The sequence below is a fragment of the Cricetulus griseus genome (genome assembly GCF_003668045.3).
Source record: "Cricetulus griseus strain 17A/GY chromosome 1 unlocalized genomic scaffold, alternate assembly CriGri-PICRH-1.0 chr1_0, whole genome shotgun sequence".
NCBI classification, from domain to species: domain Eukaryota; kingdom Metazoa; phylum Chordata; class Mammalia; order Rodentia; family Cricetidae; genus Cricetulus; species Cricetulus griseus.
This window is the reverse complement of record NW_023276806.1, coordinates 12,135,305-12,423,662: the sequence shown is the minus strand read 5'-3', so window position 1 is coordinate 12,423,662 and position 288,358 is coordinate 12,135,305. Positions and strand designations below refer to the sequence as shown.

Sequence of the window (288,358 nt, the reverse complement as noted above, 5' to 3'; positions counted from 1 at the left end):
AGCCCTTCAAAGAGAATGAAGGTGGTGGATGCACTTCAGGAAGCTTACTCATTAGGTTTGAAAGCGGCATGAGCCGTGGTTAGCTAGATGGACCTCAAATGATCACTACAGTGTTTTCTCCTGGGGCCCGGTGCACATAGGAAAGAACATCCCTGAGCTGTGCCACCAGCCCTATTGCAGGAACCTTTACAGGTGAAGACAGGGTCCAGTTACGTAGTGTGAGGACATGGCCCAATGTTGTTGGTTTTGAAGACAGAGAAATGGTCTTTTAAGTCAAGGGAAGTAGGAGAGAAAAGGCCAGGACACAGAATCCTCTGAGGCCTGAGAAAGAAAGGCAGCTTTGCTTCCATCCCAGCTTAGCCCAATGGACTTCACTGTGGATGTTAGACATGCATCGTTACAAGGTAGTAATAGACCTATTTGCTCAAGTCACTCAACTTATGAAGACTTGTTAGAGCAGCAACAGGAAGCCAATGCCATAGGTCACCACCCATTGAGCCCTTTCCCCAAAGAAAACAGGCGAGGATGATCCAGTGAGAGTTACTGCCAACATCACGGCTGACGGAATGAACTCCCTGGGCTTTTCATGTTCAATTTGAACAACTCTAAGACATTAGCTTAATGCGCAGAGAAAAATCTGGGAGTTAGTAGTGATTTGAGTGAGCCACTTTTTCTCCAACTCTCAGTGTCCCCAGTAGCTATTCCGTATTCCAACAAGAACAGAAACAGGAGAGAGGGTACCCAGAGCTTCAGGAGCACAATGAACCTCTCTCTCTCCAACTTCTAAAAACATCGGTTCGACTGTGTCCAAGTGCCGAGCATGCGGGAGGCACACACAGGCCTCTCAGGATGTGAGCGCACACAGCTCTGTGGGCCTCTAATTTCTAGTCCACCCTAACAGCACCGAGGGCCGTGCGGGCCGTTGGCTTCCACTTCTTGCCGTTCTGGTGCCTTCAAGCCCAAGATCTAGATCTGGAAGAGCTGACTTCTCTAGAGACGCCTCTCTGTGGCTCACAGTGCTGGCTTCTGCCCATGCTGTCTTCATCTCATCTTCCTTTGGCATGTTACTGTCCTAATTTCTCAGAAAACCACCAGTCCTCCTGGACTGGGCATCATCCATTCGACTGAGTTTTTACATTAATCACCCCTAAAACCTTTCTTCCAGTCATAATTATGTTCTGAGGAACTGGGAATCAGGATTCATATATTTAATGGATGAAAACACACATACCATACTTTTTCTTTTGGGAGATGAGGTCTCTCTTTCACAGCCCAGCCTATGAATCTCCTGCTCCAGCCTCTTGAATGCTGGGATTTCGTGTGTGTATTGCCATATTTGCATAACATGTCAATTTTTTATGGCAATATTTAAACTGAGCCCCTCTAAGCACAAAGACTATTGAGCACATATTCAGAAAAGCTAAAGTGAAAACAAATGTTTATCTTTATACCCAACAATTGTGTATGAAAAATTTTGTTAATTGGATCTCAAATAATAGTCGTTATAGGATAACGACAGGCTCAGAATTTTATAAGGAAATGAGAAAACAGGGACTTATATTAAGCCCCGATAATGACTAAAAAGAAAAATCAGCACTAGAAACAGTAAGAATGTTAGAAAATGTGTTAATATTTGCAAATGCTTGCAATGATCATCGAACAAAATTGCAAGGTATTAAAAAAATTACCTAAAGCTGATGATTTGTCAAGGCCAGCTGCCGCTGTAGCCACGTACAAGGAACAGTCTAACCATAAGGGTAGAGCTAAGCTCTGAAGGACAAAGGCCCTGAAGGACAAAGCCCATGCTCCTATCTCACTGCACATGAGAACGAGGCTCTTGCAGCACCAAACTCACACATGGATTTTCACAGTCAGCAGGAATCTGGAGCAAAATGAGGAAGTAGGAACACTTCACAGCAAGCCTGGGTTACACCCAGCAGCTTGTAGTCAAGGTCCAATTTGAATAGAATAGTTGATCTCTATCCTTTTATTGCTCAGCTCTCAGCTTTAAATATCACTCCAACTCCCTGAAAGTTAGACATCCACAAGCAGCAGCAGAAGAGAAGCCCAGGATGAAGGGCACTGGATGAAATTCAAGACGCGACAGCTTTTCTTCTTTAAAGATACTTTAATTTTGCGGTTATTGATGAATTAAAAAACACATTTTCAGCATTTCCTAGCTATAGTAGTGCATAGGAAATTCCACTCTAAACAAAGAATTAATGAAAAAACAACACACCTTACATCTTACACCGAAAGCTTACAGTTTACAAGGTGCTTTTACATACATTATTTCATTGGATTCTTACAACAAGCAGAAGGAAAGAAAAAACAGTGAGTGGGAAAGCAAAATCATCTAGTTTTAGGCTTACAATGAGCATTTTTTTTCAGACTGAGGGGCAATCAGTATAGGAACATACCAAGAACAAGACAGCAATACCCATAAGCCACAATATCTTTTTGGTAGGCTGACAGTTTGATATCAAGTGTATATTAGCATCAGTGGGGGAGTATGGAACGGGACAGACAAGGGTCTTATGATAGTCAAAGGATTTTCAGGATAGTGTAAGAGGTAAGAGGAAGGATGCACAGAAATGTATCACTGTACAGAAACTTACTTCAGAGTATGTTGTCCCTTAAGGGTATCAGATAAAGAGGGGACCTTGACCTAACATGGGGAATTGGAAAGGACCCAGAAAGTGCCTGTCCAGCTCTTCTGCTGTCTGCAACTGACAACACTCCAGTAAGTTTCACTGTCATCCAGGCTCCTTCCTGCACCACGCTGTTTCTTTATTTTCTGGGCAAAAACATAATTTCTTCTGTTTTGTGTAATATAATTTGAGTTAAACACTGGTTTTTGCCACTGACTTATTATTTTAAGTTTTAAAGAAAATCCTTTTGGCTACCCTGTGGCTAAAAATGGGAACTCTCAGTATGCTAAGAATATTCTGATTTAGTGCACTTGATTAGTCAGAAATAGACCCCTTTGACACATCTGACAGTTCGCTCATGTACTTCAAACAGACAGTGAAATGGAATGGCTGAGAAGCCGCAGAAACCAATGTTATGTCTAGGGGCCATACCTGGGCGGACTCTAGCTGGGTACTAATGATTTCATAGAAAAAAATATTTTTAGGATTCATAGAAATCTGTTCAATTTTGAAAACTAAAGTATAATAATCAAATTGTCATCCCCATGATTTATTGAAATAATTTTACAATAATATACAACAATTCTACCAGAGAATTTGTAGCATACATAAAACACAATGATTAGCATGTTCTTGGGTTTAAATGAAATACAAAAAACTAAAGTATTTTGTACAAATGATGCATTTAAGTTATTAACACGACGACGATATATCTTTGTTACATAAAACTTGCTACAGCAGAGTATTTCAATTTTTCTTGCACATTTTAAATACAGGTGGACCAACTGAAATCATCATTTGTCTTTGTGGGACACTACCATGCAGAAACACTTGACAACCAAAAGACATGCAGATAGGTGGAGAGAAGGTCTCTTGTAGGACTTCTCAGTGTCTTCAAGGGTTTAGTGAGGGGTGGGTGCATATGAACAGGGGTGGCGTCAATGACCTACCTGCACCAGTAAGGAAGCAGATCAAGGTTTTATATATATATATATATATACACACATATATATATACACATTAGGGCTTGTTTGATTTAAAACAACCTTATATGCTTGTAGATTGCTCACAAAATGGAACATTTTAAACCATTTGGGTGAGTTGATCATTTAAGGTAGGTCACTGAAACAGAGAGAAAATGAGACAGGAAAATAAAAGCAATGGAAAAAATAGTTAAAAAAAGTTAAGCCATTTATTCACAAAGAACACTGAACTAAATGTGCAAGAGTGCTTGAAATTTCCTCATGATGGCAACATTGTGAAGTCAATTGGCAAAAAGTATAAAAAAATTAAGGAAACACAAATATTAAAACTGTATCTGCATGATCATATACTCTGTCTACAAAGAAAAAAAGAGGTTAGAAATTCCGATGTATCTAAAGATAATATCACACCTCAAAATTAAACTACAAATGTGGCAGTTTCTTAAGCTTTGCCTCCCCCCCCCCTCTGCCAAAGCAGGGGATAAAATCTGAAGTTGCCACGGTGCCCTCATCTTAATACGTCACAACAGTAAGCAACAGCAACTTCTTGTCCTTACGTGTTATGAACCAAAGCAAACAGACCACTTCCCTGAAAGGACAGTAGCTCTACGCTGTAAGCAGGGATCAAGGCTTCCCTCGACTTAGCATCTATCCAAATCTGTGTTCCTTTAGTTCGCATGTTTCCCTTAAGACACTGCCGATGAGGACTGTCTGAGACATTTCACAATGCATAGCTTTAGCAGTCATGCTCTCCTAAATACTGGCTAAAACCCTCATGGAAGAGTGAAGGCTTAGAAACCTCGGAATGCCCTTCTAACCCACAGAGATGTTGGTACCAGGGAGACGGCCGGGCAAGGAGCCACGCCCCTCACTTCTCCTGACAAATGAAGCATCTGTCTGGTCACTTAATTTCTCACAGAGAGAAGAATATTAAAAGGCAAAGGGAAATGAAGCCTCTGGTCCAGGAGTCCATACTGCTAGGCTAGCCACTCTGAATTTATTGCCACATCAGTGACTCCTGAAAAGTTATTATCTTCACTTATGCATATTCCCTTGGTGATAAGACATTCCATCTTCAAAAATTATAAGAGTTTTGGCAAAACTGAGTCCGAGCTACTCAAAATAAAAATAATCATTAGAGAGTTTATCTTCAAGCCACTGGTCAGCAAAAATATCGCTCAAAACTACAAGAAGCAACACGTAGCTTTCCTTTTAAATATCACACAGCCATAACACTGCCACCTGAAACACGGAGAAAATAAAGTGGAGTACTGGTCAGAGAAGATAATGAAAAGAATGTAGGAGGGTGGAGAAAAACAACTCAACAGTAGGAAAGTGGTGCACACTGTGTCATGGCACGGACAATGCGTGCGGAGCGGTGCCCTGGTACACAGGTGGTTGCAGAGTGCACACTGATGATGCGATACGGACCTCACTCAGTTGCTGGAATGAAGGAACTTGGTAACTGCTTCAATGAGCAGGGCTCGGCTCCACCTTCCACCTCCACAGCGTGCAAAGACTAGTGTGAGCTCGAGGCCATCTTTTCCCTCCCTAAAATTCACAAAATTCTTTTCCACATTTTTCTGTTATAGAGACACGGATTTCTTCTTCTTCATAGTCATCGAAGTTGCTGGTATCCCCAGAGCCTCTGAACTTTGGTATGAATGGAGCCTCAACCTACAATTGACATCAGGAGGGAAACAGAAAGAGAACAACTCCTCAGAGACCTGCAAACACTGAGAACAATGCATCCCCAGCATGTACTCACTCTGCATCTTTAAGTAAGTTCTTGATACTCAATGCACTAGAAGTTAACTAGAATCTCACATTTTTATTTGAGAATTGTAACAAAATACTGACGAGGTTTCCAGATTAATCAACAACCAGTTTCAAAATTCTGGCTTTAAGTTTAGAAAACTACTTAGCATTTTATTCTATTTTTATCAATTTATTTCCAAAGTCTTTATTTTTTTCAAAATTCCTTTCTCCTGAGGTTAGCTAATAAATTTTATACGTTTAAACTTTTCTAATTCCCAAGTGTACTTAAAGCCTCTGAACATCAAAATTCTAAGTAGAAATTATCTCACAGAATCATAGAAGTGTCAAATTCCAAGCATTTCATCTCAACTCTGAAAATAAAATGTCTTTCCATATAATCTTATGGTGTGCTTAATATGTGTGAAGACAAATTTTAAAGGCTGAAATGATTGCTGCAGTTTACATATCAGATATTGGATTTATAATAATCAGACACAGTTATCTCATCTCCCCACCTCCACTTTAACAGACTCTGCAAGACAGGCTTTCCCATTCCTATTTTAAATATTACAAAAGGGAGTTAACCGAATTCATCATATTGTTAATGACTGAAGCAGGCATCAAACTCTGCAGGGAATCTTTCTTCTTTGTACAGCAGTTGTCTCATTAACTATTTTCCACTACACCTCATAATGTATAGCTGTTTATTTATAAATTATTTCCATGCATGACTATATCAATACATCATAGGTTATAGATAAAATACAAACATGAAAATAAAAAGATACTTGAAAAGAACAAGGCAAGAAATAAGTTTAAGTGGAAATTTTAATATTATCTTCTGCTTCCCAGTTGGCTGCCTGGCATGCTGTATTGGGACCACATTTTATCCTATACAGAATGAGCCAAGCAGACAATTGCTTCAATTCTAGCCAAATGGTGCTTCAGAATCAGACCACCTCTAGAGATGACTGTGTGGTCTACGTTGTCGAGGCCACTTCTTTATTATATATGTTATATATTTATTTTCATGCTAGGTGCATTTGGCTACTTCATTGCTCATAAACACTAGTCAGGGAACAAAAGGCTGTGAGCTTTTGAAATTTACTGTCTTATTTTTGCACTGCTAAATGTGCAGCTGAAAGGGTACTGAAACCAATGCCTACATTAAGGTATTGATTATACTTTGTGACTGTCACCACTCCTTACCCCTGCTTCTCTGATAACAGAAACTCAGCTGCTCATCAAAGTGCTTCACAGGGTGACATGGCCCGTTACCATGCACCATTTCTGGGTTGTTAGCAGTTTACTATTTGGGATGAGTCAAGCCCTTTCTGAAACACATGACGTCTAGATGGGCAGTAGCAATTCAGTTCTACCACAATTTTAGAAAGATTATTAATTCCTGTGTAACATGGATAAACATGTGTTTACTGAGTATCAGCACAAAATTTTTTATTTATAAAATATTAGTAAGAAAGATTCAAACTACATCAGAACTCTTTTTGGGTTTTGTTTTTCAAAGCACAGTTTCTCTATGTAGCCTTGGCTGTGGACCAGGCTGGTCTTAATCAGAGATCTGCCTGCCTCTGCCTCCCAAGTGCTGGGATTAAAGACATGCACCACCACGCCCGGCTTTACACTTCAGAACTCTTTAAAATACTAACAAATCACAAACACATCACAGAAATACATACAACAATGACTAACAATAAATATAACAGAGATGATAGGCACAGTAATGATAAGCAGTAGGAATAATTTTACAAGAAAATGTCAATCTAAAACTGGCTGGAGAAGAGTAAAGAAGGGTTTCTGGTAAAATTTACAAGGGATAAATACAGATAATTCTGTGTAAGAAAAGTTGCAAGTATATGAGGAACTTAAACATTGCTGAGTGCCAGAAAATGGCTGAATAAATGGAGAAGCATGTTCCGTTCAGAAACAGTCAAGTGTATAATAGTTTAGGACTAGTAAGGGCCTCGTCAGGGTTCCTCAACAATGCTTCCCTAACTACAGGCTAATTACTGTATAACAATAAACAAGAAATTAGAGCTCCGAGGGCTGCAAGGAGATGGGTGTCAAACAGACTCTTTCACAATGGCTCTGTGATGAGGTAGTAAGTCACCCCAGTGGAATGTGTACAAAGCAGCACTTGTGACAGAAGACTGAAGCTGGGCACTGTGGCCATGTAGAGACAGCAGTGACAAGGAACACGGAAAAGAGCAGGAAATCACCCAGTGTCAACAGAAGTCATGTCTGGGGGAGGAGGACTCCATGTTTGTCTCCTCACCAAATTGCAGGAGTAGAAAAGCAGCCTTGATTACCCATCTAGTCTTTCTCAACACACTGAGCTTCCTGCTGTGTTCTCTACCTTAACTGCACTTTGAAGAGTGACAAAGCTCATGTTTACACAGTTGAGACGATGTGCTCAAGATCACACTGTACTGGGCAGCTGACCTGACTCACGCCCACATCTACCTAGGTCCAGAGTTCAGCTTGCGCTCTCTCTCTCTCTCTGTCTCTGTCTCTCTCTCTCTCCCTCACTTTTCCTCCTCTCCTCTCCCTCTCTCCTTCCTATTGAATCAGCCTTTCCTTCTCATGAAGACTCAAAATTACAAGTTAAACAGGTGGTGTGCAATATCCGAATGTTTCATGAAACAATGTGCTATTCAACACTCTGTACCTTCTTTTTAATAATAATGTTAGAAGAAACTTCAAAAGCCTGCATTGTGACTCATACCTATAATCCCAGCCCCTGGGAAGCCATGGCCAGAGCCTCCCCTGAAGCCCCTGTTTGAGGACAGAACTGTATAGTTCCAAATCCTTGAGTTACAGGGTGAGACTCTATCTCAAACAAAACACACAAACAACACACAAAAACCAGAAAGAGGAGGCAGATTTTAAAGTGGTTATGTGCTGAGATTTGAACCTGGTGAACCTGGGATCAAACTCAGATGCTATTTGGGAGCAATGATAGTAAAGCTGCTATCCTAATCAGTAAGATGAAAAAATAAACAAAACAACAGCAACAAACCCCCAAACCCCAAAAAACACAAATCCTCTTTTTCACAGGAAACCTTGAAACGGATGAGAACTCGTTTTCTCAACCATAAAGAACTGTGTAGATGAGGCACAGAGCACGCTTTAGGAGTCTAGGCTAAAGACGCCCAGGGCTGTGCTTCCTGAGCTTGGCTCTGAGCTTTGGTGCCCTGTGGGGCACAGCGACTGTGCTGCTCTCATCCTGTTTCAGCCTTACTATGCTTTCTATTAGCTGAATCTTACAATTATTCCATAGCTTTGTTTTTATAATCTTTTAAAATGTTAATGGATTAGGAAAACTGCTTTGAATATGATATAGAGCGTTAAATTCTCTCTCCTCAGGAAATGTGCTCTGTGGCTGTCCCTCATGAGCCTCGGCAAACTTCAGAAACATCTGAAGCTGTGGGTTTGCTGGGGCTGGGGAGGGGAGAGCTAAATATATACACTTCATGCAAACTATTTTTAACTCAGCACTCAAGAGTGAAAGGAGAGATACAGTTAACAGAGCAAACTCTTTTCTTAAATTTCCCAATCTATTAGAACAGAGAAGTGATTGCTAGTAAGTAATATAGTGCCGCCATTATGGCTGACTACCTGGGAAATAAAGCTAGTCTCTTTTAACTACGCCGTTGGCCAGCTAGAGTTGTCCTCTATTTATTTCATCGTGTGCTACACTAGTGCTAGGGATCCGCTAACTGACACAACTAGTGTTCACGTTGCCTGAACTTCTACCACTAGAATCTTTTTTGTAAGCAAGCGAGCAGACAGAAACATCGGGGCTCTCAGGAGCAAAGTGCTCTCTCTAGTCCTTTGATAACTGTGAGCACACCAGACTGATTTGTTTCCGACCCCTCTAACTCTGAGGTCCGAATTGGAGGACCAAAGGCCACTCCACTCATCTCACCATGTGCTCAGCACCTTGAACAGTGCCTAGGGGCAGCACAGGGTCCCGGTTACTACTTGGAGGAATGCTAAGTAAATCAGTAATTCCTAAAAGACAAAATATAGCAATGGCAGGTAATTTGTTCTGACTTTCCCCAAAGCATGAATTTAATCTCTCCTAATGAAGCTTTCAAATGGACAAAGGACAGTTGTATCTGTAGAACAATGGTATTCAATTGGCTGTAGCAATTTGGCTACATTCGGGCTGTATGGCTCAGTGGCTCTTGCCAGAGACAGGATACAAAACAAGAAAGATAAAGTTCCTACTGTCATGAAATATTTTAAAATGAGTGTGAACGTATAAAATGGCAAGGAAGGACGTGCTTCAGGGAAGACAGCACAATGAGACAATGATTTAACTTTTAAGGTGAACAAAGTGGGGATGACCCTTGGGAGCTGAGGGCTCAACATGTGAGCAGGCTGGATCTGCCCGAGGAGCTGGGAAGGGTGGTGAGTCCACTAAATGCCCACAGCACGGGCAGGCCAGGATGAAACTGACCACATTTCCGGGACTTAGGCTGACTCCGTGTCTGCCTGGCTATGTCCTGATTCTGGACTGGGCTCAGTTATGCACTGGCTTTTTAAATGTGACTTTTATCAGCTTTGAAATGCAAACCTATAGAATATTGTCTAAAACCCAACTTCCATACTATTGTCAAGAGTCAGCACGGACCGGGAAAACTCAGGAAGGAAACCATACACTTGGAGAAAGATCCTGCAGAGGGTTAGTTAGTTTGAAAGGTAAGACCATTTCAACTGCTGAAGTTGAGAGCATCTCAGCTCCAGGGTTTCAACCACCACTGTTTCAAAGTCTTTCAGTTAAGAACAGAGGCACACCTTTCTCTGGTAAATAGCAATCCAGTCAGTCGTGGCAAACCACTTGTGGGTCTTTATGTCACTCACGCCATTCTTCAGGTTTCCGAATCGCTTGGTCAGATCCACCTGCAGCAGGTTCCGTAGGAGGTCCTTGAGGTCAGAGCTGAAGTGGGAGGGGAACCGGACCTGCACAGAACAGCAGGTGGTGAAGAACATTCCAAACAGCGGTGTCTCTGTTGTGATTTCATCTGGGCTTTACCCAGGTGACAGACCATCACACCAACAAAGACCTCCAAACACTCTGCATGACATGCCACAGTCTTAAAGAATGAAATCCATTTAGGGAAAGAACCAAAGTTCTCTGAGAGCCTTGTTTCTATGGTGAACTCCTTTTAAGTATATAGAGCAGTCTCTAGAAACTAAACGCTTTCAGAAGGTTCACACATCTTCAGGAGAGAACCCCTGCACCTCAAAAATGTCCCAGAGATATCAACTTAAACTTGTAATCCCACTGGAACAAGTACCACATGAAAACTCTCAGGGAGTGGATTGGAGAGGAGGCCTACCAAGGAAGACCCTGAAATGGCTGTAACACTCACACTGCCTTTGCCAGCATATGAATCCATTACATTTGCCTGAGAAAACCTTGTAAGCAGAATTCTGCTATTGAGAAATAACACAGAAATGCCAGGAATGACTCAGAAGATACAATATTAAGATGCAGACTGGGGGGGGCTTAGGTATGCTGCAAGCCCACTTCCCAGGCATGGGTGAGACAACTGAGATGTATGATGTATGGTAATCAAATGGCTTGCTTAAGACTGCACATCGGAGAGGCAGAGCTGAAGTTCCAAACAGACATCTGGATTCCAGCACACACCCTTTTCACTGTTCTACACTACTCCCATGACTAATAGACTAAAAATGGTATCTAGAAAGGTTAAAACTTTTGGATAAGTTTCATCTTTCTTACTAGAAACAACTACTGCAAAATAAGGAGTGACTACTCTCTACGTTAGTAAAATGGGCTTATGAAAAAACCCGAACTTCTCAAAGGAAAACACAAAGGGAAAGGGTGGCAGTCATGACAACAAATAACAAATGCTGGCCAGGACAGCAAGCAAAGGGCACCTCACTTGCCCTTGGTGAGAATGTAAATTAGTCAGCCACCATAGACCCAATCAGGAGGCTCCATAACAACAAAACCAAAACTACGGCACAGTCCAGCTTTATCACTCTGGGGTATATGACCGAAAGAGGCCAAGTCAAGGTATCACTGAGATCTTTGCACATCCATTCGTATTTGTTGAGCACTCATCGTAATCACCTAGGTGTCCACCAACAGATGAATGGGTGAGGAAAACGTGATCCATAAGTGCCACTCAAAAATGTTTTCCCTCAATAAGCCCTGCATTTTCACACAGGCACATCAACTACATATATGTAAGTATATATGAGACGAGAGAATTGAGCCTGAGGCTAAGGAGACTTTGGGAAAGACAAAGGGATGAGGATGTGCATATGGGCAGAGCAGGACATCTGTTTTCCGAAGCCCATCACTTTGTACAAAGAATATTTGCCATGAAAAGTGAATGGCATTGCTGCCCCATGGCTACAGTGGGTCAGGTTCTCCTGCAGTGAATCTAAACTCTGTTTAGATTCAAAGAATGACTTATTTCAAGTGGCTCTGACTTGGCTTGGAGTGGAATTTGCATGAAGTACAGAAGTAATGTACCAGTGATGCCGTCCATGACGCTCACAATTGTAGACAATAATACTCTGCACATAAACCATTTCCTGAATTCAGATAATGTGCAACAGAATGCAAGCACCCAAACAAAGCAGTTCTTCATTCTGCAACTCAAACGGAGCGGTAGTCCCGATTATTCAACATGGGCAAATGTGTGTGTAAGTTTATGTTTTACAACAGTAACTCTCAAATGGGCAGTAGTGTTGGTCTGAGAAACTGGACCATATCCAATTGGGGACTTTTCCCATTATAGACGTACCCCATTGCCAAATCACATCCTCTTCTCTAAAGATGTTAACAGGTAGCCCACATCTTCCATGGTCCATGCTAATCATAGCACAATAATCTAGATTCAACAATAGTTTCTACGAAGGGAAGAATTACTAAATTTTCTTTCAAAACTATATCAAAAAGAGAATTACTTTTGTCATTATTATCAATTAAAAACACTTCAGAAAGTAAAAATCACAAGTGTGGAACATTGGAGCACATTTATGAGCTTTGTGGCTGTGTGCAACGGGGTAGACAATGTTGAAGTGGCTGTAGAGAGGGAGGCAAAAAAGATGCTGAAATGAGGATGTCTAAACCTCCCAGTCCATCGAGGCTCAGAGGTCACTGGAAACTGGTGTGCTTGGCCTGGGAAAGGTGTCTGCAATGTGACACATGCCTCCTTGAGGGCTTGCTTCTATTTTTCCTTAATTGAACTGATTGTGATTCTTTCTCAATATTGAGACCACACTGATTAAGGGTTCCCTAATCGTGCACTGCTCAGGTGGGATAACTACAGATTTGTAGAACAAGCTCACCATAGATGATGGGCATTAGAATCGTCTGCAATGTGAAAATACACAGAAGACCTATTTAGTGCCCTTTCGTTGGGGCACCAAAGATGGAAACCACAGCATCCGGGCAGAGATCACAACTGACAGGTTGTATCCAACAAGTAAACCTGGCCTGACCGTCTACACTGACCTTAATACATGTATGAATTTGAATCCACTCTTACTGTAAATCTACTATGTGCATCCTCAGCCATCCATCTCAAGGGTCTACAGGAGTGACAGGATGTAGGGGGAGGGGTGCTCTAAGAACCGCTCTAGAGACTCAGGTGGGATGAGAGTGCTGGACATGGAGACAGTGAAATGCATATTCAGAGACAGAGCCAACATGTTTTCCCTGTGTGTTGGATGTGGTACCAGGAGTTAAAAATGCTATCAAGCTGTTCCCCTTTTATATTCTCAATCCCTGACCCAAAAGACTGGACTCAAACTCCTGGGAGCTCACCATCACTCTGCCTCAATCTCTTGAGGCTGGAGGGTGACAAACAACTGCCACCACACCTGATCAAATCTCCTCAGCAGAAATAACTTCCAACTTCCAATCTCAACTCGAATGAATACATATGCTGTGACGCATGGAAAACCCTTTTACCATTTTCAATCTCAATCTATCCAACTAGAATACGAGGGAAGATACTGTATTTGGCAGTATGAAAATTTATATAACATTTATGAAAATGTTTTGGCTTTTATTTTATTATAGTAATGTATTTCCCATCCTTTCAGTCTTTCTATTAGAATACCACTTTAATGTTCCGAGGCTGAAAGAATTTTAATCAAGGAAGGAGCTTAAGATAGAGTCTATAATCCGTTCCCAAAATATCCAAGTATAACTATGTTGAAATTTTGATAGAATGGATGACTCTAGCCTTGTTTTTAGAGGAACTGTGCATACAGCTGATATCCTAAATTACTTTATCATACTATATTATATAATATGTGAAACTCAGTCTGAGATGAGCAGAGTGATAAACCACCCTGTTTTCAGCACCAGTTACAGGCTCATGCATTTCAATTTTGGAATAACTATTATTTTCTACAAATTTAAATGTACACATTTATTTCTCAAAAGTGAAGTCACATCCAAAAAGTAAACCAATGCACGTTGTTATGGCATCCATGATTTAAATTAAATTAACTGATTTTACAGCTACCTCCCCCCTCGTTTAGCAATAAAATAAGACTGAATTAAATTTGTCTTCACTGAGTTTTATTACAGAAGTTATAAAATTGATTTCTGGTTGATGGAGGGAAAGTCTTGTTAATATTCTTCAGTTACTATCATGGAGGAAATATTATATAGCTAGTAACAATTTTTATTCACTGGAATAAACTTACTAGGTTTCAATGAGTTTGCACACTGAGTCAAGTGGTACTCTATTAACTTCTGGTCACAGCATATTGGGACACATTTTAAGAAACCATTTCTCCAAATGAACTATTGCAATCTCAGTGAAAGATTTTTCTAGCAAAAAAAAAGCTGTATATTAATTACATTTTCTGAAGATATAACATTTCATTCACTAGGCCTTGTACAGACGTGTCAACATTCACACCAGTCCTCAGGGGAACACTCATCAGCCTGCATTCAGTAAGTGAAAAGAGAGCTAGGCATTAAAATATATTTATAAGTACTGTCCCTAAGGGGAGCATAACAAATCTAGAAGCATGCAGAGGTCTACATTCACTCTGTTCCCAGTAGTGGTAGAATCATCTGCTCTCCAAGCCAAGCAAGACTTATCTGGAAGCAGGTGTCCATAGGATTATTAAATCACCAGGACAAAATGTTAAAAATGCCCTTGGGTTTTATGAAATTAGCACAACTGCTTTTGTATTTCATAAGCATGACAGTTAGGGCCTGGAGACACAGCTCAGCTAGTCAAGTGCTGTCTAGAATACCTAAGACCCTGGGTCTCATATAGCTCCACAGCGTAAAACTGGTCTTCCTGGCACAAGCATTCAGGAGGTGGAGACAGGAGGATCTGAAGTTCAAAGTCTTGTTTAGCTACACAGTGAGCTTGAGGCCAGCCTTCAACACACGAGGCCCAGTAAAAAGAAGGTAACATTTGAATACTTCTAGGTAAATTTAACTACAGACAAAACTAAGAAGAAAATGACATTTACATTTCCTAAAACAGCAATAACAAAGATACCTTAGGAAAAAACACGCAGCTGTGTATTTGTGCATGTGTTTACTGTTTAGGATGCAGGCTGTATGTAGAAAAGAAGGCATAGTAGGCCTGAGATTGCTGGCCTTACAGATGGCTGCTTCCAAGTTCTGTGTCTGTCAGAGATCTGGGACCTTGAGTGGTGTCAACTCCTTACACTGTATGAAATTTCCCCCAAACAAGTGTGGCTCACCATGCACAGATCTATAGATAATGTGGTTTATCTGAATGTGTGCTTTCATTCTGAGAGGCCAGGACTTTGCTTTGTGGTAAGTAGATAGTGTGTGGATGATGAGCTGCCAATAAAAACACTGGGTACTGACTCTCTCATGGCTGTCACAGACATGTATCATTCCCTATGTGTGTGTTTCAGTGAGTTGACGTTGGGGTAGTTAAATTCATCCCCTGCGGCTCTCCAGACAGGAGATCTCTGGACTTGCTTGGACTACTTTTACCCTGTGCTCATCTGGCTTTGTAGCCTTTGGCTGTAAGAAATCAAAGCCCAATTACCAGTGTATCCTGGGCCTTCCGAGTCTTCCCAGAGTCAGCAAACCAAGACACAGACTTTGGAACCTGACCCAGGAGGGAATGACCTTTGGGCTACCAATCAATTACCCTTCTTGTGGATGCCGATTTCTCTTCAGCAAATCAGCGGTCAGTGTCTAGTGAGGTTCATGCCCTATATTCCCTGCAGTGCCCTCTTGCTGCTCGTTGAGAGTGGAATCATATCTACATTATACATAGTCAAGTTAAGACTCTTTCAAATTATTCAAGTCAAAGACTAAAATCATGTTTTCTGTAATAGCTCTGTCTTCACACAGCATCTTTGAACACAACATTGATTTATTATATTCCCATGGGTAACACAGTCAGATAGAATTGCTGTGGAAAGCATACCTGATTCTTGTTACAGACATGAAATGCAAAGACTGTGTAGAGAAACCCAGTGCATGCATCCCTAGGGTGGGGCACAGTGACTGCAGAACTGCAAATCCTTTCTGTCACTGTGCATTTCCAAACCTAAACCTAATAGTCATGAACAATCTGACATTTAAATGCCACCTCCTCTGTGTTTTCAAAAGCAAAATATGTGCAAAAGAGTCTGAGAGCTGACTGATCATTTCTATGTGCATTTAAAAACACCAGTTTGGGTTAAAATACTGTAGTAGAGAAATTATTTAACAGTCTAATGTTCAAATGTATGTACTTAAGTGAATTAATCAAGTAATAACTTTTTTTAACTTTGACATTGCACCTACTTTACATCATAGTTTCAGAACAGAATCAACATGAAATATCATTGTATTATGAAATGTGTGTTGAAAAGATCAGACAAAGCTATTCTTTTTTGTTGGTGTTAAGATGGTTCCATGGAGCCCAGTTTGGTCCTGAACTCATGAACATCTTGCCTCTACCTGCCAAGGGCTAAGAGTATAGGGATGCACCATCTCTCCAGAAGGAAAAAAAAATCCTTAAATAAAAAACAATTGAAAACTACAAATATAGACTCCCAAAATATAATATTAAAATTGGATTTTAATGACATAAACTATTAAAACATTAAAAACTAGTTATCTTCCAATTTGGCTTTATCTACTAATGGAGGCAGTAAGGACAGAGACCCCTGTGTCTGGACCTGAATGCCAATGGGGAAACTGGTGAATGTGACTTGTATTTCACATAACACAGATTCCAGCGATGATGCAGAGGCAATATTTTTTATCTTCCAATTTGGCTTTATCTACTAATGGAGGCAGTAAGGACAGAGACCCCTGTCTCTGGACCTGAATGCCAATGGGGAAACTGGTGAATGTGACTTGTATTTCACATAACACAGATTCCAGCGATGATGCAGAGGCAATATTCCATGTCATGGGTTTTGCTGTCAATGGTAAGGGGTAGAAATCTATCCAACATGGAGAGAATCTGACACCGTTAGCTAAACACACTTGTTGTATTTCCAAATAAATGATGAAAATCATTCCCATCAATGATGTGACATAGTTTATGCTTTTTTAAAAGTGTGATTACATTTTAAATGGTTAAAGTTTTAGAAAATATTCACTTATGGGATAAAAAATATTAAAACTTAATATGAAGTGAAAAACATTCACAAACAGCTGAAAAAATGTTGCCCAAGGGAGAATGACTGTCAAGCTGAGGTTAATTCATACCAAGAGAGATGCACTCATTTTAACTAAAGCAGTTGTCCTAAGTAAACATAAATTTAGCTTACACAGCATCTTTGTTATAATTTGATTTCTTTTATGAAGCAGTATAAAAGTAGTATGGTAAAGGTTCAGGAGCTTTCTAGTTACTTCTAGTTGAATTATTTGAAACATTCGTATAATTTCCATATTTCTGCTCAGCCTACATTTCTACTTTGCATTAATAAAACATTCTCCTCTCACAGCTTTAACATATTCAATTTCCTGTTAGGCCTCATATGACCTTTGACTCTTATTCTCTTTGAAATTTAAGTATTCACTTCTCACATTCTTTCTTTTTAAAGATTTATTATTTTGATGAATATGTGTGTGTGTCTGTATGAGTTTATGTGTTCCATGTGTCAGAAAAAGCCTGTGGAGGCCACAAGAGGGCAGCAGATCCCCCCAGAACTTGAGTTCCCAGAGGCTGTGAGCTGCCATGTGGATGCTGGGAACCAAACCCTAGACCTCAGCAAGAGCAGCAAGCCGGCTCTCCAGCCCACATTCTTAGAAACAAAATCACCTCCTCTACTAATTTTTTTTTTTTTTTGCAATGTTTTACTTTGTGCACATCCAAAGTTGTTTTTATCAAATTCTGCTGGGGAAAACAATGGCAAAGCTAAGAAACCTGAAGTATAGACCTACAAATGCAATTCGGACAGCAGAGACTCCCATTCTCCTGCACCGCCTTCATCGCTGTCCATCCTTGGACGGTCACGCTCAGCTTATTTACAAGCAGGAGGTGTTTACTTATCACCTGCGACAAATTTAAATTCATGTCTATGGCTAGTCCCCAAATATCAATACCTCCCCAGAATATGTAACAAAATACAAGGAAGAAAATCTCAAGACTCTCCTACGTTGCACACACCTTGTGAGGTTTGGAGGAACCCTGCCATATAGAGCAGGAATCTCAATGGCTGGATAGACAGTTACTAATAAGTGTCTTCCCGAGCAGCCTCACGGTGGAGCATCTACAATTTAAATTTGGATCCTAGCACAAAGGCTAAATTATTACGTTATTGGATATTCGGGGTATTCTGTGAATATTTAACACTGTAAAATTTAAATTCATGGATGCTGAGCTCAGCTTAACAAGAATTCAGAGTATGAATCTGCCTGAGGTAGAAATAAATGGAGACTTCACTTCTAGCTCTTTCTAGTCTGTAGGTGATTAGACTAATCTCTACCTAAGCAGGTCATAAAGTACAACAACCAAAAAAGTAAGTGCTTCCCTCTCAGGACAATGTAATTCAAGTCCATTCCACGGTGGCATTCTTCACAAACACAAAAGGACAAGTAAAGTGTGTGGAATATAAGCCATGTGAGAACGAAGGACAGGGCCCTTCCCTACAGGCTGCTACCACAAGGCACAGCAAGCGTCCTCCTGTGAGTGTTTAAAGATTAACTGCACGATTTATTTATGTGGGGAGGGGCGCATGCGTGCCCCTCAGAGGACAATTTGCAGGAGCTGGCTCTCTCCTTTCACTTGTGAGTCTCCAGGCTTAGAGAAGACAGCTTTACTGCTGAGCTCTCTCCAGCCCCAAAGCTCCAAAAGCTGCATTTTCCTTCTCTACTGACAATTTCAGAAAAGATTGCAAGCATGAGCTAAGGTAAGATGACCGACTTTCAGAAATTCACTTTTGGAAGAAAAATTAGAGACTAAAACTGCAAAAGTAGAGTTTCTGGAGTAAGTTACCACAGTGTCACATGTACAGTCCGCTCACGGTCAAGGATAATGGTTGTTTCCTACTTGCTAAAAATCAGCCCCAATTATAATCACATTAAACATAAGCAATTCTCTTAAATCAGTTCTGTAAATTTTTCTCAGAAAAGGCTCATCCACTTCATTTTTACTTCTAATTTTGATGTAATTCAAATAAGAAGTCTGTTTTTAGAACAGTTACATAAAAACAGTCCCTAAAATTACTCTCCAAGTACAAATGCACATGAGATCACAATTCTGATTTACAGGAATATTCGAATAATCACAATCTTTAATAAACAAAACCAAAACTCTGAAAATGGAAGCTGCCTTAGTAACCTGTCGATGTGTTTACACAACAGCTCTTTATCTAAAGAGTGCCGGCACAGAATACTTCTATCCCCTAGCTGGGGGACAGTCTGACAACATGCTATGGCTCTATCTGCCAACTTTAAACCACACCAGATAACGAGGAAGAAAGGAATTACCAGGCGCATCACTCACCTTTCCAGAAACGATCTTCTCATAAATCTGAATAGGCTGGTCTGCAAAGAATGGGGGGTAGCCAGCGGCCATCTCATAGATGAGCACTCCCAGTGCCCACCAGTCCACTGCCTTATTGTAGCCCTGAAAAGAAGCAGCAGCAGTGACAATCACCACATAAGTCACTCAGGGGGAAACGAAGACAATTTCAAACCGATCTGCAAACTGTGTACGAACACAATTGCAGCAGTTAGCAGCTGTGAAAAATGGAATATGAGAAATTAGCAAAACCTATCGGGACAGGTTTAATTACATGAAGCAATCTATTTCCAGGTATTGGAGTTTGATATTGGGAAGGACTGTTAAATCTTGTTCCTAAAATCAAGGAGAATAACACTGAGAGTGAAATCTCTTCTGTTTCAATGGGTGACTCTCGCTATTCAACAGCATACAGGGAATTAGACCAAATTACCCGGGGAGGCCCATCCTAAGCCATGACCTACGAATTAGTTTTGCAATAGCAGAGTTAGAAAGGTTAAATGAAACTAAAACAAAATTGGATCATCGGAAATGAAGCTGACTTCAGAACAGCCTATATTCTCCGACCTGAGAAAGTGAAAATACTGGAGACAATCGTGTCTATTTCAGTATCTTTTGAAAACGAAAGTTGAAGTGTCCTCTAGCCAGTATTAACATTCGAGTACAATGTGAAGTTTGCTCTTTGTGTTCTGGGTCTCATCCCCGAAGGCTCGGGGAGGAGAACACATGCATAGGGTTTTGTGAACATCGTATCAAAAGAAAGGCATGTTTAAGATGTACATGGTGAGCCAAATACAATCCAAAGGTTCTGATCGAGTTCATCTGCCAGTTTTATATCAAGATTACTAAAACCCACATGCAGAACACTTTGTAAGAGGATGCCTACTGATAATGTTTATCCTGATGCGTTTATATAAAGTTTGCTGCCAGTCATCGTCTGCATCAAGCAAAGATTATGTGGGAGAGAAACAACAAGCCCACATTCCGCCTTTGGTCAGGGTGTCAGCTGTCTAATCATCAGGTACAACACAACACAACACAACACAACACAACACAACACAACACAACACGGAGAGCTCCTTCTTTCCCCCTTACATATTTCAAAGGAGATGAGCTGTTAATGGAACGATACCTCACTAATCAGAATGGGATCGAGTGCTCACTCTAACTCTTGCTTTACATCCTGTGAAGCATTTACAGTAAACACATCCATCAGCTGCAAGACAACTCTCAGGAGAATTTAAAACTCATTAATAAAAACACTATACAGAGATAACAGGCAAAGGACATATACTCTCAATTTGATTTACATACAAAGAAATACTAAGTGGCAATTACATATTTGAAAATATAACTCATAATCAAATATAACAATGAGATATCATTCATTGTCTTTTTTGTTTGTTTGTTTGTTTTTCGAGACAGGGTTTCTCTGTGTAGCTTTGGAGCCTATCCTGGCACTTGCTCTGGAGACCAGGCTGGCCTTGAACTCACAGAGATCCACTGCCTCTGCCTCTTGAGTGCTGGGATTAAAGGCCTGCGCCACCAATGCCCGGCCCTTTCATTGTCTTTTAAATTAGCAAATAGTCTTAAGTCTGGAAAGGATGTGGAAAAATGGATACTACCACACACTCCTGGCTAAGTGTATAAAATGCTGCAATCTTGTTAGAAAGCAACTTGGTAATTTATATCTAGAGCCTTAAACATGTTCATACCCTCTGACTCAGCAATTCCACTACTGAAAATACAGGAAAAACTTTACTGTATATAAAAAGTCAGAAAACTCTACAACCAACCAAACAACAGGTAAATGTAATAGCCAACAATAGAAGAGTGAGTAAAATAGTATGGCACATTTGCACACATGCATTAGCGTCACACATGTGCACACTCATGTGCATGAATGCTAGTGTAAAAGCCATACACACACTATACAGTCACCATGACTGAACTAGGACACACACTTAGGAAGACAGACACACACAATGTCTTTTCTTAAAGACTGTCTTTGGGGTGCTAGGACTCCAGGAGTTTGAGTTTCTTCTTTTTTCTACAGTGCAATGAGTATTTCATATGCTCTAGTGTGTACACTTGTACAAGTTTTCACATTTATTTTGTGGTCACATCATTTATAAGTACATGAAAGGGAGAGATGGTATTTAATTTTTAAAGATTGGTTAGTGAGACTGTGAGAGACTAAGAAGCTAGCTTGTGAAGGAGAGCAAGGGGGCTCTGTGTAACTAGTCATTTCACGTGGTCTCCTCATGCTTTAGGCCTGAGCCACTTCTCCTCACCTGCTCCTCTGAGCTCAGGCTTTTCATTTTCCCTTCCCGATTTCTCAATCCAGAGAAGAAAGGGAAAAATAGAAACATTCTTTTAAGTGTGACTACATTTGTTACATTAACTGTAAAGTACTAGCACCGCAGTCTATCTACCATTTGGAAAGTAGTCTAGGCTTCGGCAAGGCTGAAAGGGTCTAATTGCTACATTATTACTATTAAAACAAGATTAAAAATAACTTTCAAATGTTCCCTTCTCTTAGGTGGTGAGTTGAAACAGAGCTGACACCTGACCCATCTTGTCTGCAGAGAAAGCCTCCGGCACTGGCCTGCCAGGGAAGAGTCCTGACTGGGGCTTCGAAACGGGAGCCTGAAGGTCAGGTTGTTCCTCTGTGTCTGTGCGACCCAGAGCAATAACTAATACAGCTTAGGTTTCTATGACAACTCCACTCAGAAACACTGAGTGCACTGGAGCTTTAACTCCCTAACTTAAAAGGCCTCCAGCTTCCACCAAGGATGCTCTGTCAGATGCCGCTGAGCTCTGCCTTTGTGGACAGCAGCCAGTACCTTGCTGAGGATGATCTCAGGGGCCAGGTACTCTGGGGTGCCACACAGTGTCCAGGTCCTGCCCTTCACTCTCTTGGCAAACCCGAAGTCTGTGACCTAGGAAAGGAAACAGAAACACATAGAGTGATCACTTCACAGAGAACAGATGACCTATACTTAAACTCAAAGTTAAAATTTCAGGATTAAAATGAAACGCATGGGGGAAAAAAGTCAATGTGATTGTCAATAATTCATGCAGGTAACAATTTAGTGACTGAAGATCAGAACAGCAAAGCCAGAAACCCCATCTCAAAACGGCAAACAAATGCAGGGTGCCAGGTGCCAGAGGTCAGTACTTAAAAAGTGAAAACGGAGGGCAATATGAAGTAAGCGCTGAGGAAAATCCCCTCAAGTCCAACGTGCCTCTGCTATGGAGTGTATCCCAGAAAGCCACAGCCCTGTGCTAGTAACTGACCTGGAGGGGACGCAGCCACCAGCTGCAGTCTGCAGTTAGGTCTCACCCACCACACATCTAAGTGGTGAAGAGCCTGGACTCGGGACTAGACAATCTGGGTTATAATTCTAATTCTTCCAGTACTGGCTGTGTCCTGGCTGTGACCGAGTCTGACCAGCTTTAAAATGGTGACAATAAGACTATTGACAATTCACAGGGTTACTAATATTGAAAGAGGCAATACAGGTTGAGTATCCCTTATCCAGAATACTTGGGACCAAAAGCGTTTACATTTTTTCCATTTTTTTTTTTTTATCCCAAATGTACAGTGAGATAGTGGTGAGAGTCCAGACACAAAACTCCATGTTTCTTAGGCTCCTTATAGTCACAGACAGGAGGAACTCCAAAGGCACATGTCTTTGACTGTACCATGAAGTCCCCGGAGGAACTTTTTACTTCAGTGTCATATCAACATACCAAAGGATTCGCATGGGAATCTTTTTTATGTGGACTTTCTGACTGAGGGCTGCTCAGCCTGCACATACAGGGCTTCCTGGCATTCATGACTACTCCCACGTTTGGCTATTACTGCTGCTTTTGCAGGAGTCCAACTCTAGGAGAAATATACAGGCTCCTCCTTGATGTGATGTTTACTGCTCTGCAGGGGCAGAACTATAAATTCACTTTCAGCCTTTTAGATAGACAATTTTTTCCCTTGGACAACAAAAAAATATCAATCACTGACAGCTGAGGCGAAATGTGTGCCGCTGTCTCTCAGTGTTTCCCCAATACATAATACTGCCATGGAATGTTCCAATCCTACCTGGATGTAACCCTGGTGGTCAATTAAGAGGTTCTCAGGCTTGAGATCTCTGTAGATGAGGTCCAGGGAGTGGAGGTACTCAAACGTGAGCACAATCTGAGCCGCGTAGAATCGAGCATGTGGCTCACTGCAGAAGAGAGAGTGGTTTTCTGTAAAACGGGTAACGACCGTGCACTGGTGCACTGTACACGAAATGCAAGTGGAGTCGGGGAGTTTGAGGTGAGATATTTTTCACTCAAATGCTGGTGAAGAACTCATAATTTTACAAATATCTATTGCCTTCAAATAACACTGCTGTACATTTATGGGACACAGGTCCTTTATATAGTTGTAACTATAAGACTGTACTCAGGATCTGATTTCATACGGAGGAGAACGTAATTCTAAAATGGCCATGTTACTGCAAATCATCGCTGCCCACACCGGGAGGCAGTGACGCCACTGTAATTACAGCTGGCCTGAGAAGGATGGAAAAGAAAACGTGCCCATTCCATAGTCTATAAGAGCCACTAGTACAGTTACCAGTTCATAGGCTTAAAGAGTTTCATTGCACAGAGTCTCATTTGTAGTCTTCTCAAGGCAAAAATGGTCTCACCTACTCTGAAGTAGCTCACAAATGGCTGAGCTCACCAGAGAAAAGGCATGATGGGAAGTATGGATAAGAGAAGAGTGCACACAACTCATCTAGAAATTCACAGGCATTCTTGTCACGTGAATTTCCAAATCTTGTACTAGGTATGTTTACAGTTTACACACACACACACACACACACACACACACACACACACACACACACACACACACACACACTGTATGTATAAACCATGTGAGTTTCTTATACATAGACCATATATCTACAAACTGTTCTAATGCTGACATATTAGTGTAATTTTCATGCTATAATCTTACTATTAATTGAAAATGGTATATCAAATTTCTAGTTAATTTTCTAGTACATTCATTGAATGTTTGCCAATTTGCTTGACTTTAATGACTTTCAGATTTGTCTTTAATGAACAACCTCAACCATTACTATGATTTTCCTCAGGGGAATCTAACACACACTGTTCTTTACACCCATTGACACACCCCAGGTCCTTGCCTCACTCACTTGGGTGCTCCGTGAGTACTGGCTGACACACTTTCAGCGGGGTATTTTATAACACCCCTCCAGTTTCCACCAGGTCCAAACCCTGCAGTAAAGAATGAGGAAGGCTCTGGGGTAGATATTGGGAGACTCCTTCCTGGTTTGGGGGTATGTAACCTCAGAAGCTGAGAATTTCATCTGGAAGACCCTATGTATTTTTTCTCCTGGTGAGTATGTGTGAGATCTGCTTAGCATCCTATTTATTTGTTTACACAAGCTGTTGTTGGTAGAAGAAACATGGAGAGTATGTAGATCTGTAATCTACAACTTAAAACAGCTTTAAGTGCAGATATGAGTGTAAGTTAGGACTCGGTGGCTGACCAGACTGATGAAGCCACACTGAGCAATCACTTAGATCCTCTGGCATTCTCTAGGTGAGTTCAATGCATAGAGCTCACACAGCAAATGTCAGAATTCAGGAAAGACAGAATCCCACTGAAATATTTCAGGCAACTTGCCTTCTGCACAGCACTTTGTGGGGCACTGAAGAAACAGATGTGGGAAGCTGCAAAGCAGAGATGTAAATGGTGTAAATGGTGGCAGAGAGGGAGGCACCGTGTTTGGGTGTGGCGCCTCAGTGTGCGCATGGGGAACTACGGGGAACATGAGGAGGACTCTGGGCCTACTTACACATGGCACAGGAAAGATGTGAACAGGAAGAAAGAGATTATCAAAACCAAATAGAAACCACTTTTCATTACATAGTCTCCATATATAGTAGGTTCCCCTTACAATAAAGGTCAACAAATGAAATCTTTGCCTAGGCCTCAGGCAACTCAAATAAGGAATGACTGGTTGCCTATCTGCTATTCTCTTGTGATAACCCCACTCCACAGAGTCATCAGTCCCAGGGGAACTCACACTTCGGTTTAACTGAAACTCACCTTAGGTTTTAACTGAACTCTGAATACTGAGTGAAACTGGTTATGGTCTTAATTTTAGATTCATTTCATGAATAATTACTAATTTACTGTAGTAGCTATAAGCCTTGTACACAGATGAAACTACCAGAAAAGCTAAGAAGTGTCAGTGATAACCTAGTACGTCACAAAGCCCTTAAACTGTGTACACAGTTAGGACACTGAAATGAACAAAGGCTTTAACTAAATTGTAAAAGACTTTATGATATAATCCCATCACAATATAACTATTATTTCTTTATTTAGGTTTTTCTGAGACAGGGTTTCTCTATATAACAGCTCTGGCTGTCCTGGAACTCACTCTGTAGACCAGTCTGGCCTTGAACTCACAGAGATCCTCCTGCCTCCGCCTCTGCCTCCCGAGTGCTGTGTCACTATTATTTTTTACATGTCTTTCCTCATATTCACTTACAGCATATATTGTTATATGTCCTAAATACTACTATTTGCTCAATACATGTTGGTATTTTAAAATTTATTTTTTGTATTTTTTTTTAATTCTTCAAGTCATCTCATAATACCAATGGTAGAACATTTAAATTGGTTTCACTGTCTTCTGATTTGGATTTTAAAGCTCATATACGGCATGGCCTCCTATCAATGTTTCTACCTAACACTTTCCCTGGATAAAATAGGGGTTAATAAACTGCAGTGTATTCTGGTTTAAAGTAAACACAAGCATGTGAAGATTCAAGGAAAGAAGCCAGGAGCAACAGTTACCTGAACCTTCCAATTCTTCTCAGATGAGAAAACATTTCACCCCCAGGAACATATTCCATAACCATGTATAAATTAGAATTATCCTATGAACAAATAACAAATAAGTACCAATTATAAAATCTGTGTAAAAAACATTTTAAGATGATACCATGTTAAGTTAGACAGAAAAAAGTCAAACCCATTGACAGATCAAAAAGTGCTCTGGCCTTTGCACGCTCATCTCCACTCTTTTAGTATTCTAGCCACAAAGAAGCCCAAGACTTTTGCTGTCCCTGCTTTTGCAGGGGACATTTAACTTCCAAATAATGAAATACTGCAGCAATGACTTATTAGCACAGCATATGCAAAGGAATAACAAAGTTAAAAAACAATTTGGAAAAGCTAATAAGAATATTTACATCTTACGTTTTCAAGATGGATAGCTTTAATATTTTAAGTACATAAGGCTTTATTAGATTTAAAGAACAAAGGACTAAGCAAAAGCAAATGCTGCCCATGATTCAGCAGTGGGGAGATGCCATGTTATCATTCTGAAGAGCCGAGGAGGCTCGGATCGAAAGGGCCAACCCTCCCAGCTTTATCTGAGTCATAGGCACTGCACAGAGGCGGCTCTCCCTGGTGGCAAAATAACAACAGCAAAAACCAAAACCACAAAGTCCAGAATACAAATTACTACATGAAGAAAACGTCCAGGTCCCAACAGGAAGGGTTAAACGATGTAGAAACTATGTTCCGCATCTCCATTTCCATGGAGTGTAAGACCGACTAGGAAGCTGTCTGTGTCTGCATCACTCTAGTATTTGGCTTTGTGTTGCCGTGCGTGAAAATCACACAGCTCATCACTCAACAGTTGCTCCAGGAGAAGGAGAACTCCCCCATGCCCCAATGCCCCCAGAGCTGACGAGCACAGTCAGCACATTGTCATTCTCTAGTTTTATCACTTCACTGGAATTCTATTACCGTTTCATATGTCAAAAGGCATATCTACACAGAAGTGCAACTAACCTTAAAAGAATACTCCAGTCGGACAAGAAACGGAAACTCCACCGCCTGTAGTATTCTTTTCTCATTCAAAGTATGTTCTATTTGCTTCAGCTTAACCACCTGCAAGTGAAAATAGATACACTTTACTGTATTTATACAAATTTAAAAGACATTATCATTTTAAAGAGAAAGTCTTCCATATAATAATCCCAATGGATAAGCAAAATTATGAGGCTTCAATACAGAAAACAGTCAACCAGAGTTAAGGGTCAACCGTTCACAGCCTAACAGAGAATTCCAGCCTTGGTCTTCAGAAAGTCAGTATGTTTCAGCTGTGGTGATGCAGGTCGTTTATCCCAACACTAAGACTACTTAAGTTCAAGGCTAGCCTAGGCTACACAGTATGATACTGGCTCCCCCACCCCAAAGTCAGCTATAAATCAAGTTAAGAAAAAAAATGTTAAATGGGAACAAAGAGTAGACTGTGTGAAAATATTTGCTGCTTATGACATGATCAAATCACTTATCACCTCAATAAACAGCAGGAAATTAAAGACGAAGGAAAAATCAAAAACTGAAAAAGTAAAACAGTGGGCAAAAGTGAGTAAGCTGTTCAAATTGTACTTGAAGAAATACAGTTAAAATCTAAAAATTCAATTTACATAGGCATAGAGCAGAATACGGAAGAAATACAATCCTTGTATCGAACATTACTTGGGATTCATGAAACACTCCAGATTGGCCTCACACAACAGCAACAGCTCAGAAGCAGTCTTCTGTTACTTTAACTATTTAAAGAGGTGAGAGCTGAGCTGAGTTTAAAAGACGATAGATAATACAGGTTCAGAAGAGATGGAAGGAAAAGCTGGGTAGAGGTTAGCCCCCAAAACCACTCACAAAGGAGGAAACACATGAGGCAAGCAATATCAGTGTTTCATTTAGCTATGGTTAAGGATAGCACCTCAGAAAATTTGGTGAAGAATGTGTCAGAGAAAGCTTTATAAATATCCCTTGGGATACAGTTCATATTTGAGTTTGTATTTACACTTAATACGTATGTTAGCTTAAACACACGGTGTGAAAACACTGGCAGATCAGCAGCTGCATCTTGCAAATAAAACAGAAGAGACGTTATTAATAAAGGAGACAGCTGAACAGCATCCCTCCCCAGAAAATCCCGTCATCCTTTTGTGCATCAGCTTTCAAGCCAGAGAAGCAGATAAAGACCATGTACAGACAGATGAGGTAAGAGACTCCGGTGGATTTTGGGAAACAATTATGACATGTTAGGAAATAGGAGGTATAAGCTGAACCCTGTCTTCATTTAATAAATGTCAAAAACTTTCAGATGAGTCAGAGAAATGCGAGGGGCTAGTAAGAAAGCATTTGGCCAGAGAGGAAGACAAACAGAAGTAAAAAGTCTGGGGTTTGGGGAATCACGGTGTTACTGAAGTCAACTGGGTTTCCCAGAAGGGACTGGAGGAAAGGATCCTGGGGATGAGGTGCATTTTGAAGGGAAAAATAATGAGACTAAGGCACAGAAATCAGATAAACCTCAGTCAACATATGGGCTTAACTCAGCAGCCGTCAGACACTGGAGAAACCGAGCGGTGGTTAGCTTAAAAGGGAGAGCAATGCCACATACAGTTGTGAAGACTCACTGATACAACAAGCACCTATGTATTTCATGTGTATATGTGCCCATGTGTATGTATGTGTTTGCCTGTGCCCAAATGTATAATATCCTAGCAACATTTGACACATTGTAGTAATGCCATCTTTTTAATCTCGGTATGGATTTTCCCCCCTTGTACACTAAGATTGGAGAAGCTAAGCTTACCTAGTTGAATTATTTGTATGAACTTACTGACAGAAAGAGTTATTATGGCCTGTTATTTTATTACTCACCTCAAACAAATTAAATAAACAAATAACAATATAGCATTTTTCATACTAATTTATGCCAAGATTCAGTAGTCTGTAGTAACAGAATCACATCAAATTCTAGTTATTCTTCTGCAAAATATCCATTATCATGACTTATCTATGAGGTAGCCACTTTGGTATTTACTCAATGTTTCTAGAAGCTAAAAATATCTTTCCAAATATTTTAACATGGTAAGTACCACTATCTTCTCAATATTTTTGAAGTGAAGCATTTCACAAATTCTTTAAGAAAGGTGACATAATCTTAGAGGCTATTTTGAGGACATTTAATAAACACTGTAATAGCAGGTTTGCAAATACAACATGAAACCAAAGCCTCTCGTCTTTTTGTTACCAGCACGAGCAGGCAAATTGATAACCCTTTTTGAGATCCATTAACCTCATCAACAGAACAGAGACAGGAATTAAATTACCTGCAGAAGCTGCATGCTCAGACTGGACAGCAGCGGAACAGAAAGCCCGAGAAAGCATGGAGGTAGGTGGATAAGAACACATGTGGAGGAAATGTGAAATAACTGTGTGTGTGTGTGTGTGCGCGTGTGTGTGCGTGCGCGTGCGTGTGTGCGTGCATGCGTGTGTGTGTGTGTGTGTGCGTGTGTGTGTGTGTGTGGCGCGCGTGTGTGTGTGGTGTCGGTGTGTGCGTGCGTGTGTGCGTGCATGCATGTGTGTGTGCGAGCGTGTGGTGTGTGTGTGTGCAAGCGTGTATGTGTGTGTGTGTGTGCGTGTGTGTGTGTGTGTGTGCGCGTGCGTGTGTGCGTGCATGCGTGTGTGTGCGCGCGTGCGTGTGTGCGTGCATGCATGTGTGTGTGTGCGAGCGTGTGTGCGTGTGTGTGTGTGTGTGCGTGCGTGTGTGTGTGTGTGTGTTGTGCACGAGCATGTGTGTGCGTGTGTGCGTGCATGTGTGTGTGTGTGTGTGTGTGCACGAGCATGTGTGTGTGTGTGTGTGCAAGCGTGTGTGTGTGTGTGTGCGCGTGTGTGTGTGTGTGTGTGTGTGTGCACGAGCATGTGTGTGTGTGTGTGTGTGTGTGTGCGTGTGTGTGCTATGAGACAGAGAGCAGGAGCACCAGAGCCTACAGCTTAGAGACAAGCAATCTTTAAGAACATGGGGAAACAAGATAAAATGGGAAAGGAACAAAAGGAAGACCCACAGAAGCAGGGCGGGGTCAGGAGAATGCTATTTCCACAGGCTGGGGTGGGCCATGTTAGGAGGAAAGGCTATCACAACAGAGCCCACTGGAGCTGGCGTTTTGATCATCGGTGTGGTGGTCCTTGACAGAGACGCGGTGAGGACAGTGAGAGGCAGGGGATGCGGAGGACAGTGAGACGGTGGGGTTGGAATCAACAGGAAGTGAGTTAGTGAGACCATTGCTTCAAGAAGGATGGTAAGAAAATCTGATGAGGGCAGTTGCCAAAGATGTTCAAATAAATGCATATATCTGTGTCTTCAATTTTAGAGGCACTTAAGCCATTATCTGCTTTTCATGTGAAAGATGAATCTGGTTTCCAATAAAATGAAGTTGGAACAGTCTGATGTGATGGTGCCCAACAAGTGTGGTTATTCAACATTTACAACGTGGCTAATTAAAATGTAAAATCACTACAAATTTGAAGACTTAGTATGAATCTCAGTTAAGCACTACACACTGAGCTATTAAATACAGCAGATTTTAAAATTAGTTTCAATTACTTTTTTTTCTTAAAATGTGGCTATTAGGTAAGGCTGAGTCACAAGTCCTGCTTCTTTATATTAGCATATTGGCAAGGACCAAGTTACCTTCCACATCTGTCCCACGGCAGTATATCCCCATAGAACAGTTACTCCATCACGTCTGTCCCCGGGCTACCTCTGCACTATGATGCCACCAGTTCCTACCTGGATCCCAACAGAGCAAGAAGCCAGTCTCTGTCAGGTAACACCTGAGTAATATAGCAATATTTACCCATGTCTGTCCCTAAATTGCTAGTGATGGCTAGGAAAACAACAACAAAAAATGCTCACTATTTAAGGTATTAAATACTTCAGATGTCCTGGTTTATCATACTGATATAGAAACAATTAAAAGTTGTTTTATAGGGTGCTGGAGAAATGGCTCAGCAGTTAAGAGCACTGGCTGTTCTTCCAGAGGACCAGGGTTCAATTCCTAGCATTCATATGGCAACTCACAACTGTCTGTAACTTCTGTTTCAATGTATCTGACACACACACACACACATATAGGCAAAACACCAATGTACATTAAATACAAATAAATAATTTAAAAAGTTGTTTTATGTAGAATACAGGTTTTATAGTTTTTCCATAACTTAATTGGTAAACCCAGTCATGTCAAGCACGCAAGTTTCTGCTATGAATTAAAATGGGACAGTAACTAATGTCACTAAGTTTGTGTTCATCAGTCTGTGGATGCAGTGTAAGAGGTGCTTGTTCTGCACAGATGTGTAGTGAGATCTCATTAGGTACCTGTGGCGCTGACCATGCCTGTTTGGGCGTGGCCACAGGTGTGTACATGAACGTGTGGGATTTTGGTCTGAGGAGGGACAGGCTTGCTCTCTTGGTTCCAGTCGGGTTCGGAGGGCAGCTTAGGTTGGATGCTCAGAGCACTGACCCAGGGTTATCCGTTTCTCACGTAGGTGATTTCTCCCCAATATAATTAACCTACATCATCCCAAATCCCATGTATGGTAATTTGTACTACCACACAGACGGAATTGTGTATTTTGTTAGTGCGCATAGACATGTGTTATCACAGATACAGAAATGACATGTTCCCAGATACGAAAACCTACATTAACCACACATCACACAGTTACAATAAATAATAAACATGCCAACAGCAACCTCAAGGGTTATCGGAAGGTGTCAATGGCAGCTTATACCACTAACTGTTTTAAGGAAGAGCAAGTAGGGCACCAGGACACCCACCTTCTGCTTGTCTAAGATCTTCATGGCATAGTACTGCTCAGTGGCTTTATGCTTCACCAGCATGACTCTCCCGAAAGAACCCGTTCCAAGGGTTTTTTTCCTTTCAAAATCTTCAAGCCCAGCATTACTCTATACAAGAATTTAGAAAATAATAATGCAATGAACTTTTAAATTAGAAATTGCCACAGAACTACAATTGTTACCACTCAGAGTTACACAGCCATAGTGGATAATCTGATTTCAGCTTATTCATGTGGAAATGATACACATACACTCTTCAGATTTCACATTATCCATTCTCTAGTCTCCTTTGAGTAACAAAAGTCCAATAATAGAGAATAACTTTATAAAATGGAGCACAAAACTACTGAAGGAAATAAAAGCCTTATCTAAAACATTCACGGTCATATTTCAACTCCACTGTGAATCCGTAACGCAGCTAATGAATTATGTGCACATTTTCAGAATTACAAACCAAAGTCAAATGACGTATATGGTCACAGAACACCTGTAAATGGTTGTGCAAAATGAAAACTGAGAGATCAGTTTTCATGCCTCTGAGGAAGTGGTGTTCTTTGTATCTTTGTATGTAGTCACAGAACTAGATGGCAGCCAAACAACCAGTCATCAGCCACAGAAGTAAGAAGAGCCACACAACTGTACAGCATCTGTAAAACTAGATAATAGCCTTAGCACTTGGGAACAGACAGAACTAGGCAATGTCCTCAGAACTGTGTAGTGCCAAGCTTTCTCCTTGGCGTCGTAATAACCTAGCATTACCTAAAACAGGAAGGAGACGAGTCTTCATCCCACAAAGAACTGAAGCTGAAGTCTCAGAAGAATAATCAGATTCTTTCCCTCCTTGAATAGCTGTTTTGTTATAAGCAAACATCTTTGTTTGGTTTTGACTACTGCACAGAAGCAAAGAATTAGAGGCATCAATCCATTTAATTTGTTGCTGCCACAACAACAAGAAAATTACTAGGAACAAATTATGTGGCAGCAACAAGTATGATTGCTGACCTATCTGTTTAATAGGCTTCGTTATGAAGATACTCATGCAAACCTCAGAAAAACATTTTCAAGGCTCAATCTGCAGTTTGTAGCTTGAGCAAAACCAGTATGATATGGCTCTTCTATACATGCTAGGCCAGATAGCTGCAGGAGAGTGCCATAGTAATTCAATCTCCACAGTAAAGCAAATGTTGCTTCATGACAGAAAGAAAGCAAAATTACATTTCACTTATAAATTGTATGACATTGGTCATTTCACATTTGTGGGAACTTTATCAAAGTAGAAAAGTCTTCACAATTCTGATTGAATTAACTGTGGTTTTACATCTAATTTTTTTATTTTACTGACACAGGTGGGTTGCAAAGGTTAATACAGTCACCTTCAAGCAGTAGGAACAGTGTGCAACAGGACATCACTTTATGTTTCATCATTGCTTTTTTCATACAATAAAAGAATGTCTTCCCTTGCCCCCTTTCTAGTATGTCACATGACAACTTGTGTAGCTGAAAATTAGTACTTCAGAAAACACTGAGTTTCTATCATACATAGCAATTTGGACTTAGTATCAACATTTTTTTTCTTTTGATGGTAGTTTATTGAATTCTCCAGATATTTACCATCTCTTCACAGTTATTTTCCATATGCGTTTTGACTCACTCTGAATGTATACATCTTTCTAAGCACAGTGTAAGCCAAGAGTATCAACATTTAACAACAGTCATGGCACACAGTGGTGGGAAAGAACTTGCCTATGATATGTGAGACCCTACATTCAATTCCCAAGACTGTGCCAAGAAACAAAGTACCAAGAAACACCCATCTGCCCTTTAGGGATACTATGAGAAGAGGGTTGCTTCTTCAATGGAGGTATCTGTAAGACTGTCAATTAATAAATGACACCACAGCATTAGGGTAGAATTCCCACCATAGACACTATAATATGTTTACTAATAACACTTAAAAAGTAAACTTTCTGGAGTAGCAATAAGTTAAGCAAGAACTTCGATTTACTTAACATAGGCATCTCCAGTCACAGAAAACAAACAGCTTCCTTACCGGGGGAGGGTTCTCCCATTTCCTCAGAAAGTCTTCTTTGGCTTTGGCTAGAAATTCTTTCACTGGAAAAAAAGAAAACAGATGGTGTCTGGTAAGAATTCGTAAGTCCTGTTAAAGGAGATATGACATGTGGCATTATGGACGTAAGTACCCTTATGGTGGCAACTGATGCAAGGACAAGTGTACCCTCCGTGTGACATCAACTTCTAAGAGCCTCCAATATTGCTCTACATAGGGACCACTTTAGTAACTTCAAACCTAATTACAACCATGTCCCAGAATACATATCTGAAAGTCGTGTAGAAGACATCAGTCAAAGACAGAATCGTTGACTGTTGTTAATAAGCTGGAATTGGTATTTCGGGGTCTGTAACACAGCTAAGGGCATTTGCATGTCTTGGTCTATGGAGTTTTGAGAACAGCTGGCTGTGGTAAAGGGCAGTCCCAGACAGACGATTTGTGTGTTAGACCTTGTGGAGAGCAAAGGAGAAACCACAGACTGACAGCTATAGGACCCACAAACCAACAGAACCCAATGGAACAAAACACCACTAACAATACAAACTACTTTAAAAACTAGCTTTGAACTTGTAGGGAAAATTAAACTGAATGTCTGATTATAATTTACATTAAAATAAAGCCAAACAAAAGCCAGTGTTAACATAATGGCTAATAACAGCTGTATTTGTATGGAGCTGTGGTTTATATTGTTAGATTTGTTAATGAAAGATGAGTCATTTTAGGGCATGCCCTGTTTACACACTCCTCCCACAAATTCACTACCAAGGGCTTCTGTTTTTAAATCAAATTTCAATGTTTTAGAAACAAATAATGGTAAACATGTTTTAGAATTTTGATATATTTGTATGTTTTGTGTGAAAAGTGAAAATAATACAGTTAGATTATGCAAGATCCCTTTACTATTTCTCTTTTGTTCAGCAGACTCCTGGCATTTCCCTGTCTGGCTCTATGGAGGAGCAACGGATAGAGAGTAGACCTGGAAGCCACGGAACCCGTCAGATGCTGGTGAAGACTTCCGAAACAATGAATGGCCTGCTAAAGCCACAATTATGCTGGACATGGTTGATCAGGTCTAAAATCCCAGCATGGCGAAGGCTGGGGTAGGTGCACTGTGGTGTGTTCAGACCAGCCTGGGCTACATAGTGAGTCCCAGGCAAATCTAGTCTACAAGGAGAGGACTCTGTCTCAAGCAAATAAACAACAACACTACCATAACAAAAACTAAAATAAAATGAAACAGAGGTCTGGAATGAGCAGTGGGAACCCAAATTATTCTTTCTCACTTTTTCTATCGTATGCCTTTGGCCCATCACAAACCAAAATGGCGTTTGCCATTCTAACGGTTTATCACTATTTCAATATGACGATGATACGCACCAATGGCAGACACTTGTTTTAAAAGTACACTGGTGTATACATTTCTGGGATGTCAGGGAATGTCATTTTACTACTTTCTAAGAACTGTATTATACAGTTAAACATCTACTTAAGAAAAAATAGAGACAATTAACTTTCAAAGTTAGGATCCTCGTGTGCTACAATAAATGAATGGTTGCACCTAATTCAGTCTAGGACTGGAGAAGTCAAGAGGTTTTGGGTCATGGTTTTGGATAATTATAGTCTGATCTTTGGAGAGTGAGGATATTGGTTGCAGCTGAAGAGGGTTGGTTTGTTTTGTCCGAGGTCCAGATCTCTAACCCAGGAGCACATAACTGCAGATGGTAGAGACCTGGTGGAGACCAATGAGCTTCATCCTAGGCTCAAGAAAGCTGGTTTTATAAGATTTCATTATTTTATTTTTTTGGCATGGAATAGCGATGTCTGCACATGGCCATGACTTGGACATGATGGTTGTAAGTTAAATTAAAAAAGAAAATATGCTGGAACATGCAACTGTGGCTTTTGAGAAACCACACTTGATGATTCTGAAAATACATCCTTAATTTCTTCTGAAAAATATTTTAGTTCTCATTTATATATAGAACTTGTCCACGTTATTGTGTATGAGTTCAGACAGACTGGAGAGAGAGACCCTCGAGTGTCCTCTGCAGCTCCTGTCAGGTCAACAGTGAGCAGATCTGGAGGAAAAGAGCAGTGATTGGGCAGCAGGATAAGTGGGAGTGTATGACAACTCCTTTCTTGGTGATGAGCTCTGAGAAAGGTTTCTGACGTGCCTCAGAATTCTTCATTAATCTGATCTGGAAATATTGTCCACACTCATCAGTACTCTGAGGTCACTGACAAGTCATACTGGAGGAAGCAGACAACTCAGAAACGTTTTGTGGGAAAACCATTACCAATATGTACAACATGCACTGAAAAAAATACAAGTTTCAGTAACATGAACATATAAAGGCATTTCCCTTTAGAATTAAGGATGCATTAGTTATAACATCATTAAATAATACCATGAAGAAGACTGTTCCTGAAACACGCTTTTGTCATATACAATATGTACAAACATGGAATCTCTAGGATGTATGTGCACTATTTAGATGCAAAGACAAATAATTATCTCAATAAAATAGTTGCCATATATGTATGTGTATGTATGTATATATATGTATATATATATATATATCAAACTAAAATATTTTATATATTTAAACAACAGACAACATAGAACCACATGTATTTGCCATGGATTTGATTATTTTCAGATATGGGTGGATTTAACTTCTAATTGCTTATTTATAGGCGTTGTGATTTAAGAAGATTGGCACAGGGAGAAAGATGGCATGTGATATGGTTCAAGCAGAGGGTGTTGCTGTTGTTGTTTAAACAGAGAAAGGGATCATAAAAAGGGGAAAGGCAGGGAGGAGATCAGCCTCCAGAGACAGGAGCAGCAGGAAAGAGGAATGAGGGGGAGAGAAGAGAGGAGAGGAGAGAAAAACAGAGAGAGGGAGAGGAGGAAAGAGAGAAGGATGGGAGGTGGTCAGGGCCCCTTTTAAAGAGAACATAGTGAATGTGCACAGGAGGTGCTCTTAGTGGCTGCAGCTGAGGGTGTACCCTGTCAGAACCCCAAAGACAGGCCAGTACAGTAGGTATTTTCAAACTTGCTACCCACTGACATATTAATAAATAACAAAACGAGAGGTGGGGAAGACAGGCAGACTCACACGCTGTACCCCATTCAATTCAATGTGTTACAGAGCAAGCACAGGGCCATTTTCAATGTTCAGTTTTCTTCTGTTCTAATACATAATCCATATAGACATTTAACCCTTTGAGCCAGTGCGGTGGCTGATACAGTTTTGGGAACCTGATATATAACAGCAATAGCACCCTAGCTGTGTGATCACAGGAGCCTTCAGCAAAGCCTCAAAGAGCGTCTAACAACTACTCTTAGGCATAACATGTCTTCTTGTTTTTCTTTTCTTTTCTTTTTTTTTTTTTTTGGTTTTTCAAGATAGGGTTTCTCTGTGTAGCTTTGGAACCTATCCTGGCACTCGCTCTGGAGACCTTGAACTCACAGGCTGGCCTTGAATTCAGAGATCCACCTGAGTCTGCCTCCTTAGTGCTGGGATTAAAGGTGTGCGCCACCAACACCCGGCGCAGGCATAACACTTCAAGGAAGGGTTTTTTCCAAGTGCATTCTGTTCTGTCTTGTTTATTAATGGAACAAGCCATGTACAAAAGAGGGCACACCAAAATCTCCATTTATTCATTTACAATTTTACTCGTTATCCAAATGAAATGATTTTCTCTTCAGTTTTTGACATTTATAGAGTCTATCATGTTGCAGTCTAGAAGAGTACACCAAAGGAATCTAGATGCTCACCCAGGGTTTGTTCTCATTACTCACCTATCCAAGGGATGAAGAGAGGTGCAACCAAAGACAGGTCTCATACACATAGAAAAATATACTCATTTCTTATCACTCTTTCTCCCCCATACTGGTATATTACTTGAAAGCAAATCACAACTTGAAAGTCAGATTAAAGTTCATTTTAAACAGGAAATTTAACTAAAACTTCAAGTGTGGCATAATTTTACCCATGCAATTCATGTGGCTCTAGATGAGCAAGAATGTTTCAAGGGTGACACTGAACAAATCCACAAGGCGCTGTTAGATGGACTTGATAGATGCTAATCTATCATGACACACTGTTGAGTCACACTGTGCCAAGGCCTAACTGTTAGATGCTATCTTGAGCATCTCATGACAGAGTGTGCAGATTTATTACTGAAAATGCAACAGCACTGCTACTGATGTAGCAGAGCCAAGGAGATGCATCTCATCCCCCATCACACCATGAGAGGACCGCTTTCTCAGTCAAGTACTTTAGAAAACAGAACCAGCAGACTACAAACTTCCTGGTCAAATGCACAGCTACAGCACTAATCATTTCACTCAAAATTATGATGTTGTATCCTTTCAAAAGCCACCCACCAACCTGGAAAATCCTAAGTGACACACATTCACGTGTCTTCTGTCCTCTACTACAACCGTCTGTTTCATGGTGTTATATTTATTATCTGTAAAATATCACACAAAGACTTTAATACCTGTAAGATGATCTTAGAAAAATCCAAGTAAATTAAACAAATCATCTCCATTACAAAAATATTTTATTAAGTCAAAATAATAAAATCAAACTATGAGAATAATAAAAATTTACAAACAGCTGAATAGAAAGTTTTAAAGTAAAGACTTGTTTTATTAAAAAAAAAAAAGAGTTGCCTACCAGATATGTCTGAAGAAGAGGAAGCTTGTGTACAAAAAACAAAATAAATGATGATTAAAATACACTCACAAAGTCACATGTTAGAATAGTCACTTAAATACATTTTCTAGAATAATATTTGTAGAAGTAAAATGCTACCATACAAACTCATTTATTTAACTGCATATATTCAAATAATATTCATTTTAAAATATCAAGAAATAAAACTTACAACTACTGTTTGATACCAAAGTTTGTTTCATGATAATTTTCCTTAAAATTACGAGTGTTAGCTGGGCATGGTGGAACACAACTTTGATCCCAGCATTTGGGAGGCAGAGACAGGCAGATCTTTGTGAATTCAAGGCCAGCCTGGTCTACAGAGCAAGTTCTAGGACAGCCAGAACTGTTACACAGAGAAATCCTGTCTTGAAAATAAAAAATAAAAGTGCAGTTAGAGTTGGCTAGAGGTTCCTGGACAGTTGGGTGAAGCCCATGGAGACTGATGCACCATCCGCATTGAATCCCCAAGGATAAAGGGGAGGGAGGGTGCAAGAGCAGACGTGCCAGGCTGAGGTGATCTTGCACAAAGGACATGGATTCATTTGTCCAAACTCAGTCTTTGGGAGAAAGTGAGGAAAATGAAGCCAGGAGCATTCTTTCTGCAGTGAGGAGCAAGGGAAAGATGCCCACTGGCCCCATTTCTCTATACCACTGCACTGTTAGCTAAAATAACCGAGAGACAAGGACAAGGTTAAGACCAGAATTGTCACTATCAATAGGCAATGTACAGGTGTCCACACAGAAAATTCAAGAAACTCTGCCACCGTGATCTTAGAAATGCACAATCTGGCAAGACTGTTAAACACACCATCATTCTGTAAGCATCTACCCAGTGAGGAACTGAATTCAGGATTTCTTCTTTATTCTCTGGAAGTCTTTGTATTGGACTGAACATTCAAAGTTTTAATCTAGGTTTGTCTTGTTTTGAGAGTACCTCACTCTATCCCACGGCTAGACTGCTACTTGCTGTGCCTCAAATGGGCTTGAACACAGGCCAATCCTCCCATCTCAGGCCCCTGTAATCCCACTGCTGGGATTACAGACATACACTCCCATGCTCAGCTTGAATAAATGGGAAGAGTTTCATCTGTGCTTTAAAAATGCTTCCCATCAGCAGGGGCTGTCCCTAACGCTTCGGCTGACTCTTGGGAATCTATTCTTCAAACTGAATTGCCTTGTCCAGCATAAATACAAGGGGAGGTGCTTAGTCATACCACAACTTGATATAGCATGCTTTGTTCATACCATGGGAGGCCTGCCTTTTTCTGCACAGAAACAGAGGAGGAGTGGATTGGGGCGGGGGAGCGGGTGGGGGAGAGGAGGGAAGGGAAACTTCAGTTGGGACATAAATAATCACTACTTTCTGCTCCACTGCCTCTCACTCACGCCTGACCCTTTATCCATGCGGGACTTCCACAAACTCACTGGTTGGTGTAGCTCTTTACCTCAACACTGCACCATTTATGGTAAAGAAGCCCACATTCTACTTTAGCTACATGCAAAAAATGGCAACATATAGTTGAATTTTAATTTATATAAATTACTTCTTGGCCCATGAGTTATTGGAATTTTGTAAATCTATAAACACATTTGTGTTTGTGAATGAGTCTTTATTGACTGAACTCAAGTACTCCATATCCAAGACTGTAAGTAAATAAATAAATAAATAAAATCATGTCTTAATTATAGAATCACTTTTATAAGCATTCTTGATATTTGCCTATTCTGTGATTACTAGATAGATCAATTTTGTTCTGTGCATTTTGAGACTCAGGCATTTGTAGTTTTCATTTCTCTTTGTCATGGATGTTAAATGGTGATCCATATAATGATGCTAATCTCTGAGATATTACTATGTGATCCTCTTGGGAAGGCCCAGACCCTCACAAGTGTGGGTGTTTTGTTCTAGGGTGGTGAATAAAAGCTTGAAGGATGCATTATCTGCAGGAAACATGAAGGGCTTGTCCTAGCAGAGACTCTGCACTGGTCTCTGTTGGCATCAGTGTGTCACCAGCAGCTCCTTAGACCACAAAATTAATATACATCAATACTGAAGCCTGCTTGAGGGGAAGCAGCTGTGATGACTTCCCAGAAGAGGCATCCCACAGGAATGAGCACACACCTATCTCACCCCCGATCCAGGCACTCAAGCCCAGAGATGTGAGCAGAGTTGGGTTTCCTAACCCACACTGCACTAGAAAGATCTTTCCAGGGTCCTGATCCTATAACCCCAGGCTGCAGGATGGGAGGACTTGGCTTCTCTTTGTGAGGACATTTAACAGAAAAAGCCCTCAGCTGGCCTAGTGGGGCACACCTTTAATTCTTGCACCCAGGAGGAGATCTCTGTGAGCTTGAGGCCAGTGTGGACCACATAGTGAGTTTCAGGACAGCCAGACCTACCTAATGAGACTCTGTCTCACCACCCCTGCCCCCAGCCCCTCACCCCCAAAAAAGGAAGAAAGAAAAAGAGGATGAAAGCCTTTGGACAACAGTCTGGAAATCTATAGCTCACGTCCATTTCCCACCTGTTTTCCACACCCTGGGAATCTCTTCTAATTCTTGTGAATTTAGAATTTACTTAAGGGAAGCTTGATACAGAGTCTTCAGCATTCTAAGGCACTGGGTCTCCATTTTGTTTCTCTCTCTTAGAAGGAGCTCTAAGTTATGTGGCCTCCAATTCTACGGTTTGTTTTGTTTGTTTTTCCTCATTGGAAAGGTTTCACATGAGATTTTAAGAGGTAAAGAGACCTAGATATTTGAGGATTGATTTGTTTCTCTTAAAATTCAAAACTGCCACCAGAAAGTACATGGTATCTACATCTTTGTTACTTCTGTCAAAGCACAATGACTCCTGACTGGCAGACTCAGGCTTCTCGTGACGACATCTTCTCATGAGCTAGGTGTGTATCGTGGTGGTGGTGCAAGCTGGAGGTCACTGGCACCAAAACAAAAAAACTTGTTTTCTTCATTAAAACAGCAACAACAAAACCGCTGTTTCTATTGTTACTATTGTCCTGTGTGGAAAGTGCTCAATGAATTTGTAGAATGACCTGCTTTTAGATACCATGGCATCCACTTTGTAGATTTTCCTTTTATTTTCTGCAACAGGTTCTCAGTTTTGCTGCACCAGTTGCCGTTCTATGTATCTGGAGAGCCAAGAAAAGCCTCAAACTCCTGAGTCTAGGTTGCACCTAGCTCCCCATCTCACCATTTCACTTATTTATATGTGTTTGTGGGGTGTACGTGTGTGGTGCATGCCTGTGCCTGTGTGAGTGTGAGTCCCCACCCCCACGGCATCTATCACTCTGAGACAGTCACTCTGAACCACAAGGAAGCTGTTTTGGCTATAATGGCTGGCCACCTGTCTCCGCCCTCAGTGCTGGGGTCACGGGCACATGAAGCCATGCCGAGCTTGTATGTGGGCCCTGGGATCCAAGCTCAGACCCTCAAGCTTGCACAAAGTCTCTTTCCCATGAAGCCACCTCCCCGACCTGCACACTTAAAATATTTATCTTACTCATTTCCTTCATATCCTGGAAGGGCTTATCAGGCTAGGGTATTTACTTTCCCACCACGACCAGTTGTGGGCTCCCATGATCTGAAGCAGCCTGCTTGCTACCTCGAAAGCACTAGGTCCCTTCTCGTATCACAATGTGCTTCACTATTCTTCCTAAAGATTCACTGTATTTATGAATGTGTATGCAAGCGTCCATGTGTATGTGTGAATTTACGTACACATAAGTGTGCTTCAGCAGCTGGAGTCACAGGTGAAATCCTAAGCTCCCTGATGTGGGTGCTGGGACTTGAACTCAGGTACTTACAATTGGACAGCAAAGGGTCACAACTGCAGAGTCATCTCTCCAGCCCCTCTGGGTTTATTTGATTTCCTCTATCCTGTTTCGTATTTACTTGAAATGTTGATTAGTCCAGATGCTCTCTATAGGTTTTTCTTTTTTTCTTTTTTTTCAGTAAGTATTTCTAAATGCAAGTTCATTCTTTTCTCTTGAAGACTCTGGTTTTATCCTTTAAACATGTATAGCCTTTTTTTTTTTAATATGCTCTGCCTTGTTGTTTTGCTTCTTTATCCATAACAAATGGGAAGTTTTTAAAATCCTCACACATGACCTAAAATAAGGTAGCTGATTTTCCTTTTGACCTCTCACCTCCTATTGTAGGTGTTATTAGAATACTTAAATACTTAGATATTTTTGTCTGCATGCACATACATTATTACAAAAACAGCAACTTTCAGTGGTTGTAGGAGCTGGAGAGAGAGCTCAGGAGTTAAGAGCACTAGCTGCTCTTGCAGAGGACCCAGGTTCAGTTCTCAGCACCCACTTGGAGCTCACAACCATCTGAAACTGCAGTTCCGGGGGATGCAATGCTTTCTTCTGTCTCCGGTCACTATATGCGTGGAGTGCACAAACATAAGGCAAAACAGTCAAACAACAATATACAGGAAATGTGTAAATATGCAGGACTACACGGGACTTGCTGGTACTGATGCTAGGCACATTGAGGGAGAGGCCTGTCATACCAGGAAACAAAGGCCAGCTTTTCAATTTGCAATGACCTAATGAATTCTTGGCTGTCCAGAGAGAGCTGCTTGAATGCAAAAGCAAAGGGTAGCCTTTCCCACAAGCCTCACCCTGGGAAGTAAGTAAGGGTGAATGGTTGTTTCTTTCTTGAAGGCAAGCAATCCAGAGTAAAACAGACTGTTGAGGGCCATCCATCCTCTGCTCTAGTTCATTCCCAGGAAATGCCCTTCTTCAACTGGAGGGTTGCTGCACAGCTTTCTCAATATTTTGCTTATGTTTTCAATCAAACATAAGAAAAGGGAATTAACCAGCTGCTTATTCTTGTTCAGGTCTGCAGCATTTCTGGGAGCCATAGAAGATCACATTTTCTTCTTCAGATTCATCCTTAATTATGCTGGACCAAGAAGCAGGCTCACCTAGACCCTTTCTAAACTGACACATAAAATTTCTGCATATTTACAGTGTCCCATGTGACGTTTCTATGGATACGCTGCTAATGTGCAAGTCAGCATGAGCACACCTGTCTCCTCCATGTCTTATTTTCTCAGTGAATTAGCAGAATGCATAATCATCACCTCTTGTCACCCTACGTAAACAGAACGGCCCTTGCTTCCCTTTCTAGCTGTGACCAAGCACCTGTTGACTATCGTTTCTGCACGCCACCCTCTCCAGTTCTTCACATAGGACTTTGATGCAGTGATGCAGGTTCCGTGGAAAGACATGTGAGCCAGGAGTACATGGTGACTGGATGCGTATGATGACTAAGCTCCATCCTGCACAGGCAGCACAGAGACCTAGGCCACATGCTGTGTTGACAGAACATCAGACACAGAGAAAATGAAAGCCATTTGATCTTAGAAAGGAAAACCGAGAAGGGTGCTGGGATTGCAGGTCCTTCACCAGTCCCAGCCCTAGTCCTTGCTAAAGCTTAGTTCCACCTTGCCTTGGAACTCAACAGCTCAGCAATCTGACGACGCCTATGTCTGTGTGGGCTTCTGCCTGCCTGAGTAGGCTGCTATGTTTTCTAGTCAAAGGGCCTTAAGGAACGCAACAGAATTTTGGGAGAACTCCTGCACAAGACTTGCTTAATAAGAGAAAAATCTTCACCAAATGAAAACCACTTAGAAGGGGCAGTAAAGACTCTTTTTAAATATACAAGCAGTTTTTAAATAAGAGTAGAAGAGTACAATTTATTTTGTCTTCGTGTTTGAAGATGGTCATGTGAACACTGTGACTGCTGTACTTTCTGAAACAGCTCACACAGCCGATATTGTTCACTGGGGATATTACTTGGTCATTCACTCAGCCTTCTAACTTGGCTTCCTTGCTTCACTTGGGATACTGGAATAACAACTAGAAGCGTACATATGGCCAAAGGAAGGCTTTCACCTAGGAATTCCAGATGTATTATCAGGAATTCACAGATCAATATACATTTTTCTTTTAATAAAATACTGTTACATCATACATGTGCTTGGAAGGTACAGAAACGTCACCTTCAGAGTTTGTATGGAGGTCCTAAAAGCTATGGCAATTCTCACGATTTCTACATGGAATATAAATATGGAAGATTGTTACTCATACATGATGCCCAGGCCAGGAAGGAAGGCTGTGGATAGCTCCTGGCCTGCTAAGCAATTTAGTCTTTACTTCAGTGGCAATTACAGAATTTCAAGTTTCACACTGGGTTAAGAAAAGGACTTATTTCAATTTTAAAATCACTGTGGAAAGTCATCTAAAGAGACAGGAAACTGGGAGCTTAGGAGTCAGAAAATGGTGCTGAGCAGAGTCAAAATGACAGCTCCAAAGGCATTCCTGGTGACTCCGGGTCTGGAGAACACGACTGATGTACAATCAATACAACTAAATGATCAAATGCAACACAACAAGTTATAAATAACCCCAAGATTCTGGCCTTCATTGTCCATATGGACCGTGGGTCATTAACAGAAGTGTAGACCCAAGATGAAGTGTGGACCCAAGGTGAGCAGACAGATGTCAAGGGAGAGAAAGAAAACTGACTCTTGAAATGGATGCTTCAGGTAGTGACTGAGGCGTGGGCATGGATGAGATCACTCGGGGGAAAAACAGCACTGAGAGGGCCTGGGACAGACTCCCAGAGATGAGTATCTAATTATGAGGATGGAGACAGGGATGGCCTTACAGCTATTTCCACAAACATAGTGTGTGTGTGTGTGTGTGTGTGTGTGTGTGTGTGTGTGTGTGTGCATGAGTGTGTATGTGTGTGTGTGTGCGTGTGCATGCGTGTGTATGTGTGTGTGTGTGTGTGTGTGTGTGTGTGTGACACCACACCACACTGGCATTTCAGTCTCAGATAAAAAGGCCTAATATTTCATTATTTTTACTAATGAAGCCACATTCTCTTGTAATTTTCCATATTTTGAAATGGCTAGAGCATTCAGTCACAGAATATGTGAAATTATTTGAGATTGAACATTCTTGAAAAAACCAACATCTATTTGTTATTGCTGCACTTAGTGAATCAGAAAAAGCAACTATGACCAAGTACATCATCTTTAACACATATCTTTCTTGAAAGGAAACTAAAATAAGCAAGAAACAGTAAAACCTTCGGTTAAACACTTCAGACTGTAAGAGCCCCACAGCACTACAGTGGTTGCTCAAGATTCTAAGGGTTATCACAAGTTCTCAAAGGAAATATCACTTTACTCAACTACATAAAAAGAAAGACAACCAGGTCTATGCAGTTTCATATCTGCAAAAATCCTAAGAAATGTCAACATATGGATTTCACAGTGTCAACCCAAATTTCAAGGGCTAGATCAGAAATATCTACCCTGGAAACAAGAACATAACTGTCCAGTCAGTTCTTCACACTATTTTGCATGGACAACAGCCCCTTGTGGAGGGAGTGCCACTCTATACCATTACAGGGTTACTGCCGCAGGAGCAGGAGGAGGTCCTGGTAATAATGAAGTCATCACTACTTATGGAAGGAAGGTTCTTTGGCTCTGAATTTCTTCACCATACCATAAAATCTCAAATATTTCTGACCCAATGTCTCAGGTGTGAGCCCTGTTATCACAGGGGGGCCACACAGTGCCCCCTGTAAGTGGCACCTGGACCAACCCGTTCCGCCTCAGCAGAGATGAAGCAAAACCTCACTCTGACAGCAGCATGTCTATTTTTAGCTGCAGGTTTGCTTGAAGTGAACAGCTCCTGCTCTGTGATAAGCTGCAGTACATACTACAGCAGATTTTCTCAAAAAAATAAATTAAAGCACTTTTGGACATGCTTAGACAAATGAATAATCATAGCAAAAGATTAATTTCCACAAATGTAGTTAGTCTCATTTTCCCAACATAATTTAAATAAAGCCTCCAAAGCCAAACACATATATTATTTCATCCTTAAATCACTATTTGACACCAATTATAATTAAACGCAACCGAAAAGAAAAATCAATAAAATTTTGGCAGCATTTTATTTTTAGGATTAGTGTTTTAAAAATAGATCCTAAAAGAAGCCAACAAAAATACTATTTGGATGACAAAACTAATTAAAGTCAAGTTAAATATGATTATCTTGAGCACCATATACGAAAATAAAAACCTCTTTGTAGTATATGGGTCTTCTAGTCATTAATTTACAAACACAGTCAACAACAACACTGTTAGTAAGTATAAGAAATCAAACCATAAAGAAAGCCACAAACGGAATGCTGGTGCTTCCAGCACTGTTATTGTTTATAGTTCCTAATGGCTTTAAGGCCATTTCACAATAATGCCTCCTTTAGAAGCAGCCACACAAATTTCATGTACTACAGCTCTGGCCTTTATAGCCACCTCTACATAAATACCCTTTCCTTCTGCAGTTAAATATTTTTAAAAAACATATACAGCCGAAGAGTCTCTGAGACCATACTCACCATTCATGATGACAGCCAGCCTCTCCAGAGCATACTGCTCAGAACAACAGCCCAACAGCAGAGGGAGTTATGCTAATCTCTGGAGGCAGAGCGATGGTGTAAACACATAGGCTGGAGCAGGCAGCAGAAAAGCAAGAGCTCGCTTTTGTTTTAAAAAGCAAAGCCCCCAGAAGCAAAGCCTAAATGCCCAGTAGGAGGTACCCCTAGATAACAGAATAATGCCAAAGATGTTTTATGTAACCAGGTTTATTTTTTTCTAAGCTAGCTATCCTAGATGCCTTCATATACCTCCAGAATAACTCAAAATGGCAGGGAGAAGATGTGAACCAGGGTGTATATGATATTCTCAACTGTAACAGCACAAGATGTCACACGGCAACATTAGACCGGCATCATCCCTTTCCTTCTAACCAAGAAGCAGCTTTCCTAACGCTTTAACGAACCAAAACCAAATGCCCTTTTATTTGAGGGCGACATGATCTACAGATGAAGACATTCTATACATTTAAGCAACGTACTACCCTTTTTATATATCTTTCCAAGGTATTTTTAAAATGCCCTTTTCTTCAAATACTCACACAATCCCATGTTGAATCCAGTGAGGAACACACAGCCGAATGATCGCACCTAAATGCCTTTCATTACAGGAGCTCCTACTGCTAAGCTGCAGACCTGCCGGAGACTGAAATGCTGCGTGCTGCTGCTAGAGACTATTGGCGATGAATCTTATTGCCCAGATCGCTGACAGCTTTCATTTTTCATGAGCCAAAAGCTATACTGCAGCACAAATGTTAACCATTTAAACATTCTGTATCATGGGAGAGACATGGTGTAATGCTATACATAGCCTGTTCTTATAAAGGAAAATCAGGGAATAACACTTGTAAATTTCAATTAAATTCAGCATTAAGTGTCTGATACTAACCAGGTATTATCTAAAAAACAAAAATGAAGACAAACAAACTAAAAAAAAACCAACAAATTTACTGGTAACCCTTATTTCAGTGTGACAGTCCTCCCATTAAACAGGACTGGGAGGAAAGAGTGTAGGCACAGTGGGTAGGCTGGAGAGCCTGAGGAGTGGGTTATTCTAATCTCACAGAACTAAGACATGTAGCACTAATGATAAAAACGGCCTAGAGAGCCATGTCTGTGAGGCAGATTGTTAGCAGGTGAGTCTGCCCCTTTAAAGCTGCCAGGAGAGGCAGGACTTGTGGTGATGGGCATTTAGTCAGGAACCTTCCCCAAGAAACAAGCAGCAAGCTAGACAGAATTGCTGGACAGGAGGCCCACTGCTCTGGTACAGATGGACCACAGACAGGTTGAGAGGAATCATGGGGCACCACGGGGCTCCGGGTCAGAACACTAACATCTGTGTTCTTCTTGTCCACTCAGATCCCTACAGTTTGGTCCAGAAGGCGTAGGGGCTTCACTATCAGAGGAAAGCCTGAAGCTCCACAATGGAATGCTACCAGTAAAAAAGCAAACTAAATGACTTGGCAGGAATGGATTAAGCAGACTGATGGTCTAGCAAAAGGTTTAGGGGGGAAATGGCAGCAAGACAGAGAGGAGCTAAACTCTCTAATGTCCCCAGATACAAAGGACACTATAGCCTCCATTCCAGATCCCAAATTTGATGCTGCTAGGGATCAATGGTGTGCTTCCCGTCTGCACACAGTCCCATCAGCACGGCCTCTGATAGTGTATGTCAACTGAGTTCTGGGGCACAAACCATGAAGGACACTAAACCTACAAACTGGACTAAAGATGTTTCAATAAAAACACCAATTCCTGGAGGAAAACCATTAAGCCAAATACAGAGCTACTACAAATACCTCATTTTAAGAACTCGACTTTGCCCAAACCCATGATTCATAATGAGAAGAATAAGCAGTCAACAGAAAGTGTCCCATAAAGGGGACTTATGTACAATTTGAAAATATTTGCACACATTTAGTAAAGTGTTGGATGAAATGAAGGGAAACCCTGCAAAGACTTGATGAGAATGATACAACAAATGGGGATCTCAGTACAGAAAGAGAAATATGAAAAGAGAAAATAGAGCTCTGACAAGTCAATATAAAAATGTAAGCTCACTATAATACTAACAGCACATTTCAGAAGGGGTGAAGAGCTCCTGCAAATGTGAGCTGAAGATAGACTGTAACTATGAACAATACCAAGAAAAGTGAACAGTCTTAGAAATGTATTTAATACTGAGGGCCCAACACATCTAATAGGAACCAGGAGGAAGAGTGGAAAATGCTTAAAGAAATAATTACTAAAAATGCCTTAATTTGAAAACTAATAACCCCATAGTCCATGAACCAAGTGAAGCAAACAGATAAGCTGATGCTAACTAGAACAAACAGAAAGACCCAATCTAGACACTTTACATTCAAGTGAAAAATAAAGATGAAGTAAAAAATTTTAAAAGCAAAAGGAGAAAAATCAGTGCTTGTGGAAAGGGAAAAGCAATACAGTAAATGTTAACTTTTCTTTCGAAATCAGAGTGTAAAATTATCTCAGGAGATCTTGTCCCTTTCCCCTTCGCCAGGGGTCCATGTATGACTCTCTTAAGGTCCTCCTGTTTCCTAGTTTCTCTGGCAGTGTGGATTGTAGGCTGGTAATCCTTTGATATATGTCTAAAATCCATATATGAGTGAGTACATACCATTTTTGTCTTTTTGTGACTGGGTTACCTCACTCAGGATGGTTTCTTCTAGTGCCATCCATTTGCCTGCCAATTTCAAGATTCCATTGTTTTTTTGTTTTTTTGTTTGTTTTCCGGCTGAGTAGTACTCCATTGTGTAAATGTACCACATTTTCTCTATCCATTCTTCAGTTGAGGGGCATCTAGGTTGCTTCCAGGTTCTGGATATTACAAAATAATGCTGCTATGAACATCGCTGAACAGATGTCCTTGTCGTATGAATGTGCTTCTTTTGGGTATATGCCTAAGAGTGGAATTGCTGGATCTTGAGGTAGACTGATTCCCATTTTTCTGAGCAACCGCCATACTGATTTCCAAAGAGGCTGTACGAATTGACACTCCCACCAGCAATGGAGAAGTGTTCCTCTTTCTCCACATCCTTTCCAGCATAAACTGTCATTGGTGTTTTTGATTTTGGCCATTCTGACAGGAGTAAGATAGTATCTCAGAGTTGTTTTGATTTGCATTTCCCTGATGGCTAAGGATGTTGAACACTTTCTTATGTGCCTTTCAGCCATTTTAGATTCTTCTATTGAGAATTCTCTATTTAGTTCTGTACCCCACTTTTTGATTGGATTATTTGGTGTTTTGGTGACTAGACCCCCTGAAAGAGAATGCCAGTTTGGAGGTCTGGTTAATCTATAGGGCCTCTAGTATTGGATCAATATTTATTCCTAGTGTATGAATGGACTTTGGGAGCCCACTCCACAGAGAGGGATGGATGCTCTCTCAGGCTAGACACATGGGGGAGGGTCTAGGCCCTGCTCCAAATGATATGACAGACTTTGAAGATCCCCATGGACGGCCTCACCCTCTCTGGGGAACACAAAGGGGATGGGATAGGGGGTTGGTGGCAGGCAGGGGAGGAGGGGAGGGAGAAGGAACTGGGATTGACATGTAAAACAAACTTGTTTCTAATTTAAATTAAAAATTACTTTTAAAAAAGTGTAAAAAACAAAAACAAAACAAAAAAGTGAACCACAACAAATTTACTGGTAATCATTATTTCAGTGTGACATTCCTCCCATTAAACAGGACTCAGAGTGTAGGCACAGTGGGTAGGAGACAATGAAATGATACATAGAAAATGCCAGAAGAAATAAGAAACAAAATTGTAAGAACTGTATATCCAGGAAAACTATTGTCTACAAAGTAAAATAGACCATTACAATAGAGGACATGTACTATAAGTAGAAATGCACAATGGGGTCTTCAGATGAGGATCAAAGAGTACGGGAAACAGCAAATCAATAAGGAAATATGTATGTATACACATATAATGAATATACATAGTCTTACATACACAAGTGTGTGTGTGTAAGTATCAAATCTTAAACCTGCTAGGTATGAGTTTACAAAATGTACAAATGCAATATAACATCATATTTAGAAAATAAATTTATTACATGAGTGCAAAGTTCTATTTTGCTATAAATTATGTCAATTATTCCTGAAGTAGATTGTTATCAGATAAAATCATTAAAAACCAGTAAGTCTATTAAGAATTTTTTTTTTCTTTTTGGTTTTTCGAGACAGGGTTTCTCTGTGGCTTTGGAGCCTATCCTGGAACTAGCTCTTGTAGACCAACCTTGTCTCGAACTCACAGAGATCCACCTGCCTCTGCCTCCCAAGTGCTGGGATTAAAGGAGTGCGCCACCACCGCCCGGCTTAAGAAAAAATATTTTAACAGTTCAAAAAATTAACAGAGCCTTTCAAATGGTGTGATCTGTGTTTGCTCAATAAAAATGAAGGCATTATAAAGGGGAAATAGGATTAACAATAAGAACAAAATCAATGAAACAGAAAACAATAAAGCAAGGTATAAACTCACCAAGTCATCAATTACATTAATGTAATGGAAGAACACAAGTGAAAAGCAGTAATTACCAACCTGAGTAAAAAGCAACGTCCAAGTAAATGCTATCTAGAAGAGACACTTTAAATCTGAAAACAGAAGCAAGAAAAAGGGGAAGGGGAAAGGCACCTCACCCCAACAATAGCCAGGAGACCCTGGAGTGTCGACACTGATACTAGGCAAAACACTTCACTGATGAACAGTAAGGAAACACAAGGTCATTCACTGTCAAACCAACACAGCTGGGGAAGTAACTAGGCACACATCAGTATAGGACAGAAGAGCCCCGACAAGATGAACAGACACTGACACAACCGAAAGGAGAACTGGATAATTTAAAAACTGTCCAATTGTGTACTGTTCACAGCAGGGAGACTGTGTACAGAATGTGTCTGCAAGCCATTCTGTTGAGCAAACATCAGAGAGCACGCATACACCTAGACAGTAGACCTCCCCACCCCACCCCCCACCCCGACACACCCAAACTACTGGTGCAGCCTACTGCTCTGCCAGAGTTGCTCCACCAGATGTCTGGCAAGCAGTGTCCCTCTAAAACCGGCTCATTGTGGGTTCCCTAATGTGTCAGATGTCTTCATGTCTATACTCATAGACTGCTCACTTTTAATTTTGTAATGAATAATGATTCTTCATCATGTAAACACCCAGAGCCAGTAGAAAATCTAATACCATTGTAAGATCCCTTTCTACACTGCAAATGTGATTATTAGGAACGCTGTGGTCCTGGGAGGGAAATACAGTGAGACACTTGACCGCTTTCGTGAAGCACATCCTTCCATAGTGTCTGTCTCTCTGCTCTTGTTCTTCAACATCAGTCACAACAGCATGGAACACATCCAACAAACAAGCAGCCACGCTCACTGACTTGCCACCTCTGCAGTCTTCGGTGGCTTCTTTTATTCCCAGGTGGGTTGATGAGGTCTCTTACTGGCAACAGGGGAAGGTGTTCCCTATGTTTAAGGCACATAATGAGCACAGCCATGTGAGGTTCAATCAGATACAGGAGAAAAGGACGCGGTGCAGAAATGCAGTGTGAGTGTGAGTGTGAGTGTGAGTGAGCTGCAGGAGGCCGCTGCTCACATAACCTGGTGTCCTGCTGCAGGAGAGAATATTTTAATACATTAAACAGAACGACATGCTCTAAAATAATCAGAAGCAGCTAAGCCCCCAAAACACAAAACCAGCACAAATCTGTTTATTCTCAGTACCAAGAATTATGTAGGTCTATAATTCATGAGCTGCACCTTTACACAATTGTCAGAGCAGGTGAACTGTTGATGGCACTATGTCTATAAACACATGAACAACGCATTAAACTGTGGAATCAGGACCGCGCAAGCATACCTACGCAATGCGAACGTTTCCGCTCCATTACGATCTAATGGTGCTTCTACTAGACCACAGAGGTGGCTCACCCTTCACCAAACTCAGCAATGCAAAGCATAACTACAGTTGGCAATTTCAAAAGCCTTTTCTTAATAAATCACAGAAACACTTTGTCAGGAAGTGAGCAAGGAGAAACTAAAATTGCACAAGGCCTTAAAAAAATCGATAAAACACAGCACCCGAAGTGAACAGAACAGGATTCTTTTACAACATAGATGGAAATGCTCTGAATTCATTTGTATGGCAATATAGTAAGTGAATCAACTCAAAAGGCTTACTCAAATCTTTTCAAATACACTCTCTGATCAAGTACACCTGAGGGATCACTAGATAACAGAATGTGTAAGGTATCCAGCACCAAGCCTGAGGACTTGAGTTCTATCCCCAAGCTCCATGAGGTAGACAGAGAGAACCAACTCCCTGTAAGTGGCTGGTGCTCCAACGTCCATTCCTGTACTGTGAGTGTGCGCGTGCGTGCACACACACACACACACACACACACACACACACACACACACACACACACACCATAAAAAGATACCATTAATAATTTTTAAAAGCATAATTAAAGAATCAACAACAGATAGATTTTAGAATTCCTTAAATCCTGGGACACTGAATCACAAAGAAATCCTAAGGGAAATAAGGAAATACTCTGCACAGCAAGAAAACCACCGACAACCATTTCTGGGATGCTCCCGGGAATCCAGGCGGGCCACATGCGTCTATTCCTACCTCATAGAACTGTGCTGCCAGCTGTGAACCAACTGTGAAAATACGAGACCATAGGTGACTAACAAGTTTCAAAGTGATAATTGCTTCCATTTTGTAGATTGTTTAAGGGGGAAACTAACAAAAATGGGAGAAACAATCAATAAAATTGAAAATACAAAAGTGATTAAAAATGCAAGTTGAACCAATAATATGGAACTATAGTAATACTAGATGGAGGGACATTTAAATGACAAAAATAATAATTCCTGAATTAAAGAATAAAAAGCAGTATCATCACAAAGGCTAGAGAAACAAGATTATAAAAAAAATATTATTGGCGACTTTATGCTGTGGTGGTGATGGGGAATGTACTACTATGTATGTTTATCTTATTGATTGTTAAATAAAATACTGTTTGGCAAATGAAACAGCAAGTTAGACGGAACTAGGAGTCAAAGAGGATTCTGGGAAATGTAGTAGAGAAGTCCTGATCCAGGCAGGAAGTGACATAGCAAGGAGACTTATATTTAAGCGAAGGAGAAACAGGAAGGGTCCCTTTTTCCAGTTTGCCTCCTCCAGCGGCAGGATGTGAGCCACCGCCCTCCAATACGGTGTCTGATAAGTCTTATAAAATATATAGATTTATGATAAATAAGACTGAGCTAATAGATGAGGAATCCTAGTCATTGGCCAAGCAGCTTTGAACCTAATACAAGTTTCTGTGTATTCATTTGGGCCTAACTTGGGCAGGCGGCTGGTGTAAAGCTCACACGTGGTGGTGGGGCTCAGCGGCTTTTGGCGGAAAGATTTATCAGAACATGGTGGTTTAAAAGAAAATGTCCCCCAATGTGAGTGGAATTATTAGGAGGTGTGGCTTTGTCAGAGTAGGCACAGCCTTGTCGGCGGAAGTGTGTCACTTGGAGGTCTCATACATGCTCAAGGCACGCCCAGTGTCTCAGACTGCATATCAAGATGTAAAACTCTCAGCTTCTCCAGCGCCATGTCTGTCTGCATGCCACCATGTCCCACCATGATGATAATGGACTGAACCTCTGAACCTGTGAGCTGCCCCATTAAATGTCTTCATTGTAAGAGTCGTCATAGTCATGGTGTTTCTTCACAGCAACAGAAACCCTAAGACACTTGCCAAGCAATAAGATGAATTAGATAAATTAGTCAAAAGTACAAATTACCAGAACTAAGGAGAATGAAATGAATAAATCATTTAAAGATTTTATTTATTTATTATGTATACAACATTCTGCTTCCATGTATATCTGCACACCAGAAGAGGGCACCAGATCTCATAACAGATGGTTGTGAGCCACCATGTGGTTGCTGGAAATTGAACTCAGGACCTCTGGAAGAGCAACCACTGCTCTTAAACTCTGAGCCATCTCTCCAGCCTCAAATAAATTGTTTAAAAGTTACAAATTACCAAAAACTAATCCAGAAAGGAGAAATCATGAATAGACACAAAAATATTAAAATAGTTAAGTTTTTCTACCATAACTGAAAGTTTAAATCCAAATGGGTTCATAAACGAGTACTATGAAGTTAACAAATATAATACCAATTTTAACAAGCACAGGATATTCAGAATTATACAGAATTCAGAGCAAAGAACATTCATGGCTCACTTTATGAGGGCTGAAAGCAAAGCTGGACACAGACCAGTATATCCACTGATGCCAAGATCTCTACCCACACATTTGCCTGCAAGTCTGTTGAAGGAGTGATGCTCAACTCCATGGCTATGCAGGCTCATCTCAGGAAACAAGCGAGTTCCACGCTGAAAATGAATGAATGAAATCCACTAACAAAGGACAAACCACATGACCACCAGCAGACACAGCAGCAGCATTCCATAACTCCAACAGACATAAAATCCTCTCTACAACTAAGACTGGAAGGGACTTTCTCTGACTGATGGAGAGAGAAGAGCCCAGTGGGTCATAGCCATCTGACAGGGAAAGACGGGCAGTTTTCCCATGAGTCTAGGCACAAAGCCCTCATCTGCATAAACTGTGTATAGCCAAGGGAATGATGGGAGGCACTAAAGACACTCCATATATAAGAAGCTTTATGTGAAGACAACATGATCCGATCTGAAGAGAATTTTAAACTTACAAACAACTAAAAATAATTAAAAAATAAAAAACAGGAAAGAATTCAAAAGTGATATTAATGAAGTCTCGCTCATTAGTAGTATTAGTGGAAATAAAGTGCATAGCTACGAACTCACAGAGACATGTGTGCCACAGAAGGTAAAGACCACTGACAGAAATGGGGAGGCATGTTACTGTTAGCATGACAATTCCTTACAAAATAACCTACAGATTCCACACAGTATTCACAGACACTTTAGCAGACCTTTCTTTAGCTGAATCAGAAATTTATATGGAAGACAAAGTCCCTAAATAGCTAATATAATTTTGGAACAAGAACAAAATTAGAGGAATTATACTTTGAGGATGAATGAGTTTTGACAAAGGAATTAAGGTAGTTCAATGGAATAAGGATAGTTTATTAAAAAAGTAATAAACACACACACACGCATGCACGAACACACACACGTATAAACACACACTATCCACACTTCACAGCAAATATAAAACTGAAGAGACAGATTTGTAGAAGAGATGGCTATGACTCTAGTTCAATTCCCAGCACCCACACCATGGCTCACAACCAACCATCTGTAACTTCAGTCCCAAGAAATCTGCTGCCCTCTTCTGGTCTCCATGGGCACTGCATGCACATGGAGCACAGACACATTCTGACAAAATGCCCATACACATAAAATAAAATAAACAATGATTTTAAAAATATGAATGACTTTTGTAAAACAAAGACTTCAAAGGGCCTGGCACAAAAGGTACAATACACAAAGGAAAGTAAAAGATAAAACTGACTTCATTAAAGTGACAAGCTTTCCCTCTTCAAAGTCATCATTTTAAGAAATGATGAAACCATGCCAAAAGCTGAGAGAAAATATTTGTTAATCACAAGTCTTCAGAAGAATTTGGATTTGGAATATATAATGGATTGTTAAGACTTATAAAAAATTTAACTTTGAAAGTGAACAAAATATTTAAATATACAAGTATCCAAACCAGATACACAAATGGCTTCTGAGATAAAAATAAACCAATACCACCAGTTACTATGGACACCAAAACTGAAACCATCGTGAGAAATACCAGTTCAAATCTCAACTGGCTATACTCCAAGAGACTGGCGTTACCATGTTCTGTTGAACACAGGAGGCGACTGAACTCTTCTCACATTACATTACATTCTTACAGCACAGCTGCTTAGGGAAAGGACGCTGGCCATTTCACAGGAACATAAAAATGCGTGACACAGCCATTTTCTTTGCAGGCTCCTACTATATATCTACCCAAAAAAAAATTAACTGTCTGCATAGACTTGTTTTTAAATAATTTTGTTCTAGTCACACAACACAAAAGCTCTGAAACAAACAGGAAACAACTATTGATATATTCTGCAACATAGATGAAAGATGACAGAAAAAGTACACTATTTGCCATATAATTCCAGTGACACAAAACATCTAGGAAAAGACATGAAGAGAAAGAGGAAGTAGCCGAGTATTTATGAGTTTAGGGAAGAGTGGGAGATTAGCTCCCACAAGATACAAAGAGATGTTATGGAAATGTAATTGTTGATTACTTGAATTCTTATTAAAATCACAGAAAACACACAGGTTACAGTGCAAAGTGCCTGGCCTCTGAAACACAGTACCTGCTACGATTGGGAGGGTATTTTGGTATTTTTAATGAATACCATGCATCTTTCAAAGACACTGCAAAAACCATAATAGGACAGGTTAGAAAGAATCCATTAGCCTGAGTCTAAAGATATAAAATCTTAAGATAACAAATAAAGCATTTACTGAGAACAGGGTAGCAATGCCAGAATGACTCACACTCTCTATGTACAGACAGACATACCATAAGGATTCCCAGACACACAACCTCAACTCCGTAAAGTGAGTAGAGGGTAATGAAGAGAACATAAGGAAAAGAATTGTAAATTCTAAAAAGAATGAAAGATGGAGGAACAGGGTGCCCTGGCAGTCTTGTTAAGAGCTGTTACCCAAAAGAAACATTAACTAGGAACAAATCTCACCAGAAGACACTCCAACAGGAAATTCCCATTAGAGTACTGTGAACAAACACTGAGGAGAGAAGGAGAGGAGGGGGCACGGGAGAGAATTCACTCTATTCTCTATCTGGCTATTATTCATTAGTTTCAAAAGTCTTAGCCCGAATTAAAGACCAAACATAAAATGAAAAGTATGCTACTTATATGCACTTCCTTGTAAAGAATAAGCAAATTAACTTATCACGAATTGCATGTTTCAAATTCTTTGGGCTCTTTTATCTGAGGTATCATCATATTATTATTTTCCATTAAAAATGATGTTAACGGCTGGAAATACCACTTGTCTACCCACCATGCTCAATTCCCTGAGTTATATGCCCGGCATCATACACAGACTTGGGAGGGGGTGAGATATGGACTCACACTGGCTTTCTATTATTACAGCCCAACATTCTGCATTAGTGTGCCTTAAGTATTACTTTGTTTCTGGCTGCTCTTCTTACTCTTATTTCTGAGGGTAAGGTAATCTTCCCCAAACCATCCTGAGTGAGGTAATCCAGACCCAGAAAGACAGCTACAGTGTGCACTCACTCCTAAGTAGATACCAGACATAAAGTAAAAGATGCCCAGCCTACAATCCACAACCCCAGAGAAGCTAGAACCCCCTTCCAGAGACAGATGGACGCAGATGCAGAAATCCACAACTAACCAGTGGGCCACGCTCCTGGAGGACAGTTGAAGTGAGGGAGGAGCCATGATATGAACAACGGAGCCAAGACCATGATGGGGACACCCGCAGAGTCCGCTGACCCGAGCCAGTGAGAGAGCACTGACTCAGGTCTGACAACTGGGGAACCTGCGTAAGACCAAACTAGACTCCCCTACTATGGGTGACACTGGTGAGGCTGGGACAATATATGACTTAGTGGAGCGCATTCTACGTGGAGAGACGCCTTGCTCAGCCTGGACACGGGGGAGGAGGGGTCGGTGCCCGCTGCTGCCTCAACCAGATGATGGGGCAGCCTTAGTAGACTTCCTAAGGGAGACGCTATCCTCTACCAGGAGCAGATGGGAGGTAGGGAGTAAGGGAGGAGGAGGGGGGGAGGGAGGGGGAACTGAGATTGGAATGTAAAAAAATAAATAAAATGAAAATGATTCATTTTATATTATGTGTATGAATGTTTTTCATGTGTAAATGTGTATTGCCACAAATGTGCCTGGTGCCTAAGAAGGCCGGAAGAGGTCCCTGAGAAGGCCGGAAGAGGTCCCCAAGAAGGCCGGAAGAGGTCCCTAAGAAGGCCGGAAGAGGTTTCTAAGAAATCTCCTGGAACTGGAGTTACAGGCAGTTGTGAGCCGTCACGTGGGTGCTGGGTACTGAAGCCAGGTCCTCTGCAAGAACAGCAAATGTTCTTAACCCTGAACAAAATCTATGACCCCTATAATCATAGTTTATAAACTATGATATAATAAATAAATTTTAAAAGATTTTCAAATGAGTAGAAATTGATTATAATCAATCAGCTCATAAAATAGTTGCTGAATGAAAAAGTGATAAAAAGTAATTTATAAGTTACAATTATACAAATTAAAGGGACTAACAAATGGGGTTTAAAGAGCTTCAACGGGGTAAAAGTGATAAATTAGTCTATTGCAGTCACTTGAGCTGTCTAGTTCTGAGGAAATTCATCTCCTAAATCATGTGCTCCTTCACTGCAGTATTTAAATATAGCCTTCACTAAAATGAATCTGTGTCTGTCACAGAAACTGATAAGCGTTTCTTGGGAAGGAAGGACAGGTAACAAGGTGAATGGTAACTACACATTTGCTGTTTAAAATGCTGCCTGCAGCTTAGACATTGTTAGGTGTGAAAGTCAATGGCTTACAACATGCAAACCCTCAATTGCTTTCAGTTTTTTTGTTGTTTTGTTTTATGTTTTTGTTTTTTTTTGTTTTTTTGTTTTTTTTGTTTTTTCGAGACAGGGTTTCTCTGTGTAGCTTTGGAGCCTATCCTGGCACCCGCTCTGGAGACCAGGCTGGCCTTGAACTCACAGAAATCTGCCTGCCTCTGCCTCCTGAGTGCTGGGATTAAAAGGCGTGCACCACCAATGCCTGGCTGCTTTCAGTTTTATATAACTGCAATTATAATAAAAATGATTTAAAGGGGGAAACACAATAAATTTTCAGGAAGACAAGTCAACGAATGGCAATAACCCCATTTATTCTGAGTCAGGACAAAAAGCAGAATTCCTCTGTGTTGTTTGAACAAGATGTACTTAAGTGTGCATGGAAATAATTATTCCGTATTTTAAGTTACCAATCTCGAATTACTGCTAATTTGGCTGTTACAACTGAAACCCACACAAATGATTCTGTAGTCTATGCTCCACATTTATTCCTACAAATAGGGCCGCTGGAGAAGAGAGACAGTCTTATTAAAGCTTATCACATTTCTGATCTGACATCTCATGAAAGGGGCACGACTATCCTCAGGCTGAGGCAGGAGGGTCACAGCACAGCTGCAGCCAGCCTGGGCTACAGACTGAGTCAACCTGCGCCACATAAAAAACAAACAAAAAAACACCTGTCTCAAAAACCAAAACCATGTTTTCCTAAATTAGCCTTCAACCCTTACTCAATAGTCCCTGAGCCTAACTTTTAAAGTGTGGGTTCCACACTTAGTTGCTTCTTTCAATAGCATGTTGGGGTAAGGCTCTCCTGGTGGATCAGGAGACCCAACGTTCTCTTTTCTGCCCAAACAAGCCCTGCAAGTGGACCCCCAGAAGTAGCTTCCAGCAGTGCTTTCTGTCAAAGCTCTTCCTTGGCCAGGCAAGATGGCTCAAAGGGGGAAGATATTTATTTGTCCCCGAAACCTGGTGACCTGAGTCTCGGGACCCATATGACAGAAGGAAAGAACCAATCCCTGCAAGTTGTCCTCTGACTTCTGCACTTACTCATTTCCACACACGCCCCCAAGAAATGTTTTTAAAAAGCCCTTTGTTAGCACATACATAATGAGTAAAGTGTCTTCATCACACAAAATAAATAAATGCAGAGTACAGAAATGGCAGGATTGCAGTTGGTATTTTCTGCATTTTCTCATCTCCATCAACAGACAAGAGTGCATGCTTACTGTGTTCCTCCTTACATATAAAACATCAAACGCAGTGCCAATTACAATATTTTGGGGATATGAAAAGGAGAAGACTGTGGAGGAACATGTACTGAACTTCCGTTGCTCCTTAACCATTTCTTACCCAAGCTCATTATTCACAGAGCCACAACATTTGGTCATAATTCTATTTTTATGCCATGATCCTATTGTCTTCTTTGGTTTTTTCTTTTTAATAGAGGGAAAAAACAGCATTTTTTGGTCTATTTTTCTAAAAGAAATCGTGTGTCTGTCACTTCATTTAAAAATGTTACAGAAAGTATACAGTATACACTTACAGCCCTTTCAGTCAAGTTCAAACATAACTTCCAATGATTAACTTCCATTACATTCACTTCAAAAGCAGAAAATCAATTCTGTCTTTGTCCCTTGTTTGAAATTAAAAATACCTCTAAAGAATATCAAATATCTACAGAACAGTTTATAAGGCTGCAATGCAGAGCAGGCAGCGGGCCATGAAGGTTTTGTCACAAAGCAGGGGTAGCCTGGTGCTGTTACTCCAGCTCAACAGTTCATGAACTTAGACACAGAGGAGACTCTTCACCTGTCAACTTGCTGTGTAGTGAAGAATAAACCCCAGCAGTGAGATCTTTTAGAAGCTGAGGCAGGAGATCTTGTGTAAAACACACCCACAAACCGCATACCCATAGACACACACCCACAGAGACAGACATACAGACACATACAGACACATACACACACACACACACACACACACACACACACACTCTACACACAGAAAGACAGATAAGACAGACACACACACCCAGACACACAGAGAGAAAGACAGACAGGCACACACACCCAGACACACAGACAGAAAGACACACACACACACACACACACACACACACACACACACACACACAGAATATGTTGAATCATGTTGAATGAAGATAATTTTTCTACAAAAGCACGCTCTTTTTCAGTAGCTTCCGTAGTTTAAAAACAAGTCTGATATAGTAAAACATACCCTAAGCATTTATTTTTAAAATTAGTTTTCTTCCTTAGCTGCTTTGCAATGCAAGGATACAAAGAGACAGACTCTACTTCTATTTGATGACAGCAGAAAAGAGCAACTGCCACTCTCAACCACAGGTGGAATCCTTGGGAAGAATCCTAGCTAAGGTGGGGAATGGAGTTAGCAGTGGTGTTCATATGTGAAACTCAGCCTGTAAACTTCATGCCAGCAATGCTGCTAAATTATTTCAGCAAAGCAGTGAGTCTGAACACTTTAACAGACCCCAAAGAAATGTCATACAATCTACAACTTGTTTAACCCAGTCATATTTATGCATGATATAAATGCAAATATGAAAGATTTTAATGTCTATCATGTAACAAATGCAAATGTTTACACAGATTAATAATCTACCTTTATTTTAAAGGCTTTTCTGTAACAACTGAAATAACTTTCCCATTCACTAAAAGGTGACAAACCCGATAAAATGTAACTGTAAACACGGTTCTTGTCACATTCAAAATATAAACTTAGTTCCAGATAAAAGAAATTAGAAATGATCAGATCATTGTTTACATTTGTTTTATACCTTAGAATAAAAAGTAAAAAACACAGTGACATATATTAGAAATTATATAAGAATATCAGGGACAATTTTATCACTGATATTCGACCTAGGTAGTCATATAAAATTTCTTAAAAATTAAACTAGAACAATTCAGCTCAACTTGCTAAGTTTTATGGAATTACTCACCATCTTGAAAAATGTCCTCTGCCAATCATAAAACAATTGACAAAACTGGGTTCTTTGTGTTTAATCCTGAAACTCAAGTACTTTAGCTACCGATTACAATGTATCTGTTAAAAAAACAAAAACAAAACACACAAACAAAAAACCACTTACTTGATCTGTCCCATAAGGCAGTGTGCTCAGAGTCCCGAAGGCTGTCATTTTCCAGAGCTGCCCTCTGGTCGTGTGCAGTGCCTTTGGAGTGCCTGTGAAACAGCCGGCTGGCAAAACCTTCCAGTTTCTGGAGGGCAGTGGATGTGCCGGTGTGCGGGCTACAGGACAGGTCTTTGTAAGCTGCCATTCACGGGCAGTTACACTTTAAAGTAAGTGCAAATGTTTCCAGAAGGAGCTCAACTTCCTATCATGAAGCTAAGAGCTATGCATGTTAAAACTTCCTGTCTGCAGGGTTTGCAAACCACTACTGCTGCTGCTTCCTGTTAATATAAAACAGCACATTACGAGCCTTCCTTTGCAAAACTCCTCATCTCAGCTAAAGATGCCCACTTTAAAACGTGCAGTATCAGCTAAAAGGCACTAGGTCTTTACTGTTCTGACAGTGACATGCACGGGAATGAACACAGTAAATGTAAAGGTTCACATACAGAGCAAGGTAAAAAGTCTCCTTCAAACTATGGGAAACTAGTTAAACATGTATTACAACCCTATGTAAGCAGAGGCCAAATAGTAACATGCTAGAATTAGCTTACAGGAAGTCAGCTGACACACAGACTTCATGAATCTTTATAAGCAGTTAACTTTTCATGAAAATTGGTGTAAACAGATGTGACAAGACTGTTCCAAAAAATAACTGATACATATGTCACAACTAAGAAAAGACCCTGAACTAATTTCAAAGAGCTCAAAGTTGCTAACTCACTTAAGTTTAAATACATATGGAATTACAGAAATTTAGCATACCCATTTTACTTATCAAACTTATTTATGGATATGTGCCTGTCTATAAATAGTACATTTCAAAGCACTCTAACATTTGGAAAAAAACAAGAAAAATCCGATTTAAATTATGGAAGATAATCACATGGCCACTGTGAGCTGTAATTTTATAGGCTGTTACCCACATCAAGAGATTTTTACTCAGAGAGAAAGAATTCCTTCCACTTGGGTGAGCTCTTGATAGAGAAGACCGCTGCTTCCCTGATCTTCTGGTTTAATGATCTCTTAGATATGTTACCTTCAACAAATAAAATTTACCACCTCCAATGCGCAGGACAGCATTTAACAAGGATTTTGAGTGTTTGCCTTTTGATTGTATGTGTGACAGGAATGTGTGGCTTTTTCCTTTGGAAGTTCAAATACAGGAAAGAGGGATAATAAAGAGAAGACTTTAGAAAAATCTTTCTGGAAAATAACTTAGACTATACTTCCCACTAACTGTTTTAATACAATAAGTAGGAACCAAAATGGTAAGTAAAGTAAGCATGAACAATGATGTAACCAAGCTAGGTTCACAGCCCTGCAGGCTCACAAGTAGGTCTGCCAGGGAAACACTGAGTGAGAACTCTGCCATGGAAAAACGTGTAATACAACTGGGGTAGACAAGGTACACAACAGGACCTATACAACTAACCTTAAAATGTGCAGCTTTCTCTAAAATCAACCATGGCTAATCAGTGATTTATTAACACCTTCGGGAAATCTCTCACACAAAACATAAAGACTGGGAGCCTGCAGGGTTTACGTGTCCAGAGCAGAGTGACAGGTGGCAAAAAAATGAATAAGACTGCTCTCCCAACAGAATCTATTCATTATCTCGCTCACCACCAATGTCACCTTGTCAGCAGGGCACTTCTACACAAGTGTTAGGAAAGCAAACTGTTCTCCTGTCCCCACTGTCCTTACTGTGTCATATTAATACTGGCTGTTTGTCAAGCTGAGTCCCTGTTGTCTTAACCTGAATTCGTTAAGTGCAACACATATTATTACAACATCGATAATCAAGTAAGTCAAGTATTCACTGTTAGCACTTTAAAGGTTGAAGAAAGAGCCCCAGATACTAGAAAACATTGGAATTTATAATAGGACTATATTTGTAAATAAACTAGCAAGCCCTAAGTAATTTATGTTAGATAATAATGAAGTGATATTATTGGACTTTTCATAGTTTTCTACAATCAAAGTTTGTCTTCATTCTTTGGTGCTTATTAAGTGCAAACACAAATTTCCAAAATCACTTCTCTTGCCTCAGCTTTCAATCCCCACCACCAATTATTCATCTCTGCTTCACTGGCTTCCCCACATACTACACCCATGGTCTTTCCTTATCAAACACAACTAAGCAGAACATTGCAGCTGGGCCATATTCATTTTTAACAGACATCTAGCCAGACTTATGTTTGATGTTGCTTAAATACAGTCGTCCCACACTTCAAACAAGAAATGAGATTCATTTTACTAAAACACACAAGATATAAAATTATTATAGCAAAAAAGTAAAGTTCACAAACTGAGTATCTTGAAAATGCTTGTGTGAAAGCTTTTCTTTTGCTTTTTTATTTAAATAAAGCTGTTTTTGTTTGAAAGACCATGCATAATGTAGAATATTTCATTTTTGAACTATTTCTTTGTGGTAATGTGACCAGGAAGCTGTTGCTATGGAGTGGTTTAGAGGATTTGCTTTTGATTTCAAAAGAACTCTACTGGCATCTACTGCCTGAACGAAACAACTGCAGCTCCAACTAAAATTACAAGAAACAGCAGCAGTTTTCAGAGGTGAACTTGCTCTGATTGCTGTGGGATGCAATACATACACACACACACACACACACACACACGCAGACACAGAGATACACACACACACAGACACACACACAGACACACAGACACAGACAGACACACACACACACACACACATGCAGACACAGAGATACACATACACACAGACACAGACACACACACACACACACACACACACACGTATGTACACATGTGTCTTATATGTAATGTCAAATACTAGTAATATATTTGCTAAGCACTTTACCACATACAAGAAGATCTGCACTGTGCAATTAAGGTTCAGAAAATCTTTACCAATGAGTAACTGCATCATGTGGTCTCTACCACCCTGTCATGCCCCACACAGGGGATTGAACCTGGGGTCTTACACATTCTAAACAAGCACTGTACCAACTGAGATGTATTCTCAGATATGCCAGGGTCTTGCTTTGTTGCTCAAGCTGCACTGGAACTTAAGATTCCCTTGTCTCAGACTCCCTGAGTGCTGGGACTGCAGGACGAGGGCACCTGCTCAACTGATGATACCCATTTCAAGATGGAAACTAACTTACAAACCTTAGCAACTCAAGCAGAAACACCTTTCAGGTCAATTACAGTTGCTCCTGGTGGAAAGTGAGGGTGGGCACATGACTGGCTGCTGGATCTACTATCGGGGATTTGAGACTCTGCCATGGGCACGGTGACCTTCAGAAGGTCACCTTGTAGCCTTACCATTTTGTTGTCCATATCTATGTTTACAACCACACTGGGGCCAAGCAAATTCTATACAGAAGTTTGAAGGTTAAGTAAGACATGGAATCATATTTAACATGTAATGATGCTGCCTTCACACTGAGGACAAATAGCATGACCTTGTTAACTCAAATAAGAGTTCAGAGTATTTCCTTTCCTACAGTGTTATGTAAGTGGTTTCACATACAGCATGTAAACTTCATTTAGCATAGCATTACTATGCTGTGCTACACTTATCCATGTAGTCTGAATATTTCACCTTTAATGAGTAAGTATTCCACTGTAGTATGGATTTACCACAGTTTACACATCCACTAAATAACTGCATTTGCAACTGCTAAAAACCAGGTGGCTCTACCTGTGCATATTTACCTCTGGGCCTGCTCTCTTACTTTCTCTATCTGTGCCAGTCACTTCATCTATACCATACTGACTGGAGGCTGCAGAATTGCTAGTGAACCTAAAATCTTAGCTAAATCTTCCAACACCCACTCCATCATTCCCCCCCTCCTTCCTCCCTCCACCCCTCCTCTCTCTCTCTCTCTCTCTCTCTGTGTGTGTGTGTGTGTGTGTGTGTGTGTGTGTGTGTGTGTGTACTGATGGAGGTTAAAACCAGGGCTAAATCAATTTAGTCATCTTTATAAAAGTAATTATGCAGCCGGGAGAGAGGAGATTCTATTTACTATTTAGGGTATAAGATAGACTTACGAAGAATCAGGCCACAGAAGGTACAAATTGGAAGGGATCGTTATCAAACTCTTAGTAGTCTTCAGAAGCTACTATGGGAAATTTCTCAATTACAGACGATTATTGGGGTAGAAGGTCATGACTTAAAACATTTAAAAATGGCCCTTAAAGGTGATAAGGACCTAAACAGTCCATGAATATTATCCACTGAGGCAGAAAAAAGAATTACAATGGGTACTAAATAGAATATTGGATGCACATGTAGATAGAATAAACCTTGATCTAGACTGCATTCTGGTTATCTTGCCATCCAGAGAATACCCTTCTGGAATTCGGATACAGAGGAAAGACACCATATTGGAGTGGATATTTCTGCCACATAAACAGAATAAAAAGCTGAAGACATATGTAGTAAAGGTTTCTGATTTGATTTTAAAGGGCAAATTAAGACGTCGTCAACTGACTGGAAAAGATCCAGCAGAAATTATAGTACCTTTAACTAATGAGGAAATTTCCTCCTTATGGAAGGACAATGAATATTGGCAAATAGCTCTTACTGACTTTTTGGGAACAATTAGCAACAACTACCCCAAAACTGACAGAATTAAATTCATAAAAAAGACAGTCTGGATTCTTCCACGCATTGTAAGACAAACTCCCATTTCTGGAGTTCTTACCTTCTACACTGATGCCAACAAATCAGGTAAGGCTGGTTATAAAGCAGGTGAGGTAAGTAAAGTAGTTCAAAGGCCATATACATCTATACAGATGGCAGAATTATATTCAATTCTCATGGTACTTAAGGATTTTACAGAACCTCTTAATATAGTTACTGATTCCCAATATGCAGAGAGAGTCGTCTTACACATTGAGACTGCAGAATTCATTCCTGATAATACAGAATTAACCTCGTTGTTTCTACAGTTACAGGAAACAATCAGAAACAGAAGTAATCCTATATACATTACACATATCAGATCCCATACGGGTCTGCCAGGCCCACTAGCACAAGGCAATGATGAAATTGATTGTTTATTAATTGGAAGTGTGCTAGAAGCCTCAGAATTTCATAAGAAACATCATATAAATAGCAAAGGTTTAAAAAAGGACTTCCCCATCACTTGGCAACAAGCCAAGGAGATAGTGAGAAACTGCCCTGCTTGTTCTTTTTATAACCAAACTCCACTGCCAGCAGGTTGTAATCCTAAGGGCATTCAGAGGAATGAGATCTGGCAGATGGATGTCTTTCACTTTACAGAATTTGGAAATTTGAAATATGTGCATCATACTATAGACACATTCTCAGGGTTCCAATGGGCTACTGTTCTTAACTCTGAAAAAGCTGATTCTGTTATTACACACCTGCTAGAGTGATGGCAGTTATGGGTATACCTGCACAAATAAAAACTGACAATGCTCCAGCATATGTCTCCACAAAAATGGAACAGTTTTTCAAATATTATAACATAAAGCATGTCACTGGTATACCACACAACCCTACAGGACAAGCAGTGATTGAGAGATCTAATAGAACACTTAAGGTGATGCTCCATAGACAGGCTGGGAAGACAAAACCCCCAAACACAGGTTGCATAATGCTTTATCGACACTAAACTTTCTTAATGCCAATGCTAAACTTTCACAAACAGCTGCAGAAGGACACTGGACTACGGAAAAAACTGCTGAACTGAATCAACCAGTATACTTCAAAGATGTACTAACCTCTGTATGGAAACCAGGGCATGTGTTACGTTGGGGTAGGGGTTTTGCACTTGTTTCCACAGGAGAAGAAAAACTGTGGATACCATCAAAGTTGATTAAGATTCAAGTTGAAAAAGACAAACCTCTTGACAAGGACAAGTGACAGGTATTTACTGAGGTATATCTCATAAACTAAATAGAAACCTCCCAAAGGAAAGGGAAGTGTTTTGCTTCTATCTTCACAGGAAAACTCATCTCAGAAGTCCAAGAACACTACATGGGTAGATGCTTAAGAAGAGAAGGTAGCTATAACCATCAAACAAAAGGAACATGCCATACGGCAAACTTTACAGCTGTCTCTCAAATAATTCCATTTCTCTTTATTTTTCTAGTCCCTATTCAAGTAAATCAATGCTGGATTTAGAATTGGATTTGGCTTTCCTCCTCTAAAATCCAAGCATGTTGTTTAACTAAACTTTAGAGTTTCTGTATTATATCAAGAAGCCAATTGATGTAATACAGAAGGAGAGAAGAATTTGGGGACTGTCTTTGTCTTTCTTAGCTCTTTCCTTTAAGGTGTACACCATCTTGTAATCATTATTTTTCCATGATTGCCTTTTCCAGCATGCATACATATACAAGCAAACATTTATCTGCTAACACTTATGTTTGAGTACCACACAGCCAATGAAGACCCGTCAGACAGCAATCCCTGGACGCTCTGGAAGGAAACTGGGCCATACCTCCTAGACTGCACTGGATCCAACTTACTCCATTTCAACTGACACTCCCGCCAGAGCTTCGAATACTGACTTTAATCAAGTTGAGGATTTCAACCTAGATCTTCATTCAAGCAAATCCCATCTAACATGGACTGGATATAATCCATTAAAGACTTTCACCATACTAACATTTTCTTCCCACAGGACCCCACGAGGCTACCATCTTCCCATTTCAGCAGGAAGTAACTTGGAGGATGCTATGCCCCCGTCCCCCATTATTGTCTATTAGGGCAGTGTAAGCCTAGTTAGGGATAACTTCCGATTGTTTAGCGTTGGGATTGGAAGGAGGTGTTCAGGCTTGGATACCTCTTTCAGATGACTTTAGGGTTTAGCTGATGTAGACATAGTTAGGATGTGACATAACAGATTTGGATACTTTACAATGTTATGTTTTAATCCTCTTTTAGACTAAAAGGGGAATTATAGGGGACAGTAAGCCACGCCTGCTAGAAGCTGGCTACAGGTGTGCCTGACCACGCCTGCTAGGGCGTGGTCAAGGTGAGGTCAGGATGACGAGTAATAGGTTTTTAAGGGGCTGCAAGGCACATGGGGCCCCTTCTCTCTGGCCTGGCTGCCTTGCTGCCCCTGATATGCTCTGGCTTGAGTTTGGCTGGTGTTTATCTGAATAAAGATATCTTAACCTTACAGACTACAGATCGTCACGTAATAGGGATGCTCATTTTTTTTTCCTTCAAAGTTCTGGGAAACTTGCCTGTGTAACTCTATGGGCAAGGAAGGTTTTTGTTGTCATTCAGAAACTACAAATACTAACACAATTTCTTCAATGTCTCTGTGTGTGTGTACACACGTGAGTTAAGGAATGTCTAGTACTACTGAAGCCCCCTTGTACATCTGAGAAGGCATTTCTACTGGACTGATGTGGAGCAGTGCCTGAGAGGAAGATCTTTGTTAGCTATGGCCAATGCCTTCCCACAAGCTGACAGCCAGAGGACAAAGGAGTTGCAGGGAGTACAAGCCAGTGAAGTCCCTTTAGAGCGTACCTACTGTACTCACCTCAGATGCCTGCTTCTGCAGCCATTTAGTGTGGGCATAATAGCACTGACTCTAGGCAGCTTCCAGCTTCCCGCACTGCAGTGGGATGGCTGAGACCTATGTGTAGCATGAGTAACATAAACCCAGAGTCAGACGATGGGCTTCAAGTTGAAGATTACAGAAGCAAAGCAGCCAGTCAGCAGCTCTCACCTCTACCAGGGCTGAAATGAAGATCCTGTCTTCCCTGTGACTGGAAACTGAGACTCACATGAGACCCTTTGCTTCTTCCGTATAGACCTCTCTAGTGCTGGGGTTAAAGGCATCAGCTCTGTTCACTTTTAGACTGATTCACTCTTGTGTATCCCAGGGTGGTCTTGAACTCACAGAGATCCATTTGCCTCTATCTCCTAAGTCCTGGGACTAAAAGTTATGTGCCACCACTGCCCAGCTCCTATAGCTAACTAGTGTGGCTGACTTTGCATTCTGATCCCCAGGCCAGCTTTATTAAATCATAAACAATGGATCACCACACCTACAGCTTTCTGGACAGTGACCCTGGCTCTGTTTCTTTAATTGAGTCTCTATCATGTAAGCCAACCAAACACATACCCTTTAGAGCACACACACACTATATTGGATCTGTCCTGCTCGGGAGCCCTAATCAAACAGTGCTGTTTGCTATCTGCTATAGCCCGGCTTTGTTTAATTATTTAGTCTTTGTTGATTAATTTAAAAATTAATCAGCATGTCTGGTATTAGATTTCATTATGTCATTTGCAAGCACAGTGTGTCCCCGCTTCTCTCCCCTTCTTCTGCACCCCCACAGTCGTGTATGTTTTCTTCCCCTTTCACCTCATGTTTTCACGTCACATTTTCTTCTTCCTCGCTTTCTCAACATCTCCCTGGTCTCCTCTCTGGTTTCATAGCCTATGCTCACACTCACCCCTGCTTAAAAACATACGTGGAGACAGCGTAAAGCAGGATCCTTATGAGAAAGAATGGACAATATTTTTTTGTCTGAGACCAACATATCACTTGATAAAATAGTTGGCAGATGCATATATTTTCCCACATAGTTCATTATTTTATAGCTGAAGTAAATTCCAGCATGTAGACATCTCCCAGGGATCATTTTGGCTATTCTCTGGTTTTGCTTCACACAAATTTAAAACTTACTTTTCCTAGTTTTCTGAAGAATGCCATTGCATAGAATCAATTAGAACCTCCCTCAAAAACACAAGAGGTTTGTTACCTAGGTAATACTAGATTCTGTCAAATTATGATTAAATATACAGTGTTTATGTGGTATATTCTCCCCTGGTTCTCCTAATTTTAAACAATCTTCTTCAAAATATTTAATGGAGAAAACAGCATATTGCTGGATTTTGCATGGGCCAGTTACATTCAATGCAATTATTGGCATAACTAGATTTGGATCTACAATTTCTCTTCTGTTTTACTCCTTAAATGTTAATGAATAGAGTTGACATGCTGGAAATTACATGTCTTTGGGGTTAATGCAGTAGTTTCAACTATCCTGATACACAAATAAAACAGTGAGATCGAATCCACAAAAAGATTCTGAGTGTATCCACCACCCCCATAACTTTCCTCAGGCTTCTTCTCATGCCATTTAGAATCCCCAGCAAGCAGAGCTTTTAACAATACAGACAAACTGCATCCCACAGACCTTTACATAAACACAATTCCATTCATTAAACTTAGATTTTACCTTATAACAGACTGAAATCTGCAGTTTTAATAACATTTTGCTTTTATGCAGTGGACCTCTAGAAGTAATCAATCAAACACACTAAGGATAACCAGTTCATTAAACGTTCACTGGTTTTAGATAACGTCTTTTTCTGTTTTGGGATTCCACCCAGAATGCCACTTTATGTTTCTATTGGTGTGACAATCTGTGGATTTTCCTTTTTTTTTTTTTTTTCCTTCACAAATTTAGGAAGCACTGATCACCTATACTGTAAAATGTCCCTCACCAGAACGCTGTTTTCCTGATTGTTCTGGAGTGATAGCTAAGATGCTCAGCTATTTATATCATGTTATATCAAGGATATGTTTCTGTGTAGCTTGTCACTGCCAAAGCTCTGGCCATCAGATGTAGCTGGTAGTCAACAGTCAGAATCCTTCTCACCCCTGCTTTCCATACTGCACTCTCTGCAAGGAAGTCACTGTCCACAACACACTCTACCTCCCTGAGAGCCAAGTGCAATTCTTCATCAAGGGCCATTAGAGACTTTGCCCTATGAATGTGCGGTCATTAACTTGTGTATTCACATTTGGGCCTCTAATCCAACACCATATTGTTTACTCTCACTCTGGCCACTGGACGTTCTTAGCTTCCCTGTGTCGCTGTGATACACCTCATCTTGTGCATGTGTGCTCACGCATGCGCGTGTGTCTGCTCACTTTCTCACGCACACAGCTGCCCCATGTTCATCCCTGTCAGAGCCCCAGGTTCAGCACTTTCTCCAAGGCCCATGTTTCCCTCTGATTGGACTACAATATTTGAAATCAAGATCGGGGAATCACGTATGCTCATTATTACTGAGGTTTGCTCTTTAGGTTCCAAATATTTAGAGGCTTTCTAGTATTGATTTCAGTTAAAATCCACTGTAATGTGAAGAAATAGTTTGTGTAACCTTTGTTTTTAGTCTGCTAAACTGTGGTTTCTGGGCTAGAACGTGGTCTTTTGGTGACCATTCCACATAGTTTGGGGTGGGCTGACATTCTGTTGTTACTGAATAGAACAGTCCACACATGTCAACTGAATAGAGCAGACTGTCATTTACTATTCAGGTGATCAATACACTGAGTGACGTCAACCTCCTGATGGATTTTTAAGGAGCAATGAGCATGGACTTGTGATTCTCCTTGCTTAGACTGCTTTCCAGAGAGGTGGCTGACAGTAAGCATGGAACACCTGCTTTGTCCTTGATGATTCTCCGCCTCGTGCTCTGAGGTCAGCTTCTGAAGCTAATGCAGCCATTCTCGCTGCCTTTATGTTAGTGACTGCAAGGCAGGCATCCTGTCCTCTCTGTACCCATCTGCCTGTATTTAGTGTGGGTTTCTTAGATAAAACACACAGTGGGATTTTGTTTTGCTTTTGTATTTGAGCTGTCTTAATCTACCCTGATAATGCCTTCCTGTAATTGGTGAGCTGACACCCTTCTTTAAGGCGACCCTTGACGAAGATTCGTATCTGCTGTCTGTAAAGATTTCTACTTGATTGCATTTACCTTTGCTCTCCCCCTCTGGATCCTCTTCTCGTTTTAACTTAAATTTCACTTATTACCCTCTCATCACAATTGCTCTGATTCCTAGAAACATTTTGTACTGGCTGACTTGGAATTCTCAATTTACATCTTTAACTAATCTAAGTTCAGTTTCAAAAAACATCATATTGCTCCCTTTTAGTAAAGTACTGTGTTCTGTCACTAAACATGTTTAAATGGTCAGATATGAAGAGGTCACAGAATCCATAGTGATTACTGAGATAAGCAATGTAAAGGAATAAGTGTGTGTATACAATATATATGCATAAAATTTTTGTGTAGAATATATATATATATATATATATATATATATATATATATGGAATATATTCTAGAAAAAAGGAACACATACAGATTCATGGTTTCAGGGGGGTTCAATTACAGACATTTGGATCCCTGCTTTTACACTTGGGGCCAGGGAGAACAACATCCAGGTTGGGGACTTGGTGGAGCAAAGTCATCTTACGCTAGCCAGGAAGGAAAGATGTGAGGGGGTTACCAGGGCACGGGAAATATCACCTTTAAAGGCAATGCTCTAATTACCTAGTTCCTAAGGCGCCAACTCCTAATGTTTCCATCACTTCCCAATAGCCTATTAAACTATGAACTCATCAATCCATTGATCAGGTCGCAGCCTTCATGATCCATTCACTTCCCCATATGGTGACACCAAGAACACACCTTTAACACATGAATTTAAAAAGGAATACATTTCAGACCTTAACCAGATGTATGAACAGCACAAACATGGATGCAAGCTCAGCCATCTTCCCTTGCAGACACTGGTCCCCAGGCATACGTTACAACGTTTTTACAACGAATCACAAGCTCTTAAAAGTCTCTCCCTGTTTGCATTATTTTTCTATTGTTGGCAATAACGAATGTCCTCTACCCCACTGCACCGAATCCTGTGTTATCCCAATTCTCTCATTTACACACTTGTACACTGCTTCTAGACACAGACGTTTCAGGAAAATGTTTCAGTGTACACCTCAACTGAGGTGGGATCAGGAGATCACACAAGGCTTCACTCACTGCATCCATCCTTCAGACGATTCCTTTTTTTCTGGAGCAGTTTCTGTGCTGGGAGCACATTGCCTAGAGAGTACACTGAATGGTGTGGGTGTGTGGGTTTTAAAACCATGAAATTCACCACTGTGCCTGTCTCTTTCCAGGGTTTGTTTTCCCTGCCCAAACTGCTTGCTGCCATTTACCCTTCCAAGTGTTTCCATAGCAACTATATGTATTCTGGTAAGAGAAAAACAGGATGATGTGAGCTTACTTCATCTTATTAGTCACCAGAAGCCAATCTCATTTTTCTTATTTCAGCAAATTGGTAACTGTTTGAGAAATTAAAAGTTCTCAACTTTCAATATGACTTCAGTACATAATTAACACATACACTTTTCTTTTGTCACAGAACTGTGTACAGAAAGTTATACACACGGCTTGGAGAGTTGGCAGGTGGTTAAATGCACTTGCAAAGGACCCAGGTTTGGCTCCTAGAATCCAAGGGCAGCTCACAATGTCCGTAACTCTAATGCCCTCTTCTGGCCTCTGTGAACAAGCACCAGGCACACATGTGATATACATGCATACATGCAGGTAAACATTCACACACATAAAATAAAATCTATCTTTTAAAAAGTTACACAAATATATTCCTTTCAAAATGTAATTTTTATATAAAATGTATAGCAACCACTCAGAACAAAGGTGGTATGTTACTAGTGAGGAATTACTATTTAACACTCAAGAAACTTTTCAACTAAACAAATTTTCATGATCACTCTCCGTATTTTTCAGTTTTGGGTCTCCTTAATGCCTAACATAACAGACAACAATAAATCTTGAAGCACAGTAGTCTAAAACAGTATATAATCTTGTTTAATATTCTCTCATTCCCAGGAAAAACTCAAGTGACTTCCAATGGCCTCCTGTTTCTGCATATGTCCCCTCCTAACCCATGTTTGTAAATTCAATTTCTTGCTCTGATTCAAAGAGCAAGATTTAAAGAGCACATCCTGGAAGGTAGGATGCTCCTCTCCTCTCACTAGTTCCATCAACCCCCTGGAACAACCTGTCAGTATGTTACAATGTTTGGTAAAAGCTTTTGCAGATTAATTTACGGCCACTGATCAGAGATCCTAAAACAGACGGATTATTCAGGCACCCTGAGCTAGTCATATTGGCTTTGAACTGGAAAATGTTCTTCAGTTGGAAGCCAAAGAGCAATTACATGGCAAGAAGCCATTGGATTCCAAGCCTGACAGCAATCAAGTGAGAGGACCTGGGAGGATGAGATTGTAGCATCAGAACAATAAAGTATGGAAGTTTGCTGGACACAGGATTGTCCTCATCAAACATTTGAAAGCCTTTCGTCTTGGTGAGAAACTTCTAGTTCACTTACTACTCAACAGCCACGACCATGGCCAGACAGCCAGTCTACATCCCTGTGCAGGGCTTCTCTAAATACCATAAACAGAGGGGAAAGGAACTTTCTCTCCCCAAACCCATGTGCATTACCTGAAAGAAGGCAGCAGAGGAGAGCTCCTGACAATGTGCGCACGGGAGAGCCTAGATTCAGGCATCAGAGTGGCAGTGCAGGTTTGTGTGAGTGAGCACATCTGTGCGTGTACATGTGACGGCTGAGAACTAACCTCCAGTGTCATTCTTAGGAAGGTCTTTCAGTGGCCTGGAAGTGTCCAAGAAGGCGAGGCTGACTGGCCAGTCAGTCAATCTCAGGGATCCAACCGTCTCTCTGGGGCTAGGATTATAAGCGCATGCCACCATACCTTGGTTTTTGTTTTGGTTTCCTGTATTGATTCTGGAGGTTTAAATGATGTCCTCAACATTGATACAGTGAATGACCTGCTCAGCTCCTAAAGGGCATTTATTAGTCCTCAGTATAGCATATATAGTTTCAACTACGTTAAGATACTAGGCATTCCACTATTTTCAACTTATTTTAAATAAACAGCATTTTCAAATGATTTTTCTCCTTTTGCTTTGTTTTGTTTGTACTGGAGACTTAAGACTGAATTGCTAGGTAGTCTAATCAAAGCTAAGCTCCAGATTTTCTTTTCACCAGTGTTTTAGTAACTTGGAAATACTCTGGAACTGTGAAAACACACCTAGGTACCACAAAACCAGGGATAAAAAGCACTAAGGTTTTCTGATTTTATTCTCATTTTATTGTAAAGTTCCAACAAGAAATGATCCAGCATTAGTTTCTCTCTGAGAAGGCTGCAATGACTTCATTAACTTTCATTTCTAGATTACAAGTTATTTTCTTATTGAGACTCTAATAAATAGCTAACAAACTTGACACAATTTTAATTCAGGTGGCACCTGAAGGAACTTTGGGATGTGGAAACTTTAAAAGTAGTTATGAGCATATACTATAAACAGCCCCATGTGTCACATTTCACCACCAAGAAATAAGTGCATCTGAGGCTTTGAGATTCACAGTGAGAACAAGGTTGTAACTTACACTGACCCATCTGAAGTATCTCAGCCCCCCACATTAAAAAATCTGTTACCATGACAGGAATAATTAGATGACACTTAGCTCACAGCAGTATAAGAAATGGAGTCAACCAGAAGGTGGCAGAATGGGGCTATGTAGAACTGAAATTCAAATCTACAAAATTCCTTGTCGTTTCTGCAGGTTTGGACAACAGATGAAAACCACAGTTTTAGACCCTCACCCAGATTGCGTGCTAGGAATACACAAGAACATTATTTCACGTACACAAATCAGGTTATAAAACTCCCACACAGACCATCCTATCACGAGACGAGTGTCCATTTCCTGCTCCCAGAAACGTATTTATACAATGCTAAGAAAAACAAGGCCTTCCACACCCTTTCCACCATCCCAATATTGCAGTGAATCCACTGGATTCCTTGGAGAACTACTACAAGAGTCACGCCACTTTACAGACTTGATTTGATAAGGTTGACAGCGGTTATGAGCAACAGCAAAGTGAAATCCTTTATAGCATTCGTAATGCTATTAAGTAAAGTTGCTTCACATTGTGTGTTTTTTCTGAAATACCACTTGACTGTTTACAACAGGTGTGTTTGTCTTTACATTGTTGATCACTACAACCTGGCCCAGAACACATAAACACTACAAGTTTTTGCTCGTTACAGTATAACATCAAGGGGAAAACTCAGACTGAAAACCACTGAACAGATAAGTAAAACACTAGCATGTATTAAAGTAGTTCCCACCATTTCTTTATCTGAAAATAAAACACAGGTGATAACAGCTCTCAGGTAGGGATGGAACCACCTAGAGACAAACTGGGGGAATTTAAAACTAGATCTACCAACAGCAGCCAATTTACATAAGAAGGCCAGACTGAAGAGTCCAGCAGGAATCAGCCAGTGGGGGGTTGCGACAGTTTGACTGTAACTAGACCCCATAAGTTCATAGGGCGTGGCACTATTAGGTGTGGCCCTGTTGGAAGAAGTGTGTCACTATGGGAGTAGGCTTTGAGGTCTCATATATGCTCAAGCCACGCCTAGTGTTTCAGACCACTTCCTGGTCCCTGTAGGATCAAGATGTAGAACACTCAGCTCCTTCGCCAGCACCATGTGTGCCTGCTGCTGCCATGTCCCACCATGACAGTAATGGACTAAACCTCTGAACTGTACGAGAACCACCCAGCATCAAACGTTTTCCTATACAAGAGTAGCCATGGTCATGAGTGTCCTTTCACAGCAAAGACAGGGGTGGTTGTGAGGCCTGCAGCAGTATTTAGTGGAGCAGGTGCTTCAGCAGGTCTCATATGAGGGCTCCAAAGGGCAGAGGTGACCTCCAGAGCCACAGGAACCTGGGCCTGTTTTAGGGGATTCTCAAATCTATCCCTCCTAAGCACTACATGGAGGACAAAGCAGCCTCTACCCAGTGGTGGAGTCAAAGAGCTGGGGGGGAGTGGCCCGCCAGCAGTCACGTAGAGTGCAGAAAGTCAAGGAGGCAGCCACAGAAGAGGCTGCCTCTAGGAAGAAGCCACAACACTGGTGCAGAGCAGACTGAACGAGAAACTTCAGGTCTCCTCTAACTCTAGCACTGTGTTCAAAAGGAGTTTCTGATAACGCACTGCTCATTCTTTCAGATGCAATGGGAATACCTAAAGCATTCTGCAGGGAACTGATAGACGAGGCCATTTCAGCTCTAAGGGAGAAGAAGCTATGGAACTGCTGAGGAAAAGTCAAAATCACTTAGGCCTAATTTGAATGTGTATGAATCAGTTTACATGTCAAACACCCAAAAGTTTACATTAAAAACACAATGCAATGTCAGGTTATTAAAAATGAGCCACAGATCAATACTCTTACATAGAAAAGCTAATCATAAGACATCTGCAGATCATATCAAAGTATTAAGTAGGGCAAAATTCCAAACAGAATACATACTTGGCTAAATAGTCTACTTAAGAAAAATAATACGAACCTGTTAGAAAAACATCTTTGTATTTTTTGATAACAGACACAGATGATTAACAATGACAAAGACACACAAAACTCAGTGGTCAGCAGGAGATCAACAAATATAAGGGATCAATAAACACTGTAATTCAAAATTAAAACTAGTTATTACCAAGAAAGTCTGACATGCTCTGAAATGTTAAAGCTCAAATAAAAAAGAAACTCACCAAGGACTGGGAAATGGTACTTTTTCTTCAACTGCAAAAATGTATCTGGGAACTACAGGGTGGAGACAGAAAAGGACTGGGAATAGTGCTTTTTCTTCAACTGCAAAGATCTATCTGGGAACTACAGGGTGGAGACAGAAAAGCAGACCTCACAATTCTATCAGTAAAGTTAAGACTGGGATTTCTTAGACTCATCATTACTTCATGTACTGCTAAGGGAAAAATTCTATTGACAACATATGACATACTTTATTAATTCCAATTTTATAGTCATTTACTGAGAACTCTTTAAAATTTTATACAACTTTTTATATTGGTCTTGAACACTTAGACAATGAAACATTAAACAAAAATACTAAAGAATTTCCCAATCCCCTTTCATTTGTAATCGAACTTCTGAGTCATTCTGGGACTCAGTCATTACTGGGTTTTCCATCATTATTATCTATGATATAAAAATATTACAGAATTCAATGCTGAAGTATTCCTTGCAGGGCTTTATTATCATTTCCTCTAATTATTTTTTCCTACCTGTAGATACTGATTCAGTATCTGCATCTACAACAAGGATGAGTCTGTCATAGCTGCCTGGTTGATCATAACTATAAAACCGTAAGGTTTAGAAAGCAGTCTAGTACCAAACCCCTATGCTAAAAAAATTATCCATGTTAGAGTCACTGGAATATAGCACCCAATTTACTTGTCCACTGGGGAAAAAAAATGTCTGTTTTCTGCCCTGTAATTCTGGGCTCTGCCATTTTATAAAGACAAGACCTTGGAAGAGAGGGTTTCTACCAAGGAGACATCATAAATTCCTTGACACACAGTTGGGAGTGCCCCCTGGGTGTTCTGGATGCCACTTCACTGAAATAGTAGGCCAGAGGAGTTCCTGTCCTGTGTGACTCAGCAGTGAAGCACCGTCCCCTGCCGTAAGATGCAGGAGCTGCAGGGAAACCGTAGACCCATGCAATCTTGAGAGTGTCATCTGGTAATTTCCATACTGATGACAACACAGATAGAAGAATTCAAGCAATCCACTATGATGACCCTTGATTTATCAAGGTACAAATTGTAAGGGTGTAAAAGTAACACTCACTTGGTAGAAACTGGTATTTTAAATTTTGAATTTTCATCATTTCCTAGGCTGGCAATATGTATTAAGCTGTATTTTTGAGATGCCCTGCATTGGAAGTGAGGTACAGCTCCCAACTGATGTGATACGCTTACACATCATGGCGCTCAACACATTCTTACTGAAAATATTTTCAGCTTAAGATGGTTTATCAGGAAACACTAAAACTGGCAATGACTTAAGAGTAACTGCTGTCTGAACTATTACCATGACAAAGCACCCATTCACTCTTATGGAGGGAACATGGGATCAATGATAAAGATATAATTATAATAGCAATTCCCAAACAAGATGATTACATTAGCTACCCATAAATAGTACCTTCTCAGTTTTATGTGCACGTATATATTTGCTTGTTTACATAAACACCAAGTTCTTCTTCTGCTTCCCTCAATAATTTTATGTAAGTTATGATTATGGAGATTTTAACTTTCTAATTCAGAACTGCAAGAAATCAAGGTATCATGGGAAAATAACATGAGCAAGCACCTAGAGACTAAGAGAGGGACTGATGGTATTTGGGGTGTCCTTTTGTTTCAAAGCTGTGTTTTCGTTTACATGAACAACTATAGCATGCCTGAGGTGGAGCACACAGTGAATGCCCTTGCAGGGGACCAACAGTAGGAAGATGTGCATAGGTAAATGTAACAGTAAGTTTTTCCGCCAAGCAGCCCGAGTCCTGCTGCCACGTGGGCGCTTTCTAAGTAACACACAGAGACTTATATTAGGTACAAATGCTGCTTGGCCAAAGACTAGGATTTCTCATCTGCTAGCTCAGTCTTAGTTATCATAAATCTTTATATTTTATAAAACTTATCTTATCGGACGCCAGCGGAAGTGTCCTGTCTTCCCGGGCTCACATGGTGACTCTGCCCTTTCTCCCACCTTTCCCAGAATCCTCCTTGACTCCTAGTCCCCCCTATCTTGTTTTCCTGTCGGCCAACAGTACTTTATTTATCAACCAATAAGACATCATACACACAGAAGGATCCTCCCACCAGGTAAGAAACAGACCATGCTGGAAGCCACAGAGGGGCTCACCTCACACCTTTCCCTTCTCCTGTGATGACAGAAGAGGGGAAGCTATAAGGGACATTCCCTGGACACTCTAGTGCTGACGTTTGAGATGCAAATTAAGCCACCTGCTACGAGCACTTGTATACTATGTCTAGCACGTCCATTAGCAGGCAGCAGTGTGAGTTACTTTAGCTCCACCTTCTGAGTAACAGAAAAGGTCACATTAGTATTTGAAAACAAAGGCAGCAGAGGCAGAGACAAAGACAGACATGAGTATAATGACAGCATTTGAGATCCCGGATATTGTGATGTCTGAAGTCAATCTTCCAACTTTTACTCTCAAACTGCTGAAAATTATTTTTTCTGGTTTTTTTTTTCTTGAGACAATCTCTTATTATGTAACTTAAACTGGCCTTGGACTTGTGGTCCACCTGCCTCTTGTCTCCCCAGCACTGTTTCAGTCCTTTCAGTTAGGCTTTTGCATCTTGAAATGAAAAACAACAACAACAAAAACCAACGAAAAACCCTAATTCTAAAACCAAGAATAATTTAGATTATTCTACATATATATATATATATATATATATATTAACTACTGTTTATAAGCTTATTTTTTAAAGTTATAAGAAAAAAATCTACCTCCCTTTGTTCAATAAAAGAAATGTGTACTGTGGATGGTTTGAAATCACTCATGAGCAAAATTAACCAACAGATCATGCTGTGAATAAGAAACAAAAGAGGGCAGCAAAGGTGTCAAAAATGGCCACAAAATAGTCCAAATATTAGACAAGGCCCCTGACGCTATACCCTGCTGACAAAACTCCCCAGGCACTGCCAGTGTCTTCTGCCGGATTGGGACTTTGACAGACAGCAGCTGCTCTGAAAACAGACCTTAGAGACCAATTTATGTTATGACAAGGTTTTATCATCAGTATCAAACAATTAATGGTGAGGAATAACCATAATAATGGTGGGATTCTAATTATATGTAGAATTAAAATAGATTATATTTTATATTATATATTATATGTACATAAAAATACAGCTAGGATTAATGAAGTAGGTGTCCAGTAGTATGATACGGCTCTTAATACTCACTGCAATTTATAAAGCAACAATCTCGTATTACAGTGCATTACGTCATGAACAAATATCGTGTTTAGAGAAACCGAGAAAAGCAAACCTTAAAAGCAATAAGTGGGCACCAAGTGTTGATCAGGAAGAACTGAAACAAGGTGAGAAAAGGAGTTGTGTGACAAAAACCACAGTAAACAAGTGACAAGCACAAATGCAAACACAGCTGCAAACACCTCAGGCTATAAAGAAACTCTATCAGAAAATAAAAATTGTTAGAGTGGGTTAGCAAAACTCAATTATTCTAGCAAAGTCCTTACATATAAGCACTGAGAAGCTTAAAGACTATTAAGAAAAGTATGTCATACATATGCTAGTAAGATTAATAGATGAACAAAACTAATGCCTAACAAACTAAAGAAGGAAGTATTATAAAGACACCAAATAACTATAAAAGAAAAATATCCTAAAGTCATTTAAAATGAAATTTGACAGACTGGAACAAAACACACAAATACAGTGAGATACTTTAAATATTTAGCTATAACTAACAGATTAAAAGATAATTAATAAAAATAAATAATACTGACCCACATAATGACCAACTTTGTCTAAAACTGTGAAGTTTGAGGATTAGGAGAACACTGTTAGCAGCAAGTACAGCAAATATATTCTTCAAAATCAACAGGACTTTTTACCAACAGGATATTTACTAGAAATAATTATACCCTATATAGTGGCTCATATATCAAGTCCAAAAATTTAAGAAAGTCTTTCAAAATATATTCTTGTTTCAATGAAATTAAACTAAAAAATAACTCAAACACTTGAGAACAAAATATTAGAGGACATTAGTCAAAGAAAATGTCATAAAAATCTAAATATATAGGGAAACTTTAACAAACTAAACTCACTTCTACACAAAGGTTACAAAATGACATTTCCCAACTACGCTGAGCTTTTCCTAGGCATGCAATATTGGTTTAGCATTCAAAACTCATAGCTGTAAAAGTAACTTTTAATAGATTACGAATTGTTCTAATTTGTTTTCTGAGGCTGTGATAGACACTATGACCAAAAGTGACTCAGAAGCAATGAGCTTACAGGTTTACACTTGCAGGTCACAGTCCATTGTTGAGGGACATAAGGAGAGGAACTCAGGCGTTGCACTAGAGGCAAGAATCACGGAAGAATACTACTTGCAGGTGTGCTCCCTGGCTGTGCATAGCCAGTTCTCTTAAAGTGCAGATCCACCTGCTTAGGGATGCTGCCACTTTCAGTGGGCTGGACCCTCACGTGTCAATCAAACACCTATCAAGACAATCTCTTACAAATAAACCACAGGCCAATCGGATATGGGCAATCCCCCAATGACTCTGGGCTGTGTCAAACTGACAGCTGAAGCTAACTAGGACACCCATTCTCGATTATGTATGTATGTAGGGATGGATTCTTACACATATAGTAATGATGTTGTATACTCACGTATATATAAGTCCATATATGATATATACATACGGACATGATATATACACAATACACAATTTGTGTGTCAGACAAAGAGTCGACCTTCTTTAATCAGATAAAGGTGTCATTAGAGGGACACTTTTGAAAGGACACTGAGATCCAGAGCCTTCCTATAGCCTTTTGCTTTCTGGCTGCCAAATGGTGAAGTTTTGCCCTGCCACATCTGACACCATGAGTCAGAACAAATCTTCCCCCCTTGTAAGTTCTCAGGAATTCTGTCCCAGCAACAGTAACAATAAAAATAATTCAATGCTTCACACACATGCACACACCTCATAATTAATGAAATCACCAAGATTCCTAGAGAGGTCAGTATAAAAGATCTCAGAACTACAAGCTGAAGATGAAACATATTCTCCCCTTTGAACACTGTGACTTCCCATCTGCTATCTGATTTTCTCTGTGGCATACATGTGAGGCAAGATTATTATTAAAAGAGGAAGACAGTGGAAAAGCCAGACAGAAGAATGAAACAGAACTCATGAAGAACGGGAGAGTTGTTCAGAGAAATGTAAGAAAACTGCCATTATGCTGACATCCCATTTGAAGGTGACAATGAATTTTAGCACCCTTCCACATGGCTTTCTCCAAGTGTTCAACTCTTGACTGACAGCATAAAGAAGGATAGCTGAGTCTCTCAGAGTTGGGATTTATCAAACAGATATGATAAAAAGAATTGCAAAGGGTTTGGGTCCCCTATCATCTTGACTAGTTAAGAAGGAAAAGGAAGTGAGAGGCCTAGTGGATGAGTAGATACGAGCCTTTGAGTGGCAATCAGAAAAGACACTGTTCAGAGAATGATAGCTACACCGGTAATCATGGAGCGGTTCGTGGATGTGACAGGTTCTTGATGAGATGAGGCATCCAAATTATGACAGAGAAGGAGGTTACAGATAACAAAGCCAGGTTTCTGAGCCCCAGTGAGGATGGACAGTTCTCCACACAGAATCTGAAACCACTCAAAGTGAACTCAGGCCTTACGAACTGAAAGAGATTGTGAGATGTCCTGCTTTGGGTGAGAAGCAAGCACAGCACAGATGAAAATAAGAGCAGTAAGAGGTAGCAGTAGTACAGATGAGCAACAGATGCCTCAAAAGAAGGATTTTTCAAAAGGAAAATGTGTTCCCAATCCAGTGTCTACGACCTCCCTAAGACCGATGTTCTTCTCCCAATTAAAGTGTTGTAATTTGGGGGCTGGAAAGATAGCTCAGTGGTTGAGAGCTTGTATGACTTAGGTTCCCAGCATCCGTCTCAGGTGGCTCAAGACTCCCTGCAACTCCAGCTCCAGAGGGATCTGTCACTTCTGGGCTTCACAGGCTCTCGGGCACATGCGTGCACATGCACGTACACACACACTTTAAAAGAAGTGATATTGCTTTGATACATTATACTGTTCTTTACAAAGAAAGGCAACTGTATCAGGTAAAGTAGCTACTATCCCCAAATGGTAAATACAGTAAAGTACCCCACAATGTGGGGGAGAGGGGTCATGCAGGGGTTATAATAAACATTTCCAAAACAGAGTTTAATTTAAAATGTTTTGTGTACATGGGTGTTTTGCATGCATGAATGTCTGAACACCATGTGCTTGCCTGGTGCCTGTGGAAGCTAGATGAGGTAACAGACCCTCTGGAAATGGAGTTACACATGTCTGTGAGACACCATTCGGGTGCTACGAATTGAACCCACGTCCTTTGCAAGAGCGCAAGTGCTCTTAACCACTGTGCAACTTCTAAACCATCTAAACTCACTAAACCATGATTTTAGTTTCCACCATAGCATGAACCAACAACCCTGGCATACCCTGGAGTCAAAACACTAAACAAGTTCTTTGCTTCCTATACAGACAAAACTGTCACAAGCCATATTTCTGGGCCTGCAGCCATACCAGGCCATTCCTGCCATGAGGGACTCCATCCCTCTGGACCCTTGAGCACAGCTGCTAGATTCAGCACTACCAGAGGAGTTTAACAAAATATGATGTAGTCAATGTCTAGCTACTACTTAATAATGACAATCTCCCCCACAAGGGCACAGGTGCCCACTATAACATGGGTTAGTTAATAACCATGGTCTAGCTACTACTTAATAATGACAATCTCCCCCACAAGGGCACAGGTGCCCACTATAACATGGGTCAGTTAATAACCATGGTCTAGCTACTACTTAATCATGACGATCTTCCTGAAAAGGACACAATGCCCATGTACCTCGGAGGGTCAGTTAATATCCGTGAAGACAGGGAAGTGCAGAGCAGGCTTTGGTGAGAGCACAACGATGGGTACAATCTCAGGAGTTTTATGTCATGAAACAAAACTTCAACTTTGCTCACTTATAGAAAGAAGCGAGTGACCTTCTTCCAGCCAGAGGCTGTAGATGGAGGCTTGACGACGTCTCAGGAAGGATTTGTGACAGTGCTTCAGGAGCCACGTGAAAGATGTATATCTATGGCTCCTGTATGATTTATGCTAAAACGAAGGCAGGCTGCAGACGATTGTGGCAGCGTAGAAGCTTCTAGAATAGTAATTGGAGGTCAGAGTGGAAGTTCATCATAATCACACTTCCTACATCCTAGGAGCTGGATTCTGGTTCATGACCATGAAGATGGCAATTTCAGTCATAAAGGGGTATGGGATTCAGTAAGCGATTTCAGTGAGATCCAAACCACCAAGGTTTTTTTAAACTCATAGGGTGCGGAGAGCTGACTATGTAGGCATCTCCAATATGTAAAAAGAGGATTCAGCATGGCATGATCTTACAGTGAATAAGTGACTTATAACAATGACCGGCAGGTCCAGCTCTCCTAGGACTCAGTTGCCTTCCCCTCGACCCCCCTTGTTGCCGATGCTCTGTCTGTGCCCACCCCTTCTCCACAGCAGCCTTCTGCAGGCTGTGTCCACCAAGGGAAAGGAGCCCTACGGTACATCGATTATCCAGAGCTGCTCTTCTGATGCCTTTGCTGATGCACGTAAGGGGGACGGCCTGCTTCCCGCTGGCACCCAGGATTATGTCCATGTAAGAATTCCAGGAAGACCAAGGAATTGCTGATTGTTGCAATAAAAAGAAACCAGTGAAGGCATTTAAGAAGAAATCTGCCTGCAATGGTACTGCAATTGAGCATCTCCATACATGTAAACCAACCTCGGGGAACCAGCATACGAACGTATGGCAGCTCCTGATAGACGGGGCAGGCTAAGGATGCCCAGCTGGAGGCACATGAGTTTTAAGTGCCTGCGGCACTGTGAAGCTTAAGTGAGGATTTTCTTGTAATGAGTAGCTTTTCCCTTCTGTCACTTGTCACACGTTTAAAACCCTCACAGCTTGTGTAATGTAACCATTTGGGGTCTACTTTTAACATGGACTAGTCTAACTCTATCACGAAATAAACTGAAAAGAGCCATTCCAAAAAAAAAAATGTTTACATCTAGTGTGGGATAGATACTGTTGAAAGTACAGTGAAGTCTTGATTTTGTGTGTGTTCTCTGCCTTGTAATTTTGTTATGTGATAAATATGTGTAAATATTAAAAAATCTGTTACATTTAGTTTGTTGTTGTTGTTGTTTGAGATGGGGTTTCTCTGTGTAGCTCTAGAGGCTGTCCTGGCCTCTAGAGACCAGGTTCTGTAGACCAGGCTGGTCTCGAACTCACAGAAATCCACCTGCCTTTGCCCCCAGAGTGCTGAAATTAAAGGTGTATGCCACCACTACCCGGATACATTTAATGTTAAATCAATCTACTAGGTCATTTTATTGTTTAGAAAATTTCCTAGCCAAGAAGTCTTGTTATTGTTTTGTACACATCTCTGTTTGGCACCTTTTAGCATTTTTGGTACTTAAGTGGCTTTTACTGATCCATCAGCTGCTAAAGAGGCTATGTGTCACAAACTGTAGTTTGCATCGTAGACCACACTCTTCTTCCGCCCACTCACTCATTCAGCATTTATAGCAGCAGCTTTCATCCTGTGGGTCGTGACCCCCTTGGGGGTGGCATATCAGATATCCTGCATAAAGGATATTTACATTATGATTCACAGAGCTATGAGGTAGAAATGAAATAAATTTTCTGGTGGGGGTCACCACAACATGAGAAACTATATTAAAGGATCACAGCACTAGGAAGGTTGAGAGCTACTGGTTTATAATATCCCGTAACTGTAGTTTTCAGGTATTTCGATTATGGCTTTTGGGGTCTATATCAGGATGCAAAGGAAGTTTCCTGGAAAATCCATGGTAGCAGTTTCTCTGGGGTCTTGTTTTTTAAATCCAAAGGCTCGAAACACATCCCCTGCACATGAACATTTGCTTGTTTTCATTCAATCGCTGTCTCTTCCCATCTAGTTCCATGGTAGCCAAAATGCTGGCAGTTTTAGAAGAGTTTTATGTTTCTACTTGATATCAAAATATGGTGTAGGTAACCCAGATGTTGAGGGACAGGTATGGGCGCTTTAATGCTCTCTGGCAGGGTTGCTCTATAAGCAGATGGATCAACCAGCTATGTACTCACAAAGCTGAAATGAACCAAGGTGAAAAGGAGACTCCCGGACAGTGTCTTTTACTGTAACCTGGTCATTTGGAGGATGCTAGTGTTTCTACTAAACCGTTGTAGCTGTAGTACTCGTTCTAAATTACTCTTCCTCCATCAACGTGCCTACCAAGGACTCATGTAACTGTGTTACAGCAATCTTCCCAGGTACATTGTTAGGTATGCGTGTGGTCTCAGAATGCACAGGGAGCACAGTATGGCCTGTAACGAACAGTGCTTCCATTACACTGCTACACTTGTATAACAGGCCTCGGGGGAAGGTCAGCTTTGCTTTGTTTTGCTTTTAAGTAGTATCTTTTGACAGGCGTTGGTGGCGCACGCCTTTAATCCCAGCACTCGGGAAGGCAGAGGCAGGAGGATCTCTGTGAGTTCGAGGCCAGCCTGGTCTCCAAAGCGAGTGCCAGGATAGGCTCCAAAGCTACACAGAGAAACCCTGTCTCGAAAAAAAAAAAAAAAAAAAAAAAAAGGTAGCATCTTCTACCTGTCCTCAAATACAAATCAAAACAGAATGGAGTCTTGCTTCAGCTTTGTTCTTACGCAGCAATCCAGTCAAGTAGTTTGTTTGGAAGGGAAAGCTGTGTGAGCATTTTTATTTAAAATAGATTTGTATTAAAAAGCACACATAATGATGGACAGTATTTCTGCCCCACAGATCACATTGTCCAGCAAAGAAAACAAAGTGGCTGGAGTGCCACTAACACAGTTGGAACATTTTAAAGCAGAACTCAAGAGACAACTGCAGAGGACTCAGGAATTCTGCACCCTTCCCTATAGAAATTTCCATACTCCATTTCTGCCCTGGTACCAATGCCGGGCCCATGTGTCCCACACCTTACCATAGACAGTTGTGAGCAACTGCCTTCAGATTTGAGGACAAGAGTCAAGCCTCACTTTTATTTGCATCTATACTTTGCACAGTGCCTGGTAGGAAGCAGACAGTTAAGTATTGACTAGGAATGGTTAGAGGACTGATGAATGACAAATACATGCATGTTTTTTGTGGAAGTCTAAATTCAGGGTGATTTATCTCGGAACTGGAGCTGAGGATGAACATAAGTGATTCCTGCTCTCCCTGGAAGCTGAACTGGTACTCAAGGAACTTTCTCCACTGAAGTATATTTTCTTATATTTATTACCAAGTACCAACAAAAGGAATTTCAGGTAACTTAACCAAAATTTGTTCATCAACTTTATAAATTGTTACTTAGAATGTTGATGGTTTTGAGAAAACATAAAGCTAAAATTTTGTTCCTCCAAATATACTCATGATTACCAAATTACCAAAATTATAAAAAGAAGAGACAATGTTTTTTATTATATGTAAAGACAGCTCTGTCAAAAACATGGGCTGCCAATATACCCAACAACAACTAGACAGGTGCAAGGTAAAATCTTAGTTCTTTAGTGGCAGCAGCTGCATTTCAAGTTCTCAGTAGCTACATCGGGACAGATACCTCTTAACTTAGCCATGTAAGTGGAGAGCATGTCTGTCACCACAGGAGCTGGGTTATATGGAACTATTTGCAAGTACAGGAAGATGCAAAATTCTAAACACATTAGCAATAGCAATATAAGTTCAAGTGACACTTTGGCTTGCTACCTAACAGGAAGATAAGATACATATTTAGAAATGAGTAACAAACATTCAGCAATGAAGGATCTAAGGTTATAAAGTTACATATAGTTATTTTAGCATTTTTACCACATTGAAAATGAAATACCTGCAAGATACTTTAGCCTTTTATTTCTCAGATCATGACATGAATCCAGAGAATGGAACAGGAAAGACAATCACTCTTATTTCAGACAGTTAGAATACCCAAATAAAGCTACTATTGAATTACAAGGACTGAAAACATATGAGACTCTTGGCCTCTGGTTTCTAAAGTTTATGGTTCTGTGTATTAACTAATGTTTAAGTAAGTACACTCAAATTTTGAAAGGCATTTATTTCAAAAATAATTTTTAAAGCACACAGGAGATGTATATAATGGTAAAAGTTGTTCTTTGAAATACCCCAATTCTCTGAGGAACTCAAATTAATTTCTCTCTAGAAACGGTGGCAATCGAATGGAGTCCTTTATATTTGTGAGAACAGGGGAAGATTTTAATGAGCCCAACACAAGCCCTGGATAGTCAAAACTAACAACAGATAAACAAACAAAAAAGCCAACAAAACAGAACTCCAAAACCCTCTCATTTATCTTTATGTCGACTTCATTCTTTGGGAGTATTTTTAGAACTAAGCTCTCGAATTACCTGTCTGTGGGAGGCTTATTCCTCATCAAACCAAAAATCTTACCTTCATATCTTTAATTAGCTCTTCAAACCAAACACTTCCCTACTGATAATTTTCTGAGTTCTAATTTTACTTTCAGAATGTTAGCATTTACATTTTACCTTTCAGCGGGCACTAAATAGTAAAATTTTAATATTTTGTCCACAGGGTCTAAAAGTAAACCCCAAACACTTGCTAAATATTCTGAAAGATGGATTAATTATTTAATGATGTAGGGTGCAGTCAGAACATGAGAGCTGTTCTTTACTGCTGTTACTAACATGACCTCAACCCCAGCTTCCTCAGAGGTCTGGCACTTGAGATGGGAAGGATGCATACACTGAGCTCTTAATGTATAGTTATAAAATCGTATTCTGTGTATCAAGAGAAATTTAAACAATTACGTTCAAATTTTAAGCCACAAAATTTCAAGAGTAATTCATTGAAAATACACAGAACAGTTAGGTGTGTAACGACAAGACATTAAAACATAGTGCAATGTCTTTGCTATAGAAGGACCTCGACACACACCAGCTAACTCTGCTGCAAATGAAGCCACAAAAGCTGACCCACAAATGCCTCATATGACTTACCCATGAGATGACATTTGCTATCTTCCTCTGACACTTCACCACATTTTTTCAAAGTATTATAATGATCTTCCGTTTCTATAAATAAACTTACACAAGATTCTGTCATAGCTACCAATTTAAATTAACACTGTCGAGGAGAAAACTGGTTTGGAAGCTGAGCAGCAGTAATGTATAGACTGCATGAGAGTGTGATGGGGAGGTCCTCCTGCATATATGTTTTCTTATTGGTTGATAAATCAAGCACTGGCTTGGCGTAAAGATTTATCGTTACAAGAGTGGATTACCATTAAAAGCACAAGAACTGTACAAGCACTTGCTAAGAAAATCACTGGGCTGATTTAAGTGTCAGGCACATTTTCATAACACAACTAACATACACGTTGTACAAGAGAAATGGGAATAGCAATGTCCAGTGGGTATAAAATTTATCCTTTGTGACTCTGGACAATAGTCACAGCATTTGCATAATTAATAAACAAGCATGGAAGTCCTACTTCTACACTGGCTTTTCAAAGTCTCCTAACAGCCTGTACACTGTTCATGTAACTTTCTGGAACAAACCTTACTGATGAAACATAAACCATAATATCTGACTTTGTTGTTTACATTACACAAAACGAATAGCTAGACCCTCTTCAGACAATTCAATTCTGCTTTATTCATACAGACCAAACGCCGCTTGCTTCAAGCTAATTCTAAGGCTAGCTTCATCCTTCAGTTATAAACACAGACACAATGGGAGATATTATTTACATAAACATGAACTAACCGTCGGGCTTACTTCAAGAGCTGAGACGTCATTTACCTACGGCAATGGAACAAACAGCAAGTACCTTTTAATTATTCTGAACTGTAAAATCTAGTATGACCCCTACAACTCCACGCAATTTTTTCCTTCACAACCTGTTACGCTACACGTGTATATGTATGTGCTTATATATCACATCACATTGCGGAACTGAAATTCAATTTCCACGACGCTTTTCTCTTGAGATTTTGTGTCAAGTCCTGAATGCCTGCACTTCCAGCTCTCAGAAGAAACCGCCCAGCCGTGTCTGGGAGCACCACACTTCAACTCCGGGAGACCTGAAGTTTTACAGGCACCCTGCCACGTCCCAGGGTGTCTAGAGTAAAAGCAAGCCTGCCTCACTTTTTCCTTTCTCGAATGGAGAAAGTGTTTTATGTTTGCCACCTCCACTCTTGGGAAGAAAGATCCTTCAGCACCGGAGGTTAATGTCACCGCTGGAGACCCACACTGGCGCTGGCTCGCTTGCTCGCTCGCTGGCTCGCTGGCCTCGTGACGAGACTGGGATGCATTGCTTCGGGAGATGCAGGAGTAAGAGCCAACTCAACCCCAAAAGCACACTTACCTGTAGCTCCCTAAAAGAGGGTCGGGGTGTCGGGGGCGCTGGGAGGAGGGGGAGGAGCCGAGGGTGCGATCACAAAAGGGACTTCTTTTCAAGGACCATATTTGGGGAAGCCTTGCAGACCGTGGCCGTCCTCCTCGCTCTGGTCAGAAAGGGGACCGCAGGGACCGCTCGCCCTGCTCGCCCCGCTCGCCCGCCCGCTCGCCCTCTCTCGGAGGAGCCCCGGCGCTCGGCCCGCACCCCCAGGCCGCAGTGGGGGAGGGGACGGAGGCGGAGGCGGCCGCCGCCAGGCCTGACCGGCGCGCGGCCTCGGGGGCTCGGGCCCGGGGCGTGCAGCGCGGCCCCACCTCCCGGGGGCTCCCCGCCCGCCCGCCCGCCCCGCCCGGTCTTCCCGCTCCACTCACCGCTCTCCACCTCGCTGCCTTTCTTGGCGATCGCAGTGTTCCCATGGCCCGGAGGCGGCGAGCAGGGGTGCCGGAGGCAGGGCAGGCCGGGGACGGAGGGGGCCGGGGCTGGGGCCGCCCCGCAGTCCGCCGCAGCTCCCGCTCGCGCTGCGCTCGCGCCGGTCGGGTGCGCGGGGCGGAGAGATGCGGCGAGCTCCGGGCAGCGAGCGACGGGGACCGCGGCGGCGGCGGCGGCGGCGCGCAGACACTCCCCCTTCCCGAGCCCGCCTCCCGCGCGCCCCCGGCTCCGCGCGCGCCCTGGCCGCCAGCCGCTCGCCCCGAGCGCGACCTCGGGCCCGGAGCGGCTCCGCGAGCGGGCGGGCGGGAGGGCGCGCCGGAAGTGACGTCTGCGCAAGCCCCCCCCCCGGCGGGTGGCAGCCCCTCTGAGCCGGGCTGGAGCGGCGACCCCGCGGTTCTCCGCCGCGGTTGCTCAGGCGGCACTCGGAGGCCAGTCCCCGAGGTAGCGGAGGGACGTGGAAACCGTTAGCTTGGGAGAACCGCGAGGGCTTCCTCGGCGTGGCATCCGGTGCCCTAGAGCCCGGCGGGGGGCACAGTGCCGGGGCTCGGCCTGCTCCTGCTTCCGGGCGGCCCGGGTTCCGCACGCGCGGGCCGCTCTCACCCGAGGGCGAGCCGTCGGGGCGGTGGGGGAAGCTGCACGCGCCCCTCTGCGCCCTGCGGACCCGGCGTCAGCCGCCAGTGCCCGCTCTCCGCTCCCAGCCGTCACTGGAGCTTCTGCCCTTTGCTCTCCCCGCACACCGGGTCCCTCACCTCCTTCCCGAGTTCGCACTCCGTGGTCCCGCCGGTCTCCCATGGGGAACTGTTACTAATTGCACGCTAGTCCTCTTGTGTGCATCGTTGCAGTTACCAACTTCGTGTGCACATTTCAAAATGAACACACTCCCAATGGTTGGCTCGCTTTTGTGCATCCTAGAGTGCTTGAGTTTTCTGTTAGCCTATTAGGTAGGTAACTACATGTTCCTCTAGTAGTTTCCGTTCTGTATTCATTTGAGCTTTTCTATGTAAGCACACATTCCAAATTTAGAACAGAAAGATTAACTTCCGAAAGGGCAGAGACCGTGTAAATTTATTTTTTGTCTTCGGAGCACCAAGCGCAGTTGGCGTTTACTGTCTGGATGGCTGTTGACTTGAAAGTAAGCTGAGGAGGTTTTTCAGTATGTTGTTTAAGTTTTGTTGCTGAAAAAAAAAAAAAAGGCAGCGGTGACTGTGGAAGATTATAAACAGCTTCATACTACTTCTTACTGTCAGTTATGTTAAATTACCAAACATGTACACCAGGTATATCGCATTCCAAGAGTTATACAAATAGTAACTAGTTCGTGCTTATTAGATCCCTATCAAAGCGTGGCATTACCATCATGGTTTTACTTAAGATCCACCTGAGACGTTGCAGAAGGTAAAGACATACCATCTCAGAAACGCCGGATTGGTATATTGATTATTTCAGTTTGAAATGAACTGAAGAGTTACGCCCTCAGAACAGACCATTCATCCCTTTCTTTATAGCAAGCCGTACTGTTTGGGAACATACCCTCTACATACCAGGGACAGGAAGTAACGTTGATTGCCAGTACTACCAATCAGGGCCACAATGAACTGGAATAAACAAACTCTGACATAACTCTCAAACATAGCCTACATATGTATCCTTTAAGAACATCCCTGGAACGCATTGCACTATCGTCCACATATGAGTCCTTCCCGGATTTTGTATTTGTCTGAACTATGAAAGCACTGTACTGGTCACTTCTTTAGGCTTCACCCTCTGTGAACAGTCACATGTACTTGTCAATCAGCTCTGGTACGTTCCTAGAGTCAACCTAGGTCCCACCAATGAAGCCACACGGCTCCAAGGTAGGATGGGCAAGAGTGTCCTGTCCCTCTGGTAGGCTCCACGGTTGACTTCTTGGAAGTCGGACATTGGATATCGTGGTGAATTACATTCCCCCATATGCAATCCCACTGAGTTGATAAGGTAGGTGGATAATTAGTTTACTTGAGTATATTTACCACTGTTTCCCAAGTTTCCATTAAATACAAATAAAATAACAACAATAAGGAAGCAAGTGGACCAGACATGGTGGTCCACATCTTTGTTTAGTCCCAGACAGATTTTGAGTTCAGCTGGGTCTACATAGTAAGTTTCAGGACAGCCAAAGTTACACAGACCCTGTCTCAGAGAGAAAGGGATGAGAGGAGAACAAGTAGCAAGTAGACTACATGATGTCGGGTTTGGTGTCAGCACGCAGACACCTCATACCCTTTCCAGTTACACTGAACTTGGTGGGTGTGATACTTTTCAAATGCACTAGCAAACCACATACACATCAAATTGTATGCACATTGTTCTGACAGGGACCTTCCTAGACCCCAAGAATACTCATGCTGCCTCCATAATGTTGGCTTTTAAAATATGTACATGTCTGAAGACCAGCTTAAGTGATGAAAGTGTCTCTTTCCTTAACATTATTCTCAATCGTGACTCTGATAAGACAAAAGCCATTCCGTTTAGTAAATCATTCATTTGGAAAGGAGATCCTCACATCTCTTTTAAGGTAGGGTCATAAAATATGGCTCATCAGGTAAAGCTTTTATTTGGCAAGTTTGAGGAGCAGATTTTTATGTCTAGAGCCTGCTAGAAAGTCAGGTGGGGGCTGGAGAGATGGCTCAGATGTTAAAAAGCACTGGCTGTTCTTCCAGAAGATCTGGGTTCGATTCCCAGCATCCACATGGCAGCTCATAACTAGCTCTAGTTTCATGTAATCTCACACTGTCACACAGATATACATGCAGGCAAACATGAGTCCACATGAAAAATAAATAATTTAAAATGTGTTAAAAAAAAAAAGTCGGGTGGAGATGCTAACTACCAGTGCTGGAAATAGAGATGGAATCCCAAGAGTAAGCTCACTAGCCAGACTGGGGCAGCCAGAGGGTAGAAATTATGAACTCCAGGCTCAGCAAGGCACCCTGCCTCATTATATAAAGTGTAAACGATGGAGGAAGATCTCTGACATTGATCTTGAGCCTGCACACACACACATGTGCCCACACCTCCACACACTTGTCTGTCCCCATACATGTGAACATGCATACACACATACATAAGAGGATATTATGTATACCCTAGCTGGCAATAAATAAACAAAAAAGATTGAGCTTTGATAAAACAGCCACCTCCCTTTTCCTATCCATTTTTTTGATAGGAAAGCAAGTTATTTGTTCATGATACAGAAAATGATTGGCAATTTTGATTTTTTTGTCATTTTTCTTTACATTTTCATTATGGTTTGTTTGTACTGCTCGTTTAGTAATTACGATTTACTATATGGATGGCTGCCCTATTATTAGAGATCCATGATTGAAAATAATGGTAAAGAAAGTATCAAATTATACAGTTACTTTTATTATTGCAGCTAGTGGTATATACATATTTTGTATGTGTATATACATATTTTTTATTGGGGCAGTAGGAGGAGTCTGCAATTATGCTTTACAAGTACAGTATGGTGACTAGTTAATATTAATGATCACTTACAATTGCATACATATTGCTTTTGATTATTAGAAAAGCATTCTCTGTGGGAATCCGTTATTCATCATATACTATCTAAAAGACTATGTCATAGTCAGGTTTTTATGAATTACAAATGGCAAAGATCTTTAGCTGTCCAGCCATCCTTGGATAATTGAAGAATGGAAAACTTCCTGTCTTTGTCTGCCAATCACTTTGCTATACCATGGGCAAGCATGGGTTAAACCTGTGCTTTGCTCCTCTGTGGGCAGTCACAGTAGGAAATGAGATGTGCAGAGAAAGACCCTTTCCTTTAACCTGTAAGCATGCAGTGCTGTGTAGTAGGAAAACCAGTGGGAACTACTTTGGAAATTCTTTTCCTTGTTTTTTTTAATTCCTTGTAAAAATCATTTTTGTCATTTTTATCTGATCATCACAGCACAACCTACCAGAGCAAAGCAGCTTATATATAAAATACATATACAATACAATGCATATTACTTGCATTATTTTCAAATAAATAGATGCTGAAAATGATTAAGTAACTCTGCCAAGGCCACCCAAGTCATAAATGCTGAAACAGTAACTCAGCATTGTACAAAGCAACCATGACCTCAATCTTAATTTAGCTAAGACTTTATTGTCTCTATCTTACAGATGAGAAACAAGGCTTAGGAGCAGTGAGGCTCATCAAAAATCTATAGATATTATGAAAACTTAATTCACATAATGCAATATTTCATTATTGAGTAGCTATGTCCTAAATCAAAGGATATCAAATTGGATATCAGGTAAGAGGCATAACGATGTTTCCCAAATGAATAAGTCATCTTATAAGTTAGAAAAATGAAGATTGCTCAGATAATTCCAGTAAGCTATAAAGTTTTCTTGTTAGGCAGAATTATACTACCATTGTTCAAGATTAATTTATTATCCAAGGTGTATTATTTATCTTTTACAAGAAAGGAGGTTAAAATAGCTGGCTATGATTAAATAACTTTCTCAAAGAAAAAAGAAAATAATAGAAGTCCAAATGGCCTGTTATTTTTTGCAGAGGGATTTGAACACAAACTCAGAATCTTGGGGGGGGGGGGAAGCCAAAAGGAGATGCAGAACCAACAGTATATTTGTATTTTCCCGTGTGTAACATGCTCGGAAAAAGTTTCTGTTTATCTGGATGTATCTGAAAAAAATGCACAAAAGATTGTTTCACTGTGTGTTTTTTGGCTTGTATTACCAGAACAAAGATAACACCGAAATTTGCAAACCTTTTGTTGCTCTGTGAAATCACCAAACTTAACATAAGACCTTTCATGAATTCTCAGTTGTTCTATTTGGAGCCTTTCTTTTACGAAAGTTAAAGGTGAAAGTCTGGCCCATTCTTTGAATTTATAATCATATTCATGTTACTTAATGGTGATAATCCAGAGAGTCTGGTATGGGGAGTTGTCTTGGTTAGGGTTTCTATGGCTGTGAAGAGACACCATGACCACAGCAAGTCTTACAAAGGAAAGCATTTAACTGGGGCTGGCTTACAGTTCATAAGTTTAGTCCATTATCATCAAGGTGAGAAGTATGGCCACACACAGGCAGACGTGGTGCTGGAGGAGCTGAAAGTTCTCAACATCTTGCAAAAAGAACTGTCTCGCTGAGCATGGCTTGAGCATATGTGAGTGCTCAAAGCCCTCTTCTCCACAGTGATACACTTCATCCAACAAGACCACACCCACGCCAACAAGGCCACACCTCCTAATTGTGCCACTCCTAAGGGTCAAGCATTCAAACAGAATGTTAAATGCCTGCTAGTCAGTTGATTTTTAGTCCACAAAATCACAAGCATCACTCTTAAGACCATAATTCACAATTAAATGTTATCCATATCTATTAATATTTTATGTAGAATCAGAATAATCTGCCTTCCAAGACAATACCATCTGGAGGCTGACATGGTGCTAAGCACCTTCAATCTCAGTACTGAGGAGACAAAGACAGGAGGATCTCTATGACTGGAAGCCAACCTGGTCTCCACAGCAAGTTGTAGGGCAGTTCAAAGGCTGAGAGTGAGAGTAAAGGCTGAGAGTGAGAGTGCTGGGAAGCGAACTCAGGTCTGCAGTAGCACAGTTCTTAACCACTCAGTCATCTCTCCCGTCCCCAGTTACATTTTACTAATTTCTTACTGTCACCTTACCATCAGATTATAGCCTGCATATTATTTTCTGCTTTGATTTTTTCAGTGTATTTTGTGACAAATTTTGATTAAATTTTGCTCATGCTGCAAGTCTCCATGAAAATAATGTATACTGCAGTATTTCATGTTCCTATGTGTACAGTTAGGTGTGCTAACCATGTCATTCAAGTGTTCTGCCTGTCCTCTGCTTGGGCTATTTCATCCACTGAACATCAGAAGAAGTATGCTACAACTTCCCACTCGGATGATAGACGTATTTTCTTCATAAGCTTGCCAGCTTTTGTAGCCTGTGTCTCAAGGCAATGCCGTTTGAAGTGTCAAGTGGTAGCGTTCTCCTGTTTATTCATACATCAAACATTTCCCGAGTTTGTATTCTCTGTCAGTTCTCATGCTTGTCTCTGAGGATAATAACACCAAAGAGTCGGGCTAGGGGAGAAGACTGAGAAACAGATGCTTTGAAGGCAACCGACTGGTCCATGCAGTGTGTAAGAATGTACTGACTTTCTGGTGTGAGTATGCGCTGACTTTCTGGTGTGAGTATGCACTGACTTGCATGGGATCACTGAGAGGGAAATAATATTTTACTCTACTTTGGGAATAGCATCCCCAAATGAAGAAACACCCATTCTCCCTGAACACTGGAGTGGAAACGGCAGTTGGTCAGATAATCTGATCACAGTAGTTAGAATGTGTCCTTCAAATTTTATGTAATAGAAGGCTAATTCCTACTTTCCTTTGTTGATAATGCTTGGTGTTGGGAGCTTTGGGGAAATAGTTGAGGTTACGTGAGATCAGGAAAATGGAGCTTCCATATGAGACTAGTGACTTTGTAAAGGAGGGAGGGAGAAAGAAGGAGGGAGAGAGAGAAAGAGAGAGAGAGAGAGAGAGAGAGAGAGAGAGAGAGAGAGAGAGGGAGAGAGGGAGAGAGGAAGAGAGAGGGAGAGAGAGAGACTGGTCCTGTCCCCAGACCTTGCTTGTAAAGCATTTTCCCATATCACACCAGCCAGAGATCCCAACCAGACTGACATCTTGATCTCAGGCTTCCCAGATTCTAAAGTGGTCACAATGCTCTTCCTTTTCAAATATCATTCTCCTGTAAGGGCACAGAATGTTGAGAGACAGATGGGACCAAACAAGTGAAACACAAGAAGCCCTCACAACAAAGGGAATGGAGCGCACGACTGTTCCGAACAGCAGAATGCGAAGACTCCTGGAAAGGAAGTCTGCTTGGGACAATGAGGCAGATGGTGGAGTTGAAAATAGATTTAAAAGAACTTGGAACCCATCCTAGTGCATTTTCTTTCAAGAGAACAGTCCCTTCAAGTCACTACATACAGTATGACATGAGAAAAGCCCCCTGCCTTCCAAGCAGTTGTTTCTCAGTGAAAGGGAGTGAGGGGAAGAAACTTTACAGGGAATGTCTAATTCAGATCATCAAAACCAAGTCTAGTACCAAGATAAAATAATGAATAAAATAATGAATGACACTCTTCTACCTCTTGAACACACTGTTTTGATTCAATTATTTACTTATCTATTCATTTTCAAATATTGCTTTCCAAGAGTCCATCACAGCAAAGACTGATAGATACATGGATGTTCCACACATAATAAAAACTCAGAGACAGATATTGGGTTCAAGATAAAGATCAGAGAAGAGAGAATCAAAGCAGCCAGGCAATAGATAGTTCTCACCTCTACTCAAACCAAAGGAGCAATCCACCGAACCTCAGATTGCATCTCCAGACTTCACTGCTCTCCACCAAGCCTCAGAATCCTTGACTACTCTCTGAGACTGCACTGAGCTCCTTATATACTCTGTAATCCTGAGGTGTGAGCTGTTTCTCTTTTAGAGTGGCCTTGAACTCACAGAGATCCATCTGCCTGTCTTCTGAGTCCTGTTGCTGACCAGTGTGACAGGTTTTGCATTCTGATCTCCAGTGACTTTATTGAATCATGGGTAATATATCACCATCATGAGTAATATATCACCACAGTGATCCAATTTTGTTGAAGAAGATGAACGCTAAGGGGCTCTGAGGAAGCCTTCCATGTCTTTATAAGCTCCTGCACCCTTCCTTTGTTTTGTTTTGTTTGTTTGTTTGTTTTTTGAGACAGGGTTTCTCTGTGTAGCTTTGGAGCCTATCCTGGCACTCGTTCTGGAGACCAGGTTGGCCTTGAACTCACAGAGATCTACCTGCCTCTGCCTCTCGAGTGCTGGGATTAAAGGCCTGCGCCACCAACGCCCGGCTTCCTGTACTCTTCCTTACCCTCGCTTCCTTTGTATGACTGAGTACAAAAGCAGAAGCCATCCCCCTCCACCCCGTCTCGTGGGAGACCTAGAAGGCAGAGAAGAAGCCTGGTTCTGAGGCCAGTGCTGAATCTCTGAACTGCGCAGACTCCCTTACCACCTACTGATTAGGCTTCATGTTTCTTGCAGCTGATGAAAATAATCCAGCATAAACGGTAGTAAATATTTCACTTTTCTCCATGCTTCCAGTTCTACCTTGATTCCGGGCCTGGGGTCCCTTTCTTACATAATGTCCTCTTCCTTTGCTTTTCTCATCACTCATCAGTTGGTTTTTAGTATTAAAAGTTCTCTAACTTGTTTTAAGTTGCATCATTTTATCAGCAGCACATGCTCCTTGCGGACAGTACAGATTTTCCAGCTCTTTACGCTTTTCTTTTTTATGCCAATAAGTAGATGCTAGTGTGGCTAATTTTATGTCAATATGGCATAGGCTAAAGTCATCAGACAGGAAGGATCCTCGGCTGAGAAAGCACATCTGTAGGAATAGGTTGTAGGCAAGCCTGTAGGGCGTTTTCTTAGGTAGTGCTGGATGTCTCTCATTGAGGTGAGCTCTTCTGGGAAGTGTTTCCTCCCAGTCAGAACATGGAAGCTGTATTCAGAGGTGGCCAAGGTTGTAACCTGCACCAGCAGCCAAACTTGGGCATGTGTGTGAGTCTCCTTGGTGGTACAGGTTTTGAAGGCAGGAAGGGGTCATAGAGAGCGGCTGAGGCTTGGCCTCGTGAGAGGCCAGGAGAGGCCACTACTGAATGTGCAGCCTCAGTAGCAGTTGAAACCTCCGGAATAAAGGGGTCATGGAGAAAAGTTGAGGCTTTGCATCATGAAAAGAGCTCAAGAGAGGCTGCTGGCAAAAATGCAGCCCAGTTGCAGAAAACCCGCTATTTATTTTGTAGATGCCAGTATCATGGGAGGACCACCAGGAACAGAAGCTGTGGAGTGGAGGCAGCTGGAGCCTAGAAGAAAAACTGTGTGTGTGTATGTAGAGGCTGGAGCTGGAGAAGTGACCTTGGAGGAGCCCACAGCTGGGAGACAGAATTATTTTAAAATATTTTGGATGTTAGAAGAGACTGTGTTTTCACAGAGACTTAATATGGAATGCAATTAATGTGGATCTCAGTGGAGTCAGAACTAGTTTGAAAAACAGATTGTTTATTAGAAAGTACTCACGCGACGGAGCTAGTCCTGTACCACCATAAATATGCAAGCCTCATATTTAAAGCCTTGCAAGTGTTCATGGTCAGCGTCACCTGTGCCAGCCCTCAAATGTGTTATTCTTTTGTTTAAAAAGAAGAAAAGAGAAATGCTGAGACATGAGACATAAGACTATAAGGTTATTATAAGGCCCGGCAGAATGGGGAGACTAAGAAGAGGAACAGGGGTAAATGGCTGACTGCCATGGCCGGTCGCCACGGAGAGAGCACATAGGTGAGAGAGAGTAGAAAGGAAGCTGAGAGGAAACAGAGCGGGGAAACAGAGAGAGGGAACAGAGAGGGAACAGAGAGCGTAAATGGGCAGGGGCCTATCTTTTAAAGGGGTCCTCTGTATCTGCGTGCAGACTTAGTTCCCATGGAACCTTGGGCTGACCAGGGTACTGCCTGTTCCACCAGGTTAACAGGGGCAGGCCAGCATAATGCCTGAACCTTTCAAAATGGGCATGGCCAGCATTTCCCCCCTACAGAGGCTGAACATTTAAAGTCTTTGAATTGGTAAAAAACTATGAGACTTTTAATCTTGTAATATGTTTTATTTTTTAATTTATTTATTAGTTCTAGTTAGGGAACAAGCTTGTTTCACATGTAAGTCCCTTCTCCCTCTCCCTCCCCTCACTCCCATCCCTCCTCCCCCACCCCCAGCCTACCCCCACTCCATCCACCCACCACTCCCCAGGCAGGGTAGGGCCCTCAACAGGGGCTCTGCAGAGTCCACCAAATCTTCCTGTGCTGGTTCTGGGCCCTTCCCCATGTGTCCAGGGCCAGAGTGTAACCCTTCATATGGGATGGGCTCTCAAAGTCCCTTCTTGCACAGGGAAAAATACTAATCCACCACCAGAGGCTCCCTGGAGTACAGAGGCCTCCTTATTGACATCCATGTTCAGGGATCTGGATCAGTCTTGTACTGGCCTCCCAGACAGCATCTGGGGTCGATGTGCTCTCCCTTGTTCAGGCCAACTGTTCCTGTGGGTTTCTCCAACCTGGTACAGACCCCTTCGCTCTTCATTCCTCCCTCTCTTCAACTAAATTCCCAATTTCAGCTCAGTGTATATCTGTGGATGTCTGTCTCTGCTTCCATCAGCCACTGGGTGAGAGCTCTAGGATGGCATAAAGAGAAGTCATCAATCTCATTTTAGGGGAAGGGCTTTTGGGTTATCCTCTCCACCATTGCCTGGATTGTCAGATCATGTCATCCTTGTAGGTCTCTAGAGATCTCCCTAGTTCCAGATCTCTTCTAGGACCTATAATGGCTCCCTCTGATATGGTATCTCTCATCCTGCTCTCTCTCCTCTATTCTTCCCCCAACTCAATATTTCTGCCCCTCCATTTCCTCTCCTCTACTCCTCTTCTCTTGCTCTTATTGTAGCAGCTCCCTCCCCCCTACCCTCATGCTCCCAATTAGTTCAGGAGTTCATGCCACTTCCCATTCCTGGGGACCATTTATCCCTTAGAGTCCTTCATGTTTCCTAGTTTCTTTGGTGAAGAGGATTATAGGCTGGTAATCCTTTGCTCTATGTCTAAAATTCATATATGAGTGAGTACATACCATGTTTGTCTTTTTGTGACTGGGTTACCTCACTCAGGATGGTTTCTTCTAGTTCCATCCATTTGCCTGCGAATTTCAAGATTCCATTGTTTTTTTCTGCTGAGTAGTACTCCATTGTATACATGTACCACATTTTCTCAATCCATTCTTCAGTTGAGGGGCATCTAGGTTGCCTTCAGGTTCTGGCTGTTACAAACAATGCTGCTATGAACGTGGTTGAACATATGTCCTTGTATGAATATGCACTTTTGGGTATATACCCAAGAGAGGAATGGCTGGATCTTGAGGTAGACTGATTCCCATTTTTCTGAGCAACCGCCATACTGATTTCCAGAGTGGTCTTACAAGTTCGCACTCCCACCAGCAATGGAGGAGTGTTCCTTTTTCTCCATATCCTCTCCAGCATAGATTGTCATTGGTATTTTTGATTTTAGCCATTCTGACAGGCGTGAGGTGGTATCTCAGAGTTGTTTTGAGTTGCATTTCTCTGATGGCCAAGGATTTTGAGCACTTTCTTAAGTGTCTTTCAGCCATTTCAGATTCCTCTGTTGAGAATTCTCTATTTAGTTCTGCACCCCACTTTTTAATTTCATTGTTTGGTGTTTTGGTGGCTAGCTTCTTGAGCTCCTTATATATTTTGGAAATCAGTCCTCTGTCAGATGTGGGATCAGTGAAGATCTTTTCCCATTCTGTGGGTGGTCATTTTGTCCTACTGACTGTTTCCTTTGCCTTGCAGAAGCTTCTCAGTTTCAGGAGGTCCCATGTATTAATTGCAGACCTCAATGTCTGTACTACTGGCATAACGTTCAGGAAGCTGTCTCCTGTGATATTTATTGATCTCGGACGTTGGGGATGAACAAAAAAGAGAAAGGTTATGAGGTTATGACTTAAAAACTGTTGTATGTCAAGTTGACAAGGGGTCAGTTTCCTTAAGATGGTGCTGTAGGCAAGCCTACAGAGCATTTTTTTAGTCAGTCAATGATATGGGAGGGCCACGCCCATTGTGGGTTTTGCCTTCCCTGGGCTGGTGTCCTGGATTCTATAAGAAAGCAGGCTGAGCAAGCCATGTTGAGCAAGCAGTCAGCACCTTCCTTCCATGGGTTCTGGATCAGCTCCTGCCTCCAGACGCCCTGTTTGAGTGCCTGTCCTGACTTCATTCAATGGACTACAACATGGAAGTACATGCTGAAATACAAACCCTTTCTTCCCCAACTTGCTTTTGGTCATGGTGTTTCATCACAGCAACATACTAGGAGAAGTACCTTGAATCTAAAGTACATGCCTATTCTTTTCCTCCAAATGTCTTCCCTTTAAAAAAGAAATATGTGGTGTGTGTGTGTGTGTGTGTGTGTGTGTGTGTGTGTTATGCACACATGTATGTATGTGTGCACCTGTAGGGTATGGAAGAAGGCCAAAGGAAGATGCACTAGCTCATTCCCTCGAGACAGGATCTCTCATTGAACCTGGAGCTCAGCTGGCAACTAGTAAGCACCATGGGCTCTCCTCTCTTTGTCCCTCCCCCAGAGCACCAGAGTTACAGGACTATGTGTGGCCATGCCCAGCTTTTCATGTGTGTGACAAGGATGAAAATTCGAGTCCTCATGCTCACACAGCAACTTCAGTTACCTGTAGGAAGCCGGTTCCTGCATTATAATGGTGCCTAAAGACACCAAGATGTGAATTACTTCACTGGCGCTGGGTAATCTCCATTCCTTTGATCTCTGCCTATCCCGTGGCTCATTTTTGCCTGAGGAGCTGAAGCCATTCATAGGGTAACACGTCCCAGGCGGCTGGCCAGCCTTTATATAGGGATGGTTTTCTTGGTTCAATGTCTCTGCTCAGTCTCCACTCTGGTAAGATGCATTAAAGCTTGCCTGCAGAAGGATCCGAGTGTCCCATGTATGATTTCTTGCTGGCGAGAAATACACAGAGTGCGCGGGACATATGGTGCCGAAACCCGGGAACATATGAACATCTCCAGCACCGCGGAGACCCCTTGGCTACAAGGCGGATTCAGAACTGCAGGATGGTAAATTCGGAGAGGTATGATTTTTCTGGACTTTGGCTTGGGAATGTTGCTATTGTGGGAGGTTAATATAGAGGCTTCTATGCTTTTACTAGGAGCTATTTTGACTTTTCTCACTGTTGTAGCAATCTTAAAGAAGTCCAGAATTACATATCAGAAACCGAATGTGGTGAGAGATGGGGCGCGCCTAACAATAAAATATAAGAAAAAAGGACCTCCCGGGATGTCTAGTGACATGGGAGTGTGTGTAAGAAGAGAAACTGCAACGTATAAGAAAAAAGGACCTCCCGGGGTGTCTAGTGACAAGGGAGTGTATATAAGAAGAGAAACTACAACAAAAAGCTCAAGAGATAAAGTTTTAGAGGAAACAGCTCAGCTAGATGAAAAAGAAACAAAAATGGAGGGAGAGAAAATAGGAGATAACCGGTCACACCCCGGTAAATTTAGGAGAGATGAGGACTCGAAACCTAGCCTCTGCCCTGCAACGAAACTGAAAGCCTTGGAGCTGAGCAGCTCAGACTCTGAGATTTTAGACTCTAACAAGGAAGCAGAGCTAGAGAAAGAAGAAGCAGCTCGATACCACCCCGATAGATATCGGCTGCCAAAAATGCCAGCGGGTGTACTTCTATCAGCACATCCACTATTTGGTACCGACTCCTTCTTACCATCAGAGGAGCGGAGAAAATTGCAGATGGCTTTCCCAGTCTTTGATAGGGGAAAAAGCCATGCCTGCTATTCAACACTTCTTAAAGGCCTGGAATGCCTGGGGCTTTAAAGCCTCATAAACATTAACGCTGGGGGCCATACCGAGGCCAAGCGTCTCACCTCAAAAACTAAAAGGCCAAAAGGAAATGGTAAAATGGAAAGATATCTTAACTGATTTTTGGAAAGGCCCGGATCCTATTCTCATAAGATCCAGGGGAACGATATTGTTGTTTTCTCACAGGATGAAGAAAATCCCCTGTGGATCCCAGAAAGATTCAACCTGAAGAGCCTCTGCAGACCTTCAAAAGTCGGAACTCCACCCTCCCCCCGGGAATTGAGAGCCGCTATTGTTATCCAGATTAACTCCTGCCCTTGGCGGAGAGATGGCCACTGCTTAAGGGGTGGGGGTAATTGTTTGATGCAGCCGCTTACGGATTGCTGTTATTTTTGGCTGGTCTGTGAGAAAAGGGGTGGGGGTAATTGTTTGATGCAGCCGCTTGCGGATTGCTGTTACTTCTTTGGCTGGTCTGTAAGCTCCAGGGCTCAAACCAAGAGATTCGCCCAAGCGTTTATATTTTGGCTAACTATGCTTAAGCGATAGGCCGCCGGCCAGACAGCTCTTGCACACCCGGAGCCTAGGCTCACTGCACAGGGTAGAGTGTCTGGTCTGAGCAGCCCAAAGAGGGATGCTGAGCATAGGCATCGCACAGAGTTGCCTATTATGCAGGCTTCTCTGGGAGGTACGTTGACCTGCATAAGGGTTACCTGCCCTGAGAATTCCCTTTCCCAGAAAAACGGCAGAGGACAGGTCAAGAGCGCTTCGGGTCAAGCTAACAGCCTGAGGGCGACTCTTGTACACAGTCTTAATGTTTGATTTTGGGAAGGTTCAGCCTCTACCTCTATCCCTCAACATTTGGGTGACCTATTTGCTTATAAAAATATATAAAGCCTTTTCATTAATTAATAAAAAAAGGGGGATATGTAGGAAGCCGGTTCCTGCATTATAATGGTGCCTAAAGACACCAAGATGTGAATTACTTCACTGGCGCTGGGTAATCTCCATTCCTTTGATCTCTGCCTATCCCGTGGCTCATTTTTGCCTGAGGAGCTGAAGCCATTCATAGGGTAACACGTCCCAGGCGGCTGGCCAGCCTTTATATAGGGATGGTTTTCTTGGTTCAGAGTCTCTGCTCAGTCTCCACTCTGGTAAGATGCATTAAAGCTTGCCTGCAGAAGGATCCGAGTGTCCCATGTATGATTTCTTGCTGGCGAGAAATACAGAGCACGCGCGGGACAGTTACCCACTGAGCCATCATCCCAGTCTCTTCTTCTCAATGTCTCCGATACAGTTGGAGAACAATACAGCCACCTGCATAAAGCAACACTGAGGTTATTTTCCTGGAAGTCATTTCCATTAAATAACACTTACTCTCCAAATGAAGAAGCAAGTGAGGGAATTGTCAGTTGGTAAAAAACCAGCCCCAAATGGGTGAATGTAAATTCAGACTTACAGATGTGAATACCAGTGATACGGGATCTTCTGCATATCTGATTCACGATTGTTGTCAAGAAGGTTGATGCTGTATCTGAGGCTTTTTAATGGTACTGGGATGTTGTATGCAAGTGTTTATTTGAAGGATTTGGAGAATAGTTTGACAAACAAAGAATAAGTCTCTCAGACCACATATAAAACTTTGGCTAGCAAAAATAATGAGTTACTATAACTTAAAAGGCAGAAGATACCAAATTAGAAAAAATATACACCCCAGATTTTTAGTTTCAAATGGGATGATAATAGCTTACTCACCATCCAGATAAAATGTGAATATAATAAGCTATGACTCTTTGGACTTCATTGATGTTGCAAACATGAATTCCCGACACTCTGAGGTGTATACATTTTGCTACAAGAGGACATCAACCTAAATTTCCATTTATGCCCATCAGACCCAGCTAACACCATGCAGGATAATCTGTGAAATGTCAAAATATGAAATGTGCAAGGACCTGAATTTTGGAGATAGCAAAAGAATTAACACACTCTTGGAGGCTGTGATTTGAATGATGGTAGCTTAAATAACATGTTCTCTTTATAAAGTTATTTAATTTATGTATTCTGTTGTAACAAATTTGATTAATACAGTTTATCTTGTCATTCTAAAAGTATAAAAAATTTTGTGTATTAATCTTTTGAGAATAAAAGCCAGACCAAAAGAGCCTGGGAAAACTTGTACAATAATTTTTGTGTTTTGCATAGTAATATATGAATAAATTAAAATTAATCATTTTTCTCCTGTCTAAAGTATGTGTGTAGTGTATGTGGGATACTTGGATTGTAAATAGAAGAAAATGTAACATCTTCAAAAGGCCATATTTAGAAAGAGCACCATATGTAGATTTCTCATTATAGAATTGTTAATAGAATGAAAGAATTTTATGAAAAACAAAAATTAGATCTAGCTCCCATAATTTTGGTTTTTGTATGGTTTGCTTTCTGTTTTCCACATATGGAAGAGTAGATAGATGACCAGTTGTAGAGTATCACATAGGCCATGATTTAAAGGACTGCTTATCAAATTTGTCCACTTGCAATCTCATTTTGTCCTAGAAAATTTTACATGATCCCAGGCATTTTATATTTGTATGTATGTATATGTACATATGTATATATGTATATATATATATGATAGTAAATTACTAAAAATTTTATTTCAAAATAATTATTGGCATAAATATAATTTTGTTATTTATTAAAGGTTGAAGCAAATGTGCACACTAATGATAGATGGTGATTTTGCATTAAGAATTAAATGCTGACTTAGTAGTTGATCCTGGAGAGAATAAAACATCTTTGATACTTTTCAGAGTTGATAGATATTTTACTCTTGGAATCACTACTGCTGAGAATAAAGTTTCACATAAACACATTACTGTATAACTAGTAGTATGGCAGAAGTATGTTTAGGGCAATATCAGAAATATTTGGACATTTTGTTCTAAATCCCAGGTCAAAATTCATGTAACATTTTTCTTTATGAAACTCAAGCCAGCAACTTAAACAGCAATTTTTAATATAAAACAATCTAACACATTATAATCCTAAGATATACTAATTTGTTATTTACTTTCTGAGGAATAGTGGCAGGAAAATATTCTTGTTTTCTAAAAAACAGCCATTATATTTCTGCAGCAGTAGAAAAGTTTGTATACACAGTAAACCCCACTGTCTTAGGGTTTCACCATGACCATGGCAACTCTTATAAAAAACATTTAATTGGGGTGGCTCACTTACAGTTCAAAGGCTCAGTCCATTCTCCTCATGATGGGGAGGACGGCGGTGTGCAGGCAAACACAGCTTAGCGTGATGCATCTTACAGACAACAAACAGAAAGTCAACTGAAAGTCACACTGGGGGGAACGAGCAAAAGAGACCTCAAACCCCGCCCCCACAGTGACGCAATCCTCCAGTAAGGCGTCACCTCTAACACTACCACTCCATCTGGGCACCATTTTCTTTCAAACCACCGTACCCACTGTAATCCACAAGATAGACGGGTATCGAATCAATGCTATTTCAGGCAAGGTCCATTGGCATCTCATGGTTCTGAGGTGTGTGCAGTGCAAAGTAAGACTGTTATGTGCTTAGAGCCAAGGCTGTGGTGAAGCGTGTCACGTAACACAGATAAGCACTAGCAGGAAAATCTCAGATTTCATTACCTTTTTAATTTTAAATTGATTTTGTTGCTATAATTTCATAAACTTTTTACTGTTGCAATTTTCACCTCATATCCATTCAGTTATGTGATGCTACATGAAGCCACAAGCACAGTTCAAGAAGATGGATTAAATAAAAACTTAATAACATCTAGAATACTAAGTATGTTAGCAAGCAAAACACTCAAAGTACACAAGTTTGAAGCTAGAAAGAAAGCTCAGTGGATACGAACACTTGCTGCTCTTGCAGAGGACCTGGGTTTGGTTACTCACAAGGTAGCTCACAACCATCTGTAACTCAGGTCCTAGGAATCTGGTACCCTCTTCTGGCATCTGTAAGAGGCACATGGTACACATGCATGCATGCAGCCAAAACACTCAAACACATACAAATAAAATCAAAATGAATATTCAAATAGAGCACAGATCCAAGAGTCATATCCAGCTCTGTAGTTCCCGAAAGCAGTAGAAAATGGTAAACAGAAAGTGAAGAGAAATGTGTGGATGGGTCAGATAGACTGAGCTGAAGAGTGACAGGCAGGCATAGAGTCATGCTTCTGCGACTCACTCTTTATACTTCCAGTGCATCAACTCGATAGCTCCCCAGTCCTAAAGCCCTAGAATAGTGTAAGTAAGTGTGTTAGCTACTTCTCTTGTTGCCAGAACGAAATACCCAACAGAGCAAGTTACAGGAGGAAGAAAGGAGGGTTTATCTGTTTCAAAATTTAAAGGCACAATCCATCAAGGCAGCGAAGTCATGATGGTAGGAGCTTGAGGCAACTGATCAGTTTGCATCCAGCGGCAGGAGACAGAGAGTGATGTACTCTCAGTGTGCTTTCTCCCTTTTTTTTTTTTTTTTTTTTTGGTACAGGATCCTAACCTGTAGAACAGGGCTGTGTAGTGGTTTGAATGAGAATGGCCATCACAGGTTCATATATTTGAATGCTTGGTCACTACTGGGTGAAACAGTTTGGGAAAGGATTAGCAGTGTGTGGAGGAGATGTGTGACTGAGTAGGGTGGGCTTCAAAGTCTCAAAAGTCCATGCCAGGTCCAGTTTTCTTTCTGCCTCCAACTTACAGATCAGGGTGTAAGCTCTAAGCTAGTGTTCTAGTGCCATGCCTACCTATCTGCTGCCATGTTACCTGCCAAGATGGTCTGAAACTGTAAGCATGCCCCCAGATTAAATGCTTTCTTTTATAAGTTACCTCAGTCATAGAACAGTATCTAAGGCTGCCCACAGCTAATTTGGGCCTTCTGACTCATTAACCTTACCTAGGTGATCCCTTTCAGAAATGCCCAGAGTTCTGTCTTCTAAGTGATTGTAGATCCTGTCAATTTGACAATAACTAACACAATTAGTATATACTTTGTGGAAACACTACAAAGATAGAATGGTATCGATCATGCAAAGTACAAAGCATTGCATATGCTGCAAAATAACATTGCCAGCTATGTTCCTACAGCTTCCTTTAAACAGGGTTCAATTAGAAGATAAGAGTTCCTGAGACATAGAGTAAGGGCTTTAATACAAGCATTATACCTCTCCTAACTGGAAGCTGGCCTAGAATTTTATTCCAAACTAAATAGCCTTGCATTTGATATCTGAGCTGTCAGCTGTAGGGTGCTGGCTGACAACTGGGGGAAAAAAACAGGAAAAAAATAAAAGATTCTGTGATGAATTGGAATCTCCGAGAACAATTAGAATGCTCTGTCAAAGAAGGTGGTGTCCTCACAATCAGCTTTACACTCATCTAGCCCAGGACACTCTCAAGTGATTGGATGAGCCGGTAATGTTATGATCCCTGTGATGTGCCTAACCAGCAAAATTCCAGAAAATCAAGGACATAGGCACTATAGAGGACAAACAGTGAGCAGGACAGAATATACGCTGTACTATTAGTATCTCAGGAGAAGCACATAAAGAATTTAATAATTAAAATGTCAATGTCTGTCTATAAAAAGTCCCTAAAAGAGGAAACAGGGAAACTGCAGAAAGACCGACTAGGAAAACAATTGAAAAAGAGACCAGGATTCAGCCTACTGGATTAGCAATCAGCAAATGATTTCCAGTCGATGGAACTTCTAACATCTTTGTGCACCTCTAACATTATACCTTTGTAGGCTAGGCAACAGCCACATTATGGGGACAGCTCAGTCACACAGTAGTACGATCACTTATGGTTAAACATCGGTTTCTACCAAGGACATCAGAAGAGGTTTACCTTAATTTTTTATCGCACTGATACCCCTAAAAGTTTCTCCAGGTGGAATGTTTGTTGACATTTTCCATGCTCTAGCATGGTAGTGTGTCATTGAGGAGGACTGGGCTGTTGCTTCTCCTTGCTCCCAAAGTTCAATCAGCACAATGCTGTCAGCATGATAACACAGACTCTTGTGGAAGTCAGAGGCTATCAGGATTCCTGCAAAGTATGTTATCCATGGGGCTAGAGAGTTAATGTCTCAGAAGGCCAATTCCATGATGGTGTCTGCTGCCCTCACCATCTGAAAGCAAAGTGCTTGTAGAGAGTGTTATTAACAGGAATGGAGTAAAAGGAATTTTCTAGATCAAGAGTTGCTTACCAGGAACCATGAAGATGTGTCAATTTGGTCAAGCTATGCAACTGTATCTGGTAGTGAAGACTCAGCTTATAGTTCAGCTGGTGATAATTAACCATCATTCTCCAAACTCCATGTGTCTTCTGCAGTATCCAGCAGATAGAGGAATGGCCACTGTGGCAGCTCTCCCCTGCCTCCTGTAAGTTCCTGCTACTGGAATTAATCTTTCTCATCTTTTCCAGAGATGTGGAACTGCTTGATACTCAATAGGGTATTCCCATATAAATGTCCAAGGATCTCTTATATTTAATTATAAAGTGTTTGGCAGATTGCTCAGGTTTCTTACTGGCTAGCTCTCTCTTAATTATTAACCCATTTCTATTCATCTATGTATCTCCATGTGGTCTTGGTTTACCAGAGAATGCCTGGGCATTCTATCTTCCCAGTAGCTACACCGCATCTTCTCTGGTGACTCACTCTCTGTGTTTCTCCTCTCAAAATTCTCCTAGTCAGGTAGGAAGATAGGTGGGTCTAGGAGACAAGGAGAATTCTGGGAAAGGTAGGCAGAGTGAGCCCACCACACAGAGTCGCAATGCTGCCAAAGGAATAACAAGATGCCAGGGCATTACTGGATAAGCCTCATGGCAATGCGTAGATTGATAGAAATGGGTTAATAATTAAGACAGAGCTAGCCAATAAGCAGCCCTAGTCATTGGCCAACAGTATCAGAATTAATATAACGTCTGGTGTGATCTGTGTGTTTACTCAGAGCTCAAGGTTGGCGGGACCCTGACGAGCCAGAAAACTCATGCTTACACACCACACATCCTGTATATATGGAAAACATGCTTGCTATGTGGTGTAATTCAGTGATGGTCACAATGCTAAAGAAATAGGTCAATGCAAAGCACAGAGAAAAAAGAAAGTGTCTGTGTTTCTTTTGATCACTTAAGTATGAACACTCCGGCCATACCTCTAGTGCTTTGTACGCTATCTTTCAACGTTTGGTAGACCTGTCTTTGAACCCTTCTACATCAGCTTTATCATCTGTGAAAGGTGAGATGCCAACAGCGCCCACCTCATAAGATTACAGGAGGAACGCATAGCATGGGAACGGTACTATCCCTGCTAGCATTATGACTATTAGTGGATGGTGGTGTGCACCTGTGGGTCTAGTTTAGCACTGATTGACATCAGCTTCCCAGCTGCATTGGTTACATAACCCAGATTTGCAACAGAAAATTTGCCAATTTAAGCTAATGAGCAACTTGTAAATTATTCAAACAAGGTCCTCACTAAATGTTCCTAGGCTCCTGTTCCTTTGTTATGTAACCCTCACCTGCCCACCAGGATGGAATTATAAAAATCAGAAGTAGAAAATGAACAAGGAAGGGCAGGAAACATGTGCACGCTTAGGGAACTGCCACTTGTGTCCCAGATCACAGATGGGAAAGTTGAATCTCTGATCACCCAGATGTCCATCTAGTAGCTTTTGAATTCGAGTGACAGACTTGACCTGCACAACCCTATCCTAAATCATAATGCCTAATTCCAGACAGTGATAGAAATCCGAGCTTGCTAGTCAGGCCAAAGTGCAAACAGTGACAAAAACAAGTGTGGGGCCTGGGAAGACAACTCAGTCAGTAAAGTGCTTGATTTGAAAGCACAGAACTTGAGTTCATTCCTTAGGGCCCACATTAAAAACCAAGAAAGCTGGGCATGCTGGTTCAGTTATATAAACACAGAGGCAGGCAGGGCCCGAGGGCTTATAAGATAGCCATCCTTATCTACTTGGAGAGTGCCAGGCCAGTGAGAAACCTTGTCTCAAAGAAAGGGCAGATAGCATCTTCAGGACCATTAGTCAAGGTTGTCTTCTGGCCTCCACATGCATTTGCATACATGCGAATACACACACACACACACAGAAATGAAGGACAGGGGAAAGCTTCTTTGGCCAAGCTACAGCTAGATGCAGGAATGGGGGTTGTTGGTTTTATTTAGCATATCAAAATACTTGAGCCTGACTATTTTCAAGGATAAGAAAACCATAGGTTTTGTTTTGGTTGTTGTTCAGCCCACACTTCTGGGGATCCAGGACATGCTTTTGGAATCATAGATAGATCAGTGTAGCAGGAACATGTGTGAGGCAGAACAACTCCATGGCCAGACAGGAAACCAGAGAGTGACTCACAGGTCAAGATGATTCTTACAATAACTCGTCTTATGAGAAGTTAGGATTTCATAGGAATTAATTTCTCCTCCATTAATATAATGGCTTTCAATTGTGTCCTATCCCTCAGCAGAGATTCCACCATCTCCCACCACTGCTACAAGGAGGACCAAAATTCCAGTGCTTGATTGAGCCCTAAGGGGACAATTCAATTCCTTCCTGCTCACAGCTCTTCTTAGTCTCCTGGCTGCTTCCATGCGCCTGTAGGTGGTGTATTCCAGTCTGCAAGCCATTGAGGTCTCGGTAGCTGTTCTCCCTCCCTTCTTGGTGCTAAGCTTTGTCCTTGACAGCCTACTCTTACTTGATCTGCACCAGCCTCAGTGACTTAAAATGTGTCTTTAAGCCTGTTACATATCGAAATACAACATATCACACATGACGCTAACACAGCACGGTATGAACGCATGTAGGTATGATCCACTCCATGTTATAATATCATATCTGGTGTGACAAAGTGGTTAAGACCACCCCAATGTCATGTCCAGGATCTAAAATGATTAGAAGCTGCTGACAATCATGGTAATTTCTATACATTAGTTTCTTCGTCAGGTGCGGAAGTAGGTATATGGACTCTAAAGCTTCTAAAATTTTGGCTATTTTGTTAACTTTCTGTTTGTTTCTGGCATTTGGCTTCTTGAGACGGGTCTCACTATGTTTTAGGAAGATGCACAGTTAGACACAGTGGAGTGAATTTAATACATGGTGTTACATCTGTGGGGCGTGGGTGTGGTGGGTGTTGGGTGGATAATCAGAAAAGAATTCCCCGTGTCATCTAAGATGTGACTGACATTGATTCTAGTCTATTGTAACTTCATCCTTTTATTCATTCAAAAATGTTCATTGACTTGGTGTTTGTTATATGAGAAATGCCATTATTCGTAGAACTATAGGCAAATAGATACAATATAAAGATTACTTATAAATTGTTCTATGTTTCATCTCTTGGTTTTATTCAGGGATATTTGAGTATATGTAGAATGCTAATCTACTTAGGTTTGGCAGTGAACATCAAAAGAAGTGTATAAAAAAGTTCTAGAGAATCCTGTTGAATTCACTAGAATTGCAAATATATCATGTGCATTACTAAATGATACTTTAAGAAAATGACATTCCGTTGCCTTTGGAAGAGAATGACTTTGTTGAGCATGAAACAGTTTCTTGGTATAAATAAATGAGTTCCAGTGATCGCTGCATGCATCCTGAGAATATTGTGGCATCTTTAGTTTTGGCAGTGACTTAAGGCCAAAGGGTAAGGTCAAAGGCCATGCAGAATTACATCTCATAGGATTATTTATTGTGAGTCAGTTTTTCATTCCTTGGGCTTCTAAGAAAACTACCATTTTTGGAATGTGAGAGTGAACCCAAAGGTTAGCAAGTTTAGCGCACTGTTTACTTGGTGATGGGATAGTTTTCTTAAGAAACTGGCCTTTTAGTAAAATGCTTTTTTTCTGGGATATTTGAGTTGTGGAATATGATGAAGACACCAGTTTCACTTCTGCAGTGAGGCAGGAGACTCAAGGAATCAGTGTGTGTGTGTGTGTGTGTGTGTGTGTGTGTGTGTGTGTGTGTGTGTTTAGAAACCAGAAAGGTCACACCACAGAAAAACTATGAATACTGCTGTTTCTAGATTTGTATCCTGGGGAAAATTTTAATATTTAGAAATTATTAATTTCCCCCCTTTTGTTTACAGCCATGGACTAATGCTGCTGCCCTCAACCCTGGTCCAACCAGCTTCTCTTTTTTTGCCATGAGTGGTAGTTATTACAGAGACTCAGAATTCATCAAAGTTTCAAGAGTAAATGACTGTTGAGTGTTCAACCCTGTACAGGGACATCTATCCCATTCTCTGAGGCTCAGGGAGCCTCATGGAAGAGTGGGTGGAAAAATACATGTGAGGAAGGCTGGAGAAGCAACTTCACTTGGCATGTCATGGCCATTGCTCTCATGTTCACAGCAGCTGGCTGGCGTGGCCTCCAGGAGACCTACACGCTGTAGGACCTTTGGCTCTTTACCATGAACATGCAGGTGCACTCTTTCTCAAGGAACTGTTGGCAGTTAATGGATACAGAGAGTCTGTCATTTTCTTCAGTGGTCTGGCCATTGATAGGTCACAGAAGCCCTTGTAAACAGCTCCTTCCACACGTTCTTGCGAGCAACCCTAAACAAACTCAGTAGAACCCAATAAAAAGTAGAACCCATGAAAACAGGAAGGAAATATGTTCGGAAGAGGAAATGATTCAATAGCAGGAGGGGAGGCTTGAGTTAGGGCAGAGAGGGTGAAATGACCAAAACTCATTACATACACATATGAAGTTGTCAAATAATATTTGACAGCATCAGTTTCCCCACATACTAGGTGGTTACACATGAAAATACTTTACTTGTGTAATATGCTTGCTGAGCATTCAGCATTCAGTTCTGTAAAAGTTATTATTAGCTTGTAAAAGTGCTACAATAATCTGTCAGACTTGTAGCCTCTTTAAGGGATTTTTGGTTGAATTTCTTTAAATAAAATACAGAGGTGAATTCAATACACTGTGTTGTTGTCATTAACAGATTGCCTCACTATAATTATCAACTGGATATTTTAGTCTTATTCCTAATTAGACTTGCAAATTACAACCAGAAGAGGAAGGTGCCAGTCACCAGGAATGACATCCAGAAAGCCATAAGCTGTGTTCCTCACAGTGTGGGGAATGAGAGTCTGACTGAATAACAATGGCCATGTTCCCTCGTAAATCATATCTCCCTCATTTGGAGCCTATTCCTAATATCACACTTTGCACAAGAAGCTAACACATTTGTAGCCTGCAAACTCTATCATGAAACTGTAGAGCCCTAATTAGCAGAATCGATATTTGAAACTCTCTCTGCGTCTCTCAGTCTCTGTCTTCTTCGCCTCTCTCTCTCTCTCTCTCTCTCTCTCTCTCTCTCTCTCTCTCTCTCTCTCTCTCTGTGTGTGTGTGTGTGTGTGTGTGTGTGTGTGTGTTCATGTGTGTGGAGGTCAGGGTTCATCTTCTGGCGTTATTCCTCAGGTGCCGTCTACCTTGGCTTTTGAGACAGGGTCTTTCATGGAACCTGTTACATTGGCGAGCCTCACTAGCAAGCAAGTTTCAAAGGTTCACCTTTTTCTACCTCCACAGCTCTGGGCTCATGAGTGCATTCCACTTTGCCTGGTGTTTTAATATGGGTTCTTGAGATAGAACTAAGTCTTCATGCTCGTAAGGCAAAGCACGTTAGCAGCTGAACCATCTCTCTGGTTTCAGTTTTATTTTTCAGTTGGCTTTTCTGTGACTTATGAAAAAGAGATGACTTTATGCATCCTGAACTAGATAAACCAGTTAATCCTTAGGTCCGTCATTCAGTGCCTTATGGAGTTCTAGAGAACGGCCACGTGTGATGCAGTTAAAATTGTGTTTCCTCACACTTCAAAGGCTCGGGTGTAAAAATGGAGCCACAGAGGCTGTGAGTGGTCACGTTTGCTTCTGAGGCTCCTTGGGTTCCACTCAGCCTGTGCTTGACTTGTTTCAGGGAGGGGCCTGGGGCTGGGAATGTGTTGCTGAGCTCAGATGCTTGGTAAATACACGGCATCCTTCTCTGCTTGAGAGTCCAGGAAAGCAAAGTCTCCTGCCAGCCCGACACTTGGTGATGCCAGTTCTGCTGATGATAAAATGTCCAGCTGAACCTGGAAAATAAAGAAGAGATAATGCCCAAGTTAAACAGCATGATTTGCTCATCTTTGAAGTGGACGTCCCAAATACTGCCATTTTGTTTCTTACTCAGTTTCCTGTATATTAACCCTCTTAGTAATTACTTGAGCCCCACATTCCTAAGATTTGTCCCCAAGGTCTGGGCCAGTAGCTAATGCCAACAAAAGATACCAAGCTGGCCTGCGGGGGGGGGGGGTGCCTCAGTAGTAGATTACCTGGCCCTGAGCTTTAACCCAAGCATAGAAAATAGAAACATAAAATAATGATATACTCAAATAACTTTTCTTCTGGAGGAATGGCATATTTATTGAATCAAGCTGTGTTTGACTTTTTCCGTCTTCCGATGGGTTAGTTTTAATCAGGAGACCCCTCAGTCTCTCATTCAGATATGTCCTTGGCAGGCATTGGTCTTCTAGGTAAGTCTTAACTAACTAGTTGTCAAAACCTGTATAGCCTGGACTTTGCCAGACACCCTAGCTTAATTGTCCTTTATGGAACCTTTTTATAACATGAAACTATGTGTTGGAACATGCAGTGACAGTTACCACAGACAGCTTGGGCTCTTGCAGGCACCAAAATGGATAGATGATTCAGAGTTGATGTCTACTTTCCCAACACCAACACTTTAGCAGCAGGTAAAAAATTTAAAACCATAACTGAATTCCCAGGAAAACGTGAGGTGAAATTCATTTTCTGGCAGAGGAAGAGATTCAAATACAAGTTAATTTGAGTACAGAAAACCAAACACAGCCCCTGTTCCTTGCATCGTTGGCTCTTTGTATTTACCTTGTGAGAATCTTGTGACTGTTGGCCTGTGTAGGTGGCTGGGGGAAAATGAGTTTCCAGCTCTGTTGGATAGAAGAGGGAAACTAGCACAACACCAAAGGCTCAGGCAGAGAACGTCACTTGAGAATTAGCTAGAACTGGAAGCAACAGGCACTGGGCCTATTGGGTAGTTGGAGATCTCAGGGTTCTTCACAGGAGACAATGTTGGCTCTGATCTTGTTGTCCTCACAAGGCCAAGACAGAGCTGTGCAGGAAGCCAGTCTTCCTGTTTCCAAGGATGTGGGAGTACATGGAACTCTGTGGGCAAGGGAGTTCCCTTCAGGACCTACGATGGGATCTGCAGACCACTGCTTGGGCCAGAGGCCTCTATTTTAAAGAAAGCTTCATCTTTTACTGTCTGTACAACTCCCATAGTTCTGGACAAAGACCAGTGTGCTGGCTAGTTTTTTGTTTGTTTTGTTTTGTTTTTTTCTCAACTTGATACAACTTAGAACCATCTGAAAGGACAAAACTTTAATTGAGAAAACGCTTCCATATGATCTATCTGTTGAGTTGTTTGTTGTTGTTTTATAAATGATTGATATGGGAGGGCACAGCCCACTGTGGGTAATACCACCCCTAGGCAGATGGTCCTAGACTGTATAACAAAGCAGACTGAGTAAGTCAAGAGGAGCAAGCCAGTAACTTGATTTCCTCCACGGTCTTTGCTTCAGTTCCTGCCTCCAGGTTTCTTCCGCCTTGACTTCCTGCTTTGGCTTCCACTGATGACACTAGTGACCTGAGAGTAATTGAAACGAACCCATTCCTCCTCAGGTTGCTTTATCAGGTGTTCTATCACAGTGACAGAAACCCTAAAACACTCTATGAGCTGATACAAGAAAATGACCCATCTACCAGCTCAGAGAACAGCCATTAGAACCAACCATTAGCACCACTACAGAGCTGCTGAGTGGGACAGAGAATATAAATAATTAAGAATAACATCGATGCACCTTTCTGGAAATGGAAACATGGCTTCTCACGTCTAAATTCAGGAAAATAATTAAAGAAGAAAGTCTACACTGACATGAGGACATGTGATTCAAGATACATGTGTAATAAATTTGTCAACGCACAAGGCAAAACAGCTAGCCAAGAAGACAGAAGTCTACTGTCTGGCCTGGAACACTCTCCATAGAGCAGAAAGCTCTCTGGGGACTCTGTTTGGGGTCATCTTCCATTAATGAAAGGCCCTCATAATAACCAGGGTAACTCTCAACACCATAACACCAGAATATTGGTCATTGATATTGACATGAATTTAGCGGGGGATATAAGCATTCATGTCATAGAACAGATTCATAGAAAACATTTTACCTCTTCAACAGGGCATGGAAATATATGGACAAATGCATTTGATACTTCACTAAAGTATTTATAAAATTATGCACCTTTTCAAAAAGAAACCCTTAAGAAATTACAACTTTTATAAATTACAGTCTCATCCTATTTCAATTGAAAATTAAGAAACACTCAATGAAGTAAAAGAAGAAAATTTAAAAAGACATAGTGATCCAGAGATGTTAAGAAATGGAATATTTTAAACAATGGAGTTCAACAAAATGATAGAGCAGAGAACATTTTTTTTTTCTTACGAAAAATTTAAAATATCTTAACAGACACACAAGAAGCAAAAAGCTAAATTAGATCAATTACTATAGAAGAGACTGTTGGAAAAGCCCAGTCAGATGAATTCAGTGCTTAATTTCCAACTTATTAAAATAGATAATTCCAATATTACTTAAATCATTATAGGTACTATAAATAGGAGTGATCCTCGAGTAATTTTACAAAGTTGGAGCAATAACACCACAGCCTAAGAAAGCAACAGCAACGGCTGAATAAGCAGGTCTGTTTTATTCCTAGTGTGGATGCCAAGCATGTGACAAAACATGTCAGAGACTAAAACAGAAGTGCCCCACACTAAAGCCCAAAGAGGGCTTTAACAAAGAAAGGAAACGCAGTTCAGCTCCAAGATGCCTGGTTAAATATTGATTACCAGCCATTATCAGTGGGCCAAAGGGATTTCGACAGAGGATGGACGATCAGTGTGAAACGAAAGGGATGCAGTCAGGGAAGGCCCACTAGTAATGTTCTACCTAAAAAAACTAACCTTTACTCAAAACCAGCAATCACAACACTGGCATTTCCAGCCGCAAGTGAGACAAAGGGGTGCAGAACATAGATAAAGTTGCTCACTCTGACTACATGCCTCCTTTGTTTCTTTCTTTCTTTCTTTCTTTCTTTCTTTCTTTCTTTCTTTCTCTCTCTCTCTCTCTCTCTCTCTCTCTCTCTCTCTCTCTCTCTTTCTTTCTTTCTTTTTGTTTTGAGACAGGGTTTCTCTGTGTAGCTTTGGAGCCTATCCTGGCACTCGATCTGGAGACCAGGCTGGCCTCGGACTCACAGAGATCTGCCTGCCTCTGCCTCCTGAGTGCTTAATTAATGTGTGCGCCACCGATGCCCGGCATACCTCCTTTGAAAGTTCTCTTGAGGTTTCTACAGTCAGGCAAGACAATTTGTTGCATTGGCTAAAAACAAGATCAGCTGCAGAGAATAGTGGCCCCTGCCAAGGCAGGGATTAGCACTTTGTGAGATGGGAAGAATATTGATTCAGAAAATAGATGCTGTATGTAGCATTATTAGGTGAATTTGGTAAGAAAGTTATAGGACATAGTGTATGAAATCTATAAAAATCCATCATTTTATGAGAAGGGACATTATTATAAACGTGTCAATTCCCCCCAAACTGTACACAAATATAATGCAGTTATAAACATCATTTCCCTTTTACATAAAGCACTGAATAATAGGGTTGGTGAGAGGGCTCAATGAATTGCTACAAAGCCTGCTGACCTGAGTTTGATACCTAGGGCATGCTGCAAGGAGAGGACCACTCTTTTAAGTTGTTCTCTGAACTCCATATGGGTGCTGTGACATGCACACATTGTTAGACCCCCGGAAAACTCAGGTATCCGGGGTCCCAGGCCACATTCTCGGTCACCCCAATCACCAGGCGGATTCGAGAGCTTGCTGCAAACTGCATGAGGCTTTATCGTAATTTAACGAGCTAACCACATGTTAGCTCGGGTCTTTCACCCATCCGCCATGGTGGGTGGCTAGAAAAGACAGCTCCAACCCGCTGCGTACAGATCTTGTAGGGCAGCGTAAGGGGAGTGTCTAGGGGTACGCACAGGCTCACGATTGGTGTGCCTCCAGCTTGGAGGGCTTGCCCTGTGTTGATTGGTCAACTGGTTGTTATGGCCCATAGGCCCTCCCAGGGTGGTTGCTATGCTTTGTGCGTCATTGCTGTGCGCTTGTCCGTAAAGCACACCCAGGGTCGTAAAGCATAGCGCCACCAGCTAACTTCTGATTGGTTCCTTGTCACGAGGCAGGCATCTGACTTTCTAGTGTCTAGGACAAGGTCATAGAAGCACGTGTTCGGCCGTTATGGCTGCCAAAAGGGAAGCTGGTCCCTTCAACGTAAGTAAGTGCAATGAAAACATTGAAAAGAACACTGAGAGCCATTCTGAGCATAAGAGGTACATTTGGATACAATGACTAGGGGATTTTATATAGACTAGGTTTAAAATAATTGTTTCTTGTTCATTGCTCAGTAAATGGTGGAGGTTAGAGAATTAAAAGTTCAGAAGACTATAGAGAGGCACTGAGGGAGAGGAGAGAGAGAGAGAGCAGGGGAGGGAAGAGGAGAGATATAGGGGAGAGAGAGAAGGGGGAGAGAGACAGGGAGGGAGAGAGGTAGGGGAGGGAGAGGAGGGAGGGGGAGCCAGATGGGGGAGGGGGGAGGGGGAACGGAGAGGGGGAGAGACTGACTCTCCATTGTTCTTGTTCTGCTCTCCATTGTTCTTGGTCAAGGGCTTTGTGTACTAGAATCGCCTGTGGAGCATTATAAAACAGATTTCAGATTTTGACCTGAGTTCTTGAAACAAATTGCAGCAACTTTTTAGGAATCACTAGCTAGATGTAGGCTTCAGCAGTCACTCATTTTTGGATTCTGAGAAGAGAAACACAGTGTTTCCCTTGAGAGAACTGTCATCTAAACCTCACATGTGAGAAGTGACTCATGTTCTTTGAGAAATTAACAGTGATGTAAAACTAAGTATAGCTTTGGCATATTGGTGCAAACATGGATCCCCAGCTCTTGGTAGGCTGTTGGTGTTCACAAGACTGGGTCAAGAAACCAAAAGTAAACCCGGGAAGTATAAAACAGATTTCCTGCTCCAGGCAGAATTGTTTCCATGTGGCAGTGTTCCTCAATGGTGTATTGGAGGGCAACGCCATGCAGTGACTCAGGTTTGAAACCAACTTTGCTCCTCCTTAGTTTTGTGGTTTCTTCACCTATCTGGTGGAAGAGGTGGTAATATTTATCCCAGGTACACCAATCATTTAGTAAGTGCTAGCTAAAGGCAAATTAAGAGAAGTTACACAGTTAACATCCTCAGCAAGCGTGTTTGGGATCACATGAATGTCATTCCCTGCCTGAGCTGACATAAATACAAAAACTCTGACCAACCTTCAAGACTGTGCAGTTCACTAAAATTTTATTCTGCCAAAGGCATAAAGTGCTCTCTTTCATCTTTCTTGTTATCATTTCAAGGCGATATTTTTTAATACTCCCAGTTCATGCTTGTTTGTGAATATGAATGAATTTGCCTTCATAACCAGCATACAAGTAAAGTTTGAAAGGCATTGTGGGTAATAACTCTCCTCTGAAGCCAGGCTTCAGTAGCCACAGAAAAGCTTTTCTCTCCCCATCTGTGTGCTGTCCTTTGTCACAAGGCCCAGAGAACAGATCTGGATCTGTTCATAGATCCAGAACCTCACAGAGTCATTTTGGGAAATGATTTCTTCCTTTATGGCCCTACTATGTTCTGCATGGGCTTGAAAATGTTCAAGACACTGAAAGACAGCAGAGGGCTCAGGCTCTGTGACTTTCTGCCTATTCACTTTGACAAGTTTCCAAGGTCATCATCCTACAAACTTTCCTTTCTTTTTTGAGAAACATATGTGCTAAGAACATCAACTTACAAATAGGTGGCCACAGATGACTCCAGGCCATCAAGTCCCTAATCACAGGCTACATCCTTTTGTCTACATTTCTCTATTTCTACCATTAGTGATCCCTTTAATTCTTGTATATCCGCATTGATGCCACCTTTAAAAGGGAGACACTTGTGCATGGAGGGAGCTGTGCGTATGAGGCTGAGGCTATGCGCCCTGCGTGGAAGCTGTTGGCTTCTCTAGAGACCTGATGATCTGGGTTCCCAGCAACATGGCTCTGGGGACACCTGTTGTGCTGGTGAACATTAACATCAGTTTACCCTGTCACGACAGCACACCACAGGGAAGCCAGTGACTTCTGTAATGCTATCTTGAGCTTCCAAGTTGGTAGTGACCTTGCTTTTATTTTTATTTTTATTTTTATTTAAACTATGGTAAGGCATATTAGAGACTGCTATAGTAGTTTTATTTAGAAACTCTTATTTACACTTGAGATTGGAAGAGCGGTGACCTAAAGTTTAAGTGTGGGGTCAGATATAGGCATACCGTAAATGGCAGTGTAAGTCTGGCCAACTAGCAGGTCTTGAGAATGGTGTCTTCACAGAATGCTGGGTTGAGCTTCTGATACTGATGCCCTAGCTACTTCTGGGAAGAGCCCATCTTTCCTTTCTGGTCCCCTTTTCTACCTCAGGGTGATATCCATCTTAGATACCCAAAAATCCCTTCCCCACCATGAAACCCAGTTTTCACAAAGGTCAAAGTGGCATTGGTGCCCCTGTAATAACTAGGATAATAAGGCTTATCTTTCCCCAGAGTCCAGATGTAAATGTCTGCTCTGCCACTCATGATGGAAACTAAACATTAGGCCAGCCCAGTGGACTTGAGTCCAGCCTGCCCCATTTAATGTCCAGGAGCCCTTCCACTGATCTCAATAGGTGGTGTAGGGCAGGAAGTGAAGGCTAGAATTGAAAACACCTTCATTGTAATGTTCATTGTAAATGCTCAATTGATGTTGGCTTATTCAAGAGCACAGCACTTTAATCCAGGACTAACAACTTTAAGTTGTGAAATTTCATTTTATTTGGGGTACATTGAGCACCCCACCATAGTCACACTTTACAGGTAAGTGCCAATTTCCTTTTAGATGGAGACCTATACAGTTGTTTGGTCTTAACAGTTGTCTTCAGGCAACATGTGTGAGTCTGGCTGGGACATGGGCAGGAACCATGAAGGTCAAGGAAATTTCAGGGTTATGAACTTCTCCGTCCCGTGATGTTTATTTCATGTGAGGTCACGATTATTTCCCAGTTACTAAGGCAGTAACCTTTAAAATCATGAACAAGAAACTGCAACAACTGTTCTTGAGTTTCTTCTGGAATCTTACATTGGTCTGTGCAAAGGCTGTATACTTCAATCTACATTTCTCACCTTGCTTGTTAGTGTGCTACTCTCCCTAATCTCTGCAGACAAACAACCACCTGCAGGGAGGGCGCTCACTCGATCTTACTAACTTTCAAGTTGACTTTTGGTACCCTCTTAATCTTAACTATGCATGGATGCTCAGATAAAAGACCAGAGGAGCATTTTTCCGAGATCTAAGGTACCCGTCTGTTTGTGATAAGCTGACACGTGGACGGGGACCTGATGGACCAGACTGCAAGGTGAAGAAAGAGGTGGCCCAGATAGGTGTCAGGGCAGAGTCCTTTGCATCCCCTTAGGAGGTGATGCCACCGTGCAGCTTGCGTTGCTAGGTCCTCTGTTAGCAGCGTTCTGAAAGCTCCCTGAGCGGGACCAAGGATAAGGCGGGGTGAGGGGTGCCCCGAAAAGCCCAGCTTATCCTTTGGCATACCTGGAGGAGAAGCCGCTGGTCTGGATGGTACCAAGCTTTCCGGAAATTCAGTGGGCAGGGGTCCCTCCTTCCTCCCCGGCCCCTCCCGCCCATCGCCGGCCCTCGCGGGGTCCTGGTGCTAGTGCCGCCTTGCATGACGCGCACCCCTGGGCGCAGCGGGCGAATGGTCTGGCCCGTTGGTAGCCGCCACCCCTTGCGCACGACAGCTGCTCCAGCTGCTTCTGGTCGGGTCGAGCTTCTGAGCTCTGAACCGTGGCTGCCCCGGGCGGTGGGCGAGCTGAGGGGATCCCAGGGCCACCCGCACGTGGCCGACGGGAAGCCACCAGCCGCGGGCGGGGAGTGTGGGCCACCAAGGGACCAGCCACTGGAGCCACCTGACCAAGTGCTGTAGCTGTGAGTACCTGCCCTTGCCCCCGCCCCTCCACACTCAGGTGGGGCGCCCGTTCTTTCCAGTCCCTGTCCTGGAGACATGCCCGGGTGGACGCTGTGAGGAGGGCGGCTGCTGCCAGTCTCATGATTCAGCACCATTGGCGCCCAGAGATTCGGGCAGAAGGGGGAGGGGACTGGACCGGGTCATTGTGGGCTCCCACCTTAGTTTCTAGACCCGCTCTGGCAGGGTGAAGGGGCCAATGCTCCTAGTCCCCACTGGCTTGATTTGTCACGGTGTTCTGTCTCCACACCCAGTGTCAACCTTCTTGAGCAAAGCATGTTGTGCTTTCTTGAAAGTGTGTCAGTGAGATGTCTTTTCCAAACATCTCCTTTTCATTCCACCGTACAACCTCTGTATCCGATACCAAAACATCCCCCCCAAACTGTCAAATTTTCCTGTAGAATTTGTCTTGCATTCAGCACGGGTTTGACTAATTCACATAAAAAGAAAAACATGTAAAGAAGTTATGAATATCTTCATATTTTAGGTGTGTGTGTGTGTGTGTGTGTGTGTGTGTGTGTGTGTGTGTTTGAGTTAAACCATCACACCAACTCAGAGCCAATTGTGGAAAGTGAGGAATACAGATCTTAAATTACGATCTCAAGGTCACAGAATGGGAATTTGAATCCAGGTCTCAGTCATTCCAAAATCCACGGCCATCTACCCTACCAATCAGCATTGGGTTCAAGCATGCACTGTGAGGTGTGAGGTATAATAGTGATTTTCTTAGGAGTCATAGCAAACACTAGCAACAGCAACCTGTAACTTTTTGCACATTGCCCTACACACAATGGAGTGATCGTCTGAGAAAACATCTATTTCCTAGAATAGAGTGTAAAGGTGTATTTGGACAACAGTTCATGGAGGAGCTCTGTCCTAACCAGGGATGCCCAACACGGTTTTTGGTGGTGATAGATGCTGGATGCTCAAGTCTTAGAGAATCAATTAGCATCACAGTAAGAAATCTGAAAAGCATCATTTAATCTTTGGGTAGCATTCAAAGGAAGAAGAGTTGTCTAGTGTAGGTGACGTAAGACTGAGTCACCCACGGCAGGGTGACAGGTAAACCCAGACTCAACTTCGTGGCTTGGCATGGCAGGCGATATTTTATTGGTTAAGGAGCTAAAATACAGAGAAGGTCCAAGATCATCCAGGAAATGGTAGAATACAAATAAGCACTTACTCTTGAGTACTGCTTCACTTATTTAAAAAAAATGTATGTGCTGTAGTAAGATGGAGATGTGAACAGTAGGAAATGGATTTTTTAATTGATGCCCTGACCTTCAGAATCAACAGTCATACTGACCTTGTATGCTCCTTCTGCAAAACTAATGGACACTAGGTCTTCTTTTGTCCTCTGGTGGGTCATTTGACTTGCTTTCATTGGTGATTTGCAACTCTTTTTTATGTCTCGGGTGTCAGGTTGCTAATGTACATGGTGTTTATTTCTAAATCCTGGCAGAATGTTTGATGGCGTATGAGCGCATAGCCATTTAGCTTCACCGCTTCTAAAGCACTTGACCATTTGCTTTGGAGAGTTCTTTTTGTAGTTGTTAATGGGGGTATTGATAGATTAAAGCCCCCTGCCTAAGTGAGGACACAACACAAGAGACACAGATTTATATATATTGTTCAGATGAATCTTCAGGAGAAGCAAGGTCCTGTGTGTGGTCTTAAGTTTACTTGTAGAAGGTTATTTTATTTGTTATTTATATTCTAAATCTTGGTGAGGCAGATTGCAATCCAATCTGTTTGATCCCAAGAGGAAACTCAGAATCGATATGAATGAATAAGCAGAAACAGACCATTACTGCTCTAAAAGCAGAAAATGGAAAGTGCATGTCCCAGTACTGATGTCACGGGCAGCATTTTAAAACATCATGTGTCATTTAGATAGTATCATTGAGGGCATGGATATATAATAGCAGCCTGGCTATAGAACTCTACTTCCTTCTGCCTCTGTATTAGACCAATAACTACTGGAAAACATCTAAATTTCTGATTTCAAGGAACTCCAAGTCTAGCTGAGAGGTATTTACTTACCAGAAATAACCAGAATGACATAGGATGGGCTCAATACCAGAAGGCGATGTAACTTTTGGGGATATAGCAATACTTGAAGAGAATGGGGAGCCATTGGAAACTGGGTGGTCAGAAGATTAGGAATGTCTTCATCCATAGAAGTGATTTCAGTGACTCTCTGAGACTTGGGCTGATTTCCATAGGCAGAGAAATGGGGTCAGCTGATGTTCTGGGCTCTGGGCTATGAAGAACTTTGAGTACCAGGCATGAGATCTGTTTCTGATGTGGCAAGCATGGAGAACTAGTAGAGATATGTTTAATCAGAGCAAGTTTCTTTTGTGCATTTTCACCATTTCCTTTGCCTCAATACCCTGGAAGAAAAATGGAATCTTTTTTGACATTAAAAGAATTATTATCAACTCAATGCAGAAAAAGCATTCTATGAAAATAAGTTATTTCCCCTCTAAAGAGATTTACCCTTTAAATTTGTAACCATTGTACAATATGTACAAATTGGAAAGTATAAAAATATAAAAAGCATACATACTGTCACCAAGTAAAACAGCCAATGATGGTGTTATTCATGTATGGTTTTAATCATACTATATTTATTATTACTGATTTCTTTTTATTTTTAGTTATCTAACAGTAGTTTTCACCAAATTATAAGTGCGTACGAAACATTTAAATGCCTGTATAACTTTCCATGAGGTAGACATTCTAGAATTTCCTAATCATTCCTCATTGTGAGTATATTATTGATAATAATCATGACACTGTGATGAACATCTTTATACATAAACTTTTTTATTTTGAAGATTAACTTTGTAGGCTAGCATCTCTGGGGAAAGGGTATAAACTCTTCATATTAGACTATTTCAACAAGTTTTGAAATTCTACTAAATTTTATGTGTTTAATTTAGGATTTTACATGTGGGGCATGGGATATTTGTATATTGTTAAAAACGCATAGTCATGTCTGTGGCTCCACAGATCACACTGTTTCAGGCAACTCCACTTTTCATGAGAACAATTAACTAGGTCTGGAGAACTGAAATAAAGGTGGGTATTGAGGACTAGAGAAGAAAGGAGATGGAAGTCAGGGAACAGGCTTGGTGAGAGTGTCTGGTCAGAGAGGAAGCACATGTGTTAGAGAACCTTCTGTTCCCAGAGCTCCGTTCATGGCCCCAGCCCTCGTCTCCACAACTTTCCCTGTGGAAACTATACCCCAAACGAGTGTCCTTCAAACTTCAGCTTCTGTTCTTCCGTGTCGGACCCCTAGGTCTTTAGCTTTGATACTCTACCAATGCTAGGCACAGATTGGAGCTCTCTCAGATTATAATTTAGAGAATCTCTGACCCCTGCACATCTCAGTTCTTAGCGGAAGCCCCCAGGGTGTATGCTGGGCACATTTGATGGACTTTGTGGACTCCACACTCCCCGGTGTACGTTTGCCAGAGACGGTCTTTGAGAAGAGTGGTGGCCAGGAGGGACACAGCATTCCTAGTGTTGCCACCCACCTCAGTTTATCACCAGTGGGAAAAATCCGTGTGGAGAAGATTGTGCCTCCATTTCCCTTACATGTTGCAAAGCCACAAAAGTTCCCTCTCTATTAAGAGTAAGGCAGGGACCCGATGTTGAAAGGATGCTTTGCCTGGACTCCTGACTCACTCCCCAAAGTGATTAGTGAGGTTTCCCTTGGGATCTGCTTCATCCTTCTTGCTTGGGGCCTGAGACTAGGACCACACTTAGGTCTCTGGGTACTAGGGGAAAGGGAGTCAAGGGAAATGGCTGTACTTGAGGACTCAATTAGGAGCTGAAGCTCTTTCTAACGAGTCAGTCTTGAAGCAATGAAAATGAAAGTGTTGCATTGTAAACCACCAAGTAACTTGACCCCCCTTTCAGGTCGCAAGAGATGATTTCTGATGGAAGCTTGGCTTTCAAGGACCTGAATATTTTAAGCTGAATCTGTCTCATGCTTATTTGGAGCTTATTATCCTATTATAGTTTCCTTACATTCTTAGAAGCTTGTAAACCCATTTCTGTTTATCTCAAGCATTATTTATCAAAAGTAAAGAGGGCTTGGCAAACAGTCTCCCCTCCCTGGAGTTAAAAGTAGAAAATTTGAAAAGTTAATTCCCCTTTAGCTTTTATTTCCCATTTGACATTTAGCCACATGCCTATCCTTAGTGTATACTGCTTGTGAGAAAGCTAAGACAATGAATGGGCACACTTAGGCTTTGGGGAGTACGTGACTAAGGTAATTATCTCCCATTCTTCTCCACATCTTTTACTGAAAGCACCTGGTTGGTTGATGATTTTTTAGGTTTTAGAATTCAGTGGGTAAGAGCTCACTGGGTCTTCCTTCAGGATGGTCCAAAGGTCTTTGGGATTGCCTTCCTCCTGCCCTCCTGAAATCAATAATATTGTTGATATGCCCAACTGTACATATTGGCCGCTATTTCTAAATTGCCATGACACCTGAGCTTTCAAACCTGTGCTATTTTTGTCCCTCTGCCTAGCCATGTGAAGTGGAACATTATATTTGACAAAGGGTTATTTTTGAGCATTTCTAGCTCCCTCACCCACTGTTTTGTGAAGTGTGAACTGGTACCACAGCTAATTCGACAAGATGAAAATAGCATGGCTTCTTTTTCCGTTTATTTTTATCCTAAAAGTTTCTTCCTCCTCCATTAGTGTTTGGGCAGTGAAGCCATCTTTTAAAGTAACTTGAACATTTATAGATTTAGAAGGCAAAGAAGCAGTAATCCAGGCAGAATCTTCAAGATCATTCCATGAGTGTAGGTCATTCCATGAGTGTAGGTCATTCCATGAGTGTAGGTCATTCCATGAGTGTAGGTCATTTCATGGTTGGCTTGTGGACATGTTTAGGCACTCTTATTAAAGGTACGGCCATCTCTCTTTTATAAGTGTAGTCCTATTTGAATTGCATTTAGAAGAATTTGTCTTAACTGGCATAGTCTCCCCCCACATATATAATCTCTTTGGGGGCTCACCACCCAGCTTCCAAATAAATTTGCATGGAGACTTATTCTTACTAATGAATGCTGGCCCTAGCTTGGTTTATTTTTAGCCAGATTTTCTTAAATTATCCCATCTACCTTTTGTCTCTGGCTTTTCTCTAGTCTATATACCTTTCTTCCCTTCTTAGTCCGTGGCTGGTTTTGTTGCTGGGTGGCTGGCCCTTTGCATCCCCCTCTCCTTCTTCTTCTATCATTCTCCCAATTTGTTCTCTTATTTGTTCCCTTTGCCTGGCAGCCCTGTATCTTTCTCTCTCCTACCTAGGTATTGGCTATTCACCTCTTTATTAGACCAATCAGGTATTTTAGACATTCAAGGTAACACATCTTTACAGAGTTAAACAAATGCAACATAAAGGAATGCAACACATCTTTGCATCATTAAACCATATTCCACAGCATAAACAAATGTAACACATCTTAAACTAATAATCCACAACACACTACTATATTTTAAGTGTGGAATATTGGTAAGAAAAGCAACTGTGGGATTGAGTTATTGCGTTTCCTGGAATGACCTGAATGTGTGATATTGTCATAATTGAAAATCTACATTTTCAAAGGACTCATCAGATAAAATATATGGCCATGTGTAAAATTAGGAGTGATAACTAGAAAAGCAGAACACAGTCTTCAGCTAACTGATGGCTATGGGTTAGTCCTGGGAAGGGGTAAGATCAAAACTAACCCCTTTCCTGTTGGTTTAATATTCATGAGCAATCTGTGAGCATTTTCATTTAGTTTTAGGTTTGGTCACAGCCAAAAATAATCTTGAGTGACATCACATTTATAATATCTAGAATCCTATCATTGAAAGCTGTTGTTTTGTCCATTTTAATAATGTGAAAAATAGAACTAAAAAGATACAAAGACAAGCAAATATTAGTGTCCAAAGACTGCTTGGCTATAATGTCATCTTCTATGGTTCCATTTACAGATATCCAACCAGGGTCCAAAAACACTAAATGGGATGCTCTTGAAATTTCCTAACTTTTAGATTGCACACAGCTCTGAGTAGCATGGCTCCAAAGTGCACATCTAGTGATGCAAAAGATGCATCAACATGTGTTTCCTAATTTACAAGGTGAAAACTCTCAATAAGAAAGAAAAAAACATGGGCAGAGGTTACCGTGACTTGCAGTACAGTGAGGCATATGCAGGCACATCTATGTAATTTCTACAGATTGAGTTGTTAGGCTGTTCTATTTTATTACCGGTTGTCATTGTTGATTTCCTATTGTGTCTAGTATCTGTCTGTCTGTCTCTCTCTCTGTCTGTCTATGTACTAGCACACACATGCAGAAACATACTATGTAAGAGTTGGTTCTAGATAAGTTGCATCCCTTTGCTATGGGTCTGGAAAAGTATTCTTACCAATCAGGTGGGACTACTATGTAATATTTTCTCATAGAATTGTATGGAAAAAGCTGTTATTGATGTAATTATTTGGATGATTTCAAATGCCTTGTATGCACATCAGGAGTGCATTTTTTGAAGTCACTATTTTATACTACTGGTTTGTTCTAATGAACTTGTAATAGAATAAGAATATATAATATATTGGTATTGGATAGGTAGGGTGTTAGTGGGGGCAGGAGAGGAGGGGAGGGAGAGGGAATGGGGATTGACATGTAAAACAACCTATTTCTAATTTAAATTGAAGAAAGAACATATAACATAAAAGTCTACCACTTTAACTTTTTGTATATACCCTAGAATGCTTACTGTATTTGCCTTGTTGTGAGACAGACCTATAGAATTGTGTCCTCTTTAAATATGAAATTCTATGTGCCATCAGTGGCTTGCCTTCCTTTCTCCTTGATTCTAGCTACAAATAGCCAACTTTCTGTTTCTGTGAAATCTATTAAATGCTCACAGGTAGAGTCATAAAGAGTTTGTCTTTCGCAACTGTTTATCTCAGCACAGTATTCTCAGGCTTTATTGTATTACAGTACATGGCAAAATTTCCTTTCATTTGAAGACTGAGTAACACTGTATGAATGTATCATTTTGTTTTTCTCTGTTGGTTCGTTCACGACACTTGGGTGGCTTCCAGTTCATGGCTATAATGAATAGTGCTTCTGTGGACATGGGAATTGAATATCTCTTCAAGGCTCTGTTTCCACTCTTCTTGGGTTGTATTCACGGGCAGGATGCATGGATCTTATTGTAGTTCTATCTTGCATACTTTGAGGAGCCTCTATGATGTTTTATCCAGTAATTTTAGTATTTACCACCCTATCAGCAGCTTACACATGTTCTAGTTACCATACGCTTACAGACACCTCATATTTTGTGTGTTTTGTGAGGTGGTGTCTCATTGTGGTTTTGATTGCATTTATCAGATGACCAGTGATGCTGAATGTCCATCTTTTCGTATGCTTACTTTACACCATTTCAGAGGACATGTCTACTAAAGTCATTCATCTTTAGAATCAGTTACTTGACTGTTTTAAAAAGCATTATTTGAATTTTATTGTTAAGTTGTTGTTGTAGTTTGTTACTAGCTGTTAATCACATACCTGGGAGATGCTTTCCAGACATGTCCTTCCATTCTATTGATCACTGTTTTTCTCTTTTGTGACTTTCTTGTTTCGTAGTCAATTTGCCTACTTTTGGTTTCCTTGCTTACATGTATTATTGATTGTTTTAACACTCTAAAACTTATTGTTGGATTTTTTCATATTTATGTTCTTTAATTTTTTCCTTATTTCTAAAAAAGACCTACAAGATTATTTTTGTAAATCTGTAATCATGACATATGCCACTACAATTTTATAAACTAAGCCAAGTTTTAATCTTGATTTTCTGAGGACAAATTTAAAAGTGGATTTACATCTTCACTATATCATTTCTTCCACACAAACGTGACACATTTTCCTAGGATTTTGGGTCTTGATGTCTTCCATCAGCATGTATACATTTTATGACATAGATACTGCACATTTTAAGTACTTACTTTTTATCTGGAACAAATATAAATAGCATTGAACTTCAGATTTCTGTTTCCATTTCTTTGTTGTCAGTGAGTGAAAATGTAACTGGCTTTGTGTCTCAATTTTGTTACCCTGCAACCCCTCTGAATTTGGTGATAGAATTTGCAGATTCTCTGATATTTGCTTTTAATACTAAACATGGTTATACCATCTGGAAAATAGGGACAATTGTTATGGGATTTTGGTGGGAATTGCATTGGATCTATAGATTGCTTTTGCTAAAATTGCTGTTTTACTATGTTGATCCTGTCTACCCAAGGTCATGGGAGATCTTCCCATTTTATGATAGCTTCTTCAATTTCCCTTTTCAAAGACTTAAATTTCTTATCTTACAGGTTTTTCACTTGTTTGGTTACAGTTACCCCAAGATATTTTACATTGTTTATGGTTATTGTGAAGGGTAATGTTTCTCTGATTTCTTTCTCAGCCCATTTATCATCTGTATATAGTAGGGCTAGTTATTTTTTTGAGTTAATTGTGTATCCTGCCACATTACTGACAATGTTTATCACCTATAAGAGTTCCCTGGTAGAACTTTTGGGGTCACTTATGTGTACTGTCTTATCATTTGCAAAAAAGTGAAAGTTTGGCTTCTTCCCTTCCAATTTGTATCACCTTGATCTCCTTTTGTTGTCTTATTACTCTAGCTAGAACTTTGAGTACTACATTGAATAGATATGGAGAGAATGGACAGCCTTGTCTTGTTCCTGATTTTAGGGGGATTGTTTTGAGTTTCTCTTTATTTAGTTTGATGTTGGCTGTTGTCTTGCTGTATATTGCCTTTATTATGTTTAGTTATGTTCCTTGTATCCTTGATCTCTCCAATAGTTAAGATCTCCTAGGTAAACTGGGAGGGGGTAGAAAAGAGAGATAAGGGATGGGAACATGAGGGCTCAAGAAGACCGAGTTGGGGGAGGGCTGGAGGGAGAGAGCAATGAAAGAGATATCTTGATAGAGGGAGCCATTATGAGGTTAGGGAGAAACCTGGTGCTAGAGAAATTTCCAGGAATCCACAAGGATGAACCCAGCTAAACCTCCTAGCAATAGTGAGAGGGTGTCTGAATGGGCCTTCCCCTTTAATCAGATTAGTGACTACCCTAATTGTCACCGTAGAACCTACATCCAGCAGCAGATGCAGTGACCCACAGCCAAGCACTGAGCTGAGCTCCTGGAGTGCAGTTGAAGAGAGGGAGGAGGGGTCATATGAGCAAGGGGGGGGGCGTCAAGACTATGATGTGGAGAACCACAGAGACAGCTGACCTGAGCAGAGGGAGTTGATGGACTATGGAATGACAGCTGGGGAACCTGCATGGGACTGAACTAGACCCTCTGAATGTGGGTGACAGTTATGTGGCTTTATGTTTTTTGGAGGGGCGGTGCTGGCAGTGGCACCAGGTCCTGTGCCAGGTGCAGGAACTGGCGTTTTGGAGCCCATTTCTTATGTCAGGATACCTTGCTCAGTCTTGATTCGGGGGAGGGTCTTGGTCCTGCCTCAACTTGGTAGGCCAGACTTTGTTGATTCCCCAAGGAAGGCCCTACCCTCTCTGAGGAGTGGATGGGGGATGGTGGGGAGGGGAGAGACAGGAGAAGGGCAGGGAGGAGGAACTGGGGTTGGTATGTAAATGAAAAAAATGGTATTTTTTAAAAATAAAAAGAATGGTACTAAAATTTAAAAAAAGGCTTCTGGAATGTACATACATATACCTTTCCTTTTCACTATAATTCCCAGAAAAACATAGAATAGCTACCTAGCATTTGTATTGTACTGCTAGTAATTTAGAGAGCTTAAAGAGTGTGTGGGAAGATACGTGTCCATGAAATGGGAATATTGTGTTGTTTTAGGTAAGGTATTTGAACAGAGATAGGTTTTGGTATCTATTGGGGGTCTTGGAACTTCTGCACAGGCTGTTTCCGGGGATTGAGGCCGTTCTCCTCTGTTCCTAGTACAGAGGCGTTTGTTTTACCACGAATGGAGGTTACGGCCATAAGTGGTAGCACATGTCTGTGATCCCAGTACTTGGGAAGTAGACACAGGATTAGGAGCTCAAGGTTATATAGTGACCTTGAAGCTAGTCTGGGCCACATGGAATCGTGTCTGAAAATACAAAAAGGAAAACCACCACCATTTCATCTGAGTGGATGATGTTTCTTCCCCGTGCTGTTGATATGACATGCTACATTGATTTTTGAATAGTGAATCAACTTTATAGACACGGAATAAATGTTGATTAGTCACAAGTGTATGTAGACACAGTATTTGCATCCATGCATATGTGTATAACACATTTGCTATACTTTGTTAAGGACATTTTCGTCTAAATTTATGAAGGACAATAGTATGTGACTTCTTTTATTCATATGTTTGTCTGATTTTGGCTCCATGTACTAGAACATGAGTCGGGAAGCATTTCCTCTCTATATTCTGAAGGAGGTTATATAAGAGTGGCGTTATGTTTGGAAATATTCTGATGAACCCATCTGGGACTGGAAGTTTTCTTTCCAGGGATTTTAAAATTTCAAAAAAAAAAAAAAACTTTAATAGTTGAATAATTGTCCAGGTTACTGATTTTTCTCTTGGAATGAGGTTTCTTAGTTTGTGACTTTTAAGGAAAATTCTCTAGGTTAGGTTTATGCAAACATTTGTTCTTGGATTTTCCTTATTAGCTACTTTTCATTTCTGGGATTTTTTTTTTCAGCTTGTGTTGGCTTTATTTTCTCTGCTTTTTCTAAGTTCTTAACTAGGAACTGAAAGTGCGGATTTATGATTGCTTCCCCTGTGCAATGTCACCGTTTATGTCCAACGTAACACGTTTTTACCCACGCTGCCTTCAGAATACAGACTATGATGTGATGTTTTCGTTTACATTCAGTTCTATTATCAGTGCTTAAAAAAGGCTTTCCTTTGGGACTTCTGTTTTGATCCATGGGCTATTGAGGAACGTTTTTTTCTGTGTGTGTTTTTCAAGATTTGATTTTACTTTTTATTTTCGTGTGTGTGTGTGTGTGTGTGTGTGTGTGTGTGTGTGTGTGTGTGAATGTACCTATGTGGACCAGAAGAGGGCATTTTTAGAGCTGGAATTACAGCAAGTGTTAGCCTCCAGACATGGTGTTGGGACTCAAACTGGGATCCTTTGGAAGAACTGCAAATGCTTTAACCTCTGATCCATCTTTCTAGCTCCCTTGTTTATTTCTTAAATTAATTTTTATTGAGTCTCACTATTTGGCACAGGTTGGTCTTGAACTCATAGGCTCAGGTTGTCTGTGATCCCAGATTAGCCAGCTGAGTGGCTGGAACTCTAGGCACAGGCTATGATGCCTGGCTGAGAAAAAACACTGATTTCACAGAGATTGGAGATTTTTGGTGTTGTTGCTGTTATCCCAATTAGAATTAGAAACGTTTCTAGGTTAGGTCTACTTAGTCAAGGAATCTACTGTATGGGTTAAATTGTTTTAAATTTGCCTAAAATTTTGCCTTGCCTTCCTGTATTTTATAAATAAAAATATTGTACATGATAAAAGCTTTATGGATTCTCGAAATAATGTGTATCCTCCTGATTTTGCATAGACTGTTCTAAAGTCAAATAGATCTTATTGGCTTGTGTATTGCTTAGCTCTACTCTTTGAGCAGTTTTATGAGCTTTCATATATATATATATATATATATATATATATATATATATATATATATGTATGTATGAATGAATGATCACTCATATTTGCTTTTCTGTGACTGGTACTTCTTTAGCATATTACCCTGTAGATTCACCCATCTTGCCCCAGGTAACACAATTTCTCCCCTTTAAAAATTGAATAGTGTTCCACACTATACCTACATCATATATTACATTTACTTACTATTAATTTGTTGACCAACACTGGGGTTGGAGTCTCCTCACCCTCTGCTCTATGCAAGGACTCCCAGAGGATAGACCAGATTCCCCTTGTCCTAACTAATCCTGTTGAAAGGTTATTGCCATAAGATCTGAATCACTAGTGATTTTTGATGTGCTGAACTTGTAAATGAATCAGAGCCAAGTTCATGTCCTGCCTCTCATGACTGTTCTGAAATTTGTCTGGATAACAACCAAAAGAATTTCATATGAGAAATCTTCATTTTGATCATTGCTTAATTAGAACTTTTGAATTTTAAGTAAACACAGTAAATGTTATTCTAGTAGTTCCCAGTCTGTGGGAACTGTTCTACTCACAACTTGTGTGAGATCAATTTGGTTTTATTCCATATGAGAATGTGGTGTTTACGCACTGCTCATCATTTGTTCCTGACTTATTTCACTTAGCATAGTGCTCTCCAGCTCCATGAATGTTTTCACGGATGACAGGATTTCCTTATGTGTTATTGAATGATAGCACATTGCGTATATGCACCACATTTTCTTCATCTTTGAATACATTGAAGGATACTGTTTCCATGTATTGATTATTGTGAATACTGCTGTAGTGAGGTGATGGATACGGTTTCCATGAATGTCAGACCAAAAATGTCCATTTGGCATATGTATTTAATTTCCTTGGCCATGTACTTGGCAGTAGGATGGCTTGAGCACCTGATAGTTCTATTTTCATTTTTGATGAACTTCCGTACTGTTTTCTGCAGTAGCTCTATTAATATACATAGAGTTGAGTCCTGCTCAACTGCAGAGTTGAGTCCCATGATTTTTTACGTGCTTAGCAGCTCTTGTTATCCTTAGTCTTCTATATTGGTCATTCTCGCTGGGGTGCTGTGATATGGGTATGTAGGTGACTGTTTTGACAAAGTCCAGTCTCCTCTATTATATTTGGAATCTCCAGTGTGCCATTCTATAGGGCAGTTGGGAAGTATAATACTCCTTTATGAAACGGTTTTAATCTACTCATCTCATTTGCATCTTGGATTGTGTTCTAAGGAGGGACCCTTTCAGGAGACTGCTCTCCATCTCCAGGTTCTTGTCTTTCCATGAGGAGCCAGGTAACTGTCCTAAGAAGATGAGAAAGAAGAGCTTTTTGGATACACAAGATACCTTGGTTTTATTAGTAACTTATTAGGTTCTCCTTTCCTGATGGTAGTCTATTAGCAGCTGCCTGAGATTCCATGCAGATAAAACATTGCTATTCTTTGGTAGGTGACATAGATATCATGGAGGACCTCGGACCTCACGGACTAAAAGAGGGGAATAGACGACACTGGTTTGGGGGCTGCTGTTGGAGGTGGTACTTAAAGTATAACCTACATACACAGGTGGAACTGTCACATGGCTCCTCTGACTGCAAAGAGAAAACATTGCTGTGCTTGGATAAATTAACAAAATGCAGACACTCTCTCCTGGAACCACATTATCACCTTGTAGGTTTTTTCTGTTTGTTTGTTTTCCAGCCGCACTTTTTCACTTTCACTATCTCTTATGGACGCAAAGAGCCAAAACGGAGCTGAAATTCCAATAGTAGCAAGCTGCGAATTTCTCCCTTTCCCAGCCTGTTTTCTGTGTGCCAAGAAGTGGTTGGCTTATGACCAGGTCTTCACCATCTTTGGACCTTGTCAGAACTGAGGATGCTGAAGGCCATTCCTCCTGAGATGAATCAGCAGCACTGTCTGCCATTTTTCGGGCCATGACTGGTCTCTGGCACTCGGAGCCAAGCCCATGTTATAAAGTGAAGCTGTGCAAAGAAGGTCAGAAAGCCTTGTGATTTGGGACAAAATGGGAACAAAGCAGTGGTGTGTAATTGTACCTCATATTTGAAGACAGTGTGACAAAGTTGTTACTGGAACTTCTGCAGTGTGTCCTCTAGAAGCTATCCCTCTGTCCCCCCTCTGCCCCAACACTCCTTCCCCACCCTCCAGGAAGCCTGGTGGAGTGCTTTGATTCCTAAAATAGATACTGCAGAGCAAGGTCTATGTTCTCCGTGTTATTCCAGATTTAAGTCTCATCTTCATCCTCTTAATTTTAAATTCCTATTTTACACTAATAATTAATTCTAGTTTTTAAAGTTTGTATATTCTCTAATTGAAAATATACATGTGGTCAATGGTATTTTTTAAATTTCTTGATATTCAGATCACTGTGCTATAAAGTGTGTATGCATGTTCTTCTTGCATGATTTTCCCTGAGCAATTAATGCAGGAGTTGTGATGTAGGTGTGCCCATTCATGCACCTGGGTTCTCCACCATCTCTGATCTCTGCAGTGTGTCCAGCTGTGGTTTTCTGTGCTGGCCCATTGGCTGGAAAGAGAGACTTGTTGATGTGGGGTGGTAGCCACACCTATCTATGGGTATAAGGATAAGATTTAGAATTCAGCAAGGAACTATGCTAGTCTAACAAAACGATGACAGTAGATTCTTTCCTAAGTCCATGACCTTACTAGTCCTAGACAGCTGGCTAGGTTTCCAGTATCAGGCATGATTTTTCTCCTGCTGAGTGGGCCTGAAGCCTGATTAGACAGTCGGTTGCCACCGAGATGTGAGTGCCACTTATTGCACCTTTGTGGATATCTTGCCATGCTGGTAATCACTATGGTTCGTACTTGTCGAAGCTGTGTAGAACTGTTTAACTGCTTGCCTCCCTTGGCAGCTGCCATAGTATTTTTGGAGCCATGGAAACTAGACCTCAGGAAAGAGGCTTCCAGGTCAGATCCTGCTCAGGTCATCTGAGTCCTGTGTCCTAAGTGTGCAGTTATTGGTCTCCAACTCCTGGGAGGCAAACAACAGCTCTATCAATAGTCTACATTGTTTATGGAATCCCTTGTACTATCATGACTGACCAACCATTCAAAAGGAAAGTTTCTCCTTGCCTGATACTGGGATATTTAAAGTCCATTCTCATTGAGTTTGAGCAAGTTAACTTTATGATCTTCTAAGGATGGTGATCTGCATTTAGTGCATATATATATATATATATATATGCATATATATATGCACTAAATTTCCTCTGACATTGTGGGACCATTACTGAAGAACTGCAAATCTATAGAAATGCATAGTCCTTTACCTTTTTAGCCCCTTTTAAGGATGCAGTTAAGTTCACTCAATAGCAGTAGAAATGCATTCTCTCTGTTCATAGAGAATGGGAACCATTTTTGAAGCTAGTCTTTCAATGAAGGGTCATTTTTTCAGAGCTCTCCAAGTTGATAAACCCAAGAAGGAAATAATCCATGCAAATTGAATTTTAGAATCTGTGAGAAGTATCAGGGTTATATCTCATAGAGACTGACACGTATTGTCAGTATGATTATCTGCAGTCTTATGTACCCCTTCTAATTTTCAAATTATCCCCTTGACATTGTGGAACCATATGGGTCTCTTGTATGTCAAAGTTGAAATAGAGCATGTATTACATACAGATTTTCAACAACATTGCCAGAGACTCAATGACTTAATTTTTTTTATTTTTTTATTTTTTTAATTTTGTGACAAGGTTTCTCTGTATTGTTTTGGAGGTTATCCTGGAATTCTCTTTGTAGACCAGGCTGGCCTCGAACTCACAGAGATTTGCCTGCCTCTGCCTCCCTAGTGCAGGGATTAAAGGTATGCGCCACCATCACCTGTCTAAAATCATCCATTTGTGTGATGGATAGAATAGGCATGAATTTATCTATGGTCCCTTCCATCAACCTTCCATTTGTGTTTCCCTCTCACAGTATTCCCATTTCTCTGCGAAAGGTTAACTACATTCCTTCAAAGAACCTTCACATATAAATAGTATGTGATATAAATCTTTTACTATTTGTTGTTACTTTTTTATTAAAGAGTCTGAACATTTTAGATCAATGCTGCTGAAAAAGAAGCCATGAGTTGTTGGTCATGAGAGTACAACTAACTCTATGTTCTTTTTAAAGCTGTTATGTCTTGAAACCAACTTCACTGGTGTTTGGGTTTGGACAGGGTGAGGAAGACAATGGATATTAATAATTGAGTGTGGACATCGGCCATGGTAGGGTTGTGAATATAGAATGTCATGGGGATGCCTCTAGCCTGTAGCAGGAGGGATTTTTTGTTTGTTTGGTCTTTTTTTTCCCAGAGAACTGATGTTAGAATTGGGCCCTAGCAAACTCAGAATGGCTTTTATGACATATTTATTGTCATCTCTATCCCCTGTAAGCTGAAGGGGAAAGTGTCTACTGAATCATCTTTTTGGTAGAGGACATAGAGATTAAGGCTGTGAATAATAAAGTAAAATCCTTTGCTTGCAAGTGGTGAGGTGCCAGTCTTACTGCCTGCAGTGTGTATTGTCACGTTTATCTGCAGAATTGAGATGGTGGCAGTGCAAGACTCGGAGGGGGTTAGATTTTATGACACAACCTATTCAAACACTCACATTTATCCATCTACTCATTCAACGAATACCTGTCTGGTGCCTAGCATGTTGCAGGTGCTTTTCTGGATATTTGGAATCTGTGAGCAGAAGCAAACACAGTCCTCTTGTTTGTAAGTTTATAGTCGACCGGAGAGAGCTAGAATTAGGCTTGAAAGGGACCAAAGGAGTGATATCAGAATGTGAGTTCTACCTGAGCAAAGCTAGGGACAGGAGGGCTTTCCTTCTGGATGGGAATAATGGCATCTGCAAAGCTTGTATGTGTTGGAAGAAACAGTGAAAGGGAATGTGGCTCAGGGTGGCACTGGAGAGACAGGAGGGAATCAGGCGGTTGGAGCTGATGGATGCTCCACCTGAGAGGGCAGCCTTTGAAAATGGCATGCCAGAGGCACTCATGTTGAGAAATTAGAAGGAATTAGAAGGAAGTCATCGAGTTCTTGCATCTCTGCATCCTGTGGTAAAGCAATAGGGCTGTCATTCAGATCACAACACCTAGCTATGACTTGGAAGCACAGGTCAAAACTAGCCTTTGTCAGACTCTTACTCCGTGTAACGCGGACAGTGCGCTTTACCTCCACGAACCGTGGAGCTGTGAGCATATGTCATTTGTGCCAGTTTTGGAGAGGCTGAAGGGGAAGACTGTAATAGCTAGGAAAACTTCACCTTCAGATGCTGCCCTGTGCCATCAAGGACAGGAGCAGAGCAGTGCCAGCCGGAAGGGGGTGGAATAGTGCTTGGAGACAATTGAGTAGATGGAAATAATTCTGAATAGTCCAAGTGAGAGATGATGACAGCTAGGATTAGCGGTGGAAACTGGTCATAGAGAGCAGTGGGATTCTTAAGTGTTGGGCAGAGGAAAGTGTCAGGGTCCTGGGCTGGTTCTTAACACTGAGTTTGCAGCAGCACCGAGAATATCTAGATGGAAATGTCTGGTAGGGGCGTCACATTCCATTGATCATTGCTATAGCAACAGGATCATCATTGGGAGAGAAATATTAGTTATCTACATGATCATCATTGGGTTACTTTCCTGGTCCACCTTCAAGTCCACCTCTGCTTTCTCTACGGCTATGGGATCCTCTGCTGCTTCCCTTCCCAGCACAGAGAACTGGCACAGAGAACCGACTCTTGACATCTTTGCATAATCGCATGCTTTTCCGCCTGTACCATGTGCTTCACACCTCCTTTCTTTGCGATTGTCTTCAATCTCCCGACCCAAAACACTACCAGAGTGTAGCTTTAGCAACAGTATGAGCACACCATGCTCTTTTTATTCCTTCTATATCCATGGCCTTGGGTCTCCGCATTCTTCTGTCTGTGATGGTGGCCTGTCACATCAAATAGACTTTTCATCTGGAATATGCAAAGAATTCATGAGATTCACCCAAAAAAATTCCATTAAAAATGGGCCTAAGCTTTTAGCAGACTCTTTACCAGGGATGAGACACACAGTAATCAACATGCAAAGGGGATTCATTAGCTGTGTTATTAAGGGCTCACCAATCACAGCATGGATGAGATAAAGCCACACAGTTCTCCAATGGCCAGAATCTGAAACACTGACACCATAGAAATGCTGGCATATACAGCAACAGGAATGCTCACTGATTGCTGACATCAAGGAATGAAAAACCAATGTGGCAAATGTACTGTAAGAGTCTTTGTGTAGGAATCAGTGTCCTTGAAGTAGACGGTGTCTTTCATAACTGACCCTCTCTTGAATGAACCATTAATTTATTAATCTGCCAACTGCCTGAGTTATTCATCCATTTATGAAGGCAGAGATCTAATCTTTCTCAAAGATTTCATTTCTAGTATCTCATAATGAGGGTTATGTTTGGGCCAATGTTGAGCCAGTATCCTTCGTGCCCTGCTCATTGTTCCCAGTGTCTTAGCACCTCCACGCATTGCTGCTGTGCCTTTCTTTACCCGAGGGTGTTTAAGGCACTCCTGAAGGCCTTGGGACTTGAGGCTCTTTGCTGTTCTGGCCTCCTCCATGCACCCCTTTCTCTACTGTCCCAGATCAGGGGGTAGTGTGAGTTAATTCCTGGATCACTCCCCTGGTAACTTTCAGCTAATGGTTGATGCTGGGTGCGTTAAGTGTGAAACCGTTTATGCTTATTGCCAGTGTTTCCTAGGGGACTAAGCTCTAGCTGTTCGAATGGAGCAGCATCAAGACACACCCTTTGTGGTTGCCTTTCTTCCTTCCTTGTCTCCCTTCTCTTTTCCACTTAGCATTTCCTGTAACTTCCCCGCACTGCTGCTCTTTGAACCCTTGCTTCTGAGGAGCATTCTAAGACCAGCAACAGGTTAAGGAGAGTCATGTCTCGTGTCGTCAAAGTGTCTTTCCGCCTCCTCCCCTTCCTTTCTGTCCTCGTCTTCCTCCTCTTCCTCCCTTTGAGTGCTATCTATCTAACTCAGGACCTGGTGCACATAGGTAGGATCTCTACTACTGAGCTCCATCCCTGATGACGCCATAGTTTTTGTAAAATTTATAAATGTCGTAATTTTCACTTACTTCCTAGTGATTTCTCAAACCTGACATGGGAAGGAAAACTCAAATCAAACCTGAAAATCTAACCACTTCCACGTTGATTTTGGCAGTGTGCTTTCTTCCTCTTCATCTGTAATGGGGAAAAGTCTTTTCAATGAGTTGGGTAGGCAATGAAATCTGGATGTATGCACACTGCTCCTTTGCTCCGACGGTGGTGTGGATAGCCCTCGGTACAGATATAACTTGCATTTGTAACTTCACTGTTAGTTATTTTTACATGATGATCTCAGGCTTGGCTTGAATACCTGGAATCTGGGATCAGCCTGTTTACATTTTGATTTACTCTGCAAGTGTTAACCTCAGAGGTGGTTTAGCAAATATTTCAAGGACTGAAGTAAACACAGAATGCTGTGACTCATAATCAAAATCCTTTCGTACTACTTAGGAGTCAGTCTTCTGGAAAAGGCCAAATTTGTTCACTATTAAAACAGGCCTTTATTGATACAGTTTATCACAATCCATCCAAGTATATGATTCATGGCAGTTTTCATATTGCTGTGACATAGGTGGGTAGAAACGGCATATTTACTCAGAATTAGCAAATCAAAGTAAATACTAAGCTTCACAATTCAATCATCTATTCATAGAAAAATAAATATTGTTTCATTTCATATGAATCATTCATTGCGTTGCTCAAATAAATATATCTTCTCAAACCAGTGAATGCTTTTCATAGTCCATTTTAATAATCATGTAATAACCCACTATTTGCAATATTAATATTTGAGTACATTTAGATTCTGTTTGCTTCTTTCCTTTTATATTTTGTAGTTTTTAATTAGTTTATTTATTTTTAATGTGTATGAGTGTTTAGCCTGCATGTATGTATATATAGGAGGCCAGAAGAGGGCATTGGATTTTTGGAACTGGAGTTACAGGTGCTTGTGAGCTGCCATGGGAATAGAACCTGAGTCCTCTGCAAGAGCAGCCAGTAATCTCAGCTGCTGAGTCAACTCTCTAGCCCCCAGTTTGGTATGCTCTAACATTGTAGATGATTGTCTTAGGACCAGCTTATATGATTAATAGAGGCATTTTGAAGGCTTTGTGGTTGCTTTCCAGAACCTTTGTTACTGATGGTCTAGAGACCATAGACTACCTTCAGGTGAAGTAACAACTTAAATTGCTTGAAGTTTATTTCAGTAATTTGCTATGCTCATTTTTCTAATATAATAGTAATAAAGTCAATTATTAATACAGTGATGCTTTAAGTATATAGAGACAATAATTTACTGTTGTGTTATGAGATATGTTATTTGTAAGTAACATTTCAAACACTTAGCATCACTATACTGAGTCAGTATAATCTAGAAAGTATATTAAGAAAACTTGTCACTGCCTATCTTGGCACACTCTGTTTGAGCTTGCTTGCTTCCTTTCTGGGAATGTAAATATTTCACTTACCAAGTAACTCTGTTTCCTTCATGCTCTTTCTGTCAAATTAATATAGTCAAGGAGCTTCTGATATTGGATATTGTCAAGTGATGTTTCTGTGTTCAAGCTGAGAAAATAGAAATAATAAAATTGAATAGAAGCATTGTGTAACTGTTAAATGCACTTGATCAATTAAAAGCACTTGGTCCTCTTCTAGAGGACTCTGATTGGATTCCCAGCTCTCCCATACCAGCTCACAGCCATAGACAGTAGACAGAAGTTTCTATCCCACCCAGCCCCTCAGCTGTTTAGTCCTAAATAAACACACAGAGGCTTATATTAATTATACACTGTTTGGCTGATGGCTTAGGCTTCTTACTGTCTAGCTCTCTCTTAATTATTAACCCGTAACTATTAATCTATGTATTTTTGCTACATTGTGAAGATGTGTGTATAGTCAAAGGAAAATTCGTCTTTCATATTTCTTTTTCATATTTTATAAGCGCGAGTGGTCTTCTGAGGGTAAAAAGTGGGTCCTGCAATAAGTGTGCTCAGTCCTTGTTAAGATCTTTAAGAAGAGTAAGCAACATCAACAAAGAATAAAGGGGAGGACTTCCTTTAATAAAGGGGAGGACTTCCATTAATAAAGGGGAGACTTCCTTTAATAAAGGGGAGGACTTCCATTAATAAAGGGGAGACTTCCTTTAATAAAGGGGAGGACTTCCATTAATAAAGGGGAGGACTTCCTTTAATAAAGGGGAGGACTTCCTTTAATAAAGGGGAGACTTCCTTTAATAAAGGGGAGGACTTCCTTTAATAAAGGGGAGGACTTCCTTTAATAAAGGGGAGGACTTCCATTAATAAAGGGGAGACTTCCTTTAATAAAGGGGAGGACTTCCATTAATAAAGGGGAGGACTTCCTTTAATAAAGGGGAGGACTTCCATTAATAAAGGGGAGGACTTCCTTTAATAAAGGGGAGGACTTCCATTAATAAAGGGGAGGACTTCCTTTAATAAAGGGGAGGACTTCCTTTAATAAAGGGGAGACTTCCTTTAATAAAGGGGAGACTTCCTTTAAACCACTTTAAACATTATTACTAATGTTCTTTCCACAACTTACCCCCTCATTCCGCAGAGGAGAATCCCATTTGACGGTTGTATGGACTAAGTTTATGAAGTCCTGTTTTTCCCTGGCAACCTAAGATGAGGCCTGCATGGGCAGATAACAACCTGTAAGTGGGAAAGATGAGTCAGTCCCCTGGCCCCAGTGTTATAAGAATCAAAAGAAATGCTAATATACTCAGCTTGTATACTGGCTGTTTGTGATGGTTACTATTGACTGTCAACTTGACAGGATCTACAGTCACTTAGGACACAATGCACCAGGCTTGCTGTGAAGGATTATGTAAATTAGATTAATTGAGGTGCAAAGACTGGCTTCAGATGCGGGCACCACCATTCCATGGGAGAGTTAGCTCAGCGCCAGCATCCATCATTAACAGCCGCCTGACTGTAGACCAGGAACTTGCAGCAGTGTGACCAACCAGCTGCAAGTTCCTGCATCTAGAGCACTCTCATCATGATGGACTGCACCCTCAAACTAGGAACCAAGATCAATTCTTTCTTCCTTCAGTTGCTTTTGTCGGGCATTTTGTCACAGCAATGAGACAAGTATCTAAAGCAGCGTCTCAGAGTCTTCCACTATATACTGAACATAGTACAAATACATTTATGTGTGTATATGTATATATGTGTGAGTGTGTATTAATACTTGAAATAAAATCTGCTTTGCTCAGAATTCAGCTCTTTCATAACATTATCTACTAAGAAGTACATCGATTGTACCTCTGGCTAGCTAGTGTAACTTCGGTACTGAAAGCATTAAGTACAGCTGTTTGCACTGGTCGCACTATGCATAATATGTTTATTTTTTTGGTGAGTGAGTGAGGAACAGAGATTATATGGATAATGAGGGGAGGAAAAGTGTCAGGAAAGCTCATTTGGGGATTAGGAGCAATGAGAGCTGCTACTCATGACTCCTGTTTATCTGGCCAATACCTATACGACATGAGATCTGAGCTATAGGCAGCTGTGACATTGACCTTCACATTGCCCATTGGGGTTGTTATTGTTGCAGTCTAGCCAAGGGCATGATGGTCTTTTACACTTTGCTTCAAGCCCAGTCAGTCTCCTCCAGCACCAGTGGTGCTGGTTGTCATGACTCCCACCCAGGGGCCTGCGTCATTGATCGGCTGATGCCCCTGGAGAATGGTGCTGTAGGGACTGCCTTAGGCGACAATGACAGTTCCACCTCTTACCCCAAGCTCAGTAATTGCCCTTAAAAGCTTCTTCCCTTGTCTACTACAGGCCATCTTTCAGAATACCGAAGCTGGTTTGGATGGTTTTGTGCAATTTTTTTTTTATCAAGAAAAATTGCTAACAAAGCTTTCACTTGTGTTCAGTTTTAACCAGAATTTTAAAGCTGTGTTTTGAAGGAGACGTGAGTTAGAAGCCATATCTTGATCGTGAATGACTAGCTTTCATTTTTAATTTTCTCTCCAGAATCAGCATTGTTAGGATTTCAAAACTAGCAGGGACCCGAATGGCAGCCTTTCAGACCTGAGCGCCCGAGTACTCCGTACAGTTGTTGTTGTAGTTAGACTGGATGTGGGGTGGGTTTTGAGTCTGTCAGGCTCCTGCCCTGAGCTGCTGCAGTGCTGACGCTCTTCCTGTGCTGCCACAGATCTTTGCTCTTGAGCTAACCTTGTCTAGGTCAGGATGCTTGAAGGACTCAGCCTAGCCCAGGCCTGAGGTTCGACATGAGTCATGCTGTTCTAACCTGGAGGATGCTGCACAGCAACCGTGTTCTCCAGGGGATTATGATGCTGGATACAGAAGAGTGAGAAGCTCAGGGCTTTAAGGAGGTGTTTCTGTCATTAATGTTTTACACTAGAAGTAGAGAGAGCCGGCAAGCTGCTATTTTCCAGACAAGGTCAGATTTCATTGCAATAACAATGGATCTCATTTACTTGGGGAAACAAAGCTTGTGCAGTTTCAACTGTGCGCAGGTGGTCTTACCTTTTATTGTCTATACACTGGAAGTTTCCATTGGGGGTATTTCTATGCTGTTCTTGTTCTCTCTGGGAATGCGTTTCCTCTGTAGTAGCTCATGTCAATGCTGTGGACCTTGACGTGTATGAATTGACGATGATGTCAGGATGTCCCCTTGCTGACTGTGATTACAAGATGTGTCATCGTTTTAGAGAGAGTGGAGAGGAAACATGCTAATTTAAGGAATTTCCCTGGAGACTTGCCAGTCCAAAATTTGCTGACAGACTTGAAATGAAGAAGAGATATGACACTGAGAGTGAATGCCCACCTGGCTGACGCACAGAGCTCGAGTTCACACCCATCTGAGGCACAGAGCTCGAGTCCACACCCATCTGAGACACAGAGCTCGAGTTCACACCCATCTGAGACACAGAGCCGAGTTCACACCCATCTGAGGCACAGAGTTCGAGTTCACACCCATCTGAGACACAGAGCTGAGTTCACACCCATCTGAGACACAGAGCTCGAGTTCACACCCATCTGAGGCACAGAGCCGAGTTCACACCCATCTGAGACACAGAGCCGAGTTCACACCCATCTGAGGCACAGAGCCGAATTCACACCCATCTGAGACACAGAGCTGAGTTCACACCCATCTGAGGCACAGAGCCGAGTTCACACCCATCTGAGGCACAGAGCTGAGTTCACACCCATCTGAGGCACAGAGCCGAGTTCACACCCATCTGAGGCACAGAGCTGAGTTCACACCCATCTGAGGCACAGAGCTGAGTTCACACCCATCTGAGGCACAGAGCTGAGTTCACACCCATCTGAGGCACAGAGCTCGAGTTCACACCCATCTGAGGCACAGAGCTGAGTTCACACCCATCTGAGGCACAGAGCTCGAGTTCACACCCATCTGAGGCACAGAGCTGAGTTCACACCCCTCTGAGGCACAGAGCTCGAGTTCACACCCATCTGAGGCACAGAGCTCGAGTTCACACCCATCTGAGGCACAGAGCTCGAGTTCACACCCATCTGAGACACAGAGCCGAGTTCACACCCATCTGAGGCACAGAGTTCGAGTTCACACCCATCTGAGGCACAGAGCTGAGTTCACACCCATCTGAGACACAGAGCTCGAGTTCACACCCATCTGAGGCACAGAGCCGAGTTCACACCCATCTGAGACACAGAGCCGAGTTCACACCCATCTGAGGCACAGAGCCGAATTCACACCCATCTGAGACACAGAGCTGAGTTCACACCCATCTGAGGCACAGAGCCGAGTTCACACCCATCTGAGGCACAGAGCTGAGTTCACACCCATCTGAGGCACAGAGCCGAGTTCACACCCATCTGAGGCACAGAGCTGAGTTCACACCCATCTGAGGCACAGAGCTGAGTTCACACCCATCTGAGGCACAGAGCTGAGTTCACACCCATCTGAGGCACAGAGCTCGAGTTCACACCCATCTGAGGCACAGAGCTCGAGTTCACACCCATCTGAGGCACAGAGCTCGAGTTCACACCCATCTGAGGCACAGAGCTGAGTTCACACCCCTCTGAGGCACAGAGCTGAGTTCACACCCATCTGAGGCACAGAGCTGAGTTCACACCCATCTGAGGCACAGAGCTTGAGTTCACACCCATCTGAGGCACAGAGCTCGAGTTCACACCATCTGAGGCTCAGAGCTGAGTTCACACCCATCTGATGCTCAGAGCTGGAGTGCACACTAATTAGGAAAAATTTCTTCTGGCTTGCCTAAGCTGGATCTTAGGGAGACATTTTCTCAATCAAGGTTACCTCCATTCTAATGGCTATAGCTTCTGTCAACTTGTCATAAAACTAATTGACACACCAATAAAAATGTTTAATATTAAAATATAAGGAACTCATAGGGGTCAATAAGATTTTGAACAGATGCCTTACGCGACCTATTACATTATAGTATCAATTGACTGTGTGTAACAGGAAGGAAGTGGCCAAGGAAGGAAACCGTTGAGAAAATAAATGCTCATGATTTGAGAGTATCTATGGAGACCATATTATTGTGCCCTGGCTAGCTTTGGGCTCCAGTTCTGTTCTGCATTCCATCCCTGTTTACTTTGGAGGATAAAAATAGCCCTTTCACTTCATGTGTCTATAAAAGGACTAGTTGTATGGCCAAGATTGTAGTGCTAGAGAGAGTGGTTATAATAAGATTTATTTATTTTTGCTTTATGTGTGTGAGTGTGGCGGGTGCAGTGCCCACAGAGGCCAAAAGAGGGCATGGGATTCCCTGGCCTTAGCGTTGCAGACTCCGTGAGCTGCTGTGTCAGTGCTGGGAATCAAACCCAGGTCCTCTGGAAGAGCAGCCAATGCTCTTAACCACTGAGCCATCTCTCCAGCCCTTAGAGAATTTTTAAAGATTGAGAATTACTTATTTTTAAAATGAGCTAATCTAACTAAAATATATTTGAATTTAACTAGTCTTCTTAGCTGGTGTTCTGATAGGTAAAGTGATTATTTCTCTCCTCAAATGTTGCCATGGAAATTCACTCTGCATCTAGTCCAGTGATCCAGAAATATTGCTTGCTATTTCTCGCTTAAAATCTTAGACTTACACACACACCTAAGATTAACTCATGGAAGCCCACAAAACATTGTGTGGGGACTGGGGGCTTTTTCATATGGACTTCCTGAATTTTGAATGATTCTCTCATTACAAATTAATTTTATGTGACTCCATTTCATTTAGAAGTGTTTGGAAATGGTGGAAGAATTATCTGACTTTTTAGCTGTTAATAAAATCCAAACTTTCTAATTTTAAATCCAAAAACCTTCTAGAAAGGAATATTCCTCCAGCACAGTAGAGTAGATCACATTCAAATGTCACTAGGGGAGCCAGCATCTCTTGGAGCAAAAGGAAGGAAGACAAACCTGTTATTTATCTCAAGGGGCAGCATTTTAGGCAAGGGATTTTGAAGCATTTCTCTTTATTTAAAAACAAACGAAAGAAATCTAACGTGAGAGCTATTTAGAACGCAATATTATATTTTTGGAGAACATGCCCAAAGGGACTGTTGCCTCTGTTTAAGCATTTAATATGTTAGGAAGTAACTTTGCCTTCTGTTACTTTAATAACTGTTACTTGATTTGAACTTCATTTGATTACACACGTGGTGATGAGATCTGTGTTTTCTCATTGTGTCACATAGTGGAAATACAAATATTAATAAGAGAAGATGCCTTCAAGGTATGCTGTGCTGGCAGTGCCGGCGTGTTTGCTTGTTTGTTTTATGTCACGCCACAGACCTTTGTGGATACTGCATTTGGGTCATGTCATTCTGTCATAAACATTGAGCGGATACCAAGCAAGCTATGGAAATCTGAAAGGCAAATAGTAGTAAATCATCAGAGGTGCTCTTGCCCAAGGCCACTGTTAGTTCTGTTACCATAATGAATAAATGTATCTTTGATTCTTTGGTTTACGCGCTCTTGTCTCCTACCGGTTTTTTAGAAGTGTCTGACCAAATGGTTCTTTCAGGTCTGTAACTTTCTGCAGAGCCAGCTCTTTAGGTTTGTGATAGCCAGCCTGGGAATGGGACACAAAACTTCTTATGTTTACGAAGCAAGTAGCTTTTGCAAACTATTTGAGTTTGAACACACAATGAGGAGGGTCAATACACTATTGTTCGGGGAACAGTTAGGGTGATGTCATCTGTTGTTTGCCAGTTATGCAGCTGTATATAGTGTCACTTTTTGGCAGAAACAGAGAAATCAATTCAGCTAGACTGTGGAAGGACTCTTCTCTCTCTCTGTGTGTATGTTTTTAAGATTTATTTTTATTTTATGTGTGTGAGTGTTGTGCTTGCATGTATGTCTGTGCATCACATGTGTACAGTATCTGTGGGGACCAAAAGTTTGCATTAGATCCTCCTGGATCTAGAATTAGAGACAGTTGGGGGCAGCTATGTGGGTTTTGGGAACCAAATATGAGTCCTATGCAAGAGCAGTAAGCAGCTTAACCACCAAACCAACGCCCAGCCCCATACTGTGTTTAATTAAAGGCATGTTCTATACAAAGTAGAGGTGTTTCTTGTCTTACCTTTAATTATGAATTTTATTTACTTTTTGTGTTCCTTATTCATCTACATTTTCTGCAAATGTGAACTCCTGGGATTGGATTTTCTTTCTGCAGATCTTTTTGTTGTTGTTGTTGTTTTGTTTTTTTGAGCAGGGTTTCTCTGTGTAGCTTTGGAGCCTGTCCTGGCACTTGCTCTGGAGACGAGGCTGGCCTCGAACTCACAGAGATCTGTCTGCCTCTGCCTCCCAAGTGCTGGGATTAAAGGAGTACGTCACCACTGCCTGGCTGTTCTGAGGATCTTTTGCTGCACGATGCCAGCTCCTCCCCGATTCTCTAAGCCAGGCATCTTGAAGTCTTTAGGGACCGCCATGCCTTTCTCTCTATGTATATGTGATGCTGCCTGTGGCCAAGTTCTCATTTTCCCTGTCATGAACATTCAAGATGTCTCCCTCACACTGTTTTCTTTACACAGTGGTGTAACCTATGGGAAGTCCTTCAGTGGTTTTGCATTGCCATTGATGTAACATCTTGTCTAAACTTCAAGGGTGATTTCCAATGTGGTACTTCTTAATGAAAGGAAATGAACTAGAACTAGATGAATCACACGAAAGTTCAAATTTTAGAAAACAGAATATATACAGGGTATTAGTTACGCAGTTAAATTATACACACTCAAGTATTGCATAGAAACTGATGCATAAGAAAAATGTATTAAGAACAGCATGGGAATGGTGAGCAGCAAGTCTGATACCTCCTGACAGGAAGAAAAACAGAAGCTAACAGCTGAGTGAGCCCCTGAGCTCCTCCACATACCCGAGCTCCTCCACACACCTGAGCTCCTTCACATCTGAGCTTCTCCACACACCTGAGCTACTCCACAGCTGAGCTCCTCCACACACATGAGCTCCTCCATAGCTGAGCCTCTCCACACACCTGAGCTCCTCTACACACCTGAGCTCCTCCACACCTGAGCTCCTCCACACTTGAGCTCCTCCACACACCTGAGCTACTCCACAGCTGAGCTCCTTCACACACCTGAGCTCCTCCACACACCCGAGCTCCTCCACACACCTGAGCTCCTCCACACACCTGAGCTCCTTCACATCTGAGCTTCTCCACACACCTGAGCTACTCCACAGCTGAGCTCCTCCACACACCTGAGCTCCTCCACACACCTGAGCTTCTCCACACACCTGAGCTCCTCCACACACATGAGCTCCTCCATAGCTGAGCTTCTCCACACACCTGAGCTCTTCTCCACACTTGAGCTCCTCCACACCTGAGCTCCTCTACACACCTGAGCTCCTCTACACACCTGAGCTCCTCCACACACCTGAGCTCCTCTACACAGCTGAGCTCCTCCACACTTGAGCTCCTCTACACACCTGAGCTCCTCCACACACCTGAGCTCCTCTACACACCTGAGCTCCTCTACACACCTGAGCTCCTCCACACACCTGAGCTCCTCTACACACCTGAGCTCCTCCACACACCTGAGCTCCTCTACACACCTGAGCTCCTCTACACACCTGAGCTCCTCCACACCTGAGCTCCTCCACACACCTGAGCTCCTCCACACACCTGAGCTCCTCTACACACCTGAGCTCCTCTACACACCTGAGCTCCTCCACACCTGAGCTCCTCCACACCTGAGCTCCTCCACACACATGAGCTCCTCTACACCTGAGCTCCTCTACACACCTGAGCTCCTCCACACCTGAGCTCCTCTACACACCTGAGCTCCTCTACACACCTGAGCTCCTCTACACACCTGAGCTCCTCTACACACCTGAGCTCCTCCACACACCTGAGCTCCTCTACACACCTGAGCTCCTCTACACACCTGAGCTCCTCTACACCTGAGCTCCTCTACACACCTGAGCTCCTCCACACCTGAGCTCCTCCACACACCTGAGCTCCTCTACACACCTGAGCTCCTCCACACCTGAGCTCCTCCACACCTGAGCTCCTCCACACACCTGAGCTCCTCCACACACCTGAGCTACTCCACAGCTGAGCTCCTCCACACACCTGAGCTCCTCCACACCTGAGCTCCTCCACACCTGAGCTACTCCACAGCTGAGCTCCTCTACACACCTGAGCTCCTCCACACACCTGAGCTCCTCTCCACACCTGAGCTCCACCACAGCTGAGCTCCTCCCCACACCTGAGCTCCTTCACACACCTGAGCTCCTCCACACACCTGAGCTCCTCCACACACCTGAGCTCCTCCACACACCTGAGCTACTCCACACACCTGAGCTCCTCTACACACCTGAGCTCCTCCACACACCTGAGCTCCTCCACACACCTGAGCTCCTCCACACACCTGAGCTACTCCACACCTGAGCTCCTCCACACACCTGAGCTCCTCCACACACCTGAGCTCCTCCACACACCTGAGCTCCTCCACACACCAAAGATGTGATAATTAACATTATACTGAGTTAATGCACACTTGTCATGGTTCAGCCTTTTGAAGTAATCAGTAGTAATTGAAGTCTCCTAATACATTAACTTGATCAAAAAGGGTCACAGACTGCATGGAGCTTTGTGCAGGAGAGAAACCTTTGTGGCCTGCTCACCTCCTCATTGACCCCTTCATCATATTACACTGGGGATCAAGTTTGTCCCTTAGCCCCCATTAACTTAGTAACAGTGTCTACTGAGCATTGCCAGGCTCTGTTTGTGGGAGTGAAGTGCTGAGCAAGACTGAAGGAAACTTCCTTCTCTGGGGAATTCGCCTTCTAGATGGGTGGTTTTGATGAGACACAAAAAAAGGTTCCCACTGTAGGCCAGAGGAGGGGGAAGAATCACTCACACGTGAGCAAAGGCTGAAGCAGCTGTTTGTCTAGGTTTTAAGGTGATTGGTAGAGGCTCAAGAAGAGCGGGGAGGAGTTCTAGGGCACTGTTTGGACTGTTTGGATTTCTGTGAGAAATCTTGTTGGCTTCAAGTATTTCCTAGGTAAATAAATCGTGCCTCTAGCCTTTGGAGAGGGGATACCAGTAGCTTACCTGCTTGGCGTTGTAGATGTGTTTTCTCAAATCCCTTGCCTAAAATAAAGTGATTTAATTAGAACTGGGGGGGATGCAATCAAGTCCCAAGTCTGTCAGGCACTTCCACCAAATCATAAGCACTTTAAGTTCTGTGGCCACTGAAACACTTTTTATTCCGCACTTTAAAGTTGTTTGTTTCATATCTTAAGCTCAGAAGTTGACAGATCTGTTTTAGAAGCCTGATGTGCTCCTGAAAGCAGTTTTCAAACTCTTACTTTGTCAACGACTTTTAATGGAATGGTGAGGTGTTACTGTAAAGGGACCTTTGTTTACTCCAGTAACAAGGTGTTGGTCATGAAATCCCAAACTGTCTCCTTCCTGAGTATCAGAGAGCTTCCAAACAGAACTGAACTGACCTCCAGGCCATTCCTTTCTTCCCTCTGAGTGGTGACCTCACCCGTTGCCAGCTGGAATTGGGAGCTGGGAGATCAGTTTAGAGATGTTTATTGTGATTCCCCTGTTCGGATCGAAGCATTGTGAATTTCCAGAACACAGCCAGTCTTACAGAGGACCAAATTAGCCTTGCAAGCTCCTTAAATGTCTGTGCAGTGTTAGTGTGATGTCTAAAAATAGAGCTGGATGATGAGATACCTACTTAGGCAGAAGTGAATCAAAACTCTTGCTTTTCAATTTTAAACCATAGTTTCTTTATCTAGAAGTTGTGGGGAATGAACTGAAGTTCAAAGCTTTCTAATAGGGTTACTTGCTTTAAATACTCAATGTACTGCCTCCCCACTGTAGGTCTCTAATAAATAGTACCTTACTAGTTTTTATAGTGAATCATACTGGAGAATTATTTGCACCAAAATGATACCAGAGAATAAGTAAGGCTGTAAATGTCCTTTAATGATATCTTATTGTTAATAATGAATATTAGGGATGATGGCTGAATGAGTCAACTTTAATATGGCAGTATATCTGAAAAGCCCAATAATCCGGCAAAAGTCCCCATGTCGTTCCTTGGTTTAACTTAACCAAACTTAAAGTTTTGGTGTCTTTTCCCATTATGATTTATAAGAACTCAAGGAAGAGAGAAGTGAGAGAGCTGAGAGCATGAACTTGTCAGTATAGTGAGGACCTGGATGCAGATGCCCACAGATCACTCTGTGGGTCCTATCAGGGTGTGGCTGAGTCAAGATCGCTCATTCCTTAAGGGAACATTGTGTCTCTGTGTGTTTAAATACCCTCCTGGTAATGATCCTATCTAATTTGTGCCACTCTGTCTTATGTCTGTATCTTAAGGCATGGTTCCTCCCCGCCCCTGTAAAAATGAATCACTGCCTGCATCCATTCTGCAAGCAGCCCCCCCCCCCCATTGCTATTTCACTGCCTCATGTTAGATGCATTGTCTCAGTGACTGGCGAAGTCACTGAAGATCGCACTGAAGATTGTCTGGGTTCCTGGCTCAGGGACTTTGACTTTGACACACTTCTTATCAGTCTCCATTTTACCTCTTACTTTTTAAGCGGAGAAAATTATTTGCCCTTTCTGAGCTCAGTTGACTTTTCTATAACACGAGAATAAAAAACTCCCTCTCAGGCTTGATTAAATGTTGACTTTTTTTTTTCTATAAATCTCAAGATTCTCAGTGTTCAATGGACAGCGATGAATTTTGTTATTGTTTTATTTTTTTGTGTGTGATTTACATAGTTAAGGGTCTATGGTTTAAACCAAAACAAAACTCTCTATTTAGACTGTGTGCTTTCAGACTAGAAAGCCACAATTTGGCATTTTGTATATGGGTTAATAATTGATTAATGCATACTCTTTTGGCTAACAAGCATACTGTTTGTTGTTATGTGGTTTCTGATAAGAATTACATTAGCATACCATGAAGTTGTATCTTAAATAACTTTGTTTTCAAACCTCTTCAGGTAGCTTCCTAGCTCAAAACTTGTGTGGTGAAATCTGAGATTTTGACCCAGATACTATGATAGGAACTTACTGTGATCTGGGGCCGAATCCTACGTAGATGAACGAGGGGCTTCCAGATTTACTGAGAGCTTGGTACTGTACGCACGTTTCTTGCTCATTTGGTATCGGTGACCATGCCATCTCTGCCTCAGGAAGGGGGTAAGTGAATTGTCCTAACCATACTACTATAAGCGTGTTTAGAATACATGAGATACATGCTTTGAAAGGGTCACCATTTGTAGTTTTTCCTTGCTGGGGGCAGCATGAATGTTTCTGGTTACATTGTTTCTATTTTAGTGACAACTGTTTATATTTCTTTTTAAAGTCATTCAGGGTTCCTCTCCTCTGGATCTGAAAACAGAGTTACCTTATCAATGCACAATGAAAAGGAAAGTCAGGAAAAAGAAAAAGAAGGGAGTCATTACAGCGAACGTTGCTGGGACAAAGTTTGAAATTGGTGAGTTTCTTAAGAGCGCTGCGCTTTTCATGGTTGTTGGAAAAGCTGCCTTGGCATCGCAAACAATATAGAGTTTGGAGAGATGATTATCTTTTATGTAATGGATTTCTAAATTGCTTCTGTAAAACTGCTGACAGGTTAGAAGAATTCTTTTCCTATGCGGTGGAGGATGATCTGCTTTAAAAGGTGCTGATTTCTAAAATTTCAGTTCAAACAAAAAAATGCATTCAATTAGCTTAGCTGAAAAAAAAAAGTGTAGGTCTATACCCAACATTGGATTTTTCTGTAATGTTCAACATTATCAGCTATTTGAGCTTTGAAATTCATCATAAAAAGGTTCCTACCTGTCTGATCTTCTGAAGATTGGTGAACATAAAGTAGATCTTTTCAGCTATTCTTATGTAATCTGAAAGCATCTGGCCTCACTGGAATGTGAGTACATGAAGATCCAAGACTTTGGTAGCAGCAGAGCTGCACCCCCCCACACACACACATTGTCAGTTCTCCTAGTCTAATCATCAGGGTCTTAACCTAAGAGGCTGTGTCTCTGTTTCTCATGAGTCAATTAATCATTCTGCCCCTGTTGCTGTTTTCTGCTATTAGCCCATTAGAGGAATCCCATAGGACCTAATGCTACTGTTCCCACTCTCTGTCTGTATGTGTCCAATATCACAGTAGCAGCAAAGCCCCCAGGGAGGCCATCCTGTGATGGCATGATCTGTGACAGTGGAGAGTGGCTCTTTCCTCAAGTCTTGTGTGTGTACTTGATGACACAGAGATCACTATAACACCATGCTTCATTCCCATGGCCTCAGAGAGCAGCTCTCTGACCTCACTTAGATGGTCCCAGGGCTTCTTCAGGTGGCCCTGTTTTCCAGGCATCACTGTAAATAAAGCCAGTTCTTCCTCCAGCAAATAACCAAGAGCCTGTAGGACTGGAGGCCAACTGTCCCTGGTTACCAGTTTTGCACCTGAACGGAGTTGGCCAGATAGTTCATGTCACCCCTCGCTCATTAGTGGAATGAAGAAAGCATTAGAAAAGAGCACTGAAGCTTTGCCCTTTGTACATATTCTTCTTTTAGGTCTCAGAATTCACCAGAACCCAAAGATTATCCCAACTGCATGACTCATCTTAATTTTAAACTCAAGATTTGTTGAAAGAAAAATGCCAATATGTTAACCATAGCATCTAGGTTAAGGAGGAGCAATATTCTTTGTAGTCAAAAGGAAATTCCAAGTGTAAATTTTTTCAGTGGGATCTCAGGGTTGGGGTCTGTAGGGATCCAGTTTCTCAGTCCCTCCTGTGAACCTGGCTTCCCTGTTTCCCACTCTGAGTAAATAGAGCTGGCTTGGTTTTAAGAACAGGAAAGGTAAAAGGCAATTTTATACCTAGGTTCAGGTCATAGAAAAGCTGAGAGTTACCTTAGCTGTCTGTGAGTTTTCAAGGTGCTAGCCAAAGTCACTTTCTAAGCCCTCTGGAAGCGCTGTGTTTCTGGTAAGTCTGAGGATTTTTGGTGCAGTCTAGTTCAGTTCCCAGCTGCTGTGGAGAATAATCTAGCCCTAGATAAGACTGCTGCCACTAATTATGAGCTTATGCTGTAAGTAGTGGGTAGTTCACAGACAGAATGCTGCGGATATATGTACACACTCCCACAATGAGTGTCTTTGAAGGGTTTTAACTCTTATTTATTTTAACCATTTCCTTTCAGTTCGTTTAGTAATAGATGAATTGGGATTTATGAAATCTCCAGATGAAGATGAAACAAGTAACCTTATATGGTGTGATGCTGCTGTTCAGCAGGAGAAGATTACAGATCTGCAGAACTACCAGGTGGGAAGTAGTCACCAGCAGTTACTGTCCGGTGGGGGGGGGGGGCGGTTATACCAATTCCATCCTGATTTTCTTTATGTGGCTTCTTAATCTGTTGACATATTGGATTTCAGTTCTGAGTTATCTGGATGGCCTGTCGTTGTTAGCCAGCTGTGCTGCTTTTCGCAGGAAGGCTGCATCATGTCCACACTTAACCTTTAGCTTATTTTTTTAAAGCAGCATCTAGGAAAGAGTTCTGTCTAAGATGATGCTTTGAGTACCTCCTTAAGATGAGTGACAGGGGATGGGTTGTGTCTGTATGGACAAACACCTCAAGTATCACCTGCATGCCTTCTGGCTTTGATCTCTGTAGTGCAATACAAAGATGTTTAGAAGAAATGAAAAGCAAATAGAAAAGCCTACAAGGAATCTGAGACAATTGACATTTGTTATTTACCCTCCCTCCCTCCCTCCCTCCCTCTCTCCCCCCTTCCCCTCCTCCCCACTCTCCATTCCCTCCTCCTCCCTAATCCCCTCTTCCTTCCTCTCCATATCATCCCCGTCCCAATCCCCTCCCCCTGCTTTCCCCCTCCTCCTCCTTCCACACCCTCTTCTCCTCCCCCTCCATGTCATCCCCTCCTCCTATCCCCTCCTCCACATTACTTTAGATTCAGAGAATGCATGGTAGAACAGACAGAGTAAATATTTTAAGTCCCATGTTATCAATGTCTGTATTTATGTCTAGTGTTCCAAAAGCAGTTTGGATATTGAATTGCCATTTATCCAACACAGAATATTAAAATTGTATTATCTTTAATTTTATTATTCTTTAATTTAATATTCTTTAATCTCAAAAGTTAACTGCTAGTGATTTAATTTAAAATCCCTTACATTAATAATTTCTAATCTATTAGAACATAAATCTTAAAGGATATACTTAACTGTGTTACAGTATAAGAGATCATATCCATTGATTTAGTAGATGTTAATAGTTAATATTTACCTTTTTATTTTTCAGAGGATCAACCATTTCCCAGGAATGGGGGAGATCTGTAGGAAGGATTTCTTAGCAAGAAATATGACCAAGTAATCTTCATTTTCTTGTATAGAGAATACCTGAGCAACATTTATACTGTGGCTGGTGGTATTACCTTGTGTAAGGCTGTGTTCAGATGAACGCTGGTCAGATGGGGGAGACACACTCAGAACTAGAGTGGCCTAATGGTCCCCAGGTTCCCACGGCCCCCAGGTCCCCAGGTTCTAGCCTTTACCTTTGCACAGGACGTAATGGGCTCAGAGAGATGACTTGTCTTGCAAAAAGCCAAACAAACGGCTCACAGTGGAGCTGGATCCCAACTAGTTTTCACAGTCTTGGGATTGCTTTTTATTACAATGTGATCATTCTTTAAAACAGATATTTGTACAATTTTTAGTGAAACTTCATGAGAAGTCATTTGTTGAATCATAAGCTCTCTGTGTGTTTATTGGCTATTAAATATCTAGCATTTTCCAAGCACTGTACAAGGTACATGTGTGCATACATGCTTATGGATACATGTGCCCATGCTCACTTAGGGTTATGCATTCATCTTCCAGGTCAGGAATCAGAATAAATCTTTCATGTGAAAACTGATAAAAAGGTACTCTAAATGTTCTGTTGGAAAAACCATGGAATTTTTATGCAGTTTACATTTCTGTTGGTTAGACTTTCTTGGATCTTTTTGGCTTAAGAATGAATGTTTAGTAACAAACAGTATTTTTGAAAAAAAGGAGTATTCATAAAAATTAATGCATCATGTCTACAATTAAAGATTATCATTTGTAATTGTACATCTGTCCATACAACATAATAGAACAAGGAGAGAAGGACACCAGGGGCCAGCCAGCCAGCCAGCCACAGAGTAAGAGTGAAAGTAAGATATAAAGAAGTAAGAAAAGGAAACATCCCAGAGGCAAAAGGTAGTCGGGATAATTTAAGCAAGTTGGCTAGAAATAAGCTAAGCTGGGCTGGAGAGATGGCTCAGAGGTTAAGAGATCTGGGTGTTCTTAGAGACCCTGAGTTCAATTCTCAGCAACCACATGGTGGCTCAAAACCATCTTTAATGAGATCTGGTGCCCTCTTCTGGCGGTCAGGCATACATGCAGGGAGAAGACTATACGTAATAAATAAATAATTCTGAAAGAAAGAAATGAAAGAAAGAAAGGAAGAAAGAAAGAAAGAAAGAAAGGAAGGAAGAAGAGAAATAAGCCAAGCTAAGGCCGGGCATTCATAAGTAATAGTAAGTTTCCATGTGTGAGATTTATTTGGGAGCTGGGTGGTGCGCCTCTCAAAAAAAATAAAGAGTAAAAAAAAAACAAAAAACAAAAAACAAAAAAACAAACAAACAAAAAAACCAAAAAAAAAAACCAACCCCCCCAAAAAAAACCCAAAAAAAACCAAAACAAAACCAGTAAAAGTACCAATAACAGCTTAGGTTGCAAAAATGTGATAATTTTTAAGTACATGAGATAAATAAGATACATAGATTATTGTTCTAATAAAAGCCTTAACTCTGCCTAATTTCAGGTCAATGTTAAAACAATATAATAAACACATGTAAAGGAGTTGAAATAAAAACTATCGCATTAGCACTAATTTTATTTAAAAGTCAAGCTATCAAACCAATCAATTATTTTTTTTTTACTGAGATTATCTAGCTGTGGGATTAACATACTGTAAGCCACTGCAGTTGGAAATGATATTATTTCCTCTCTCATGGTGGTAATGTCATATCTGTGTACAAGCTTACGAAAGAGAGCAGGAGGCCCGGGGAAGAGAGCAGGAGGGGGGGTCAGATTCTCGTGTGTGCAGATGCATACTGCTGGAGACCAGAGAGGAAGTTGTGTGCCCCACTCTATCATGCTCTGCCTTGTTTCCTCCAGAGGAAGTCTCTCTCTGACCCGGAGCCAGGCTAGTGGGCAGCCCCGGGATCCTCCTGCCTCCACTTTCCCGTGGTGCTGGGGTTCTAAGTGCACATGTGGCTGTACCCCATTACTTACTCAGGCTCCGGAGCTCTGAGGTCATGCCTATGTGCTCATGCCCACGGGCTTGCTCTCTGAGCCCTGTTGCATTCTTTCCTGCTGAACTATCGCCCCAGCTCAGCATCACTGCAAAAAGCAACCCCTGGGAAAGTCCTTGAAGTGTGTTGTTGATGGTCTGCAAACTCTGCTCTCAGATCTCAGCCTCTGCTTTTGTGCATTCTGTCCACTGGGATTCCATTTTAACTTTGACTAACCTTATTTGTAGACTGTACTCATCTATAAAAGACCACTCCATATTTAGAAAAGGGAAAAAAAAAAGGTTTCTTTTAAAAATATTATCTTCAGAGCTGGAGAGATGCCTCAGCTGTTAGGATTGGTTAAGGACTGCTCTTCCAGAGGGATCAGGGCTTGAGTTCCAGCACCCACATGGCAGCTCATATCTGTTTGTAACCACAGTTCCAGGGGGCCCCTTTCTGACCTTTTCACGCACTAGGCACACACACGGTACACACATAACACACACACACACACACACACACACACACACCCCAAAGTTTAAAGAGAAAGCACTACCTTTAAGAATATTTTTAAAAAATCATTCTTTGTTTTCATTTTTATTAAGAATTGATAAATATAAAATACTTTTTGGATAAATCAAAAAGTCAACATTTTTCTCCAGGCTTGATGGCACAAACTTATTATAATCCTAGCTACTTGGGAAAATGAGACAAGAGAATTGTGAGTTCAAGGCCTGCCTTGAATTAATAAAACTACAAAGAAGACAGTGTCACTAGTGAACCCTTCCCTAGCAGAGGGGAGGCCTTATGCTCTGTCTCCAGTGACGCCACATTCCCTCAAAACCAACATACTCATCATCCTCTCTTTATGGATGACTACAGGCGCAATTCTAGCAAGTGCAATGCTACCACAGACCGTCTTTGGCTGTGCAATCACATGAATTGATGGTTCGTTCAAATAAAACTTCTATGGATTCAGACTTTGAGGTGGTTTTCTTAGAAAAGCATCAGCGTAGAAAGAAGTCTGTGGATGACTTGGGGTCGGGAACACCAAGAATTAATGGCAGTATAAATGATGAGCTCCCTGAACTCTCCCTGAGGAGTGACTAATAAATACCTGTTAGCCTGCCCTTTATACCATGAGTCTATTATTACAGTATCTTGTATGCAAAGCCTATCAGTAAATTCACTGGAGGCAAAGGCCTTGCTAATTCTGCATGCTTCACCAGTGCCTAGTATAGTACATAATCAAATAAATATTCCTTGTATTAAAACACAATCAGTGTTGATAACCTCAAGTTTGGGCTATTGTCTAGTACACAGACATTTTCTGAATAGAAAAATAAGTAAAAGAATAAATGAACAAAAATTAAGTCTTCATAGTTACAAAATTAAGACTTATACTTATTATGTTTGAATGGAATTTACATTTCCTCTTTCTCTGATTTACAGAATGATCAAGTGTCGGCCCCTGGATTATACTTTTGTTCCTCGAACATGGATTTTCCCTTCTGAATATAGTCAATTCCAAAACTATGTGAAAGAACTGAAGAAAAAAAGGAAGCAGAAAACTTTTATAATAAAACCAGCTAATGGTGCAATGGGTCATGGGTACGTTGATTTTTTTTTTTCTGGAAAATATGAACGTTGAAAGCCGAGAAAGATGTGCACATAATTACTCATGGTTGACTGTCATACTGGAAAAACCAATAAGTTTCTAACTACCATGTTTTATGACTGAATCTTCTAACAGACTTCAGTAATCCAATTAAAAATATAACAGAATTGTGAGATGTTAGAGAAATCATAACTTGCAGGGAAATTTTATTTTATTTCTTCATAAGCACAATAGATGCTTATAATAATTTCAATAATCTTGGATAATAAGATACATTATTACAGAAGAGCTAAAGTAGAGAGAGTTATCTTGTCATAATGATAATGCTTGAAGCAAAATGTCTATATTCCCTGCCTTATGGATGTTTTCCTCTTGTAGCAGTGGTGACTGGATTGAGGTTACACATACATTTTAAGCTAACATGCCAAAGAACTACACAATTTATCCAGGAATAAATAGAATGCACAGCATGATATTTTTTTATCCCCTTTGCTTATGTTATCTTTCTGTATGCACTGTTTTTTTTTTTTAAATAGAAAGTTGGCTGAGGCCGTATTTAGCAAAATGCATGGGAGTCATTTGAACTTTTTTTTTTTTAAATTTAAATTGCTATACTGCAAAATATCCTTGGAAATGGTAGCTGTCCAGTTAAATATTTTTTAAAAATTTAACTTTTTAGCATGATGCACTGATTCAATCATATATCATGTTCAACCATACTTGGTCAAGTACAAATTAAGAAATGTGTTAGTGAGTGGAGATTTTGTGTCCTTTGATTACCGCCATGTTGGCTTCCTGTTATCTATTAGTGAAAAGGAAACTGGAGGAGAGACGATGATTGGTGTATGTTTCTTAATGCTTGTGATAAATTAATAAATATGTTTATTAATACTAGTACAATATATTTGATAGCAATGCAAAAGAAAAAGAATGGGAAAACATCACAGAGAGGGCACTCTCTATATTGTGGAACTGTGTCCTGCGATATAATAGTGAGTGGATCAAGCGGACTTCTGTTACCTGTTGTCTATGTCTGCTTTCTCAATACTCTGCCTAGTGGACTGTTATGGAAAATTGGCTACTGAAGACTGAAACTAGCAAGGCTGAGTCATTTCTCCCTTCATTTTGATCACTTTTTTCTTGCTAAATTTTGTATCTCATCAGAGATATAATTTATAATTTTTATATTCTTAAGATATTTGCTTATCATATGGCATCACATCTTGTCTCTTGTCTGTTATGGCAATTTTTGTTTAGCTGGATATAAGTGTAACCACTTCAGAATACTGCTTGTTTTCATTTTCCCATCATTTTAACATTTAACCTTTTGTGTCTTTAATTCTAAAGGAGATCTTCTATTAGATGACATTGCAGTTAAACCAATTATGTTTAAATCCATTTCTCAAGTCCTGCTTTTCAAGCCAATCTACCAAAGTTTAATTTAGTTACTAAAAGAGACTGTTTTTCCTTTGACATTTTGCTATTTGCTTTATGATCATCATGCTTGCTATATTTCATGTAGTTTAATTTTTTCTTCATTACTTTTCTCTCTTCTATGTAAACAGTAATTTTCTTGCAAATTCTTGAAATTATTTAGCCATTTCTTCTATTATAGATATTTTTGTGTTAGGCAAATCAAAGCAAGCCGAGTTCCTCTAGAGAGACCCAGAGAGGTCAAAGTAAACAGCCATAAGAAGCAGGTCCACTTGGCCCACCGTAGAACTAGCCTCTGGGCTGGGAACTGGATTGCTGTTAAAACCACCCCTGAACTGTGATTGAGTGATGTAAAGGAATTAGTTAAAATGCCAAAAGCTCCATTAACCAGAATTTAGCTGCTATTGTCTTCCCTTCCTTCCCTCTCTACTCTTCCTCCCTCCGTGGTAAAATGTTCTCTGGGTGTTGCAAGCTTTTGTTGAACTTCTGTGCCTCCACAGAACTGCCTCTGACTCCACCCCACTCGTCGCTCTTGTGGAGGGACGGGTTTTGGAGTTTCTGCAGCACTGTTCTCGTCCTGAGGACATAGATGACATCTTTTTCCCGGCTTTTCAACCTCCATATCAAATTCTTTTTATTTGTTTCCTTTAAACTTAGGATTTCATTGATAAGAAATGGGGATAAAATTCCATCTCAGGATCATTTGATAGTTCAAGAATACATTGAAAAGCCTTTCCTAATGGAAGGCTACAAGTTTGATTTACGGATTTATATTTTGGTGACATCCTGTGATCCATTAAAGATATTTCTCTACCATGATGGGCTTGTGCGAATGGGGACAGAGAAGTACATCCCACCAAATGATTCCAACTTGGTAAGTCACAATAGAGAATATAGTCATCACTCATTTGTTCAGTGTCTGCCTGTAAGTCATATGCTGTATAAGGACTGCTTGGTTCCAGGTCCCTTCCCCAAGGAGCCTGTGGTTGGAAGAATCACTTGCATAAGTCAGGCTGCTTCTCACTTAAAGACAGCTTTGTGGAAACCAGACAGAATATACGATTAGCTAGTTGGGGGAAGATTCTTTCTCTGGTTTGCTTTCTGAGCTTGTGTCTCTGTGCAGGGACCTCTTTAGAAATGGCTGTACTAGAAATAAAGTCAATGTTGTGTGGGAAATGTAGTAAAACATAGGGATCACGGTGTTCAACTCCTTATGGGAGAGCTGAAGTCTGAGGATGCTTTGTGTACAAGGTACAGTGTGAACATGTAAACATGGCAGGATGTGTGAAGATAAAAATCAAAAGTTATCACTGGTTTGGGTTGTTTTTTAGTGGTAAAGGGAGGTAGGCTCTAAATTTGCATTAACGATATATGAAGTTAAGGAAAAAATGGACAGTTTCTGTATGCATTGAGAGGTCTATTAAATGAACCATTTTATAAGTATTTTTTCACTAAGATTTTCTTTGTACAGCAGTTCACATTCATGCAAGTTGTAACTATAATTTTCCATGAATATAATAAACTGTAATTTATTGCTTATACATGTTAAATTGTAATCTATCATCCATACATTTTTAGTTAGCTTGTAATCTTATATTGTGAATATACTGACTATAAGAAAGGTAAGTTATTGTTTCTCAGCTTTTCAAAGGCCAAATCCTCCTCCTCTTTCTTGTTGATGTTTGCATGTGCTTCTTGTAAGATCAGTCATTTCAAAAATAAATAGTGGCTGACCCTCAGAGTTGTTAGCATTAGTAAACTAAAATTTTGCAAACCTGGCAAGGAAAAAATGAGGGAACTATAAAAATATTTAGGAAAAGACATCAAAATAGATATTTTATTTATAGTTCCAAAGTTTATTTTTAGCTTTCCCCATGTAATGTTTGAAGTGCACTGCGTTCCTTAGAGTTCTGCTGTTTTGAGGAAACATTAATGTAAACATTACTTAAATACAGAGTGTGACTTCATAGAAGCAGCAGTCTAGTGGAGAGGTAGCAGGTCAAGTCAGCATTTAGAAAACCTGATTGCAAGTTTGAATGTGGGTCTCTGAATCTGAGGGAGGTATGGGAATGCAGAGTGGGCCATCCCTCCAGATGGAGTCTGAGGTCAGAGAAGAAGACTGAGGAATGAGCTAGCCAGGCTCAGGGCTGGGGAGAGCATCTCACAAAAGAGAGGATTATGGGAAAGAATATGAAAAGTCTGTAGGGAGCAGACAAGTTCAGTTTGGGTAAAGTGCAGGGCAGGAGAAATGATGTGTCTGTTCAGTGATGAGCCAGAGGGTCCCCAAAGCAGGATTTTCCATACATTGCAAAGGACTTTCCAGGACTTGGGGATTCAACTCAAGAAGATACATTGAAATGAATTACATTTGGGGTTTTAAGAAGTCCATCTGGCCTGCCGTGTGGAAAGTGAGATGGGAACAGAGCACACAGGGGGCGATAACAGAGACTTGAATTGTGGGGAATCGTACACCATTTCAGTCTAGCCGTGTGAGATGGGAGCTGACTCTGAAATTGGGGCCAGACTAGGAATTGAGAATGGATTTGAGATATAGTTAAGGTCACACAGAGAGCATTGCTGTGGAGAGGTGAAGAGCTGGGCATGTGGGGTAAGGGAAGTCAGACAAAACTCGTCCTGTTTGGCCTGGACCCTAGGAGAATGAGCTGTATTCCCATGGCAAGGGACTTCAGCAGCTACTGAAGGCTTTGTGGGAAATTAACATATTTGGCTTTGACCTTCAACTGGATCTGTTCCACATGGATTCGGTTATTCACGGAAGAACTGCCTGAGTTCTTAGGACATGCCAGCTTGTAGATTATCATTTAAATAATTGGAAAGGGTAAAAGTGGGTCATGTTTTGCAAGGTGATGATATCTACTGATAATGTTAGACATGACAAGGCTTGGGGGCTTCTGTTCTGAAATGCTAAGCTGCGTATACATAGTAATTTCACCGGGCTACGATCATAATGAAGTCTGGGAAAAGAGAGGTACAAGCCCTGGGCTTAACTTGGTAGTTTTGAACATGTAAGTTACTGCTTTTGGTTCCCACATATATAGAAAAGGTAAGTTCTTCTTAAATGCCAGTATCTATCGTTTATCTGTATATTTCACTACTGAATCCCTGGATGGTAGTGTGGAAAAAAATCAAAACTTTATGTAAACTGATTATACAATTATGTAAGAGGTTGTTTTTAAAAAGATGAAATAAAAGTGAAAACAGTTTCTTTAGTGGTTTTGGGATGGCATGATGTTGCATAGTTCTTTTTACTCTAATTTCTAATTTTTAAAATAATTAATGTACAGTTTTAGTAGTTCCTGTATTAATAGGAAATTATATTGTAAACTTGATTGTAGTTATTAGTGGATTGATCGACATCATTACATGTTATTTTGTTCATGACTACAACAGAGATTATGACAAATGCTGAAATATAGCTTTCATATTTTTGCTTTGCTTTGCTTTGCTGAGACAGGGTCTCATCTAACCTTGGCTGACCTAGGTTCATTATGTAGCCAGGGATGAGCTTGTGCTCAGGATTCTTCTGTCTCCACCTTCTGAATGCTAGAACTATAGGCACATGCCAGCATGCCCATCTGCTGTAGAGACTGGTCCATTGTTCAGAAGTTTCGTATTTATCAGCTCACTTGATTAAGTCTATGTGATGACAAGCAGTGTTGGGAATAGCTACACAATTTAACATCTATGGGCTTTCCTGGGGTTCTTTCGGCCCTCCTTAAATATTGCATCATGAATGAAAAAACATTTTCAGTAGTGATGGGCACACAGATTAATAAAGAAGAAGCTGTCTCTGCTTATTTGCTTTGAAGATTTTAATTAATACACAGAACCCTGGAATTATATTAAAGATAAAATGCCAGAAGGGTAAGTTAGTTATCAAGAATCAAAATAATAGTTATATGTGTAGAATATATAAATATACATGTCTGTAGAATATATATATATATATATATATATATATATATATATATACACACACACACACACACACACATAATATTCACCATGATGCAGCTTTTCTACTCAAAACTATCTTGGGGAATAGGATTAGGAAAAGGGTGGTAATTAAAGATAGAATTTGTTAATGTTTATGCTAATTTGATGAGGAAACATTAGATGTTTACTGAGAGTTAATAGAAGTTTTGAATTTTGGATTATTTTCAAGTTTACCTAAAGGAAATGGTAACAACAAACAAAAGAACTAGGTGTGGTGGCTACCTCATGGACCTGAGGCAAGAGGATTATTGTATCAGGCCAGTATGGGTTACACAGTGAGTTCCAGGTTATCTAGTGAGCCCCTGTTAACAACAAACACTCCTATCTAAAACAACAAAATAATACAAAGAGTCTAAAAGACAAACAGCAACATGGAGCCAGGTCTGTTTCACAGTTGGCATCTGTCCAGTATTATCAAATGCACAGCCTGCTGACACCAAGGCCACTGACTGCAGAGTGCAGGTGCCTTCTCAGTCAGAGTGGAGTGAGGGACACATGTGTTTGTAGTCCTGTCTTTTGGGTACCCTGCTTACTGATGCTTTCATTTTTCAATTGTTCTCTTAAGAGAAGGGGAAAGTTTCTTAGAAAATTCCTTCCTCGAATAGATTGGATGAACCATGTTGAGACCAAGCATTAAAAGCACATTGGCTAATGAAGGCAGACTCCGAGTATTTTGATTCAACAAAGTCTAGTTTCACATTTTAGTTTTTGTCTATTCATTTGGTGCTTTAATTATAGATATCATAAATAATTAGCAAAGTCATTCTGCAGTACTACTAACACACACAGTTCTCTCAAGGGAAAAGTAAAATTTCACTGGAAAATATTTAAGCACCAAGATCATCAGATGGTATTGTTTAGAGGTTTATGATTTTAATTAGGATATATTAATTATACATAATAATGGGCCTCATTGTGATAGTTTCATACATGCACATGATACATTTTGATCATATTCCCCCATTGCCCTGTCTTGCCCCCCCCCACTCTTTGATACCCTATCTCTTTCTAAGCAGCCTCTTTTATTCTTGCATGTCTTTTTATGTTTTAGTTTCCTTGGGTTCCTTACAGGGCCGTTGGGAAGGGCTTATTTACAGGAGCATAGGCATCCCTACTGCTTTCTATTCCATTGGAGAAAATGTCCGTCTCTACCCCGGCCATCACTTGTTTCCTATAGTTCCCTCAGTGAGGCGGGTGGGCCTTCATCAATGGACTGTTCTAATGCTCTTGTGTCTTGGTGCAAGTAATTACAGCTTTTGTGAGTTCATGGGTGCAATGGCCATGCCATTTCCAGAAGAAAACATTGTACAGCATTCTACCCCTTCCTCCAGCCCTTCCTTCCCCCTCTCTGACGTCCACTAAGCTTTGGAGGGGGCAATGCAGATGTTCAGAATGTAGCTGAACACTCACCTGTGACGTGTGTGCATCCCGTTGACTAGTGAGTCTTGGTAGGTACCCAGGCCGCTGCACAGAGAAGCTTCTTTGGTCAGCACTCAGCAGCACTAACTCATGGGCAAACACACCCTCATTTAGAAGGCAGTTTAGCAGGTGAATCACATCCACTTGGCAGGACAGCAGCAATAGCTTCCTCATTCTGATCGACTGTCTCTCCAGTCTTGGGTTTTTGACCGGGTTTACAGTACCAGATATGGATTCACTGCTCTGGAGTGGACCTTGAGTCCAATTAGGATGTGGTTGGTTATCTGACAACTGACTTGTCACTGTTACAGCAGTAAGCACATCTTACCTGCTTGGTCATCAACAAGACCGAGGATAACTTTTCTAACCCCACAGCATAGCATCCTCTAACACTATGGAAACAAGGCAGCCAGGAGGAAGGTTTTAGCTCAGTTCTGCCACAACACACCTTGCCTTCTTAGCTTCTTAGCAGACAAGAGAGCGACTTCCTGTTTCTCCCTGCTTGTATCCTGTTTCAGCCCAGCCATATCACTTCCTGTCTGTCTGTACAGACCTCCAGACCTCTGTGGTTAGCTAATAGTCAGCTCTATTCTCTGACCCCTGCACAGGCTTTATTTGTACAAGCAACATATCAGCACACAGTTCTGGTTTAATTTCTGTGCGTCCTGTGAACAGAGCATGCAGGGTTTTCAGGAGTAGTGTCTAGCCCTGGTGGGGACTCAGCGGCAGTGGCTGTTTTCTGTATTGATTTTGGGGTCCCTGGGCCTCACTGACCAGCATTTTGCAGGGACTATCTGATTATTCAGATCACAATCTTCAGGAATTTTCTATTATCAACCCCTGGCTTCTAGGAGCAGCGTTGCTCAAGTATGCTGCCTGAAGAACTTCTGGGGTTTATTGAGGCTCTCTTCCCTGTGATGTCATGTGGCTGTGGCTCTCCTAGGTGGCAACACTTTGTTCTTCCTCCTTACAGACCCAGTTGTACATGCATTTGACCAACTACTCGGTAAACAAACATAATGAGCGGTTTGAACGCAATGAAACCGAAGACAAAGGCAGTAAACGTTCAATCAAGTGGTTTACAGAATTCCTACACGCCAATCAGCATGATGTTTCCAAGTTCTGGAGTGATATTTCAGTAAGATTCTTCTATTCTGTAACCATAAATGTCTTTCATTAGCATGAAATTTAAATACCACCAAACCTTTTTTTTTTTTAAAGCCTAGTACATGAGGTTGAGCAGATGAGGTTTTTTTTGTGTTGTTGTTTTTTAAAAGAAAGTAGACTTGTGACAGGCTGTAGCCAGTAAGAACCTAATTTCTAGAGATAGGTGTGCTATATAGGGATAACAGCACAGTCAGTGCATGGAGGGATGAGATTGGGAGAGATGCAGAGGGTATCACAGGTCTGTGGAGGTTTGCATGAGGTTCCTGCTGAAGTGATGTGTGGACCAACTTTTGCATCTGAAGAGGATTTGAGATCATTCTTCTTTTCTGAAATTTGTGTGTGTGTGTGTGTGTGTGTGTGTGTGTGTGTATGTACCAGTGCACAAATGTATGCCACAGCATACATTCAGAGGACACTTGTGAGAGTTGCTTTTCCCTTTGTAGAGAAGCTTGAGGATCAAATGAGGCTCACCGGGTTTGGTAGCTAGCACCCTCACCTGCTGAACCGTCTTGACAACCTCATTCAATTTTTAAAAGGACAACAATATGATTAATATGATCAAATGTCTGCATCTGAAAGACACATCAAAACAGGCATAGGCTGGATTAAAGCCAGCAGTAAGGATAGGCAGAGAAGACACTTGGGAAGGCCCTGGAAGTAGTTGAGGTGAACAGATGGCTTAGGGTGAACCCTAGTGAAAGAGAGACAAGGAGCTCGACCTGGGGGTAACTGATTGTCCACAATGCAGAAGAGGGTCAAGGATTTATCTGTTTTCAGGAAGAGTGGAAGGGAGAACGCACGCTATATCTGCAATAGAATAGGAAGAAATTTATTTTTAGTATAGAATTAGTTTGAAGGTGAAGGAAAGGAGTTTTTCTTGTTTACAGATCCATCATTCCATCCTTTCATCCGTCCTTTTATCCACCCGCCCTTCCATCCATCCACCCACCTACCCATGAATCCACCCATCCATCCACTCACCCACCCACCCATTTTCATCCATCATCCATCCTTTTATCCACTCATCCATCCATCCATCCATCCATCCATCCATCCATCCATCCATCCATCCATCCACTCCAAGCCCTTAGATCACTGTCTCAGCAGAACCAAGAAAATACTATACACTTTCTGACATTTTGGTTTTTTTTTTTGCATCTTTACCAGCACATTACTTCTGTATGAGTCTGGGTCTTTGAGTTCTTGTGAAAATGTAATCTATTGGTCTGCCTTAGTAGGGGGACACGAGAGTGAAGGACCAGCCAGCAAAAAGTAGTTGCAATCTCCTCTTCCGACACTGTTTTTAGACAGTACCTTTCCTGCCCAATTGAGTCAGGAGAAAGTGCTCTAACAAGACAAAGGGAGGGTATGGAAATGAGCTTGTGTGTTAGATCTTGAAGTATAAGTTTTAGATGTGAGCCCAAAATACTAATGCAAGCCCTTTAATCTCTAACACATTGCATGATCTTGTCTACAAATGTGATATTTAGTGTGTTAGTTAAAATGCATATAGTGATTAAATGAGGATATTTTTAAAATGTTCCAAAGACGATATTACAAACATTAAAGTGTCTGTGTGTATGCAGTTATTTGAACTGTTATGTTTCTGGGTGGCAGCAATGAGGTTAACACCCCTTTCCCTTTTCCAAGTAATATGGCTTCCACCCAGTGGTAGACTATTTCACCTGAGCCATGAGATTGACTCCTGAGAAATGACAGACCACCAATAGAACAGTAGTTAAGTAGCTAACACCCTGTTCTAGGCACTGTGCTGGAATTTGTGTCTGGGCTCGCAGCCTGTCCCTTAGTGGCTTACATTCAGGAAAAACAAGACTCAGAATTGAACTCCATGCTTTCACTGCCTAGACAAGAAGCAGGAGAGTCAGGCATAAACCAAGAAGTGACTTAACCATCTTTATGGTGACCTATTTTCAGACAGTAGGAGTTAGGAAGCCGATGTAAGTAGAGGCCAGCAAAGTGGCTATCTTTCCCATATTCTACTGTTTCCTCATGGAAAACTTTTATATGTGTAGATATTCTGCATGCATATATATATGCACTGTGTGTGCCTGGTGTAGGTGTAGGTCAGAAGGGGGTACCAGAGTGTCTAGAACTGGAGTTAGATGCTTGTGAGCTGCCTTGTGGGTGCTGGAAACTGAACTTGGTTCCTCTGAAAGAAGTTCTCTTAACCACTGAGGCAGCTCTCCAGCTGTGATAGCCAGGATGCATTTCCTTCTCAGAGAAACCTTTACAGAGTACAAGCCAGCACCATGAATAAAAGCAGCACCCACGAGCTTTCTTCCTAGCCCTTCAATATCTGTCTAAGTGGTGGTCCCATAACGCTGTTGGGAAATGCTCCGCCCTCCATAGAATTTTTCTTCTCTATCACTCTTTTCTCCTTCTGTAAAGGGCTAAGCCATATTCCTCTTTATCTTATTTGTTTACAAATATTTTTAAGCATCTCCAATGCCAGGTATTATTATGGGTGCTGGGATGGTGTAAAAATATAGAAAGTACAAGGGTCTTGTTGAAACACAGAGAGAAAAGCGTCAGTTGGTGCATGCTGTGGGTACTAGGATGCATTTCCAAGTGTGGCTGCCTTTCAAGCACGATTGTGGAAGCCCTGTCTGAATATTTAGTGATCAGGCATGAAAATCTAAGGAAGGATGCTCCAGGAAGATGGGACAGCACCGAGCCCCAGGTGGGAAGAAGTAGGGAAATTCAAAGAGAGTTTGGCCAGAGCGATGGGTGGGCAAAGGGCAAAGGGCAAATGGCAGAGCTAGAGGAAGTGAGGAAGAGCAGGATGCTAGCTTCTCCCCAGGCCATTTTCGTATGAAACAGCATCCTAACAAAGGCACTTTCATATCTTTCCTCACAACCTCGATAGGAATTGGTGGTGAAGACCCTGATTGTGGCAGAACCTCATGTCCTGCATGCCTATCGGATGTGCAGACCTGGTCAGCCACCAGGAAGTGAAAGCGTCTGTTTTGAAGTCCTGGGGTTCGACATCTTGTTGGATAGAAAGCTAAAGCCATGGCTTCTGGAGGTAAGGTATTCTCTAGGAAGAAGAAGAATACAGCACTGTTCTTATGTTTCAAATGTGCGCTTAGCAAGGAGTCCCCAGCTCGCTGGCTGCAATGAGGCCTGAATGGAGTGTGTGGGAGGAGGTGACTGAAAATTCTCGGGCCAGAGTCTTTCCAAAGATGAATCAATATGATCTCATATTGCTTCCTCTCATTAAGATCCAGTGAGCTGAAGTGCGAGCTTGCTGCCTCTGAGCTGTCTGCTGGTTACATGAATATTTCCTCAACCTGGTGGCATCTACCTACTGCCTCATGAGCTCTGGATATTACATCTCCCCTGGATGGCCACTGCCTCTGGACCCTGACTTTAGTGTGTCTTTAAACACTTCATGGAGAGAGGGGCTCCTGCTGGCTCACTATTTAGTGTCCAGTAGTCAGCATTACAATAAACATAAATCCTCCCTTACGGCCATTTGATATTCCTGAAATGTCTTTGGATTTGCTATCTGTCCCCTCTAGTTATTATTTTTATTTTAAAATGTCACCTAACATATAGAACATTATAAAGAATATCAAAATGCCCTTTGCTCAAGACACTAGTGTATTGTGCAGCCACGTTTACATTTGCGTAATTCACACAGCACCTCACAAGCCTTTTCCAGCTGTCTCCCATCCAGATGTTTACTCTAGGACCGCAAACTGGGGTCCCAGGAAGAATCTAACTTCTCGGGGCTACTCACACACTCATTTGAACTATGTCTCCAGAGTGAGTTGTAGTTGAAGGAACTTACTACCACAGAAGCTGCCATCAGCCACCACCTTTCATTCCAGAGGGCGTCCCTCTTGTCGTTAGTGACTGAGAAGTCACAAGTCACACCAGAGTCTGCAGCTTTTTGCAAGAGAACCCGAACGTGTGCTAAGTGAGACCTTGGTTCAAAACATTTGGAAGGAAAGCACAGTTTTCTAACTTGAGTGAGGGAGAGAGGGAGAGAAAGAGAAGAAGTGTATTCATATATTCTAGGCAAATAACATGTATTGTATGTCCAGGAAAATCCATCTGCTACCTAGAATTTTAGTCCAGCCTGGTCCTAGAAACAAGACTTGGCGGAATCATGTTTTCTTTGCTTCTGCCATCCTTGGGTGGAAAAGTACTTGACTGTGTAGCATGGACCCTCCTTCTTAGTAAGGCCTGGAATCTTGAAGACTGGACACTTGGACCTTGATAGTTGTTTCCTCTTGTGGCTGTGCTTTCCTCTGCTCCTGTCCCGGTCACTTACCCCTGATGTGTGGAGCAGTGAAGGCATGCTCATGTTTCACAAGGATGAACTAAAAGGATTGCTGGGAGTAAGAGCTGTATATAGAATCCGAATTAGATGTTACAAAAAACATTTGTTCCTAGGAGCTTTCCATCAGGTTGCTAAATCAGAACTGACTTAACAGTTGGATTCTGTATGTTTTCTTTAAAAGGCTCGCAATAAACACATCTCTTTATTATTTGTATTTCTTCATTGGTTCTGCCTAACTCAATGCGGAATCACTAATAAAACCCTCCACAGCATTACTATCTGTGAACAGTGAACAGTTTGCATGTTCAGATACTAAATGTCCTATTTTGAGAGCCTGCTCTGCATTTTGCTGCCAACTGATGCTGCTGCCAGGCTCACATTCAGTGTTGAAAACCTTCTGGCGCCACCATGTGGAATAAAACAGAGGCGCCTCGGAGGATGAGATGACTAGCTACTTGGAATCCCAGCAACGATTGTCATTGGCAAACTTAAAGAAATTTGTAAGCGTTAAAAACACTTTCAGGGACAGCCTAGTCATAAAGCTTGGGAAACAGCATTGAACCGAACCAAGCCCTCTGAATGTGGGTGCCAGCTAGGAAGCCAAGACAGTCTATCAGATCTCAAACAGTGGAGCCAGTCTTTAACCCAGAGCACAAATGGACTTTGGGAACTCATTTCCTATGGAGGGACACTATTGCAGCCCAGATACAGCAAGGAGGGCCTAGGTCCTCCCCCAAATGATATGATGGACTTTGAAGGTCCCCCGTGGAGGGCATCACTGTCCCTGGGGAGGAGTTGGGGGATGAGCTGGGGGGGGGTTGGTGAGGAACATGGGAGGATGGGGGGACGAGGGAATGGGGGGATGGATATGTAAATATGAGTAGTAAAAATAAAAGAAAATACTGGCAAAAAACCAAAACAACCAAACAAACAACCAAACCAAAAAGCCACTCTCAGGTTGGAAAATTGAGCCCAGCCTGTGCCTGTTGTCAGGAATGTCTCCCAGGTGGTTGAACCAATGCTATCTGAGATGAAAGTTAATGAATCACTGTTGAGCCAGGTAGAGAAAAGCAACAATTTATAATGAAGGAAGCAACAGAACCCATCAAGAAGGTCTTAGGTGGTGAAAGGAGGGAGCTTGTCGTTCCTACGTGCTAAACGTACACATATGTGTGACTATTATTATGTCATAAATATATCTACTATGGGTCTTCCCAACTCTCAAGATAGGTTACTTTTACCTTTTCTAAGGCTTGGTGGCGTGGGCCAGTAGCTTGGAGTGCCCAGGTAATACTGACAGAAACCACTAACCATGTAGAGCAGTGGTTCTCAACCTTCCTAGCGCTGCGGCCCTTTAATACAGTTCCTCATGCTGTGTGACTTCCAACCATGAAATTATTTCATTGCTACTTCATAACCGTAATTTTACTACTGTTATGGATCTTAATGTAAATACCTGTGTTTTCTGATGGTCGTAGGAGACCCCTGTGAAAGGACCATTTGACCGCCATGGGTTGAGGAACTTCTGTTGTATATGGAGGAGCTGGTCTTGCCGATGTTTCTCTGCAGTTCTTTGCCATAGGGCAATAGAAAAACGGGTGTGGTTGTGGGGACTGGAGCATCTTCCTTGTGAGACTGATGACTGGAAATTACCAGTTAGTAAACATGACTGGATTATGTATTGACCTCCCGACGTGCAGCCAAACTCATGTTTTCTCTGTAAATTTCAGATTAATCGAGCCCCAAGCTTTGGAACTGATCAGAAAATAGATTATGATGTCAAAAGGGGAGTTTTACTAAATGCACTCAAGCTGCTGAACATCAGGTGAGCTTCTCCTCCACTCTCTGGGGCCCCCCAAACTTCAGGTGAGCTTCTCCTGTGCTTGCTGGGGTCCCCAACATCAGGTGAGCTTCTCCTCCACTCTCTGGGGCCCCCCAAACTTCAGGTGAGCTTCTCCTGTGCTTGCTGGGGTCCCCAACATCAGGTGAGCTTCTCCTGTGCTTGCTGGGGTCCCCCCAACATCAGGTGAGCTTCTCCTGTGCTTGCTGGGGTCCCCAACATCAGGTGAGCTTCTCCTGTGCTTGCTGGGGTCCCCCAAACTTCAGATGAGTTTCTCCTACAATGTCTGGGGTCCCCAACAACATATGAGCTTCTCCTTCACATTCTGGGGTCCCTCAAACATCAGATGAGTTTCTCTTCAACTTTCTAGGGTCCCCAAACATCAGGTGAGCCTTTCCTCCACTGTCTGGGGTCCCCCAAACATCAGATGAGCCTTTCCTCACTCACTGGGGTTCCCCAAACATCAGGTGCATTTATTCTTCCCTTGCTCAGGTGAACCTTTCTCCCACCCTCGGGGTCCCCCATCTTTGTCACCAATAAAGCATTCACACGTGAAACTGGCTTTGCAAAGAGAATCTTTATCTTTTTGTGTTTTACGTTGAGGCCTTCTTCATTCCATTCTGCAAACCCACATTGTTAACAAACAAAGAAACACAGAAACAAACAAAAAAACACCTTTCCAGTCTCCCGTTCCCACTGCCACTATTTTCCCACACAGCACTGTGCTCCTGTGGTAAGTGCTGTTCAGTCACAGAGGTTACCCTGGAGTACAAGCTTACATTGGTTGGTGCGGTAGGGGCCCCTCTCATTGAGGGGAAGTTAAGCACCCAGAAAATCTCAAACATGGATGTCCTACCTTCATTAGTCTTTCTTCTCTGTCTTGCTTCTGTGTAAATGGAAAAGATGACATTGTTCAGTGAGGTGACCGTCACTGGAAAAGACAGACCCAGTGGGAAGAAATATGTGAGAGGAGACATGGTTGGGGTGGGGAGAGCTGCTTGAAGTGAGCGTGTCCTGGATTCAGGCATTTGAGATGCTGTCATGTAGAAAAGACTTCTGACTCCTAATGAAAGGAAATTATTAGGGGAGGCAGGAGGATGGTGAGTTTGAAGCTAGCCTGAAACCTGTTTCGTCAAGGAAGAAAAGAGAAAAAGTATTTAACATAGCTGCTCCATGATGCATGCTCGGCCTTGATTAGAGGGCCCTGAAGGTCAGCCAGGGATTTTATGCTCCATTTATTCTCATCATCGCTCAAGAATTCTCAAAGAGTTATGGAATACTTCAAGGAATTTTCTTATTTAAAATATTTTTAAGTATTTAGCAGTTGCCATTGAGGTCTTGCTTTATATGGAAAACATCATGAAAAAAGGACATGGACACTGCAGTCTGATTTGACATTTCCACATGGATTCTGTGGCTTGGTGAAAGGAGCACACATCTGCAAGTTTCAGTTTTTTGTTGTTGTTTAGTCTACGCACTGTGAGTTTAGATGATATCAGCTATATTTTTACATGGTTTCCTATTATAATAGAGCCTTATGTTTAACTTAGGGACATCCTTGGTGTGCCTTTAGATTAACAGATGATGATAGTGATTCACAAATTATCTGTGGGTAGTTTGCTTATTTCAAAGTGAGGAATATCTATAATTTAAGGAGCAAGAAATTTCTAAAGGTCTGAGCATGGGGCCTCTTCCTTATCTATCTGCATGTTCTCCTTAGGACATAGCACAGTCTTAATCCTTAGCGCATGTGTGTTGCACACCTGTCTTCTCTCTTCAACCATGGAGGGTCCACGGCACGTGTCTCAGTGGCTGGTTCTGTGCTGCACATACCATAGTGATTCACATCAGGAACAGTAGGGAAGTCCTTGCCTTGCATTCAGTGTTATGGTCTTCATCTTGATATGGGTAGAATTGCTCTGTGATTTCAGAATGCTGTTTTCCCTTCGACTACCAGAAAGGAGATTTTCTCTTTCATTATTTGTCTTTCTTCTTAGGAACCCAAACAGGGTTTTGTTTGCTAAATACCATGGCTAAGCTTCCTTAAACACAATTATATAACTCTTGTATCTTAACAAATCTGTGTTTTCTCCAAGCCGTGCTAGCTGGCTGATTATCTCATTGTTTTCCCCATGCCTCCTGCTGGTTTGTTCTGTTCCCTAATCTAAGTGGATGCTTTTCCTTGCTTTCTGTAACTCAGAAACTTTCTGCCCTATTTTATTGTAGAACTCTCCATTTTGACCCTAGTTAATTTTTCCACCCTGTAATATTTTGGTGGCATTAGCGTGTACTTAGTACAGGGTCTATCACTCCTTCCTTTTTCTCTGTGATGTTGTTTTTCGGTTGTGCCTGACTTTCTAATTTTATGAATGCTCCTTACAGTTAAGAGTTTTTTTCCGCAAATCTTACTGCACCAGTGTACCCGTGGCGTGCCTCTATCTATGCCTCCACGTCCACTTTAAACCATTGTGCTCTGGAAGATCCATCCCAATGGCTGTGAGTGTAGAAGCTCCCACGGAGGGGACAGAACTGCTCCGTGTGTCCTTAGCAGAACATAGTGACTGCAGATTCAGACGATATTTTGAAGCACGAAGCTTGAGATCTTCAGAGGAAACCGTTACACGTGGCCTTCTCGGGCCCCATGCTGTGGAATGAATGGTAGCCCTTCTACCTGTTGTCAGAGAAGATCCCTGTGTTGAGCTGAGATTCTCGCACAGATTTTCATCCCCCATGAGTCCCTTCTGCTACCGTCATGAAAGGCAGAATCCAAAGAAGACGTCCACAGTCCCGTGAGCCCCAGGTCTGAAATATTTGTGAATAAGATTAGGTTAAATGAAATACTCACTTCCTACCTAGGACTGATTGATGCGCTACAGGCCTTAATACCCTTCTCCTCTGAATGTTGGTCCTCTAGGCCTCTCTGACTCTTGTTGGAGTTCATTGAGCTTGGATCTTCATGGTCCCTTCTTTTACCTCCTTTTCACTGCTTCTGCTTCCGACAATGTGCTCTTGTCTCATTTCTCCTCTCTCTGTCAATTTCACTCATTCTTGTGTGTATGACTCTGGGGTCTTTGAACGTGTTTGTATGAAGAGACACACAGATTGACATGCATTCTTGTGTGTGTGACTCTGGGGTCCATGAATGTGTATGTGTGAAGAGACACACAGACTGACATGCATTTCGCTGACTTTGGCCCCCACTGGAGCACAAAGCATCCGTTTGATATGATCTGCCGATGGTGACTGCTGAAGGATTTGGATCTAGTATGTCAATATGTACTAAATAGCAAGGAAGTGAGCGAACAAACATGTGAATGAGTCAATGGCTAATGTAGCTCACATCTCAATTCAATATGACCAGGACTGAGTATCTTTTTCCTTTGTCATGTTTATCTTGAGTTATTCATTTTCTTCCCTGCTTTTAATAATGTGTACCTCCGTCTCACAGATGTTAAATATAAGCACTGCTTACTGTACTAGACTGTTTTCTGAAGCTATAGCCAACTACCCAAGACTGTGGAATTTAGAGAGAAAACAGGTATAGCTTCCTCATAGTTCAGGAAGCCCATGAATACGTTGCTTGCATTGTCTTGGCTTCTTGGGAGGACTTTATGCTGCATCTCCTCATGATGGGAAACAAGAAGGAAGGTGAGTGCATGCTGCAGAGCATGTGTGAGGGGATGAGAAAGAGGGGTTCTGGTGTGCTCTACAGATGGCCAGCTTTCATGGAGACTTAGCCAGCTCCCAAGTGATGGGGTAAAATTACCATACACGGATAGGGATGATGTAGGCTAATTTTTTTGGGAGAAATCACTTGAGAAACCGATAACCCAGGGTCAGCGCTCCAAGCATCCAATCTCAGCTGCCCTCTGAGACCGGACCAGAATCCCCGAGAGAGGGAGCCTGTCCTCCCCTCAGGCCTAAATACCCCCACCCTGTATGTACCTGCGGCCACCCCAAATGGGCGTGGTCAGTGCCACAGGTACTTAGTAAGATCTCTCCCTACACCCAAGTCTCAATTCAACTCGGACACAACTTTGACTGGGGAGAGCTAACCTATCCTTCCAAGAATCACTTTGATCCATTCCAGGATGTGGTACTTTTGGTGTCCTAATCATCTCGCTCTGGATTCTTCCTCTAAAAGGTCTGTTCATCTCAGTATGTGAGGTTGGTGTGGTACTTTGAATGCAATTGGCCCCCTTAAATCCATAGGGAGTGGCACTATTAGGAGATGTGGCTTTGTTGAAGTAGGTGTGGCCTTGTTGGAGGAAGTGTGTCACTGTGGGGGCGGCCTTTGAGGTCTCTTTTCCTCAAACTTTTGCTCACTTAGCATGGCAGACAGTCCACTTCCTGTTTCCAGTACTGCATACCGTATGCTCCCTGCCATGATGATAACCCTCTGAGCCATAAGTCTCCACCCCAATGAAATGTTTCACTTTGTAAGAGTTCCATAGTCATGGTGTCTCTTCATAGCAATAGGAACCCTAACTAACAGTCAGAGAGCAAGCTCTCAGCACATGGACCTCTGGGGACAGACACCATCTACCATGGCACACCTGTCAACCCCCTTTGTGTCAATTTCTTCTTAAAACCTATCTCAAGCCTAACTTTCTCTCCTCCTCCTCCTCCTCCTCCTCCTCCTCCTCCTCCTCTCCTCCACCTCCTCCTCTTCCCCCTCCTCCTTCTCCTCCTTCTTCTTGTTTTTTTGAGACAGGGTTTCTCTGTGTAGCTTTGGAGCTTATCCTGGTATTCGCTCTGGAGACCAGGCTGGCCTCGAACTCACAGAGATCTGCCTGCCTCTGCTGAGTGCTGGGATTAAAGGCGTGCACCACCAATGCCCGGCCTTTCCTTTCTTCTTAACGTTACCATCTTCTCTATCACATTGTACCCTGTGTGTCGGTTTATATGGCATCCTATCTCCCATCTTGGCTAGACTGTCAGCTCCAAAAAGGCAGTGGGCCCTCCATCTGTTTTTATGTCTAATGTGCAGAGTACTGAATGCGATGTGAACTGGAAAGAAAGGGTAGGAAAGCCTCTTAGTCTGGCAGAGCACTTGTAGGGAACTAAGGAGTTGGGAAGGCAGAGTGTGCTCATACAATCTTATCACTAGTACAGCACACAACACATAAGAAGCAAAGGCCAGAGGAAGCCCCTGTAGACTCTCCAAGTCATGTGTGGAAAGGAGCCAGGAAAGTGGGAAACAAGACCTGAGAAGTCTTCATGGGTCCAGTTGAAGGGAAAACTACAGATTAAAATGTTAAGTGAAAAGTTAAATTTTATTCTGGTCTGTGAAGTCAGCACTAAGAACCACTAGTTCTATCTTGTGCCCAGATTTATAGAAATGCAAATATGACTTTATATTGACGCTATTTCTAAAAACTAAGATGTGAAAAGACTATTCTAGCCGAAATATCATCTTGCCCTGTCCCCAGGGCTGAGCATGTAGCAGTTTGTGACCTGGCTTGTGGACTAGTGTTGTAGCAGAAGCCAGGGCCTCCTGCTTGCTGGGTCTGTGGATACAACGTGCAGATCAGAGTCAGGCAAGGGAGAAGAGAAGTCCCAAGCTTCTCCCCAAGTCGCTGATCAGACAAAACCAAAGCTGGGAGACAACACCTGTGTAACCTGGCTCGACTGTGCAGACACCTTTTTCTCGGAGGCATCTCCTCCCCTATCACCCAGCACGGTGTTTGATAGAGAAATTCTGATGCTTCGGGCTTCTGTAGGCACTGCACTTTCTTGCTTGGCTCTATGCTTTTTTTTTTCCTAATAAAAGAAAAAGCAAAAGGAAATCAAAGGAAAAGCAGAAAGGTCCATCCTCCTTGTGTCTTCCCCACCTTCCCTTTTATTGTTGGTCTTTATTCTTTCTTCTCTCATTTTCCTTTCCTCTCTATGCTATCTACATACAAGTGATCATTCTAGAAGAACTAGAATATTTAATAATAATAATAATAGCTATCTCAGACCTGGCATTTTATTTCCACTGAGGAACCTCAGCCAGACTTGTAGTCGCCATTGGAACAATGACGTTCTTAGTTACACAGTCGCTGACATCGGCAATCTGTCTTGTTCCTCACTTTCCATTCATTCTTCTTTCAGAATCTTCCCCAGTGTTCAAGGTTTTCCCATCTCTACTCCAGCTTCCGTGGTCCACACTCTTATACTTCACATTTGCTGATAGAGTAGCACTCAGGTTTGGATTTGTCTTTCTCCCCTGTTTGTGAGCCCCTGCGCTCTGTGTGCAGTTTTCACACCGGCAGTTATGACCAGGTCCCTCCAGGATTCCTGACTCCTTCACTGCTTAAAGTTCTACACGAAGCTCTCCTACGAGTGGTAAACCTTTGCCACCAGCAGAGTTTCTTGTGTTTATTCAGAGCACCAACCCTACTGGATGACTTTCAGTTTTATCAGTGTGTTTTCTTTATTTTCTCAAATTATCCCTTTTATTTCAACGTTGAACCACTTGAGCAAACGATGCCTCGATGTCATGAAAGAAAATGAGTGTTGTCTAGAACTTCTGGGTGTTGTGAGCTGTAAAGGTGTCTTACACTTTGTAAAGGGGACACTCCTTAAAGCCTGGGCCTGACATTCTGAATGCAGTCTTTAATGAATTCAGTGGGGCCCTCTGTAGCTTTTAAGCAACCTTTTCCTTCTTTTGACTGGAAACAGAGCAGGTAGCATTTGATCGGCATCCATATCAGAGTTTGACAACAGAAGATGGGATGGGTGGGTGTAAAATTAAGGATGAAAGCTCTGGTCTGTTTTGTTTTGTTATTTCTCCATGGCTAAAGGTAGTATTTACTTGCTTTTCAATTTCTCCTGGATTCTACACCGTTGCAACTGTGGTGGCAAAGAGAGACCTGAGACTTAATACCCCCCCCACATGGGAGGGACTAGAGAGAAATAATCCCACAGCACCGCTTCTTGTATGGAAACTGGAGGGCTGATGCTAAATGTTCACAGCTAAGCAGAAAAGATGAGAAGGAAGATGGAGCCAGTTTTCAAATGATGGCGGGTTACTAGGATTTCAGTCGTGAATGGAAATACACTAAAAAAAAAAAAATAGAGTGGTCAGTATAGCTAAGAGCTTACATTAAACAAATTGGTAAGAGGAAGAGAGGGGCATTTGTTAATTACCCTGATTGAGTCTTATAATACATCGAGGAGGAAAACACGTTAGTGTTGCTTAAGTTTAAAAGATGGGGAGAGAGATCCAGATTTTAACTCACCAAACATTATAGATGTTTCGTTTCTAGGATGGACTAGGAAAGCAGGTCCCTTGGATTTTGAAGACAATACAGGATTTCCATTTCTCCTGTTACTTCGGAAGCACTGCCTTCCGTACAGGGTCCTCTTACTTGACGGTTAGGTGAATGGAAAGTACACGAAGATACAAACTTAACTTCCTTCCTGCTTCCTCATGCTTCCTCTTCAGCAAGTTCTCAAAGGGACGGCTCAGGTTTTCTGCAGCGAAAGCTATGGTCTTTTTTTTTTTTTCTTCACGTTTTAGGACCAGTGACAAAAGGAAAAACTTGGCCAAGCAAAAAGCCGAGGCTCAAAAGAGGCTATATGGTCAGAACTCGATCAGAAGGCTTTCGCCAGGCTCCTCTGACTGGGAGCAGCAGAGGCACCAGCTGGAGAGGCGGAAAGAAGAGTTGGTATGGACCTGGGCTCGGGGATGTGGGGCGCAGGGTATTGGCTTGTTTTTATTATGTCTGGCACTGTGGTGCATAGTGAACCTGAGGTAGGCAAGCACCCTGCCACCCAGCTACCCTCCAGCCTGGTGTGAACACAGCCCGGTGTGAACATTTAACCACATGCCCACAGTGTGAACTTCATGACTCATTGCACTTTGTTTGTAAAATCTGTTCACTTTTAGAAAGAGAGACTTGTTCAAGTACGGAAGCAGGTTTCGAAAGAAGAGCATGAAAACCGACATATGGGGAACTACAGGTAACGTTTGTCCTTGTTTGTTGGTAGTAGGATTTTTAATTGGGTCACCAGCTCACAAATAATGACAGAGATTTCCTATTATTTATAAATGCTCGGCCTGTAACTTGGGCTTGTTCGTAACTAGCTCTTCCAACTTAAATTAACCCATTTATATTAATCTATATCTTATCACGTAGTATTCTCTTCCACCTTGTACCTCCTGTTTCCTGTCTGTGTCTTCTGGTGTCTCCCACAAGCCACGATTCTTCTTCCTTTTCCTTTCTTTCCCCGGATATCCCACCTATACTTCCTGCCCAGCTATTGGCTGTTCAGTTTTTAATTACACCAATCACAGCAATACACCTTGACAAATGTACAAATACCCCACAACATTTGTTTGTTTGAGAGACAGAAGAGGCGTCTGATCAATGGATTTTCATTACTAGTGATTTCTTCGTTAGCTATAGCTTTCCATTCACTGTGTTTCCGGAGAGGAAAGGGAGCCTGCAGGTAGACGATTTTGACTTGAGAAAGCTCTTGCCAGCAGACTTCCACTCTGCCCAGGGAGGTTTTTAACCAACTGTGACTGTACTTGGCCATTATGCACCATTTTAAGAAAGTCAGAATTCAGGTCTTCTTGCATTCTTCCTGGAAGCTTTTGGTGATTGCTGGACTTTCTTGTAAGCCTAATTGCTTAACAACCAGACAAAGTAAGATAGTATTTGAAGGGTCTGGGTAGAGTTAGCAGACAAGGGTGTGGGGGATCTTCACAGTACTCCCCTGGGAAGTACAAAAAGGGACCCCTTAATATTCTTGGGAAGATGGCCCCTCCTCTGTTACGATAAATCTTTCTGCCAAAAGCCGCCCGAGCCCCACAGCCACGTGTGCACTTTATGCCAGCTGCCGGAGTTCTGCCTGCCTCGTGGATGGACAAAATAATACACAGGCTTTTATTAGGTACAAATGCTGCTTGGCCAATGACTAGGATTCTCATCTGTTAGCTCAGTCTTAATTATCATAAATCTATATATTTTATAAGACTTACCTTATCAGACACCTTCCATTGGTGTCCCTCCTTGCCGGTGGATCACATTTAGAATCTGGAGGAAGAGCGGAGGGGAAAAGGAACACTTCCTATTTCTCCTTGCTTAAATACGAGTCTCCTTGCTATGCCACTTCCTGCCTGGATCACCACTTCTCTACTACATTTCCCAGAATCCTCTTTGACTCCTAGTCCTGTCTAACTTGCCGTCTCATTGGCCAAACAGTACTTTATTCAATAATCAGTAAGATGAACATACACAGAAGTACATTCCCCATCATCTCCTCCCAGCCAACCTCATGTTGCCTCCTCAGAATTTAGCAAAGGCTGGGGGAGGGGTGGATTTTCTTACCCTTCCTTTAGATGTTATTTCCTGGTATTCACATCTCCACAGCAGCAAGGAGAGGGTAAAATACGTTTCCCACACTCTGCTTCTACTCTGCTTTTGTTTCCCCACCTCAAGAGATAGTTCAGAAGAGTATGTGTTATCGCCACACCTTCTTCACCGTCCCAGGTCTTCAGGACACACCCCTCAAAGGTCAATATCTCACCAACTGTCCAATCGCCATTCTTTGTGCACACTTTTCAGACAAAACCTATGCTCCACTCCCAGTGCTGTGCTGTTCAGTGAAATGGCTTTATGTAAATGTTAACAGGTATACCAGGTGTATATTTGTGACTCCCCCTTAATCATTCTTGTTTGTTTCTAGAACCTGCTTGGCTCAGAGCAGGGAGGGCAGTGGTTTTCTAAACAGCTGATCTTAACTACTGAATTGTGTTAGATCCTTATACGGAAATGGGTTTCTCTGATCTTCTTTTCTGTAGGAGAATTTATCCTCCTGAAGATAAAGCACTGCTTGAAAAGTATGATAGTTTGCTGTCCGTTGCATTCCAGACATTTCTTTCGGGAAGAGCAGCTTCATTCCAGCGAGAACTGAACAACCCTCTGAAAAAGATGAAGGTAAAAGGGCGAGGGTTCCAATACAGGAAAAAAGGTCTCATCTCTCTTCTGAGCAAAAGCAAACCTCCTTGAGATTATTTCTGAATTTGTAATGATACTGTCCATATACTCTATTGTAGGATCATAGCATGTTAAGAGCCATTCTTCCTAGACTGAAATACATTTCTGCTATGAGATGTGAATCCTAGTTTCTCCAGTAAACTTTAAGGAGAGTTTGAAGTATAAATCACATCTGTGTGAACATAGTTTTGTCAGTGTTGGGGCCTGGATGGCATAATGAGGTGTTTGATTGTACCCCTCAGCACTGCTGCTCTGGTTCACTCGACTTCCAAGGGCAGTGTATGGTCTCCTATTTGTTCCTTTGACTTCAAAATAAATTTAGAGGAGCATTAAGAGAAAGCTATTGGTGTGATTAGAGATTTCCTCTACCAGTAGTAGTCACAGAATGAAATATTTTATAAGGCTGTAAAATATTCTTGCAAAAACTAATGTTTCTAAGCAGCTTCATTAAATGGTCCCATTAACCAAATTCTCACATTCAATTCTTTCTAAATGAAACACTCAAGCCAATTTTCATTTTCTGTGTCAGGTTTTAATACTAAATTGTACCAATCAGTATAGGAATGATTAATGGGATGAAGTCTGGGAGATGGGCATGGACTTTTGCATATCTTAGTGTTGAGTGAGCTAATCTAGTAAAGTTGGGTTTTCTGAGGTTTTAGTCGTATGCTGAAAGGGACATTGCTTGCTAATGATGAATTTGCCTTTTATGTTTCCTTATTTGATGTAATTTTCTCCTGCATAGAATAATCACTGTACATGAACTTACAGAGGCTAATGAACTTGAAAAAAGCCTATATTTGTTTTGTGATCACAATTTTAATAATGTTTTTGAAGGAGGAAGATCTTTTGGATCTCTTGGAACAATGTGAAATTGATGATGAAAAGTTGATGGGAAAACCTACCAGAACCCGAGGACCAAAGGTGAGATGTCACTTCCTTCCATAGAGCCAGAGTCCATGTCACTAAGTTCAAGTGATTCCTCCTTGGTGCTTCCTGTAGGAGCTATGATGTATAGGAACTTCAGGAATTTTGTGTCCAGTAAAGGTAAAACCAGGCAAACGTTCACAAGCTGGGTTTCAGTGGCTGCCTTCAGAGTTTGGTTTGTTGCCAAGTACTAATGAATGCCAAGTGACTCAGATAGGCCAGAGTTAGGAGGGCTACCCCTGTACTAAGTTCAGCATTAGGATTTTGTTATAGAACCAGATAAATAATTAACAAAGCAGTATATAGGATTATAGATAAGACAGATTGTGATTCTAGGGATACATTAGCAAGGAACCCTTCTATCTGTTCATCTAGTTCCCGCACAGTGCATTTCCACATTGTGTGTTTAGTGTGATTCTGCTCTCCCTTTTCTTTCCTGTCTCTCATCCCACTCATTTCCCATGTCTTCCTAAACCCTTTCTTTTTACTCTCATATTAAATGTGTACATGGTTTTATGTATCTATGTAAAATCAAGGAATCACAACTGAGATGAAATCTACAATATTTACCTGAGATTGTCTTAATTTACTTACTATGTCTGTGTCCAGTTGCACCTGTTTTTATATAAATGACATGAATTTGGCTTCTTAATGGCTGAAAAGTTTCATTGTTTAAGTGACCCACATTGTCTTTGTCTGTTCCTCTGCTGTTGACGTTTGGGTCAGCGCTGTAGCATAGCCATTGTGAATGGTGTGTAAGTAAGGACTGATACAGGAGTCTCTGTGCTGTGTTGTCCTGCGGAGTTCCTCTTTTGCTGACACAGTGACATTGACAGTGTGTTCATAAAAATAGATTCAGCACTTAGGAATGGGAAAAGCTTAGGAATGTGTAGGCAAAGAGAGGCAGCTGTTTGCTTTACTCAGCATGTGTTTTGTGGTGACCTTGTTTCTGCAGTTTAATATATGCCAAGTTCCTCAGCAGCAGGGAGGAGAGAAGTTGAAGTTGGGAAATCATAGGCACATTTATCGGTGCATTCCTTTATTTATATTTCAGCACTGGCAAGCCATCTGTAAATTCATAGGCCTTATATTTGCTAGGCTCTCATGCTTTAATAACCTGTTTACTAAAGCAAAGTAGAAAGGAGGCCTCAGTGATGTGTTGCTGGATTAATTAAGACTCCCTCCTAACCAGGTTGCAGCATGGCTACTCTGTGTGAACTTGCCCTGGCACCACCATGTAGACTTAAGAATCAGCACCCCTCCCCCTCCTTCCCATAAATAGTGCTATTTCAGAGCATTTGTGATGAGTCATCATTTATGTGCCATTGTGAGTACCTTAAAGGTGGGAAGTGGATTTTCTCTTTCATCTATAGCACTAAGAGTGTCTAACACATCTATTGGTCAGAATTATTGGAATGTGTTCAAATGGTTCTCATTAACTAGTTGGAGAGTAGACAGGTATTTATCAAAGCAAAGTGAACTTGGTGAGTATTGAAAGAGTTTAAATTATAAAGGGTTGACTGAAGACAGCTTTCTGGAGGCCTTTCCATTTGAATTGGATTTACAAAATGAGCCCTGCTCATTTGGGTTAGGAGGGACATTCAAGGTAAAACCTTGGAGCTATGATTCTGTATCTGGTGTGATGGAAGCATGGTTGGGGTTGTGAGACTGTGTCTGGTGTGCTGGAAGCATGGTTGGAGCTGTGAGACTGTGTCTGGTGTGATGGAAGCGTGGTTGGAGCTGCGATTCTGTATCTGGTGTGATGGAAGCATGGTTGGAGCTGTGAGACTGTGTCTGGTGTGATGGAAGCATGGTTGGAGCTGTGATGCTGTGTCTGGTGTGATGGAAGCATGGTTGGAGCTGTGAGACTGTGTCTGGTGTGATGGAAGCATGGTTGGAGCTGTGATGCTGTGTCTGGTGTGCTGGAAGCATGGTTGGGGTTGTGAGACTGTGTCTGGTGTGATGGAAGCATGGTTGGAGCTGTGATGCTGTGTCTGGTGTGCTGGAAGCATGGTTGGAGTTGTGAGACTGTGTCTGGTGTGATGGAAGCATGGTTGGAGCTGTGAGACTGTGTCTGGTGTGATGGAAGCATGGTTGGAGCTGTGAGACTGTGTCTGGTGTGATGGAAGTGCGGGGTTTGTGTCTTTAGGAAGAGGAAATGAAGAGAATGCAAGGTGAACCTGGCAAGGGGCACATGTGTGAAGACCTCAGATGCCAGACATTATTCTGAAAGCTGAAAATTCCTGTCAAACAAATGCATTTAGATCATCTGGGAAAGTGAATGCCCTTATGAATCATGGCTCCCTTTGAGGAAACATTTGCGAGCTTATTTGGAGGTTCTTGCAGGGGAGCACAACTACTCGTATACCCTTGACTGAAGACCGGTCCTCCTCTATTCAGGGAAGGTTGTCGTCTTCATTCAAGCCCACAGCATCCGGACGGACACACATGGAGTGGTGAAAAAGGAGGGGTCACCTGCCGAGCCAGATCAGCCGTCTCAACCCTGGCGATCAGTGGGGTGACAGATGTCACAGCCAGATCAGCCATACCAACCCTGGCAATCAGTGGGTTGACAGATGTCACAGCCAGATCAGCCGAATCAACTGTGGTGATCAGTGGGGTGACAGATGTCACAGCCAGATCAGCCGTATCAACCCTTGTGATCAGTGGGGTGACAGATGTCACAGCCAGATCAGTGGTATCAACCCTGGCGATCAGTGGGGTGACAGATGTCACAGCCAGATCAGTGGTATCAACCCTGGCGATCAGTGGGATGGCAGATGTCACAGCCAGATCAGCTGAATCAACCCTTGTGATCAGTGGGATGGCAGATGTCACAGCCAGATCAGCTGAATCAACCCTTGTGATCAGTGGGGTGACAGATGTCACAGCCAGATCAGCCGAATCAACCCTTGTGATCAGTGGGATGATAGATGTCACAGCCAGATCAGCTGAATCAACCATTGTGATCAGTGGGATGACAGATGTCACAGCCAGATCAGCTGAATCAACCCTGGCGATCAGTGGGGTGACAGATGTCACAGCCAGATCAGCCGAATCAACCCTTGTGATCAGTGGGATGACAGATGTCACAGCCAGATCAGCTGAATCAACCCTGGTGACCAGTGGGGTGACAGATGTCACAGCCAGATCAGCTGAATCAACCCTTGTGATCAGTGGGATGACAGATGTCACAGCCAGATCAGCCGAATCAACCCTTGTGATCAGTGGGATGACAGATGTCACAGCCAGATCAGCTGAATCAACCCTGGCGATCAGTGGGGTGACAGATGTTCCAGCCAGATCAGTGGTATCAATCCTTGTGATCAGTGGGATGACAGATGTCACAGCCAGATCAGCTGAATCAACCCTGGCGATCAGTGAGGTGACAGATGTCACAGTCAGATTGCTCTCACATCCTTGGGGGAACATTTGAATATCCTAAGCTTTGAATATCCTATAAATACCATGCATCAATCCATTGTACTGTTGGAGTTCCTAAGCTTTGCATAAAAATCATGAGTTTGCTAAAACCATCTTAGACTACCTGGGGACACAGCATCCGTGGTGCAAAGGCTCCGAGGCATCGTGTGTTTTCCTTCATTTTGCTCACTTAGACTTGCCACCCAAAGGAAACTCTGGATGGTCCTAGGGAAGAACTCAGGTTGTGTGTTCTCCAGCTTCTGTCATCCAAGATAAACAGGAGGCATTAACAGTATATTTGCTGAAATGAAATGGATTGAGTAATTATTCCTTAATTATTTGATAAAGTCAGCAGCATTTCTAAGTAAATGAGGTCATCATAATTAATATAGAAGTGTATCTACAGCTTTTGTTTAAGATTTACCAGGGTTTCTAAAGTGACCCAAACTTCTAAAGTGAACTTGGGCTTCAGAGGGAGAGTGCTTCATTGTAAACACCTGTCACCAAGGTCTTCATTAGTTGAAGAATAATTTGAAATGCCCTTGGTTAAATCATCTTTGTACTAGGATGAGTAGTAGTAGCATCTTATTTATTTGAAAATTTAAGGAATATTAGTTAGCCTCACAAATAAGTGCTACATAAATCATCAGCAATGTTCTGAAGTTGGTACACATACATTTGTTTTTTCTATACATTTACGTATTTTTCTATCTGCCCTATTTCATAATAAAACTATAAGGAGAATTAAGTGGCGTGATTTGTATCATAACATCATGGTACTTTCAAAATCCCATCTGATAGTTAGAGTGCTATTGGGAGTTTGCATTGCTGTGACTCCTGTAGTCAGTGTCTTTGGGAAAGCTTGAAGCCTGGCTGTGCCAGCATTCCTTCGGGGTATGCTAAACTTCGGAGGAGACATCTTTTCTCTAGAGTTCATGTTTACCAAAGTTGTCAGTGTGTTTGATAACTGTGTTACTGGCAAATGTTTTTATGCATTTCTGTTTGAACATTTTTAGTACTCTGTAAATATCAGACCATCAAAAGGAGAGCATATGTTAAAAGATAAGTTGGTAACTAGTGTATTCAGTTCCTTTCCCACTTGGGCTGTACATCGTGCTTTGGCTTGCTTTGTATTCCAGACACTTCTCGGAATGCTTCTCCCTTCCTTCTCTCATCCTACACTGTCACACTGGAGGGTCATAGTTTCTTTCCATAACTTCCCATGGCATCCAAGAAATTTATTATGATATACAAGAACACCAAAGCCACTAGTATACAACTGCAGCTGCCTGTCTCAGCAGGAACAGGAGGTGTGTGGTGTGTGTAACAAGCAGGCTTACAACAATTGAGTTACAGAACTATTTTGCTGTTCGTTGTGTACACTCTTCGTGAAGTGAGGCCATTTTAACTGTCTCCCTGTCTCTTCTCCTGGTGTCTTTGTCTATCATGAGGAGTGGAAGTAGTTGATTCTGTTAGAAATATTAGGACACAGTACCATGATAATCAGACCTGTATGGAGTCACTCTTTTTCTGTAAGATTTCACACCATACTGATTTTCCTTTGTCACACTGATGACAAAAGCCGTGTCACTCCACTATGGCCAGACTGTGTCAAAGTTAGAGATCCTCTATGAAGGGTCACAAGTTGTCTGTGATAAATTTAGTAAAATGTTTATTTTACCAAATACATGAAAGAGCTTAGTGAATCTAACCCTGGGTTCAATTCCAAGAAAATAAATAAAGGAATAAATAAAAATCAACTTGAACTATTCATCGGAGCAATGGCTGACTTCCCGAACATTATCTGAGTGGTTAGATTCTTGGGCTCTGTTTGAGTGTGTGATGTTGTTGTTGTTGTTTGTTTTGGTTTTTCAAGACAGGATTTCTCTATATAGCCACTCTGGCTGTCCTGGAACTGTTTTTGTAGACCAGGCTATCCTCAAACTCACAGAGATCGACCTACCTCTACCTTCTGAGTACTGAGATTAAAGGCATGCACTACCACCATCTGGTTTGAGTGAATGATTTTACTTCTAATGGCTTCTCTAGTTTCTGCTTTCTTAGTCCCTTTGTCCTTCTTGCCTTTTTTTCTCCCTCTTCACCCACTTACTTTTTATTGGGTAAGTCTTGATGACTAATCTCTCTATATAGAATGAACAAAAGCTGATTATGTTTATGGTGTCTATATTTTTTAAGATCAAACATTTCCCCTCACTTTGCTATTCTTTGTTTACAGAAACTCTTTGTTCATTGCAGTCATATAGAAACATCATTGTCCTCATCAGGGCTGAGCCATATAATTGAAGGATATTCAAAGAAACCTCACAGCTAGCGTGTGCTCTACTGGCTAAAAAGTACCAAGCAGTAGAGAAGGGACTGCCATATTTAGCAATATGCAGCAAGCGTGTGGGGATTAAAGGTAATGACTGTCCAGGGTGTTCTAACCAGATAGCCTTCGGCTCTGTTTCAGCCCCTGTGCTGCATGCCAGAGAGTGTGGAGGTAATGAAGAAGCAGAAGTGTTACAGCAGCAGCGAGAGCAGCTTTGACAGCAGCTGCAGCAGCAATTCAGAGTTGGAGGAGAATGAGAAAGAGTTGTGTCAGAAGAGGCGAGAGCAAGCCCCGTATAACCTTAAACACACCAGTCACTGCAAGCTAATTCAACAATCCAGTAAGTCAATCTCTCCTACGTTGCATGAAGAATTATAGAATTGAAATTCTCAAACTCAATAAAAAGTCCTTGGGCCAAAAGAAGCGTTGTCATGTGTAAGGGACCTGGATCCTATCCCCTGTCTTTCCCTGGCCAGAGCCTGGTCTGTCCCTCAACCCCTCTGCAAGTAGGAAAGAGATTGAATTGAGGACCCTTCCTTCCGTCTTGCATGGTTTGCCTGCTGAGTTGTGGCATGGGTTTTACAGATGTGTGACAAAGCTTTCTCTTGGAGGTCCACATCAACTCTGCTTCAGTTTCCACCTATCACCCACTTTGCTTGCCACTGTCACCTACTTTTAAACCTGTGCCTGTCTTTCTGGGCATTTAAGTCGATGTATCTGTGAGGCCCAGAACTGTGAAGTAGTTGAAATTTTGCTCCCTCTGGCTTTCATCTTGGGTAAGTAGTTAGTCAGGACTGTGCACACAGCTATTTAGGAAAGCAACCAACTTCTCTTCTATTTCTCTCCCTCTAGTTATCTTCACACACTCTCTCTTTTCCTTTCCTTCTTCCTTCAATCCCAGATGTCCCCAGATCTGGCCTCTGATTTGCCACTCATCCTCTAATATGAAACCTAATATTCTCCATTTTCCTGGATTCCCTTGAAGTCCTGCTGCTGCCTCTGAAGTCACTCAGCCATTTGCATAGCACACAGTGTACCAAGGTTCCACCAAAGCAGCCAGCTCAGCATTGCAGTAAACATGGCTGGAGCCTTTGCAGATTTCATCTCCAGCAATGTTTAATATATTTGGGTCCTGATAATGTGTTTTAAAACTGGCCTTTGAGGCTTGTAGTAAAATGCCCTAGGGATGAAGAACTAATAAATGAAGAAATCAGAGAACCAATCCTTTGTTTTTTGTAAACATTCCATAAAGATACATGCCCCCACTGCTCATCATGGAAGGGTTGTGTGTTTGGAGGGGAAACAATGTACTATGTTCCATCTCATTGATAGATATTTTCCAGTACCAGCAACTGTTAGCTATTATACTCCTTCACCTCTTCTCCTTAAGGATTCTGTAAGTGTGTCTCTGGATAAATATGACTCAGTTTTTATTCTGGAAGCTGACGTTTTTATGTCCAAATTTTGCTGGGTTTTAGATCCATTGCCTGTTAGCTAATGTCACTATTACTTAATAGCATGAACTGATGATGGTCAGGAGAGATTGTTCTATGCTCTGAGATCAATAGGCTAAAGAACTGAGATCAGAGTAGCGTGATAAAGTCAGATATAGAATTAAAACACATTTTGATGTAGGAATTTTCATTTTCAGCCTAATTCAATTACGTATTTATTTCCTTATTGTGAGTTTAGGTGGGGATTATAACAAGGGCTTCACTTTGTTTAGTGTTCTCTCTTTAATCTTACTCTAAGAGCCTTATAGCCACAAATCCTGCACACACTGATGACCAAGGTCAAAATCCAGATTATGAGTCACACTGTCTTGTGCAGACAATAGACTTAGAGGGTATTGTTACAGTCTCAGAAACAACATAAAAAGATTTTTCAACATAATTTATAGATAGAAGTCACAACTTGCATATATCTCTGGTGTATCAAACTACTTTAGTCTTCCTGTCTGGATTTCCAGGTGTGTAGGTAAAATAGTCAGCATTTGCGCTGATTCCAGAAGATATTTCCCTTCTGACCCAGGATCAGGGTTTACTTACTCTGTCCTTCCTTATCTTAGACTGGGAAAGAGGGTAGAGCTACAGTGTATCTTGGAGCAAATAGCTTAGAATCCCTTTTTTGGTAGACATGACCTTTGTATTAGCGGTGTATATGAAATATGTGACCTTTGTAACTAATATTTTTTAAAGGTAAACTGGCCAGTTTTCTGTTCCTATATATATATATGTGTGCAGTTAAAAAGTGCTGTGTGTCACAGCTACAGAAGGAAGTTAGTGGTTGCAACACACAGAGGTTTTTTTGCTTTGTTTTTAGACAGCATTTTCTAAAGCTTGAATGAGTGTGTACTTTATGCTCTCCAGAACATAAACAGTACTGCATTTCCCACATGCTCACAGTGTCTTTTAGAAGCACTCCCCTAAGTCTTCCATTTTTAACCACCACCTTTACAAAGCTTTGAATTCTTTTCAACAGCTGATGAAGAGACATATTTGGGTATGCAACCTGGCTTCATGTGAGTTTTACTAAATTATTTAATTAATGAAGATTGACATGTTCCCCTAGCAGGGAACAAATCCAGGATAGAGGATCTGCAGGGCAGACAAACAGAAGAAAAGATAAAAATGCTGATGGTGCTGAGCAGTTAGTTATCTTTTTCCAGGTCAGAGGCCGCAGCTTAGCATGGCCATGTGCTTTTTCTTCATCAATGTTCCCAGAATGCACAAGGACACATATTTGATGGTTTCCTTGGATACTTACTCTGATAGCAGTCCTGTTCCTCGATTTTATTTTCTTCTTCACTTAAATCTTTTGCTATTGAAATTCTCTCTCTCTCTCTCTCTCTCTCTCTCTCTCTCTCTGTGTGTGTGTGTGTGTGTGTGTGTGTAAGACCACCAATTGGCTACAGCTCTTTTAATAGCCAATTATATTTAAATTACATTAGAATACTCTTTGTATTATTCTTTTGTTTTGTGACTGTCAACAGAGGCCCCAGATTCTATACCTTATCTCTTTACACTGGCCACTCTCTGTTTTCCTTTCCTCCTCTCCTGTGATCCTTGCTGTAAAATGTAAACTCTCCAACATACACCCAGAGGCTAATAGTCAGTTTTCAAGCCAAGGTTAGATAACATAGATAATAATGTCATTGTAATGAAAGTGGAGGCTTTTAGCATTAGATGGTGAGGATTCTAGGTGCTGGCTGACCTTGACCACCTCTTGCTGTGATGCTTTGGGAAGGTTCTTTTTCTGCTGTTCTGACAGTAGAAATCCATTCTCTTGGCTAGAGAGATGGCTCAGTGGATGACATGATTGCTGTCAAGTGTGAGGACTTGCATTCAGGTTCCCAGAACCCAGATGATGCCAGGTGCAGTAGCATGTCTGTAATTCCATGTTCCAATGGCAAGATGGGGAGGTGAAGCCCTGAGAATCCTTGTACTGTAAATGGGGAGTGGTGACAGCTAGTCTTGTGTCTACAGCCATGGATGATGAATGATGAGAAGACCTTATCACAAACAAGGCTGAAGGCAAGGACTGAAAACTGAAGTTGTCCTCTGAACTTCCTATGTGTGCCATGGCGTGTGTGTCCCTGCATTCACGTGCATGAACACACACACACACACACACACACACACACACACACACACACACACACACACACACACTACCTCACACCTTCTGCAGAGGTTTCTGTAAAGCAGGACATCAAGGCGCAGGACCTTGCAGGATGCATGGCTCCCAAGTGATCATGAGCGTGTGTCCCCTTCCCTTTTGCTCTAATGTCTCTCACTTTCAGAATTTAGAATTTAATTCTTGTCCCAGCACAACCACTCTTATATGCCAGAACTGTTTTGTCCCAAGTGCGCTGTTCAAACTGAAGAATTAATTCTGAAGTTTTCATCTTGTGATGGTGTCTAGGCTTTGACATTTGTCATCTATCTAGCCACCACCTGGTCTAATCATTAGTCTGTGGAGACCTAATGGGGAAAGTGTACTAACAGCACCAATTCTTCATCATCGATAGATTCCATGAGGCGTTCGGTCAGCTGCCCTCGATCCATCTCTGCTCACTTGCCTTCCAGTGGGGATGCACGCCCCTTTTCTTCTCAACAAATGATGCCATTAGCAAGACCAACGTCAGCAAGCCGGTCACATTCCTTAAACCGTGCTTCCTCCTACACGAGACACCTGCCCAACAGTAACGATGCCAGCGCTGCCAACTCTATGGTGGTAAGCTATCGATCAGTTGTGCCCTTTCAGGCTTGCAGAACAGCCATACTCGGGGTGTAGGTGGCGAAGAGGTCAGGATGAGATGAGGCGTGGAACCCTGACCTTTCTGTATTTCAACTCACGATCTTTGGAAACTGCGTTGTTCGCGTATCCTAGACCCTAGTTTAGGATGGATTCCTAAAAGGCAAACTTCACCATATCACAGACTTCAAGGAGGGATAGAAAAAAAAAATGCTTTTTTCCATTTTCCGTTGCAGGGGAGGGGGTAATATTGTTGGTAATCATCTCAGTAAATGCATGGTTTTGCACATTTATTCTATGGAACATATCTCCTAAGACTCTAGATTAATAGTTTAAAAAGTGATAGGTCCTATTCATAGAGCCTAGTACAATGCTGCTCAGAATGCTTTCTGTACACTAAATTAGCATGCCATATCCCCCTTTCAGCATATACTACAGAAACTTACAATTGAGAAAGTCTGTAGTTTTATTCTATTTTCCTGGAGCTAGACCAGAGATATATTTATTGTTGATTGACATTGATGTTTCCAATGGCAAAACTCAGGAAGTATAAGTGAATTCATTCATTTCATAACAAGGACTGATTTTATTTTTCCAATCAAGAATTTGTAGCAAATGAAAGAGACTCAGAAGCCCTGTAAAATTCCTCATGCTTAGCATTTCTATCTTGAGCAACATAGGATACAACCAGGAGGAAATATAAAAGATACCCTTGGAAATAATAACAAATTTAATGCTAAATGTTTGTAAATGTCCATTTAAAAAAATTAGAGGTGGATCATTTTTACTTTAGAAATATCCTTTAAATTATATTGGCACACTGAAGTGAGACCCTCCCCTCCACATATCTTTATTCTTTCAAATTTAAGAATGAGTCTTTGCGGCAATTGAAAACCAAAGAACAGGAAGATGACCTCACAAGTCAGACCTTGTTTGTTCTCAAGGACATGAGGATCCGCTTTCCAGGGAAGTCAGACGCAGACTCGGAGCTTCTGATAGACGATGTGAGTATCTGATGCATATAAAACCCAAACAGCGCTAAAATGTGTTTCCTGAGACTGGGAAGGTGGGATCCATTGGTAAAGTGCTTGCTGGGCAGCCATGAGGTCTTGAGCTGGATGTCCAGCACTTACTTTAAGAGCCTGGCATGGCGGCATGCACCTGTAATTCCAGCACTGGGAAGCTGAAGGCAGAGACAGGAGGATTCCTGGGATTTGATGGCAGTTACCACAGAGTACCTGGTGAGCCCTGGGTGCCAGTGAGAGATTAGATCTCAAAAAGGTAATTCCTGCCTGAGGAAAGGCATCCAAGACTGATCTCTGCCATCTACAGGTGTGCATGTGCATGTATAAGCACACACACACAGACACACAGACACACACACACACACACAGACACACAGACGCATAGACACATACATACATGCACACATACACACACACACACACAGACACACAGACATACACACAGACACACATAGAGACACACAGACACACACAGACACACACACACAGAGACACACACACACAGACACACAGACATACACACACACAGACACACATGCACACACACGGACACACACAGAGACACACACATAAACATACACATACACACACAGACACACATACACACACATGGGCACACACAGAGACACACACACAGACACACACACAGACACACATACACACACATGGGCACACACAGAGACACACACACAGACACACACACAGACACACATACACACACATGCACACACACACACACACACACACACACACACACACACACGGACACACACAGAGACACACACACACACACACACACACATGGACACACACAAACACACACACACCAGCATATGTGTGCACTCTTCACATATGTGCAAGGACACATGCTTCCCGTCCATCTACACAACAATATATTTTCTGGCCAAATTATCCTTCATTGCATGGGGAATGTAATCGATGTTCCTTTTCGCTCCAAGAAACTTTATAAAATAGAAGGATTCATTTTAGTTACTAGGAACGTTTTGTCATATAGTAAGGCTGTCAAGTGAGGGTAATTAACATCAAATAACAACTGTTCTTCATGATCAGAGAAATATCAGGATAAACTTATTTTTATATGGAAGCTTGCTAAGTTGAAGAAGTCTAAAAAGAGGTGTGTTGAGAATAGTAGCACCCTGATGGGAAATGACAAGAAGACTTAAGGGCGATGTGTGGACTATCCTGTGTTCAAACAGTCTGGCTGAGTTGGTCTCTCTGTGCCACCCAGTGGAGACTTTGGAAACAGCAGCAGTCCAGAAGCTCAGCTCCAAGCTTAGAAAGAAATCAATCCAAGGGTCCAGAGATGGTTTGATGGAAGAACATTTCTTCGCTTGAGTTTCTCTTCTCCACCCAGCACACTTTAAAATGGCCATTCTTAGATCACTCATCAGCCAGAGAAGGCTGTTTGGAGTGGGGTGGCTTAGGTTGTATTTTTTTTTCCTTCCCTGAAGACAAGGCACCATCTAGTGGTTGATATGAAGAATAACAACCACAGCTTGCCCTGTTTCACTGTTCACACTGCTTTATAAAGCAAGTCTATAGAAAAAATGACAAGAGAAAGTTTTCTTGCTATAAAAGCCCATAAGGGCATCATATTCTTGTTATAAGATAATTATAAACTGTCCAAATGTTTTTCATTTTGTGGTGACATGGTTTTTCACAAGTGAAAGTAGTATATTGTTTGCAGGGGTGGGGGGGAGCTATTACTTGTTACAGTAAAAGAATATGCTAGATATGTTTTACAATTGTAAATTACATTATTGATTGATTGATTGATTGATTAGTTGTGTATGTGAGTGGACACATGCCATGACATACATGTGGGGGCCAGAAGACAACTTTGAGAGAGTCAGTTGTCTCCTACCATCATGCATGTCCCAGGGACTGAACTGCAGTTATAACATGTGGCAGTGAGCACCTTTGCCCACTGCCCTGTGTGACCAGCTGAATAAGACTTCATTCTTAGATAGGGTTTATTTTAAGAGAAGCCAATAACTTTGCACAGGATATATCGTTTTCTGTCTGTTTTTGTGATCTGCTTTCTTACTTTTAAAATGTACTCATTTTATTTGTATGAGGATTTTTCCTGCATATACATGTACACACACACACACACACACACACACACACACACACACACACACACGTATACCCACTGCTCTAAGGTCAAAGGCATCAGATCCCTCTAGAACAGGAGTTATAGTTGTGCATCACCAAGTGGGTGCTGGGAATTAAACCCAGGTCCTCTATAAGAGGATCAAGTGCCTTTAACCACTGGGCTGTCACTGCAGCCCCATTAAGGTTATTTTTTAATTAGAAAATGAGAGTGTAGAATTAATATTTGTGACTAATGTGATTTTCCTATAAAGAATATTGCTTGGCTTATATAATTAATGAAACATAATTAATAATTAATATCAGACATTAGATTCTTTGCTGCATGTCTACTGTGTTCCAGACTTGAATGTTTGATGCAGCATATATTACCAGAATATATATCAAGAAATTCTATAGACATACAGGTAATGCAAAGAAAGGGTCAGTAAGATCCTAATTGAATGTAGGCTGATTTTAATGTATTATTAAATATTCTATTGCTATGTGGGTAGCATAGCAAGATGAAAAAAATCTATGGGTTGGGTTTCTGCCTAAAATATGTGTGACTACAGGTTTCTGACTTTTGTTCATTGAGTGATGTTATTCTCAGTGACGAGAAAGAAGAGGCTTTGGATTTCGAACCCTTGGCTTGCTAAAGTCTTTACAAGTATCTTTTATGAAGGGTAGAGTTTTTTTATCATGCATAGTCTCATGGTGCTTTCACTGCACAAATTAATAGAAGCTGTTCTGACACATTTACCTACCACCTCTGGTGAGCATTTTAGAATCAATTTGTTACCATCTCTCCCCCAACAGATCATGGATAACTGGAAGCATTATAAAACAAAAGTGGCTTCATATTGGCTCATAAAACTGGACTCCGTGAAACAAAGAAAAGTGAGTGACAAGAATCACTTTGCCCTTTGTGTATTCATTAAACTAAAACATTTAGTCAAATTCGTAATGATTTTATATGTGAACATTCATCTGCTTCTGTCTTCAGCAAAGTTGTGTTAGACAAGGACCTAGATCATGAAGATAAAAAGCGATTTCAGAACAAAGTAGTTTAGCCGTGCAGAAATCAGTGAATCAGAATCTCAGCAGAGGGGGGAGCAGAAACAAAGATCACAGAGTGGAAATTAGTTTGATGTGCATATGGACCACAGAGGCAATTTTCTTAGTCACTAATATACTTGATAATTAAATTGTCGTGTAAAGTTAATTCATTTTTGTTGGAAAAGTAGGTGACACAGCAGTGGAGACGGGTGACTTTGGATGGTGAGGCACGGCTCAGATGACTAGTTTATGGGTTACAAGAAGAGGATTGGGTTTTAGTTTTACTTATGGGAAGCCACTGGAAAAGTTTGAGAAAGCATTTTTAGTTTGATTAGTAATTTTAAAGGACTGAGAACTACTTGAGAGGAATAAAATCAAGGCAGAGAGAATGTGGAAATCTTATCTCCAAAAAATCAAAGCCAAACAAAAACATGCCTAGAAGGCTTCTAGGGTGACAGAGGCAAGAGAGGGAGTAGGTATAGCAATAAGTCTTTCCGTGTGTGTCACCTGCATCCAGAACCCCAGAGAGGTCAGAAGTGGTATCTTAGTCCCTGAAACTGAAGATAAAGACCCTTGTGAACCTCTGTGTGGGCGCTAGCAACTGAACCTGGGTCTTCTGCAAGAGCAAGTGCTTGGAACCACTGAGCCATCTCTCCAGCTCCCTATTTAGTTGTGTTTTGATCTTGGAGTTGTTATGTTGATGAACTGACTAGATCTCTAAGCAGTGATATCAGTGATGTACATGTGAGTTTGAGAGTAGAGCTGAGGTTGGGCATGGAGATAAAAAAAAAAATAGGTGTCTGTTAGGTATTTAAAAAGAATGGGGCTGGACTGGACCACATAGAGTTTGTCAGAGAAGACAGGAAGTCTTCTGGCACTGAGCAGACAGGCGAGACAGTCCTCTGAGGAGGACTGAGAAGAAACAGGAGGTGCCGTGTGGAAAACAGAGATGGGTGTCCCTGAAGCCATGGGAAACAGACTAATAGGTCATAGATGAACTATAGGTTAGGCTGTGCAGGAAGTTGCTGCTAGGGCTTGAACATCAAGCTATCTGTCGTTTCGGGCAAATATGGAGGTTAGTGGTGACCACACATTTCGAGGACTGGTAGGGAGCAAAACTTAAATGGAAGGGATTCAATTACTGAATCTTGAAGGGGGAGGGGGAGGGGAAGCTATAGCTAGTGTAGACACTTGTCAAAAACATTGGGGGAAGAGGACAAAAGGAAATGGTGGCAATGAGGAGAGAGTTGTAGGCTAGAGAGGGCTTTTTTTCTACCTTAAAAATGAAGACTCTTTTCATTTGTGTTGATGAATTGATGACGGTGGCCTGGAAGAAGGACTGGCAGGGGGAGGCAATGCAAAGCTCTTGAGTAAACTGAGGTTTGGTCTAGCCAAGAGCAGTTATTGGAATCAGAGGGAAGATGAAGGGTCCCAGAGTGTAATGGAAAAAGTGATGTACAAAGAGAGAAAGACAATGTAAGAGCTGCCAAGAAGAGTCCGGGGGGCAGGTATTTTATTACATTAACCAAAAGTAACCACTGCAATGATGTTGGAACAATTGGCTTTTTTACAAGAAAGTAAAGGGAGCATATTTCTTATCATACACAAAATAAATTCCATGTAGGTTCCAGTTTGGTATATAACATAGGAAAACATGTCTTACAAAAGGAAATACAGAAAGATGGTAATAGTCATAGAGTGGGAAAAACAGCATCTTACAAAAGGCCTGACCAAGAGGGGTTAAAGGGACGGCCTGAAAGACTTAGTTATATGAAGACTTAAAATCAGGTGTGGCCGTTCTTCTCTATAAACCTAGCATTCAAGAAGTCAAGGCAGGAAGATTGTTGGGAGTCCCAGCCCAGTCTGGGCAATACTGTGTAGCCTTATCTCCAAAAAACCAAAACCAGACAAAAACATCCAAATGGGAAGAGACACCGTAAGTCAAATTAAAGAGAGAGAGAGAGAGAGAGAGAGAGAGAGAGAGAGAGAGAGAGAGAGAGTGTTGAGCAGGCAGGGGTGGTTTGGGGAAGATAGACATTTATTTACATAAAATGAAGGATAACAGCGGTAATTCTTACTAATCAATCATCCGAAGACAAACTAGTCTATAAAAAGTAATATATCGATGTTCATAAAAGGACAATTTAATGGATCTTCAAACAGCCAATTAGCATGTAAATAGATCCTTGGCCTCACTAATGATGAAGCAGTAGCAAGTGGAAACTATCATGTTGGCCAAAATTATAAGATGGGTAATCCACACCAGTCAGACTCTCATGGCTAAGAGGGCCCTTACTCTGCTGTCAGAGAGTGCATCAATCTATCTCCTCAGAAAGGGCATTTACAGGACCTTTAGATTATGGGTGCTCATAGCCTTGTGACTCAGAGAAACCATTTCTTGCCTTGTGTCCCATAGATTTTCATCCTGAATAAAAGGAAAGATTTCCATATACCAACATTTATAACAGTGCTATCTAGAAAAGTCAAATTCCAGAAGCAGCTTGAGTGGCTCACCATGGGTGTATGGTTAAAAAGATCTGGTACATGCATGGAATTTAGTTGCATTTGATTGAAGACTATTCGTTATTCGTATCTGAGTAGAATATAGAATTCAAGCCTATGACTTAAGCCTTGTGAAACACGCATGATAGTAAAATGAAAGGAACATTCCTTGTCATTCGGGAAGAGCACAGCAAGAGGCAGACTTGGTGCAAGGTCCCTGGAGGCGATGTCCTCTGCTGTCTGGAGACATTTTGAAAAACTGGAAACGTTTTGGTTTGGTGTAACCTCTGGGCCATGTTGGAACAGAGGGAGTCTCATTTCAGCTTCCCCCATGCATCCTGAACGATGAGCTCCAGTATTAACAGCCAAGTGAGATAAAAATTCCAGGAATTTCAGGCTGAGTTTTTTGCTTTCTGAGGTCTGTGTCTGTAATATCCAATGCACTAGTTACCAGTCATGGGAGGCTCTTGAATACTTGAAATGTGGCTACTGTGACCATAGAATTGAATTTGTGACTTAGTTTCAATTCATTTAAATGTGAAGGGCCACCCATGTTTATTGACTTCTGCATAGACAGGGTAGTTCTAGACAGACAAGATATTCTTTTCTAAATGCATAATGTATCCATATGTGAATACACACACACACACACACACACACACACACACACACACACACACACACACAATTTTTTCCACTTATGAGTTTAGAGGGGCTGTGAGAGGAGTTGTCCGTTTGATACTATCCAAAAAAAAAAAAAAAAAAACTGTATATTGAAGAAACAACTTATAAGTAATACATAATGTACCATCTTACTTCTCTAATGAGTATATTAATCCAAAATTAACCAGTCTGTCTGTTTGTCTGTCTGTCTGTCTGGCATCAGTTCTTTTTAAAGCAGCCATGCAGTGACACACCCTGTACTCCCAACACTGAGGAGGAAAAGGCAGCTTATAAACTACACATGCATGGCCAGCCTTGTCTACACAGCAAGCTCTAGGCTAGTAGTTACGTAGTGAGATCCCATTTCACAGCACCCCCATTTGTTTGGACTCTGTGCCAAATTTTGCTGACTCATTTCTAGAGGACAGATGAGGGAGACAAGAGAAGGGAAGCGATGCTATTTGCTGCCATTTCCCCCTTTTCCTTCCATGTATTTTTATATTTTTCAAGGAACAGTGATCTTTTTACAAGTGGAGGGATGGCTGAGAGAGATGGACATGTCTGTGGGAGACAGGCTGGTTAAATATCAGGGAAGTGGGTTGGCTCTGTGTCCTAAGGGAGTGAGGAACGGAGGTGGAACTGGTCTCTGATCCCAGGCCTTTCATCTCGGCTACTTGGGCAGGAGAGTCACAGGCTCAAGTCCATCCTAGGCTTTGGAGTGAGTTCAAAGCTAACTTGGGTAATTGAGTAAAGAACCTACCTCAGAACAAATACAAAATAGGCTGAGGAATGTAGCTCAGATGCTTGCCTGGAATATGTGAAAAGTCCTGGGTTCAATCCCTGGAAACACAAACAAGCAAGTGAAAGAAAAGAAAACAGAGAATTAGAGGCTAGAAAACAAGAGGTGGGTAAAGACCTGGGACCCCAGCATCTTCCTCTCACTCCAATACACAGTTCTTTAGAACATCCCTGTCTGTCATCTTCATGTCCCTATCTGATTCCCCACAGCCACAAATTATCTTCCCTTTCCTGACTTTTCAGGGCATTTGCACTTGTGTTTTATGAACTGTGGGAGATTTATGAATTTTTAAAAGCCCTTTAGGGCTAAGGTACTATCAGCCACCTGCCTGGAGTCCTTCTCTTCTACCTGGAGAGACTTTCATAGGAGAGGAAAACTTCTGCCAGTGCTGGATGGCACTGTCAAGTGCCACAGCCCGAGGGAAGGATGAGTAGACCATGGGACTGGCACCTGGACCGCCATCTGTGGACTGGCACTTGGCAGAATTTGTAATCCTCAGTTTTGAACATCACTCCCTGTCTCACTGGTAGTCACTGGCAGGAGATTTGCCATGTACATTTGTTAAACCAGTTCAATTTTAGACACAGTTTTGGAGTATTTTTGTCAGCAAGCTAGCATCTGCCTGTATCCTCCTTTCTTTAGCAGCTTGGTGTGTATGTGAATGCAGCAGCACACGGCATGGTGCTCTGTGTTTTGTGTGTGATGTAAGAATGTCTGGTGCATATGAGATGAGCATGTGATGGCCGTGGATAGAATGCAGTCTGCCAGTGGAAAGGATTACTTCATGTATTATTTAAGGGTCACATTTTCAGGGATTTGAAATATTCAAGTAAATATAAGTGGTTGCTTCTGAATTTACTAGCACATGCATGTGCCGTGATGTCAGCTCCCTCATGGCAACTTACTGTAAGAATACTTGTTAAGACCAGATTGGTGACTACCCTAATTGTCATCATAGAACCTAGATCCAATAACTGATGGATACATCCAGCAGGAGATCCACAGCCAAGCACTGGGCTGAGCTCCTGGAGTTCAACTGAAGAAGGGGAGGAGGGATCATATGAGCAAGGTGGGGGAAGTCAAGACCACCATGGGGAAAAACACAGACAGCTGACCCGAGCTAGTAGGAGCTCATGGACTATAGACTGACAGTTGGGGAACCTGCATAAGACCGAACTAGGCCCTCTGAATGTGGGTGAGAGTTACATGGCTTGATCTGTTGGCGGTGGTCCCAGGCGTTGGGACCAGGACTTATCCCAGGTGCATGAACTGGCTTTCTGGAGTCCGTTCCTTATGGTGGAATGCCTTCCTCAGCCTTTCTTAACGGGGTAGGGGGTAGGGCATGGGAGGAACTTGGTCCTGCCTTAACTTGGTATGCCAGACTTTGTTGATTCCCCAAGGGAGGTCTACCCCATCTGAGGAGTGGATGGAGGGTGGGATGGGTGGGAGGTAGGGGGGGCAGGAGAAGGAGGAGGAGGGAGAACTGGGGTTGATATGTAAAATAAAAAAATGTTTAAATAATAAAAAAAGAATTCTGCCAACCTGCCTGTGGGTGCCCAAAATAACACATAGAGACTTATATTAGTTACAATGCTGCTGGCCAATGACTAGGATTTCTTACTTGCTAGCTCAGTCTTAATTATCAACCATAACTGCAAATCTATATATTTTATAAGAACTTATCTGATGGGGAATGTACTGTGTATGTTTATCTTACTGACTGTTAAATAAAATATTGTTTGGCCAATGAAATGGCAAGTTAGGCAGGACTAGGAGTCAAAGAGGATTCTGGGAAATGTAGTAGAGAAGTGGTGATCCAGACAGGAAGTGACACAGCAAGGAGACTCATATTTAAGCAAAGGAAAAACAGGAAGGGTCCTTTTTTTCCCTTCGCCTCCTCCAGCCGCAGGATGTGATCCACCGGCAAGGGAGGATGCCAACAAGGCGTCCGATAAGATAAGTTTTATAAAATACATAGATTTATGATAATTAAGACTGAGCTAACAGATGAGGAATCCTAGTCATTGGCCAAGCAGCTTTATACCTAATACAAGTCTCTCTGTGTATTTATTTGGGCCCTAACTCAAGTGGGCAGCTGGAGTAAAGCTCACACATGGTAGTGGGGCTCAGGCGGCTTTTGGCAGAAAGATTTATCATAACAGAATGGTGTGAGAAGTGGGATAACCCCATGCCCCAAGGTTCCCAGACAAAGAGGGAAACCTGCCACCCGCCATAGCCTGCCCTGTCAGGCCGCTAAGAGGCATCGGAACAGCTTCCATATGCTCGTGCTGTCCCAACGCTTCTGGAGTTTAGACTCGGCACTCCCACGATGATAAAGACAGATCCAGATAAAGAAAAACCTCTAAAGGTTTACACTGCATTTAAAAATATATGTAGGTTTGTGAGAGAAAAAGTAACAGGAAGAAATAGAGTAGTCGGTTGTGGTGGCCAATGCCGGTAGGATTTGCTGAAGGAAGCAGAGGCAGGCAGATTTCCACAGAGAAACCCTGTCTCAGAAAACAAACAAACAAACAAAAGGAAGTAAAAATAAAAAAGTAAAAAAGCCACCTAGAGATAAAAAATACACAGAGAATCTAGATACTAAATGCCATACTGTTGTCTTCAAATTTTTTGATTGCCAAGGAAAGACTTACTGCTACTAAAATACATTTGATTATAAATACTGCTAAATTAATCCAACTTATACATTTTAAAAATGTTCTAACTTCAAAATTTAAGTTTAAGGACAGGCTACTTAGGAATAAAGGTTTTACTTGTATTTCCACAGAAAATAAAAAGCTATGGATTCCTTCCAGACTAATATGGTTTGATCAAGCAAGACCCCCTAAAGCTGAGACAATACAGCCTTACAGACTACAAAAACAAGGACTTGGTCAGGTTTCTATGTTTTATCATGATCCTAATGGTATGAATATCACCCCCAATCAACAGAAAACAGTTTAAAAAGATCGACGCCCATATTCCCAAATATTGCTTATAAATGTTTGTTTTCATTTAAATGGGTTAGTTATAAATAATAATAAGCATAGGCAATCTCTTTTTAAAGAAAGAAAAGGGGAATAGGATATAGGAATAAATACTTTGCATTGGTATAGATTTTCATTTATTGATACAAATTTAAGGTCAATTTTGTGATATGTATGTCTTCTCTTGTTTAGGTATTGTGTTTATACAGATCTTTTAAAATGATATGCATAATTAAATACAGGTTATATAATCACCTATGATAGTTAGAACTTATAATTAGGTTAGTTAGGTTTTCTAGATATAGAGATGTATTTGAGATGCATAGGTATTCTTCAAACTTGTCAAAGACCCACAGAAATATGGCATTTAAAAGGTTTAGGGTTTTTCTTGGCAGTAAAACACAACTGCTCCTGGCACACCAATTACATCACAAAGGAGGATGGGCATAGAAGAAACTCGTTATGGAGTTTGCTTTCAACATGGCAAGATTAGCCATTTGGGCAAGAAACTGCTCTTGCCTGGACTGTTTGTTGCTAAATAAACTGGACATGCAGGACCCACAAGAAAATGACTGCTAAAACTTACAAAACAAGACAGTACTGAAGAGTTCCTATTGAAATAGAGATATGTGCCAGACATACTATTGCCTATAGGCTGAAAATGGATGCCCCAATGTTACAGAAGAACTTTGGATGACTGTCCAGGTAGCCAGATGTCTCTGTCAATTCTAGAGTTTATATATTTTCCTTCTGTGGTCTTTGATAGAGTTAAAGACAGATAGTTATAGTTATAGTTTTCTTCAGTTATTATAAAAGATAAGTTATCCTTTTTATTTAGACAGAAAAGAGGAGATGATAGGGAATGTACTGTGTATGTTTATCTTATTGACTGTTAAATAAAATATTGTTTGGCCAATGAAACGGCAAGTTAGGCAGGACTGGAGTCAAAGAGGATTCTGGGAAATGTAGAAGTGATGATCCATACAGGAAATGACATAGCAAGGAGACTCATATTTAAGCGGAGGAAAAACAGGAAGGGTCCTTTTTTCCCTTCGCCTCCTCCAGTGGCAGAATGTGATCCACTGGCAAGGGAGGATGCCAACAAGGCGTCCGATAAGATAAGATAAGATAAGTTTTATAAAGTATATAGATTTATGATAATTAAGACTGAGCTAGCAGATGAGGAATCCTAGTCATTGGCCAAGTCATTGTATTGTTCCTAATACAAGTCTCTCTGTGTATTTATTTGGGCCCTAACTCAGCCGGGTGGCTGGCGTAAAGTTCACACATGGTGGTGGGGCTCAGGCGGCTTATGGCAGAAAGATTTATCGTAACACTTATCTTATTGGATGCCAGCAGCAGGTGTCTTCTCTTGCCTGGATCACATGGCAGCTCTACAGAGAATAGAGGAGGAGGAAGAGAGCAATTTCCTGCTTGTCCCTACTTTTATTCTGAGTCTGCCTGCTATGTCACTTCCTGCCTGGATCACAAGACATCTCTTTACTACATTTCCCAGAATCCTCCTCGACTCCTAATCCCACCTAACTTGCTTCCCTATTGGCTAACAGTACTTTATTTATCAACCAATAAGACAAACATATACACAGAAGGACCTCCCCCCCTCACTTAGAGGCTATTTGAAGACATAAAGAGCAGTACCAATGTGAGGTCCAAGATCTTTGTTTTCAGTTTATACATTTTTTACCCCCCTTTCGAGCTCTCATTTTGCTTCTTCCTCTAGTCGAATACCATCTGTGCTTTAAGGCACAATAAGATACCCATTTCCCCCAAAAGACTGCTAATAATGTCTCATAGTTTGTGTTAGCTCAACAGTTGGGATCATTCTCCTACACAGCTAATTTAATAGACAATTCTATTTTGGGCCAAAAAATTCATGTCTTGGATTTTGGAACCCAAAGAATAAAAGGACTGATATTAATTAGAGAAAAATTGATCTTGCCAAGAGGTGCCTGGATGTGGTTGAGAACAAATAGGCAGGGGCTCTGAGCAGACAAGAGGCCCCGGAATCCCACACTTGCAACTCATTTGCAGCAGTTTTTCTTGCTGTGGCCATGGTCACAGCAGCTCCCTGTTTTTTTTTTTTCACCTATGCTGTTCTTGGAGAGGCTTTCCCCTGACAGTTCTGCTTCCTCAGAATAGCAAGAGAGGGGTGAGGCTGCCTGGGGAAATCGGGGGGGGGGGCAGGAAGGGTAGAGGCGGCTGCCATTCTGAGATGGCATTCTTCTACTGCAGGCCTGCTTTCAGTGATCTCTCCCATAAGTCTTCATTTGACTCTAATTGTGCCAAAACGATAGCTCTTTCACCAATATGTGTGAAAAGAGACACGGACAGACACACCCATGAACATATCTCATCACAGCGGCTAATCAGGGAGGTTCCGGGTTTTATTGTAAACAAAAGATTTGATGTTTAAATTAATTTTTAAAAATTTTTTTCTGTTTAATCCTAAGTATGGAAATTAATTACCTGAAATGCTTTGGATTTACCTCAGGCAGGAATAAAATTGTTATCACGTTAAGGATCATCGGATACACTATAATGTGACTAACCGGTTTATCTGTATTATAAATTCAAAATATAAATAATTTTTCTCCATCTTGTTGCTAGCTATTGTAAGTTTATTTCCGATGAAATCAGAAGTGGAATGAATACCAAATGACTGACTAAACTATGTTCTTTTGGTAACGAGAGAGCTAATATAACAAGCCAAAGTGCATTGAAAAGAAAGCTTTATAGAGGTGAAAAGAGACCCTGGGCTTAGAGAAGTATGGATTTGGGGTTCGTGTGCTCCTACCCCTCCTCCTGAGTGGTCTATTAGACCTTCTCTGAGATTTGTAGCTCTAGGCAATGGAGTGAAACAGTACGTGTGCTTGAACCCTGTGTGTGGAATTCTGTATGACATGTGTAGAAATGAGATATAAATATGGCCTGTTGACTTAGCATATTGACCTGTGTCTAATCTGGCACTGTTTCCTGATGAAGCTAGAAAGTACATCAATGACAAGAAGACATATATAGGGATGCAAGCCATGCATGGAATGTACAGTTAGGTATTATAAAGTGTTACCCACTTAGAAAACCAAAGGTTTAATTAACATATTAGAATTGGATTAATCAGATACACCGTTCTCTCAGCTGTGATAATAGTCAATCGTCACTGGAGAGCTCTGCCATTTTACTCCGCTGGGAGGCAGTTGCTAAGCAGGGATAATTAGAAGTGAAGGAGGTTTCCATGGGGAACACTCCAGAGGGGAAATGGGGAGGCATCCGAAAGAGGCGGGGGAGGATTTCAGCTGGAGCACAGGTCAGACACATGTGAACGATGGCGCTGCATTGGATGGGAACGACCTCCGACTTAGTTAATTTTAAGAAGGATTTGACTGGGCTAATGGAGAGAGCAGACAAAAACTGCGTGTTGGAGGGTTGGCCCTGGCAGAAGTGCCTGGGCTGGGAGCGGCTGGGGTGGCACATGGCAGTAGATGACTATGCAGGTGACTCTGAATGGGAAAGCATCCGATGGTGGAACTCTGTAACCCAGGCTGCTCTGAGTGGCCTGTAACCATGGCTGCCACGCAGGTTATGTGTTAGCTTGATTTAATTTGACAAGCATTTATTGATTGCCTGTTTTTTCATGAACTCGGGTAGGTGCTGTTGGATCTGTGAAAGTTCATTCATTCATTTTCTCATTTAAGCATGAATTCTGCCGATATTATGGAGGGATTGGCACACCCTAAGCATCGGTACTTCCACTCTGAGGCCACCGCTGAAATACAAACTTATCTCACTTTTGTGTTGCAGGACAGTGACATTGCTGATGGTTCATTAGGGTGCTGTGAAATTTAGAGCAGAGCTTGCCAAACAGAGGCTCGCATGTGCTTTTGAGTGACTGCGTGTGTGTATGTGTGTGTGTGTGTGTGTGTGTGTGTGTGTGTGTGTGTGTGTGTGTGTGTGTGTGTGTGCCTGTCTGTGTGCATGTGTGTGCATGTGCACATATATGTGTGTGTTTCCTTGGAAACAAAATTATTTGCCTTCCTTCTCATTTTCCTCAATATAAGTTTAATTCCTGGAGCTCAGGAATTAAATACTGAGGAGAGTCCTCTGTGGGTGGAGGTGAGGATAGTCAGTCTCACTTACCATCAGGTTGTGGCAAGCCTGCAGCTGTGTAGTCTAGCTTTCTGCTAAGAGCTGTGCTTCAGCCATCCCATGAGGAGTACGTGAGGTCTGAGCATGCTTCTGTGTTGGTGGGCTGTGAAGAATGCCCAGTTAGCCGGAAAGCACGTTCACCATCACCATATCTAGGCACAAACAAAGATTGGGGGTGGAGAGAAATCCGCTGTGCTGTCATTGTCTGTTTGCATTTGTTTTAGCTTTTCTTAATGGGTCCTTGTTTATCAGCCTTTCTTGATAGCAAATTCTCTTCCATGCCCACCTTAGCTGCTGCTGCTGCTGCTGCTGCCTGTATGTCGGAGCTGCTGTTTTCTATCTCTGTTTCCTTGGGGCTGACAGGGATGCTGTTCCTAGTGGTTCGTTTTGTGTTAGCAAATATGCCTTTACCCTACAACCACAGCGACTGTGGCACGCATCATTAGTGTGGCACACAGTGACTTTAATGTGGCTTTGAAGCCATCCTCACCTCTTGCCATTATTTTAATTTAGGACCAACTGCTCAGCCACGTGAGGCAGTTTGCCATTCAGCATCTGTACTTGCAGGATATGTGTTTGTCGGTGTGTTTTATGCCTTCAGATGTGTTGTACTTCACACAGAGACAAGTCTTTTCATGTTATTAACACTGGCATTCATGGAGTCTTCCATTTAGTTTTCCCATGAGAGAGCTCAAGGTTGGATTGGGACACTGAACGTCAATGCATAAAGAAATGGTAGTCACGTTCAGGAGGTTAGCTTTGCTTGGGCCCACAGGTGAACACAAGGATGCTGTCTGCCCCTCTCTTGTTATACTTTACAAGTCATTCAGCATCTGGGCTGGGGTGTAACACCGTGGGTAGAGGAGTGCCTAGTGTGCTCAAAGCTCTGGGTTCAATCCCGGCTGGACATGGTGTCATGTCTCTGTAATCCCAGCACTCGGGCTGTGGAGGCAGGAGAATCCTAAATTCACTGTTGTCCCAGTTGTTGTTAAAGTTTAAGGTCAGTGTGGCATAGAGGAGGTCCAACTTCTCAACAAACAAACAAACAAACAAAAACCCTCTTAAACTTCTATATAATGTTGTCTAATAAGATCATACCAGGATTTCAAAAAGTGTATGACTAACAGAATAAGCAGTAAGTTTTCCTTGCCCTGGTCTGGGTCTGGTTACTGGCCTGCATGCCCTCTGCCTTCCTCTGGGTAGTTTGCTAAAGATACTGCCATCTTTGTCTTGTCCACGGAGCCTTTAAATAATCCAGTCCAAATCCAATGCACAAAGGACAAGAAGGAGGCATCTAGCGCCCTCGTCTGTACAGTGACTCCACCTATCGTCCCAAACATCACTTGTTGGAGACAGCGAGGGTTTGTCTCCCAGGCTTCTGTTATTGGCCTTTGAGAAGACAAAACTGTGTGGCAGTGTTGGCAGAGGCTGAGAGTGGAGCCGTTTGTAATCTTAGAGAAGTTGCTTTCTGTTCTGGACCTGATTTGTCACTTAAAAGATCCAAAATGTTTTAGCAACTTGAAACTTGCCTAATCATTGGATGGCTAAGCCTAACTTGCTTGAACTCACTTGCTGACTGTGATCTGAAAGGAAATAGCGTTATTTCTCTCTATATCTTGTTTTCAATGTTTCCATCTTTTCCTATAGAAATATTAATGTATGTGATTGTGGACTCCATCCAGCCTCAGGGATTTTGGAAAGGGGTCATGGACCAGCAGTGCTTTTATTATGTTTTTGTTTTGAGATTTAATGGCTTAATATATGCAGACATGCCTATAATAAATCTAAGCTCTTGTTTTTACTTCATCTGCATAGGTTTTACTTTATGAGCAGTTGGTAAGTGGTAGACCTTGTCCTAAGCCTTTGAGGACAGGGTACATGTGTGACTGGGCAGGGCATCAGTTCTCCATTGTTAATTACATGGGAAGTTAGACTCAGGTGACTGGTAGAGGACAATCTGGTCACTGAGGGACCCTGCAGTGGGTTAGTGACAAGTATGTTGTCTCTAGCAAGTGACGCTGTCTTAAGACAAGGAATTCTCCAGGTGAACATGCAGACACTGCTCTTGTTAGCCAAGAGCTTATTTGAGGTTTCCGAATTCTGAAGAAGAAGCATTTGGGTTCTTTTCCTTTCAACTATTGAAATGGATGTTTCTAACCCATCCTCTCTCCTAAGGCCAGAGCTTGCCATCAGAGGCGGCTTCTTGAAACTGGAAAGCAAGGAGACTCAAAGGGTAATCAGAGTTCCCAGTGATGTCTGCAGAAAAGAGCAGGCATCTATGTACATTCACCAGATGGCACCTAACTCCCCCAGACAGGGGAAGCTCTCCTGGCCATGGGGTTTGTGCAGCACTTGTGATGACTGAAGATTCCCCCCCAGGGAATGCTAGTAGAACTGGATGCTTTCCCCAGCTCTATGTCCGTAGCTTACAGGCATATGTAGGTGAGGATACTAGACTACCATGCTCTTCAATTTTCCCCGAGACTAAGAATAAAACACATGTAGACTGTGACCTGGAGAGCCTCTTCAATAGTGAGCTTTGCACAATGCTTGGCACAGGGAGGGCAGTCAGCTAATCCACACTAGTTACCCTTCCATTTGGTTCTTGTAAATCACATGCGATCACCAGGGGGTTTATTTAAAAGAGAATGAATAAATACGTCCTAACTTCAATACATCCTTTTCATTTGAGAGATAAATGTCTCTTATAATACAATGTCAAAACTAGTTGCTTAGGGTAATGTTTACATTAATAGCATTGTTCAATGGTGGTTGTTTTATATAACTCATTTTTATTCTTGAGATTAATTTATGATAACCTGTAATTGGCTACTTTTCTTTTATTCATGAATTGTCATTTTTGGCCCATTACATTACTCACTAAGACATTGTGACAGGAAGTGGAAAGGAAAATTGAGAAATGATTTAAACTTTTGTCATGTTTTCTGCTACTGTTCATCCTTACACCGTACCAGTCATGAGTCCTGCTTTCTACATTAAATATTGCAAAGCATTAAATGGATAGCTTAGATGAAACTTAAAACAGCACAAGTTAAATTGATGCCTGATAGGAATATTATATCAGTATTTTTGTGAATAATTCATACAAAAGTTCGTTTTCAATCCTCTTTGTAATTAAGGAGTCATTATCCAGGGTAGTGCCTGTCATAAGTTGCCGCATTATCTGTCTCCCGTTCTCTGTGCTTAGTGACACACCTCAGCATTCCGAAGCATGTGCCTGTCTGCCCCCACTTCACAGTAATGGAGGCAGGACGAAGGGAAGAGAAGCCACTGTGAGGAGCTGTAGCTGGTCTGGTATTCTGCCAGAAAGAACAATATCAGTCTGAAAATGGGTTTCACCAAATTGAGTTTTAAATGGAATTGAATTGGTCATCAACAGCTAATATCACTTAATATTTAGCGAGTGCCTAGGGAAACAAACGATTCACGGTCTTCTTTCCAATTCATGTTTATTGCTATAAAGAGCAACTGTGTCTCCACCAGTCTCTATGTGTCCAAAAAAAAAGGCAAGTGCTCAAAAGTTCAGAAGAGGGTGACAGATCCTTTGCACCCATGGGTGCTGGGAACAGAACTCTTGGTCTTCTGCAAGAGCAGCAAGCCCTCTTAACTGCTGAGCCCTCTCTCCAGCCCTCTCTCCCCCATTTTTAGCTTCTGCTTTCATTTTTATGGGCAACATCCTTAAGTTGATAAAATGTTAAGAAAAAAAAAAAACCTAATCCCCAGTAAACTTAAGTTAGAACAACTGTGTTTGTTGATATCTCTTTTTATGTGTTGTTGTTGTTTTCTTTTTTAAGACAGGGTTTCTCTGTGTAGCTTTGTAGACAGGGCTGACCTGGAACTCACAGAGATCAGCTTGTCTCTGTTTCCTGAGTGCTGTGCTTAAAAGCATGTGCCACACCACCCAGCTCTTCTTTGATTTCTTTCCAGCTTATTTTTATTTATTTATTTTTTCATTTACTCTTATTATGGATGTGTTTGGGTGATGCATAGCTGTTGTGCACACACAGAACTCAGGGAAGAGCCTTATGGAGCTGGTTCTTTGCTTCCACTTTCACAGGGCCTCTAGGGAGTGAGCATAAGTCAGTAGACCTTCATTGCTGAGCGACAAGCACCTTTGTCTGCTGAGCCAGACAGATCCTCTCACTGAACCCAGAGGGTAGGCCATCAAGCTTCAGGGATCTGCCTGTCCCCGTCTCTCCACTACTGAGATCACCAGTGTGCCATGGTGTCTGGCTTTTCCTTTACAATATCTTTAATGGATTCGAGTTCCTTATATTTGTATACTATGACATTATGTAACTTAGTTTTTTTTTTTTTTTTCTCACACAGGATCTGCAGGGTATTTACCCATTGGCATTTGAGTAGTTTCTTTTCTTCTAGCACTTGGCATTTCTTTCAGTCCTTCTAGAGTTGGGATCTGTTGTCTAGTGAACTAAGGTTCACTTTGTGCGATATCTCCCATAAGGCATTTCTTTCCCAATCTCCCCTTGTTTTGGTACCCTCTTCTCACTCAACAGCGTCACTGACCTGTTTCCCTCGTCGACCTCTTCTCTCTTTCTCTCTCCTCCCCCTCCTCTCTCTTCCCCCATTCTCTCCACACACACATTCATCTCTTACATGTAAACCAGCATGGTGGTACATGCTCATACTGTGAACATTGGGAGGTTGAAACAGGAGACTCGGGAACTCAAAGCCCGTTTCAGTGATGTCATAAATTCTTGATCAGTTTGAGCTACAGGAGGTGACACACACCTTTCCCTGATAAAAGCTATCTCTGAACTGAAGACTCATGTATGCATGTGTGGATTTTAAGTGCTTGTTTTTCCACTAGGTTTTGGACATCGTAAAATCAAGTATACGTACAGTTCTTCCAAGAATCTGGAGGGTCCCGGATGCTGAAGAACTAAGTTTGTACCGGATATTCAACAGGGTGTTTAATCGTTTGCTCTGGAGTCATGGTCAAGGACTGTGGAGCTGTTTCTGTGATTCGGGGTGAGTTGAAGTGACTTCATTTTCTGTTACTGCAATTTTAAGTGTTTTACTATTAGTTACACAGGCAGACGAAGGACATGGTGAAATCTTTAATAATATTCTCTTAAAATGTGAACTTTACTGCTTATAATTGTAGTACTCAAGTATAAGTTATATCAATTAAATTGATTTGTATAAGCAATAGTGAGTCTTGGGTTCAATGAGAGACCTTCTTTCCAAAAATCAGCTGGAGAGTAATCAAGAAAGGGAGGGCCCACACATCAAACTGCTCCCCGTGCACACAAGCAGAAACGCTTGCAGGACTTGTTCATGCACACAGAATATACATGCTATAGACACATACACACATCATACAGACATATGCATATACCTGCACACACGAAGCACACACACACATGCATGTACTGTACACGCACACACACACATGACTGTACATGCATGCACAATAAAAGCGATTTCTAGGCATTCTGACACACACACACACACGTGTAATAAAAGGGATTTCTGGTCAGTCTCACACACACACACACACACACACACACACACACACACACACACACACACACGTAATAAAAGGGATTTCTGGGCAGTCTTGACCTCAGTGTTTCATTTTATTTTATTATCAAGATCATTGCTTCAACTAGAGTGATCTTCCTCATCTGTCATCAGAATCTAAACTTGTCTACTGACACAGGCTGTCTGCAACACCCTTTCTGACTTCTGGTCTTTTCTCTTATTACTCTCCTGTTTGGTGTGTGCTCCGTAAAGTCACATTTTTTCAAATATCTTTTAAAAATCTGTCCATTCAGCATGATATGAGATGTATGTAGAGGCCCAGAGTATATGTATCTCTCTTGTAAAATCTTAACATCCCATTCTGCCCCGAAACCCTGAGTTATTTGTGCCTTTTGCAGACTGCTTCTCACTCTGAGTGCTTTCTCTCATCTGCCATTCACCAGCAGAAGAACACTCTGGGTTGCAACGCCATCTCACAATAGCTTTGGCTCAACCACGTCCCTGAGTTGACGGCTCTCTGGAATGTTTCTATCTGAACTCTTTGGTTTGGTTTGGTTGTTGATCCTTTAGCTTGGTTCTACATATGAATTTCAGCTCCTGCCAACCATGGAAGGCTGTGAGACAGTCTGCTACTTATGTTGGTGCTAGGTATTTGCTAGGGCCAACATCTAAAGTTACACATCTGGTGACTTCATTGACCACAGGGCTTTATTTCCTCAATCTTTTTGATAACGTATTTTGGCTTGGTTGATTTTCCTCTTCACCTGCCACTAACATAATACTCTGAGCAAGTTTTTCTGGTGGTGTCTTTCTCTACAAATACTGACAGTAGTACTAAGTCATGCTTATTGATGACTTACCAAGCATAGGACAGCTGTTCATATATTCACCATAAAAATATCTACAGTAAACCATTGTCTTCTTTGACAGGCGAAGGAACTAAAACATACACAGAACATGTGAATTATCTAGGTTCCTATAGAAATTGGGTGAGCTTCATTTAAACTCAGGAAGTGTGAGTTGAGCTCTAAATGCAGTGCCTTGCTGGCTGTTCCCAGACACATTTGCCATTTGCCAGCATTTACCAAATATGTTCACTTCAAGTCCCCAGCATTAGCTAAATCCTTAGCCAGTTAGGCCTGAGCAGGTGGAGGAGAAATACTTTGGAGTTCAATATAGCTTCACTCATTTCTTTCCTGCTGGTGGTTTTAGATGTTTAGCTCAGGGCTTTGTTTGACAGATATACAAGTGAGCTTTGTGGGCTTTCTCGACTCTATGAAGCCACATGGTGTTGTTTGTGTTTGGCCCTCAGTTTGGAAGGTAGCTATGCTCACCTCTCTACCACCAATGCCATACCTGGTCCTCAGTTTGGATCTTACACAGTTGCACTGTATCTTTGGAAGCTTTGCCCCATCACTATGCACTCCTTTAACAGCTGGTCTGACAGCTAGGAAGCCGGGTGAAATCCTGTCTTCTCTTTGTCAAGGAATGATTTTAATAAAAAGAAAGTTGCTTTCTTGCTCAACTATGTGGAAATTATTAGGCAAATAATTTAAATAACAATAGGGCAGCCCCATTCCTGTCTTTATCTGTTAATACTCAAGAATAAGATGAAACAAGTAAGCCATCTTGCCCACCTCCAGAGACATTGAAAAATAATGTAAACCTTCCTTGTTGGTTTCAATAAATTCAGGCCAGGACTTTTGTATCAGACAGCAAATATCCTGGTCCTTCTATTCTTGGATGCTCTTGCCCAAGCACCCTTGGTTCCCTGTAGTCACCTGGGAGGGGTTTTTTAAAAGGTATATTTTGTCTTCAAAATTATGTGTGTCTTTTTGAGGGTGTGTGCATGTGAGCATAGGTGAACACAAAGCCACAAAGAGGGCATTGGATCGCCTGAAGCTAGAGTTACTGGTGGTTGTGAGCTTCGCAGTGTAGGTCTGGGCTCCAAAGTAAGGTCCTCTTGGAAGAGCCCGAAGCATCTCACCCACTGAGCCATCACTTCTACCCCACTGGAAGGGTTCTGGGATCCAAATTCTGATTGTGACCAGTCTTCTGAGGAGTGGAGTTCTTGAAATTTTCTTAAATAAAATTATCCGCTGGGATTTCCTGGACCAGGAGAATTCTAGATTCCCGTGGGTCCTAACTCAGGAAAGATGGCAATAGGCAGTAGCACTTCAGGTGAGGCCAGCAGGGACAATAGGTGATGGCCACATAAAGCCATGAGGAAGAGGAGGGGGGGATGGGGATGAAGAGGAAGGGGAAATGGGGGAAGCAAACCGCCATGTGGGAAGGGAATTCACCGGTTGTCTCTGTACCCTGAGCAAGAGATTCTGGTTTAGACCTTTTAGCCCAAAATGTTTTCTGTGGAAGTTTGTCCTATGGAAGCTGTATTATTTATTTTTAAGGTCTTGGTTCAGAAATAAACTTTTAGAAACAGTCTAAAGGCACATTGTTGGGTATGTTAAAAGACAGAGACATACATACAATGGAGCTGTCCAACAGCTACTTTAAGTATATTTGTCTAATATTTTCCTTGTAACTGAGCAAGAAAGCTATACTCTGTTATAGTTAAAATCATTCCTTGAGAAATGAGAAGATGAGATTTCACCCCGGCTTCCTAGCTGTCAGACCAGCTGTTAAAGGAGTGCATGGTGTTGGGGCAAAGCTTCCAAAGATACAGTGCAACTGTGGAGGATCCTGAGTGAGGGGAGGACCAAACACAGGCAGCAGCCAGTGGCTTCCCAGAGTGGCTTGGTTTCAGGCTTTGAGTTACCACAGTTTGGAGAGACATATGAGTAAAATGTAAACGTGAAGAGACATGACCCTGTTCCTTCCCAGCCTTCCCATTTGGCTGTGTTCATAGTACGTCTTTAGTGTTCAAATTGACTTGCTTGACAGACTGTCTAGATTTCTAGATAGGCAAAGCAAAAATGGTTCTTTCTTTCTCCTTTTTCTGTACATTTAACCATCAGTTAGATTTTCTTCCAGGGTACAAAGGAATAAATTATTCCCCTTCTTCAGATAAATGATTTATTAAAGTTTTCAAGAGGAAAAGGGTGAAGTAGCTGGATTATTGAATAATAAGAGAATTTTCTAAGCCTTGGGTTTTCATTAACCCCTCTTTGTTGTGAGAAGTATTCAGGATTTTATCCCTTGTCATTATGTCACTAAAAATGTCATCTAAAGCCATCCCATTTAATATTTCTCTGAGGATTAGGGAAAACCCAAAAGAACTATTTAATCGTTTAATTTTTCTTTTAGAATTCATTGATGTTAGTGCTTTTATTCCCTTTGAATTTAGATTCCGAGAGCAGGCAATGAGACCCTGGGTTCTTTGATTTGAAAGCACTGCTATTTTTTAACCCTTCCTATCTCCTTTTGCCTTTGTTCAAAACAAAACAAAACAAAACAAACACCTTTGTGCTGTTGCTTTGGCACAAAGAGAGCAAAGGAGCATTTCATATATACCCTTGCTGGCAGGCACTAGCTGAGGTGTGCACAAGGCTGAGAACCATATCTTCCCTGTGTATAGGCTCTGGTAGTCTCAGGCTACAAAGGCTCAGGTCTCACTCATTTTCTCTTCTCTTATGAGGGGTTTTGGTATGCTGGTACTTGAGTATGACTTAACAGAGTAGAACCAAGTGTTTTGCCAGTGATATTGAATGTATACACAGGAAGTGTGTGTAGGACATTGGTTTCTACATTTGTTTTGAAAAGAGAATGATGGACTTGTCAAAGCTGTTCTTCTGTAAGCAAACTGGCTAGCCATGCATAGTTGGTAGCATCAATGGCCTTACAGACAAACTTCACGTGTTATGTAAAAAAGTTATCCAATTGAAAATAAGAAATCCCTTTATCTTCCTTCCATCTTATTTCTTCCTCTCTTCCCTTTAAATCCCATGGTCAGTCAAGAAAAATAACCTTGATGTGAGATACCTGGTACAGATCTAATCAGATTTTTCAAAGCCTAAAAAAAATTAAATAATACTGTTCAAAGTAGAGGGTAATGAGGGAGCTAGAAGTCCATGAACATATCAGAGTCCCAACAGAGAGGGAGTTTCCTGTGTGAATTTCCAGTTGCACACAGTCTTTCAGCTCAGACATTTAAGGTCTATTAGATTATGCATATTAAATACAAATATAAATGGCAATTATCTTCTCTACTGTTTTTTGCTTCAATTAGGTAAGTTAATTTTATATCTGTAGCTATATATATCAAGATATATATATGTCTTGATAACACACATATATTATTAAATGTTTAGTAGTAAATTTTGAGTTAATTGAGCCAGAATTTAATTGTTTATGGATCAGAAATGTTTATGCCTTTGTTAAGGAAAAAGCATTCTATTTAGACCTTAGCATTCCAAATCTAGAAGAAAATCCATTTCTTTCAATTAACTCGATTAAGCTTTAACCCTGTAAGGAAATAAAATCTGTCATTTGCGGATGACATGCTATTTCTTGGACCATGTTTTTCCTGAGGAAATAAACAGTAGTCCTTGCAGGGAAAACAAAACAAAACAACCTCAACACTTTGAAGTGTGTAAATAATTTTTTAATTCAAAATATATAATATAGCACAGAAGGTTGAAAATTGAGTCTTTGGATTTTCCTTTTGGAATTTTTTTGGGGGGTGGGGAAGATTTTCCTTAGTATTTTTTTTTTTAATCTGAAAACTTGTTCTTTCCCCCCTGAGGGTTACAAAAATTGGGCTTTGTAAAACAATACTTGAACCATTACAAAATTTGAAGCCACTTTCCCCTCAAGGTTTAAAAAGAGTTACCCTTCCTCCATCCACGCTAAGCTATTTCTGGTGAAAGCCATGGATGAACTTGGGATTTGATAACAGTAACATAAACAAACATGCTCATAGCAATGAGGCTTTCCAGGGACTTGTGAGCTGTTCCTACTTTGGAGTGAGTTCCCTGAAAGAGGAAGGACATCAGCTCCTGTTGTGGGAGGTAGGTATCTGTTGGGGTGACATCACTGTTGGTGTATGCCCTGCACTAGAGGAAGCATAAAGGATGGTTAATATGGAGAGTATTTTGAAAGCAGTGTTCATAATCAAAGGGCCAAACAGAATTTCCTAGAGCAGGGCAGTCATAAATTAAATCACAACGACTTCATATTTCTTTGTGTCTAGTATTATGGTAAATATAGAATTAAAAAAACTAATTTCCTAGAATACCTAAAATTTGAGAAATTAATTAAATGCTTTGATATGGAATAGCTTCATTTATTAAATCGGGAATGAGTCATTTTCTCAGCTATCCAGGTTGGTAGCACTAATGTCCTTAAAGAAATCTTATAATAATTCAACTTTTAAAAATGATAATTATCTTCCTAATTTGTATTTATTATAAAACTTTCATATTCATTGCATATATGAGAGGCCACTTCTACCTTGTTTCCCAGTTTGTTGCTAGCTAAATGATCTAGCTGGTTGCCATTCTTAGAAGTGAACACCAGGAAGCCATGTCTGTTTCCATGCCAACAGATCCTCTTGGGAGAGCATCTTCAGTAAGAGCCCGGATGTGGTGACTCCTCTGCAGCTCCAGTGTTGCCAGCGTGTGGTGGAGCTTTGCAAGCAGTGCCTGTTAGTGGTTTACAAGTACACGACTGAAACTAGGGGTCCCATCTCAGGCATTGGCCCTGACTTGGGTAACTCCAGGTAAGTTTTACGTTCTCAGTTCCCAGTGAGCTTTGTATAGAGACATGGTATGCAACAGTTTGAAATTGACTCTTTTTGTAAAATTAGGAGTCTTTTATGCTTACATAACTAGGAGATCCTCAAAAACTGGAAATACAACCATTCTCTAATCTACAAAACATCTTTTATTTTTACAGTCTGTGTCTTTAAGAAACCGAACAGCAATCACGAACCCAAAGGTGATAGATGTAATGTGGTTGGAAATAAGCATATTTGATTTATATATTCTTGTTTCTAAAACCTGAGAAAGAGCACGTTGGGATAAAATGAACTATTTTTAGGCATTTCAGCATTCATCCCTGATAACAATATGGTTTAGAAGGTGCATTTGGGTTGACTTTATTATTCAGTATGCCTCTACCAAGTTCTATGTCAAAATCGAGTTTCATGCATGTCCAGTTAAAACATGTAGTTTTCTAACACTAGAGAACACAATAATAAGAAACAACTGTTAAGTTGCAAAAGTACAGAATAAAAAGGAGCCCCTATTGGAATGTTCCAATACAACTACAGTTCCTATGAGTATTAAAGATGAATTGAAACTTTGGGTATTTGTTGATGCTTGGATTAGTGACAGGAAACTGAACCCGGGGTTTTACACAGAATAGGCAAGTTCTCTTTTCCCCAGCCTTTGTCTCTTTAGTTTTATTACATGAAAGTTGTAGCGTTACTTAAAGTAGAAGAAAATGAGATTGAAAATGAAGCCATAGTAAAAGAGTCAGGAAGTAGGTTAAAAAATGAAGAGCAAATGGCATCACTAGAAATAGATGCAGTAAAAATGATAGCAGAGAGGCCCTAGAGCCCACCTTCTACCACAGTGACCTGTAACCACAAGAGTGGATCAGAGTGTTTTTCTATGATAGGACCAACACACATATTTGCCATAGACTTTGCTTGTTGTGTACTGTGTAGGATATCTAATGTGTTTTAACTCTTTTGCAAATAGTAATTGAGTAATCATAACAATTTCAGAGATGTAGCTAATTGTATTTTAAATATGTGGAGATTAAAGTTACACTGCAGCGTTTTTAATGGGAAACAAAACTCATGTTAATGGTAGCCATTGTTTTGACATGAAGAGACTATCTTTAAGGAGTAACACACTGTACCTGATCAGGAAAGCTTAGAATTCCCACATAGGAGGGAATTTATCAGGGCTTCTTTGTATCATTCCTGCAATTGTAGCTCTTACAACTCAGTTTCAATGAATGGATCAGGTAGTTTTTGTGGGCAAGGCAAAGAGGATGGTTTCCTGGTCAGCCTGGAGGAAGATGTTACGCCCAATCTTTGTGGACAGGAGAGACATCGCTGGTTCTGAAATATTCAGATCTGAACTTCTGGGATATGCTCAGATGAGCCTGGGGTCTGAGCATTGTGATGTGTCAGTAAAAGTGCTGTCACTCCTGCTCAAATTCAGAACCCTGAGATTTAAAAATCTATACTAGGAAAATGACGTGGATGATCCCAGTGAGTTTTCTAATACTGTATTACAAGATCAAACTTAACTTCTTCAAAGCAGAGTTGGGGCAACATGAAGTTTCTACTACCACTACTAAGATAGTTTAGTTCCTTCCATGAGGGCTGGGGCTCAAGTGAGCATGCACCTTCCCTACATAAGGCAGGAGCCAAGCAAGCTCGTATCCTCCTTTTAAATCCATTATTGGGATAATGCAATTCTGTAGAGGCCAGGACATTTACACTAGTGAGAGTTAGCTCTTCACGGGAACCCAAGAAGTGGAGGGAAAGAAACACTTTTTTGTAATATCTAGTTATTAAAATTCAGGAGAATGTCACACCAATTTAAGAACATCAGTTTTCTCATAGGGAAATGAACTTATAACACTTCACTTTATAGAGTTTAGCATTTAGTGGATTGATTGATTTTATTTATGAAGTATACCTGATTAAATATTCATGTGACTATACACACACACACACACACACACACACACACATATATATATATATATAAATTAACTACAAATACTAGTATACATAAATATGAATATAGCATATGCATTCATGGGATTTATGAGGAGCTATATCTTTGGATATTTTATTTAAAAACCAAAGGAGAGGCAGTTGACATCACCCAGGTTTATAAACCCATGCATAATGTGTCCCTGAGTGATATTTCCTAAGAGGTTTACATATTATATTGTAGACTATGGTTTCTGGTCTTGCAACCTTACAGAAATAACACATCAATAAAAAAGACACAGCACAAGCACATCTCATGATGACTAAGCCATTAGAGTTGGCGTAGAAACTGACACACTCATTTAGAAATGTACATATCTCTATGAACTCTTCAAGATATGAAAGCCTGGGACCAGCCTGATGCCCCACTATACTAAAATTAGTTGCTAAACTGTGGATTCTCCCATTGCTTTTAGACTTTCAGGCTTTTATGGGTTCATTACCGATCTATCTTGAGAATGGAAAAAGAGGGAACTTAGTTTCTCTTTGTTATAAGACTACTTATCTGGGATGGAGAAATGGCTCAGTGGCTAAGAGCACTGGCTCCTCTTCTGGAGGTCCTGAGCTCAATTCCCAGCAACCACATGGTGGCTCACAACCCTCTGTAATGGGATCTGATTCCCTCTTCTTGTGTGCATGAAGACAGATCACTTATATATAAAATAAATAAATATTTTTTAAAAGACTACTTATCTGCCTTTGATACCAAAAACCAAACAGAGCTTTCTTAGCAAAGAAAAACAAAGTTCGTTCTAATCTATCAACACATATATGTAAAATATGAAGCAATATATTAGCAAACTGAAACAATTTTAGCTAAGGTAACCTCTCATCCAGCTTCTGCTTATGGCACTGGTGATAGGTTCCATAACCTGAGGAAGAAATGGTTGAAGTCTTTTGCTACCCAGTGGAATAGAAGGTCCCAGAGAGAGAGGGCTGGGATGTGACTCAGAGATAGGAGTGTTTGTGGTGGGTGTGGCAGGCCTTGGGCTTGATCCCTAGTATTGTTCCATGTCCCAGGTACAGAAAATTCACTTTATCAAATTCATTTATACTTGTGATTAGAAAACTGTTTAGCGGGACAGAAAAAGAAGAGAAATAAATGGAACCTCACGAAACTGAAAAGCTTCTGTAAGGCAAAGGACATGGTAAATAAGAAAAAAAAGACAACCTACAGAATGGGAAAAGATCAGATAGAGGGCTGATCTCCAAAATATACAAAGAACTCAAGAAGCTAGTCACCAAAATACCAAATAATCCAATTTAAAAAATGGGGTACAGATGTAAACAGGGAATTCTCAACAGAAGAATGTCAAATGGCTGAAAGACATTTAAGGAATTGCTCAACATCCTTAGTCATCAGGGGAATGCAAATCAAAATGACTCTGAGATACCTTACACTTACTCCTGTCAGAATGGCTAAGATCAAAAGCACTAATGATAGCCTATGTTGGAGAGGATGTGGAGTAAGAGGAACATTCCTCCACTGCTTGTGGGAGTGTGAAATTGTACAGCCACTTTGGAAATCAGTATGGTGGTTTCTCAGAAAACTGGGAGTCAGTCTACCTCATGACCCAGTATTACCACTCTTGGGCATTAACCCAAAGGATGCTCAATCATACCACATGAAAGAATTTCTGCAGTCCAATACAACATAACTAGGGAAGTGTCATAACAAATGTCTAAACATCCAGGCATTCCTGCTCAAATGAGGAGCAAGTCAAGATTGCCTGCTATCCCTACTCCTGTTCAGCCCTGTAGCTGAAGGGACTAGGTATATCAATGATAAAAATAAGGAAAAGGCATCAGGTTTGAAATGGAGAACTGAATGTTTATTAATAGTGAATATAACTCTATTCATATGCATCTATAGATAAACAAAGTAGCTTTAACCATATTGATGAAATATGTTGATTAAAGAAAGTAAACTAGCCGGGTGTTGGTGGCGAACACCTTTAGTCCCAGCACTCAGGAGGCAGAGGCAGGTGGATCTCAGTGAGTTCGAGGCCAGCCTGGTCTCCAGAGCGAGTGCCAGGACAGGCTCTAAAGCTACACAGAGAAACCCTGTCTCAAAAAACAGAAGAAGAAGAAGAAGAAGAAGAAGAAGAAGAAGAAGAAGAAGAAGAAGAAGAAGAAGAAGAAGAAGAAGAAGAAGAAGAAAGTAAACTATTGTTTTCTGTATGAACAACAGAGAATTCAAGCACCAGTGTTAGTACCTTGAAATATTTTTTAATTATTAGGAATCCATCTGGTAAGGATATATAAGATCCATATTCAGGAAAATGTAAAAGTGGAAACATATACTTTAATAATTAGAATCATTATTATAATGGCATTTTCTCTCAAATTGTTCCATATACCAACAAATTCAATGCAATCTTACTGTATTTTGCTACACATTCTTGTATTTACTTATTTTTGGTGGCATAGATGTTTGTTCCTAGCTTGTTCTAGCATTTAAAGGATAGAAGAACAAAAGGAAAACTAGGTAAGACAATTTTAAAATAGAAACACAAAGTAGGATTTGCAAACTACTTGTAGGAAAATGTTTGATTAGGATAAGGTAAATTGATGTAAAGTTGGCAGGCAAGTGGATCACTGGAACTGCTACCATGGGAAGCCACAAGCCATCCCAGGCATGACAAAAGGGATCCACCACCTTTGTAACAAATGAGGAAAGGAAGATTAGCCATGCAGTGGTGCTGGGCGAGCTGGATTCCTAAGTACTCGAGAAAAGAAGCCCAGCTTCATCCATGAAAATTATGAGCTAAGTAGACAGTCATGACGAGTAAAACTGCAAATTTCAGAGGATAATTTAGGAGAATATCTTGATGAAATTGAGATTATATAAATGACAATTTGAAAAGTAGCATCAAAAGTGTTAATCATAATTGAAAAGATGAATATATTTCTGTATTAGAATTATATATATATAATATATATATATATATATATATACATACATATACATATATAGTCATTAGAAAAGCCTATTAAAAATGAAAAACCTAAAAGTTACAACATAGAGGAAGATACCTGCAATCCATGTATCATAAGAGAACGTTGTAAGTGTTACAAGGCAAGGGTGGGCAGGGCTGTAATCCCAACATGCAGGAGGAGAGGTAGAAGCAGAGACTCAGGAGTTCAAAGCCAGCATTAGCTACACAGCATGTTCAAGCCAGTCAGGGTTACATGAGCTCCTACCCAGGACAAAAAGCAAACTACAAACAAAAATAAAACGTGATACAAATTTTATGTGAATTCCTACAACTTCTGGGGGAAGGAACTGACCACTTAATGGAAACTTGGGGACTATAACCTGGAAAAGGGGACAATAAATATTTGAAAACGTAAGTGAATTAGTATTCAAGACACTACAAAATACTAGAACAAGGAATCTCCAAAGCTGCATACCAGGACCCACCAAGAACACCAGGAAGTGAAAATTGCCTGCATGATGGGAAACAGAAAAAAAATGGGTGATAGCTCAGCATTTCATACTGGACTCCACCATTTTCATAGTCACTGTGCCAGTAATTTTCCAGTAGAAATGTATGTGTGAGAACATGAAGATCCTTACTACAATGGTCATGGTATAATTTACTCAAAATGCTTTAAAAAATTAGAAACAACCTAAGTGGCCAACAGAAGAACACATTTTCTATTATATCACACAATGAAGTAGTATTCAGTATTGGTAAGGAAAATGGCTTACAGAGACTCAAACATAACGTGGAGCAGACTTATCCAGGTACAAAGGAAATACACATTTTGTTTGAGTGTTAATGAAAATAAAGAATAAGCAAAACAGTGTTTAGGGAAGATGGATTTGGATGGGAAATAAGGATGTAAGTACCATAAAGGTCAAGAGGAGCTTAACTTCATGGGGAAAGGGAGACTGTAATTATGAGCTCAGGGAGTCTGCAGATGTTCAGCTACTTAATGTGATGTTTATACAAGTAATAGCTTCAGAATGTCTATTAAACTGACTGTCATGCTCAGTACTCTTAAGTTTCAAGCACATGGTGCCATTAATGACCTGAAGCTACAACAATGTCTGTTTATCTGAGACAAAGGATGGTCTTGCTATTGGTACTGATGTTCTTGACACATCAGCTATAAGCATTCATGTGTACTCTCATTGGCCCTTGGAGATAGGCAGGACGAAATGACTGGATTTCTGGAGAGCTGAGGAAAAAGGTCCCAGAGGTTTCACATTAGTCGTATGTGACAAAGTGGGCATTTGAAAATAGGCCTTGTCCATCACCATCCCTGACTTCAAGCTCTATTACAGAGCTATATAGTCTTGAAAACAGCTTGGTATTGGCACAAAAATAGACAGGTAGACCAATTGAATAGAGTTGAAAACTCTGATATTAACCCACACACCTATGAACACCTGAGTTTTGGCAAACAATCCAAATTTATACGCTAGAACAAAGAGAGATGCTGGCATAACTGGATTCGGACATGTAGAAGATTGCAGTTAGACCCAAGCCTTTTGCCCTGCACAAACTTAAGTCAAAATGGAACAAAACCTCAACATAAACTCAGCCACACTGAACCTATTAGAAGATAAAGTGGGAAATAGCCTTGAATTAATTGGTACAGGAGACCGCTTCCTGAACATAACACCAGTAGCACAGACACTGAGATCAACAATTGATAAATGTGACCTTCTGAAACTGAGAAGCTTCTATAAGGCAAAGGACATAGTCAGCAAGACAAAACGGCAGCCCACAGACTGGGAAAAGATATTCACCAACCCCACATCTGATAGAGGGCTGATCTCCAAAATATACAAAGAACTCAAGAAGCTAGTCTCCAAAACACCAAACAATCCAATTAAAAAGTGGGGTACAGAACTAAATAGACAATTCTCAATAGAGGAATCTAAAATGGCTGAAAGACACATAAGAAAGTGTTCAATATTCTTAGCCATCAGGGAAATGCAGATCAAAACAACTCTGAGATACCATCTTACTCCTGTCAGAATGGCTAAAATCAAAAACACCAATGACAGTTTATGCTGGAGATGGTGTGGAGAAAGGGGAACACTTCTCCACTGCTGGTGGGAGTGTCAACTTGTACAGCCACTTTGGAAATCAGTATGGCGACTCCTCAGGAAAATGGGAATGCGCCTACCACAAGATTCAGCAATTCCACTCCTAGGCATATACCCAAAAGAAGCACATTCATACAACAAAGACATCTGTTCAACGATGTTCATAAGCAGCCTTAGATGCCCCTCTACCGAAGAATGGATATTTACACAATGGCGTACTACTCAGTGGAAAAAAACAAAAAACAAAAAACAAAAACAATGGAATCTTGAAATTTGCAGGAAAATGGATGGAACTAGAAGAAACCATTCTGAGTGAATTAACCCAATCACAAAAAGACAAACATGATATGTACTCACTCATATGTGGATTTTAGACATAGAATAAGGATTACCAGCCTACAATCCACACTGCCAGAGAAACTAGTAAACAAGGAGGGCCCTAAAAGAGACAAACATTGTTCCCTGGAGAAGGGGAAAGGGTCTCGATCCCCTGAGCAAATTGAGAGCACAGGAAGAGGGGGGAGGGAACTACGAGAATGAAAAGGGAAGAAGAGGAAGGATGCAGAGGTCATGGGGGAGCAGAAAGGTTGAGTCAGGTGTAGATTAGAAGAAAGGATATGGGATAGGTAGGGTTTTAGTTGGGGGGTGGTAGGGGAGGAAGGGAGGGAGAAGGAAACTGGGATTGTCATTTAAGCAATCTTGTTTCTAATTCAAATAAAAAAAATGATTAGAAAAAAAGAAAATAGGCCTTGTCCCCTTGCTTTCCAAATCAAAGTTGAAATGACAATGTACCTCATAATAGATGGCTGCTGTCACACAGGCGCATACTCTAGACACATGTTGGCAGATGGAAAGTTGGGAAGCACAGGCTCTGCTGCTGAGGACGTGACGTGGTGTGGCTGCTGTGGAGTAGAGTCTGACAGTGTCTCAGAAAGGTAAACACAAATGCACATATGACTCCCCAGTGACAACTCTGAATATAGGCCCAAAGGAGCTGAAGCCAGGTGCCCCATATGCACGGCAGCATTTGTTTCATAGGAGCTAAGAGGTGAAACAGACTTAACTGTCCGTCAACAAGTGAGTGTGTAAAGCAAAATGTATGGTCGCACAATGGACTATTAGCCATGAAACAAAGAAATCCAGTTCATGATACAAAAGGAGAAGTGTTGTAAACATGCCGAGTTCAAAAGCAGACACAAAAGGGTGTTTGCTATCCCATCTGTAAGTGTGACAGACAACTTCATAGTTAGGAATTAAAATTGATGTTTCCTGGGTAGGAAGGAGGAAAATGGGGTGGGGGACGGGGAGGCCTTTTTTTGTGCAAACTGTAAAAGAACTTTTTTCACATAGTATATCTAATCAAGTTTTTCATCTCTCCTAATTTTTCCCAGATCCTTCCCACATCCCTACCCACACAAATTTATATTTCTTTCTCTCTCTCTTTAAGAAACAAGCAAAACCAAAATACACGAATAAAAAGCCAAGGAACACAAACATTTAAAACCCACAAAAATGAAAACCCAAATATACAAGCAAAAGACCAGTAAGACAGGGAAAAAAATGCCCAAAGCAAAGTCAAGTGAAACAAAAAGTCAACAAAATTATCCCTGAGTTTGTTTTGTGTTGGCCAACTACTCCTGGGTCTGAGGCCTACCCTGAAATGTGGTTAATACACCCAGTGAGACTCCATTAGAGAAGACTAACTTTCCCATTGCCAGTGGGTATCAGTTGTGGACAGCTTCCTGGTTAGAGTTGGGACTCTGTGTTCACTTCGCCCCCCTTAGTACTGGGACCCCATCTGGTTTGAACCTGTCCAGGCTGTGTGCAGGCTGCCACAGTCTCTGAACTCATATGTGTACCAGTCCTGTTGTGTCTGGAAGACGCTGTTTCCTCAGAGTCATTCACCAGTCACCTCTGGCTCCTAACAGTCTTTCTGCCTCCTCTTCTGCATATTCCCTGAGCCTTGAGGGGAGAGGGTTGATGATGGAGAAAAGACAGCATCTTCAGCAAATAGTGCTGCTCAAACGGGATGGCTGCATGCAGAGCAATGCAAGTAGAACCCTGGTTATCACCCGCCCTGTGCAAAACTCAACTCCAGATGGATCAAGGACCTCACCATAATGCAGGTACCCTAAACCTGGTAGAGGAGAAAGCGGAGATTAGACTTGAAGTCCTTGGCACAGGAAAGGACTTTCTGAACAGGACACGGGTATTATAGGCACTCAGTCAACAGTTAGTAACAGGAACCTTATGAATCTGAAACATGTCTATATGGCAAAAGACACAGTCAGTCAGCAAAGTGGGATATGGATTGGGAAGCTACCTTTACCAATTGTAAGTCTGATAGAGGGTTGGTGTCCAAACATAGAAAGAACTAAAATGGCAGAACATCAAGAAGACAAATAGCCTAGTTTTAAAAATGGAGTACAGAACTAACTAGCCAGTTCTCAAAATAAAAAAGAAAGAAAAGAAAGAAAGAAAAGAAACACAAATGGATAAGAAACACTTAAAGAAATGTTAAACATCCTTAGCAGTCCAGGCAATGCAAATTAAAACTACTTTGAGATTTCATTTTGGCACGGTCAGAATGGCCACGATCAGTGAAGCAAATGACAGCTCATACCGTCAAGGCTGTCGAGTAATGGTACCATGTATCCATGGCTGGTGGGAGTGCTGACTTGTATAGCCACTCTGGAAATCAGTGTCATGGTTTTTTGGGAATCTGGGAATAGATGTACCTCAAGGTTCAGCTATAACACACTTGGGCATATAACCAAAGGACTCAGCATCCTACCACAGAGACACTTACTCATCTGTGTTCATTGCTGCTTCATTCATAATAGCCAGAAATTGGGAACAGGTTAGATGTCCATCAACTGACGAATAGATCAGGAAACCATGGCACATTTGCACAGTGGAATACTATTCGGCTGTTAAGAAAAATGAAATTATTACATTCACAGGTAAATGGATGGAGTTAGAAAAAAACCATCCCAAGTGAGACAACTTAGACCCCCAAAGACAAATATTGTATCTTTTCTTATATATGTAGACATATGCTTTTAAGCCTTTGATTGTCATGCTATCATCCAAATAACTACAGTGGTTAGGTACCTGGTAAGGGACTAGGGAAGAGGCGAGCATCTCCCAAAACAGGTCTAAGTGTTTGGCTTTACAGGTGCCAGACAAAAGCTATCATTGCTGAATTCCTGAGCCTAAGCTGAGGAGGAGAAACTAGGAAAATTAATAGGTGTAGAGTTTCTTCTTGGAATCATGACAATGGTCTAGACTTGCAGGTAGTTATATAAGATTAATATACTTAACATACTGAATTTTATATTCAAGAATGATAAAGGTTATTTCCATTATGAAATTCAAGACAGTAAGAATCATCCTCCAAAAGCACAGGGCACATAGTCTGTTGAATTTTATTTACCCTGCAGTCCTCAAACCAGGAATCTGGGTTTACCTGAAGGAGTTCAGGGGTCCTTGTCCCACTACAGAACGATGCTGGAAGATGAGTGTCACTTACATGTTCAAGGAAAAGTCCCTGTCAGTTTTAAATGATTGATATTCTGGGGATCATCAGAGTTAGCAATAGGATAGCATATAAAGTTCTGGACCAATCTGGAATTTAAAATGTGTGTGTTCTGCATCTACATCGTGGGTGTGTAAGGGTGCACACACCTTGCCTAACAAATGTGGAGTGTGGCTATGGGTGTGAAGTTAATGGAGACAGTCTGATATATTGCTCTTGGCTACAAGTTAGCTGGGAATTATTTTGATACAGCAAAAATAAGCCAGGGTAAAAGCTGTAAACTTCTTCGTATTGGTGCTTAGACAAAGTCTTCAGATATAGTCTATAAATTCACCTCCTTGAGACAGTCTTCCTGCCTAAAAAAAAAAAAAAAAAATCAAATTGTATTACTTAACTCCAATGCAAAGAACAATTTAAAAGTAATCTTTGCTGTTCAGCTTCTGGAGTCTCCCAGGAGATATTAGTAGAGACTTCAAGGCAAATAACTATTGCATTTCTCCATAATGCCTTGCAATACCCACAGCGTTTGCTTTAGGTAAGCAGAGTGTTTTTCCAGTATAATTTCATATATTTTTCAAGTTCATACCACACTTCTCCTTCTTTCAAGTCCAAAAGAACAGTTTCTTACTAAACTTCTACTACTAGAAGGTTGGGATTTGTGGCATTATACCCACTGGACTTCTTGGATTATCTTATTATACTTCATGTTCCTGAAAGTATTAATATAATAATTGAAGACAAGTTTCAAAATGGGATTTTTGTGTACCATAACAAGTGTCTGGAGAAAGACAGTCTGCCCTGTGTGCTTCATACAGTATATTTATCTGTAAAATGTTGCTAACCATGCTATGTACTTAGATAATTATTAGAATAACGCATGTTGATTTATGAAAGTTGGCCTATAAAACTTTATATAAATCATTGTTGAACATAACAGCATTACCTAGGATCCTGTACTTTGTGATATTAATTATTTATTTTTTCATGTGCAACAATGGAGCTTAAAGTTACTGTGAGGCTGGCTATGATATCCCAGCACTCCTGAGGCTGAGGGTGGGGGAATCATGGGTTCCAGAACTACTGAGAAACAATAGAAATATGTTTTTTGTGCATGTTACTAAATTGTCAACAGCACTGATTTATTGGAAATTAAATTTTTAATTGGAGGATTGTAAAGATAGTTCACTGGATAAAATGTTTGCCCCATAAGCATGAAAATCTGAATTTAGATCCCTAGAACCCACATAACAGCAAAAACTCAGCAGGTGTAGAGGCCATGTATAATCCCAGAACCCAGGAGATAGGGCATGTTTGGGACAAGCTGGCCAGCTGGACTTGGTGAGCTACAAGTTCAGTGAAGACACCGTCTCAGTAAATAAAGTGAAGAGTGGAGGAGAATCAACTGACATCAACTTAGGGCCTCCACACTCGTTCATGCTAGGTGACCTCATGCATACATGCATGCACACCACACACACACAGACCTGTGTAAAGTTTCATTGAGGTTGCTGTTTACTGTGTCATTCCTAATGCATTTTCCACAGAACCTAGAATATCCCCCACCTCGTGTGGACTAGTGGGTTTTGATCAAGCACCTTCCTTTATTTGCTCCTTGCCTTACATAAGAAGGGTTGCTTTCCTATGGCAAAGGTATCAGATTAATCATTCAGACTTCACCAGCACTTGACATCATAATTAATCCATATAAATTACCCTAGTGATATTAAGAAAATAATTTATATAATCTGTGATGTGAGAAATCAGTTGTTTCATTATTCATCAACCATTCTGGAGTTTTGATTTAATTTAGTTTGTTGTGTATTATTTTACTGCTCTATTAACTTAATGATCGGTGCAATTATTTATAGTTTGTGATATTAGGTAACAGATTTAGTAGGTATTATTATTCATGATGAAATAATGTTTATGGATATTATGGAAAATTCTATTTTAATCTGAATGCTGTTTGCAGTTTGATTATAATGAATTCTTTTCTTTCTCTAAGATTCACAAGAAACAACTGTAAATTTAATTTCCCATTAATGTAGATGTATCCTAATTCTTAGCATTGTTGCACATAGAATAGGCAGCTGACAGTTCTTACCCTTCCATTTGTTTCTTGTATGTTCATTTATGATGCTGTCTAGAGGGTTCCAGTGTCCAAAGAAGGACATGAATCCGTTGACACTCTCTTGTCATTTATTATTCCAAGACCACAGGTAATTGCTGGTCTTCTATTGCCACTTCTGTTGTTGGAAATCCATTATAGATATCTTTGTCCTGACTTTACAAATACATTGATCTTCTCATTACTACAACATAGGCTTATTTATATGCTATGGTTAATTTCCATTTATATTTATGGATTTCCTTGGCCATTTAACTCTAGACCTATAGATAAGAAAATATGGGTGCCCAACTCATATGTAATTCCCCATTTTCAAAGCTTGGCATTGAAAACAAGCAAATAAATAAATAAAAACAAGGTCCAGTTTCTTGGAAAATTGGACCTGAATTAGCACATAAATTTACTTGTATTCTTTTTTATTAATTGTGAATATTCATACTTTTGTTATGTAAAAATTAATGCTTTGTTTACAGAATGTTGGCACTTTGATGGATAGATAAGCATGTGGGAAACACACACCCCTATATGTACACTATCGTATACATATACTATTTTGTCTCTCTAAAATCTGGGGAAAATCATGTATTTGGAAATACATTTGGTTTCATGGCTCCATCAATCTGTAACCATAAACACTGAATTGTCTAAGAATACAAAGTTTCCAATTAAGAATGTTTTAGTTTATCTATAGTTATAATGAATCAATGAGACATTTTACCATTAGGATTCATAGTTCTATACCCTTGAAATAAAGGCTATTATTAATGTGGATTGCCAAATTCTCCATGAACATCATTAGTAAAAGACTAAAGATTTGAGATGCCGAAGTGTCTGATCAAGTTTTAAAGAGACATTTGCCTGGCTTCACATGTTACCTTTAGGCACCGATGATGAATTTTAAGTTCATGCGAACCGACAAACAGCCATGTATTGTTTGAGTGCAATGATGAAAGTGTGTCATGGGATACCAATCTTAAGAAGGAAATTTTTGTGTGAGTTGTATTGTTGTGATAGTCACAGTTTCAAATAAGATTGGTTAAATAATTAGTTGTATAATCTTTTCATGAATGACATTGACATTAAAGTTTTTGCAACAACCTAATTTTGTAACTACTACTTTTAGGTATTTGCTACCAGGAAGTGCCCAGCTCCTCATGCGGTCATCACTGTACAACATGAAATATAATTCACCAGGAATGACTCGCTCCAATGTTTTGTTTACGTCCCGATACAGCCATTTGTGAGACTGAATGGAAGATTGCCATGGGCTATGAATAATAGCAATTCATTCATTTTCTCCAGTTGAACCTTAAGGAAGTGACCCTTACGTGATATTTTATGTATATATGTCATATAAGTGTGTGGAATACATACACACATGCACTCAAGTAACATACAAATATATATATATATATATTTATTATGTGTAAGAAAAATTAGCAGAAAACTGAATATAAGATTTAACGTTTCTGGAAATGTAATAAACCATGTTAAAGTTGTTTACACAAATATGCAAATGTGTAGAATTTGCTAGGTTTATACTTAATTGCTTCCTACTAGAAATGTTATTTTTGCTGCAGAGTGTATAAAGCAGAATTGATCTTGAAGATCCCATCACAGTGTTAAATTATTTTCTAGATAACACAGCTTTGACTTCAGAAAGCACTAATAGTATCTTATTACTTCTTTCACTCATAGTAGCTATGTAACAGTGAAACACAAGAGACTTAAAAACCTGGGGTTAGCTTGATGATAAGATTAGGATAAAATGGGGTTATTGTTACTATAGCACACTGTAAAGTACTAGAAAACATCCCTCCAACATTTTACTCTCCATATGGAAATTTAACTATTTGTTCTAGTGCATATTTTCAATAAAGATCCAGATTAAATTGTGGTGTGATCTAAAATGGGAGACTTCCCAGTGGGCTAAGAACAAAAATGTAAACTCGCTTTAATTTGGCTTTCCATGGGGGGTTACATAAACAAGTGATGGCAACCCATAGAGCCTTAGCTGTGTGACTTTATGTCTCATAGCACTAGCTTTTCTTTGGAAAGGATATCCTTGATGGGTTTAAGTATCTCAATGTTGAGACCAGTTTACCTTGCAGAGCTTAATGATAGTAGTTTCTCATTTCACCTCAGAAAATATTCTAAAGACTCTGAAGAGGAGTCTACACTCAGCACATGTCACTATGCATGGGCTGACGTGCCTGCCCTAGATTGAGTCTTTTCTTCACTGTTGAGTGTGGCGTTGTCTTCCGTACAAAGGCATCATGCGTGTGTCCCCATCAGCACATTCCCATGCTCCCTTCTCTTGCCTGCACTTTCAAAACCAGTGTGTGCTTTCCGTGGCCCAGACACAGACAGCACAGTCATGGATTTTTGAACTCAGGAAGTGTAATATTTGCTCAAACTTCCCTCCAAGGCTTTTACTCACAGATGCTAAGAATTTGAAAAACTCAAGATTGTTTACCACCATTTCATATCCTAAAATCTATTTCCAGAAAACGAGGAAATGACTCCAAAGCAGCAGTAGTGAGAGCCCATCTGTCCCAAATTTGTTCGAAGTTGGGTCGATGGTGACCCAAAGTTGTAAAGTATATGGATTTATTTTAAGAGTATATTTTTTTCCTGTAATAATCATTGCATACACAAATCGCTGGTAGCTGCTTTACTTCTTTATGGCTGCCTACCCTGCACATCCCAAATGAAGCTTTTCTTACTGGCTACATCCCATGCAATTTCGTCTTGTGTTTCCAAAGGAGAATAAAGTCTCCAAAGGAAGAAAGCGAATGTGTTATTTAGGAGTCCATATTGCGAATTCTGCAATATGCTATATATTTCTAAAAATAAGTGATGCAAATATTGGAATATCACAGAATCTTTATGGGAATAGTCAACAGATCAGTCTGTTTTATGGTTTATTTGCAGTGTTTTTGTTTGCAATTCATGATTTAAAAATCATGGAGAAATAAAAGAACATAAAATCATGGAGATATGTTTTTAAGTGATTGGTAAGTGATACCAACCCAGTTTGTTGGTCATTTACTTCATTTATCTTAAATCACAAATGAATAATTAGGGTGTTTGCTTTGGAACTTCTGCCTCATACAAGAAAGGAATCTATACTTAAAACCCAATGAAACAGGGACAATCATCCAACATTAGAAATTCTCACCCTGGAAACACACATTAAGAACTAAGAGTAAATTTAAATGCATAGAACTGCCAAGTATTTGGTGAACAAACATCGCTTCCCTAGCTACTCAAGCAAGGCCTTAGTTTGAGCAGTAGGATTTCATTGCCTACATTTTCCTGTTTCAACTAGCTGGATATGATGAAGCTGTGCAGAAAGCCATGTGCTCATTAGTTATGTGCATTACCTGGTGTGCTGTGGACGGTGGTTGTCATAGCACCATCCCCTAATGAGCAGCTAAGAGAAGACATGATAATGAACCATGCAAGTCTCAGGAGGCCATAGACAGGTATTAGAGGTATAAAATATTCCCTGGTTTTTGTTATCAATTTCTTATGTGTATGGTTAAAACATATTTGCATAAGAGACAGTGTAGATCTCTCTTTCATGGTAGAGAAAGAAAACTTGAGTAACTGCTTAATCTCATCATTTTTTTTTTTTTTAAGAATGGATTTTGGTTTACTTTCAAGGGTAGAGGATAATTATAGACAGGCCGCCCTAGCCATTTGTAATGGTGGTAATGCTTCCCCAAACTGTAAGATATGAATATTTTCCAAAATGTCACTTGCTTTTTTTATGTCATTACCTACAAACATAAAGTCACAATGTAGTTTTCACTTGACTAAGACAACCTTGTGTGTTTGAATGTATTAAAATACTCTATTGCAATTCATTTTACTTTGCATGAATTTTATTTTGTTAGATTTCATTTATCTTTAATATGTGAACATAAAGTTTTATATGGAGTACAGTGTTAAGCAACTCTGCTGTCTGTAAGGATTTGCCTAAACGAGATCAAATCCCCTAGAGTTTCCATGGCTCCTCATCTCTAGAATTAAATTAATCCCAACCAAACCAAACCCTTTCTTTTACCTAATATTTATACACACACAGAAAATATGTGGCTCCTAGACTTCCAGAAAATGATTCCATTCCATTTTCTCTTTAGCTTGGAAAATAGATTGAGTATGGGATTATGCTGATTTGAAATTCCAAATGTTTGAATATAAATTTAATGTTTTCTTCTTTTACATGTCAGTGTCATTCTGTGTAAACATTATCTTCAAATTTAAACATATGCAATACACACTATTCAAAATACCAAAACAATAGCTGCATACATGTCATTATTTAATCTTCTATAAAGCACTGATTCATTCTTAAATATATACTCTTTAAAAGATAGTAAATACCTCAAGAGTGAAAGGAAATACCTTCCCTTTCTATTTAGCAATGCTAATTTGCATTGAGAATCTCATGCACTTGGTGATGGGGATTCACCATCAATAAAAAGTGTAGCTGTGCAATTGTGTTACTGTGACTTGGTGATTTGGGGACATTTGTTCTTCTCTTTAAATTGAGAGCTTCAAGTATAAACGGCCATGTTGTCTACATATTATTAGATACTTAATTATTTTCTGGCTAATGTTGGCTTGTAAATAAATGGAAACTGCAGAAATGTATTCATAAAGAAAACTCGATTCCCCACACTGCTTCCTCTCTGTCCTATTTTCATTCTTCAGATCCCCACTGAAGCTTTAGATGTGCATGGACAAAGGAAAGGAAAGGAGAAATCTTGCTTTTTTTTGGAATTACAAACAAGATTGAATTACATGACAATCCCAGTTCCCGTCTCCCTCCCTTCCTCCTCTAGGAAATCTTGCCTTTTAAACATTGGTCTTCCTTGAATTCTTCAGTCTAACTCTCTCCCAACTGAGCTATTTCGGTGCTGTTTTCCTTGAATTCTTATAGTGGTTTTTTTTTTTTTTTCCCCAGGCAACAATAAAACTTCAATGAAATATTGGGTCAAGTTCGGTTTGCTGAGAACTTTAGGAACATGGTTGAGGTCTGTATGCCTAAAACACATGAAGTCTCTGTGAAGTGTGAGATACATGTTAACAGTAGAAATTAAAATAGCACACATTGAGATTGCCACTAATTTCTGTTAGCAGGGTCTGTTGTGAGGTGGTGTAATGGAAGGAATGCACTCAGGTAAACATGGTGATGCTGAGGGGGGCACCATCTAGGTAGAACTGCATCACCACCTGGGAACTTGAAAGCTCTTGGCAAACACATCACTCTACAGACTCACCGGTCTTAATTAGCAAGAAGGCATGCCTGGGAAAAGTGGTCAGATGTTTATTCTGTTTCTATCAAAGACCAACAGCCATTCTGGTGCCCGAGTTTAGATAACAATGACTGTACATGCCACGACATCTGAATTTTCATGGACTTGCAGAGTCTGAGTTTGAGGGTGAGAGAATTGATGAATCATGAATCAAATTATGCTGTGTGCTTTACTTCCTGTATATGAACACAAATGTTATGGAAGATGCGCCTGAAATGTTAATAAATGTGCAGTTGGCATTGCCATGGCATGCTGTAGCATGTGACACCTGTGTGGAAAAATTACTTCAATTACTCAGATATGTTACTGCAATAAAAATGTCAACACAAGAAACCTATGGTCTGCCATCATTTGATTTCTGTTTTTATACTTGTACATGCAACACACACACACACACACACACACACACACACACACACACACACTGCTTTCAGTAGGTGCAAAGAGTGGCACCCAGTTAAGCAAAATGAATTAAGCTTTCAACTTAATGAACACATTTTCACAGTAATTTTCCCTGCTGTGCAGCAACTTTAGGAGGCTACCTGCTACTAAGAATCAACCCAAGGAAATAAAATTGCTGTTGACTTCTCCTCACTGGGTGGAAGACAAAGTTAGTAGCAACAATTTAATATGACTATATATAATATTATCTCAGGAAAGAATTTCACGTTTTAGAAATGTATGTTGGCAATATTCAAAGCTTCAAAATGAAGCACATTTTAGTCTTGTTGCTGTTCATCACATTTTTTAATAACAAATTTCAGATAGCTTCCCTTGATTTGTTTGATATATTGGAGAAGGAATTCAAAGCCCCATGCATACTCAGCAAGGAGCCGACATTGAACTTTAGACCCGCTGAGCTTTCTTTAAAGAAAGGAGGCATGCCAAAGAAAGGGTCAGTCCCAACCAGGGAGTGGGGAATTTAGCACAGATAGCCCGAATTCTTGTAACTGACAAATGACATTAAAATGACTGTGTTTATGTGTATATACATGTGTTTATATGTGTGTACACCAATGTGTATATCTACGATCTGTGTGTGTAATATATATGTGTGTATGTATATGTGTGTGACTATATGTGTGTATGAGCTTGCCCACACTCTCATGTGCAGAGGCTGGAGAAGGTGTCCTCCTTCCTTGCTTTGCATCTGTTCTGTGAGATGGGCTCTCTCAATTGCCCTTGGCTCATCATGTTTAGCTAGACTCCCTGGTCAGCCAGTCTAAGGGATCATCTTGCCTGCTCCCCACAGTTGGCGTTACAGGTGCACAGACCATGTTCAGCTCTTGGTGCTGCAGATCAGAACTTAGATCTCAATGCTTGCGCAGCAAGAGCTCCTACTCACCAAGCTGTTCTTTCTCAGGCCCCAAAGTTGACTTTTAAAATGTATTTTAAAAATTCATACTATTTTTATAAAAATATTCTAGTGCAATTAAAGTCTGAAAATCTTTAATTGTAAAATAAAATATCCTGGAATAATTTATGGCATTAGAAATCATCTTCAAAAGAAAAGGAACCCCTTTTATCAGGAAGATAATAGAATTTTAAACTAATTTGGAGAGTTGTGGTTTTTGTTTTTGCTTTTGTTTTTTGAGACAGGTTTTTTTCCCCTCTTTGAAGCCTGTCCAGGGAACTTGTTCTATAGACCAGACTGCCTCAAACTCACAGAGATCTGCCTGCCTCTGCCTCCTGAGTTTTGGGATTAAAGGTGTGCACCACCACCACCTGGCTGGAGAGAGATTTAGTGATTATTCTTCATACATTTACAGAGGGTGGTGAATACAGTGCCCATCACCATGGTGGCAAAAGTCAAGAAGAAAATAGTGAATGTAAAAGGTGGTTGTGTTGCACTACTGTCTAGACCTACTATGACTGAGAGGGGTTTGGGGGTGTGACTTGGTGGTGCAGAGCTCACTTCATACTAGTAAGTCACCATGTGCAGTCCCCATGCTGCAAAACCAGTCAAAACCCAAGAGTCTTGAAAGAGGAGACTAGAATATATGTTAGTTCTATACCAAAGTCACCATGGTAACTTGCTGCAATGCATTTTCCAAGACTAGTCTTCTATTGAGAGGACCTTGGGAAAAGAAAACTAAAACAGTCTACTTGCTGGTAAGCAGACAAGACATGTAATACTGCATTCTAATAAACAATGGTGTCATATTTACAGGCATAGAGAATCGGACCTGGTGCAAGAAGTGTGCTGGGGCTTGTCACTTGAGATTTGCTCACTTACAGAATATTTAAACCTGATTTTCTAGAGAAGTGGCTTGGGTCCAGCAAGCATGACCTGAAATAGAATAAACTTAATGATATGCAAGAATCAGGCAAGACATTTGCAACATAATTGTGATGTATAAAGTCATGTGAAATAATTTCAGAATCCTGTCAGGATGTGGTCAGAATGGCTAATGACAAGACAGTCCACATCTATTGGGTCCTTTGTGATAGGGACTTTTGTCTCTAATGAGAGTCTAGCACTACTCATTGGCAGTCAAGAACTTTACATGCTGTCTTGGTTCATCCAGAAGCACTCGATGGCCATCCAAAATCATATTCTCAAGCAAAAGGCCTGCTGCTGATGTAGGAAGATGGGATTTATCCAAAGCTTGTCACATTATTTGTGAGAGACAATATCTGTCATTTCAGATGTTTGCCTGTGCCTGTTTTATTTAGAGACACATGGTAGCATCTCTTCAGTCTTAGTAAGTTCTGTCACAGTTGTTTTATGCTGTACAAAATGCTGTCAGATTATCCCTCTTTAACAATATGACATAGCTATCCTTGGATGCATTTAAGGGGTATAAACTGAAATGTAACACCACAGTCTGAACTAAATGATTGAGAATTATTTTTAAGGTTTAATTTTAACGATGTGTATATTATGTGTGAGTGTATGTGGGTATGTGCACATGAGTGTAGGTACCCACAGAAGCCAGGAGAGGGCATCAGATCCTCCAGAGCTGGAGCGGCAGGTGGTTCCGAGTTGTTGGGAACTGAATTCAGGTTCTCTACAAGAGCAGGTGGTGCTTTTAACTGCTGAGTTGTCTCTCCAGCCCCCAGACTGAAGTATGTCATGCAGTTATAAAATATATTGACATTCTCATCAACTGAGGAGTGAATATCTTGGCTTCTCTATGAAAGGAACACTGATCTCCTTTGAACTATCATTTCATGCCTTCCATATTTGAGTCAATAATAGAAACTCGGAAGGTGAACGAATGAAACTGTCCTAAGAGTAAGTGTTAGTGGAGACACATCCTTTGCACATTAAATCAATTCTGCAATAACAAAACTTTCAAGGATAACCACAAAGCACTCATTTAGTCAAGCTCTGTTGTGTTATGGCTGTTCGGTTGCTTGTATGAGAACAAGATTCTCTAAAAGATCAAGGATGGAATTAATTTTGAAACCTGCAGCATTTTGTTAGCAGTAAAAATTTTAATCTGTGTGTTTATAATACATCTGACTTAGAGGAAAAGCATATGACACAGTATATCTGAAAAATCGAGAATATATAAACCTTAATACATTCTAAGAAAATACCATTTCAGCATATTACCTCATTTTCATTAAAATGATGAAAATGTGAATACAGAAAATCACTTAGTCCTCAGGCTAAAAATAGGTAGATCATCAAAACCTAATATCATTTTAGCTCAAATTGGTATTTGTTCAGTAAATGTTCTACTTCATAATGTGGAAAGTACAAAGGAAAAATTCAAATTTGGGCAAGAAATAGGGCTTTAAAAAACCAAACAAACAGCTAATTCTATTGTTTTGCCTTCTGAAGCTGAAGGCTTGCCATGAAATGTTTATTGCAAAAAAGAATAAACAGAGCCCTCTGAAATGATCGTGAGTTCATCCAGTACTGCAACATCTTAGCCTTAGGTTCTCCAGCCAGGTCTTGCTTATATTCAGTTTTCAAATTATATCATCTCTCAGTTCTATCCCATCCACTTCCACCTTTTCTCCTGTGAAGCACAGCTATGCTGTTTCTAAAATGAAAATAACATTAAGAACATAAAGCCAATCTTGCTAACTTTGCTTGTCTTAACTAAAACAGTGTGATCTCACACATATCTGAAAGTTACATGTGCTGGTTAGCTTAATTGTCATGGCAACACAACCTAACACTACCTGGAAGACAGCCATTGTGGTGTTGTATTGTTTGTGATCTAATAAAGTCACCGAAGATCAGAAAAGCAAAGCAGCCAGCCACTAGAGAGTTCTCACCTCTGCCACTCAGACCGAAGGGGCGATCCACTGAACCTCAGATTGTATCTCCAGACTGCACTGCTCTCCACCAAAAATCAGACTGCTCTCTGAGACTGCACTGAGCTCCTTATACACTCTCTAGTGCCAGAATTAAAGGTGTGTGCTACCACTGCCCAGCTTCTATGGCTGTGGCTAGCTTTGTATTCTGATCTTCAGTGGTTTTATTAGATCACAAACAATATATCACCACAGTCTCATGGGAGACTGTCTACATTGGGTTGGCTGTGGGTTTGCCCAGGAGGAATTGTCTTAACTGATGTAGGAGGAGCCAGCTCACTGTGAGCTGCACTATTTTCTTGGGAGGGGTCCTGTGCTGTGTTAAGAACTGACAAACGAAGCAAGGCACAATAATGCATTCATCATTCACCCCTCAGCTCTCGACTGTGGGCACAATGTGACCAGTTGCCTCATATTTCCATCAACTCTTTTGTATCAAAGGACTGTAACCTGAGCTAACACTGGAATTGTGAGCTAAAATAAGCCCTTTCTTCTTCAAGTTGCTTCTGGTTAGGATGTCTTCTCATAGCAATGGATATGAAGCTAGAATAAGATTATTCCGTTTCTGCCTCATTATTATCTTCCAGGGGTATTTCTTTTTCTTAGCAACTAAGCCTACAAGCAGTGTCCCATTGCTCTGAGAATCAAGTAAAGAATTCAACCTGTTGAGGTACATTGGCTGCTCAGAATCACTTGTGTCCTGGTAGGCCAGAATAACTCATTTTAAAATCTGACAGGTTCTGGTGTAGATCTTCCCTCTTCTAACATGGGAGATATTTGCACAGGAGCCTGATGGTGACAAGAAGCAACCTAAATGAGAAGACTTTATCTTAGCTCATGGCTTAAGAGAGAGTAAGAAGGGCTACTGCCAATCCTTCTTGGCCTTTAATGCCTTTGCTTTAGCTTTGGTTAGAGAAGAGACAGGCATTTCCTTCACGTCTTCTTCCTTCTTCTTCTTGGCAAAACAGGCTATGGAGGCTGTAAGGGGCGGAGTCTCAATGGAGGAAGTGAATCATCACCAGGACTGACCTTTAGGTTTTATGGTGTAGCTCACTTCCTGTCCACGCTGTGCTTCCTGATTGCAGAGGTGACACCCTGTGCTCCTGGTAGCAAATTATCCATAGCCACAAGAAGACCAGGACACCCCCCACTTTCAGGTGACCCAAGGTCCTGTGGTTCAGGAGGCACAGGCTATTCTAGGAGAGACGGGCTTAGTTGAGAATGGATTGGGATATGCCATAGTTGCATGTGTCTTTTCTCCAAGGGCTCTTTTTTTTTTTTTTTTTTTTTTTTTGTAGCTTTGGCCATCCACATGCCAGGTAGTAGGCTGGAGGTAAAAGGTAATACACAGGGCTATTAGAAGATCATTCTGGGTACTGTCCCTGAAGGAGTTCAAGTATGGCTCGTGAAAGTTGATTGCTTCTCACAAAGGGAGTAAACCTGCCTGGTCTCTCTGTCCTCCAACAGTTTGATCTCTGTCAGCTCACTACTGCCCTCACAGCATAATGCTCTGACACCATGAAGTCTTCCAGATACCACCAATATGCCCTTGAACTTTGAGAACCATAACTCCTTTCTTTGTAAAGTTATCCAGTCTCAGACATTTTACTACAGTAATGAAAAGTGGGATAACACAAGGTGTGTGCAAAGGCATTTCACTAGAATAAATCCCAAATACCTAGATGCCATGCTTCACAGTTTGGATTTTGTCCTTGCAGGACTATTTTAAGTTATATTTCAAAAATTATTCTAAAAAGGTTTTATACAATGTATTTGATCCTAACCCCTATGTCCTTTCAGATTCTCTCCATCTTCATACTTACCCAGCTTTGCATTCTTACAAAAGAAAAGAATAAAATCAAAGCAAAAAAACAAAAAAAACAAACAAACAAAAAAACAACTAGAAAAACAAACCAAAAACCTGTGGAATTCATTTTGCTTTGACTGCCTGTTCCTGAACACCAGGCCTGCCTTGGAATGTGGCTGGAATTCCCAGTGACACCCCACTGGAGAAAAGTGATTTTCCATTTCCCAGAAGATCAATTGCAAACCATTTCTGGATTAAAAGTGGGGCTTTGTGTGTACTCCTCTTGTTTATGCTGGGACTTTGTCGGCTTGAATTTTTCCAGTTCTTGTGTACTGTCAGAGTCTCTGTGAGTTCATATTACATTGCTCTTTTAGAAGAAGGATGGAAGACACAGAATAGAATCTGTATTTTAAGATGTTGGCTATGTCAGCCCTGTGGGAGAGAGTGAAGACTGGAGGTTGGGAATAGCTATACAAAACAGTCAATAAGTTCCCTCCACTCCCTCCCCCCTCCTTCCCCTCCCCTCCTCTCCCCTCCTCTCCCCTCCCCTGCCCTCCCCTCCCTTCCCCTCCCCTCCTTTTCTCTCCCTTGCATCTGTGTGTCAGGTAGCTCTAGCTGTCATTGAACTGATTATATAACCTGAATGATCCTGAACTTCTGCTTTTCTGTGTCAAAACCCCAGAGAGTTGGCATTATAGGCCCCATCACACACAGGACACATGCTGCTGGGGATGGTACCCAAGACTTCACGCAAGCTAGGCAAGCATTCTGCCAACTGATCTACATTCCCAGCTCCCAAGACACATTTCCAAGAAGGATTTCATCAGAGAAAGAATAAAGGAGAGAAATTAGAACCATCTTAAAAAAATTACCATTAAAATTATTTAGGCAAAAATGTCTTTGTTTAATATATAGATTAAAGTCATTCTTTAATGCCTGCTTCTATTGGCTATGACATCTAATTTCATTTTAACAAACACATGTTACACATCAACTGTGTGTCAACAGCAATGATAGCTAGTAAAGAAACCAATTATTAGTATCCCCATTTTCCAAGGCAGTAAATTCTAGTGGCAAGAAAAAGCCTTCTAAACAAAGCATTATGAACTTAAGGGTAAATAACAGTTGTGTGTAAAAAAGTCTATCAAATGTTTATTTCTATCATGGAACACCTCTTTTCGATGGGAGGGCCTGACTCTGAAGCCTTTTGGGTCCTTAGCAACTTGTTTAGCACGTCACAGAACCGCATGGTCATTACTGTAGACTGTAAGTAAGGGCATGCATGTACATTGTGGCAAAAAGCAGTTCAAGATGGAAGCTGCCCCTTAGGAAGGATTCCTGGGTTTTGTAGTTTTATCTTTAACATGGATGAGAAGTGTGTAATGCAACTGCTACAAGTCTGTATTCAAATCCAGACTGCATCACTTACCCGGGAGCAACCCTTTGGTAAGTACTTAATCGATGGCTTACTTCTTTCTTTCCTTATCTGCAAAATGGGGGTGATGATGGGGTTACCCATAGGGGTGCTGGGAAGATTTATTTGTTCATTTGTGTAGCCAGTGAGATGTAGTTTCATTTTTATTCCCTCTGACGAGGAGCCTTCAAAATAACTATATCCCAAAGTCAAGCTTTTTATTTTATTAAATAAACACCTTTATTGACTTGGTGCAGTTTTTAAAAAGTTATTTTTATTGTGTGGTTTCACAGTAGATTTTGATTATATGTTGTATTTAAAACTGATTCTCACACATCTTCAACTTAATGACTTGTAACACTGAAAATTGCATTCTCATCGATTGTTCTTTGCCCGGTGTTGATTCTTTCTGTCTGTGTTACCGATAGGATGACTTTTCTGTCCCCACATCAATAACGTTAGGAGCAAGCTTATATCACCAGATATCTTTTCATTTTGAGGTTTAAACGGTGAGCATGCAACTCTCCATGTTCAACGATCATATTTTCTAGCATCTTTTCATTTCAAACATGGCTTTGTTATTGGTTTTCATTATGAGGAGACAGAGATTAATTTAAAAGGCTCTATCTCTGCATGCAGCTGCTGATACTGTTGGTCACTTGCTCAGTTGTGCAGTCACTGTTAGTGACACTGTTGGAGAAGTTTAGCTAAACTCTCACTCCAAGAGTCCCTTACACTATTTTCATATAAAATCATGAATTAATAGCATATTCTTTTCAACAGAACAGTAAATTTGATGTATAATATGTTCAAGGGAGTCTTGGGAGCAAAGGCAGACCTGAAACTGAGATAAGAACTAATCCAACTCTTCCTGATAATCCTTACATGCAGTGAGCTATCCCTGAATTAAACGGAAGCTTCCTGAAGGTGCTCGCTCTGTGGATGCATTAAGCAAGCCTCTGACATGTTCAAGATAGTGAAAAATTTTACACACACACACACACACACACACACACACACACACACACACACACACACTTGTGTGCCTTGGAGACCAGAGACCCCACTTGAGCTGTTTTTTGAACTGGTTTTTTTTTTATAAACTTATGGTGAGTCAATTGAAAGAAGGGTTCCACAAGGTTCTGGAGTTTTGCCATCTCTAGGTGAGTAGCATTCAGACAATAGTGGGGACCTAACAGATGCCATTGTTGAATAAACGTTTACTCTTATATTGTCAGTCATGGAACATGTACTATCTGTCTCCCATGCAACACAAAAACATACTCAAGCATCCTGCCATGGTCATGTGACTGAATACATGCTGTTTGGACACCCTGATAAATTACTCCAAATTTCCCAGCTCTATTATCATAGGAGCCTGTGTCAAACAGGATGGAGGCAGGGGACATGGCTGGACATTAGCACTAGAAACCCGTGTAAGTGCTAGGAGGAGGCAGAGACAGGATCCCCAGAGCAAGCGGGTCCGCAAGACCAGCCATCGTGAAGAGCTGTGGTCAGACTGAGAAATGCTGCCTCAATGAAGGAGATGGAAAAGCCATGGAGGGTGATTCTGAATTCAGATTTGGGTGTCCTCACACATATGCACACATACATGCACATATGCATATGTGACCCATACATGTAAGCATGCACCAGAGTGTGTGTGTGTGTGTGTGTGTGTGTGTGTGTGCGTGTGTAAAGAGAGAGAGGGGGGATATGTGCCCCACGCATGTAAGCATGCACCAGCGTGTGTGTGTGTGTGTGTGTGCGTGTGTGTGTGTGTGTGTGTGCGCGCGTGTGTAGTGTGTGTGTGTGTGTGTGTGTGTGTGTGGTGTGGTGTGAGAGAGAGAGGGGGGATATGTGCCCCACGCATGTAAGCATGCACCAGCGTGTGTGTGTGTGTGTGTGTGTGTGTGCGTGTGTAGAAGAGAGAGAGGGGGGATATGTGCCCCACGCATGTAAGCATGCACCAGCGTGTGTGTGTGTGTGTGTGTGTGTGTGCGTGTGTAAAGAGAGAGAGGGGGGATATGTGCCCCACGCATGTAAGCATGCACCAGCGTGTGTGTGTGTGCGTGTGTGTGTGTGTGTGTGTGTGCGCGTGTGTGTGTGTGTGTGTGTGTGTGTGTGTGTGCGCGCGCTTGTGTAGAGAGAGAGGGGGGATATGTGACCCATACATGTAAGCATGCACCAGTGTGTGTGTGTGTGTGTGTGTGTGTGTGTGTGCAGAGAGAGGGGGGGAAACTTGTGACTTAGGGGAGAGGGAATGCTAACTGTGAAGAGTTTCTATCCTGACAAGAAAGCCCGTAGACTGATTTGTACATGTCTGAAAGAGAGGGGCCTGCTCAGATGCCTCTGCGTTCCAGGCACTACACCATGTCCTTCACTTATACAGTGTTTCTTTTGCAATGGTGTCCTATAAGAAAGCTTTTATTTGGAGTTTACATTCATTTTGATTAGGAAAATTTGTTTACTGTCAATTCTCTTTGGTAAAAAGAAATGTGCTACTAAATGTTTAATAACCAGTCCTGACTGTGTTGTCTCTCTCTCTCTCTCTCTCTCTCTCTCTCTCTCTCTCTCTCTCTCTCTCTCTCTCTGTGTGTGTGTGTGTGTGTGTGTGTGTGTGTCTGTCTGTCTGTCTCAAAATCCTTATATATAGGGTTTGTCAATTTATGTAGTATTTATACTCCTACTATGACAGGTTTCATCTGGCAACATTACAGCATTGAACATAGAGTAGAGGAGAGTGCACACAGTTCATTCTTGCAAGCCAGTCCCAGCTGCATCTAGCATGCCACTGGTTCTGAAATTAAAACTGAAATTAAATAGAAGTTTTTGTTTTCTGTCTTTCTTGTTTAGGCTTCCATTCTATGCTTATCCAGTAACCATTTCTTTTTTTCTTTTCTTTTTTTGTGATGGATCAAAATTTGTTGCATCTGATGCAGAATTAGACCGAGCTATTAGGAGCGGTGTGAAGGCTGCTTCTCCTCTCGGTGCAGCCTTTTCCCCAAGCCTCAATGCCAGCTTGCCTGCTCTTCACTTTATTTGGCACTTTTTTTTTTTTTTTTACAAAATGGAATTTCCTGGAGTCTATAAATGAAAACATTTGAGAGTGTACTCCAATTGGCTTCGAAGTCACATCAATTTAGAAACCCAGAATTATTTCCAGAACTTTATCTGTTCTAAGGTTAGCAATTAACATTTTAATTTGTGCAAACGGCACTGAAAACGCTGCGTCCAAATAGACTGTTTCTGTTAACAAGAAAACCTTTTGTGAAAATGTTAAACAAACAAACAAACAAACAAACAAACAAAAACCAAAAACTAACCAACCAACCAACCAAACAAAAAACAACCCCAAACCAAAATACCCGGTGGCAGCCAAGTTGAACAGTGCTCCTGCTTCACCGAGAGAGGGCAGCAGAAGCACACCTTACGGAAAAGCCTCCCACCTGGGCGTCCGCGGGAAGTAGCTGCGTGGTGGCCACGCCTAGGAATCCATCTCTTTGCCTTCTCTGAACTTGATGGAGGAGGCACTGTGATTAATTTGGGGTACGCTATGGCAATTGATGAGGCATCCTATAGCCCTCGTATTTTGTTTTAGATATTTTCTGTGAGCAATTCGTTTCTCGATTAGGATTTCGCTTCTGGTTTGCATTTATGAGTTTCTAAAAATTGAGATTGTTTTTTCTGTCAGAAATGGCTTTCAACAGGACATATTTTCTCCATCTGGTATAACAAAGTTGCCGGAAAAAAATTGTAAGAGTTTTAGGTGTGTGAATGGTGGCTTTTAGCTTTCTATCTTGTTTTAAAGCAATGCTGGTCTGTAATATCCTTTTTTTTTTTTTTTTTTTTTTTTTTTTTTTTTTTTTTGGAGAACCAGTGTGGCTGGAAATTTTAAGATAATTTCGGTACTGTATCAATTTCTATCCTGTTGCTGAGATAAAATGCCCTGATGGAAACCACTTCTATATACATTTACAGAAGGGCATATGTCCCCTGAAGACATGTCAACAGGTAGGAACATGGGACTCTGAAAACAGGAAGCCACCTGGTCACACTGTGTAGGACACAGGAAGCCACCTGGTCACACTGTGTAGGACACAGGAAGCCACCTGATCACACTGTGTAGGACACAGGAAGCCACCTGGTCACACTGTGTAGGACACAGGAAGCCACCTGATCACACTGTGTAGGACACAGGAAGCCACCTGGTCACACTGTGTAGGACACAGGAAGCCACCTGGTCACACTGTGTAGGACACAGGAAGCCACCTGATCACATTGTGTAGGACACAGGAAGCCACCTGATCACACTGTGTAGGACACAGGAAGCCACCTGGTCACACTGTGTAGGACACAGAAGCCACCTGATCACACTGTGTAGGACACAGGAAGTTACTTGATCACACTGTGTAGGACACAGAAGCCACCTGATCACATTGTGTAGGACCCAGGAAGCCACCTGATCACACTGTGTAGGACACAGAAGCCACCTGATCATACTTGTAGGACACAGGAAGTTACTTGATCACACTGTGTAGGACACAGGAAGTTACCTGATCACATTGTGTAGGACACAGGAAGTTACTTGATCACAGTGCAGGACTCAGGTGGCAGAGAGATAACTGCAAATGAGTCCAGGCTCTCTCAAAACCCACTTCCTTTGAGGGAAGGTGTTGTCCTTCTTCCAGCAAGTTTGCACCACCTTCCCAAACAGGCCTGCTAGCTGGGGCCCAGGTGTTAAACTTGAACCTATGGGGACATATCCTCAAACCATAACAAGTGTTGCTGGACATAAGACTGACTTTGAATATAAACAACCCACACTCAAATAAAATGCCAACGTGGAGCTTTGCATGGATTTTGAACTTTTAAACAACTAATTATGATTATCTTAATTATCAGCTTTGCTGGATCATGCAGGTTAATGTTAGGGAAAGCATTTCCACTTATGGGTTTCATGTTGTTATAAAATACAACATCTTTAGGTTGTAGAGACGAAATACTCAACTCTTATTGTTTCTATCCAACAGCAGGTAGGAGTTGTCTGCAATGCATAACAGTTAAAACTGGGTAAGGCCACATCTTAAAAATGTTAGTAAAGAATGAGCTACCACACTTATTAAACACATGTTTTTATGGATTTGTAAATTCATCAGTTTGGGGTGTGCGAAGGTCGGGAGGTAAACAAAAGAATAATATCTCCTGATTAAAAATACGTGGTAGTTCCGAATTTAGGTAACACATTTTGAGTGATTTTAAACTTAGAAATGTCAGAATGTAGTTGAAATGCATGTAACTAAAATCTATCATTAAAAGATGTAATTTTAAAAGCATTAATAAGACTTTAAGATTTTTGTGCAAACTTTAGTATACTTTCTAGGGTTTATGTTGAAGGGCGCGTTAAAAATGACAGTGTAGGTTGGTGAGCTGGCTAAGGGGACAAAGTCCTTGTAGTACAGTGTGATAAAGTGGCAGTGTTCCTGTGAGGAGATGGCGGTGCTCCCATGAGGAGGTGGCAGTGTTCCCGTGAGGAGGTGGCGGTGCTCCCGTGAGGAGGTGGCAGTGCTCCCGTGAGGAGGTGGCGATGCTCCCACGAGGAGGTGGTAGTGCTCCCGTGAGGAAGAGGCGGTGCTCCCATGAGGAGGTGAATGAAGACTTGGAAATCCCTAGAGCACGAAGAAAGCGTGGCTGGCAAATGCAGCAAACAGACAGTTTGTTTAAGCAAAGCAAGGGCAGAGCTGTTCTTTTGCTCCCACACTCACACCCACACTCACACCGTGTCACCTGTGAGCCTGAACTCACACACAGGAGTGTGCACACACAGAGTGAAAAACATCAGGGCAGTGGAGGGGCATTTGCTCTGGGTGCTCTCACAGCGTGAGAGTGCGTGGCTACTTATCCTTTTATATGCCTCTCTGAAACACAAAAAATTGCAACTAAGACCCCAAGTGTTATATATATTTAATATATTTATCTCAGAATATAACAAATCTCCTGTTTTAGTGATCCTCCGGCCTACTCCAATGAGCCATCCATCAGTCAACAGTTGAGTCAGCCCATCAAGAATTTATTGAACACATACCAGATGCCTGGTGTTTCCTGAAATCTTGGAAGCCCAGTGGACGAAATCCCAAAGAACCATAGAGGTGCTGCAGGGTTCAAGATGTCCTATCGAGGGGTATAGGCAGGCCAGTGAGGCTAGCCCGGGGGGTCTTGAAACATAACTCCTATGAGGATGGAGGAGGAAAAGAGATGCCAAAGCGTTAGTATGATGTTTAGATGTTAAGGAAACACAAGACGGTATTTATCACTTGGTTCTTTGAGACAAGACTAAGATTTAATGATTAGAATGGATAAAATGAATGGTCTGATTTAGAATATTTATAGCTTCATGAAACAGGCTATGACTAAGATATCTGTAAGACTTGATTCCATTTGACACTGGGGAGCTAATTACAAAAGGCCACGAAATAAAAATGGTAATTGCGCCAGATTGTTGATGTGCTATTTTCTAGATATTCACAAATTACACAAGTATTCTGATCGATTCCTACTCTGCTCAAAGAGTGTTTCTCATTGCATCTGTGTAGTTCACATTCTACGAGAAAATGAAATCAGGCAAGGCCAGTAGAAAATTAATTGAATACTGAGGTTTCCTACATACATTCTAACGGACAGATGAGGGAAACAACAGAAAGGAAATGCCCCGATTTGAAGTCCTTGTTGAGGTTGGCACAGACAGGTTCTGAGACACTTGATGGAAAGCATTTCCAAAGTTCTAACGAACATCACAGTGAGACTCTGAAGACAGAAAATGAGTCACAGAGCTGGAGAGGTGGCTCGGTGGCTAAGAGCACAAGTTGCCTTTGGAGAGGACCCAGGTTCTCTCGTTAGCTATGTGGTAACTGAGTGCCATCCCTAACTGTCATTTAAGGGAATCCCATGTCCTCCTCTGACCTAAATGAATACTGCATACATGTGGTGCACACGCATACATGCAGACAAAACACCCATACACATAAAACAAAACAAACAAATCTATTTTTAAAGAAAGTAAAAGAAAAGAATTTAATAATCCCATTATTTTTTAAATTTTTATTATTACCATTGTATTTTATAAGTATCTGTTTTGGCACAAAAAATCCAAGGAATATATGTGTGTGTTAAATGTGTGTTTAATGTGTTTGTATATATATTCACAAGTGTTTTCTTACCTAAGACACCATCTTATGAGATTGAGAGCTTGTTTTCCTGTCAAGTTCTGACATGTAAACTTAAAAAGTAAAAATACAGAATTAAGATATTTTAACCTATTCTTTGAGAAATTTATACATGTGCAGAGTGTATTTTGATCTTAACCACCCTTTATTTCTCCCCGTCTCATCCCAGCTTCGAATCCTCTTTTTTTTCTTCATAAAACTAACTAATTAGTTCTGCCTGTATCCACCTAACTATTCCACTGGAACATGATCTGCCTGTATGTGCTGTATCCACTCTGTTGTTATTTTGCTAAAATTAGAGAAAGGTGCAAGAGATGAGATGTGAGAACTCGAGATACATTAACCATACTTTAATACAGGTGGGGGGAGGAGAGAGAAATGGAGAAACAGAGCAGGGCAAAGAGTAAGAGAGAAGAATTAGTGGTCGATCACCAGAAACAGAGAGGAGGGATGAGGTCTCGAGCTTAAAAGGGGGAGCTCGTGCATGTGCACCGAGTCCCTCTGCAGCTCGGAACTGACTTGGGACACTACTGTGCAAACCCCATCCATTGTCAGGGGGCGGGGTCTGTCTCTTAAAGAGGTACCTACGGGAAGGCCAGCATTAGTGCCTAAACCTTTCACACTGGCACATGTGTTGCATGTAAGCACTGTATCTACTGTAACATGTAAAAACTATGAGAAGACACACCCTTGAAGAAACCAACTTTCTATTCTATTAGCGGCCATTTTACATTTTAATGTAAAAAATCAAGTTGAATAGCATATAAGAATATAGGAATCTAACACCTCTAGCGAAATATACTTTCCTAAACTTACAGAGAATCAGCAATGGGATGTGAGATGATTTGAAGTAGAGAAAGGGAAAGAATTATGAAAATAAATAGAATTCCGATAATCAAATGGATGAGGATGAAGCTGCAGGAAGAAGCAGACTTTTCCTCCAACACAGTGAGGCTGAGTGGATGTCGGATTTCAGTGCAGCCCAAGTCTAGACAAACTGACTAGAGAAAAGGGGAGGCTACCACGTACACACACCAAACGAGGGATCCTAAGCTTCCCTGGTACAAGGAATGAATATCTCTCATTCCTCTCAGTCATGTTTTAAGACACCAAAGTTTGTTCTTGGTAAATGCTAGCTAAAATATTGAAAATCAATTTCTGTTGAACAATATCTGTTTTCAAAGCTTACAAGATACTTGGAGAATCTGGTCATGAATAGAAACAGAAATGTGTCTTACTCACTCTTCCAAGTGCTGCAAGACATTAATTGAACAGTGAAGGTTTCCCACCTGATGGGTACAGAAGGCACTAGAAGGTTAAAGCTCGGCTTTGAATGGAGGACCTCAGCGCTGATAGGTTCTGGAAAATTTCTCAGAGGCTGAATGAAGTGCCTGTGACTATCTCGGGAAATGTGGAATGCACTGTGAACTCTGTATGGCCTGGCAAATGTTAAATGCAGGCATGTTTCGATTACTAGAAGGGATCTAAGTCCAGAGAAACATGTGCTTAGTGCTTTTATGGTAGTCTGAACATCAGAGTGTACACACACACACACACACACACACACACACACACACACACACACACACACACACTTGATGGTATAGCCTGCTATATCATTGTGCAGAACACAATTCATTTAATGTGAAAACAGAATAATACCAAATTCAATACACAGTGTCCCCAGACACTCATGTGGACTTGGCTTTGGAGTTCCTCATCCCAACACTTCCAAACAGTCTTCCTTTTGTGTTTCTTTTGACAAGGCTGGAGGAGATCCATCCACCATAACTGAGGTTCTCTTAACACACGAGGCCAACAAAGAAACTTGTTTGAAGTCCAGTTTCACTGAAAGCCCATTCCCCCCCACACACACATTCAAATTAAGACAGAGTTTAGATACCAGAGTGAAGCACATGCAGGGTGTTGAGTTGAAACTTAACCTTAACTTACTGTCTTAGTTACTGTCCAATTGCTCTGAAGAGACACCATGACCAAGGCAACTTATGAAACAAAGCATTTAATTAGGGCATTGCTTACAGTTTCAGAGGGTGAGTCTGTGACCATCACAGTGGGAAACAAGGCATCAGGCAGCCATGGTGCTTCAGCAGTAGCTAGAGCTTACATCTGACCCACAAGCCCCAGGCAGAGAGAGAGGGAGGACAAGACTGGGGCACATATACGTGTTTGAAACTTTGAGGTCCAGCCCCAGTGACACACCTCCTCCAACAAGATCACAGTTCCTAATCCATCCTAAACTGTCCACCAGCTGGGAACAAAAAATTCAAACATCTGAGCTTCTGGGCCCATTCTCACTCAATCCAACACATTTATTCTGCATTGCTACTGAGCACAACTTATGTACAGGGGACCATTGGAAGCTTGGGCACCGAATGGGCTTGGGGCAATGACATGTTTTCCTGTGCTTCTTTTTATGCTTGTTTGTGACCTTTGGCCTTTGCTTTGGCAAAGGTTGGGCAGCTTGTGGGCACACCATAATTTTCTCTCAGGCTCTGGTGCTCATTCAGAAAGGTCACAATGATTGCTGTGCTCTACCAGTCATTATTGCTTTTGTCATCATTATTATTTTATGTCTCCTAGGTTTCTGAATCTTCTAGGCCTGGTATCATTTGGTCTTTCTAATTAGTGTTTATGGCATAATCTTGTGCCCTAAGCTTCATCATTAATTTGCTTTTTTTGTTCCTTGGCCAATTCCCAAAACTATGTTTCTGAATTAAGGAAAAAAACCCCCTCTTTCTGGCAAAATAAACTAATCCTTGCAAGTAGACTCTCTCTCACTCTTGTCGATAGGTTTTGTAAATTTGCCTTGAACTTTAGAACAAAATACTGGTTACTCCCCCCCCTGCCCCTTTTTTCAGATCTTTTATGACTAGTAAGAACTTTGTGTGGTAAAGAAAGGGACATTCATTGTGAGTGTTAGGGAATTTGTCAATACTCTTGGGGGCTTATGTGGTCACCTGCATTGGGAGAAGTGAAACTAACCACTGCTCCCATCATTGGTGTCAGAGAAGTCTATTTTCTGTGGATTATTAGAAATAACCAGGTTGAGGCTGAATGTGTGTGTGTGTGTGTGTGTGTGTGTGTGTGTGTGTTTGTGTGTAGAGAGAGTATGTGTGTTTGTGTATGCATGTGTGCATTTGTGTGTGTGTATATAGGTGCCTTTGTTCATTTCGGATGTGTGTATAAGAGTATTTATGCATGGATGCATTAGTATTTATTTGTGTGTATGTGTATGTGTGTGCATTTGAGTGATTGTGTACTGAGTGTGCAGAAGTTAGTGTGTAAATGTGTGAGTTTGTGTGTGCATGCTTGTGAGGTGTGTGATTGTGTGACTGTATATGTGAGTTTGAGTGTATATGTATGCGAGTGTGTCAAAGTGTGTGTGTGTGATTGTGTGCGTGGATGTGTGTGAGTACATGTGTTTGAGTGTGTAAATGTGAGAGCATGAGTGTGAGTATGAATGGAGATGAGTGTGTGAATATGCAAAAGAGTATGTAGTGTATGATTGTATGTGTGTTTGTGCGTCAATGTGTGGGTCTTGTGAGTGTTGGTATTGGTGTGTGTGTATGTCTGATTGTGTGTATTTGTGTTTATAAATAAGTGTGTGTGCTTGATTGAGTGTTATCTGTGTATATGTTGTTGTGTTTTTAATGTGTACAAGAACGTGTGTGTGTGTGCATGTGTGAGTGTGCTATCATGTATGTATTTGAGTGTGTGTTTGAGTGAATGCATGCATCTGAATATGAATGTATATGATTGTGTTTTGTGAATATGTGTGAGTGTGTGTATACTTGGTTGTGTGAATATGAGTGTGTTCATGTGTGTGTATGTGTGTGTGTGTTTGTGTGTGTGTGTTTGCATGGTTATGTTTGTGTGTGAACATATGGGCTATCCAGAGCATGCCCACATCAAGAAATCTGTAGGCATTTAAGCAAAAAACAGTCCTTGCAAGAAGTTAACATTTGGACATCCTGATGGTATAAGGGAGACCCACATTAGTCAATTGAAAGTATAAACAACATTATCTGAGGAAGAATATTTTGTTCTTTTCTCTGGGCATTTGCTGCTTGTTCTGATTTGGAAACAGCAGAGAGAACTGGCTGAGTCAGTAGAGGGAGACTGAAAGAACTTGTCACACCTACATGCAAGGGGCTGAGTCTGTGTTGATGAGATGGGGAGGAGCTTTGCTTGAGACCCGGGAATCAGACATTTAATTCAACACAGCCTTTTACTACTTGTGAGTGTTTTGTAGTTATGGAGATAAGATCCAATTCTGTTTTGTCATTTAAAAAATCCAAGTAGCTATGGATTGCTACTTGAAATGTCAGGAAAGCGTGGGGCAGGGGACTCTGACACATTGAAAGGCAGTAGGAGGAGGCAAATACAGCTGCTTCCTGTTTGGACTCATTACGCTCAGCCCTTTCAATAAACTGGTTACACATCTATTGATTCTTGTGTAGTCATACAGTGACTAATAGCTACTCAGCCTGCATCTCAATAGCATGGGAGCTAAAGGAAGAGGAGCCACAGGCAGAGCTCAGAGAGGATGAGAGAGACGCCCCCACACCCCAAACTCTAAAGAGCTGGGACCTAGAACACAGGTTTTTCTTTGTCCTATTCGGAGTCACAGTCTGCGTCTGTTTCCTTTCTCTGTTTAGCCCCTAGCCCATCTTCCATTCTCTTGTCTCTTTGCCATGGCCGTCTTTACCATACCTGTTCATGGCATTGTCCTTAACAGCTTGCTTAGCTTCACTGTTATGCCAACAGGTTCTATCTCAGCAACAACCTTCAAAATGTCCCCAGTGTGGCCTTCCCTTGGTTCTCATCTGAGCCACTTATCACCATGTTCACAAATGTTAGAAATCTCAATGCTGATGACAAAGTCATAGGCAGACAAGAAATGCTCCTTGTTCTGAGAGTCCTTGGAACTTAAAAAGAGATGGGCTTGAAAGCCCGTGTATATATAATTCAGCGTTTATGAGTGCAGTGCCAGAGATAGGCTCAGGGTGCAATGGAGTCCAGTGGGATGGACTAGCTGACTGCTTAACAGAAGGTAAAAGATTCTGTGGGAGAAGGACATCAGACATGGTCTTTTAAGGCTGAAATACAGATAGGGAGTGTGGTAGGGGGCAGGGGATCACCCAGCAGGCAGCAGGCAAGCAGTGGAAACCCCATCTACCAAGACACAAAGGCAATGGGGGCTGCAATGAGAGCAAAGTGAGAAATGACAAAAGAAGATGAAAAAGAAAAAGAGGAAGAAGGAAAGATGGAGAGAGAGAGAGAGAGAGAGAGAGAGAGAGAGAGAGAGAGAGAGAGAGAGATTGACATTTGAGGTCATCCTATAGAATAGCTTCCAAGACATGAAGTGGTACATGTCATTAATATTTCCTCTTGCAGAGAAGGGAAATATGCAGGATATTTCAACAGCCTGCAGGCCTTAGGAAACCTTAAGATCACATGTCTGTGTGCTTCTGCTCTGGGGACTGGAATGGATGAATCATGGAGGGTATGCTATCACCGGAAGTCACTGTCCATTGTGCCTATTGTGAGATGATATGGTTTCCACAGAGGCTTTAATACAGGCCATATGCATCTATAAATTTAGAAATTGTTCCAGCAGTGATGAGAAAGCAAGTCAAGAGACCATTTCCATGGTCCAGATGAGAGTCAGGAGGGACAGGAGGTACAGACATGGGAGTTGGTGTGAAATGAAGAAATACATTGAGTAAGAGAAAGTCTAAGAAGGTAACCAATGGCTTCCAATGTAGCCGAATATTCAAATCATGTACAGATAGTCACAGCTATATGAATTCAAGGGCCATAACCCCTAGAATTAGAACCTGCTGAGGCAATGTGGTGGTGACTTGGTTGCTATGGCACTGGCTGGGCTGTGTTTTCCCTGTCAGAAGACAGGGAAGACACATACTTCTGACTCAGCCAGAAATAACTAAGAGCTACAACTAACAACTCTGAGGCCCCTGTAAACACCTCTGCAGGACATAACCATCGCTGACGGTAACCCTGACACATGCCCATTCCTGCTGGAACGGCTTCTCCATGCTTGCATTTACCCATCCACTCACAACTTTAGAGAAGCTTCCAGCTGAAACCTACTGTGGATACTTCTTCATACTCCCCCTCCTCCTTCCTCCAGGTGAGTGAGATAATGACCCTTCCTGGCACTGAGCTTTCCCTTAAGCTCCCAAGTAACAAACCTATGTGGAAACATTGACATCTGCCCCAGATCTTATTGGGAATGAGATTGTGTCTAGAACATGGTGGATTATCACTAGATAATGAGTGGGTACCAAAAATTATTTTTATGAACTTGTGATTTAAGAACGTCATGAAAACTTGGGGCTAGGGTGATGGCTTCATTGGAAAAGTGTCTGTGGTATAAGCATGGGGTTTAATTCTATTTAAAATGAAAGCTGGAACTCCATCAGAAGTAGTAGTCACAAAATGACTATTAAATCTCTTCTGAACTCGGGGAGGCCTTAGAAAAAACAAACAAAAGCAAAAACAATGGTCAGATTATGACCCCCAGGCTACTTACTGTGCAATGCTAAATACTCCCTTCCTGGGCCCGGAGGCAGACAGCGTTGCTGGGGCACAGTGGGCACCTGAACTTTGGACTCTGTTCTTTAGGTTGTATGCTTAAAGCTGGATCGTTCCTGGAAAACTACTAGCGATCTGGATGAATGGGCATGGAGGGTTTCATTTTTGCCTCATTACGCATTTGCTTTGGGATCTCCAGTTGCGTGAATGATAGCTGAATACATGAGTCCATCGTTACATTCACTCCCGCTCCGCTGCCTTCTGCTTCCCCTCCCATACGGAACTCTGTCAGTCATGGCCCACAGCTGTGCTTAAGGTGCATCACGTGTCTGCAGAAAATGACCCATAGGTATCTGCTACGGAATCATGTGTAAGATTGCAGGGAAACATGAGGAAATTGGGCGTGGCCGCAACCGGCACACCCCTACACCTACTTCCATGCTCAGCCCTCATCTCACAACCTTGGTATGACTTGAAAAAGGAAACTTTTTTTTTTCTTTTTCTTTTCAAGGCTCCAAGTTACCCTCAAAGCTCCTGCTGTGTTCTGGGTAAATGAGAACATTTGCCACTGTCTTCTGGTACCTCAGTTTGGTTTCCCCATTTTGTAGATAATTCTTAGAGGTGACAGTGTTTCATGACGAACAACAAATAAAAATGCTTTGAAAGCACGTTGGCTGTTTTAGTACTCTGTAAATGCTTAATGATAATAATATACAGTAGGGCATCTTCCCTTGAAAACAGCAGGAGTGCTTCCTTCCATAATGACCTGACAGATGGGTTATGGTATCTAATCCCCTTAAACCCCCAAAGCTCTTTGATAGTGGATGTTGTAAAAGGCCAGATTAGAGCACATGCTGCTCTTTTATTGAGCCCTTTCTTTCAGTATCTATGCCATATTCAATTGCTTCCTTCTCTAAGTGTGGTCCATGTTAACCTGCTACCTGCAGGAACAATTAGGAGCAAAAATAGAGACTAAAGGACAGTGCACTCCAGTAGGAGAAATTAGTTAATGCTTGTTGTCCCCAATATTAAAAATCCACTCTGCCCTTCACATGTGGCTTTTATCGAAGGTTCCTGCCCTCCTAATTCCTGACTATTAATCTCAAGCTGTGGGCATTTGTCGATGTTGAACACAGGCTCTTTGTGCGTGTGTGATAGTCCTGTATGTGGTGCGAACGGAGCTTTAGTGATATTAATTCTGCATCAGCAAGGCTTAGAGAAATCACAAGCAGTTTAGGATATTTGTGGCATTTATGTAAGAGCCGGGCTTTCAATCAGCTCCAGGTGGGGAAGGGATCATTAGTGACCAATCTCCTCCAGCCTTAACTCTACTCTTTAACCCGGACTGGAACAAGGTGCGTTACAAAGTCCCACTTTTTTTTCTGTGTCTTTTGAGCATCATTGTTAAAGACATCAGATCCCCAAACATTTTGTGGCAGTTTCAGAATCCAAATTCATTACCCATCCTTAATTACCACTTAGGCTTTCTTCTCATGCTTAGAGGTACAGGTTGTTTTGACATCATCCGGCGTGTGTAATTTACACAATCAGACAGAGGACAGATGAAGCACAGCACACAGTGACTGTCTTGAAACTGGATATATGCCAGCCCAGCAATCAGTATTTAGCCCACCATCTCTCTGAGTCTGGGACGTTTAAAGCCTCAAGATGGTTCTTGCAGGACTTTGGTGAGAATTTCTGTTTTATGTTGGGTCTTCCTCTCCTTCTCTAAGCACCACTTGGCATTTGTGCCCTCTCCTCAGCTGCATTCCCCACACCCCTGCTTTTCTGAGTCTCTTTCATGGCACAAAGTGCCGTCATATATCATGACTTAACATGAATTCTTATTCTGACTCTATGTTACCTTCATGTTTTTATTAGTCTCTGGACAGCAGAACTTTCCAAAAGAGTTATCACCATGTCCTGTCTCCATGTTTCAGTTCTGTTTGTGTTGCTAGAACACAATAACAAGGTCTAAGTCATTTATAAAAATACAAAAATTTATCCCTCGTTGTTCTGAAGGTCTGGAAGTCTCACATATAGATGCCAGCAGGTTTGTCTGCTTCCAAGGGGGCAACAGGGACAGAAGGTAAAAATGGAGGCCTAGGGAAGTTCTCTCTACTTCTTTTATAAGGCACAGATTCATTCATGAGAGCAGAAACCCCACAATTAAATGACTTTGTGAAGATTCCAACCCTTAACACCACTGTAATGAGGACTGAGTCCTACATAAACCTTAGAGAGGGCACATGAGAATCAGGGACTTCACGTACTATTTTCTCATTATATGCTCTCCCTTAGTGGAGTGTGTGTGTGTGTGTGTGTGTGTGTGTGTGTGTGTGTGTGTGTGTGTGTGTGTGTGTGCATATTCAATGGGTGTTAAACTCTAACCACAAATACCAGGGAACCTTTATTAAGTTCAGTTTATTTACTTGTAAATAAAAGCCGCTGTTCCTTTTATACTCACTTATTTTACTGAATCATGTTAGTAGCCATGTTAACACCCACAGCATAGTTTACTTTCTATATAGACTTCTCCCAAACTCCGGAGTTCCCTTGTGTCCCAAGGTAGGCAAACCTGTATCTACAATCACTGTTTTGAATCTATGGCCTCATTTTGTGTGTGTGTACCTTTTGAAATTCATGTAAGAGGGACAAAAGTTTTTAAGCATTTCAGTTTCTTGGTTCAACATACTTTTGAGATTCATCTAGTTGTTGCTTGTATTAATAATCCATGTTTGTTATTTCTAAGTTGTAATTGTGTGGCAATTCCACAGATATTTCTGTGATCATTTTTAGTCTAAACTCATGTTGATGGACATTTGGGGGACTTTTGGGTCATTGTCTTTTTTTTTTTGGTCTATGATGAATAAGTTTCCTTACAAACTTTTCACACAGGTGTTGCATTGCCATGTGTTTTTGTTTCTCGTGGGTCATTCTCTGGGCAAGGAACTGACAAGTAGATGAGTGATTAAGTTGTAAGAAACTGCTGGTGCTCTAACATTTCCACACCATTTTACTCCTCTGCCTGGACTCCAGTGGTTTCACAGTCTCACCCACATAGCGTGGTATCAGCCTTTTAATTCCAGGCAATTCTAGAACTTTCAGTTGAGCTTGCATTTGTCTAGTGAAAAGTCTTCAAGTACTTCCTGGCCACTCTTGTGCTTTGTGGAAATTGTCTGTTCAGGCTTTTGGACCACGTACATTTATATGGGGATCGCGTTGGTGAGTGGGTGCGGTGCTTGCTGTACAAGCATGAATACATGAGCTCCCTCTCCGGCGGCGGGGACAGAGACACTCAAATCACAGGTGCTTCTTGGGCAGCCAGTCAAGCTGAAAGAGGTTGAGTAAAGACCCTCTTCAGACAATAAGGAGAAGCAACACGGGGAAAGATGTCCTAGCATCAGCTTTTGGCCTCCACATGGTTTGGTATGGGTGACTGTCACTGCAGACACACATGGACATGCACCACACACAAACACACATATTCACATTTTTCAAAAGGTTAATTTGTTTTATGTCTCTGCGTGTTCTGGCTGCCTGTATATATGCAAACGATGCTCACGCCTCGTGTCTGTGGAGTCTAGAAGAGGGTATCAGATCCTTCGGAAGTCTGGTAAACTTACAGACGATTGTGAGCCACCGTGTGGGTGCCGAGAACTGAACCTGTGTCCTCTACAAGAGCAAAAAGTGCTCTTTATTGCTGAGCCATCTCTCCAGCTCCAGACACTGAAAAAATTAAAAATGATTTTAATAAATTTATGATTATAGTAATGAACTGTATTCTGTATGCAAATCCTTTGCTAGATTTGTGTTCCAGGAGTTTCCTGTAGTGTGTCTTCTCTTTTTGTTTGTTTAAATTAAGCATATTGTTAATGAAACCTTATTATTGATGGTAATTTTTGTCACTATCCCTTTTAGATCCATTACTTTTGTGTGTGTTTCATGTAAAAAGTCTTGGCACATCACAAATGATGAGGTGTTCTTTCGTATTTTCTTCTCCAGGTTTGATAGGCTTGGCTCTTACATTTAATTCTGTAATCTGCCTCAAATTAGGTTTTGTCTATTCAGTGAGACAAGTGTCAGGGATCATTTATTTTTCCAGAAGGACGCTTCATGGTTATACCATCATTTGCTGAAAGGAATTTTCTTCCCGTACTGAATTATCTTAGTGCTTTGATAAAAGTTTTCCTCCATTTTTATGTAACACATTTTATTTTTTTATCTGTGTGTGTGTGTGTGTGTGTGTGTGTGTGTGTGTGCGTGCCCACATACCTGTATGTGTGCTTGCATGCTGATGCCTGTGGAGGTCAAAACATAGAGCGATAGCCCTTGGAGAAGGAGTCCCATGTGTTTGTCAGCTGCCTGTCTTGGGTGCTGGGAATGTAACCTTGCTTCCCTGTAAGAGCAGCAAGTACTTCTAATTGTTGAACAATCTTTTAAGCCCTTCCTTATGTGTTTTGTTTCACCAAATATTTTAGTTTTATATTTCTGCTAATGCCTATCAAGTGCTCTGGTTTTATGTTAAGTATTATTATTGATTCAATTTTATGTATGTTTCTTTTGGAGGGTGTTTTAGTCAGATGTAAGCACTTTATTTTACCATATAAGTGTCAAGTTTTACGAAATTCTTGTGGGCATTGGCTGGTATCACTCTGTTTAAATCATCTACCAATTGGAGTAAAATTACCCTTGAACATGATCACATGCTCTAACAAGCAGATGTGGTTTATCTCCCCATCTATTTCGACTTCTTTAATACTTTTCAGAATTGAAGAGTTTTTAATGGATATTACTCAGTGCTGACATAATTGTAAAGTGTGTTTGTACATAGGATATAGCGACATGATGACCTCCATGGCCTTATGTTTAGTTCCACCTGTGGGAGCATTTCTGTTCCTTCTGTGTGAGGCAAGAGTGTCTGTCAGTCCCCACTTCTGGCAGGTGAGGGCTCCTGGTTTCTGGTGTTTAGTTACATGGGTTCTATCTATATTTGGTAGTCTGATATATTTTAAGGTCCTATGATTTTGTAGTTTGATGAGCTGCCTTCCTCAGCTATTGGGGTGAGTGGTGGTCTCTGTCAGTTCTGTTTACTTAAGGCAGGAATGGAACAGGCTTTTTCCCCCTATTTTTCTGCCTGCTACTCTGACATTTACTACTTCCCTCTGCATACCTTGTTTTGCATTTCACTTCTTTCCCTAGTTTTCAGCAGCTCCCAGTCTTTCAACATGGTTAAGATGGTATTTTTAGGATACGTACATTACATAATAATAAAAAGGCGATTGTATTTTCTAGTGTCCATCCTTTTGAGTGTCACCATTTCTCCTCTTGGCTTCTCCTTCAAGTGTCAGTATGGTCCTGTCAGGCCACTCATGGTTAGTGATGACGTGTCTTTTGCCTTCTATTGCTTTCAGCATTCTGCGTCTTTGCACTTAAAGTCTGAAACTTTGTATTTGGATTCTGTTTCTTTTTTTGAAAGCTTTTTTTAAAAATAATTTTTCAGTTTTTATTTCATATATCTTACACTTAGTAATTATAATACATATATTACTACTAGTTAGCCTCATTCAAATTTTTAAAAATAAATGTCAGGTCCAAAGGAAACTCTAATATCCCAAACTCCAAAAGGCAGCAATATATCTTGAAGACAACTTATTACACCTTCTTACCCAGATGGTGATCTCTGATTTTCTCCCTTCTCCCTCATTTTCTTTCCTTCCTCAATTGCTCTCTCTTTCTCCATCTTTCTGCATTGAACAATACTGAACCCAAGGTCTTTTATGTGCTCAGCAGGTGCTGTGTAACAGCTCGAACTCCCTGACTTGCAACAATCTCTGATTATAATTGACTTGGACCATAGTTATTTTATGTAGCTACAGAAATGGTTGCCTCAAATCTACTTCTTGCTGTTTGTTTTCAACCTGCCCGACCTGTTCGAATTTCTTCTTTTTTCCCTGTGTTTTTCTCTGTGTCCCATTGTTCTCCACTTGCCTCTGTCACTGGGTCACTGTATTTTATCCCCAGCAGTGAAAAGCCAGGCACACTATTGTTTGTACCTATTGCATTTTTCTGCCAGACACCCTCGTAACCTATGGCCTCTTCTTCCCTTGCACACATCAGTGGCTGTTCCAAGGACTCCATTGACACCTTTATTCACTGTCAGTTTTTTCACTACCCTAGATTTTTTTTTACAATAGTACAGTTCAATTTATTACTTGATGCTGCACTTATTTTTTTAAAAAAATTCTTTTACAAAGCCTATGGTGTAAGCTCTGGAGAACACATCTTTATCTTCTTCATGACTGTCTCACCTACTCTTTGAATAACAACCAGTGATTAGTAGGTATCCAGAAATACTTTTGGAATAAATAAATGAAATGGACATGTACAGAAAAGCCAAATACCCATATTAATAACACCACCCAGACTAAATAAACAGAAAACCAAGCATTTTTCATAGTAGGGATGATGGTATAATATAAATAGAAAATAAATAATACCAGATTTCAGTTGCTTTTGTTTCTATGTTACTTGTCAAGGAGACCAATCTTCAATTTTCAATCTACCCATAAGAGAAATGAAACTACGTTGTAAGAATAGAACTAAAGACCTGTACATTCTAGGTCAGTGGTTCCTCAACCTTCCTCATTCTGTGACCCCTAATACAATTCCTCTTGTTGTGGTGACCCCATCCATAAAATTATTTTTGTTGCTAATTCATAACTGTAATTTTGTTACTGTATGGATTGTAATGTAAGTATCTGACATGCAGATGTCTTAAGTGATCCTCATGAAAGGGCTAGTCAATGCCCAAAGAGTTTGAAAACAGCAGGTTGAGAACTGCTGGTCTAGATGGTGCCTATGTCATTTAGTGTGGATAGCTGGTATGCTGTGAACTTGACCAAGTTAGAGTCACTTTAGAAGAGACAACCTCAGTCAAGAAAATGTTCCTGTAGGGAAGCCTGTGGGGGCATTTTCTTGATTGATTACTGGTCCATCCCACTGTGTACCATCCCTGGGAAGGTGGTCCTAGGGTGTATAAGAAAGTAAACTGAGCAATACAGGAGTGTGTAGGAAGCAGCATTCTTCCGTGGCCTCTGATATGACTCCTGTCTCCAGTTTCCTGCAACATGGAGTAATTAGTAGGTCAAATAGTTACATAAAATTAATAATGAAACATCAGGACCAGTATGTGTTCTGTATCTGGCAACAAAGAATTATATTTAGTACCCTAGCCTATGATAAGGACCAATCTAAGCTCCACTTAAAAATTAAATTCAAGGATTGATTTGGCTTGTATGAAATCATAGTCTAGTAAATATGCTCAGAATCATAATATTGTACTAAAGATTAGGATTCCTTTAGCTATCCAGGATTCACTAAAGAACCACAAGATGCAGGTTACACAGAAAAAATCCCTTTGTGGAAGGATACAACTTAGTTGCTATTACTTCAGGATCTATTGAAAGTTGATTTTGGTTATGATTGTGTATTATTACACCATGTCTGAGATTCACAACTCAACAAATTGTAGAAGATGAGAAACAGGTAAACATTCATTTGATGTTTCAAACCTCAGGAAAATGGAGCTGTGTATACTGAGTTTCTGTTCACCTGGTCCCACAGCCATTTAGCCCCAAATAACACACACACACACACACACACACACACAGAGAGAGAGAGAGAGAGAGAGAGAGAGAGAGGAGAGAGAGAGAGAGAGAGAGAGAGAGAGAGGCTTACATTAATTATAAACTGGTTGATGGTTAGGTTATTTATTGGCTATCTCTCTCTTATTATTAACCCATTACTATTAATCTATGTATTTATATATGACCTTATCTTACTGGAGAATGCCTGGCAACTAATCTTCCCAGTAGCTACACGAGTCTCTCTTGTTGCCTCTCTCTGAGTCCTCTCCCTGGAATTCTCCTTGTCTGGAACTCCCGCCCATACTTACTGCCTGGCTACTGGACAATCAGTGTTTTATTCATCAACTAATAAAAGAAACATACATACAGAAGGACATGCCCAATCAGACCTGGGTAAAGTACTTGCTGTGTAAGATGAGCACCTGAGCATGGATAGCAAGGACTTGTGGAGAGGAGAGTGTGGTTGCATGCGTAATCCCAGCACTAAGGGTGAGGGAGATGGGCGTATTCCTGGAGCTCAATGGCCAGGCAGTCTAGCCAATTGCTGAGCTGTGGGTTCAAAAAGAGACCTTGTCTACAAAGATAACCTGGAGAGAGGCTGATGAAGACACTCAATATTGACTTCTGGACTTCACATACATGTGCACACTGACCTTCATATTCATATGCACATGCACACACACACAATATCACACATATACAACTTTAGGGAAGTCATCCACATTCACTGGATATCTACTGGTTACTGAGCACTATGAATGGTTCCCAGGACACAACGCTATTAAGGCCATCTGACCTCAGGGAGTTTTCAGAGAGATAAACTCGAGAAATTGATGTCAGTCCCAGGCAGAATAACAGGACAGCCACTGAACTGATGGAGAGATTTACTAAAATCAAGATATACTCTTGTAATTCTTTTTGTGTCAGAGTCATTTTTATGGAAGATGTTAGAAATGTATTGTTTTATTTTGACTTTTTGCAGCGGCATTATAGTAAGCTTGAATTGGGACCCTGAGTTTCTTTGAAGTAAAATTGGGTAATGTCATAACAAGTAGAGGGAATGTATTTCTGACAAATTAATCAATATTAAACTGGTAGCAAGCTTATAATATTTCTATCTTCAAACAGGTTATGTGTAACAGTCTGTTAATAGTTTGCTTGAAAATATGAAATGTGTGATTTTCAGACACGGTAATAAGGTGAAGCGAGGAGATTGTCAAATATTTGATGTAGAGACACCGAGACAAATCAGAAGGTTTGCCTCCGCACCTCAGTGGCTCCGATCAGATGTATCAGTCTTATGGAATGTTTGGCAAATGCTTTTTTAAGCACTCTCTGAGATGTATCCCGTCTAACCCCCAAAGAGTCTCGTGTAAAAATTCTGCAGCATTTTCCATCTAGGGTATGGAAAATTTGGCAGTATGGATATCAGGGATTCCTAAACCAGGATCATGGAACAGAACGTGGAGGTCACAAAACATTCAGCAAGAGCAAACACTTTCTAAAGGTGTACTGTCCAAAAATCAATTTTAAAAAATCAACAGTGACTTAAATCTGAGGTGTTCCCAACAGCTCTCATGTGTGTTGAGTCACACAGCTTCACTGCAGCCTTGGTTCTGAACATACAACCTGACCTCCTTGCTCTGTGCATTGATGCCATCCTGCCATCCAACGCCAGTAAGTGCTGCCTGACACCTTCACCTTAGACTAGTGTGTGTTATGAACTGCAGTGCTTTGGCTATACACAGCTTTCTGTTCTTATTTAATGGCTTAAATTTAGAAAGTAATTTTTTTTATGTTTTCCTTTCCAGCAATATGCAGCTTATATCAAATTGCCATATCTTTGGATTGTATTGTATAGAATATTTGCTTTAAAAAAACCACTGTTGAAATCGATGGTTTGATTTTGTAAAAACAACAACAACAAAAAATTGTTGAATGAATTTTGATTTGGAATCAGAGCAGAATTTCCAACTATTTCTGAAATGGCCATAAATATTCTTCTGCCATTTAGTGACATGAGTTTATGTTCAACATAGATGACTATAAAATAAAAATATCGGCTCTGAAAAACGTTGATGATGGTGCATGCCCTATATCAAATATTCATTCAAGATTTAATTCTTATGCAAAGCACACAAGCATGTCTATGACATTAATGTACAAATTCGCTTTCATCTTTAAGAAGTGGTACACTTATGTGAGTACCAAAGAATTGTTTTAATATAAATTTCTTCATGATTTATGATCAATGAATGCTTGATTCATAAGTCTATGTCTAGATACCCAGGATCTTGCACAATTTCTGAGGCAAAAAGAGGTCAATAAATGGAAAAAGCTTAAGGATCTTTTGTATAGATGATGATGTTGATATACTGAAAGAATTAGCAGAGTATAATCTGGGTGACACCAGTCAACTGTGTGAATATGCATAAGAGTCTAAAGTAAGTAAGCCAGAGACAGTGATACAAAGTTAGGGGAAAGGCTTGGGACAGGTGGCATAGCTTGCAACAACTTCTGTTTTATTTTATTTATTCTTTCTTAAGTTTTTATTTAAATTAAAACAACTTTATTTTACATACCAATTCCAACTTCTTCTTCCTCCCGTCCTCCCATGCCCCCCACCCTCTCCCCCTGGTGCCACCATCTGCTCCTCAGAGATGGTGAGGCTTTCGATGGGGGATCATAGAAACCTTTCATATTATTTGGGGCAGGATCGAGCCTACCCCCATGCCTCCATATCTAGGCTGAGACAGTATCCCTCATAGAGAATCGGCTCCAAAAGCCTGTTCATTACCACGGGTAAATACTTCTTCCAATGCCATAGGATACCCAAGTCCCCCAAGTGACACCCACACGCATGCTGCCCCGGTTCGGTCTCATGCAGGTTCCCGAGAAGTCAGTCTGGAGTCTTTGAGCTCCCACTTGCTCAGGTCAGCTGTTTCTGTGGGCTTCCCCAGCATGGACTGAGCTCCTGGAATCCGGTTGTAGAGAAGGAGGGGCGATGAGCAGAGGGGTCGAGACAGCTTCTATTTTAAAAGTAATCAAGGGAGTCCAATCCAAGTGTCACATGAGACACAGTTGCAAGCTAGTTTGATCTTGGTTTGTAAAGTTGAAAATGTAGAATACAAACTGTTTGGAGATCATCTATAGCATTTCAGAAAATAAAATTGTAACAGCAGGACAATTGAGAGGGTAAAATCTTGGTATGAGGGCTGGAGAGATGGCTTGGCTTGGTTGGTAAAGTGCTTGCTATACAAACAAAAGGGAGAGTTTGATGCCAATTACCTGTGTGAAAAGCTACACCTGGTGACATGCTTAGTGTGTGAGTGTGTGAGTGTGTATGTGTGTGTGTGTGTGTGTGTGTCAGAGAGAGAGAGAGAGAGAGAGAGAGAGAGAGAGAGAGAGAGAGAGAGAGAGAGAGAGAGGATAACTATAACTATCTTGGAGATGGCTTGAAGGTAGAAGATACAGTAGGATAGAAGAGAGGTTGTCACTGTTGGGGCAAAGAATAATAATCATTATTCATTGTAATCTCATGAATTAGATGAATATCAATGAGTTTTAATCTACAGTGTAGTATGCTTTGGGTCCATGAAAGAGTAATTTTCTAATATTCCAAATAGTCTTAAGATGGAACGTGGAATGGACTGCCTCAGAGTGACCCTTAGAGGTAATTTGAATTCCTCCTACCACTGTGAGTCTACAGGTTGCACGGTTTTCACCTTCTTGGGTGATGCTGTTAGGAAACTGAGTTTGGAAAGTAGCAGGTCACCCAACCTTTTCCAGACACGATGTGTAATAGAGTACTAGTAATCGATGAAGAGGCTGTGGAGGAGTCAGACTGCATGACCTATGAAGTCCCCTCTCCCAAAACTCATAAAGTGATATTTACCCCTGTGAGTTCACCTCAGTTCGGACCCCCAGCCTTCACCCTAGCAACCTTAAGAACTTAAATTGTTTTTTGTCTCAATGCAAGCAGACTTTGGCCTTCTGAGTCACATGAAAAATAATTGTTGAAATCTATCATCACTGTGTTGATTTGGGATCTCAAATCTCTCTTCTTTCTTTGACCACAATTTTGTTGTTATATTTTGAAGGGGGGATAATACCTCTCTCTTATTGCATGTTATCTTAGGACAATGAATTCCAGCACCTGCTATAACAAAGGAATAGGCTCCTGCTGTCATGCCTACCATTCCTCATCATGCCATAACCCAGAACAGTTATCTGAGTGAATGTGACCAGTCCTTCCAGGATTTAGAGTTCCAGCATATGACTGAAAGAAGGAAAGATACGTGGCAGTTATACATCTTACTGTGTGGTTTCTGTGCAGATTGACACACCCCAGGGCCACAGCACCACCTGGGGTTCCAGCCTCTGAAGCTGCATTGGCTCTTTCATGTTCCTAATAGTACTGCTCCTTCAATAATTTATGCTTCTCATAAATTTTCATTTGATTACACTATAAAGTTAATTTGTAACAACTTCATCCAAATAACTGTAAATGATATAAGACTTATATGTTAAATCCAAAAGTTTAATTTATCAATTTGCAAAAATATTAAAAACCTGTTGGACATGTGAAGTATCTTCCTGAAGTAAAGGTCCATAAGGATCTGGGAAATCAAAACTGTTTCTTGATGATCATAGAATCAGCACATGTACACATGGATTCAGGGGTGTCTGTAGGAGGACCTTGTGATTTTTGTGTTCTCTGCAGTAAATCAAAATTACTATGAGCACAGTGCCTCAGAACACTGATAAATGCTCCAGGAATTACTTCTGTGTTTTGAAATGATCAATCCAGCTTAAATTTTCTAGAACTTTCAGTCAGGTTACTAGTAATCCTTACAGTCTCTTTAAGAAAAGTTGTTCATTCTCCTGGTAGTACTCCAGAGGCTGAGGGAGGAGGATCATGAAGTTGAAGCCACCTTCAACTGTACTGTGATTCTCTCTCTCTCTCTCTCTCTCTCTCTCTCTCTCTCTCTCTCCCTCTCTCTCTCTCTTTCCACATATGAATACAGGAGAGGAAAGTACAACTGAAAAATGAATAGATGTTGTAGTATTAAATCATTTATTAGGGTTTACACCACACACTCTATAAGTACATATATAAAAGGCAACAAAAGAGAAATATTTGTGCTCAAGAAGAGCGGCTTCATTTTCATCCTGAAGTGCTCTCATCCTGTCCTTGATTCTGCCCTTTATTTACCACCTATGTCTAAATTTCTAGGTTGCTTTAGGACGGGCATTTTGATATAGAATTGCAATAATTTCAGCACCTTTGACCAGAATATAATTCTCAACGCTTTTATTCCACCTGAAGTGTTTATTGAGGAATAAAGGATGTTTTGTGGGCACAGAAACAGAAATTTGACATTGAGTTGGATTATGGTCAGCACAAAATGGAATGTTGTCTAACCTATAAAAGGATGATCACATCAGCACACCATTACCCAGGGTTATGTCTGGAGAGAATGCTCAGATTTCCTGTGCTGGGAATGGTGTGTTGTTTTGGATGTGGTGCAATGAATAAATGGTGTTACCATTTCTTCAGCGTCAGGCTAGGTTAGATTAGTTACTCCCCTTGCAGAATGTTGGCCTGAAATGTCAGATATGCTAGATTTAGCTTACTAATTATTTTCCTCACTACCTAATAGGCCTGAAACGATCATAAGTGACTCTCAAGTTGGGTAAATTTAGATAAGAAGCTTTCACACGAACTGATTCTGGGCTCTCCTCACACAGCAAGAGAATGGATTCTCCAGTTTACCAAATCCACTGGAAAATTAGAGTATGAAGAGTCAATGTACAAATGATTGACCACTTAGACATACAGTTTATCTGTACATTTAGATCAATGGCCAAATAGCATTCACATGAGAAGCTAACGCTATGATTTTTATTTAACAGCATAAAAACTGGGAAATACAAGTTTAGCGAAAGACTCTGCCTCAAAACTAATGTAGAGATTGAGGAAAACACATCCAGTGTTGATCTCTGGTATACGCACACACACACACACACACACACACACACACACACACACATACCTGTACAAGCAGGTGTACATGCACAATTCACAAATAAAAAAGCATATACACAGAAATACTCAGGCATGCTAACATGAAGATATTGGTTTAACCAGGTAACAGATTAATCAAAGTTAGTGGGGATACAAGCTAGTAACTAGCTACACCATTTGAAAACGAAAGTCAAATTACAAACTGTGTTTGAAAAAGAACTGGGTTAGAATTTTTTCTTCATCCCTTATTAGCTACACGTTCTTGAACAAGCCGTTTGACCTTTCTAAGTTCCATCTTCGCTGCTATAGAGTAGGGAAAAAACACTGCTGCCATATTTTATGTCAATTAATGGCCATGGAAAGGTCTTGAAAAAGATTCTCCTTTTGATAGGAAGTGCACATAGTGTGCCTGCAGTGCGTGTGTGCACGGGTGTGGACACATGCCATGTGACGAGAGGACAGCTAGCAGACATCAGTTCTCTCCTTTCACTCTGTGGGTGCTAGCATCAAAGTCAGGTCATCGGGCTTCATAGCAGCCACCTTTGTGCCCTGGGCCATCTTGCCAGGCCACAAGTAGAAGTGATTTTTGTTGCTTCATTTGACAACCCTTTATAAAAATGTGCTGTCTACAACAGGATATTAAATTGAGCTCTATGTCTACATTAGCAGGGAGATTCCCAAATGAGGAAAATAACTTCCCTCTTCTAAACACTGTCTCTGAAAGTGCCTGTGGAGCCTACTGAGTAGGGAGTAAGTAGGACTAGTGATGACCTTACGCTCTCATGCATGTAAAGTACTGGAGGGAATGATCAAAGTCACTCATTCATAGACAATACAGTCTTGGGACACCTATCTCCTCCCATGTGGATCCAGGAGAGGGGAGGTAAAAGTTAGCCCTTTACATTTATAAGAGTAGCTGAATGAAATGGATGACTTCTCTTCAGAAGGACTTCTGCATGTTAGGTACTGTGTAGGGGAAATGCTAGCCATGCCCTCTTGGGGGCTGGCACAGGTGACATAGACCACACACACTTGGGCATGATCAGAGTGACATAGCAAGACTTTAAATATGAGGGTCGCACACATGTGGCTCTCTCTGTTCCATGTACAGCACTGACTCCGTTGCATGAGTACTTTTCTAATAAAACTTCTGCTCATCAAACTTGCTCTGACTCCTGTGGGTAAGGGACAAAAGAATTGGCACAGATGGCAGGAACAATACAGACATCATCTTCAGTCATGTCACAGTTGGCACAGAAGGACTACTTCGTGTGTCTTTTGAACTTTCAGGCATCTGGTGGGCTCACTGAGCTTGAACCACATGGCCAGGATGCTGACCAGGTACCACGTGAAGGGATAAGGTGCATCCTGCCAAGAGCAGATAGAAAAACAAGAATCTATCAAATGCACCCAGTGCTTACCTGACACAGGTATAACTGCTATCCAGCTTGCTTGAGGGAACCCCTGATCCAGACTTCTCCATGCTGGAATTACAGGTGGCCTTCCATATCCCCCCACACATTTACATTGATTCTGGGGTCAAAACTCCAGTTCTCACACTCATGTGGCAAGCATTTTGTCCACTGAATCTTCTGCCCAGTGCCTGGACTTATTGTCTGTTATAAGCATTTTTCTTTAAAGATAATTGGAATGTCAACAAACTAAGAGATAGTCAAAATTGTTTGATCCCTAGGAACTCACCAGTGTCAGGTGTTGGGCCATCATCTATTTTCCCAAAACAATTTATTTTCCCCACCAGACCATTAGAATCTCATCACATCATCCTTCATCTTGTCCTAGGGTCTGCATTGGTGCCTCCTTGGGAGACATTGTGGCTTAGGATTAACAACCCAGTGTCAGCCTTGGGGCTTCCAAGAATTTTCTGACTTCTTGGTACTTCTTGCAAATAAGACCTGACTAGCTTTGTTGCCAGACCTGGGATAAGTGGAGCCCATTGGATTTTGCTGTGTACATTCTGAGTTAAGACTTGATTCTGGCACCCACTCAGAGCAATTGATTCTTGCAGGTAATGCCAATATGACCGCAAAGAATTCAGAGGAAGTGGGCTTGTTCATAGCATCTAAGTTTCTCCCTTCTCCAATGAATCCTATCTCCTTAAGCCAGCCTAACCATGTTGGCAAGTCTTGTGGCTTTTCTTTCTAGCTGCTCTCAGAACTGCCAGTGGCTACAGGTGATGGCTAACAACCGTACATGTTTTCCTGCAACATAATGAAGTTCCAAGTTTAATAAAAGGTAAAGGGCCAAGTTTTTAAAAAATTGACAAGAAGAGGGAAATGGAGCATTTAATAAGATTTGTGTTAAAGCTGTTATTTTGGAGATTTAAGTAAATCCTCTTAAATACTCCCAATTTTGAGTCATAAGTGTGCCTTAAAGATTTCTTTTCCAGCAGTGTAAATAAAACAAAAACTACCCCCAATTTCTGGAAGTGATGATGGCTTCTTTCCTCTCAGAGTTATGGGAGGCCTATGCTGTAGAGCTGCGAGAGATGCAGCCACATTGATTATGTTGTTTAAAAGGCGTCTCTACTTTAAAATAAAAAAATGACATTATTTTCAGGATTGGACTCATTTGAGATCAAAGTGCACCTTCTCTGTCAGGTTAATTTAGGCAGACATATTTTAGTGCTTAACAACAGAGTACATTCCTCACCTGTAAATTTCAGTTTCCTGTCACAGAAATCCCAAAGGGATACTTGTCAAAATCAGAATATTTAGATTAATTGGTGTCTCTGTGATGCTTTCTGGCCCAGGAGGACCTCATCACCTCAGGCAGGTCTGGATTGCCCTTTGACAGACCCCAGGGCTTAGAGGTTACATAACTTCCTGCCACTTTTCTCACGTCTAGAAATGTCCTCTGTCTACATGAGGGCTTCCCTTCCTAGGTTAGTTGTCTTTCTTCCCTGTGGTGGTAAAGGCACAGCTGGTCCATATTACTGCACAGTTATTTTATTTATGGTAAGCCTATCCCATTGTTCTGATTAAAAATGAGATACTAATTTCTAATTTAAAATATTCTTTAATTAATTACAACCCCCCAAGTTTTAGCTCCTTGTGAGTTTGGAAAGTCTTGTTAATCCACAGGGAACAAACAATTTTGAGAAATATTAACATTGCTCTGTCAAATGTCAAGCGTCTTTGCAACAAACATTTATTTAGAGGAATAGTTTGCTTACAAAAGAAATGCCTTCCTGGAAACTTAAACAGCTGACACAAACTGTGCAGCATTTCCCCCAAAGTCGTAGTGTCTCAAGATGGCCTCTGAAGTGTTACAGGACCCTCTTTGATCCCTAGAGACCTGAAGCTCCCAAATCTATCTAATAACACACAAAGTGAGGCCACGGTTATTTTCTTGATGTTCTGAACTGGTTGAATATGACCAATTGGTGAGAATTAATTTAAATATTAGTGAAGTACTGAAAAATCCATGAGAACAACAAATTCATGTCCTAAATTCTTACATATCTTGAATAATTTCCCAGTGGCTTCATGTGAGAGTGGAATTTTGAAAAGTCAAATTTGTGTTTGCTACAGTTGAGATGCCCACTGCTGGGAGGCTGGCTTCCTTCACATTTCTCAATTTATGACCATTCAATGAGAAGAATGTTATTTCACATGTAGAGACATTTTAATAGAAGCCTCCAGCCTTCATGTCCTTCCTTCAGATTTTTAGCAGATGGCACTGTATCATTCCTGATTCTTAAAAAGACAACTTGCCTTAAGCGATATGAAAAACATGACCCTAATGTAAAACAGGAACGAGTATTTCTCAGTCGGTGACTGAAAACAGAAAAAATAAAAAAATGCAGTTGTGCTAAGGGAGGATTCCTGTTCTTTCCAGAAATTTCTCATTTAAGAAATGTAATTTATTTTTGGGAGTTACCTGGTGGCTCCTGTGTTGATCACGACAGGGGGCTCTTTGTGATACATACCCTTTGGAAGTTCTTCCTGCTTCCTCTAAGAGCTCTACTAAACACCCCAACTTTCTTCAAGAGGGCAGGTGACTTCTCCGAGGTCATTGCTTTTCTTGGCAGCTCAAGTAAGATTTGAACCCAAGCTACCTGACTCTAAACTCCTTCTTTCAAGCCATCTGATAGCTTTATTTTCCACTAAAGAAATATGTCATTTGTTCACTCTTGAGGTCTTTAAAACTCTCAAACATTTTCCATTTTAAACCACAAAGTCATATGCAAGCAGTTTGAAAGGATGCTGAGCTCAGCATCCTGGATGTCAACACCTTGTCTTTCCACAGAGATTTAGCCTGGTCACCAGTGTTACAGAGACACACATTGGCTGCAGCAATTGCATTTATGCATTAGCAGAACTCAGGGAATAGTCCTTTCTTCTAAAGCCCATTTTCCCTCCTTTAAAAAAATTGCTTGAATGAGACTGCCTTTTCTACTTATTAGAAAATAACATAAAGTTTTTATCTAATTTATATGGAATTGCCTACACACACTCTGTCTTATGTTGACCTTTGGTCACTCATAACATTTCTCTTTTACAAAGACTACTCATTGATTGAGCAACTTGAGCAGACATAGTGACATAGTGGGACCTCACATAACTCCAATGTGTATAGAAGATGACTAGAACTTGGCATGAGCTATTCAAATATATTATCTTTCTATGGACTCTGGCCATTTCTTTTCCTGTGGTATGCTCCTTGTGTGTGTTCATGACTAAAAAGCATATAAATTCTATGATTCACCAACAAATGAAACCAAGAGCTAGAATTATTTTTATAGCTGCGGTTTGTTGGGCAGAAAGTTCTGTCTAAATAATGTAAGAAAAACAAACAAAATAGATTAATGGGATATTATTTCATATTTTCATTAGTGTGATTAGGAGAGATTCTACATGTTAGAAATGGCCTTCACTGAGTATGCAGTCAATTCTCAGCAGTTTATATGATCAGCATTACCTATAATTTAAATTAATATTGGATTTTTTAAAGCTGAAGAGTCCATAGTTTTTCCACATCATGGATTTTAACTATTGCTTTTGCTAAATATTTTACATTTTCTTTGCTCATGTGTATGTGTGTGCACATGTATGAGTGACTGATTGCATATGTATGGGAGCATTTGGATGTCTGTACACAATAGTAAGGGAGTTTGAAGCTGAGGCTAGGAGTATCCTTCATTTTCTGTTGTATTTATTGAGGCAGGGTCTCTCAGCTGAATGCACAGCTGTGACATGGTTGGGCTAGACAGTTGGCTTACTCTGGACATCTTCTGATTGAGCCTTCTGAACATGGCAGTTACAAGAGAGTGTCTATGCTTACCTGGTCCTTACGTTGGCTCTGAGGATCGAACTCTGGTCCACATTCTGGACAGCAGGTGCTTTACCCACTGAGCAATCTCTCCAACTCCAAAATTTATAATTTTAGGAGTGGTTTTAAAATTTTAGGAGGTAATTGGTTTAAGTGATTGATGAACTTAATGAATTTTTCTTTAAACAATGAGTCTCATTTATAAATATGGGCATTTGAAGATGAAATTGTAGATGTTATATTCAGTTTTCTTTTAAGACCTTCAAGGACTTGGCCAGACCAGTTCATATGTCTAATGAGCATAGCTGCTTTGAGAATTTAAATAAGCCCTCTAATTATAATAAATTATTAAACTTATAAATATAGTAAACCTGGTTCCCTGATATGTTCTAATTCTGTTTACAAATTCAGTCAAAAATCTTGTTCCTTTGACTTGAAATCACAAGTCAATTACATATTTTAAATTGAAACTCTAAGGTTAATCTGTCAGACGCCAGTGTGCCAATTCCACATCATTGCAAACACTTTAAGTACTGAATATACACAGATTGTCTCAATGATTAAAAACCTATTCTTGAACTTGACACAAAAATATTAATACTTCATCATCTTTATAATTAATTCTAAACCATCCTGGATTTGGGAAGACATTCACTAAGGGGTTATTTGATGACCTCAGATGTGGAACATGAGGCTTTGTATTGCAGAGTGAGTCTTTTTATCCTTACTGTGGACACTTTCTATGACAACAAGGCTCCAGGCTTGGTCCTCTGCCGAGGTTTGTCTCAGCTCCTCTGCCGCCCGGCAATGCTTCAGCTTGCAGAGGCAGAGAGGAGCCAGTCTGAGACACCCACAACCAGTATGTACTTAATTCTTAACACATTGCCTTTTATTTATACATTTCCATATTAAATGTGAATATCCCTCACATTATTCCTGCCACTGGATCATAATCCTTACAGATATTTTAAAGATTTTTTGGATTCTCCATATCTGACACAGTTATAAATAAATACTAATGTGATAAAATATACTATAAAAATCATGAAATGTTTTAGTAACTGCTTTAAAAATTTGCTTTAATATTTATTCATTATTCCATATATGTGTGTGTATTTGCCTGCATATATGTATGTGTATCATGTGTGCATGCCTGGCTGGTGTCCTCAGAGGTCAGAAGAGAGTAGAGTCCTCTGCAACTGGAGTTACAGATGGTTGTGAGTCACCATGTAGGTCCTCTGCAAGAGCAACAAATGTTGTTAACCACTGAGCCATCTTTCCAGCTCCAAGATTTAGCAAATAAATCAACCAGGGTTGAGTATAGAAAATTATGGAAGACTTCCTTATAATTTAAATATATTGATTAAGAATTTCATTTTTCCTCAATTAGTTCATAACTAAAATAGTCAAACTTTAAGAAACAGAATTCCCTTCCTCCCTCCCCTCCTCCCTCCCTCCTCCCTCCTCCTTCCTCCCTCCTCCCTCCTCCCTCCCTCCTCCTTCCTCCCTC

The 288,358-nt window shown here is 41.2% G+C and overlaps 2 protein-coding genes across 4 annotated transcripts; one reads left to right on the top strand and one right to left on the bottom strand.

Annotated features, from left to right (window-relative positions):
* Nucleotides 1-2,108: 2,108 nt before the first annotated feature.
* Prkacb (protein kinase cAMP-activated catalytic subunit beta) lies at nt 2,109-94,528 on the bottom strand. Its single transcript, XM_035450668.1, has 11 exons — nt 94,216-94,528; nt 93,679-94,146; nt 34,198-34,259; nt 32,127-32,255; nt 27,278-27,376; nt 26,273-26,355; nt 23,486-23,612; nt 22,230-22,325; nt 19,366-19,488; nt 10,214-10,378; nt 2,109-5,311 (listed from the first exon to the last, which is right to left on the bottom strand). Exons 1-11 carry the CDS (start codon nt 94,526-94,528, stop codon nt 5,186-5,188), a joined length of 1,791 nt encoding a protein of 596 aa, XP_035306559.1. The 3' UTR covers nt 2,109-5,185.
* A 32,817-nt stretch (nt 94,529-127,345) lies between these two features.
* On the top strand, nt 127,346-245,126 carry Ttll7 (tubulin tyrosine ligase like 7). 3 transcript variants are annotated; one of them, XR_003481317.2, is made up of 22 exons: nt 127,346-127,530; nt 159,908-160,106; nt 160,273-160,404; nt 162,114-162,235; nt 163,233-163,300; nt 166,705-166,863; nt 168,962-169,178; nt 174,714-174,878; nt 177,795-177,953; nt 180,947-181,041; nt 188,564-188,711; nt 188,933-189,006; nt 190,853-190,988; nt 191,886-191,972; nt 197,869-198,067; nt 201,758-201,963; nt 202,854-202,988; nt 205,944-206,024; nt 222,151-222,311; nt 228,331-228,504; nt 236,391-236,523; nt 242,378-242,482. XR_003481317.2 is itself a non-coding variant. In XM_027395935.2 (21 exons), exons 2-21 carry the CDS (start codon nt 160,082-160,084, stop codon nt 242,496-242,498), a joined length of 2,664 nt encoding a protein of 887 aa, XP_027251736.1. In that variant the 5' UTR covers nt 127,346-127,530; nt 159,908-160,081; the 3' UTR covers nt 242,499-245,126. The 3 variants fall into 3 exon arrangements, 2 of the variants coding, with proteins under 2 accessions (XP_027251736.1, XP_027251737.1); XM_027395935.2 differs by lacking the exon at nt 236,391-236,523 and having other exon boundaries at nt 242,378-245,126; XM_027395936.2 differs by lacking the exons at nt 127,346-127,530; nt 159,908-160,106; nt 163,233-163,300; nt 236,391-236,523 and having other exon boundaries at nt 160,275-160,404; nt 242,378-245,126.
* Nucleotides 245,127-288,358: the final 43,232 nt, after the last annotated feature.

Bases quoted from the DNA above. Each gene is read 5' to 3' on its own strand.
- Ttll7 (XM_027395935.2), top strand. From the start codon at position 160,082: ATGCCATCTCTGCCTCAGGAAGGGG. The intron at 189,007-190,852 runs GTAACGTTTGTC...TCTTTTCTGTAG, and splicing joins CGACATATGGGGAACTACAG to GAGAATTTATCCTCCTGAAG. The intron at 228,505-242,377 runs GTAAGTTTTACG...TACTACTTTTAG, and splicing joins CCTGACTTGGGTAACTCCAG to GTATTTGCTACCAGGAAGTG.
- Prkacb (XM_035450668.1), bottom strand. From the start codon at position 94,528: ATGGGAGACCGGCGGGACCACGGAGTGCGAACTCGGGAAGGAGGTGAG. The intron at 94,147-94,215 runs GTTCTCCCAAGC...GTGCCGCCTGAG, and splicing joins ACGCCGAGGAAGCCCTCGCG to CAACCGCGGCGGAGAACCGC. The intron at 23,613-26,272 runs GTAACTGTTGCT...TCTCTTCTGCAG, and splicing joins AGAAGAATTGGAAGGTTCAG to TGAGCCACATGCTCGATTCT.